Source organism: Aythya marila, assembly GCF_965140915.1.
Source record: "Aythya marila genome assembly, chromosome: 11".
NCBI lineage: Eukaryota > Metazoa > Chordata > Aves > Anseriformes > Anatidae > Aythya > Aythya marila.
Window position 1 is genome coordinate 9,016,794 of NC_139052.1, and position 258,255 is coordinate 9,275,048.

Here is a 258,255-nt window from a genome sequence, read left to right on the forward strand (position 1 = left end):
AAAAAGCTCAGCCCCCAGGAGGCACACAAGGAACCTCGCACAGCAGGGAAGCTGGTGCCTCTCCACACCCTGCTGGGGGGGCAAAACTCACCACAAGGCTTTAGGAATGCACCAGGAGGCAGCGAGGGCTGGCTGCCCCCTTGGGCAGAAGCCAAGGAAGCCATCAGAGCCACAACAAGAGCCACCAACAGCCAGGGACGAGCTCCATACGGGCAGGCAGGGAAGCAGCCCGAGATGCACCCACCTCCATCCAAGCTCTGTGTGCTGGGCTTGGGCTTACGAGCAGCTCCTGGAGCACCAGCTGGATGGCATGGGGGCTCCAGAGAGGGCTGCTAAGGCTAATTAAAGCCAATTAAGGCCAATTAGCAGGGGCCCAGCTGCCCTGCTTGGTGTCCACCCTCTTCTCCTTGGCATAGCACAAGACCAGCACAAACCAGGTGCACGTTTTGGAGGTGAAGCCGCAGAAGCGTTTGCTGGGGCCCTCTGGCTGGCTGTGAAGCACAGGGCAGCCACGTCAAAATAAAATAAAATAAATAAATAAAATAAAAACACCCCAAAGACAGAAAAATATGAAGGGTCACAGGAAACGAGCAGCCCAAAAGCCCCCAAGAGAGAAGGGACAGCAGGAGGCAGAGGTGCCCGGCAGGGGCCAGGAGAGCGCAGCCCCTCAGGATGAGCACCAAGGGTTAAACGCTGCAGCAGCGACTTGCTGAGAAATGGAAAATATCACAGCTCTGGCAACACGTACTCTGAGTTTTCTAAAATAATGTCGGATTTTAATGTTTTTAAAAAAAAAAAAATCTGGATCTGGGCAAGGGAGTGCATTGACATTAGTGACAGATGGGATGGAAAAATTTTGTTTGGAAAAAATACCATCTTTTGAGTCACACGCGTGCAGTGAGGAAAACAACTTAACCCCTCCAGTCCTCCTCCATGAGGAGCTGCGGAGCCACGTCCTGGTGGAGGAGGTGGCCCCGTGCCCATCCCGGTCGGTCAATAGAAGCCAAACCTGGTCCTAGCAGAGGAAGGGGGGAAATGCCCTAAAGAACCTTTCCTCCCCACCAAACCCAGGGGGCCTTGCTCAGGAAGGGTTTTATCATGCCAGGGGTGCTGGGGCTGTGCTGAGCCCTGGGAACCCGTCCAGCACCCCATCCCCACCGGGAGCCCCAGCGACCCTTGGACACCATCGGCCGTGAGCTCCCTCTGAGCCCTGCAGAGATGAAAAATGTTGGAGACAAGACCCGGACCTGAAGCTCAGGAGCTGTGTTCGCTCGCCGAAGGTGGGCAGAGAGGAGGAGAGGGGCGCAGGAGGAGGAACAGGACGCAGCACGGGGCAGGGGGAGGAATTACAAAGCGTTTGCCCTTGTGGTGCAACCGGCTGGAGATGAACTCCCAGCGCTGCTGTTTTGACAGCCCGAACGCAGTCGCTCGCACAATATCTCTGTCTTGTTAAAGGTAATTACAGTTCTTCCTGTGTAATGAGATGGTTTTTAAAGGCCATTCAAAAGAAATTTTCTATAATGAGGTTAAGGGTTTTATGGTGTTATACATCAAGGGAGCTGGTAATTGGTCGGATCCAGGCAGCATCCTGAAGCAGGGAGATAGGAGGGTTTGTGAATAATAGGCTAGCACGGAGTGCAGAGTCTCCAAAATGTTTTGGTTCTGCAGGAGAGGGAGGATAAAAGTGGAGGAAGAGAGAGAAAGGAACAGGCAGAGAGCTGGGAGCTGCCAGCCTCTGCAAGCCTGTAAGTTGGCTGCTGTGCTGCGTTGGGCAGGTCCGGAGGGGCCCCATGGGAGGAGAAGGACAAGACGAGCAGCGGGTCCCTTGGGACAGCGTTTCTGCTCCAGGTGGCTCGGCTGCAAGAGCTTGTCCTGGCTGCTGCAGCCTTGCAGCCCACCCCATCCTCAGCGTGTGCAGGAGGAGGCGCAGAAGGTGCTGCCTGCGCAGGGGTCACGCTGCGCATGGGGGCACGCTGCAGGCAGTGGGGTGCCGTGGTGAGGTGCAAACCTCTCCAGCTGCTCGCTCTCCTCCAACAAGGCCTTGTGCAGAAAAACCCAAGCGGATCTGGCCCCCAGCACTCGGCCCGAGCATTCCCCGAGCCCTCCAGCACCGGAGAGCCCCTGGCTTGTTGTTATTTCTCTGCTTCCGCTGCCTCCCGTCTCCTCTCCGCCAGTGGGATCATTATTCCTGGGCACTTAGCGGCAGCTCCCCGGTGCTGCTGCAGACCTGCAGCATTTCTCCAGAGTCAGAAGAAGCTGGTGGTGGCTCAGCTGCTGCTGGGGGGGAACAACGGGGAGCCGAGCTCAAAGAGCGGCTATTTTCCTGCCACCCCCAACCCACGAGCCCCAGGCACCGGCAACTTGAGAGCAAAGCTCGCTGTCTCGGGATCTCCAGCCCACTTGTTTGCACTGAAGAGGCAGGAGTGGCAGTGGAGAGACAAGTACCTGAACTCTGGGAGGCTGAAGTGCTCGTCTGATTGAAAAATCAGCCTCTAGATGTGTGGAGGTTCACCCACCACTTGTGCTGGCGGTGCTGAAGGAGCCGGACGAGTGTGCAGGTGATGGCAGGGGAGGATGCTCTTTGCATCGCTCCCACCTCTGCTGTGAGGACTGCTGGCTCGGGTGCTTAGGAAGGACTGCCTGAACCCTACTCTTGCTAATAAAGCTAAATTCTCCCTTGACGCATCAGCTGAACCTTCTGTGAACTTCTGAAGGTGTTATGGTGGGGGCTTTTTCTTGCTTTGTTGCAGATTTCCCAAGTGTTACCTACCCACACACCTGCTTTATGGGCTGTAACTTGCTCTTCACAACAGCCAGCCCCAAGCCTTGGGGTCTCCTGCCGGTGTCTGACTGGAGAATTGTCTTCCCAAGGATCAACTCCCGCCAGGACGTGTGGGGCTGGAGTTAAAGCCCTTGGGAAACCTGGCACAGCTGGAGGTGGCAATTTGTAGCAAAACCCTCTAAAGATGCAACTCCGCACTGCTGCACTGTGCTGCCACCACCGTCACCTGCAGAGAACAGGGCCACCATCCCCGTCCCCACCACCTAGCACCTACGAATTGCATGCTGAGGAAGGAGCCAGGAGCTGCTTGCATGGCGCAAGAGGGGCTGAGCAGCAGATGTGATGCTTCTCCGACCACCTCTCCATCACCGTGCGCCCGGGCATGGTCACCAAGCACCGGGCTGCGGGTTTGGGGTGGAAGAAAACAGGAATTCTCTGAGCACTGTCAGCTTCCTGCTCCCAAAATCGCAGAGAAGGAAAGGAAACGCTTCCCCGGCCCTAGGTTTCCAACCACACCGTGTGCATCTTGCAAGATGCCACCGGTCGCCGGGTAACAAACACGACTTGCCTTACTCTGCCTGAGGAGTTGCGTTTAACAGCCTGCCTATTTATGTTTTTTAAAGAGCAATTAAATATTAAAGGCATTTAGCGAGGTTTAACGCTGCAGTGAGTGCAACAGCTTGGACGCCGGCGATGCCAGTGCGGGTGGTTTCAGCGCGGAGGTGCACGGAGAGCCCTGCGCAGAGCCCCGAGGGCTGCAGGGGGCCCCTTGGGGCATCATTTTTGGCACCACATCTGCTGTGGAGCTGGGCTAGGTGGGTGGCAGGGTGCTGAGACCGTCTGAGAGGCACCCACCTGCAGCAGACATCTCCAGCAGGACGCAGACGCTTTTGGTTGTGAACCAAAACCTTCCTCCACTCTGGAAGGCTGAGATCACAGCCACTGCGTGAATAGGACTGGCTTGGGAACCCGTCGACTGAGCGTGTTTTCGTCAGTAAATACCGGTTTGTTGAAATTCAAAGCCTTCCCCAAAAGGATCAATTGTGACAAATTACCCATTTCACAAAAATTCTGGGAAAAAAGCTCGGAGGGGTCAAAGTGTCCCATTTCTGACACATGCAAGCTGAAAGAAAATCATTTTTTTAGGTTAATAAATCTTAGGTAATTTATAGTTTTGCAAAAAGAACTAGAAATGAAAAGCAAGTGTCAAAATGTTTTGAAATTATTTAAAGAACCCTATTCAGTGGAATCAAAAAGGTGGTTTTTTTTTTTGAATTTTACATCTCTGTGGCTGGCGGGAACTCCTCTCTGGCACCTCCCGAATCGCAGGGGTGGGGAGACGCTTCCTCAGCGGGCTCTGGTCTTGCTGGCGTGACCCGGCACTGATTGCTGCTGCTGTTAACATCACAGGGGAGGGAGGGCAGAGGCGAGGCTCCCCTGCCTCAGCCTGTGCTGGGTACACACGGTGCTGCTGCGCATCGCCGAGAGGGCTCCGGGGCCCCACCTGGCTGTTTGGGGGCTCCCCTTTCACAAACCCCACACAGCTGGACAGATGTCAGCATCAGCATCACTGATGCTGAGCAGAGCGGGTGTGCTTTCCCCGCCCTCCTCGGACACGGCTGTGTCCCCAAAAACCCGCAGCACCACACCCGGGCACCCGCGATAGGCGTCTGGGCGAGGATAAAGGCAGCACATGGGGAAAAGAGGCCGACAGAAATAAACGAGGCCGAGATAATGAAGCAGCAGCCACCGTTGCCAGCGACGAGGAATAGGCAGGTAGATCAAACAGGCGCCCTGTTAGGGGCAGAGGCAGCGAGCCGCTCCCCTCCCTCTCCCCGCGCGCTTCTTCCCCCTCTCCCTCCTCTCCTCTCGTGCCCTGCTCCCCCTGCATAAATCTTTCATCCAGACTAACGTCTCTCTTCATAAGGAGAGAAAGAATTAAATATTTCACGAGACTGCAGTCAATCTTGCAGGGCCTTTCTGTTGACATTTCAAACATATATTTGACATTGCTTTCTCATTCCCTCCTGGCGGAGCGGAGAGCTCTGCAGAAAGCCCATTACCCTCCGCGCGGAGGGGACGCCGTGGGCTGTTCGAGGAGCCCTAATGGGAACCGAGATGGAGGCAGCAGGCCTTTACCTCCCGCCGTACCCAGCCTTTTATCCCCTTCCTTCTCTGCCTCTCCCTCCCCAGCTCTGGGAGCACGGGCAGCTCCTGGGCTGTGCTTGGTCCCTTCTGTACAGAGCAGGTCGAGCCCTCGCTGTGCCCCAGGCAGCACCAGGAAGCCACCAGCTCAGGATCAGGCATCCTGGGGGAACGAGGCATCTTCTGTGAGCTGCCCTTTGCTCCTGCCACCGCTCCAGGCTCTGCAGCAGTTCCCTCCCAGCTCACCACCCTCCTTGCTCAGGGGGTCTCACACGCAACTGGAGCCCCGAGGGCTGGGCAGCCTTCACCCCATGCAGGAAACAAGGGAGAAAAAGTGCTGAGGGACATTTCTTCCCCAGCATCAAGATTTCCAAGCACCTCTCAAACACGTAAGCCATCTCCAATAGCTTCCCAGGGACCAGAAACCCCACTGCTCTCCGTGCCAAAATCTCCAGTGTCCCTCCTGTGTGCCAGGAAGCAAAAAAAGGCAGCGCTCCGAGCGCTTGCAGCCAGGCTGGACAGGGCAGGGTGACACGTCCCCTCCAGTTACCACGGTGGGGTGCGTGCATGCCAGGACCACCAGCAGCTCATGCCACAGTCAGGGGGAGCCCATCTCAGCCCCTAAATCCCCCAGCTGTGGGGGTAACAGGGGCAGTTCCCCTCCACAGAGCAGCAGTGAGCGGCTGCAGACTGGAGGAAGGAGGAAGGAGCGGAGCTGGTTGCAAAAGCTGGGAGGATTCGCAGAGCTGTCTCCTTCCTAACGAGGTTTTACAAATTGTTTCTGAGGTCCTACAGTTCCTCTGGTGTGTCAGTTGAACGAATCCCATCCTTCTTTTTAAGTTCTGCGTTTAAAGATACATTTAATCCCCCTGTTAAAATATTTCCCGATTCCTAATAAAATTACCGAACCGAGATTTTTATCTAGTTCTACCCCTCTGACTCAAGCTCTCCCTGTAACCTCTGAGTCCTCCTTAGATCAGCAGAGCTTCATGTTTGCAGATCAAAAGGAAAGATTCATGATCACCGGTATTTCCCCTGGAAACACCCGCGACCCACGCAGGCTCACGTAATGAGATCCAGTGGCTGGAAGTCAAAGCTGCGAGCTGCAGAGGGGATACCGGGTTTGTGAGGAGGAGAAATGGAGTGGCTGCCTGCTGGCATGCCCAGCGGGACCTCGCAGCCTGAAGCAGAGGTCCCAAAAGCACGATGATCCCCCAGTGCTGCCCACGGTTCAGTGGGGCTGCCGGCGTGGGCAGCCTGCCCCCATCACCCCTTCCCCGTGGTCCCTGCAGCCTCCGGGGACTGTGGGGACCAAGCGGTGCTGCAGGGACACGCAGGGATCGTCCCCAAGCTCTGGGTGGAAGCCTCGCGGGAAGGTCAGCCGAGATGATCCCATTGATTTCTTCTGGCATTAAAGCTCCAGGAAGAGCAAAACGCCTCACACCGCTAGGAAATATTTTGCAGCGAAGCGTTTCTGCGCCAGTTCCCTTCCCTGCTAATTTTTTTGCTTTGTCAAAGATACTGGAAAGCATTGCTTGTGACTGACAAAGCGGTGGGATTTATGAATAGGCAAATTAAGAATAAGGAGGGAAGAAAGAAGTCTGTTGATAAAAAAAAGCTGAATAATTCAGCCGAGGATCAGTTCCCCGAGTCGATTCCCCCAGAATTTGAATGAAATAATTTTTACTTAAAGTAAGTTTGTCTTTTGGGTTGAAAACCTGCAAGCCGGAAAGCAACATATTTGCATTTTGCTTTCCAATACATAAACTGAGGCTTCATTTTGTAGGCTTTCTTGTTGAATAATCTGCTCTAATTTAATTGGAATTTGAATCCTATAAAAAGCATTTTCTACTTAGTTTTCTACTGATCTTGGGTATTGAGATTTGGAGATCCGAAAAAGCAATATGTCTGTGTTTGCTGTTATCGTACTCGGAGGAGCTTCGTTGTTTTCGCTTTTTCCACTGAATAATCTGTTGAATCTAAAGCGCAGGTTTGACTTAGCTCCTTATTGATATTTTTATTTTAAAATGTTACGATACGAAGAGCAATTTGTTTGTATTTTGTGCCGGGAAGTGTTTTCTGTTGAGTAACCGGGGGGCTGATCCTGTCAGTGTTTGTGCAGGAGGAAGCAAACCACCAGAATTACTCACAATTAGCTTTACCTGGCCCCAGCAGCCAGATTTTGGAAATGCCGGGGGGCATCTGCCGGGCAAATTAAAAGGATGCAGATGCCCGATCTTTCTTGGCTTCTCTCTGCATCTGCAGGTGCCTAAATACCTTTGTAACTCCGGCCCTAAGATTGTCGCTGCACAGAAAGTGGAAAAGGCTGGGAAAAAGAAGCGAGGACACGGGCTGGGGGTGGTTCTGCAAAGTGTGCAAAGTGCCCCGAGTCCTTCGCTCCCTGGCCTTCGGGTGATGTGTTCATGGTGGAACACAGACAGGGGGTGTCCGTACAGGACCCAGAGGATGCTGTGGGGTGGTGCTGAGCGCAGAAACCATGCTGGGATGTTGTAGGATCTGCCCCACGTGTGCTGACACGTGCTCAGTGGGCATGGCGAGCCACTGGCATGGCAGCTGCCGCAGGGCTTTGGCCAGCTTGGAACTTTTGCCTATAAAATGAACTGATTTATTTTTTTTCTCCTTTAAAAAGGCCCAAACACGAGGCTGCAAACTGAGAGCTAAGAAGGAAACAAGACTGGTGCAGCACAGCTGGTGTCCCTCTGGTGCTGCTGGGGCCGGGGGCTGCCTCTCGCCAGGCAAAGACGCAGGGCCGCGGCTTTAAAACAGTCCCAACGCACTGAGCTGCAAGCAAGCAGCCACCAGGGCTGGAATCAAGCAATTGCACGCACCTGAATCCCTGGGTGGGTCTGAGCCAAGGCCCTGCCTGGAAAAACCAGACCTGTCTCATTTACCAGGCTCATTAAGCCCATCCCTGGATGTAAACCCTGCCGTGGCTTGGAGCAGCTGATCAGTGCCAGGGCAAGTACAACCTGGCACGTAATGTAATCACAGTAGCAATCAGAAGGAATTAAAACGAATTTATACACGTAATAATCGCTGGGCTCCGGGTTATCAATAATACAGCAGCAGCTTGCGGAGGAGCGAGCGAGTCCGCGCCCTGCTCCTGTTCTGCAAGGTAGATCATAACTCACAGCAGCAGGCAAACGCTGCTGCCCATGAGCGGTGGCAGCTCGCTGCTTGGAAACAAAAATGGACAGCAGGAGTGCTAGGGGGAATAGAGCATTTTATTTGGTGCATCAACAGAAATGGATTAATATAAGACAGTGATCCTTGGAGCAACGGCTGGGTAAAATATCACCGAGAGGACAGGAAAGCTACACCGACTGTGAAATAACTCCAAAGGGCAATATCATAATTTTGGTATCATTTCTGTCCCATGGGTGTTATTTCAGCACTCCTGTCATCCAAACAAAGGCACGCAACGCCACAGACCCAACTCACCGCCTCGCAGGCTTGCAAACAGGTTCCTGCACAGCGGGGCCACGGTGCTGGTGGGCACGGGTACGCATGGGGCCAGGTCCCTGCTCGTGGCCCACGGGGGGCTCGGGGCGAGGGGAGGAGAGCCAGTGCACTCTTCCCGTTCACCATCAAAGCGCAGCGAGCGCCGGCCGTGCTCAAAGGCTCGCGAGGTGAAGGCAGGAGGAGAAACGCACCAGGAGGACGGGAGAAAGCCGAGGGGATGCGGGGAGGCTGCAGGTGCCCGTGGGCCGGGAGAGGCTGCCGGAGCACCACGCTGCTTTTGCTACGTGGGATTTTGTCCCACCTGCCCGAAGGAAGGACGCGGGAGCCACGCGGTCGGCCTGGCTTCAGGACGTGTCCCCGGCACGCACGCACGCTCACACGTCTCTGGGACGTGCCGTAGCAGAAAGCCCGTGCTCCAGTCTGCAGGCAGCAAGCAGATGGCTCCCCAGCACTCCCATTTTACAACGCTACAGCTTCTGCTCGGCTCGCACAGCAAACATTTCCCAGTTTATCACATGAGAGAAGGTGGGCAAGGTGGCTTAGCCAAATTATACATTTCCTCCTTTATCTGTTTATCGGACGCTTTCTTGGGGGAGGGAAGAGCCTTCCTGTTTTTGATTTACATCCTGCAGGACTCGGATTTTGCCCTGGATCCCAGTGGGCTTCAGCTTCTGTTTGCTTCTCTCCAGATTGTGATGGCTCTGTCGTTCTTGGTGGGGAACCGGGAGATGGAAGGCTGTTATGCAGACATCAAGGGGTTGCGATCGCATGCTGGTAAACATGAGAGCAAGAGGGATTTCTGATGGCATTAGAAACCACGAGATAGCTGCAGATGGGAGTGTTCCTGGAGGCACTGGCTCTGGCTGTTAGCGGGGTGATCAGACCTGGCATTATTCCCAGCCCTGGGGTCACCTCGGAGGAGGTCCCCGTGTCCCAGCACGTCCAGTGGTGGCCCCCCTGAGCCCTGGGCACCCCCACAGGGACGGCTCTGGTGTCTCCCACCCTCTGCCAGAGCACCACTTGTTCCCACTGGGCCTTACAAGCTCGGGAAGGGGGGAAGGAGATGATCTGAGGGAGACAGCACCATGCCTTGCTTTACATGTACTGCAATTACCGTGCTGGCATTTTCCCTGTGTTCGGAAGAAAAATGTCAATAAGGAACAAGTTATTAAACCAGCAAGAGAGTGGAAATGGCAAGAGCTCCCCGGGGCTCGGGGCCGAGTGTTATGGCAAACGCAGCCCATTCCTGCTGTCCCTGGGATCTGGGGCACGGGGCCAGGGCTTGCTCCCGCTGCCCTCCCTCCGGGACAATCCTGCTGTGCTGCACCGTGAGGCTGTGCTGGGAGGACCAGGTCCTGAACTGGGCTGCCCAGCCCCGCAAAGCACTGCAGGACTGGTGAGAGTCTGGAGAAGAGCCCTCAGGATGGTCCGGGGCCAGAGCACGTGGCACAGGAAACGCCGGGTTTTCAGCCTCCAGGCAAGACCTCCCTGCCCTCCTCAGCTCCCTGCCATCCCGAGGCTGCCCCGATAACTGGAAAAGTATTTTTCTCTTGTAATGAGGCTTTTCTGTCCCTTTTATTTGCCTTTTCCTTTCCAAGCCTTTCCTTGGTGCCCCACTGAGCTTTCTGCCTCCACCAGCAGAGCCAGGAAGACCTCAGGGAGCGACACTTGGAAAGGAAGCCAAGAAATTCCCCACCATCACTCGACCTGGGGGCTTCTGCATCAAGCAAAGCCCTCAGCAAAGAGCACCTCAGGCACCCAAGATGCCAGAGAAGACCCCACCACGCCACAGGGCACAAGCAGGGCGCTGTTAGTACCATCCTGATGGAATGAGGCAGCCCCAAATGCACCCCTGCTCTCCTGCACCTCCAGTGCCTCCCTCTCCCTGTTTTTAATTACCGAAGCAAAACAAAAAAAAATAAAATCGGCACCCTCCAGGAATTAATTAATGATTCATGTTGGAGCCTTGGCAAATCTCGCTGTGCAGAAGTTCAGAGCAGGAACAATAAGTCTTTGGCAAGGAGAAGGCAAGCGGCTTGTGCTCGGAGGCGTATGGCGCGGGGCGCTGGCGGTGCCGCATCTCAAGCGGGGCCTCCCGTGGGGTCCTGCCACGGCCACACGTCCCCAGAGCCCGGGGACAAACGGAGAGGTTCCTGCCATCACCACGGGCATCCCACACCAGCGCTGCCATGTGCCTGTGCCCTCCCGAAATCCTGAGCAGCTCTGACTTTGTGTCACGGAGATTTAGGGCAATGAGAGGTTTTAACTGCAGTCACGAGATGCCGTGGGATGTGGACCTGTGAGGCTGGTGCTAACGGGGCTTGGGTAACTGGCGCTGAAAGCCGGGTATCAGGGAGCTGGTTTGTCTTCCCCACCAGAGGTGGAGGCTGGGACGTGCTGGGGCTGATTCCCTACGAATGCACCTGGCTGGCTGCTGACAGCACCTTCCCAACAAGGCCGTGGTGCGCAGGACTGCCGGGCAGCCCCACAATCCTAGCAGCACACGAGCTGTCGCTTGTTATTTAGGGAAAAAAAGAGACCCGAGAAGTGTGTTTATCCCTACACGCACACACAACACAGACGTGCTCACATGCATGTGCCAGCGATGCCCTGAGTGATGGGCAGCCCGGGCAGCTCTGCTCTGCCCAAAGCCCCCGACCCCAACATCGAGCAAGATGCTCGGTCACCTCTCAGCAAAGACTGAGGGCAGAGGTTGGTCATTCCCTCTGCACCCAGGAAAAGACAGAAGTTAACCCCCACCCCAATCGCCAGCCACCACGGCCATACCAGCAAGGGGCAAACACCAGCACCCAGGACAGTCCCCCAAGGACATCTCCACCCCGGAGAGGTGGCCAGCTCCAAGCCATAAATCTTCCCCGACGTTATCTCAGGACGCACGCGGCTCCCCAGCCCCCTCGGAGCCTGCTTCAGGGTTCAGGTGCCTCTTTGCAAGGGAGCACATAAGGGAAAAAGCACAAATTTGGCAGAAAATGCAACACCCGGTCTGGGCGAGACTCCTAAATTAAAAGTTTTGTTTTGCACCAAGCGAAATGAATCAGAATCATCTGCAGAACAGGGCTCAGGAAAAAAAAAATATCAAGCCCTCGCTGGGAAACATTTAGGCATTTTGCTGCAGTAAGGGAAAAAGTATTTCATTTCTCAAACACCGAACCATAAAAACATGTTAAATATAACCTGGATATTAAATTAAAACATAAAAGTCAAAACATGTCGAATCAAAGAGATACATTTGAATTTCCTGGACACTGTCAACAGACGGAAGTCAAAATGATTTGCCTCAGCGCTCTCCCCGCTGAATGCTTGCTCCGCGACTACGTGCTGCTTCTGATAATGCAAGCTGATAAAAAAATGTATTTTCCAAGGGAAAATTGTAGCCCCGGTGCCCTCGGCCTCCATTTCCAGAGCACCCAAGGTTCTGCCTGGTGGGGGTGCAGCTCTGGAGACCAGAGCCCTCCCAGCCGCAGGGGCCAGCGGTGATGTCCCTGGGGTGCCCGCTCCCCCAGCAGCACCTGGAGGTCTCCAGTGCTCCTGTCTGTGCCCTGGCTGCTCCTGGCTTGCCAAAATCCACTTCCAGGCCAGGATGCTCCAAGCTGAGCGAGGCAAAATCAGGGAGGATTTCTCCAGAGCTGCCACAAGTTGCCGGGATCGGGAGCACCTGTGCAAGCAGCGGGGAAGAGGAGTTTCTCCAGACGTTATTCCAGAGGGGCTGGGATGTGGCAACCCAAGGCCAGCAGGAGCCAAATCCTGCCTGGGGAGATGGGGAAGCACTGGGAGAGCCTGACAGCACGAGGAGGGTTAACTCACAGCCGTGGGAGCAGAAAATGAGGTTCCAGTTATTAGTTGATTTATTGGTCTGTCCTCAATTGGCACTCAGAACTCAGAAGAAAATGTTCCACTCCGAAGCATTAAGCATCTTCAAAGAGCAGAAGCATTAAAAATTGAAATCATAAAATAGACATGTAAATATAGCAGAGGTAAACGGGGCAGTGAGGAGTGGAGCCGAGCCCGCGGGGCAGGGAAGCAGCCATGGGGCACAGACATGTGGGGGCAGAGGGGACGGGTGGGAGCCACTCACCCCGTGCAAGGACACCCCAAAAGCTGTGGGGTCACACCCAGGGCTCCCCCTTCTCCCCTTCTCTTCGTTCCCAAAGCACTGCACGAGAGGAGGAGCAGGGCTGGGGGGACAGAAGGGACAGAAGGGGGGACAGCAGGAGACGAGCAGGGAACCCAGGACAAGCTGTAAGCGGGCTGCCAGCCCCTCCCAGCGTGCCGAGGCTGGCCGGATGCTCGGGACACGTTGTGCATTTGTGTGAGGTTTCACACCGGGGGCTGGCGCTGTGCCTGTGGCCAGGCGGTGCCAGCAGCAGCCACCGGGGCCCTGCACGGCTTCCTAGCAGCGAGCGTGTTGTGGGGAGGGTGACCACATCTTGGGGCCATGCACCAGTCCCCGAGCTCCCCAGAGGTTTGGGCAATCCCAGTGAAGTCACCCGGTCACCCAGCTCTATGTCAGGGGGCACAGCTGGGTGCCAAAGCAGTGCTATCACCCCAACACGCAGCAAGGGCAGTGTGCTACACACTGGATTTCATGGGATGGGCAAGCCCTCGGTTTTACAAACTCCCCCGTGCCCCTCTGGCCCTTTGCCTGGGCGGCAGGAGGCTGGCACCAGCCCAACACCAGCCCAGGGAGAGGAGCTGCGGGATGGGGAGGCACGAGCACTGAGTGGTGCGTGGAAACCCCGATCGGGCCACGGGCAGAGAGGCTGAGCCAAAACACGGCGATAAAACCCCTCGTGAGCCAGCAAAGCAAGGCACAGCACATCAACCAGCCGAGCACCAGCGGGCACGCCACCTCTGAAGCCTCTCACAGCACACTGCCGCCGTGGCCAAGGTCGGTTCTGCGAGGACCTGAGGAAGCACGGTGCCCCCGGGGGCCGTCCCCCCGGCACGAGGGCCATCCCCCCGTGCCCCGGCGCTACCCCAGCCCTCTTGGCGCTGGCACCTGTTTTTCCCCCTCCACGCGGCTTCTCTTAATTGGGAGCTCGTTAATTAGCCCGACGCTTTGCGGAGGAAATAAACAGCAATTAGAGAAGCGAGCGGGGTTTTCACTCCCCGGCAGCCTCCCAGCCGCGGCTCCCACGCGGGCGCGCCGCTGCCCGGCCGCTCGCCGTCTGTTCCCCCGAGCGGGGCGCGCGGCTCCTTCCTCCCTCGTGCTCTTCCTCCCTCGTGCTCTTCCTCCCTCTCCCCGCGTGGGACGCGGCAGGCTGCCCCGCTCTTGCCTGCTCTCCCCGCCTTACATCTTGGGGTGGAAAAGGCGCTTTTCCCGCACGCCAGAAGGTTAGCGTGCTTAAAGAGAGCGCTGGAGCTGTTTTCATTAATCAGAAGCGCTGTAAAGGAAGCGTTTTAATTAACATAATTATCCCGTTTGGGGGAGGCAGCCTGCACCTCGCAGAGGCTTTCCAAGCTGAAGATGCGGGCTGCCGCTTGGTCACTGGTGAGCAAAGGAGGCACCCTGCCCTGCCCTGCCCTGCCGAGCCCTCCGGCCGCATGTGTTCCCCCACCGCAGGCCGAGCAGGGACAGCTTTTTCCATTCAAACCTTAATTTATTAATAAATCCTTTATTTAGGGAGGACAGCTCCGATGTGATGGGTCTGCCCTGAGAGTTAGTGCCCCTGGCGGTGTTTGTGCCGTGTCCTTAGTGCCAAACCAGTGTCACAACGGAGCCTGTCACCACGCCGAGCACCCCCCATGGCCCTGGGGACACAGTCACGGGGTGGGCACTAGCTACGTGCAGGTAGAGCGAGGCAAAAACACACAAAAGAGGGATTTTTAGTGTTTTTTTTCTTCCCTTCTGGCCATGGTTTCCTTAGGAAAACACGGTTTATGCAATCACGTGCTCCGCGTGTTGTCTGTCTCCCCTAATCACCCTCCAACTCAGCAGTCAAACTCCACAGAAGGTGAGTGACAGCTGGAAATCTCAAAGATATTAAATTCCTGGCGGTTTTGTGAAAATAGGCAGGCAGATAAGAGCCGAGAGGTTTCCTCGTCTCGGCTGAGCCAGGCTGCGGCAGGAGCTGGGGTTGTGTGGGGCTCTGGAAGGCGAGGAGGGAAACCCAGCAAAGCCCCAGTCCCAGGGCCGGGCTGGATCACAGGGTGCCTCTTCCAGGACACCAAAATCGGCCGATCTGCCGGTGTCAGCCCCTGGACCCCAGCCCTCTGTAGCGCTGGCAGGAGCCTAACAGCCCGCTCCCAAGTAGGAAATGCAATTTCCATGGGTAATACCTGTTTTTCTTGGTGGAATAATTGAAATATTCAGAAAGAAAAAAATCAAACAGCTTTCTCTGCTGTAGTTCAGCACAGACCGGAACATTGCAGGTGGCTGAAAAAGACAACAAAGTTTGGCTCCGATCCCTCCGTGCGCTCACAGGGCCACGTGCCCTCGTCTCCCCGGGCTGGAGGTGCCTCCAAGCACCCCATCAGCACCCGAGGGACCGTGGCCAGGCAGTGGGACACAACCCAGTGGTGGCACTGGGATGATTCTCTTCAAACAGTCTGCATCAAAACCACGCTTTTCATTTCTTATTGCTTGCTTTTGCCCCAGGATGAAAAGACCGCGCCGAGCACATCCATCTGCACGTGGAGAGCCACCAGAAAAAAATCCAGAAGCATCTTTAGCGAACACTTTCCACGTGGCACGTGCCTCTCCCCACGGTCTGCTGCCAGCTTCCCGGCAGGGAGGGCTCGAGCTGGGCCAGGACACGAAGCGGGAGGAGAGCGAGGGGCAGGGGGAGCAGAGCAGAGCCGGGGGCCGGCTGCTGTGCCGGATCTGCACGGCGCACGCGCGGGTGTTATTTGCAGGCAGGCTGCGAAGCACCCACTTCGAGATGTCTCAAGACCTACTTGCAAGACCGAATAAAAATACCTCTCCCCAGCCCCGGATGGCGAGAGCTGGGAAGGAGGTTTCCAAAATTGGCTCCTCTCCCTGCCTGTGCAGAGGCCGGGGCTGTGACTCCGCCGAGGAGCTGTTTGTAGGTCTCCGTTCGCGGGCTACCAGGCCCGCAGCCTCGCCGCCCGCACCCCCAGCGCCCGCTCCCCGGTATAAATAGGGCTCCTTCCCGGGAACGGCTGGGCTGCAGGCATTACACAACGCGGCTCGGCGGCTCTGCTGCCCGCATCCCCTCCCTCCGCCGCCCCGTCTCTGGCCAGAAAGCAGCCCCGTGCCTCGGGAAGCCTTCCCCGCTGCAGCCGGCCCACGCGGGTGCCTTATCGGAAGCCAAAGCTGCGGCCAGCTCAGCAGCGATGCTCATAAACACCTGAGAAGGGAAATGTTAATGAGCACCGAGCGGAGGGCGAGAGAAGCCCTTAATCGCATTAGCTGCACTGCCAGGGCTGCTGAGTGTCCCCGGGCTCAGCTCCCTGTCCAGCCAGGCGGCACGAGCAGCCAGGCAAGCTCCCAGCCCCTGCTCGCCGCCCTGCCAGAGCGCAGCCGATTCCTTGCCTGACCCCAGTGCCCCTCCATGGGGACGGCGCTCACGCCACGGGGCTCCGAAGGCACGGGGACCACCAGAATTCGGATAGCTCTGCCCAAACGGGAGGAGGAGGCACGGCACGGCTCCCCGCTGAGCCCTGATGGAGCTGGATGCTCTAGGGCACAGCCAGAGAGGGGAATACGGAGCAGAAACGAGCCCTCCCTTTGGGGACAGCCAGGCAGGGGACACTGTCCCCATGCCAGCTCATGCCGAGCCCCCTCTGCAGGGTGCAGGGAGAGAGGAGCGGTGCCAGAAGGTGACAGAGGCAGCGTGCAGGAAGGCTCCTCTCCTGCTTTAGGGACCATAATTACCCGGAGAGGGTGTGAGGGTGCAGTTTATGGACTGCAGCTCGGGTTGCATAAAGAAGCCACGTGCTGGGCTTTATGCTGGAAACGCCGCTCCGAGCTTGTGTAACTGTCTGCTTTTTTTTTTTTTCTTTTTCTTTTTTTTTTATGCGGCCAGGAAATTACGATATAAAAATATACATATAAAAATCACGCTTTCCCTCTGATTAAACAGCCGCATGAGCCGTGCCTTTTGTGCTGCCCTGCCTGTGGGTCCCGCACGCCCTCCACGTGCACGCACACACGTGCCGCTCCACGACACACGGGGCCGCGGCTTTTTACGACCTGCAGATCCCCCTCGGGGGAAAAGGTGGTTTAATTTTTATTATAACCTTAAAGAGGAGACTGGCGAGGCATCTCGGCCATAAATTTTGGCAGCGACATTTACGTCTGGGCGCATTATGGATGGTGATGGACAAACCTCAAGCGCAGGGCCTCGGTTCAGAGGAGCTGCCATCTCCTGGGGAAGGTGGCTGCTGCTCCAGCTTGGCTCTGCCCAGATCTCCCTCCTCTGCTTTTTCCCCATCCCCAGCTTGTGTCCTCTTTTGCCTCGCTGAGGGCTCTCGGGACACTTTCTGGTCTCCAGAGACATTACCTGTAAGGAGCCCCAGCCTCATGGTGCAGAGGGTTTCAGCACAGCCATGCTCCTCGCTCAGCAGCTCGCCCATGAAAGCGTTTCTGGCCAGCTCAGCTTGCTGCCCGTCCTGGCCAGGGCACAATGGACGCTGCTGTAAGAGCGCAATAGATCTCCTTGCTCACTGAATCCAGCTCCCTGCTAGCCAGGAGCCTGCCAACTTCCAATTTGAGTCCACATAAAAGATCTCAACAGCTGGGTGTTTAATTACAGGGCCTGGCAATCAGGCACCACAAAGCCCTATCGGGCTGCTCCAGCTCCCTGGAGCTGGCTCCGGGCAGCCCGGCACTTCCAGCCCCGGCTGAAGGTGCAAGGGTGGAGCAAACAGACAGTGGAGAGAAACCCAAGGCAGAGCTCAGGGGAGCAGGGGCCACAGAAGCTCCTGAGCGTGATGCTGGTGAAGCTGCCCCACCTCCGGTCCGTCTGTCCTGCCCTGCCCTGCACCCAAGCTCGCCCAGCCCCGTGCTGCTGATGTTGGTCGGGTAACTGACTGCTCAGGGAAAACGGGCAGCGAAGTGTGATGGAGTTGGTGGCACGGTTATTTGCACCCAGGGGAGGGTGGGTGACAAATTAGGAGGTGGCAGCCCCACTGTCACGTCCCTGAGCTGGCCACCACGCCGCAAAGAGGCAGCGTGCGTGAACTGCTGGGGAGCAGGAGGGCCTCTGTGCCCAAAGGCCGAGAGCTAACAGGCTGTGGGATTGAGCTAACAGGAGGGGCTGATACCCTCCAGGGGTTTCTGTCCTGGCCCCAGCAGCGGTGAGCACCTTTGCCCGTGCTGGATTTTGGGGTCAGCAGCCCAGCAGATGCGCGTGGGGTCCTGAGCCACCAGACCCTACAACAGCACCAAATGGGGGAGCTTTGCTTTTGTGCAAACATTTCCATCGGCGTGTTCTGGAGGAAAGGATGGGCAGGGCGAGCAGTAAGTACCCTGGCTTTAGCGCTGACTCTAAAAGATTATTAATAGCAGAAGGAAGCCTGATGAAGCCGGCAGCCTTGGCAGGGCTGAGCAGCATTGACACCAGCATCAGCTCGGATGGCAGCGGGCTGAGCGGTGGCACCTCCGGGAGCACCTTCCCTGGCAGCAGCGGCTTGCTCTGGGGCTGTCTGGGAGCCTTAATCCCTCCCCTGCCCTGCCTGACGGCCTCACCGCACCCGACAGTCCCCGGGGACTGCGGATAAGGATGGGCAGCAGGGCAGCGGGCACCAGGGGACGTGTCAGCAGAGCTCCTCCAGCCCCAGAGGGGCTGGGAAGATCAGCAGCCGCGCTGCGCACTCGGCCGTGCTCATCTGCCTCCCCGGGGAGCTTTGGGATTCAGCCACGGGCACAGCCCAAACCTGCCCCAGAGCACAAGGGAGAAGGAGGAGGCAAAGAGAAGGGCACAGGGACGGGCAAGTGGCAGGCAGCGAGGTCTGGGGACGGTGCTGTGACACAGCTGCTCACGGCCACGGGGCCTGCTTGCCAGAGGAGCCCCAGGGGGCTGTGACAGGCACTGGGGGGCAGGAAGCCCTGAGTGGCCCTCCTCCCTCCCCAAAACACTGAGATTTCGGAAAGGCAGCTTACTGGGGGCATGAGGGAGCCCACGTCCTTCCGAGTTAAGCTCAAGGAAAAGGTCTAAAGATTTTTCATTGTTTTGCCTGGGCGAGCTGCTGGGAGCACCAGCAGCTCAATTTGTATTGATAAAAGCCGCCTGCCTCCGAAAACATGGGACCAGCTCTCCCCCTGACAGGAAAACGTGGGCAATGCGGAGCCTCAGATCACAAAGCCCACTTGTTTCTCTGCATTTCTGCAGGGCCACGAGGCAAAAAAAAAATAACACATCTGACGGCATCTGCAAAAAGAGACATCATGAAACCCAGAGCAGGCTCCCAGCCCCTTCCATGAGCAGCACGGAGCCCAGCTGAAGGAGGTGGCACGAGCGGTGTCCGGTGGCAGGCGAAGGGGACGGCTTCTGCCCCAAACCTGTCCTGAAACGGCGGGGAGCAGCTGGCTTTGGGGCTTTTGGAAAAAGGGATGGATTTTGGAACGGGATTTTGGAAAGGATGATCTGGATCCCCAAGAGGCGCCCGTCCCCCTGTGCAGCACCGGGAGCGAGCGGCACAGCTGCTCCCCGACGGCTCTCCCAGGACAGGGAGCAGCAGCCGAGCAGCCCCGGGCCCCCAGGTTGGCAGCAGCACGTTGCACGCCCGCTGCAGGCACGCAGCCCCTGCAGGCTCTGCTTCTGATGAGCCGCGCTGCAGTAATTAAGCGGAGGGGAGACGTCAGCCAGCCAGGCACCTCCCACTTCCACCAGCCACAATCACCCACGGGGATTTTGGAAACCCTGGGATCGTGTCTTCACGTTTCTTTCCCTCCCCGGCACCCTGCTGCTTCTGCTGGGGACACCAGGCAGCTCCGCGAGCACGAGCTGCTTGGGCAAAACCCCACCTGCAGCAAGCACCGGAGCCAAAAGGCAGCGGCGAGGGGTGGCTGTGCCCACCCCTGCGCCCAGCACGGGGCGCAGGGAGCGAGGCAGAGCTTTTGTCAGCCCTGCTTCTGGCTCTGCCTCCAGCAGAGAGGGGAGGTGTGTCGCTGCAAGCCTCAGCCCTTTGCCTTCTGGATGCGTGCAGCCTCCTGCCAGGCTCCTCCAGAGCTGGGGGAAGGAGGAGGAGAGCTCCTGCCGGGTGCCGGCACCCGCACCGGGGGCTGTGCCTGGCGCCGCGCGGGGGGAAGCTGCAGAGCAGTTCTGCGCCTGGCCACCGTGATAAATTAGCCAGAGAGCCGGGCATTTCACGCGGCTGCCTCGTCCCCTGCCAGCGTGCCAACGTGATTAATTTTCGGTGCAGATGAAGCTCGTTTGTCACAGGCACGTGACGACCTCGCAGCCGGCGGGGGCCAGCGGCGAGCGCAGGGGGACGAAGGCAAAAGGAGGCGAGGAGCCGCGCTGGGGGCAGCGCCGGGAGGGGTTTGCCACCTCTGGCTGCGATTAAGCACGCCGGGGAAGGAGAGCCCCGCGTGGGCTGGCAGCTTTTATCTCCGCTAACACAGGCGGCCGTGCGGCAGGAGGAGAGTAAGAGGATTGGGGAGCAGCAGCCGCGAGCCGATTACTGCGCTTGGGAGAGGCAGCGCTGCCTGTGCTGCCGTGCAGCCCTTTTCTTCCTTCGCTACCCTCTCCATGAGGCTGTTTTCCACCCCATCCTCATTTTTTCCCACCCTCCAGCTCCTGGGAGAGGCACGTGCTCCTGCGTCCAGCATCGCCGCCCCGCAAGCAGCCACGTGGCGGCACGGCTCCGCTCGTGCTGCGGGAGGCAGCGCCGGGGAGGCAGAGCTGCGGGAGCTCCCTGCCGTCCCCCTGCCGGCACGGGGAATCGCTCTGCCTGCTCGCCACCCGCACCCGGGAGTTGCTGCACGTGCTGGAGCGGTGCCGAGGCGGCTGTGCTGCTGGCACGGCTCCCCGAGGACCAGCATGCAGGGCAGCAAACTGGCCCCCAGCCCCAGGGCTTCTGGCTCCAATTTTTGCTCAGAGAACGGGGACACCGAGCGTTACCGCTGGGCAGAGGGATGTGCAAGTGGTTGCACAACAAGAGGAGAAAGGCAGGGGGTGCACAGCAGGCACGGCGCTCAGCTTGCACCGCTCCCATGTGGACAGCAGCCTGGGGAACTGGGAAACAACGCGGCAGGGACATGGTTTAGGAAAGGACAGCAATTTCTTCCATTCCCGAGCATCCTGTCTCAGCCTAGCATCTATGGAAGCGGCGCAGCAGGAGCGTGGCCAGGCCACGCGGGCCACCAGCAGCGGTGACAAAGCCTCGGGGCGGTGGCAGTGCATGTGGTGGGACACAATTATCAGCCCTACGGGCAGCGCCGAGCAGAGAGGACGCGTTTTTTGCTGTATTTAATTCCTACAGAAAATGTGCCAAGAGGCCAGCCGGGAAGACGACGCGAGAGGCGATGGCCCTGCTGCTGTGGGGGCAGCCCTGCTAATTTCTCTCAGCACAGAAGCGGGGCCGGTCCTGCTGGGTTAAATTACATTTGGAGAACCCGGGGTGACTGGGGAAGCACAAGAACGTCACGCACAGAGGGGATTTAGGGACCAGCTCAAAGAAGACAACAAAGGGGGTGGCACGCTGCCCCGTGCTGACCACAGTTCCCAGTCCATGGGGATGCTGGGACACACGCACACATTCGGGCTTGCACCGTGCTCCTGCCACCCTGCTGCACAACCCCGAGCACAGCCAGGACCCCGTGAAGCCCATGGCACACCCAAACCCTGCTCCTCCACCAGGGCCCTGGGGAGGTTTTGCTCCTCTCCCACCTGCTGCTTCACCCTCTGCTCTTTCCAGAGCTCCCAGCGCCGCCCCCGAGCACCCCGGTGCGGTGGTGGCAGAGGCATCCCTGCTTTTATTTAAATCATCATGTCAATTACTCAGCTGAAACGCAAAGTTCTCATCCGTCAAGGTTTACCCAGAAGGATCAGAGATGCCCACACACTTTCCCTCTGCAGATTACAGAAAGGCGGCGATCAACGTTTCCCAGGCAGCTTTCACACGGCACAGAAATAACCGCGCCAGCACGCACGCCTCGAGTTGTGCTGGGACAAAATGCACCGGGGGCTGCATCCTGGGCTCCTTCTCCCCCAGGAGCAGCACACAGCGAGCTGTGCGGGCCACACGGAGCAGCAGCAGCAGAGGTGGGACGGGGAGACCTCTCCAGAGCCTGGGTGATGGGGAATATAACCCGGCCATCCCAGCCAACCTCCCCGCTCTGCTTTGGGAAAGCTCCCCACAGCAGGAGGGATCCCCTCCCGTCCCCTCCCTCTCCCCGGCAGCACACAGAGGATGCTCCAGCACCAAACACGCCCGCAGCGAGGAGGAAACGCTCTGGCACTTACCGGAGCCGAAATCTTGCGAGGACCTGCTGGCTAGGCACGGAACCTGGAAGGGAGCAGAGAGAGAGACGTGCTTCAGTGGGCTGGCTGCCGGCAGCAGCAGGCATTTTAGAAGGGGGACGCGGGAGGGCTGGCATCGCACCAGCCCTGCAGGGAGGGGTCCTGCCCCCCAGCCACCCCCGGCAGCACGCGGAGCTGGCAGGGGGCTGCTGGCTGTGGGACAGCCCCGGGCATCACCAGGTTCACTCCGTCTGAGCCCTCCTGGCTCGGCTCCCAGCCACTGTGCTGGGTCGCTGCCAGGTGCCCGAGCCTAGGGGCAAGAAAACGGAGCCTTCGCCCTGCACCCCGAGCCACGCGGGCTCACACGGGGCTTTTGGGGTGGGCCACCTCCTTCCTCCTCTTTGCACAGGGCCAGCAGCCTCTGTGGGGACACCGAACTGGGGGACACGTCCTGGGGGTCCCCATCGAGATGCAGCAAGGCCCGGTCACGCAGGGCAGCAGCATCCCGGAAGACTCCTGCTTCAGCAGGAGAAGCAGGGTATGTGTGGAGGGAACTTTTACTCACTTTAAATCAATCAATCAATAAATAAATAAATAAATTAGTTCTTGCGCCCAGGCTTTGCATCTGCTCGGAGCCTGCTGCCCTTTCCCACGCCAGCCAAGGCTGCCCACCCGTGCCGAGGAGCCGCGCTGTGCTCCTGCCGGCTGCTCCTGTCTCTTCCTTCCTACTCTCCGTGCCAACAGCTGCAGCGGGGTGCAGGCACACCCCAAAACCAGCGTGATGCCCTGCTGGCACCCGCCCCGGTCCAGCACTTCGTGCACCCCTCTCTGGTGCCTCACCAGCCCGGGTACGGCGCTATGCAAATCCATGCGAAGGAGTCACAACAACGATAAATATCCGTGAAAAATCTTCCCATAAATACGAGGGAAGGGGAATTTACAGCGCTTTCTTTGGAGATTTCTCCAGGTGTTCCCTATTAAGCCATTGTGTTCGTTTGCATAAGTATTCCTCAGACAATAAGGCACGGGCTGCCATCAGTTACCAGCTCTGCAAACAGAGCGGCGGCGGGCGCGCTGCACTCCGGCAGCCAGCCGTAAAGATGACAGACGGGCTCCTGACGTCACCTGCTCTTGGGGGGGCTGTTTGAAAGCAGCAACAGGTTGTGCTCACCCGATCCTACAGCGGGAGGGCGAGGGGACGAGCTGGGACCCGTTGGTCACGTCGCCGAGGGACAGCCCGCTGCTCGCTGCCTGCTCGGGGGTGCTGCCTGGCATCGCCCTGCTCCTTGGGGAGGGGGAAAAGGAGCAAAGCCTTCCTCCCTCCCGCAGCACGCCTCAGGCCTCGTCCTGAGCAGCTCTTGCGAGGCTGCTGTGGTGTTTTTCAGATGTGACAGCTCTTTGCGTGTTCAATGCATCCTCAGCACGGCTTCTGGGGAGATGGGAGGGAGGCAGGAGGAAGCACAACACATCTTCTCCCCGCACGAAATTCCGAGCATGTCCTCGGCTGAGTGCAATTACTGTGCGTATGACTCCTGTAATCTGGCTAATACACTTAAGTATGCTGGAGATTAAGGGATTTCGGACTGCAAAGTCCATTTCATCCAGCCAGGCCTGTGCGAGGCGATGCCAGCGGAGAAATGCTCCTGGAGAGGCACCCGGACCCAGCCGGGGCAGGTGCCAGCCACACCACGTCCCCAGGGGGCCCTCAGCAGGGACAGCAGCCCCCACGCTGTCCTCCCCGGGCAGGGAGCACGGGGACAGCACCGCATCACCCCCAGCACTACCAGCCTGGAGCTGGTGGAGCCCAAATTCAGCCTCTGCAGGAGCTGGTGGCTCTGGACGGCCCCAGCTGGGACCCCAAGGGGCTCCTTGGGGCTGCTCCTGACCTCGTGGCCAGCAGCGGGGGAACACTGCTGGCCACGCAGCCTGCACAGCCCTGGGGGGATGTTTTCTGCTGGCTCTGCATGCAGAGCAGCCGGCTGGGCTGCCCAGGTGTTGGAGTGGATACATCGGGGACACGACAGAAACGGTGAAGGACTTGAGTAGTCACGGCACCACAGCTTCGAGCGCTCTTCAGGCACTAGGAGAAGAGCCTTTATCTCCAGGCTAGAGAGTTAATAACAGCACAGGAATAAAAACTCAGCTTTGGCTGAAGCAATGGCTTGCAGAGAGGGAAGCTGGAGCACACGGCAAGCCCCAGGGCTGCAGGATGAGATGGACAGAGGGAAAACCTGCCCTGGTTCCTGCCCTGTAGACCTCCTGCAGAAGGAGGTCCCCCAAATAAACCCTCTTGGGGTCAGCATCCTCCCTGTCTGGTGAACAAGGGCACAACCTGCACCCAGAGCTGCCTCCAGCTCCTCCAGCCTGAAGCAGAGAAGATACAGGGCTGTTCTGCAAGCACAGACACCCAAAACGGAGCAGGGAGGTGGCTTTAGGGGTGCAAGCTGCCCTTCCAGGGCCGCCCCATGTCCGCACGCAGGCTGAGCCCCAGCCAAACGCTGGCTTGCCCTCGTGGTTGGATGCCTGGCTCCAAACGTCAGCTTTTACGCAGTGATGTGCAGCGCAACCCCACACTGAAGGGAGATACCCCAAAGCCACCCACACATCTGGATGCAAATGAGCATTTAAGCGCCCCACGAGTTTCCTCAGGAGGGATGAAAGAAAGCAGCCGAGCAGCAATGTGCAGGGGGAAGCAGCCTCCAGCCCACTCGAGGGCTTCGGCTGGGAAGGGAGCTCTGGAATAAAAACCAGGGGGTCACTAAATTCTCCACCCACCCTACAGAAGCTTCCCCTATAGGTACTCCATCTTTTGGCTTCCCGGCATCCTTCTGAGCGCTGCTGATTCCCCCGCAGGGGAATTCAGAGTGCGCACAGAGCCAGCCAAGCAGCAGCTCCTGTTCACCTGGTGCCCATTTGTCACCCAGAAGGATGCCAAGAGGGCTCTGCCCGCCGTGTTCTCCCAGGAGCCGGGGCCATGGGCTCTCATTTCAGATGTGCCGTGCAGGGAGCGAGTTCACCTCTGCAGCAGGAAGCCCATATTTTACTTGACGAATTGAGCTCGGCCCAAAGCTCGGCTTTCCATCAGCGAGTGTTGGCACGGGAAATTTGTGGCCGGCCCTTTCCATCAACCCGCGCACCCTCCGGCATGAGGAAGGGCTTTCAGATGGCAAGCAGAGGCAGCAGATAAATGTCCAGCTGGGCTGGTGGCTGCGGGCTGGGACTCGGAAATAAGGCGGTTTTATGAGACACGAGCACCAAGCAGGAGAAATCTCTGCCTTCAGATATCTCAGGGGGAAGAGGGGGTTAAAAAAATAGGAGAAACAATCCCAGGGAAAGACTACAACACCTTGAAACCTCTTCCTGCTTTGAAAGGCAGGCCCGGTGCAGGGAAAGAAAGCCTCATTACCATCAGAAATCCTCTCTCCCTGCCCTTACCTCCCCGCTCATTTCCATATCACAGGGCACACAATGCTTTTCTTCTCCAGGAAGATGTCCCATTTTGCAGAGACCCGTGCCCAGCACCGCAGCTGGGAGATGGGGAACAAAAGCCCCGGTCCAGGCGGCACCGGTGGGTGACTCCTAAGACCCTTATCGGCAGTCAGGGACAGTTTTTATCATTGTTATTGTTACCAGAGTACTTTTCCTTTTTCTTTTCTTAGCTTCGAGATTCCTTAGTCAGTCAAATAACACTCAGGCGTAGCAGGAGCGGCAGAAAATACAGCATTGTAAGGGCTTCAGGAGGTTATTTTCATCTTAACGAAGGTGTGAGAAAGGTTGACGAGTCTTTATTCTGCTCTTAGGGGATCGTCTGCAGGTTCCCGGCTGATATGGGGAAAAAACGTAAAAGTATCAGAAGAAATGGGAAGAAGAAGCAAAAGCCACCAAATGGACGTGATGCGCACCCCTACGAAGGGGGCCTTGGAGCCGGCAGTGCGCAGGGTGCTTTGTCCCAGCCAGAATCAAAAATTTGGGGCGAGGAAGCCTCCCAGGACACAGTGCCAGGGAGCAGAGCAGCGGGGTCCTGGCACCCCAGGGGTCTGGGGGTGTTGGTCCCAGGGGTTTGAGGTCCCCCAGCCATGGGGCGCGGGGCCCAGCCCGCAGCGTGCCGGCTGCGCCGCGGCGGGGCCGTCAGCGGTGATGGATGGCGCGGTTCAGGAGGAAATAAATCCGCAGGCTTTCGCAGGAGGTGAACTGGGGGGTGTATCCATCTTAAAGATACTTAATGAATGTGGCTCAGCACGCCGAGTGGCAGCAGATACATCTCCTTGCGAGGTGCAGGCACAATTTACCAGCTTCTGAGCCACTGCAGTCACGCTCCCAGGGCCCCAGCAGCATCTGTGCGGCCCCGGCACAACCGGAGCCCCATGGTCACGGTGGGGGCTTGCCCGGTGTGAAAGCACCCGCCACACGCTGCCTCTGGGGACAAAGCCAGCTGTCTGGGCTTAAAGGATGTCCTTGTGGCCTCCTTGAAGCACATCGAGGTTTGGGATTCGGCTCAGCCTCGAGGGAGAGGCCGGTGCTGCGCTGCTGGGGCCTGCCCAGCACCGAGGTGGGACGAGAAGGATGGTCACAGGGACGAGAAGGATGGTCACAGGGACGAGAAGGATGGTCACAGGGAGATGCTGCAGGGCTGAGAGCTGGCAGGGGAGCTGCAAGCGGAATCAGAGAAAGGCAGACCTCGCAGACGACACCCTTGCAAGAAAGCCTTTGGAAAGCCTTCGCTTTTAGGGCAAGAAAAATGGCAATCAGCAGTTCTGGTGCGGGGCTTCGCTTTGTTTATCCCTCTTTCCCTCAAGGGGAAAAAAAAAAAAAAAAAAAAAAAAAGGAAAGAAAAAGAAAGAAAAGCGGCACAGAAAAGCAGAGCCCTGCCTGACCTTTCTGGCTACGCGACCTTGTCTGAGTCACTGGCTGGTAACAATGAGAGAAATGCCAGTGCCCCGGCTCCTAAATACCAAATACCAGCCTGCTCTCGGGGTGCAATGCCCCCTTCCCCATGTGGAAATGCCGCCAAGCAAATGTCACCCTCCCCAGGGTGTCAAAAGCCAGGGTGGCTCGGCCTCGGGAGGGCACCAGGGCTGGGGAAGGGGAGGGTGGCCATGACCATGGGGTCCTGCCCAGCACCCTGCCAGCTCCTCCAGGCTCAGCTCTGCTCTGGTGCCCCCCCAAATCAGCAACATGAGGCGTGGGGAGGGCAGGATCCCATCCCCTCGGTGTCCCGACAGCACCCCAGCCCGGGAGAGCTGCCCCTGAGGTTGGTTTTCACCCTTCTCAAGTGCTGCTCCCCAGCACATCGCCTCTCAGACCTTTCAGCGCAGCCAGCTAAGCAAACAAATCCAATTTTAAGATTGTTTCGCATCCAGACGACATGGTTACTTCCAGTTTTCTCAGATAAATGGAAAAACAAGTGAGTAGCAGGAGCTATTGCCATCTAACGAGTTTACTGCTACCTGGAACTCCTCATTTTCAGCGGGCGCTGCTGTTGCTGCTCTTAATCCCATTTATTAAACACGAGGAATCAGCAAGCACGCCGTGCTCGTGGCACTGAGCACAGGCAGCGCCCCTGGAAAGCCAGGGATGCTTGCAACATCTCTTCCTGCAGCCGAGGCCTTGCTGGACACAGAGCCACACTCCCCAGCAGCTCCCCCTTCCCTTCTCCCCACGTGGCATCGCCGTGGGCTCGGGAAACCCAGCCGGAGCAGATTTATTCACCCAGCCCCGGGAGGAGTCGCTGGGGGCTGCACAAACACCGCCAAGCTCCCTACCTGCCGCCACAAACACGACGAGCCACGTCAGGAAATGAATGAAGTTGCTTTTTGTCTTCTGGGATTTGGAGCTTTTCTCTTTCCCCACACCCACACTTTTTTTTTTTTTTTTCCCCCGTAAATGTGTGAAATAATTTTACCACCTTTTTTTCTTTTTTTTTTTTTTTTTTTTTTTTCCCTTTCAGCTACTCCTCCTCTCCCCGGATCTCGCCCTTCCTGGCATTTGAAAATAGCTCACGAAAAGGAGGAGGGAGAGGTGGAAAAAAAATAAAATGAACCGTGTGGGGATGAAAAAACAGAAGGGGAGGAAAGGGAAAAATACGAGAGTGAAAACATATTTTTAAAAGCAAGCCAGACACGGCCGATGGCTTCGACTCGAGCACCCCCAGGCTGCCTAAAGCTCCCCCGGGCAGCACGGCACCCCCTGCCCACACCGGGCGTGCGTCCTGGTGCCATCCCCAATGACAAAACCCTGCCCCCGGTGCTGCACAGGTGCCAGAAGGGCATGATGCGCCCTCCTGGCTTGGAGCAGACAAGGCTGACTTTTTTAACCTTTTCCTCTGAATTTTGCAAGCTTAGGAAGGCTCCCGGCACGCTGGCATTTGTTACACAATGGATAGAGAAAGTGGGGCACGCACGTGTGAGGCACGCACCCTGACACACCTCGGCGGGGGAACAAGCCCCTGCAGTGACTCCGAGCATCGTTTGCGATTAGAGCTGGTTGGGAACCCGCTGTCGAAATGGGTTTCCTCCTTGCACGGTGCTGACTGCCGGAACGGAAATGTTTGGATAAAACATGTCGGGTGTGATAATCCTCTGAGGAGCACAGGCAGCTGTGTGCTCCTGAGCGGCCTGGCCAGGGGACGGGGCTGCACCGGGCACTCTGCTGTCAGCACAGCTTGGGTGCCCACCTCCTGTCCCATCCCGTCCCGTCCCGTCCCATCCCCTGACCCCCCATTTGTGCTCCCCTTTGGGGAGGGGATGACCTGGCTGCGTTTGGGCAGGAGAAAGGGGCGAAACAACCAAAGGAGCCAAAGCAAGAGCAAGTGGGAGACTCCCTAACGGCCTCTCTCCATGCTTGCTTAGGATTTCTTATTTTCTGCATGCAGCAGCACTCAGCCCATCCCCCGGGGACGCACGTGCAACCCGCCTGGCAGGGACAGGGACACCCAGACCCTGCCAGGCCGTTCCCTGCCGCAGGGGCAGGCCGGAGGGAGGAGACGCTCCATCACTGTGATGGAGTCTGAACGTGAGCAGACGCTAGAGGGACGCTTCTCAGTTTTTTTTCCTTTACAGCTAGGCAGATAAGCAGCAAACGCCCCGTGCCTGGCGCAGGAGGGGCCGGGGGAATTTCTGCCGGCAGCAGCACCGAGGGGAACCCGCGTCTGGCAGCAGGGGGCCCGAGGAGCGTCCCCGAGGAGCACAGCTCAGCAGGGAAGCACCAAGCACCCACAGGATGCTCCTCACCTCGCTCTGCAGAGCTGCAAGCTCCTCGTCTCTGGCACAGCAGGAGCTGGGAGGGGAAGCACGGCTTGTTCAGCACAACACAAGCACCCGGACACGTTGGGGAACCCGGGGCTGAAGCCCGGCTCCGACCCGGTGCCCTGCTTGGATTTTTGGCAGTGGGGAGGGAGCAGAGCCCTGCCGAGGCGTGGTGCTGTGCCAGACCAAGCGGGCTCTGTCTGTCTGTGCTGCTGCTGTGTCCCTCAGCACCGAGCAGCCTCCAAAGCCGGCCAAAATCCCGAGGCCGTTTGGGATACCGAGCTTTTCTCCAGCTCTTCACAGGAGCTGTCACCGCCACGCTCCCCCCTTCCACCTCCCACTTCTCCCAGCTGAACCGAGGAACAAACAAGCCCTCGCCCACTCCAAGGAGGTGGCTTGGCAGGGGCCGAGGGGAGGATGCTGGCTGCTGGGCGACAAGCCCCCGAGGCAGCTGAGCACAGCCAGCCGACGGGCAGCGAAGGCCCTTCCAGGAAGAGCACCGCACAGCGCTCCTCCTCGACAGGGCTGGGAGGGCTGAGAGCTTCACCGTGCCCCCGCTGCTCACAAAGCCGATCATTTTCTGGTGCATCTTCATTAGCCTGGGAACACTCCGCTGCTGGCCTCCCGCATGACAAACCACGGCAGGCAGCAGCACCGGGGGGCACCCTTCTTCCCCTGGTCAGCAGCACGGGCTTTCCGAGAGCCGGCTTTTCTGGGAATTCCTCCTAAATCTCTGTCTGAGAAGCGCTGGAAAAGAGCTAACTCTCTGACCCTGCCTTTACCTTTGCCTCCGGGCACGACTGCAAGAAGACAATCCCAAATGCGGGCTGAGGATATCCTGCCCAGCCTGCCCCAAACCTGGCAGAAAAAAATAATCCTCCTGTGCTGCAAGGCTCCCACCTGGCGACGAGCCCAGGCCGGGCCTTTTTGCAAAGCGGCTCTCGGCAAGGCCACGGCATCCCCGTCCCCAGCAAACCCCACAAAGCCCGACCCAGCGTCCGTGAGGTTGGGAAGGGGGAAAGGAAAAGGGAAAGGATTAAAAATAGATTCCCGTTTTGTTTCAGCCCTTGTAAACTAAAAGCTCCCCCAGCAACCCCCGCTGAGCCAAAAAGCCTGCCTGCGTTTTGGGCCACGAGGCGCCCGAGCAGCGGCTGTATTTTTTATTAAGAGGCTGGTTAATATTGCAGCTTGCTGAGGCGGGTCTGTTTGCCCGGGTCCGGCTGCTGCTTCTTCACTCTCCGCTGCCCACCCTAACCAGCAGGGCGACGGGAAGGTAAAGAGAAAAGAAATCAGCTGGCACTTAGGACAAACCAACACGGCCGGGGAGCGCCCTCCTGACTTTACAAGCCCGCTGGCTGGTGGGGAAGGGGACTCGTTTTCCTGTACCGGGAGGTGACTGCACTTCGTTAATGCAAACTTTCTCATTAATCACCTTTGCATCGCCTCTGCCTGCCCGGTCGCTGTCAGGCCGTAACAATGTGTGGGGCGCGTTCCTTTGGTGCCCAGCTTCCCCTCAGCACAGGCACACGGCGCGGCAGCGATGGATCGCCCCCGACGCGCGGCTCTCGGCACAATAAGGCTGATTTCAACCTGCGGCTGACTCAAACCCTGCTTCCTCCTCTCCCTTCCTTTCACTCCGTTCTGCAGGTGCCGGGCCTGGCAATTAGAGGTGACAGGAGGCTGCAGGCAGAGCACCGCCGCCGCTGTTGTTGTTCCAGCGTGGGTGCGGGTGAAGGCTTCTCCTCTCCTGCCTGCTTCTCTCCTGACCATGCCCAGACACAGGCACGTGGCTGCCGGGCAGAGGATGCTGGAAACAGCCGGGATTTCCCCCCTGAGGCACCAAAGCGTTGTGGCCACAGGTCCCATCGGAAGCAGGAGAGCTGGCGGTGCCGTCCCGCGGCGCGCCTCTCGGTTTCCCCGTGCCAGGTTTGACACCCCCGGTGTTTCACAACCACGCCGTGCTTCATCGAAATCGTATGCAAAGCTCCACGGCCTCCCACGCATCTGTTTGTTTTCCAGCAGGGCTCTGCTTGTTCCAGGCTTGCTCCTACAAGGCGGGGAGGGAGGCAGTGGGAGGGGGACGCGCGGTTGCGGGGCGGTGGCCGGATCCTGCTGTGGGGCCGCGGGGGCTCAGGACCAGCAGGGATGCCCCAAGCACCTGCCCAGCTGCCAAGAAGAGAGGCCGAGCAGGATGCAGAAAGCAGGCAGAGCCGGGGGGATGCTGCCCTTGCAGCCCCAAGGGCTCCGGCAGAGCCCGGCGGCTCCATTTGGCGAAGTGCTCGGCAGCCCCTCCGCAAGGCGACAAGCGCTGCTAACGCACAGCCTGGCCACAAACGAGCTGCTCCTTTTTTTTAAAGGAAAGGATCTGGGATTAATTAATTCATAATTAATTAGCGGGGACTTAAATGTTGATAGATGTTGAATGTAGAGGAAGAGAAAAAAAGGCAAAAATCCCTTGTTGGACAGGTTTCTTCGCGCAGAAAAGCCTTTTAGGGGATTAAAAAAAAATCTTGCTCGGATGCAGCTGTCCCCGGCCTGCGTTTTGGCCCCCTCCCAGCTCTCTGTGTGTGAGAAATCCTGGGGATACTGAGGCGGGGCTGGGCGCCCTGTCCTTGGTGCCAAGCAGGAGGGATGGTGACCAAAGCCTCAGCTTGGAAAAATGCAACCTACGGTGAGATCCTGCGCAACTGAAAGCATCCAGCATGGGGAATCTCACCCCAAGGAGGGGTAAAGAGGGCTGGTGGTGTTCAGCCAGCGCTGCTCCGCCGCACTGAGCAGAGACCCAAGAAATCTCCTGGTTTGCCCCAAAAAGCCAGCAGCTATGGGTGAGGAACAGCCACGCACAAAGCTAATGACGCAGCTTGCATGGCTCACTGACATCTCATCTGAGAGCACTCCGATGCGTTGCAGTACCCTGAACATTAATGGAAGCCATGTATTAAAAAAAAATAGGTGTGAAAATCAGAAATTGCCATTTCTCTGCTCATTGTCGCAACGATCCCTCGCTGATCTCCAAGTCAGATCCATGCTGGAGAAAAAAAAAACCACATGCGCACACCGGGCCCTGGGAAGCACAGAGCGCTGGCGATGCACGAGGCCATTGATTAAAAACCCACGCAGGAGCTGGAAATCACGAGCAGCAGGAAGCTTTGCCAGCCTGGATGCAGCCTTCTGCGCTCCGTCCTCGGTGTGGGGCATGGAAAAGCATCCAGAGAGGTGCTGGGCGTCTCCGGGCCACGCGCAGCCTCTCCGTCGCTCGGGGGGACGTGGCACCGTGCGCCCCAGCTCCCCGGCTCAGGGAAAGGAGCAGCTCCCGAAGGCTTGGTGAGCACAGAGAGGAAAAGGACCAGAGCTTCCACGTTCAGCATGGGATTTCCACCAGCGATGTGCACCCCGAGGGGCTGGCGCTGGGCTGGGGCAGGGAAAAGGAGGCGGCACCAAGCGCCCGGCGTGCAGCGGGCCCGAGGGAGCCGGCGCTCGTCCTCCGCACCCGGCTCCGTCCCCGGCGCGGCGGCAGGATTAAGCGCAAGTTATAATTAAGACTGGATGTTTGAAGAGAAACATAATCTCCGTTCCGTGGGATTCGCCGGCACAACAGTAATTAACGTCTCATTAACATTCGCCTAATTAAGCAGTTTATGGAAGTGGGTAGATTTGCATACTGCTCCACTTCAGCTGGGCTGCGCTGGCTCCGCTCAGGCACCACTGTTAACCCTTCCCCGGCACGGTGCGTCCTCTCCGGGCCCCACCACCGCCTCGCCACCGCCTCTGCTGCAGGCACGGCCTCCCCGAGCCCTTCTCCTGCTCTCCGACAGCCATCTGTTTTGAAAGCCTTTGGCTGCTTTCAGTGCTTCGCCCTGGATTCTCTCTGCGCCTTCGTGGCAGACAAAAAAGCCTCGGCAGAATTTCTGAGGCCCTGCAGCGTCGGGCTCCCCAAGCGCTTCATGCTGTGCCCGCTCACTTCCAAACCTTCTTTGTTTAATCATTAAAAACGGTGCCTTGAAGAGCAAAGAGCCGCTCCAAATGCCAAACAGCAACTTAAAGGATGTCTCAGCAGCTTCCCAAAGTGCTCTGACACAGACGTCGCCTCTCCGTTAGGATCTTCCTGCTTCTTCCTCCAGCGCAGCTCGGACGGGCGCAGAAACGGTCAAGGAACAGCTCCGAGAGCTGCAGGGTTTCCCGCGCCGCCTAGCTTTAAACAAGAGCTTAAAGGCTTGCAAAGGGACCTCATGGTCATGGAAAGCAAACCAGCGAGGCACTCCCAGAGCACTGAGAAGCCCCCAGCCCCTTGATGAGCCTTCCCTCCCGAGGACAGCGGGGAGCTGGGAACCCCGTTAAGCCCAGGCAGGTCCCGGAGCAAGGAGCCACGGCACGGGATGCACCCCGTGGGCCACCACGCAGCAATGCCACCCGGGGTGCTGGCTGTAACATGCTGCACTGCTAACACCAGCTTTCTGTCCGGGTGGTAGCTTAGCAAAGCCACTGCATCCCTCACGAGCTTAGAAGGAACGCATACAGCCCTGCCTTTGTCTTCTTTTTTCTTTCCTTTCCCACTCCCCTCCTCCTAAAGGGGGGAAAATGAGCTTTCTCCTCAGCGGGTAATGCCGGGAGTCAAGATGCAACTTTGCAGCAAACACAGTGGGAGAGAAAAAATCATGACACAGCCTTTCATCAAAAATCAATAGAGCCCAGCCCTGCCCGGGCTCCGTCATCCTGGCAGAGCCGCCCCTCGATGGCAGCGGGGAGGGCACGGGGATTGTCCCAGATGTGCTGGTGCCCCACAAAAAGGGGGCAGCTGTGTGCCACCGACAGGCCCCAGGTGCTGTGCGGGGCCCCAGCACCCCCCTGTGTGCGCTGCTGCAGGAGCCGAGCAGAGCAGGGCAGGTTTCATTTCGGTCGAGCTCGGCAGCAGCTGGCGAGGCCAGCTCCTTGCTGGAGGTGGGGAAACACGCAGCCGGTGCTTCTGGAGCAGCTCACGGAGCTGGAGAGCCCTCTGACTGAGCAGCCACCTCCCCAGGCGTGCTGGAACAGCTCCGTTCAACACCCGCAGTGACCAAAATACACCCGGGAAAGGCTCTCCTCGCCCTGACGGCTGCCCCAAAACAAGGCAAGCGTTTTGGAGAGGGGCTGGGGCCCCGCACGGCCCTGTTCCCCCACTGCTGCAAGGCAGCATCCCTCCCCCAGCACAGCCCAGCCCTGCCCTGCTGCCACAAAAGCAATTTCTGAGTTTGCTTCCACCTCCCAACAGGTGCCTACAGCTAGAGCAAAGCGCTGCTCCCCAGCTCTGCCACCAAAAAGCTCCTGATTTGCACTTAAAACACCTCTGCCGCAGAAGCACGGCTTCATTTTCCCCTCTCCACACAGCTCTGGAGCCTTCCTGGAGGGGCCGTGGCCATCTCCTGCCACCCCAGCTCCCTGCACGCCCCACAGACAGCCCGCAGACCTCCCTTCTTGCTTTTATAGGTTAAAAACGGGTGGGGGCATCTTCAGTTTTCCTTTGGAAAGGGCTGGAAACGGGGTGGAAACATCTCATCCCTCCAAGGGGGCTTTGCTTGCACCTTGCGGCTCCAAAACCCACCGCTGCCCCACAGCTGGAGCCAGGTGCTCGCACAGCTCCATGCCTCCTTCCTTCCTAAAAATCCTTTTTTAGGGGTTTTACGAGTGCTGGGGCTCGCTGTCCACAGCTGGGGCTCTGCAAAGCAGCCTGACCTACTTTCAGAGGCTCCCTCTCCTCTCCGACACGCAGACACCGCGCTGTGGAGCAAGATAGGGCTGGGGTCCCCTCCCTGCCCCCCCAAGAAGTGCCCAGGCTGGGGGCTCGCTGCCTCCCACCCCCTTCCCCAGAACATTCCCAGCACACGGATCTGAGGGGGGGATTTATCCATCTCCTTATCCGCACCTAATCCCAGCCGCAGCACTGAACACGGGGCCTCCCCCAGGGTCTCCGTGTTGGCACCCTGGGGGTGCAAGGCAGGGGGAGCAGCCCCCCCCCCAAAAAAAGCCCCCCAGAGCAGGAGGGAGCACCCCAAATCACTCCTTTAGGGCGGGTTAAAGAGGGTGCAGCCAGCACCCACCCGAAGCTGCGGGCAGGGGGACGGGGGGGCACCCAGCCAACCCCCAGCTCTGTGCCACTGCCGGTAAGCAGTTTACCCAGTTCTGCAGTGCGGGGAGCCCTAATTCAGCCATGACCTGAATCTCCAACGGGGAGGGAGGTGGGGCCGCCCGGCGATGGGGTGGGGGGAGAGGAGGGACGCCACGGCTGCCAATTTGTCCCCGTTCCCTCTCCTGGGACAAAAAGCCCCTGCTAACCCCGAGGGACCCCCACGGAGCAGAGACCTGGGGGTGGCGCGTGGAGAAATCCCTCCCCGCTCAGCTCGGGCTGGGGGAGATGCCACGAGGAAGAGGCCGGGGCCAGCAGCACGGAGAGCAGCCCGGCCCCACAAGGGAGCTGCCGGGTTGCACAGCAGCGTTGTGGGGTTTCCAGCACAGTGACCCCATAAGCCAGCAGTGCCCAGCAGCTGGCCAGAGGGAGAAGGGGGCCGTGCAGGGGGGGCTCAGGGGGCTGCAGGCTGCTGGCAGGGCGCAGGGGAGATGTGGAGGGGATGAGGGGCTCCAGCACAGCCCCCAATACAGGGAAAAGGGAAAAAAGATTCAGTTGGAAACCCCTTGATTTTTTGAGTTAAAATCAAATGTGTCACTTGGGTAACAAATTGGCCTGCCTGCCTGGCAGAAATAGCCCCGTTAAAATACCTCTCTCTGTTATTTTTTTTTTTGGGTTGCCTTTCCCAAATGAGTTCAAGAATGGGGAGGGTTTGCAAGTCCCTGCGGACAGCCAGGCTCTCTTTTCCCTTCCCTGCACGGAGCAAGGTAATTATCTGCCAGGAGCCCGGCTGCTGGATGCCTGCTTACACCGCTAATTAGCGGGAACGAGCCAGTCCCCCAGGGCACGCGGGGCCTCCCCATCCCGCTCTGCCTTCCTCGCTGCCCGCTCCTCCTCTTCCTCCTCCGCACAGCCCAGCGGGCAGGGCCCTGCAGAGCCCCCGGCACAGCCCAGCCACGGCCTCCCAGGGGCAAAACGCCCCTTCCCACCCCAGGGCTGGGGGACAGGGGACAGGAGGATGCCAAAAACCTCTCTGCTGCTAAGAAGGAGCGGGGCTGGCGGCGCTGAAGCATCCCTGGGGTTGCCAGGACTCGATGCCGCAGGCTGGGGGCCAGCAGCTCGACAGCACGCAGAGCCGGGCTCCCTGCCCTGCATCAACCCCCCCTGGGTAAGCCGAGGAGCTCCATGTGCTGCTCCGGCTCTCCAGGCTTACACCTCTGCCCCCAAACAGGGAGAGCAGCCTGGCGGTGCTCAGCCAGGACCTGGAGGGGAAGCCGGCCCCAAAGCACGCCGCCGGGAGCTGTGCTGGCCGGCCAGCTCCCAAAACCCCCCTTCCCCTCTGTACATCCCCCCCACACCAGGACAAACCCTCCGGAGCAGGCTCCCCGGCAGCCCCCATGGGGTGACCCCATCTCCTCCCAACGCAGCAGCCCCAAACTCAAGGAGCTGCCGGGAGGCTGCAGCACCCCAAACGAACAGTAGGAAGAGACACTCACCCAGACACAGGTCCCGGATGGCTCAAGCTCCTCTTCCCATGTCCCCCTCTCAACCAGGAGCAGGAGCAGCGTCAGGGCGAGCCGACGGCCGCGGCTCCACCGCTCACCTGCGCCTCCGGAGAGAGCCTCGGAGCTGCTCAGCCTTTGAAACAAGCTCCCCTCCGCAGCGAGCCATCCGTTGGTGGGTGCTCTGCACGCCTTTGGGATTTTTTTACCCCCCCCTCCTCTTCCCTTTCTTTTTTTTTTTTTTTTTTTTTTTTTCGGAGCGTTTTGAATGTGCAGATGCCCCAGCTTCTTAAAATTCAGCCCGGGGGCGTGGGAAGTGTTTTGGAGCTGGCCCAAGCTGTCTGCTCCGTGCGTGCGCGCTGCTAAAAACGAGCCACCTCCAGCCCCCAGCCCCAGCCCGCCCGGCAGCGCGCCGTGCTCCGACACGAGGCCGCCTGCACCCGCCGAGGGGGATTTGGGTGCCGGGGGGCACAGGGTGAACTTTGTGGGCAACCTTTTAGAGAAGGTCAGCGAGTGTCCCCCTGGCAAAACCCAGCTCAGCTGAGAGCACAGAGCGAGCAGGTAGCACGCAGCCCGCCCCGCGGCGGAGCAGCCAGGGAGGGTAAGGGTGTCTCACCAGTTTGCACCAGTCCAGCAGCTGAACTGGCAAGATCCTAGAAGGGATAGAGAAAGCATTCAACCTGCCCTCGCAGGCTGTGCGAGGCTGCAGGGCCACCAGGGGTGAGGTGCCACCACCAGCGGGACAGCCACGCTCCAGCCCCACGGCACGGGCTGCTCGAAACCAGAGAGGAGGCTGCTTTTTCGTGGTCTTTTCCAGCCCTTCACCAACCCCAGCTCATCAGTTCCTTCAGGGCAGGCTCCCTCCCTCCCTCCAGCACCACTTCTCCGTAAATTTGAGTGAAATTCCTATTTTCCTATCAGACACACGAGGTTTCACGCAGAACGCTGGATTTGAAGGCTGGCTTTTGTTGGGAAGGTGCCTGTCTCCTTGCTCACAAAAGGGCTCGTTTTTCCTGGAAAAGGGCCCAGATTTTGAGTGAGAGATCAATAACGTGCAGAAAACAGGTCCTTATATTTAAATTTCCATGAGGCCAAAAGAAAAAACAATCCAATGCTGAACGAACTCAAAATATTTTGCATTTGTTTACCCCACGGCTGTGCTGGAGCATCCACGCCACCCCAAGGGGAAGGACGAGGCCTTTGGGGCTTTCCCCAGAGCATCTTCTCCTCCTCACTGGAGTCAGCCTTGCTCAGGCTGCCGAAAATTCAAGCCCTGTTTTCCCGTCCTGCCACTCTGCCTCCCTTCCTCGCCTGGGATGGGCTCCAAGGAGCACCGACGGTGCCCCCCTGCCCTGCCCGTGCCAACGGCAGCGTGGGGAACGGGAGCCAAACCTTCCCTGCAGTCACAGCCCTTGGGAGGGAGGAACACGAAGGCCCGGCATTCAAGATGCTTGTGCAACAGTCATGACATGCTGCATCCTCCCAGATCCATATGGGGGAAAACTAACACTTTGGCAAATTTATGAAGATGTGTGAAAGTGATTATATTCCTGAAAATATCTCAAGTGGAACGGCCTACCTGGCATATTTTGTTAGTCATGAAACACGATCCGTACACCGACTGTATTTTGTGGCTTCCCATCTGTTTAAATACTTTAAATACTGATTTTTTTTTAATTTTATTTTTTTTTTAAAGAGCACGACGACAGCAGCGGCACACTGCTGACTCAGGCTCGTGGGGGGCGCAGAGGGGGCCGCGCTCGCCATCAGCAGCGTGATGCAAAAGGCTCCTCGCCCAGCCCAGCACCAGGACAAAAGAGCACTAAAGCACGCAGCCCATCCCGCACGGGTTCGGCCAGCTCGTGGCACTGGTCCCCACCCACACCAGCTCGCTGTGGTGCCTCCCTCCCCTTACACCAGGCGGGGATTTTGCCCCGTAGGAATCGCGTTCCCAGCACGGCGCCCAGGCGAGCGCATGGACCTGCTCCCTGCCCGAGCATCCCCTCGGCCGCTGCCTCCCTCCCCTGCTCTTTATTTAATAGCTTCTATTTTAAACCTGGGGCTGGAGCAGCTCTCGCTGCGGCGGCAGGAGGGGATGGCACGGGGACGCAGCGAGCCGGGACCAAGGACACACGGCCAGCAGCCCCCAGCTCCGGCGAGATGCCACCACGGGGAAGCTCGAGGTCACTTTTTCCTGCTTTCCCCAAAAGGCCCTGAGAAGGCGGCTACTCCTTCTCTCGCCCAGTAGCCAAGGCAACCTGGCTTGCCAGGCAGAAAAGCAGCAGGTTTCAGGGAAAGCAGCCACGTCTAAAGCAACCGTGCCCAGAGAAAAGGGGACTCGGGGCGCTGCCATCAGCACCCACCACGCCATCCTGTGCCTTTCAGGACGGAGCACATCCCCCCTTCAAAACACCCCCTCTTTAAGGGAGAAAAAGGCATTTTTCTCACCTTTTACCATGGTAATAGCTGAAAAGCAAAATACCCTTTTACGGCACGGTCACTTGACACAACCACCGTGCCACTGAAATGAGACTTCAGGTCTACACACGATGATTTCCCACCCCAATTCCAACAGAGCATTTAGCCACAAAGAGCTAATTTGGAGTTATTTCAGCAGTTACCTCCTGGTTACACGAGGCAATGGCAACTACACCGGACAGCGCCATACTCGCAGTATAACTACGTTGTAATTACCCTTCCCCTGATTACCGACACCGACCTAACGAGATCCGAGCATCCCGGACAAACCCCCTCCTCCCCGGCGAGTGTCAGCTGCCATATGGGAAACGCAGCCACGGATCTATGGAAACTAGAGCAAAGACCAGCAGAATAGGAAGGTTTTCCCCAACGGTGGCGTGAAGCCGAATATTGGGTGATTTATGGCAGATTCCCTCCCCGCGAAAATCTCTCCTGCCACATCGGTGCGTTTTTTTGTTTGGTTGGTTGGTTTTTACAGCTCGTTTGGCTCTTCGTTTGTTGAACAGCTTCGTGCTGTTCTCTGTCCTCTTGCAGGATGGTGCCTTGTCATTTCTGTTCCCTTACAGCTTTTTTTTTTTCCCTCCCTAGGAGAAAACCTCCTCTGCTCGTGTTCTCCATAAGCCTAATTCCACAGCCCCAGTGGTGTGTGACAGCGCCGGAGTTATTGCCACCTTCCAGGGGGATAAATCACGGCGCAGACAGAGGCTGCTGTTCAAGGTCCAGCACCTGGAGGAGGAGTCTCCCCTTCCCCACGGAGCCAGTCCCCGGGAGGACTAATCCCACTGGAAATAATCCCGAGCAAAGAGGTTTTACAGCTTCTCTTTAAAGGCTCTTTCTTACTGACAGCTGATGAGTTCATATCCCCCAATATCCATTATAGGGTTTATTTTATTTCTTGTTAAAAAATAAAAGGGCAGAGCCAGAGAAGAGTAAAAACCAGCAACAGAGGCTGGAGACTGACAGCAGCTGCCTGGCAGACAGTGAGTGAAAATGCTCTGACAAGATGAGATGTTTTTTCTTTCATTGAAATCACTCCCTTTCGGAATGACTAATACGCAGCTATCGCACCATGGATATTTCCAGAGTGATGAGATGTTTTTAAAATATCTCACTGTGCCTCAAAATATCTCACTCTGGCTCAATAGATCATCCAAAACACCACCCACGGAAATCATAAATAAATAGATACTAGAGCGCCACAAAAGAGGAGACTGTCCAGGGCCAGGGTGGCATCCTTCATCGGCAAGCAAACGAGGCCACTGAACTCCTCACCTCGGCGCACGGCTGCTGCAGCGAGGCTTGCTGCAAGGGCCGGAGGCACCAAGTCACTGCGAGCCGAGCTCGATGCCTTCTCCTCTCGCCAGTGCTTTTACAAGTCCGTGTGCTGTACAGGTGTCCTTGGAGATGCGCACAGCCCCTTGCTGACACAGCAGCTTCAAATCTCAAGTGACAGCGCCCAGGCGCAGGCACCCAGGCCCAGAAGTGTTCCTAAAAAAGAACTGACGCCAAGAAGGGAGGAATGTGCCCAGGGAACTTGGTCAATAAGGATTAGGGGAAACCACACCCAGCTCCACTGAAAAATAACCCAAACCTCTGCAAATCTGTCCCGTGGCTGCATAGAGGCACAGAAAAGGAGCTGGAAGCCTTGGGGGAAAAACAGCCCCATGTGTGGCTGTTATCGCTTTCCCCGTGCCCTTTGCTGGGCCAGTCCCTTTGGGCAACCAATTTGTACACATCTCAATGCACTCACGCCAGGCTTGGATGGAAATAAAAAAGCAGCCAAAGGCAGCACAAGGCAGCTGACTTCCATTCTGTGCTTCACAAGCTCGCTGACACCCCGGTGTGCCCCTAGCCCTGTGCTGCCCCGAGGCACGGCGCAGTCAGGGCACCCCAAAATCACCAGCCGGCTGCAGCACCGCTCGCTCCGTGCGAGCTGCATCTGCTTTTTGTCTTCCCCAGCAATCAGGCAGCACGTTTTGTTTTGCTGATTGAAGGAAAAGGGAGCCAGCGGTTCGGAGGAGCAGAGAACGGGCTCCTTTGCTTTTCTCAGCAAGATAAAATTGTTTAGGTCATAGAATCATAGAATCATAGAATATCCTGAGTTGGAAGGGACCCTTAAGGATCATCAAGTCCAACTCTTGACACCGCACAGGTCTACCCAAAAGTTCAGACCATGTGCCTAAGTTCACAGTCCAATCTCTTCTTAAATTCAGACAGGCTCGGTGCAGTGACCACTTCCCTGGGGAGCCTGTTCCAGTGTGCAACCACCCTCTCTGTGAAGAACCCCCTCCTGACGTCCAGCCTAAATTTCCCCTGCCTCAGCTTAACCCCGTTCCCGCGGGTCCTGTCACTAGTGTTAATGGAGAAAAGGTCTCCTGCCTCTTGACAACCCCTTACGAGGAAGTTGTAGACTGTGATGAGGTCTCCCCTCAGCCTCCTCTTCTCCAGGCTGAACAGGCCCAGTGACCTCAGCCGTTCCTCGTACGTCTTCCCCTCAAGGCCTTTCACCATCTTCGTAGCCCTCCTCTGGACACTCTCCAACAGTTTCATGTCCTTTTTATACTGTGGTGCCCAGAACTGCACACAGTACTCGAGGTGAGGCCGCACCAGCGCAGAGTAGAGCGGGACAATCACCTCCCTTGACCTACTAGCGATGCCGTTCTTGATGCACCCCAGGACACGGTTGGCCCTCCTGGCTGCCAGGGCACACTGCTGGCTCATATTCAACTTGCTGTCTATCACGACCCCCAGATCCCTCTCTTCTAGGCTGCTCTCCAGCGTCTCATCGCCCAGTCTGTACATGCAGCCAGGGTTTCCCCGTCCCAGGTGCAGGACCCGGCACTTGCTCTTATTGAACTTCATGCGGTTGGTGATCGCCCAGCTCTCCAACCTGTCCAGATCCCTCTGCAAGGCCTTTACGCCCTCATTTGAGTCCACAACTCCTCCAAGTTTGGTGTCATCAGCAAACTTGCTCAAAATACCCTCTATTCCTACATCCAGATCATTTATAAAAATATTGAAAAGTACTGGCCCTAAAATGGAGCCTTGAGGGACCCCACTGGTGACCGCCCGCCAGCCTGACACAGCCCCATTTACCATAACCCTTTGGGCCCTGCCCGCTAGCCAATTGCTCACCCATCGTATGATGTTTTTATTTAGCTGTATGGTGGACATTTTGTCCAGTAGGATCCTATGGGAAACCGTGTCAAAAGCCTTGCTGAAGTCCAAAAAAATCACATCAGCAGTCCAAAAAAATCACATCAGCAATCACATCAGGTCACCCGGACCATGCCACTCGAAAATTGTTTCCTCTTTTGAGAGGTTTGCCAAAATGTGTTTATAAACTTTTGGAGATAAAGGGGCTTTTCAGAACAGCAAAGTCAAAATGCATCACTTGGAAACCCCAGACAGACTTAGTCTTCTTGTCCCTTTCTTTTTTTTTCCCCAAAGGGCTGCACCTAATCCCCAGCACCGCAGGAACTGCAGCTTTTCATGGGTTTGGAGAAGGGTAACGCCTTGCCCATAGCAATTCCACCCTGCTGCTGACAGAATTCAGGCCCCTGCAGCAACTGATTAGCAAAAACCCAGAGCTCTGCCAGCCACGAAGGTGCTTTTCCCTTCCCTTCGCTCCCCCAGGAGCTGCAGAGCTGCTGCAAAGGGTGGGGAGGGAAAGCCAAGGCCCCGCATCCCCAATGAAGACAGCTCCAACATCTGTCCTCAGCCAGAAATGTATTCACCCGCACAGACACACTCATCAGATGAGGCTCTAAAATATTTACTGCCCAAATATCAATCCTCATAAAGCGAGGCAGCCATTTGGGCTCGGGGAGGGGGAAGGAGACGGGGCAGGTTGTCAATAATGTCATAAACACGGGCAATTTTATGTATCTCTGGAAATGGCCGAGGAACACGCAGCTTGACAGATGCGCGCCCGGGTAATGCAGGCTCCCTAGTTATGAGCATGAGGATGTCAAGAGGAATAGATGAGCAATAATTCAAAGTATATTGGGCTTAGAGAAGTACAGGGGCATCGCGATGCATACGTGATGGGCACCGCGGCGGAGAGAGGGCTGGGGAGGAGCGAGGCATGCTGATTTGGGAACGCGCCCTCCAAGGACAACCCTTGAAATGTCACAGAGGACCCGGGCACAGCCACGGTGCCTCAGGGTGTCACTGCGGGGACACGCCAGCCTCCTGCTGGGTCCTGGGGCTGGACCGACCTCCAGGCTGATTGCCCATGGGAGCTGCTCTGATGTTCCCATGCCACCTCTCCCCTGGAGCACAGGGACACAGCCCCTCAAGGCTCCCGGCCACCCTGCACCATCAGCGCTGGGCCAGGGAAGCCCTGGAGCCTTTAGGAAGTGCTGTCAGATCTCCCCCATACCCAGCCACGCTCCCTTTGCTTTGCAGGGAGGCGTTGCTGAGCCCACCACATTTCCCAGCGGGGTTTTGTGAGGGTGCCCACAGCAGCCTGGGAGGAGAACAGCCAGGGCTGCCCGTCCTCTAAATCCAGAGCACTGCTTTGTGCGGGTGTAAGAGACCTCCTGCACTAAAGGAAACATCCACAAGGGGATCCCAAAAGGCACGGGTTGCTTTCGGAGACCTTTCCTTGAGACTCAGCCTCTGCAGCAGAAGCAGCACCCTGCGGGGCTGCTCCCTGGGGCTGGCCCGACCTCCGGGCTGCCTTCCTGTCTGTGCAGGCTTTGCTTTCTGGGGAGACTGGAGGGAGAGATCCTTGGCTCCTCATGCTGAAACCCTTCCTGAGAAGGTACGGATGAGGTCTGCCTGCCCCCCAAACCCACCCCAGATGCACAAGCCAAGAAGGGGTGGGGGGGACTTTGCTGCTCCACCCTCCACCATGCCACCTGGAATGTGGCATTTTGCCTTTTCGTTCACGTCCAGAGACTTGAAAAAACCCAACCCACCTCAGCACGAAATCAAAGCAAATCCACCTAACTCATTTGCATCCATCCCCAAATTACAACAACACCCCCCAGAGCCGCAGGGAGGGAGAGGGACGCCGCCCCCGAGGCGCAGGCGGCAGCAGTCACCGCGATGACTCGCGGCCGGCATTTCCCCAGCCCACCCAGCGTTTCTCAAAGCAGCACCAGAGATTTTTCCAGGCAGCACCCAGACACACGCCGCACCCCCAGCCGCATGCTGCCGCCTCCCGGTTTCCAGCCCGCAGCCGAAAGGGAGCAAAACAAATCAAACTACCGCTGCGCTCGGGCTCCTCTCCCAGGGGAAAGCTCAGCACGTTGCACAGGGGAGCCTCAGCTTCTCCAGGCTGGCCTCACCCAGCCCTCAACGCCACGCTTTATTTTATTTTTTTGCTGAGCTTCACCTCCTTCGGCGCCCCTGCCGACATTCCCGCTGCCCACCTCCCGCGGCAGGATGCAGTCATCGGGAGAAGTTCAGCGTTTTCACACACACCCCTCCCCGGTGCCTTCTGCGGGGGGAATTACTCACGGCGGCGGGCAGGCACCCGCGCACCAGCCACCAAGGTGATTTTCCTGGCGGAAGAATCCATGAATCACTGCACCAGGCAGGATTGGCTTCGACGGAGCCGCAGCGCACGCCGTTGTTTATTGAAGCTCAGCGATCTTTCCGGGCTGATGCTGGGACATGACTTATCCCAGCCACTCACTCTCAAGTTATTGCAACACCCGGCTGCAGTTCCCCCGCCTGCGCTCCAGGAGCTTTCCCTGCCTCTCACGGAGAACCGCAGGGTTTGGGGAGGTCGGATGAGAGCGCTGAATAAATGCAAAGGCAGAGGAAATGTTTTCTGTACGTCTCACAGCTCACCCTTCCACCCAGCCCCGGAGATGTGTCACTCTGAATGATCCCAGAGCCCAGGGTGCCACGGCCACCGCAGAGGTCAGGCAGGAGGGAGGGAAGGGACAGGGCCCGCACAGCCGTAGCCACCCCGACACAATGAGGCAAGCAAGTGGGAACAGGCTGCTAATGAGAGCTTCTTTCAAAAAAAATAATAAAAAAAAATAAAAACTGGCTTGCTCTAATTTGACTTTTTCTCTGGGCAGCGCTCTCCCGCGCACAAGAGCTCTGCAACGACGCGGTGTAACAGCACCAACCTTCAATGCCACGGTCACAATAGCGGCAGCAGGAGATAATTGCACCTGGACCTCATCTCAGGGACACTTCCCTGCTAATGAGGCTGTTCGAGTCAAAGCGGGCACAAGTTGAGAGGGCCGGTCTTGGAGCCAGCCCGCTGACCAGCCCCAGCCCCAGCCTCACCGCTTCACGGCTTACCGGAGCTCGGCTTCCACCGCCAGCCCTGCACCCGCCTGGCGTTTATTCCTCCTCAGAAAAACCTCCCCGGGTGAGCTGTGCTTCTTCTGCTTCCAGTTGCTGATGGTTTGAGGGCATCTCCCAGCAGGGCCGCACCTGCCCTCCCACCCCAGGCCCTGCAGAGGGTTTCTGCATCGCTGCCCGCGTGCTCACAGGGCCCGGGAGCGCATGGCAAGCACCGCCGGCAGGGACAGGGACAGGGACAAGCCTCACTGACAGCCGCCGTGCTGGTGGCTGGGGCTGCTACCTCTGCCTTCAGCTGCTGCAATTTGTGTGCTCACCCGGAAAGAAAGGCAGAGAGCCTCCTGCCCCTCGCTGAGCCGCTCTGAAACCTGCTCCCGCCCCGGAGTTAAGCAGCGCTCGCCTCCAGCAAGGAGCAGCTCTCCCTGAATTCAAGCAGCTTGCCTGAGTGCTGGCTGCGGGAAGGCTTGGAGGAGAAGTAGAGAGGGAGAAGAGGAAGGGGGGGGACACTCCAAAACACACAGCAGGGCACAAGGCAGCAGTACATGATGCACAGCAAAGGCAGTCGGCATTGCTCGGGTCACCGGCGTGACTTTCGGAGGCTGGCACAAGCTGTAAGGCCGGGAGGAAAACTCCAGCAGCTGCTCCGAGAGCTGCTGAGGACCAGGAACCCAGGCGGCACGCAGGGAAGCTGGTGCCTCAGCATGTGCCAAGCCCACAGTGGAGCTCGCCAAATGGGTCAGGCTTCAGCCCCTTGCCCAAGAACACAGCTCCAAAGCTTCAGATTCCCCTCCCCGAGCCCCCAGGGGGTGGATGTTTGGAGGGGCTGCACCCACAGCTGCTGTGAAGGGACCCCAAAAAAACTGAAAGCAGTCAAAGGAGGACCCCAGAGGGCAGGCAGGCAGTGCCCCTTGGCTGCAGGCACGGCTGGCAGGATCCCCGTGGGGTACACATCCTGAAAGCTCAGAGTAAATACTTAAAGGTGGAGGGGGAAAAAACCACCGTTCCTCCCTGAAAGCAAGTTCTCAGACTTTGCTCTGGGATTTGAGGCTGAGGCAGACAGAAATATGACAAAGGAGACACAGGTTTCAGCAAATCATAGGCACATCAGAAGCAATAGCTTTCGGCTGCCTGCTTAGCTGCGAGATAAATTCCCTCCCGGCCACGTGCCCGGCAACCTCGGGGACAGCAGCTCCGCTCTCCCTGCACACACGGGGGGCCTCACCTCACACCCACCCATGCTGGGGGAGTGCTCTGCAGGCAAGGAGAGCCAGGGCATCACCCAGACCCACTTCTAAACAATTACAGCCAGCCCCATCCATGGGATGCGTCTCCCCTCCTCGCCCTGTCCCGTGAGCACGCACACATCAGGGTTTGGGGCAGCACACAGGTCCCACGGTGCTCAGGGATGCTCCCAAACCTGCATCCCAGCCCCACGCAGCGAGGGCCAGAGGAACAAACAACATCCCAGCCTTCCTGAGCCCTCAGAGGGGCGATGGGTGAGAGAGGATGGGCGGCCACAGCCTCCTCATGGTGCCCAGCACCGGGACGTGGCTCAGTGGCCGAAGGAGCTGCTGAGCACGGGCTGCTCTGTATGGCCGGGCTGTCCTCGGGTTGCTTTTATTTCCAGGGAGAGCTCATTAGCTCTGCTTGTGCAGGAGTTCGTTTTTTTTTTCCCCCTGTTACCAAGAGCTGGAAAACTCCACTGAATAACATCTCCAAGCACAGCTGGAACAAAGACAGGGCACAGGGGGAGAGCGGCAACAAACCCAGAGATAATCAAAGCTGCTGCTGCAGCCTCACATCGCCGACGGGAGGTCCGGATTCCCCAGGCGAAGCTCACTCAGGCCCCAGCAGCTTTCCCTATGCCGGGGCTCTTTCGGAGCCAGCTGCAGGGCAGTGCTTGGGGTCAGAGGGAAGCAGACTGGCCCAGACAGATTGCCAGGAGCACAGCCAGGGGAAAGGCTGGAGGGAAGCCAGGAGCTAAATGGGCTCGTGCACGCGCATGGCAAGGAGGCAGGCGGTGCTGCGGGAAGGGTTTAGCACAGGCACATCCCATCAGGGATGTTCCCACAGCCCTGCCCTGCAGGGAGCAGCCCACAGCCTCGCCACCTCCTCACCAAGCCCCCGGGCCCCTCTCCCATCCCCGCTGCAGCCAAGCACTCAGGTAGGAACAGCGGGAGATAAGGCAGCTCCCCAGATAAGATCTAAAGCTCCATTATCTCTTTAACCCTCACACGATTCATTTAGCCCTCCCAGATCTCTCCCTCCCTCTCTGGATCCTCCAGCTTTTCCCCTCCTCGCCCCCCACGGATGCTCTGGGAGCAGAGGAGGCGGTGGGAGCCCAACTCAGCGGGCTGCCACTCGCCGCAGCCAACGGGATGGCCTCTGACTGACCGGCCCCAGCGACTCCGAGTTAATAAAACGTTAAACGCAGCCCCATAAATCACCTGCCCAGGAAGTGACCTGGACAGGAGGCCTAACGAGTTAGCAGAGGGTTTTATTTAAAAGCCATTTGTCTAAGAAGTGCAACACGGAGAGTCAAATAACTCTTAGTAAAGCAGAAGCACTGAAGCTACAGGGAGGATTAGAGAGGGCGAGATATTTATGGCCAGGGATGTCAGCGCTAACCAGCCCCTGCTTCCCCGTGGCTGCGTGCAGATGTGCCAGGCTGAAGCACACCAGGCTGGCAGATTTCAGAGTAGGTTTGAGGAGAAAAGTTGTATTAGACTTGCCTGAAAAGCCTAGCTATGAAAACCCAGTGGGAGATCAGGTTTTGGGTGGGCTGAGCTGGGAAAAGGTGGGTCTCCCAGCTCAGGCTCACTGGAGCTGCTGTGACCATCGCTGGAGACCTCCTGCTTTGTGCTTTCTGCCACCCCACGAAATGCTCAGGACACCCACATCTTTCTGCTAGGCCCAGCTCGTCTGCGCAGGAGATTAAGCAGATTGAGAAGCAGCAATGCTTGCACATTACCATGCACATCTGACACCTCTGTTTGCAAGGAGAGGCTTGAAAACAAAGAGGTCTAAAAGCCTCAAAACCCACAACACCAGAAACCAAGCTTTTGGTTTCTAAACCCAATATCTACTCCTCAGCTGAGAACAATTTCACGGCCAGCCCCACATATCCCCCATAAACTTAGCACAATTTATTTGAGAAACCTTTAAAACAATCTTATCACAAAGGGCAGATGTGAGAGAAGACAACAGGCAGTCTGAGGTAGCAAGAGGACACACAAACCCTTTTCCAAACACCATTTTGGAGCAGCTGAGACAATCGGAAGGTACCAGTCCCACCCAAGCCCAGTTCCTTCCTGGACAAGTCAGAAGACACAACCAGCCAAAATCCAGCCAGGCTCTCACCCACATTAGCACACCCGTTTGCTCTTCCCGGCCAGAACAGCCACGGTCCTTACCTGAGAAGGGATGCAGGAGGCTGCAGCAGGGAGCCTAACAGCACCGAGGGGCTGCACACAGGGCGCTGCTCCAGGGGCTCTGCAGGTGCTGGGGGCAGCTCATGGCTCCTGGGCACAGGGGGCTGCGGATGAGAAGGCACAGGAGATGTCAGCATGGGAGAACAAGACCTTAAGCCCCCATCCAGCTTGTGACCACTGTGAGTTTAACAATAAAGCTAGGACAAAAAAGAACTTACTTAAATACCAACTTCTTTCCCTGTTACTCTTATTCCCGTTGCCACCAGGGAAACCAGGAGATCAGCTGGGACCCTTACTGGTCCCATGCACCTCTAGGCACCAAGTTACAGACACCTACACATGTCCACAAGCCCCCGAGGGGCTCCTGACAGCTGTAGGGTGATATTTGGGAGCCTAAACACAGCAGCTCTCAGAAGGAGTCGCTGTACTTTTACCATCTGCAAACAGAGAAGAGGCACAGTAGAGGTGGAGGTGATATTCATTATCAGGATATCAGAGTATCAGGCATTCAAGTACCAGTGAGACAGGTTACAGTTGTTTTTTTTTTGTTTGTTTGCTTGTTTTCCTGCAACACGGCAATTTAAATGCAGTACAGAGGGGTCTAAAGGGAACTGGGGCACTGTCACAGTCCCTCAGGCTGTCCTGTGCTATGGATGATGTGACTGTGGCCCAAAAGCACCAGTTCTGTGAGCGCCAGAAGAAAAACGTGGGCTAGTGTTGCAAAATCGTTGAGGGCATTCTAATTTCCAGTGACCTGGCTGTTTACAAAAATTGCATTGATTGTCAGCATGCACGGGTTGAAAAGGGTTTAAACCTAATTGCCCTCAGGGGCCAGACATTCTACACTTACTCTGCCTACAGGGGGTGCAGGCATTTTCTAATTGCTGAATTTGTAGAGCCATTGATTTAGCTTCACCCACCCCTTTGCTTTCTTAGCTGTGCTATAAAATTGTTGAGCAGCCGGTAATTCCTTTATGCTTTCTCCTTCCCAGCCAATCACTGTATCGTACTTTGAATATTTTCATAAATTTTAGAACCCAAGCCCTGAACAAGAACTGAAACAAGTGCAGGTCTTGCTTGCTTCACAGGGTTATCTATTTCTGCACGTCTTACACAGAGTTCTCAGTCTATCCATGTAGCTGGCTGGTTTTTCACCCTTGAACTGTTTGCATGCATAAACTTCAGTCCAATCTGTTTTTCTAGAACATACTTGGAAAATAGCATTGAAAATAGAAACCCTGTGTGATCTAACGTCAGTATTTGGAATTGGCTCTACTGACCACTTGGCTGTGTCATAGAGCCTTATTCAAGTTTCTTCTGGTGCTACAGCTCTAAGAAGCTGGTCCATATTAGCTGAGGTTAGGTTATAACTTTCTTATTATCCAAAGCTCCATAAATTCTTCATTTCCCCCAGTAGTTTGGGAGGTAAAAAAATTGGTTGCACTCCAGGGAAAATGGACTGAGACAAGGTTGCCATCAGATCCAGCTTCTCTCAGTGGATAATTTAGTGTAGTTTTTACTGTTTTCTTCTCATTTTTCTTAACATTTTCTTTTTTTGCTGAGTGCTAGGGAGCTCAAATTCCTTTCTAGTGGAATTGAGAGGTTCAGACTCAGGGCTAGTGGTGGAGTCAACTTCCTCCCTCTGTTCATAGTGGCTATCTGCAAGATATAGTGGTAAATGAGAAAAATAACCTAGGTCATCTGCAACCTCCAGCTCTATCAGATAGAAGCAGCACAAGAGTATACAAGAGATACAAATGCTGGGGTGGTTTAGGTTCTCGATCAGTTAACTTCTCTTAAAATTTATAATTTGTGTTTAACTTTTCCTGGAATTCTTTTAGGCTCTGAGGTTGTGACTCAGTACTGATGTACTACAACAACTAAAAAGGGCATCCCACTGAGTCTGGGGTACTTTGGGTTCGTTTTCTTTTTGCAACCAAAAACCAAAAGCACTTTAAGGAAAACTGTTTAGGAGGATCACCTTGGGTACAGCAATAGCATTTTTCTTACAAACTTCGGGGGGAGTCATTTTTGTACATAAACTGGGGCAAGTTCCCCTCTGAGAACCACGCTTGCTTTGGACTGCACGATGCCCATCTGGAGCCAGTTTCATTTACACACACAACCCAGGATTCATTTTCAGGGAATGCCAGCCTGCTTATAAATCTCCCAGAGAATATTTTTGTCAGCCCATGATTTTAGAAGTACCTTTTAATTGCTTGTGAGACTCACTCGTACACCCAGGCAGCCAGCTGGTGTCCAAATGGAGGCCTGCCCTTCAGGCCTGCTAAGATGGCAGCCTGCCCAGGGGCCCACATTTCAGTCACACTGAGGTGGGGACCCCCCAGGGGCACTCGAGCAGCTCCTACGGAAACTGGAGGCCTGAAGGATGAAGAGGACCCTCCCGTTCAGTCATGAGGCCAGGAGCAGACCCCATGGCTTTGCAGGCTCCTTCTGGAGCCTGGGTGCACCTGGATCCAGCCCTGGTCTCAGGCTGGGTTACTGCTTTGTGTCAGAGAGCTCACACATGTTCACACACACCGCTGACCAGACGGTCACCAACAGTTGCAGAGAAAACAAAATAAACTCCCCAAACAAATCAAGACCTTACACTTGCCCAAACAAATGAGATTTTCCAACTGAATTTATCAATTACAATTCAATTTACTTTAGCCAAGTTTAAGGTTCTGGGCTGACCTGTATTTCAAGTCCAAATAGTAGTGTTCAAGCACAATGAAGAGCTTACAGACAATCCTCACTGGAGCCCCAGTGGGAAATGTTTTAATTTATTTTTAAAGAAGGTGCCTTACCTTTTCAGTTTGGCACCTGGGGGTTCAGAGGAGATAGCCTGCAGTTCCTCCAAGCTATGGCACAAAGCAAACCATCTGAGTCATGGCATCAAAACTGCTGGAGATTATCGTGACTGAGTGTGTAATAATGCAAGCACAATTTAGGACAGGTCAGGCAGAAGCTTATTAACCATGATCATAGTGAGAGGCAGTATTCCCCACCCACCCAGAGACTGCAGAGACCCAAATCTCCTCTCTTTGAACAGTATGCAAGGGGTAAGGAAAATAAACCCAATGTTAGAGCCAGGTATGCACGTCAGGGAAGAATGGGCTCCAGACAACTGCTTACATGTTATCAAAGCCAAGTAACCATTCACGGGAGGGAACGTTCCTTTTGTTAAGATAAACTTCTTAGCTAGACCTCTCAGATCTGAAATAGCAATATTTTTACTTACCACCACAAGGAGGAACAGAAAGCTACATAAAGCATGCCAGCAGCATCCATCCCACTGGGGAGGAGGTCACAAATAGCAGGGGGAAAGCCAGTAAATGCCAGGGCACAACCCCATACCCTTTGTGGTGCACACAGAGTGCTTGAGGGATGGGTCCCCAGCTCTGCAGCCCCACAGGGGGTCTAGGGAGCCCAGGGAGGGGGCCAGGGAGCCCTCTTCCTAAGCCAAAGTGTCCCACAAACACCTTGAGAAATGATTTGTCCTTTGCCTGTTGATTGGGGAGCTTGATTTCAGCACTGAACGAGAAGCAAGACCCTTTCCTGATGGAGAAAGAGGCATCTTCACCCCTCTCCTGTCCAGCTTCACCTTCACACACAGCACTATCACCTCCAGCCTGGGTTTGATTTAATACATCTATTTTGCTGTGAGGTCCCTGTAGCAGAGCTCACATCCTTTTTTGCATCTCAGTTTTGATCAGCCAGCATTTAACAAATTAATAATAAAGAGCCTGAAAAATAGTCTCTTGTCCCCAAGAAAGTGGCTGTGCCTCCCAATCACTCAAAAGGGCACTGCTTTAGACCTCGCTGAGCAAATGGTATTTAGCTGCAGCCACCTTTTAATGGGAATGATGTGCTCCTACAAGGAAAGCAGTCAAGTGTATCACATCTGAAGATATCCACATGCTGCACAGCAAGAGGGCAGGAAGGAGAGAGGATGTAAGGGAACACTTAGCATTTTGCAGCAGCCGTTCCTGGTCCTGTCCTGAGGCCTGACATCCTACCCAAAGCTGCCTGTTACATTCAGCATTGAGGTCACAAGAAGCATTTGCAAGGTTCACCGTAGAGGCGGGCAAATATTTGCCGAGGATACTTCCAAATCTCTAGGCCCACCACGTGCTTTCTGCAAATTTATTTGCTGATCATGGTCCTTGCACAAATTTGCAAATGAAGAGCAAAGACAGAGCACTGTGTCAAAGATAACTCCGCTGACTTGGATTAGGGTACAGTAATTAACACCCTGAGCACTGGCAGTCTCACTCCTAGCTACCAGAGCTGGTTATAGCCTTCTCATCTCAGCTCAGCTCCTTACCTCCAGCTCGAGCTTGGCCAAGCACCCTGCTAATTTGCGGCGCTAATTAATCACAGTTCCCATTGTTTATTCTTTTGTTCTTGTACAAGCAGCCGCCATGGCTAGGCACATGCCCACAGTGGTAAGCTGGCATCACCTTCAAGGACCAGCACAGCTCCACTGCGAAGCTGGTAGCCAAGAGCTCTGCCATCACCCCAACACACAGGCAGCCACCTCCCCCTGCTAATCCCCCCGCATGCCAAAACCCACCGCTGAGCCAGCATCGCCCGGCTGTGCTGGGGACAGAGCTGACAAACCATTACCTCTCTGCTTGCTCCCTTTTGTCAGGAATTGCTTTAAACAGGTATTTTTGCAAAAAGACACCAAGAGGAGAGAAAAGAAACGTTAGTCCGAGTGAGCTTGTGTTGTTAAATACCAAGAAATCCAAGCCTGGAGTCCAACAGAGGCCAAGGTTCTGGGCTTTGACACAGCTGACAAGCTGCAGCACAAAGAGGAAATGCACGTACAGAAATAGCCAGCCAGGATAAAGGATTTACTGCCTCTTTCACAGAAAAGAAAAGAATAAGCTTAAACACTCCATTTAGGAGCTGTAAAAAAAAATAAAATAAAAAAAAAAAATAGATCTGTAGGAAAAATATTTCAGCAGCAGGATTAGCAGGAGGTGAAGAAAAACCAAATCCTGCCTGTCCTGAGCACACAAAAGGACACTGACCTTGTGCTCCAGCTTGCCCCCATCCCACTGTGTCCCCAATGGTCCAGCACAGCTCCTTGTCATGCCAGCTTCTGCAGGATCAGGTCTGGAGCATTCTTCCTGGACTGACCTTCCCTGCTCCAAACCCTTTTCAGGGCTTGTTGCTGCTGTGGCACCCACCGAAAAACCCAGCTAAGGAGCTTGTGCTGCTCAGAGCGGTGCCACCTTGGCCAGGGCACGAGCCCTTTCCCACCCCAGTACATGGTCTGAAGCAGAAAGGAAAAGTTTTGACTTTCCCTGAAAGTTTTTCCTCTGCCTTGAGATGAAAGAGACAGTCTAGAGGAAGAAACAGGAACCATAGTTCTCTGATGAAAGCATTTCAGCTGTATTATTTTTGACTAGCACCAGTCAGAACAGAGCCACACAAAAGGTCTTACCCTTCTCATGGCATGAGACCAAGTCTCTCAGCTGGAGGCCAGAAGAGCAGCAGAACCACCCACCCGCAATCCTGCTGGGAAGCGAGTTAAAAAATCACAGCCATCATTTCTGGGCTGAAACAGAGCAAGATTCACAAACCCAGCCTGAAAGTGCTCATGGCAGAGCAGCTCACATTGTACTTCTGACTCTCCCTGGGTAGGCAGGACAATCATTTAATCCCCTTCCCTTGAGGAGCAGGAATTTTACCATGCCTGATGGACGTTGTCAAGCCTGGCCTTAACATCTCCAGCAACGGTGACCCTGCAGCCTTCCTCAGCAGCTTGCACACTGCCTAATTGCCCCCATAGTCAGGCACTGAAGCTTTATATTATAAGCAGAGCTAATTTCTCAGCAGCAACAAATACTTGGGAACGCTTTCTCCCTGGCATATTCTCTCTATTGTTCATCTCTTTCACATAAAGCGTTCCTAATGAAGAGGGAAGGAAGGATCTTGGCTTCTTTCAAAACAATCTGAAATATTATATTAAAAACATGCACTGAGTGTTGACACATTTAGCGCGCTGCTTTATAAAGCAAATTGCCCGAGCTCATTGTGAGCTTGACACTATTAAGATGGCACACAGCTGCACGACTGGAAGGATGGGGCTGCAAGAAATCCCACTTCTGAGAGGTGCAGAGCACCCCGAATTCGGGGGCAGCTAAAGCCATCAGTGTCACCCAGTCTCTCCAAGACTGAGCCCCCAAAGGGAGCAGCCGAGGGGTGTTCGAACACCGCTCAACATGCCAAGGTGAGGATTGCAGCAGGCTTCAGACACGTGAAGCCCAAAAGCCCAGCTCCTCATCTGGAGATCTCCGAACACTCAAGGCTGAGAGGACACGGTGTGCACTGTGCCGGGCTCTCCTAGCAATAGGTACCCACGCTGCAGGAGAAAACCCCGGTGTCTCCACCTCCACACCAAGCCCCATTGCTTAAAAAATGGGCAGAAAGCCTAGGTTCTGTAGGTTTTGAGCTGGGAGACGTTTAGCTTTCTCTTTTCCATACTTGCAAGGAGAGGTAAGGAGACAACCCTCCCTTGGTTTACACAGAAGCTGTGAACACACCAACAGAGAGCCAGAATTACCCAAAAGCTACCATTTCTGCCCAAGCTTCAAGCAAAAGCCCTTCAACAGCCCAGCCTCAGGAGCTCAGAGCCCCCCAGACCTCAGTCCTCCATGCCACAAGGCACAGTGGCTGCCAACAGGCTGAAACATGTGCACGTCTCAGCACATAGCCAAGCCCTGGAGCTCAAGGCAGGGTTTTCCCTACACATTTTTACAGTGGAAACAAAAAAATAAAAATAAAAAAATGGAGTGGGGCAGCAGGGAATGCAGCTGCTGGGGCTGGACCGGGCGCCTGTGCTCCCAGCACAGCAAGCCCCAGGGTACCAGGTGATGCTCTGGGGTACTGGAAATAGGGAAAAGGAAGGAAAGGGGAGGTTTGGAGTTTCTACCCAGCTCAAGCAGCTGGTTAGTGGAAGCCAGCACACGGCTGATTTCTCTCTATGCCTGACATATGCAGGGTCCCTGCAGAGCATCTGTCCTCTCCCTGGGCATCTTTGAAGTACTCCAGGCTCTGCTGCAACAGGATTTTCCAGACATTGAAACAATGCTCAGGAAATAAACAGAGATGGGAAAAGCTTTAATTACAAGGCTGGTAAACATCCAAGAGCAGCCCAGGGACCAGACTAAGGTAGGAAGCTGTACCTGAACAGCCCCTCACCGAAGACACATGGAAGGAACAGCTCTCCACGGACACAAGATCCATGCCAGCTGTGCCTTCGTGTTGCAGGATGGGGGCAGGAGCAACAAGTAGGTTTTCCAGACAGCACCCTGGCTCTCCTCTGGGGCCCAGAGACCTTTAGGTGCCTCCTGAGATTCTGCTGCCCTCGGCCTGAACACCCCAGGGTGGTCAGCAGGGCTCTACCTCCAGTGCAGGCACACAGGGAATAGGAAAGGGAACCCCCAAAGTTTTGATTAACGCTTGGTATGGATTTCTTTACCAAGTTCCCACCTGAACAACCCACAGCGCCATTCATTACCTGCTCAGGGAAGTCACTGTTGGTGCTGGAGAGGCAGAGCCCCCCTCCACGTGTGCCTTGTGCCAAAGCGCTCAGCTCGCAGCCCCGCAGCAGGCGTCAGCCTTTGGAGGCTCAGGCTGGAGAACTCCTGCACCCATCGCCACCACCCCACCTTGGTTTTGGTGCCGATGCTCACAAGGATGATCATCCCTGGGGGGACCCCATCTTTCCCTCCAAGCAGATAAAGAGCGAAGGGGCCTCGGCACAGACAGGGAGGTTGCAGCATGCACAGAGCAAGTTTAGGTCCAGCTTGACTCCATTTGCAAGGTCTGGTCCTTGCACGAGGTCCTGCTTCCCCAGGGCTGGCTGGGGCAGTCAGAGCATCGCACAACCAAAGGCTGTCCTCCAGCAGGAGGTGACAAAAGCCACCACAGCCACCCCAGCATAGCAAGAGACATCACAACAGATGAGAGGGATCTGGGGCTCCTCCTCATTGATATTCCTGTTCAGCCGTTGTTCCTTCACCATGGCTGAGAAAGGCAAGGCAAGACAAGGCCTACAGAGAACGCCTACAGATTATTTCTCTCAGATTCCAATTTACTCTCCATCATTAATGCTTTTTGAAAGCCCAACACATCCTGCGAGCAGAGAGAGCATGTTAAACACTCCGGCAGCAGAGTCGCTAGAACGAGAGCGGCACGTGCCCGGCACACATGCCCAGCCAGCCCAGGAGATGGGACCACGGTCACAGATGTCACGATGCCATCAGCACGGCCGAGGAGCCAGAAAGCATCACCCTTGCTCAGCAGAAGCTGTGATAGAGGCCGGTCCTCCCCCCTGGAGGCTGGGGAAGAGAGGGCATCAACCCGGGAGCGCAGAGGACGAGAGGCACCGCAAGGCTCCGAGCATCGCTCAGCTGCAGAGGGGAGAAGGCAGGGCTGGGGGAGAGCGACTGCAAAGGCTTGTGTGAGGGATGAGATGAGCTGGAGGCTTCCCTAATGTAGAGAAAATTGCTTTTGCCAACTATCTGCAGTTTTAAAGCAATTATGGTTGGGGGAAAGCCGAGAGCACGTCTGAATGCTGTACACACAGCGTGTGCATTTTAAAATGCAAGAACCAAGTAGGAAAAAAAATCCTTTAAAGAAAATTATTTTGTGCATTAGGTCCTGAGAGGATGAGGTATTTGTAACTGAGAGGACAGAACGCGGAGGCAGCAGGCATCCCAGCCATGGTGAGAGCCCGGCGGAGGTGGGACTTGCAGGCTGCTCCGGGAGCACCAAGTCCCACCACAGCCTCATTTCCCTACCACGCAGCAGGCTGAGGGCTGTTCCCCCTGAGGGCATGGAGGTGCTGAGCTGCAGGCACAGGGAAATGGCCCAGGAGAGCTTTCCCCCAGCTGGAGCAAGCAGGAACCGCCTGGAGATGCACCAACACCTTTGCTTGGCTGCAGCTGAGCTCCTTCAAGCTCTAGGAAACGCTTCTCAGCTTCACCCTGCAGCCTTTCACCCTTCCCCACCACCTAATATGATGGGATTGGAGAGGATCCCGGGCCATTAACACATCCCCTCTAATCACTGAGGGGCTCAGCCAGGTGGAGCTGCTGCATCTGACACCCAGCAGGCGCCCTGCATGCCTCGGGGACAGGTCTGGGAGGCAGGGAAGTGGCATCAGGCGGTGACAGAGCCCCTCTTCAAAGCACGGCTGCCCTGCCATTGTTACCGAGCCTCACCGAGCGGAATTGAGACATGAAGTAGATTTGTGCCCAAGATAATGGCATTTATTAGACAAGCTATTGAGGAGAAAACAAAAGCTAACAGTGGAGAGCCTCTAAGAGCAACGCTTTAAGAAAATCCATCAAGAATACAAAGAGGAGCAGTGTTAATAGTCGGTGCTTCCCTTCGCTGATTAGAAACCTCGAGCAGTCCCTTAGCAGCTCCGGGAGAGGAGCAGCTGGTGACATGGGGCAGGAGGTGACAAACACACGAGTGGCGGTGACAGCACCAGCCCGCTGCCACTCACCGGGGCTGTGTGAGGACAGGGCACGGGGGGCTGGCCCTGTCCTTGTCCCCAGCTCGGTGGGGTGCACAGGGTCCTCTGGAGACCCATTCCTACCCAATTTTTTAGTATAAATCCAGTTTTCAATGGGAAGAGGCTTCCCTAGGGCCTCTCCATCCAGGCTGGTTCGCTGCCAGGCAGCCCAAGGCTCCGGTGACACCTGGTGTGCCCCCACCAGCACGGATCCAGGCCGTGCTGTCCCACATCCTCCTGCCAGCTGCGGGGCAGCTTCCCACAGACCAGAGCACATCCGGGACTTGCTCACACCGTGACACAGCCAGCCCTTCTCCAAAGGCCAAACTATAGCAGAAAACCTTGGGAAAACACAGACTGCGGCCACTACGCAACTCTTGGTCCATCCCTGGTGGTTTCTTTTCCATTTCCAAACAACCCAAGAAACCACCGAGTCCCTGGGGGCTAAGGCAGCCCCTGGGAAAGCTGCTTTCATGCCACAACCTCTCCATCCCAAGCCTCCTCTCCTCCTCCCAGGCTGAGGCCGAAGCACGGGGTCGGGGCAGAGCCGGCAGCAGGGAGGTGGGAGCGCGAGGGCGTCCCGGCCACCCCGCAGCTCGGCGGAAATTTATTGCTTGTGACATGTTGTCGGAGTGAGACGCGCCTCGTTAATCAGAGCCAAGGCAAACAAGAGGGCTCCTTAGCAAATTAGGGGGCGGGGGGGAAGCAGGGAGGCTCTGCTGGGCTCACCGCCACCTCCCCTTCACGCCGGGGGGAAGCGAGGAACAATGCGCGGCACCTGCTGGCTGGCAATGCTCCTCTTTCTCCCCCAAAAACGAGACCTGAGTGACTGGAAATGCTGCCCCTCGGCAGCTGTGGTGGCTGTGCAGAAGCAATGCAGCAGGCTGCTGCCAGCTCTCGCTACCGCAGGGGTGCCCAGGGCTTTGTTTCCAGCAGGAACCAGCCTGACCCGCGTGGCTTCTCCCTGGCACCAAAAATGCCCAATTCCCCCTTTTCCACAGGCAGCAGCAGCTCGGAGCAGCCAGCACCGCCACAAAGCCGGGCTGGAGGCACACAAAGCTCCAGGAGCCCCACCTGGCACCGGGAGCTTTAAAACGAGAGGTTTCATCGCATCCCTCCCCAGGCACTTCATTGCCCGGCTCAAAACAGAGCCGCATTCTCTGCTAAAGAAAAAAAAAATAAAAAAATAAAACAAAATCTATTTTTAAAAGCTTTGCTTTTTCAAGTGATGTGGTTTTCCTTTGTGGGCTAAGCTGAGCTGAACACACACTGCTTTGTTTTCCAAGATTTATCAGCGCACTGGGCTCAGCCACGCTCCTCCAGCACCGCAGCAGAGCCCCGGCGTGCAGCACAAACCCGCCGGCCCTACACATAGGGTTGGGGTGGGTGCCCAGGCCAGAAGGCAGCTTTCCCCTCCCAGGCAGCACCTCCAGCTACCAGCAGGGGAACCCAGCAGCACACAGCTCTCCCCGAGCTGAGCCAGCACCCGGCAGGGCAGGCTGCAGCACCCAGAGGTGCCACCATCCTGGCGCTCCCCCTGCCAGGGCTGGGGACAGGTCCCGAGGGGGCAGAAGGAGCAGAGGACACTCACCACGCTGCAGGAAAGCCAGCCACACACCTCCACACCCTGCCCAAGCAGCTCCCAGCTCCTCCCCAGGCCCTTACAGCACCTGTGGGTGCTGACACAGGTGTCCCCATCCCCTGGCCAGCCCCAGCTGAGTGCCCCTCCTGCCAAACTGGGGATCTCACCACGAGCCTTGCGTCCCCCGAGCAGGGATGCTGCACGTGGGGCACCCTGAGCTCAGCCTCTCCCTCAGCAGGCTGCTTTTTCCCTGAATTAAACAATAACCAAGGAGCCGCTTCGGATTTTCCTTACGCTGCAGTTCCTTATTAATCCCCACAGTAAACACAAAGGAAAATAAAAATAACAATAACCTAAGAGGGATGCTTGCTGTTCATGGGTACGGATGATGCTGAAAGCATCAATCCAAAGGGACAGGGGGCTGCAGCCCACCCGCTGTCCCCCTGGCAAGGGGCACCCAGCCCCCTATACCCGCACCCAGCCCACCCTCACCTCCCCCTGGTCTTGGGGCTGTGGTTTGGGGGTCTCACCAGGTGGAAAAATGCAATTATTCTCCTGGAAAAGGGCCAAGCTGCTGGAAGAGGCACCCAGCTCCTGGTGGCTCACATTGTACAGCTCCGTGTTAGTGAGGAGGGGTGGTGTGGAGCTGGGTACCTCTCCTGGCACCTTTCCCCCTCTCTTCCCACCGGAGCTGCCTCCTGCCCACTGCACCCAGCTAATTAATTACAGAGTGCAATCCAATCAGCCCGGCCATCCTATTTCAGTGAAAGGCGTTTAAGGGATAATGCCATCAATCTCCAGATGGACTGGCCTGGCCCCAGCCTCCAGCAGCGCTGGGGTCCTCCAGGAGCTGCCACTGCCACTGCTCGGCCCCGGGTCCCAGCTGCAAACACCTCGGGGTGCTCAGAAGCCTGCTGGGTTTCTGAGCCCCACGGAAATTTGGGGGACCGGAGCATGCGGCGGTGTGGCTCGGCACGAGCACAGGTGACAGCACTGCCACCTGCCCGGGCTATCGGCGTGGCAGAAGGACAGATTAGGAGGACAGATGCCAGCCCGAGTCCCCCGGTGCCCCACGGCTGGAGCCTGGGCGTCCTCGGTGCGGGTGCCTTGCTCCATGCCAGCTGAGCTCACAGCCTTCTCACGTTCGGTGATGAGAGCGGCTGATTCCCTGATTTACTGATCCTACACTTGGTTAATTTTGCCTGCCCGGGGTGAGGATAAGCTGCTGGATTTGCAGACATTTTGAGGATTGCGGGTTTAATTTTTTTTCCCCTCATTGTGCGTGCATGCATCAAAAGCTCTTATGCCTTGATCCGGAGCCCGAAGCCAGCGCAGCGGATATACATCAGGGCTAAATATGCTCCTGTCACAGGTGGCATCAAAAGCTTGTTGCTGCCAAAATGAGCACGGATTCTGCTCTCACTCAGCCCAACCTGTCCCACGGCAGCTTGACTCGCAAGAGGAACAAGGAAGAGTCTCTGCCCCTCAATCACACCTCCAGGCTGCCTTTGGTGGAGACTCAGGCACAGGCAGCTCGGGGAGGGACACAAACCTCCTCCCAGAGCTGTGCGTGGCCAGGCCACCCTGGACCAGCTGCCCAAGCACCCCACACCAGCCCCAGCACCACCAGCAGCCGTGCACCCAAACGGCACCCCACAGGTTTCCCCTTGCTGGTGCCACCACCCGCTCTGTCCCCAGGGTCACCAGCCGAGCAGCAAGTGCAAGGTGCTGGATCAAAGCAAGCAGATGCTGTTCGCCTTCCAGACCCTGAAACAATGAGCACAACCACAGTAATGGCCAAAAACCACTTTCATCCAGAAAATAGTGATGACAGCTCCCCATATCCACACCAACCCCGAGGGGCCAGCAGGGGGGCACCACTGCTTCAAAACCCCCACCCCGTGGCAGCCCCGGGAAGGCTGGGACGAGGATGGAGAAGAGCCCGGCACCTCTGGCTGAGCAATAAGATAAACCATTATGTCCTTCTTCCTCCTGCTGGCGCGTCCCCGAGCAGCACTTCGCAGGGGCCGGCCCCGCAGCAGCATCCTTTCGTGGCGCTGATACGGGTCCTGCAGCGGGGGCCTGGAGGAGCCTCTGCTCCCCGAGCTGAGCCAGGATCCAGGGCCACCAAGTGGGGCACAGGCAGGCAGGGGGAAAGCAGGCACTCCGTGCACCCCAGCCCCGCAGCCGTGGGGAGAGGGAAGAGGCTTTTCCCCATGGAGCCGCAAGACTGCAGTCCTTCAAACGCTTATCTTGTGAGCTCCCGTGAAGCCTTTCAGAGATTTTGGCAGGAGGAGGTAAGAGGAGCTGTGTGCTAACCCCTGAGGTCGCCCCACCTCGCATCCCCAGGAGACCGCTGCGCAGAGCCCTGCTTCTGGAGGCAATTTGCTGGCTCCCTGGGTGCCCCGTAGGATGCGTCGTCTCCTGACAACCAGGGCAAGGGCTCCCTCGGGAGCTGCCTGCTTCAGCAAGGAAGGAGCAGCAGAAACAGCACAGCATCAGCTCCTCAGAGGACGGCCCCAAGCACCTGCTCTGCACCCCAGCCCCAAAAGCACCGCAGGAACGCACCGGAGCGAGCCGTCAGCCTTCAGCATCCATCTTCCCTTCCCAGAGCCGTAGCAGGGGGATCACTGCCGGAGCCAGCACCGTCCCATTTTCTCCACCCTGACCCGAACCCTTCTGAGGAGCCGCCAATTAAACCGCCGACCTGTTCTCAGCTCAGCCTCCCGTGCGCAAAAGCCTCCCGTTATTTCGCGCCTGCCAAGAGCTGCGTCCCAGCAGATTTATCTCGAACTGACACTTGAGGGTAATTAAACCCCTCTCCCTCCTCCCTTGGCAGCGCAGCGGATAAAAGGAGCACCCGGGGGACCTGTGGTGCCTGCTGGGGAGGGATGCCCTGCTGGGGTGGGATGCTCCTAGGGTGGGATGCTCCCGTACAAGTCGAGCACCGCGGGAGGAGAGGCAGGAGGGCAGCTCTGCCTCTCACCCCATAGGTGACAGCAGCTGGGCGAGGTGTGAGGCAGCGTGCCCCACCTGGGGCTGCAAACCAAATGGGATCGGATCGCAATCGCTGCTCCCCGGGGGCATCCCCAGCGAGATGGTGGTGCCGAGAGGTGCGGGTGTGACAGCCCGGGCCCCCTCCCCGGCTGCCCGTGCCAGGGACCCCGCAGAGCCGGTGGCTTTCAGGGGCTGCAGCGGGAGGGCCGCGGGCAGCCGGAGCCCTGCCGGAGGCTCCCGGCTGCATCCGACCTCAAAGCCCGGCTTCGATCGCGGCGGGCGCTGCGGGCAGCGCTGGGGAGGGGGGGGGGGCGATGCTGGGGGGCGATGCCACGGCGCCCCCCACCCCCTGGGGGGGCCCCGACTGCAGCTGCTGGGAGACGCCCCCCTGCTGTGCCAGGCGGTGCCCCCCACCCTTTTCTCCCCCCCCTCCAAACCCTCCCCGTTACCTCGGAGGGGCGGCCGGGCTGGGCGCGCTGCAGCTGGGCTGGGCTCCGCGGGGCTGGGCGCATCCTCCGCCGCTCCTGCCTCCTGCCTCCCGGCCCGCTTCGCCGGGCCCCCCGCTCCCCCGGGGGGGCGAGCTCATGCCCCGGGGCTGCGGCTGCTGCCGGCCCCGAGCACCGCGGCTCCGGCTCAGCCGTTCCCGGCAGCTCCCCCCCGGCTCCGTCCTCCCGCAGCCGCCGCCGCCGCCGCCGCCGCCGCCGCGCCCCCCCCCGGCCGCCCCCGCCTCCTGCCTCCCTCCCGTGGTCGGCCCCGGTGACAAATCGCGGCGCTGGGCTCCCGCTCCGGAGGGTTACGGAGGGAGAAAGCCCCCCCCGTGCCGGGATGCTGGGCGAGGATGCGGCTGAGCACCCCTCGGCACTGATGCTGGAGGAGCAGCGGCACGGTGGGTGCTGATGCTGGAGGAGCAGCGGCACATTTAGCACGTTTAGCCTTTGCAGCCGGCGTTGTGGCAAAGCGTGGGGGCTCAGCTGCGTCCCCCACAGTGATCCAGCCGGCTGGAGATGCCCCCGAGCCCGGTGGGATGGACAAAAGGTGCAGGGTGCGGGGTACGGGCAGCCCTGGTGCAAGCAGGACACAAAGGGCCCCTTCCTCCGACAAGGAAAGGCCCAGGGGTGCGAGATGCACAGAAAATGGTTCCGGATCCCCACAGAGAGGAGCTGAATGTGGCTGGGGCTGGGGTTACCTGCTGCTCCTGCCCCGCACCTCCCCGAGCAGCACAGCCTGCTCCCAGCCCCCATTGCCCCCCCACAGCATCCCCAGGCCCTGCTCTGTGCTGTGAGAGCAGCTCCCCCCACGTCCTGCATGCATGTGCTCGTGGCTGCACGCCCGGCACGGCACAGCAGACATTAATCCTTGCAGAAAGGCTTGGAGGGAGCTGCAGCAGCCCCGCTCCCGGAGCAGCCTGTGCCCTCTCTGCGGGCCCTGCCCGTGCAATCGGCTGTAAAACTCCTGGCTGGGTGCTGTGTGGGGTGCTGGCTGTGGTTTTGTGCCATGGGCTGGGTGCTGTTCCCAGATCTTACTGCTTCGCTGCCTGGCGTCTTTCACCCGTGGGTATCGGCTGCCCCAGGGCCGGTGTCACTGTGACCTTTGAGGCCGCTCCACTAAGTGCTGCTGTGTCTTACTACACTCCCAGGCACCGTGCCAGGCTCAAAAACGCCCGAGGCTGGGAATGCCGGGGTGTCCTCTGGTGTCTGGAAGGAGGGACAGGGTCCAAAACCCCTGCCTGGGTGCCAGGACTGGGTCTGGAACGGTTCCTGTTGCATTGCGCAGAGATAAGCAAGGTAGGAAAGCCACCTGGAAGGAGGAGGGGCGTAAAGCAATTAATGCATAATATTAATAATGATCTTATTCCAGCTCCGCTCATTATTACAAGCTTTGCTCTAGTCCACCATGATGTGCTGCATAAAGCAGCTATCTCCTGAATCTGATTTCCTGTTTGGAGATGATCTCTAGCTGAGAAATTACCTGCTCTCAAAGCTGATTAGAGTCCTAATCAGCAGATTCTTCACCAAGCCTTTAGACAGGCCCCAGAATATAGAAGGAATTCAGGATAATTTCCTGCACGTGCTTGATCACCATCCAGGCACACCGAGAGGACGCCAGGGGAGCCAGCAGCAGCAGCCTGCCACGGGCAGCACGGCCAGGGGGCTTGGGGCACTCCGGAGAGGTACCCCCAAGTCACCCAGCAGGGCTCAGGGACCCTCCTGGGGCTGTTTTCCCCCAGGGGAGCAACACGGGAGAGGCCCAATGTGCCAAAAGCCATTTGGGGGGACTCACCACCCCTCCACTTCGTGTCCCTTCGCACCCGGTCCAGCCCCGTTCCCAAAGCAGGGAGTTATTTTCTCTCCTCCGCTTCCATCGCAGCTCCCATGGTTAAAAAGTGGCTCCTAATTCCCAGCCTACAACAGCCAGCTTAAAACCTATTTGTTCTTGTGCCAGCGCAGTCTTTTAGCTTAAATGGTTCTTTTCTGTACCTGGTGTTTACTCGCCTGATATATTTATGGGGAGTAATCATCCTCCTGCTTTGCCTTCCTTCGCGGGGCTAAACAAGCCAAGTGCTTCCAGTCTCAGCTTATAAAACAGCCTCTCCATCCCGGCCATGCTAACAGCTCTTCCCTGCACCAGCTCTGGAGTGAATTCATCTCACTGACGGCCGGGCGCATCGCCGGGTCCCTGCGTGGCCACCAGCACCCTCACCACCTCTGGAGCTCTCTCCTCCATGGTGCTCCGGGCCCCATGCTCCCCTCTCTGCCCCGAGGCTGGCAGAGGACGCACAGACTCATCACACCGAACCCGGGGGGGCGATGGCATCACCATGCTCTGGTGGTCACTAATAACTTTACCTCTCCTGTGCTATTCTCAGCAGAGATAAACCTCCAGTGTCTGATGAGCCAGAACAGAAATATCCAATGGCTTCTCCTTTCTTTTTCTATTTTTGCTGCGAGCTGGTTAACCCTGAAATCCAATTACTGCTCATTATTCGGTGGAACTTGCCTCTTATCAAACGGGCACATTGTGGGGCCGCTCTGCCAGCTCCGAGCGCTAATGGAGCTGCAAATTGCTGCAGCCACGCTGACAGACAGCCCAGCCTGAACCCGGGGCTGCCACCCCGCGTCCCCTGCACATGGGGCTGCGGGACACCAAGCCCAGCACCCTGTCCCCGGGCTGCCCCTTGGTGCCAAATGGCAGGGACGTGCCCGCGGGCGAGGCAAGCGCAAGGGCGCACAGGGCTCGGGTGGGCTTAGCGAGCGATGAGCAGCCTCTAAAGCTGCCAGGATCCTCGGGCACGGTGTGAAATGCACGGGGCTGACCCAGGCTCGCCGCGGGTTGGCCCCGGAGGCTCGGCGTGCAGGGGATGTGCTCTCTGCATCAGAGCCGGGGAAGTGGGCGCCCGGCCAAGCCCGAGCGCCACCTCATTCACATTCGGTGCTGAATTCAGCAGGTGGGAGAAAAAAAAAAAAAAAAAAAAAAAGGCAAAAAAAAAAATGCTTTGCAGTTTTCTTTGCTGATTAAAGTCATAGCACAGCAAGTTTCACCTACGTTCATTAGCAGGAGGGGAGGGAGGGAGGGGGATGTTCCTGCAGCAGCTGCTGCCGGCACCGCTCCCCTGGCACGGAGCATCAAGCATCCATCCCCTGACCCCTCTGCACGGGCTGGATGCGGCCCCTGGGACATCCCTGAGAGCCAGGAGGTGCTGGCAGGGTTCCTCCCCCCCCCCATATGCCACCATCCTGTGCATTTGGGGCTTCCTCATTGCCCCAGAGCAGCTGGGGAGCAGGAATGGGAGCCAAAGGATGGGGACGGGCAGGGAGAAGCCAGCGAAAATCTAAATGTAATACCAAGTAAATTAATATACAGGAGGAGGAGGCAGGTTTTGACTGAACTTACCACACAGCTAGGACGGGGAATTGCACACAGGAGATGTGACAGCCAGCGGGACGGCTGGGCAGGGAGCTGGGAAGGCTTTCCCATACCCAATTCCCCAGGGGGCTCGGGCACAGTGTCCCCTGCTTCCCCAGGGCTGGGTGGCAGCCCCAAAGCTGCCCCTCCTGTCCCTGCTTCACGTCCCCAGGGCTTGGGCCTGAGGGTTGTGATGTGGCTTTCCAAACTCTTCACCACCACCATTTCCTGAGCGTAAAAAGGGAGAGAAGCAGGGAAGAAATGCAGCATCCATCACGCCTGGCGATGGCTCCTGGAGAAGCAGGGGCTGCCACCAGAGCGGGCACTGGAGACAAGTTACTGGAAGGCTTGAAGGGCCGTGTAAAACAAAAAGGCTTTCCCCAGCCTTGGCCCACAGAAGATGGAAATCAGAGGGAACTGATGAAAGAGCAAATCTAATAAAGGGAGTTTTAATCAGAGCAAAAGAGAGCGGAGAAGGGGGGGAACGGATCGGAGTTGTAAACTGGCTGGAAACCAGTCCCTTCGTTATCGCCAACACATGATCGGAAATTAATAGTGTTTGACATTTCATTAATTTAAACCATGAGTCTTGGGAATAGAGAGAGAAAAAGAAAGAACATTATTAATTTTAAAGACCTCCTCCCGGAAGGGCTCACGCTGAAAAAGAAAAGAGAAATGTTAGAAGAAAAATGTTTCTTTATGTTTTTTCCCCTGCTTTCCTCCTCTCCCCTCCAGCTGCAGGAAGGCTTGTTAACCACCAAAATCCGAGGGCTGACCTCCTGGTGCCTCTCCCAGCCCCAAGCAGCGAGTGTGGGAAGGATGGACAAGGAGCAGGGAACTTGCACGCCCCGAGATGTGGAGCTGGGCAGAGCCCACGAGGAGCCTTGCCTTCCTGTCAGCATTGCCAAGGCTCCTTGACGGAAAGCAGCCTTCACCCTGTCCACCTGGAGCAGGCAGGCAGCACGGGATGTCTCATTTTATATGAAAAAAGGCAGGTTTTGACATTGCCCTTCCCTAAACCTGACTTCCAGAGCAGAGTAAAGGTGAGCAGAGGAATTTCCCCCACTGTCCCCGCAGCTGAGCGTCCCAGGGTGCGCACTGTGCCAGCGACTACCCACCTCCCCATTGCATGCCCCATTTAACAGTATTCGCTGGGGAAATAATAAAATAAAATAAAATAAAATAAAATAAAATAAAATAAAATAAAATAAAATAAAATAAAATAAAATAAAATAAAATAAAATAAAATAAAATAAAATAAAATAAAATAAAATAAAATAAAATAAAATAAAATCACAAATCCTGCTCTCAGCCCCTGGGGAGCCTGGGCCCAACCCCATGTGTGCCATGCTGAGCCCAGCGCCCAGCTCCTGGCGTGGAGGCTGAGGCCGGCCTGGGTTTGCCTCTCGCTCTCCTTTATCGCTGCCTTCTGACAGAGAAGGAACACAAAGGGGATATTTATGAGCCCTACAATAGGTTGGTTTGGCTCGGGGCTGCGTTTAAAGCACCTCCACCGTTTCCAAGCCTGAAGCGCCTCTGAGATATTTACAGCCTTTGACAGCTGGAGGCGGGCACAGGTTAAAGCTCCCAGCCTCGTACACCCAGACCTCGGGCAGAAAATGTGAGTGCCCACGGAGGGAAGATGCTCTCCCGGGCGGGAGCACGGCTGCTGTGCCTCTTCGCCTCCACCCCAGCCCTGCCGCCACCCAGCCCCGGCTGTGTCGCATCCTCCTCCCTCTCCCACGCTCCCTTTATCTCGTGTTTATTTCGCTGCTCCGCTTTTGCATCCTATTCATCTGTCTCTCCTGCCATCTCGCCTCGCAAGGCTTGTCAGGAGAAGAAAGAGCGCGCCCGGCTTCTCCCAGCGCTGCGCACCGAGCAGGGGCTGCAGTCAGGTTTTATTTCGGAGCAGGGAAACCGACTGCATGCAGGTAGGGCAGGAGATGTGCCTGGGAATAACACCGCTGGTAGCAAGGAGGGGGACACATGGGGAGCAGACCCCCAGGGGTCCACGTCCTGGTCCATGGGGCAGGATCCTGCCCGGAGCTCCTCTGGGGAGCTCCCCCCAACAAGCTGCTTCCCTCCCCGCTCACAGCTACACAAGAAGCTGCTGACCCACCAGCTTTGGGGGCTGGGGTCCTTCTTGTCCCCATGTCCCATCTCATGGCACTGCTCCTGCCAGGCGTGCTGGCACCCCTGCGAGTTCCCAGTTCCTGGAAGAGGACAGGACCGCAGTGCCCCTCGGACACCCCCATAGCACCCCTGTAACTCCCGGGGGGGCTTCTCCAGCCTCACAGCCAGCCTCAGCCTCCCTGTGCACAGGCTGGAGCTCTCATGTGCCTTTCCACACAGCTTGGGTGGGTTGTTTGGAAGCGGTTGGATTAAAAAAAATAATAATAAAAAAATAAAAACCTTAAAAGCCTCACCCTAAAAACCATACAACCTTACCCTAAAACCCTAACCCTAAAAACCTTAAAGCCCTAACCCTAAAATTAGTGACCCAAACCCCACTTGGAAGTTGGTATTTCTTTAAACAAGCATGCTCAGCCCTAAATCCCTCTTTGTGTGGGCAGAGGTGGCTGGGGACCCTGAGCACCCAGACACAGAAAGCACATTGGCTCCTTGGGGAACGTGAATCACTGAGTGCGGGGAACCAGCCGTGAACCAGCTGCAGGCTCCCAGTGAATTATTCACAGCCCGAGTTTTTGGTGATTCCTGAAATAAAGATACCAGAGGCCGTGCCACGGAGCCTAATGGGATTTTAGATTAAAAGAGTTAACGAAAAATAACAGCCAGCTCCACAGATGGAGCCCTGTAAGGTCAGCCAACGGGTGCACGGCAGCACTGCCTCCTCCCACAGGGATGCTTTTCAAGCCTGAGCCCCAGCCTGAAGGTCCCCTCGGCTAATTGCTGGCCTCATCCTCCACGGTCGTGTTTCTGGGAGGGAGGGGGGGTACACTCCGGGAGCCCCACGGCTGCTGTGTCACCCCGTGGGCAGCATGGCCCTGGGGGCATCCTTGGGGTGATGGTGGGGGCACTCCCGGTGGCACCAGGGTGCCCAGCAAGGAGCGCAGCAGCGGCACCAGGACAAGCTCCCCATCACCCTCAGCCCTTGTGCGGGTCCTTGGGGACCCTCAGCCCAGGACTGTAGGACAGAGGACAGCAGCTCGTTAGGAACCGAGCTGATCAGCGAGTGGGAGCGAACCCGAGGCGGGGGCTCCCAGCCGGGGTCCCTCCGGGGAGCGGATCCGGCCCCTCGCCAGCAGCCGCCCCGGGGAAGCAGCCGCGGGCTCTCCAACGCTCTCAGCCCCCGCTGATTGCAATCAGCGCCTCATTCACCCGCTTCTGTTTACCAATTTTCCAGGAGATATCATACTAATGAGGGAGCCTGGCAATCAGGCAGCCTCCCAGAAGCGGGGAAGGAGGAGGAGGAGGATGCTGGTACCTGCTGGCAGCACCCACGGCACCCTCGGAGGAGGCACCGAGCCCGATTCAGAAGCCGAGGGGGAGACAGGGGCAGCAGGAGGCCATCCTGTGCCTCCACCTCTCCTATGTCTCATGCAGACACAGAGCATTCACTCACTGGCATTATTAACTACCTTATTAGCAATTAATCCATGCAAAGGTTTGGCCTGGCCTTCCCGAAGTGCACAGGGCAGCAGCGATGGGAAATGGGATTTTTTATATATTTTTTTTCCACCTCTCCCTGCAATTGTCTGGGTATTTGCTCTCGAGGGCACAAGAACTGAAGCTTTCCAAAGAGATGTTACATAAAAAAAAAAAAAAAAGGCTCCAAGAGGCACTGGAGCGGGTACCCAAGTTGGGGGATGGTTTAGGGAAGGATTTCTGGCATGGAAAAGAGGTGAAAGGGAGACGGAGCTGGGGGAAGGCATGGCACAACGAGAGGGATTTAGCAACGAGGCAAAACCGGCCTAAAAATATGGCAAAGGAGCAAATAGCGATGGTTCCCAGCACCAAAAGGATGGGCTAAAATCCCGGCTCGTGTAACTCAGCAGCAATCTTGGGCAGGCGCTGGAGCTGCAATAATTTACAATAACTGCTGGTTAAAAACCGCTCGGTTTTACGGCTACCAGGGATTAGGGTGTGCGAGAGAGGGGAAGAAGGGAGGCGAGTCGGGAAGGCTTTATTTACACGGCAGCTCAGGAGCTGCTTCAACTGATTTGGAGGCAGGCGAACAATTAATTGCATCTTGGAGGAGCCGAGCTGTTAATAACGCTCCCCACGGTGGCGGTTTGTAAATGGTCCTGCCGGGGTGCAGCATCGCAGGGGAAGGGCAGAGGCAGAGGAGAAGGGTCTCTGGCTGGGGTTGGGGTTTTCCTGCCATCCAGCTGTGCCCAGCACCTGGATGCCAAATCGATATCATAACGACAGCACCACGAGAAGGGGGAAAAATCCTATTATGACGTGGGAAATATTTATATTACCTCCCACTCTCCAAGGCACGGTTTTTAACTGGGCACAAAGGGTAGGGTTTGCCTGCAGAACCCACCAGAGGAGCAGCTGGGTGAGGAGCTGCCGTGCTCCAGCCCAGCCTGGGGCCACATCCTGCAAGGTGCTCGCCCCCTCCGCCCCCCAAACCCATCCCCAGGACCTGCACGCTGCCACAAATCAGAGAAATCCCTTTGCAGGAGCACTGACTGTTTTTTTTTCTTGAAGCACAGCCTCCCTGGAGCTACTAATAATTACTCCAGACCCAGACTTTAAAGCACCACCAACACTAAAAAAAAAAAAAAAAAAAGAAGGTTTTAATTAAAAAATTAATTTTTCCTGACAGCCCCTGTGGCTGGGCACGGCGTTCAGTGGGGGGAGCAGAGCGCTGCCCTTGCCATGCTGCCCCCGGGCTGTGCACCAGGGCTTCGTGGTGGGGCAGCAAGGGGTTGTGCAGCCTCACGCTTCGGGAAATAACACCAAAATGCGTTTTTTTGGGGGGAGCGAGGAGACAGAGCCCCCTCCCTGAGCAGAGACCTCCCCTCTGCCGTCACCAAGCCACCAGTTCACGCATGTGGATGGTGTGTAGGTGAACATTTCCCCAGAATTTGGGGACAACGCTTGGTAATTGCTTATGGGGAGCTGTGCCAGGAAGGTGCCGCCTGCTCCTGGTGTCCACACAGCACCAGGGGACAGGGCGCAGAGAAAAATTGTGGTTTGCCCACAGCTGGCTCACCTCTGGCCCTGCCTCTCCCCCCCACGGCCCCAGCTGAGCTCCAGGCCTCGGCTGCTTTTGAATAATTCCCGTTTTCTGGACTCTCGTGAAATTAAACGCCGCCAATTCGCTCAGCAGAAAACCCCGCATCCTGCCGCAGCGTCCCTGCCAGCTGTGACCTCATCCCCCCAACGACCGTCTTTGGGAGCAAATTAATAGAAGCAGCCTAATTAATTAATCAGGAAGAACTCGCGAGGCGAACTGGACGGTGGCTGGTGCTCACGAGCTGCCCAGGAAGCTCCCCGGGTTCCTGCTCGCCCAGCACTGACGGTGCTCTCCCTCCAGCCAAGAGCTCTGGAGGGACGCTCCCCAGCACCGAGGTTATTAACGAGCAGTGAACCTTTAATTGCTCCCTGCTCACGCTGACCTGCTGGCCCTGGGACACAGCCGAGCCCAGCTGAGGATGCTTTTGCTGCAGCCCCACTCCAGCCAGAGGCGAGCCAAGGCTCCAGCAGAGCCGCCGAGCCCCGCACGTACATTTTCAGTTTATTCTCTCACTCTTATTCGCTGGTGGTTTTTCTCTTTTCGCCTCCTTCTCCCAGGGAAAACTTAATAAATCTTTGAAATCATCAAAAAGAAATGCAGCTCGGATGCTCGGAGAGCGCAGTTAAGTTGCTCCCTGGCAGCGTAAAGCCAGGCTGTGAACCAGCCATTTCCGTGCCGTAACGCAGGACGAAAACAGGAGCCTGGGAGGAGAGGGAGCAGGAACGGGCTCCCCTCAGCCCCATCTCAGCCTCCCCATGCTCAGGGCTGAAGCATTTGGGAAGCCCAACCCAGGCAAGGCTTCCCCAGAGCACCAGGCACTGTCACCATACCTGTCACCTCCTGTGTCCCCAAGCTGTGCCAGGCACACAGCGAGGCCACAGGCTCCGCAAGCCCTAGTAAGGGACAGGCAGGCACAGCAAAGAACCCAGAGGGTGCCCATCTCTCTCCGTCCCCTCCCATTTTCTCCTTTAATACCATTTTATCTGAGGTTGGGGTGACAGGACCTGAGACCAAACATCCCTGGGGGATGACACTGGTGGCATTCACCCGGTGGCAGGACCAGGGGTGGGCACAGGTGGCACCAGGGCAAAAAAGCAGCCCCCAGAGGAGCAATGTGGCTGCTGGAGATGCCATGGGACACAGCTCCTGCAGCACCCCCAGGAGTACAGGACTCTCCCCCTGCTGCAGTGGCTGGCACCGGAGCGAATTGCCAAGCACGTCACCAAGCCCTTGATTGACTCTCCGAAGCCTCCTGCTTTTTATGCCTTGCTTTATTAGCACTGCCTCGGAGCAGAGCACAATTAGGAGTATATTAGCGATAAAAAAGGCAGGCAGAGCTCACCCCCAGCACTGCAGCAGCACCAGCACCGGTCCTGGCCACCTTCACCCGCCTATATTGATCACCCTGCCAGCTCATTTCAATAATTAGGGCCAGATGGAGCCCATTTGGATGTTTAAGGAAACAACCCCAGGAGCATCCCTGGAGCTGTTGGTTGGGGCAGAGGGGTGCAGCCGCCTTTTGCTGTCAGATCTTCCTCCCACTGTCACTTCCCACCGTGTTGCATCCCTGAGCAGATCAGGGGCAGGCAGCAGCATTAACGCTCCTATTTATACAGAAATAATTGCTGGCGTGCACCATCCCTTATACAAACAGTACTACAGCCACGAGCCCGCTGGCAGCACAGAAATGAGGCTGGCAACGCATTTCCAGCGTGGTGCTGGCGGGGCAGGAGCCTTAAGCACGGAGGAATGGATCCGCTGGGGTGAAGCTGGATGGGGCAAGCAGAGCCCCTCAGCACAGCCCCGGTCCTGGTGGCTTCCCCACCCATGGGGCCGGAGGTGAGCACCGCCAGATGATCCTAACATTTTTTTTCCAAGCGTGCGTCACGGCAAGCTCACGGTCTGCAGGTGTTTGTTGTCCAGGAGCAGCAGTCGAGCCCCGTCGGGTTTATTTATGCATACTTCCCGTACCTGGAAGTCACTATTTACACGAGCCCGGCGTTCCCATGCGCTCGGGTTGTGCCGGAGCCAGCCCTCGAGCCGCAGCCTGACAGCTGTCCTGCAGCTGGCTGCCTGGCCGGGAGGCCCTGGATCCTGTGGCCCCTCGCAGGTTTTATTCACTCCTCCGTGCCTTGGGAGGGGGTCTGCATCCAACTCGAGCATCAGCCTTCCTCCCTGACCAGCCCTGAGGAAGATGAAGGGGCAAAGCTCGCCCCACGTGGCACCAAAGCTTTACATTTAGGGCAGGAATCCCAACTGGCTGTGGGGGATAGCAGCACTGCAGTGCTGAGCAGCATCAAGCTACGGCCACTGCATGGTGCCAGCCATGGGTGGCCTTGCAGGGACATCCTTGACTCCCTGACACGGAGCACGGGCACAAACCCAGCCCTCAGCACCTCATTCTCTGCCCCTTGTCCTTTTGCGCATACCTGAGTGCTCGCTGCCCTGCCTAGTATTTCTTCCAGCCCTTATCGCACCAGCTTGCTCTCACTGATATTTTTTTACTGTGTCCTTCTCTATTAGTCACAGGAATTAGGAAAGACAGTTGGTATTTCATCATTAGATGTATCGCATCCAATAAATTGATCATTATTCTCTGCTGATTAGCAGCTCAGTTTCCATCAGTTTAGAGCAGTTATGCTTTTTTTCCTCTCTTCAAGCAGCAGCACGGTTTCTCTTCAGATCTGTTCTAATCAAAGGATTAGAGCTCTGCAAATGTCCTTTGCATACGCAGGAAGGTTTTTCTCCCTCTCGGAGCGAGCGTGCTTTGAAGCCCTGCCTCCCAGCCCCGCACGCCGGCCGTACCTGACCTGCTTTAATTTTAGCCTCGCCTCTATCTGCCGCCAGCTCATTTATTTGGAGCAGAGCTCTCGGTCTCTCAGCTGTGGGGCAGCTTGGATGCTCTCTTTATGATCGCCAAGCCCCCCGAGCTCACCACGAGACGCCCCCCATGCAGGCACCGCTGCCCTCCGAATGCAGCAGGGTCCCCGTGGCCCCATCCCGCAGTGCAGCTGCCAGCATTTGGGGCATTACATCCACGGCTTCCCAGGCTAAAATAAGCACGATGGCTGGGAGTTATCATCTCTTAGACCCTGGAAGTCAGCCCCACCTGCATCCAGGCTCAGCTGCAGGGTGATGCCTGGGGGGTTCACAGCCCCCTCCGCCCTGCGCTATTTGGGATTTGGCTCTGCTCAGGGGGTCTTCCAGCTCTTCCCATGCTTCTGAGCCATTTGGGAAGGTGGCTGAGAAGCAATTTGGAGTTTCTGGAGATGAGACCAGACTTGGCATTGAAGGCAGAGGGGTGAGCCCCCCACCCAGGGGGTGGAAAAGAAGCACCTCTATGCGCTGCTGCTCCTGCTGTGCCCGGGTCAGGAGAGGACCTGCAGCCCCGCGTCCTGGCACCCAGCACCCCGGGGCCATGCAGAGGCTGGGGAAGCACCTGGAGAGGAGCTGCTGGAGGCTTGGGGCAGGAGGCCCCATGGGGAGCAGCCAGCCCCAGCCCCGAGCTGCTGCCAGCTGCACCAGGCAGCCATTTCGGGCAGCTTCTGCAAGGCGCTGGGCTGTGCTGTGCATTCTGGAGTGCCATCTGCTGGCACCTGGCCCCACCAAGATGTCCCCAAAATCAACCGGAGCACATGGGAACCAAAGGATGGCCCCTCTGTGGGGAGCCCCAGACTTTGCTGCATCCCAAAAAACAGCCCGGGGAGCCACAGGCAGCCCCAGTGCTCCCCTCACCACTTCAGTTCCCCCTCACCTCCCCAAAAAGGCAGTTTTTTTTTTTTTTTTTGTTAAACGTGATGCCCAGACCCACAACACTTCCTCCATTCTGCCACCCTGGCCAGCACATGCCCATCTGTTTTGGAGAAAACAGCCATGCAGTGATCCCATGAACTTCCACCCCCCTGCCAGCCTCCAGTGATGCGCTATTGGGGCTGGGATGTTAATTGCCCAATTCCTCCATTTTTTTTTAAATTTATTTACCAGCACAGCACACGGCTCTGTGGCTGGGGGATGGTGTCATTATCATTTCACATACGTTAGCTTTAAATCCCCAATAATCCCCCCCGACCGGAGCCCATTCCAAGTGAGCAGTGAAATCCAATTTCGGATCCCCTTCTCGCCGGCTGCGCAGCTGGAGCCTCCTTGGCGAGGGCACAGAAATCCCTTGCAGCATCCTCACCCCCCTGCAGCTGCCCCGGGAGACCTTCCCCAAGAACAGCACCGAGGCTGGATTCAAAGCAGACCCCAGGAACGAGGAGGGCAGAGGCAGCGAGGCCAGGAGGGGAGGCTGCCCCCATAAGCAGCAGGAGCAGGGCTTTCCTCGCCCCGTGCTGGCCTCCGGGGAGGCCACCGATTAAAGCTGCCACTCGCATCGATCCAGCAGCCTGCCAGGCAGGGGAAGGGAGGGCTGCCCTGCCAACACGTGCAGGGAATCTGAGGGAGAAGGAGCTCGCAGCACGTCAGGAATCTTTCTGTCCCCTCCCCAGAAACTAAGCTGGCATCCCTGGCTTCCCCGGGATGGCGTTCGCCTCGCAGGTCCCACATCACCAGCTGCAAAACGCCAGGAGCAGGGAGCAAGAGAGGGCAGGAAGGGGGTGAGGAGGGGCAGGATGATGGCCCCGGCCCACCAGAGAGCACAGGCTGCCTCGCATCTCCAGTCATTTTGGTCTTTCCTCACATTTCCCAACTAAGGAAGCCTTTTGAGCTTCCCCCATGACCAATTCCCCTCCCACCGCTCTCCCCCAAGCACGTGCCACACTTACAGGGGCACTGGTGGGAGCCACGCACTCCGAGAGCAGCCCCCATCCCCTCACCCCGCACATCCTGGCAACACAAGAAACGCTTCAGGAATGCACCCAGCCCTTTTAACAAGTGTGGAATAAGAATAACGATGACCTGAGGAAGAATTGAGAAGTGTGATGTGCCTCCAGCACCACCCCTGATGGTGGCACCGCTTTTGGGGAGCCCCCAGGCACACCCCATGGTGCCAACAGCCCCGCGTGCCATGCTCACAGCCCACCCTGCCTGGGGGAGCTCCTCAGGGGTGAGCAGACCCCGGTACCCCCCCGGCACTGGCTCAGCTGCTGAATGCCTGCTGGGGAATAAGGCAGAAGCCTCACTCCAGGTACCCAGCGGGTGGGTCGGTGGCACAGGGAGCACCGAGGAGCTGATGGGAAGAGGCTGGAGACACGAGCACATCCTCGAGGAGCCCACCAGAGGACAGAGATGCCACCAGGAGCGAGGCTCTCGTTACTATGGCAATTAGCACAGCCTCCCAGACCCCATTGTGTGCCACGGGATGGGGGCAGGCGAGGTGCAGAGCCCCCCGTGCCACCCCTGGCACCGTGCTCAGCTCCAGCCCCCTGCACAGCCCGGCACAGAGCCCCCCACTGACGGGCAGGTTTAATTGAATGTTGCTGCCTTTACGTTTCCCTTTCCGGCAAATAAAACCAGAGCAAGATAAAAATATATGATGCTTAAAGGGGACACCGACAAGGCGCTTTTATCGGTTTAATTTGCCTCTTACTCCGTCTGTTTGTGACGCTGGCTCACAAAATAGCATTTTTCCCCTGGCTGAATTCTGTCATTTTTCCAGCTGGCAGCTGCTGACCCAGGGCCCTCTCCCTCCTCGGCGCCCCACGCAAGGCACCGGGTCCTGCACGCAGAGCCCAGGGGTAACCCACATAAATCACAACGGGGAGACAGCACCACAAGAACCGCACTTTGCCTTGGGAAGCTTCCCCATCAGGCACCAAATTTTGGCCAAACGGGGCAAATCCAAGGGCGCAGAGGTGCTGCGCCTCTCAGCGGGATGCTGAGCACTGCTCTGGGGGTAGGACACAACAAGGGTCCCTCAGGCAGGAGCTGCCCCTCCTGGGCTAGGGAAGAAAAACACCATTTGTCCTGCTCTTGTGATCATTATGGCAAGCCTGGAGGTTTAATTTATACCCCAGCTCCCAGAATTAACAGCTGGAAAGAGAATATTAGCTTTCAGTTAAAAGCTGGGGATTTTTAGCCCCAGCGCATGAGAAATCCCAGCTACTCTGCCCCATTAATTTTGGGGGAATTTACAGCCACCCGGACCCAGAAGTGGGAATCCCAAGTGCTGCTTCCCTGCTGGGTTTGCTTGATGTGCTGAACGAATGCAGCGTGGGGAAGGGTCTCTTGGAGCCCAGAAATATCTGTGCCACCACCTCCCTACACCTTTCCCTTCCTCATCATCCCGAAGGAGGATGGGTGCCGAAGCAGGGAGACCCTCTCCAACAAAGCCAGGCCAGGAGGGGTCACCTCCCCCCGGGACAAGCCGCAGGGACACCCCCCGCCTGCAGCAGCCCCCTGCCCACCTCGGCCGGGGGGTCCCCAGCTCCTGTCCCCGCAGCCGCGGTGCGCTGGTGCCACCTCCTGGGCGCGCCATGGGGACGGCACCGGCACCCTCTTCCTCGCTGCCCCCGAGCAGCGGCTCCCCCCGGCCCAGAGCCCCCCCCCCCCCCCCAAGGCCCTTGGGAAGGGTTTTAGGAGGCTGGGGGCTGGCTGGTGCTTGGGGCAAGGAGAGACTTCTCCACCTGGAGCAGCTCCCCAGGAATATACAGCTCAGCATTCACCCAGGGTGGAAACGTGGGCACCTCCCTGAGCCTGCTGGCACCACAGCACAGCTCAGCTCCTCTTCCAAAGCACCCTAAATCCAGGCTAAAAAGAAATGGGCTTTATCGATTTCCTTTTTAGTGCTGGGAGTGATGTGTTTGGTGCTCAGGGAAGAGCAAAGTGTTTTAGTTGAGGGGAGGCACAGCCACAGCACTCCCAGCCCCAGCAGTGCAGATAAAGCCCATCTCACACCAAACCCCATGCCCAAAGCACAAGGAAATCAGGAGGCTTTCTGCCCCATCACAGCTGCTGGGGGTCACCCCAGCTCAGTGCCTTTTTGGGGTTTCAAAACAAGCCCCCATGGCAGCAGACACATGGGGGAACATCCCAAGGCAGTGCCAAACCACAGCCAGGAGGTGTTTGCTCACCGTGCTGCCAGAAACTCCTGAGCCCCATCCTGGCCCTCCAAGGGCACGGCACAAGGCAGTGCAGGACAAGGCTCAAAAGCCAGTAGCAGGCACCACTCCCCAGCCCAGGCACCTCCCCTGGGGGCAGGACCCCACTGCACAGCACCTGAGATGGGCAGGATACAGCCCAGAGCCACAGCACACCTACCCCGGTGAAGAGAAGCAAAGGCTGAAGGCACTTGAGCTTAAATACATGCAAGGCTGAGACCCCAGGTGGGGTTGGTCAGGGCAATTAGCACCTCAGGGTGCTCTCCGGGCCCTGAAGCTCTCTGGGGAGCTGTTTCTGACCCACACAGCTTCCAAACCCACAGCCCTCAAATCCCCACAGCAACTTTTTCCTCACCAGCCTCCCTCGCCCTGCAATGGGAGCCGCCAGCCTCACGGAGCAAGATGCGCCCCAGTCCCCAGGGGAGCCCCCCACCCAAACCCTTGCACACCTGCCCAGATGTTGCAAGCTGCCCATCGCTTTCTCTCTGAGCAGGTAGCAGAAATATTCCTGGCCTGGGTCAAAGCAACCCTCGCTGATGTCCTGCTCCTGGGCAAATGGGACTGTGGCCATGCTGCACGGCGGGGAGGTGCCCGCAGCTGGCACCACGCAGCGCTCCAGGCCCCTCCAGCAGCCCCCGTCCTGACATCCTTTCGGCCAGGTTGGACCCAAACACGGTGGTTTGGTTCCTATTAAATCGTGGGAGCGCTTGGGAAGGCAGCTGCTGAGCAGCTAAGTCCCAGCAGCATTGCTGAATGCGCTCCCTGCTGCCAGCACCGGATGGGACACCCCGGCCAAGGGCTGGCGGCGCGCTCCAAGCACCGCTCGCTGCTCTCCCCCCGCAGCTGGCTCAGCAGCGCTTTATTCCCTGCTACAGCCCTGCACGGTGCAAGCTCGGGGCTCTGTGGCAAGGACAGGAGCTGGGACCCCGCTGGGTGCCCCTGCCCTGCCCAAACATCGCGTGGGTTGGGTCCCCCAGAGCCCCGACCCTGCTGGGTGCCACCTCCCCAGAGCCACCCTGCACCAGCTGTGCCATCGCCTCGGCCTGATGCTGGCTGGGGAAGGGGAGAAGGAGGGCTCGGAGGGATGCATCCTGGAGCTGCCATGAGTACCGATGGAGATGGACGAGCCCTGAGCACGTCATCCCTCCATCAGTCCCAAAACCTGAGGGGGAAAGCTGGGGACTGGAGGGAGCGAAGCAAGGCAGAGCTCCTGGCAGAGCCGGAGATAAAAGGCAGGAAGGGGAATACTTGGCAAAATTGAATCTGTACAAATCAGCAAGTCTGCCTAATATGTAACCCACAGACTAAATAGAATTAGCTAATGAACTTACCGAGCCCCTGACAATTATTCATAAATAGTCAGTGAGAGAATGGCACATCCCAGGTTTATTTAATGTCTTTATTAATGATCTGAAAGCAAGAGTAAACAACACATTAATTACATCTGGAGAAGACTCGGAGCCGGAAGGTGTTGCAAATGCTGCCAAAGACAGCAAAGTCACACCACAGGCCCTAAAGAGGTTAGAAATAAACCAGCAGGGAACGAGGCATGCGTAATCCATCAGCAAAAGGTGTCTCGGGGGGAAAGGGACCTGAAATATAGACATCCGAGAGGAAGGAGACGTGTGCTGCACAAGGGCTCAGTGGGAAGCCAGGAGTGGGTTTGGGGAGGTGGAGAGAGGGGCTCCGAGGTGAGCCAGAGCAGGGTGAGGACTCGCAGGGTGGGGACATGCTGTCACCAAACGGGTCTGAGCTCTCCCAAATCTGTGCACCATCGCATGGCCCCGGGGAAGGTGGATGCCCAGGGAGAAACAACGAAGCCCTTTCCCTGAGCCGTTCTGCCCTGCATCCCACGAGCTGAGCATCACCCCGATGCCCCTAACCCCACTGGAGGACCCTCGGAGAGCCCCTCCTGCGGGCAGCGGTGGGCAGGAGGCGTTGCAGTGGGCAGGGAGCACCCAGGAGCACCCCGCTGCGCCCCGCTGCCTGGGCACCCTCGGGACAGGCACCGCCACTCCTCCCCGTGCGTCGCCCCAGCGCGAACAAGGGCGCTTTGAGAGCGGGGTGGGTCGGGGAGCGGGAGGCCACTACCCCTTTAAGAGGAAAATTTGTAATCCGAGTGAATTCCTCCTTTCTGACAGGCGGGAGAAGCCGCAGGTCCCTCCCTCGCTGCACTTTATTAAATATAGTAGTAGCGGCAGCCCTCGGCTGGAAGCGGGCGCTGCCGGAGGCTGCTCCGGCCGGGAGGCACCATGGGCACCCGAGGCGGCCCTGCCACGCTGCTGCTGCTGCTGCTGGCCTGCCAGCACCGTCCTCTTCGTGCAGGACCCCCGGGCGGAGGTAAGCCCCCGTCCCACCACCCTGCTGCCGGAGCGGCGAGGGACAGGGGGACGCTCGGTGGTGGAGGCGCAGGGCAGAGCGCGGGGCTGGTTGGGCTGGGAGGGAAGGGGACCCAGTGTGAGCACCCCTGGGTGCCCTCCTGGAGGCCGAGGAGCTGCCTGGTTTTGGGCAGGGTGTTTGCAGCCTGTCCCGCCGGAGGATGAGCTGCTGGGGCTGCTTGGCAGGGCTGCTGTGCCCCGTGTCTACCGGGGAGCTGCGCGCCTGTGTCCCGCCGGCTGCTTTCCCAAGGGTGCTGGATGGGATGGGGCCCGTGCGTGGCAGTGGTGCTGCCGGTGGGTGAGGAGGGAGCTGAGCAGCTTCACCAGAGCGTGCTTCACCTCCTGGCTCTGCTCCGGCTGTCTGTCTGTCCGTCCTGTGCGCCGGGGTGGGAGCAGACCCCAGCGTGGGGCACGGGGCTTGCCTTGTGCCACAGGGTCTGAGCGCATGGCTCTGGGCACCCCACAGCACCGTGGGAGCAGTCGCTGGGGGGCTGCTGGTGTTGGGGGGCACGAGAGACAGCAGGGACCGTGGAGGGGTCCGGCTACCCCGGGGATGAGTCCGTGCCCGAAAGCAGAGAGCAGCCCTGGGGCACCTCGCTCTGCCGTCCCCGTTCCCTCCCCAGGGAGCAGGTGGCCTCCCAGGACTCGCTCCTCTCCCTCCAGGCTTGTTCCTTCTTTCCTTCATGCACCAAAATATTAGGATGCCTGGCAAGCTGAGTGGAAAAAATCCCTTTGTTAATGAACAGAGTGCTCTTCTTCCTTCCAGTGCTGACCTTTAGGTCCTGGACAGGGCTTCCACCCCGCGGGGCTCTTGCCTGCTCCTGTGCGCGGGAGAGCAGCAGGGGCTGCCCTGGCACCCTCCAGAGGTGCAGACACCCCTGTGGCATCCCAAAATCACTGGGAGGCCACTGCCAGGCTTGAGCACGGACGAGGCACAGGCATGGCTTTATTTGGCGCTGCCAAAACCCAGAGGTTTGCCCCCAAATACCACCCGAGGCCAGGGCGCGGCTGCAGGGAGCAGAGGACATCCGCTAGCACAGGCCCTTGGGGCTGAGAAGGGGAAGAGGTTTTGCACCAATTTCCTGCCGTGCCCAGCCTGAAATGGGCAGCCTGTGCCCATCAGCTGTATGTCAAAAAGGAAAAACACCAGAAAGTTTCTCCTCCTGCCATCGGAGCGTGAAACTTTGGCAAAGTGCTTAGAGAGGAAAAAGCGCCCGGTCCCCAGCGAGGCCACCAAAAAACGAGTCCCCCAAATCCTCGTGCTGGGGACTCGGTGGGGCCGGGAGCTTTCCAGGAGGGACGCTGGGGGAAGGGCAAAATGCAGCCTGTGTCCATCCCTGGGCCCGCTCTGTCACCTGCCTGCCTCCCGCGGATGTCACCCCCGTGCTCGGAGACCCGGCCTCTCCTTGCTCCAACGCGCAGCGAGGGCACCGCGTGCCTTGAGGTCACGGCTCCGGGCGGCTGGAAAAGTTTCCAGCTGATGGGAACGGACAGGAAAAAGTCTGACAGGGGGGGAATGCAAACTGGTATCGTGGGAATCGGGGAGGAATATTCTTGTCTCACTCTTATATTTAGCAGCGGAGGGCTGCAGGCAAATGTATAATAAGCGCATTCCTCCAAGATCGCAGCTCGGGGTTAACCTCAGCGCGGAGGAACTAACGTCAGGTTGCAGGCTGCCCAGGAACATGGCCTCATGGGCTTTGGTGGAGGATGTGTGTCTAAATTAGGCCCCAGGCACAGCTTGGCCACGGCGCAGCCCTTCCCATGCGCTTGCAGGCACCAGGCTCCGCTTCGCTCCTTTTCGGGACTCCCCTGGCGTCAGCAGGCTCATGGCTTTCCTCAACCCCCAGCTTTCCACTGGGAAAGCTCCTCGGCGCGGGTTGGAGCCGTGCCCACGTGCCCAAGACTGCCCTGTGTCTGCACACCGCCTGGAGATGTGGAACGAGAGGCTCCTCGTCCCCGAACCATGCCCCAAATCCTTCTCATCCCCACCGTGCCCCAGAACCTTCCCTTTGCCACCGTGCCCATCGCCGTGGCTGGGACAGGGCGAAGAGAAGGGGAGAGCTCAGACCAAGAGCAGCGGGAGAGCTTCCCTCCTCCCAAAGCAGATGTTCCTCTGCGCTGCTCCTGGAAGGTTTGCACGAGGACGGAGGCTTTTGGTTAACATGCAGCCCCCAGAGAAAAAAGAAGCCCAGAAGAAAGCAGCCTCAAAAAAAAAAAAAAAAAAAAAAAAAAAAAAAAAAAAAAAACACTAGCTACCAAGCTGCTTTCACACAGGTGGATTTTTGGATGGGCCTGTGCTTACCAAACACGGCCCCAACACCCCCAGACACCAAGCAGCTTGTGCAGGGAGCAGCACTGAAACGGGAGCATCCACGAGGGGTGTCCGAGGGCTCCGCGCCCTTGGGCGCACGGCACGGTGCCGCGGGGAACCGCGCCGCGCTCAGCGGTTGCTCTTGGCTGCCTGACAGCCGGACAGACAGCCGGTAGCAGACAGCAAGCACGCTGGGGAAGGGCGGGCAGTGCTAAAAACAGCAGAGAAAGCCACGGGGAAAACCGCCCGGCCTCAAGGTGGCCGGCCCAGCACGTGCCCGCCAGTCCCAGGGAAATGAAAGCCACATTCATCCAGTGCCACCGCGCCGAGGGCCCGCGCGCTGCCGTGACTCACGGGCTATTAAAGGAGCCTTTATGGGCCGTGAGTCAGGGAGGGATGGGCACCGGGAACGTCCCATGCTGCTTTTGCCCAAATCTTGTTTTTCTGGAGGTTGTTTTTTCCTCCCGGCCGCACGGTGCCATGCGCACCTCCCACAGCCGGCCAACGGTTTGAAGGGGAAACTGCGAGCAAAAGTTATTCTGCCTCATCCCATCTCTTTGGCCAAAACCTCTCTCTTTTATTATTTTTGGTTTGGGGGAAAATCAGCCCAATTCCCCCCACATTTTCGGAGCAGAGCTCTTCCCACATAGACATCTGCCTTGGGATACCAGAGATGTCGCGCCCCATCCCACAGAAGCCCGTGGGTCCTGGGGGTCATTTCCTCTGGGAAGCGGGGCGCACGAGGCTGCCAGAGCCAAGTTTTGGCCAGAGGTAGCTGCGGCTGAGAACAGCCTCCTGCCCCGGGGGGACCCGCTCACGCCTCCCCGCGCCACCAGCCCTCTCCCCACGTACGTGCTCCCAGCTATAAATAGAGGGCGGGCGGGCAGGCGTTTATTTTCTCTATAAACACCAGCCCTCGGCTTGTTTCTCAGAGATGGGAAAGGCGTGGGGCTGAGAAATCCCGGGCTGGGGTGGGAGGGCAGCGTGGGGAGGGGGCCCCTGACAGCATGAGAAAGGGGAAAGGAAGGATTTCAGCTGCTCTGCTACAGCCAGACCACCCCAAATCCCTTTCCTGGGTGCACTGGATGGGGAAATTAAACCCGGCAGGTCGCTGCTGGCACAGCTTTGGCATCTCCCCCCCTGTGCGCCCGCATGTTTGCTCCTCTGGAGCACCTCTCCCCCCCCCAGCCCCGAATTTGGCTGGTGCATCCCCGTTGTCCTGGCGCTCCGAGGCCGATCCATCCCACGCCAGGCTGGGAAGCGGCTGCCGGGAAGCTCTCCAGCGGCGGCCGGGCTGTTTGTTTGCAGCCGCGCATCGCTCCGGTAACATCCAGCCCGCCCCGGGAGGATGCTCGGGAGCGTCTCCAAAAGGGGCGCCCAGCTCCGCTGTCCCCGGGGGCAGGTCAGGGTGCGGGGCCGTGTCCCCGTGCCCAGATATGGGGCCGTGTCCCCGTTCCCAGATAAAGGGACCGGCCGGGCAGCTGGAGCCCCGGCACCGAGCTCGCCGCGAGCAGGGTGGAGTTGGGAAAAGTTGGCAGCCAGAAGGCGAGAGGCAGCTCGAGAGAGCGAGGAGAGGGGAAGAAAGAAAGAACAAAACCCGTCTTGGGATGGTTTGGAAACCACGTCCTCTGGGGCTGATACAAAATTTCCAGGCCAACTTCTCCTGGCAGCGGGAGACGCAGCGAGCCTGAGTCACGCCGCCGGGGCCGTCACAAAAGCCCCATTTAGCCGCCGGCCTCCCCAAATCCTCCCACTTTCTCCCCCCCTGTTCTCCTCCCGGAGCAAAAGCTCCAAGCACCTCTTCCAGCTCGGGCTGCCTCCCTGCATCCCTCCGGATCCGTTAGCACACAGAACTAAAGCCTCCCCGTCCCGGCCTCCCTGCTCCAGTCTGGGGATGCAGCAGGGGCGGGCAGCCCCCTCCCCGTGTGCCGGCCGCACGGATGCTCACCCCCAGGTGTGACCCCCGATGTCACGCTGCGCCCCAGCCACCGGGATGTTTAACGCGTGTGCAGGGTGTGCTCCTCCAGCTGCACGCATGTCCCCAAAGGGGCAGTGCTGGCAGAGCACCCTGGCAATTTTTGGGGGGTTCCCAGCACCGTGGCGGCGCGGCAGGGGCAGATGCCAGCACCGTGCCCTCCCCTCAGTGGCTCCATGCAGGGTAGGGCAGTGCAAGGAATGCCAGCAGCACTTGGGCTGCTTGAATCACGGCAAAATTATGCTGGGGAAGCGAGGGCCTGAGCAGCGAGGCTGTGGCCAAGGCTGCTGGACCCATTTCACAGCAAAGCGCTGCGCCGCCTTCCTCCTGCCGGGGCCGCGCAAACCAAGTGGGGGCCACGGCTGCGCCTGACCCCGAAGTCCGTGGGCTGCAGAAAGGCATTTTTGTGCAGGAGCCAGGGCAGGAGAGTGGGGAAGCAGAGAGGGAGAGCAGCTGGGAAGGAACTGCAGCAACAAACACAGGCGGAGGCTCTCGCGGAGGTAGGGGCGGGTGCTGTGGGGCGAGCAGGACGTGCAGGGGAGAGCACGGCGCCTCTTCCCTGGGGGTCTCCTCCCGCGGCCAAAAAGAGGGGGTGGTGAGGCTCCTCCGCAGCCAGCGGCGTTATCAGAGGCGGCTCTGCTCTCTCTGCTTTCCAGCAATCCCTGCTGCGCCTGGAAAGTGAGAGCAGGAGCGAGGAGCAGAGCCCCGCTCCCTGGTCCGGCTGCGGCGGGGTTTGGGAAGCGCGCACAGCCCTGGCACGAGGCCGTGGGAGCCGTGCTCACAGCCTGCAGGAGAAAACGCAGGAGCAGGGGTGAGGAGGAGAAGCCTTCCTCCATGCCACGGGCTCTCACCGGTGCCAGCGGGGGGGGGGAAATGAGGCAGCTGCTCTTCTGGCTGCCCCAAAAACTTGCTGCAGGACATCCCCGAGGTCCCCATCCAGGTCGGATGCTCAGGGCCAGCTCCCGTGCTGCCCAACCCCATTGCACGGGGATTTCCCCGCTGTACCCATCTGGGGTCTCTCCTCAGCCCTGCAGCCAGCAGCCCCTGGCCCCCCCACATCCCCAGAGGGGGCTTTGGGGCCCCCCTGCTCCCAGCCGAGCCCCAGCCAAACCCCGGGGCCTCTGCGCACCGGCTGTGTTTGCCTTAGCCCGCCTCGCAGGCTGCTCATTTCCTTCCCCGGCCATAAATAAAACCACGCCGTAAAACGAAGGGAATGTGGAGCATAATGCAGCCTTTCTCCAAAAAACCCATCGGAGGCACGGGGCAGGCGGGGACCTCTTCCTCCCGCCGAGCCCCCTCTTGTCCCCAGCCCCATCCCGCAGCTCCCGGGGAGGACGAAGCCGGGGGCCACCCACGGCGGAGGCAGGAGGGCTGGGCGAGCCCGCTGCCTTATAAAGTCACCAAAACCCCGGCCCCGAGCGCCTGGGAGCCCGCTGACGCCGCGGAGGAGGAATGCGCCAGGCTGGGGCGTCCCGGAGCAGCGGCTGCCAGCGAGGGGCTCGCCGGCCCCGGCACACAGGGGCCGCTTGTTCGGGGAGAAGCACAAGCAGCGGGCTGTCGGTGGGGACAAGGAGCCCTCGCTCCACACCTGGTTTTCCACCCCAGGAAGGCCGGGGCAGGGAAGGGCTGAGGACACAGAGAGCCTTTCAGGTGGGGCGTGCGCGCACGAGGCGCCCCCGGCCCCCGCCCCGGAGCTGGGGGTGCAATTAAAAGGTTGCTTTAACGAATTCCAGTCCCCTCCCTGCAAACACAGGCGGGCGCACGGCCCCTTCCTGCTCGGGCAGCCTGAATGAAGCCTTGTTGAGCAGCCAGCCTGCCTTCCTCCGGGCAGGTTTTCCTCCACTCGTCCTCAGCATCCTTCCCGGTGGGGACGCGGGGGTTCCCAGCACCCCGGGCACAAGGGAAGGATGTGTGCCCCCCTGCCACAGGCACTGCGTGTCCCAGCGCTGTCCCCAGGCGCTAGAAAACAGCCGGAGAGGCCCAAGCAGCTGTGTTTTCGATGGAAAGGGGACGAGGCAGGGGGAAACAGGCCAGGGCATCCCAGACCCGGCGCGTGGCCGGCGGCTGGGGCGGGCGCCCGACGCGCACAGAGCCCTCACTTGTTCGCCTGGCCTTGGAGGAGCAGAGCACGCCCGGGGTTTGCTCAGAGCCTGGCTTTTGGCTTTCCTCCTTGTTATTTTCAATGAAAAAAAAAAAAAAAGAAAAAAAAGAAATAAAAAGACAGTGCAGCCTATAATCTGCTGGCTGCTGGCCGGCTGCTCGGAAACTGTGACGGGGGCCCCATCGCCTCTGCAGCAGCCTTTCTACGGGGCTGGCGAGGCGCAGGGCAGTGATTTCCTGCGGGACCCTGCAGCTGGGAACGGGAATTATTTTTAGCCGGGGGGGAGCGGGGCGGCCAGGGGCTCGCCCCCGGATGCGAGGATTTGCTTCTCTCCACGTGGGGTGCAAGGGCCAGCCGGGACATCCCCTTCTGGGGACAAAACAGCACGTTTGTCACCGTCGGCTTTAAGCCTCGGTCCTGACAGCCTGCTGCAAGATGTGAGAGCTGCCTTCGAGCACCTCCTGGCCAGGCTGTGGGGCAGAGGGGTGCTGCAACAAGGTTTGGAGACAAACAGCAGTAACTCGCATTGCTCTGCAGCCGGAGAAAAACCCCAGAGCCTCCTGCAATGGGACAAGGGTCCCCTTCCCTGCAAGCAGCATCTCTCCCCTGGGCATCGTCGCTTTTGGCAGCCTTGCGCTGTTTTTCAGCAACATCTGAAAGCCACGTTTGTTGGGCTAGGGGAAGCCACAAAAGCAAAGGCTCGGTGGGAGCTGGAGCCGTGCACACACATGGGGGAAAGCTCGGTGGGAGCCAGCACGGAATGTGCAGGCGAGGTCTCCTGGGGCCCAAATGCAACGCGGGTGTGCGTGCCTGCATCCCATGCCTGTGCAGGGAGAGGGAAAAGCCTTTTTGCAATGTGCTGCATGCAGTGTGGTGCCAGAAGGGCCACTGGGCTGGTTTTGCAGAGACCAGCAGCAGGAGGGAGCAGGTCGGGAGAGGACAGCAAGGCTCCAGGAGTCACTGGCTCAGGAGAAGAGGATGAGGAAGCCAAAGTGACACTTGCCAAGGGCATGCACAAGGACCAGGAAATGAGCAGGCTTGAGTAGGACGTGCTGGCAACCCTGAGCGAGCGGCTGGCCGTTAAAGCGGGCGTTGGATATTTCCATGCTGCCATTCCCTCCCTGCCCAGTGCGGGTGGGGTAAGGCTCCTTGCAACGCCCTCACTGCTCTCCTGGACCCCAGCAGAAAGCTGAGGCCCTTCCTCTGCTCTCAGAGCTGGGATGTGGCATCTGGGCAAGGAGGGCTGCATGTCCTGAGGCCACTCGGCCGTCCCCAAAGCACTCAGGCTGGAGACGCTCCAGGGAGAGCCCCCTCCACAGAGAGCATCCCTCCACAGGGCACAGCCTGGCCAAAAAGCACAAAAAGTCACCTAAACCTCCCAGAGCGTGGCCTGAAAACGCGCATTCCCCCCCTCCCAGCGCATCCTCCCCAGACTTTTACATCCTACGGGTCTTGACAGAGTTAATGCCTCATCCCGCAGGCGCGCAGTGCAGGGAGCGCCACGGGGCCACACGCAGCATGTGCTCCGCACGCGGGTGCAGCGCACACACACACACACGCATTCAGGCAGTGAGCAAGCAGCGCCGCTGTGAAACTAAGCAGTGCCACGCTGTGGTTACCTCCTGCTTGTCCTCCTGCCAGCGCCCTGTGACACAGTCCCTGGTCCCGCGGCCGCATGCCATTGCGCTGAGTCCGCTGAGGGCGCGCGTGTACGCTGGGTGCTGAACGCCTTCCAGCGGCGGCCCCAGCCCAGCACGCTCCCACGTCCACATATGGATTGCACACACGCTCTGCACGCATTTATTCCTCCAGATCTGTCCGAGCCGCTGCCTCCGGGGCGAACCTCAGCAGTGGTTCGATGCTACGGGGAGCTGTTTGAGAATGGTGCTGAGCAGGGAGAGGATTTGCATGGCAAGGTTTCTCATTCCTCCCGAGGGGGTGTCCAAAATGGACAGGGCTCCTCGGGCTAACAGCACACCTCCCTGCACGTGTGCAGGGGGAGGCTGGAGGCTGCAGCCTTCGGGCCCCATCGCGTGGCCGGCGCTGGAGGATGCAGCTCCCAAACGCGCAGCCCAGCGAGGGAAGGACTCCGGGAAGGGGCCTGGGAAGGGGGCTGCAGGCTCACAGCACCCACACGGCCAGGGCTGAGGGTGCCTTTCCCTGCCTGACCCTCTCCTTTCACCCCTCCGCAGCCTCTTTTTTTGGGGACAGCTACGTGGAGATGCCGCTGGCGGACGCCTCGCGCACGGTGCGGCTGCGGCTCCAGCTCTACACCAGCCAGGGCAGTGGGCTGCTCTTCCTGGCCGCCGGGCAGCCCGACCACCTCCTGCTGCAGCTGCGAGCTGGCACCCTGCAGGTTGGTACCGCAGCTCCCCGAATCCCTCCGGGGGTATTAAAGACAGGGAACCAGCCCCCAGGTAGGGAAGCTGGGCCATGGGAAGCGTCTTGTACACCCTGATGCCAGCACCCCGTGCTCATTGCGTGCTCGGACATGGCACTGAACACCCTGGAGTGCGAGGGGTTGGGGAAGGGATGGGCCGAGAGGACCAGAGAAATGAGAGGTCTCCACCCAACGCCCCCATCCCACCGCAGGCTGAGTGCAGCTGGGGCGTGGGAAGGGAGCAGGACAGAAGAACAGAATTTCCTCTTGTGGTTACGGGGCTGGCGCCCACCACAAAGGAAAAAAAGAGGAACGCATCCCTGCTTCCCCGGGAGCCGCTGGGCTGGGCCACGGACCACATCTGAGTGCGAGCAAGCAGCTGACCAGAGCTCCCTGAGGCAGGGCGCGTGTCTCGGGGCCCACTGGCCAACCCTCTACTTAGGGAGGCTCTGGGCTGCTGCTCGTGATGACGGTGCCCACCCCATTTCTGGATTAGAGTGGACACAGGCAAGCCTGCTATTTCCCCTGCCAGTCCCCAGGCTGACAGCTGGCGGGGCTGGGAGCAGCGCAGGCGGTGGGGAAGGGCTGGGAGATGGAGGAGCATGCAGGGGCAGAGCGGGGCAGGGCACGTGGCAGTGAGCAGAGGGACCACAGCGCTCCTAAACCCCCAGGGATGGGCCCACGCTTTGTCAGGAGGGTGCTGTGCACGAGCCCCGGTGCTGACCCCGCTCGCTTTCCTTCCCCCAAGGCCAGGCTGCGGCTGGGCTCGGAGGAGGTGACACTGCAGTCGCCAGCGGAGCTGCAGCTGGACAACCTGGCGGTGCACGACGTGGAGCTGCTGGTGGAGGACGGCAGGATGACGCTGACCATCGACGGCCTCTTCAACAGCTCCGTGGACATCCCGGGGCCCGTCCGGGAGCTGGACATCCAGTACGGCCTCTACGCCGGCGGCACCGGCGGCCTCAACCTGCCCTACCTCGCCGGGGCCAGCTCGCCCTTCAGAGGCTGCCTCCACTCGGTGACGTTCAACGGCCTGGATGTCCTCTCCCCGCCGTCCTCCGGTGGCAGCCCCAAGGTCTTCCACGAGGTGCAGGAAGGCTGCAGCACGCAGTTCTCTGCCGAGCCCGAGGACCCCTTCGGGTTCCTGGGGCCACAGTCGTACGTGGCGTTCCCCACGTGGGACGCGAGGGAGGAAGGGACCATCGAGTTTGTGGTCACCACGGACGTCACCCACGCGCCCCTCATCTACCACGCGGGCACGGAGGATGACTTCTTCTACCTGGAGGTCTCCAACGGGCGCCTGAGGGGCTTTGTCAACAAGGGGAACGGCGTCATCGTCCTGCACAACAACGTCTTCATCAGCGACAAGCAGCAGCACTACGTCAAGGTCTACACGGGCACCCACAAGCTCGAGATCCTGATCGACTACTACGCCTCCTCCACGTCCAACCGGGGCATCAACAACTACCTGGACCTTCAGGGAAACCTCTTCATCGGAGGGCTGAACGAAAAGGCCCTGCAGGGGCTGAGAGCGCACCGCCTTGCCTTCACCTCGGCGGGCACCATGAGTAACACGTCCTTTGTCGGCTGCTTGGAGGACCTGCGGATAAACCTGCAGAGGAAGAGCCTGCAGGACGCCGTGCTGACGAAGAACATCGCGGCCGGCTGTGGGAGGTCAGACCACGACTACGAGGACTACGAGGAGGCGTACGAGCAGGACGAGGCGCCCACCTCCCCTCCGCCGGACGCCTGGCCGGTGGTGGAAGCGTGCCGGCCGGACAGCAGCTTCCCACCCGCCCTGGCCAACATCAGCAGGCTGCTCCACGTCAGCCCCCTCGTCCTGTCGGAAGGGGGCACGGCCTATCTGGAGTGGAAACACGTCCAGCCGACGGTCGACTTGAGCCTCGCAAACATCCGCCCGTCCCAAATCCTCTTTACCCTCGCCGGCGACCCTCGGCACGGCCAGCTGGAGCTGGACGTCCCCGGGTCCAGGAGCAGGAAGAAGTTCACCCTGCTGGACGTCACGAATCGGAAAGTGCGGTACGCCCACGACGGCTCCGAAGCGCCCATGGACCAGCTGGTGCTGGAGGTGACGGTGGCCGCCCAGCAGGGCGTCCCCGAGTGCCTGCGGCAGGGGCAGAAGTACGTGCTGCCCGTCATGGTCAGCCCCACCAACGACGCCCCGCAGGTGATCTTCCCCCACGGGAACCAGATGACCATCCTGTCGCACACGCGCCGGCACCTGAGCACGGACACCCTGCAGGTGCTGGACGACGACACCTCCTGCGACGACCTCGAGTTCCAGCTGCACGGCGCCCAGCAGCTGGACGAGGGCTACGTGGAGTACGACTTCCAGCCCGGCGTGCCCATCGAGGAGTTCTCCTGCAGGGAGCTGGAAGCAGGCAACGTGGTCTACGTGCACCAGAGCGGGACAGACTTGCAGCTCACCTTCCAGGTGAGCGACGGCTCCGTCCCGAGCCCCGTTGCCACGCTGAGGATCCTGGCCATAGAGCCCGAGATCCGCCTGCGCAACAACACCGGGCTCTCTGTCTCCCAAGGGGGGGCTGCGCGCATTTCCACGGCCAACCTGTCCGCCGAGACAAACGCCGGGAAACAACGGGTGCCCATCCTGTACAGCCTCACGCAGCCCCTCAGGTACGGCGAGCTGCAGAAGCAGGGGAGCACGGGAGGGGAGTGGAAACGAGTCGAGTCCTTCCAGCAGCAAGACCTGGAGCAAGGGCGCATCCAGTATTTCTGCACGGATCCAGAGCACCGGCTGGAGGATGTCGTGGAGAAGCTCCGATTCGACGTCCAGGTGGGCCAGAAGGTCTTGCCAAACAACACTTTTCTCATAAGCATTAAAAGAGCCACCATTAAGATGAAGACCATGGTCCCCCTCCAGATGAAGAACAAGCGGCACAAAAACATCACCAGCAAGGAGCTGGAGGCGATGCTGGAAGACCCAAACTCCGCCCCGGTCCCTTTCCGCTATGTGATCATCCAGGCCCCCAGGAAGGGCAACCTGGAGCTGCTGGGCAGCAGGCTGACCGAGGGCTTCGCGTTCACCCAGGAGGACCTGCAGAGAAACCGCCTGAGCTACAGCGCGACCGTCAGGAACTCCCAGCAAGCCGAGGACGCCTTCCAGTTCCACGTGCGCGCCGGCGAGCAGCACTCTCCCGTCTACACCTACCCCATCAGCATCGGGGGGGACCCCGACGCGCCCAACCTGACCAACGTCCTGCTGACGGTGCCGGAGGGGGGCCAGGCTGTCATCTCCAAGGACCACCTGTTTGTGCAGAGCCTGAACAGCATGGACTACCTCTACGAAGTGATCGAGGGGCCGGCCCACGGGAGGCTGGCGTGGGCAGCGTCCCTCGGCAGGGCGTCCAGCGAGGAGATCACGGAGTTCACCAACGACGACATCCTGCACCGCCGGCTGCTGTACCAGCACGACGACTCCGAGACGCTGGAGGACGACATCCCCTTCGTAGCCACCAGGCAGGGCGAGGGCAGCACCGAGCCCGAGGCGGAGGAGGTGAGAGGGGTTTTCAGGGTCTCCATCCAGCCCGTCAACGACCATACCCCCGTCCGGGCGGTGAGCAAGGTGTTCAACGTGGTGCGCAACGGGCAGCACCTGCTGACGACGGACGACATCGCCTTCACCGACAAGGACTCGGGCTTCTCCGACGCGCAGCTGGTGCTGGCCAGGAGGGACATCTTGTTTGGCAGCATCGTGTCCGTCGACGACAGGAGCCACCAGCTCTATCGGTTCACCCAGGACGACCTGAGGAAGAAGAAGATCCTCTTCGTCCATTCCGGGGCCGACCGGGGCTGGATCCAGCTGCAGGTCTCAGACGGCCTCCACCAAACCACAGCCCTGCTGGAAGTGCAGGCGTCAGAGCCCTACATCAAGATAGTCAACAACACCGGCCTCGCCATCCCCCAGGGGAGCCAGGGGAGCATCGACGCCTCCGTCCTCAGCCTGGAGACCAACATGGACATCAGGTCGGACGAGGAGATACGGTTCCTGATCACCGCCCCGCCGCGGTGGGGGGCCGTGCTCAGGGGGGGGCAGCCGGTCATGGCCTTCTCGCAGAGGGACCTGCTGGCAGGAGAGGTCTCCTACCGCCACAACGGGAGCAGGAACGCCCGGGATGAGCTCCAGTTCACCGTGGAAGCCAACGAGGTGGCGGTGGAGGACACGTTGGCCATCACCATCTTCCTGGACACCCACCCAAGCCCCCTGCGCATGGTCAACAACAAGGAGATACACGTCTTCCAGGGGGAGGCGGCTGAGATCAAGCAGGAGCACTTACTGGTGAGTATCCCCCTCTCTGCTTGTTCCCCAAAACCCACATCCCCTCCCCGGCCACCAGACTGTGTGTGGGGGGCTATTTAACACCCACCTGCAGTGACCAGAGGACTTGTGCCCGCGTCAGGCTTTGCCCAGGGGCAGAGCCCAGGTCTGGCTTTGCCACGACCTTGGCAAATGTCGGCCCCCCACTCACACCGTGCCTCCCCCGCGCTCGCAGGTGGCCCACGAAGAGATCCCCCCCCAGGACATCGTCTACCAAGTGAGCAGCCCCCCGGCCTCCGGCTTCCTGGTGATGGTCCAGCACGGCCGGGACTCGGACGAGCCGCCCAGCCTCGACCCTGTGCAGTCCTTCACCCAGGAGGACATCAACAGCGGCCAAGTCCTCTACCTGCACTCCAAGCCGGAGGAGGAGCGGGACCACTTCGTCGTGGACGTCACGGCCGGGGGGGCAGACCCCCTGGAAGGGGTGGCAGTGAGCCTCAGCGTGCTCCCCGCCACCGTCCCCCTGGACGTCGGCAACCTCACGGTGCCAGGAGGAGGCTCTGCCATCCTCTCCACGGCCATCCTCAACGTCCCCAGCGACTACTTCGTGGCTCGTGGCGTGGAGTTCAGGGTGCTGGAGCCCCCCCGCTACGGCACCCTCCTGAACACCAAGCGGCCCGAGGAGGGGGGGCTGCAGAGCTTCACCTGGAGCGAGGTACGGGGCTGGGGGCACCGGGAGGCTGCAGGGGGCTGCCCCTGGGATGGAGGGTTTTAGGGGGGCAGGTTCACCCCGTCCGGGTGTGCTGTGGTGGGGGGAAACCCCAAGCTGAGGGCTATGGGGAGGGGATGCGGGCAGAGCCCCGGTGCCAGCCCCTCTCCCCATCGTGGTGCCGGGGCCGTGCCCAAGGGCTGTCCCCCCCCCGCGCCCTTCAGCCAGCCCCTGCCCCGCAGGTGGAGAACCAGGAGGTCCGATACAGGCAGGACGTGCCCCGGGCTCGGGCCGACAGCTTCACCCTGCTGGCCAACGCCTCCGACAGCGGCCGGCAGAGCCAGCCCCGCACCGTCTTCGTGGCCATCGCGCCCCGGCGCACGGCGGGGCCCCGGCTGCGCATCAACGCCGGGCTGCAGGTAAGGGGCTGCGGGGGGGGGAACCGCTCAACAGGGGCTGGGGCCGGCCTTGGAAGGGCTTCTCCGCCTCCTCCTCCTCCTCTTCCTCCTCCCCCGGCCATGCTGAAGCTGTCCACAAGGTGGGAGCATCGCCCCGCTGCGGCTGCTGCTGGCGGCTGGCTCAGCCGGGGGGGTGCAGGGGGGGTTTCTCAGGAAAGCCCCCCCCCATCCCACCCCAGCAGGGACACCCCAAAGGAAGGCTACGGGACGGAGCGGGGCTGCCCTGCAAAGTTTGGGGTCCCCATCTGCAGCCAGCCCATGGTCTGCCCACGCTGCCCTCGACCCCAAAGCCTCCCCCCCCCCCCCCATCAGCCCAGCAAAGGCAGCCCCCGCTCCAGCAAATCCCTTTTTTTAAGGGCACTGAGCCCCGATGTGCCCCAGCTGTGCCCAAATCCCTGCAGGGTCAGGTTAACCTCTCCTCTTCCTCACAGCCAGCCCAGCAGCATGGTCACTCGGGGAAGCTCTGCCTTCCCTCCCAACCACTATAAAACCATCAAAAGACAGGGAAAAAAAAATAATAATAACAATACAAAAATACACCCAGAAGCACGGGTTTGTCCTGCGCAGGACAAAGCAAGCAGCGTGCAGGAGGGGCCGTGTGTGTTTGTGCTCCCGGAGAGATGACTTCAGCGTTTAAAGGTCAGCCCGGGCCCGGCACGGAGATTGCACAAAGCTTCCCCTGCTGCACGCACGCCAGCAGCAGGGTGCAGAGTCCACACAGGCAGGATCAGGCCCCGCGGGCTGCGGTCCCTGCTGCCAGGAGGGTGGCTGGGTGCCACCAAGGGAGGCTTCTGCTGCCCTCTGTGCCGTGCCGCCGTGCTGCCGGCACCGTTTCGCTGCCTCCACGCCAGCTCTCCCGGAGCGCAGAGGTGACACGGAGTGTGAGCAGACATAATAAGCCAGAAAAGGAGGGCAGGAGCCCAGCTTTAATCATTCAGAGCGGATGTGGGGCTTGGAGTGCTTGGCCCCGCTCAGCTCGGCTGCCCCCGCGCAGCGCTTCCCCCATCCCACCTCCCCAAAGCCGCGCTTCCCGGCCTCTCTCCCCCAGTCCCGCGGGGGCTGCTGATGGATTTGATTTCACAGCCGGCACCCACACCCACTCAAGAAATGTTTGGGGATCGGCCAGCTGGAGAGCGAGGAAAAGAGCTACGCTAACCCGACGCAGCTGGCTCTGGGGAGGGCGCGCAGGACCTGACATCCCAGGAATAATCCTAATCCTGGGGTCTGTGGGGCAGGGATGGGGCAAGGGATTAGGAACGGGGCATAGTGCTGCCTCCTGCTCGCCTTCATCCCCCTGCAAGCCCAGCAGGAGCCCCAGGGACTGAAAAGCCCCTTGGGGAAGGCAGGTGCTGTGGGATTGTGGTGGCAGCGTCCCTGGGCATGGGTGGCACGGCCGGCTGTGGGGCGGCGTGGGCAGCACGCCCCCTGTACGTGCTGGGAAACACGGGCACGGGGTGATGCAGGGCTTGGGAGGAGGCCAGGGCACGGGTGCTTCGCCCAGCAGATGCACAAGGAGCCCTTGTGCGGCGCAGACGTGCCTCCCGGTGCAAGGCACCCGCACTCGGGGACGGGCTGGGGATGGCCGGGGTGTCCCGGGGGGTTACAGCCTCTCCCCGTCCCCCAGCTGCGGAGCGGCGCCACGGCCACCATCGGCCCCCAGACCCTGCGTGCCGAGGACGAGGACAGCCCGGCGGCGGAGGTCACCTTCTCCATCCAGCCCCCGGTCAATGGCAAGGTGGTGCTGAGGCCAGCGCCCGACGTGGAGGTGCGGCGCTTCACCCAGGCGCAGATCGACAGCGGCCTCGTCCTCTTTGTGCACCAAGGTAGGGCCAGGACGAGGCGTCCCCTGGCACCAACCCGTCCCCAAGCCCTGTGGCACCGAGCTCCCCCTCGTGCCAGGTGAGGGGGCTGCCCCGTGCCCCAGCTCCACGCTTTCTGCAGGGCCCCTGGATGGAGGCTTCGCCTTTGACCTGTGGGACGGCGAGAACCTGTCCCCCGGGCACTTCTTCCTCGTCAGGGCGCAGGGCGAGGAGCTCAGCCTGGCCAGGAAGCAGAGCCTCACCCTCTGCCCAGGTGGGTAGGGGGCAGCGCGCAGGGCGCCCAGCAGCCAGGCTGCTGTGGGGGCAGAGGGGCAGGGTTGATGTCCCCCCCGGCATGTTTTCCAGGTGCTCTGCAGCCCCTCACCAGCGAGAACCTGCAGGCGGTGAGCAGCAGCCCCGCCAGCCCCACGGCCCTCTACTACAGCATCGAGCAAGCCCCGCGCCTCGGCCGGCTGCGCACCGCCCGCGGGGACGAAGTCAGGAACTTCACCCAAGCCCAGGTGAGGTCTCGCCCCCTCCACGAGACCCTCCAGCAGCCCCACAGCTCGGGGGTCCCACCCCAATTGCTGGGCGGAAAGCTCCTGGCAGAAAGGTGCCTCCTTGGGGGAGCCAAACCAAGCCCCCACGGTGCCCACGCCGGCTCCAGCACTGGCACCGGCAGTGACAGTGGCACCACGGCAGCCAGAAAGGAGATGGGTCGTGGCATCGTGGCATCACCCGCTGGCGTTATGTTGCCATGAAGCAGAAATGAGCGAGCTTTCTCCCCTCCTAGGTGGATGGCGGGGCGATCTTCTACCAGCACGAGATGCCCCAGGAGCCCTTCTGGCTCGCCCAGGACGCCATCCGCTTCCGCGTGGTGGCTCCAACCTCCATCTCCGACTCCTTCGTCCTGCTCGTGCTGATCTCGTTCGAGGCGAATTGCCCCCAGCGCTCAACTCAGTTGTGGAGAAATGCAGGTAAAAACAAAAAAAAAAAAAAAAAAAAAAAGGAAAAAATCAGCCTGGGGGTGGTGCGGAGTGTGGCTGGAGGAGAAGCAAGGGACAAACAAGTTCTCCTGAGGTTTGCACAATCCTCTCACTGGGGCAGGGAGGGGGGATTGTGCAAATGTCAGAGGAGGCTGTTTGTCTGCAGGAAAAGCAGAATGTACAACTTCGCGTGCTCCCTCCAAGCATGAGCTCTGGTACCACACCGACATCTGACAAGCCACGTCCAGCCTTTGCTGGCCCTATCCACACAACGCCTTCCCCCCGTTGTTTTGCCAGCCTCATCAATCCTGTTTTCCTCCTATTCCTATTTCCTATTTTCTTTGCATCCCTCCGTTTCTGACGCCGCTTTGGGTTTTCCCTCCTTCTCCCAGGCCTCTGGCTCGCCAGGGGGGAGCGGGCAGAGATCGGCACCTCGCTGCTGGACGCCTCCAACCTCCTGAGCCAGGTCTCCATCCCCGAGAGGGCCGCGCACGACGTCGTCTTCCTGGTGACAGAGCCACCTCTCCGCGGGCAGCTCTCGGTGGCCAGCGTGGCACTGGAGCAGCCGCAGCCCTTCTTCCTGCAGTCGGACCTGGCCGCCGGCCGCCTGGCCTACACCCACGGCGGGGGCACTGCCTCCGAAGACCGCTTCCAGTTCCAGGCTTGGCTCCGTCCCCGGGTGCAGCAGTCCCTCCATCCTCCCCGCCACGGGGTGCTCGTCTCTGAAGCTTTCAACATCACGGTGAGCGGCGGCGCTGGGCAGCCACCGCGGGTGGTGAAGCGGCGCCGAGCGCTGCAGGTCCTGCACGGCTCCACCGTGACCTTGTCCCGGGACTACCTGGACGTGGCCGAGCTGCAGGGCTCCCCAGAGGACGCGGTCTACACCCTGCTCCAGAGGCCCCTCGCTGGCCACCTGGCCAACGCGCACGACCCTCAGGTGGCCATCGAGCGCTTCACCCAAGCGGACATCAACGCCGGCCACGTGGTGTTCGTCACCACCACCAGCAGCAGCGCCCCCGAGTCCTTAGCCCTGAGCCTGTCCGACGGCAACCACCCGGCCACCCTGACCTCGCTGGAAGTCGTGGTGCTGCCCGCGGCGAGCCCGGTGCTGCTGGAGGTGCCCCAGGAGCTGAACAGGGCCACCCTGACCCCCCGGCACCTCCCGGGGGAGGGCGATGCCCTGTACAGGATCACCAGGGACCCCAGGTTTGGCCAGGTGCTGCTCAACCAAAAGCCGGCGCAGGGCTTCTCGCAGGCGCAGCTGGAGCGCGGGGAGGTGACTTTTACCTTCACCCAGCTCACCTCTCCCCAGGACAGCTTCCAGTTCCTCGCCACATCGCGGGGAGCAAACAGGAGCGGGGAAGTGAACGTCACCGTCCGCGCCCTGGTGACGGCTCGGCCGGGCAGCGTGTGGCCGCGGGGCACCACGGCCCTCCTGGACACCCGCACCCTCGACGCCAGCGAGCTGGCCAACCGCACCAGGAGCGTGCCGGTCTTCAGGATCCGCAGGTCGCCCCGCAGCAGCCGCCTCGTCAGGGTCTCGGGGGACCCAGGGCAGCCCCCGACCCCGATCGAGACCTTCAGCCAGAGGGAGCTGGAGCAGGGGCTGGTGGGGCTGGAGGTGCTGGATGCCGGGGACACCCAGCAGCACCCGCAGAGTGACAGCTTCCTCTTCGAGGTGGCGGCTGCCGGCGTGCCACCAGCGCTGGCAGCCCTGGAGTACATCACCGAGCCCTACAACGCCTCGAAAGCCTATGGGGTCACCCTACTCGTGGCCCCGCCAGCACCGTCATCCCCAGTGCCATGGCCCCAGGGCACGGCGCGGAGCGGCCCCAACGCCAGCGAGGTGGGCATGGTGCCCCCCAGCGCCTGGCCGGGCCCCGGGGCCACCGCCAGCCCCAGCCCCGTGGAGGGGGGCACCTTCCTCAGCTTCATCGAGGCCAACATGTTCAGCATCATCATCCCCATCTGCCTCATCCTCCTGCTGCTGGCCCTCATCCTGCCGCTGCTCTTCTACCTGCACAAGCGCAACAAGACGGGCAAGCACCACGTGCAGGGCGCCCCGTCCTCCAAGGCGAAGAACGGGGCCGTGCCGGAGCAGGAGACCTTCCGGAGGACGGACCCCAGCCAAGGCATCCCCCTAACGACTGTCAACTCCCTGGAGGGCAAGGGCGCGGGTCCCCCGCCCCAGGGCACGGGTCCTGGGGTGCCACCAGACCCCGAGCTCCTCCAGTACTGCCGGACATCCAACCCCGCCTTGAAAAACAACCAGTACTGGGTGTGAGGGGCTCAGGCGTGGGGGGCACGAGCAGCCAGACCCCCCCAGACCTCCTCGGAGCATCAGCACCACCGCCACCTCCTCCCGGCTCTCCTCCTCCTCCTCCCTGGGAGCTGGCACCGCGCGGGCGCAGGAGGACCCTGGGGACGGGGGGGCTGCTGGCGTGGCCCACCCAGGAGCCCCAAATCTCCGGACAGCTTTGGGCAGGGGGGCACTGCAAGAGGGGAGGGGGGGTAAAAAGGCCAGCACGGCCCTGGGGTGCTCTCCTGGGACACCCAAGGGTGCTGGGGGGGAGTGGGGAGGGCCCGGAACAGGAGAGCAGCTCTGGGCGCGAGAGGGAGGATGACGAGCGGCTTGCACTGAGTCAGGCTTGGGATGAAGCTGCCCAAATCCCCCAGGGATAGGCGGGCTGAGGCACTGGAGCAGAGGCTCGGAAAAACCCCGTGGCCAACGCCGAGGGACTCCAAGGGATCCCCACCCACTTGGAAAAAAGGCTCGGTGGCCGGAGAGAAGAGCAGGGCACGGGACCCGACGCGTTTTCCCACTGTGTGCTCCAGCGCGGCAGAAGCGCAGGGAATAAAGTGCCTTTTCCCGAGGGGCATCCCAAAATCGGTCTGCCCCAGCCTCCTCCCTCCCAGCGCCGCTCCTTGCCAAGCCCGGCGAGCTGCAGAGCAACATTTGGAGGTGGCGGGCCGAGCCCCGGGCTCCGGCTCAACTTTTCCCCGGGCTGACGGCCCGAACGCTTAAATAGAAATTATCCGAGGAAAAACTGAGCGCTGGGCTCAGGATGGGGCCCAACAAAAACACCCCGCAGGGCTGCAGCCGAGAGCCTCCTGGCAGGGCACCTCCTGCTCGCAGCACGCCACAGTGAGGCTGAAATGTCCCCGGGATGTCCCAAATCCCCCTCCATCCCCCAAAATCACCCAGGGGCCGTGAATCCAGGATGTTTGTAGGATCAGCCCTTTGCCCAGTTGCATTTATGACCTGATATTTGCCGTCCTGCAGCCGTCACAGCTCCGTTCCCGCCTGCCCCAGCCCTGACCCCTGCCTGCTGCTCCCCAAAATCCCCGCCGGCCCTCCCTGCCCCCCCTCCTGCTCCGTGCCCCTCCTGGCTGCTCGCAGCAGCCCCCATCTCCTCGCCGGAGCAGCGCGCCCCGAGGAGACTCGATGGAAGGGACGTGGCCTACTTTGAGGAGCAAAGTGGGTTGTTTTTAAGGCTGGTGGTTTTACTCCCCGCTGCCGGGAAATATCCGCTTCCTGGGGTCAGCAGAGGACAGGCAGCAACCGGGGAGACGCCAGCGCTGAGCTGCACTTCTGTGGGGCCAGGCTGTGCTGGCAGCAAATCCCCCACAGAGCACCACCGAGCGCAGGGCCACCACGGGGCTGAGAGCCGCTGTCCCTTGGCCACCGTGCCACCTCCTGCACCCCGAGCAGCCCGCCCGGGGCTGAGGATCCTGGCTGTGGGTGCCCACCGGGCTCTGCCGGGCACCAGGGAGCTCCCAGCTGCCCCCCGTGGGACCCCCGGGGGCAGGAGCTGGGGCAGTGGGGCAGGGCGAGGAGATGGGTCGCAGCCCGGTTGCACGGGCTGGATTTCAGACACCTATTGAAAGGCAAAAAGCCACCAAGCCAAACAGGTTTCTTTCAACACCACCCAGGGCAGATCGGCTCGGGTGGCTCTGGGAACCTCCCATGCAGGCGCAGGGCTTTCAGGAAGGGGAGGCTCCATTCCTGGCCGGGCTCCATCCCCGCTCCCAGGGCACGGCACCCTTCAGAGCCGAACCCAGCACCCCGGGGTGCCCGGAGCCCTCCGTGCCCCATTTTGGCAGCCCGTGCCCGCAGCCTGCAGGACGGGAGCTCCCCAGGCCCTGGCACGCAAAGGATGGTGAGACGGGGACCTGGCCACCAGCCCCGGGTGCACAAAGCCTCCCCCGGGCAGCTGCGGCAGCGCTCCACCCCGGCTGCGCATTGAAATTCAAGACAGATCCAGCCTGACCCGCGCCTCCACACCCAGCAGCTCGCAGGCAGGCAGGCAGGCAGTGACGGAGGGACGAGCTCCTGCAAAAACAACCCGCCCAAAGACACTGAAACCCCGGGGATGCACCCCAGGATGAGCCCCGCCGCCCCTTCGGAGGGGACCACCAGCAGCGGGGGGGGCAGGGAGTGCTGGCCAACCCTCTTTGCCATTAAATACAATCAATGGCACCGTGGCCGAGGTGCTGCCATCCCCGACAACACCTCGGGCTGGCTGCAGGAGAGCGCCGAGCGCTGGCACCGGCTCTTGCTCCCCGCCCGGAGGAGCGCCCTGGGCTGCTGGTGCCGCGCCGGGGTCACATCCCCAAGTATTTGAGGAACGCGGTGGTGACGAGGAGCACGCCGCGTGCTGCCCGGTCTTGCTCCCTGCACGCTGCCAAAACCCATCCTTGCCGACCGGCCGGGCTTGTTCCGCATCCGCCGCCGTGCCCGCGGGCACCGGGGCATCGCCGCCCGCCCGCACCGCGCCCTGCGAGGCTGAGCGGGGCAGGATGCAGGCGGGCTGTCCCCACGGCTGCTGCCTGCCCCACATCCGACCTCCTGGAGGCTGCGGTGTCCCCGAGCTTGAGTTGCCTCTCAGTCCCCTGGCTGCCTCGTGGGGATGGCAGGGGACAGGTCTGGGGCCACGCTGGCCTCCCCGGAGGGGACTGGGACCAGGGATGGGGATGGGGTGGGGACAGAGCCAAGGTAGGATGGGGACTGGGGGTAATAGGGTAAGGTGGAGGCAGGGAAGGATGGGGATGGAGTAGGGTGGGGATGGGGCCAAAGCAGGATGGGAATGGGGACAGATAGAACCAGGGAAGGCTGGGGAGAAGGTGGGATGGGGATGGGAACGGGACAGGACAGGATGGAGATGGGATTACCCAGGGTGGGATGGGGACGGGACAAACTGGGGCAGCGCCAGGCGGGGATGCAGGAGGCAGCACGTCTGCACCACAGCGTGCCCGTCCCCATGGGCTGGGACGGGGGGGCTCCCACTGCCCCCCCAGTGCCGCTGTTCTCCCCGCGCTGCCCCGCCGGCCCGCGCGCTGGGGCTAATTTTAACCCTGGAGCGGGGCCAGGCCGGCCCCGACTTCCCTCGGCGTGATTTATCCCAGCCACTTCCCCTCCTCCTGCCAGCCCCGCGCCGGGGGACGCGCGGGAGGGATGCTCAGCGCCGTGCCCCCTCCATGGAGCCCCTCCTGGAGCGGCTCCGCTTCCCCCAAAACCTCCCAGGGATCGGGGGAAGGTTTCTACCGACGGTTTTATTGAAAACGCTGTGGGCTGGTTTGTTTTTTTTTTTTTTGGTGTTTTTTTTTTTATATATATATATCCCTTTTTCTAGTCAACAGCAGTGCTTGAGAAAAGAGATTTCCGTTCGCTTCTGTGTCTATTTAAAAATTGGTAAAAATGCTGCAGAAACGGCTGCGAAAAATGGAAAATATTGAAAATATCTCATGACCCCAAAACAAAACAAAAATTTCTCTTCCAAATAAAGACCTTTCCCCTCTGAAAAACTCTCAGTGTGCAAAATGTCGACCGCTTTGATTTCTCCTCCCAGCGAGCCGGGATGCGCCCACCTCTCTCCTCCGGGAGGACGGGTTTAGTGTTTTTTGTTTGTTTTTTTTTTTTTTGGAAAAGCTAAAAACGGGTGGGCAGAGCTACCAGCACCGCCACGTCGCTGTCCGTGTGTCTCGTGGGAAACACCCGCGTCCCCCCTGGACCCGCTGCGCGGTGGCACGGCACCGCAGCCCGCCTGGGGGAAGACCCCGAAGGTATTTGGTCACTAGCGTCATGAGTTCCCACTCGTCCTCAGCCCCCCTGAACAGAGAAGCTCTGCAAGGCCGCGGAGAGAAAACTGCGTGGTTTCGGAGGGGCAGCAAGCAGGCACGTCGGGGGGGGCGTTAGAGGTTGTCGTACATGCGCAGCGTCTTCTCCAGCTGCTGGCTGACGCGCTGGTAGAAGATGATCTGCTGCTTCAGGTAGGACTGCATCATCCTCTTGAAGTCGGCCACGCGCCGCTCGTGGAAGTGGTTCATCTCGGCCTGCAGGGCGAAGCCCACCACGCGGCAGCGCTTGCGGATCCCGTCCGCCTCCTCCTGGTCCATGCGGCCCTCGTCGCTCATCCGCTGGCTCTCCTTCACCTTCGCGAAGGCGCCTGGCGAGGCAGGGCAGAGTGAGAGCTGGCGGGGACCCCGAAATCCCCTAAAGGGATCGGGGATGCCTTTGGGGTCCCCCGGCCCCTCCGGCCCCAGCTCCCGAGAGCCCTGAGCTGCTTCCCACCAGGAGCAGCTCTCCTCAGGGTGAGCGGCGTGCTCGGGTGGTTCACCAGCGCACCCAACCCTTGCACGGGTGCCGCTGCCAGCTGATAACAGCCCAGCCTCGGAGCTGGCAGCTGGGGCGAGCTCCCGAAAGAAACTTTGCTACAAAGTGCAGTTTGGGCTGATAGCGGCATGGGGCAGCCCTGGTGGGAGCTGGAGAGCCGGGCAGGACATTGCTGACTGCAGCATCCCGGGGACGGAGAGTGCCGGAGCCACAGCTGATGCTCCGACACCAGATTTCCCCCTCCTTCCTTTTATTTTTATAGCTCGGTTTCGAAAGAATCCCGCCTGGCTCTGGCCCTGCATTCCTCCCCCTCCTTAGCACAGAGGCTGTTTGCCTGCAAACAGGATCTGGCCTCCAGCGGACGCTGGGAATTCGTTCCCTCTCCCTGCCGGCAGCGGGGACCCGGGGTCGGGGAGCTGCCACTGCCCCCAGAGGAGGAGGAGGAGGAGGAGGAGGAGGAGCCCGGAGGAAGCAAAGGTTGGAGGCCAAATCCTGCCTTCCGCTCTGCCCACGCGGCCTCGCTTCCGGACGGGATCCAGCCCGCGCTGGTAAACAAAGTGAGGAGAGGAGCGCAGGGAAGCGGCCAGGGCTGCTCCTCCGGCCGGCCCCCGGGGACACGGAGCCACGCGGGGGCTCCGGGGAAAAGCCCCCGGCCCCAAAGCCACCGGCCAGTGCGGATGTCCCCTCCCTGCCGTGTCCTGGGAGGGGTGCGTGGACTTCGGCCCCGCTCCCACACCCAGCCCGGCTGTGCGTCACACCCGGACAGGGCACGGGGACACCGCCGGCAGGGATTTATCCCCTGCCCTCCACAGCCGCCCCGCATGGGGTGCTGAGCAGCCTGGGCAGCCAGGTGCTGGGCCCAGCCGTCCTCTTCTCTGATGTGCAGGGGTGTACTCGCAAAGATTTTGACCCTGGTTGTCCCCAGGAGGTCCAAAAACTGAGCCTGGAGCCAGCAGCACCTCCAGGGGTTGGGAAGTGCTGCCACGTGTGATGGTCCCAATGCCCAGCCTCATCATCATCCCCATCCTAATTGTCATTGTCATTCCCATCCTCAACGTCATCCCCATCCTCAACGTCATCCCCATCCTCCTTGTCATCCTTATCTTCATCATCATGCTTATCTTCAGTGTCATCCCCATCCTCATCCTCGTCCCCATCTTAATCATCATCCCCATCCTCATCGCCAACCCCATCCTCATCCTCATCCCCATCCTCATCGCCAACCCCAGCCCCATTCCCGTCTCCATCCCCATGCATCCTCATCCCCATCTTCATCCCAAACCCCATTCCCGTCCCCGCACAGCACAGGGCTGCACCCCAGGTCCCACTCCACGCATGGGGCCATCATGCAAGACATCCCCAGCCCTAAGGGAGAAGAAGCCACCCCCGGGAGAGCCCCCGTACCTTTCTGGAGGTGGATGATGTCCGGGAAGTTGGAGAGGAGCCCCTGGTACAAAGAGAGAGTGTCCAGCATGAGGAACAGGTCGTTCTTGGGCTGCTCGGCGAACATCTCCCCCACGGTCTCGTACGTCTTGCCCGTGTGGGAGATGGCGTTGTTGAGGGCGTCGGAGCTGTAGGGGGGGTCCATGTGGAAGGAGTGGCTGATGGCCTGGAAGGCGTTGCCCAACTTCTGGAACTCCTTCCTGAAGCCCCCCACGTGCTTGCGCACCAGCTCCGAGGCCACGTTGGTGAGCTGCAGGACGCTGTCGTCCATCTTCTTGCTGAAGGCCTTGAAGGCGTCCACCCGGTCCTCCACGTCCTGCAGGTCCTGGTGCTCGGTGGGGATCTGGATGGTGAGCAGGAAGCTGGCGCCCACCATCTCGTCCTTCTCCGCCCGCCGCTTGCCCAGCTTCCACTGCTTCTCGTCGCGGCAGCAGAGGAAGTGCTGGAAGCCCTCGTACTGCGAGAGGACGGGGTGGCTGGTCATATGGTCCATCCAGAGGATCAGGCGCCGCTTGCGCTTCTCGATGAAGTCCTCCTCGAAGCGCCCGGTGGCCTGCTTCTCGGGCAGGTGGGGCACGGAGATGACGGTGAACTTGTGCAGCAGGCGGTTGTAGAGCCAGTCGAAGTGCTTGTAGCGCCGGTAGACGGGCGAGTTGATGTTGCTGGGGGTCAGCTTGTAGGAGATGTAGCTCTTGATGCCCTTGAACTTGGTCTGCTTGGTGGGGTCCTCCACCGAGCAGATGAAGGGGTGGGGGTTGGCCCTCCACTGGGGGCCCCGCGCCCCCATCTCGATGCTGTACGCCTCGGCGATCTTGGACATCAGGGGCACGTCGCCCAGGATGAAGGCTTCCACCCCCGAGCGGACGAAGCAGGAGAAGCGGTTGAGGTTCCTGCCCACCACGCTGCCCCTCTTGGAGGAGCTCAAGCTGTCCTGCCTCTCCAGCGACGGCTTGGCCCGGTAGCCGGCGGGCTGGTGGCCGTAGTAGGGCGGCGCCGGGGGCTGCAGCCCGGCCGAGGGGTGCCCGTTGGCACCCGGGGGGCCGCGGGGCTCCTCCACCACCGTGCAGGCGTCGTCCCAGTCATCCCAGTCATCATCGTCGTCATCCTCGAAGCTGCCCTGGTAGGAGACGCTCGGCGGCGAGGCGTAGAAGGCCGAGCCGTGCCCGGGGGAGCCGGTGGGGCTGCCGGGGCTCTCGGTGTAGCCGGAGCCCGCTCGGGAGCGGAGGATTTCCACGTAGGAGGCCGGGAAGAGGCCGGTCTCGCCGCGGCTGTTGGTGCCCTGCAGCCAGCCGTCCAGAGAGTCCTCGCTGAAGATGACGAGCTCCTCGTTCTCCTGGATGCTGATCTCCTCCCTGTTCTCGCTCTGGAAGTTGTAGAGCGCTCGGGCGCGCAGCGCCATGGCCGGGGCCGGGAGGTTGGAGGGGGGGGGAAGGCGGCGGAGGACGGCCTCAAGCGGAGTCCCCGAAGAGCCGAGGCCGGTTTTGGGGGAAAAGGTGGCGGAAAGCGAGCGGGAGCCGCTTCAGGGCTCGACGCCCCGCTGGAGGCACGGCGCCCCGCTGCTGGCCACCAGCCCCCGGGGGGGCGGCCGCCGGGCTTAGCATCCACCGGGGGGGCTCAGCACCACTCGGCACGGCTCGGCACGGCTTGGGACCACTCGGCACGGCTCGGCACGGCTCAGCACCACTCGGCACAGCTCGGCACCACTTGGCACAGCTCGGCACGGCTCGGCACGGCTCAGCACAGCTCGGCACGGCTCGGCACCGCTCAGCACCGCTCAGCACCACTCAGCCCCTCTCCCCCCCTACTCCCCCCCCAGCTGCCTCCCCCTCCGCAGGCAGCCCGGGGGGGCTTTCCGCCAGCCTTTTTTGGGGTTGTTTCGCCTTGTTTTGCTCAGTTTGGTTGTTTTTTTCCTTTCCCTTGGTTTGTTTTTTTTTGGTTTTCTTGTTGTTTTTTTTTTTTTTTGCTTGCCCCCCCCTCTTTTCCCAGCCGCCCCCCCCCTCCCACCCCACCCCCGGCTCTCTCCGTTCCCGCAAACCTGCAGCGGGACGGAGCGGGCGGCGGGTCCCGGTGCGGGTGCGGGGTCCCGGTGCGGGTCCCGGTGCCGGTGCCGCTCCCCGGTGCCGGTGCCGGGCTGGCCCCGCCGCCCCCCCCCGGTGACGCACGGCCCCGCCGGGCTCCCCGCGCCGCCCTCCGCCGCCCTCTGCAGGCAGCACCCGCCCCGGGGGGGGGGCACCGGGCCGGCCTCCCCCCTCCCTCCCCGCACCGTCCCCATCCCGGTTCCCCCCCCCCCCTCCGCCGCACGGGACCCCCAAATCCGCCCCCCCCCCCCCTTCCAGCGCTCCCCTCCCCTCCGGGGGAGCGGCGGGGGTGGGGTCCTCCGAGCGGGCAGGGGGCGCTGTGACGGGGGCGGCGACGCTCTAGGCGCGGCGTCTCGGTGGGCGGAAGTGCGCGCGGGCGTTGCTATGGAGGAGCTGAGCGCGGCCCTGCAGGCCTTGGCCGAGCCCGCGGGGCCGCACCCGAGGCTCGGCGCCTACAAGGGCCGCTCCGGGGGGGGGCTGGGGCAGGCCGAGCGCCGGCAGCGCCTCCTCCGCCTCCAGAGAGAGTGAGAGCCGATGAGGGGGGCGCGGGGGGAGCGAGGGAGGCCGCAGGGACAGAGGCCTGCAGGCTGCGGGGCCCGGCTGGGGGGGAGGCCTGAGGGGGGGAGGGGGATGGGGGAGGCCTGAGGGGGGTGGGGGAGGGGTGTCTGTGTCGCCCTGTGCCTTTATTCCTTCTCCTTCCCCCTCCAGGAGGCGGCTGGACTACGTGAACCATGCCAGGAGGCTGGCAGAGAACGACTGGGTTGGGGTGGAGAGCGACGAGGAGGAGGATGAAGGGGAGGAGGATGAGGAGGAGATGGAGGTGGAGAGGAAGCTGCCCAAGCGCTACGCCAACCAGGTGTGCTGCCGCCTCAGGCGGGCTCTGGGTGCACAGTGGCTCAGCCTTCCTGCTGCTTACACGGGCAGAGGGCAGGCTGAGCTGGGCTGCGTGTGGGCTCTGGGGGGTTTTAGCCCTGCTAAAGGCGTTTATGCACCACTGCGCAGCGCTCCGTTAAAGATTTCTGCTTCTCATCACCCTTAAGGCACCAGGAAGGAGGGGAAACCTTGGCAGAGGGGGCTCCTCAGCCTCAGTGCCACGTTTTCTCTAAAAGGCACGCAGGTTTTGTGCTGGTGCCACCAAACATGCTGAGGGGCCTGGAGAGAACTCAGCTGTTCTCTTTATCTCTAATGTTATGCATCCCTGAGGTCCATCACCTGTTTAAAACTAAATGAATGAAACGAAGGGCTGAAGTGAGGCTGGCACAGGGACCGGGATGCCCAGGTGACGGCTGCGAGCCCCGCACTGTGCTCGGAAGCTTAGTCAGGAGAAAGACTTAGGGGAAGAGCCTGCTGCACAGGTTAGTCAGAGGGAGCTGGGTGCTGTAATTTGGCCCGGTGAGCAACACAAGTTGTTCATGAAGCACCTGGAGGAGCTGTAGAACAGAGCCAAAACCTTCCTGCTTTGTCCTTGAGCCGTGTGTTTCCCATGGCTGCAGGGACATTGTTACTAGCTGCTTTTCTGTGTTTCCCCGCAGCTGATGCTGTCCGAGTGGCTGATCGACGTCCCCGTGGACCTGGAGCAGGAGTGGCTTGCCGTGGTGTGTCCCGTCGGGAAGCGGGCGCTAGTCGTGGCCTCCCGGGTACGTAACAGAGTGAGGGGTGTCCTGTCCTGCACCCTTCCTGTGCCAGCCAGCCTAAGGCTTCCTCATGTGTCGAGCTCCCCAGGGCATGAACCCCCTGAGAACTGCAAACATTTGGGCTCTGGGATCCGTGCTGAGCACCCAGCACCTCTCCTTGGGCAGGCGGGCTGGGGGCGAGCTGTGTTCCAGCGCCCCGGGGGTGTTCCCGCTGCGGCAGGAGGGTGCTGAGCCCGGCTCTGACGTTGTTCTGCCTCCCTTTTCCTCTCAGGGCTCCACAGCAGCTTACACCAAGAGCGGCTTCTGTGTCAGCAGGTTCCCCTCGCTGCTCCCAGGGGGAAACCGGCACAATTCAATGAGTGAGAAAGGTAACGAGTGATCTGAGGAGGGTTTTGGGGCAGGCAGAGGACAGCCTCCGTCTTCTCCGTGCGTGTGCACGTACCCACAGGCGTGGTGGCTCAGTGCTGCTCCCCGGGGCCCCCAGGTTGCTCCCGTTTCTGGTGCCAGGGGTTAGTCAGCTTCAGGCTGTCCGTGTTTCTCTGGAGATGCCTAGATGTGGACGATCTCCGATGCCTTTATGCTAAATAAGACCATTTCTTCTAATTAGCTGCCTGGTTAATTGCTTAAACCTCTCTTTACGTTGAGCAGCAGAGCTGCTTACAGCCTGCTCTCGTTAATACCTTTTACCATGGCTTGGCTTGCACTGGGGTGGGGATAGAGATGGATAAAGCGCCTTTGCCTGCCAGATGCTTTTGCTTGCTGTGCCTCTGCGTGGTACCTTTGTAGATCCTTTGAGCTAAAAGCTTTTTGTGGCCACGTGTACAAGGAGGGCTTCCTGCTGCACCTCCGGGTCTGCGCCGGGGCTCAGTGCAGGAGGGATTTGATCTGGCGCTTGCTGGGGGGCTTGGGCAGCGCCCGGACCTCCTGGTGTCTGTGCGCAGTGTACTGCATCTTGGACTGCATCTACAGCGAGGCGCAGCAGACGTACTACATCCTCGACGTGATGTGCTGGAGGGGACACCCTGTGTACGACTGCCAGGTACTGAATTTCTCCCTTTTGCTCCCAATTCCCCAAGCTGGATTTCAGCCGGAGCTCAGCATGCGGCGTGGGGAGTGCTGGAGCGAACCAGCAGCACCTCTACAGCTCGCGGGCTGGCGGCTGCTGGTATAACGGGGCAAATTTTGGGGGTGTTTTGAGGGAAGTATGCAAGGGGAGGGTGCTCGTTGTAAATCTGCGAGAGCTGCGGCCCTGCAGGTGCGGATGTGTGGCGGATAGTAATTAAGGGCTGTCTCTTTTCTCAGACTGACTTCAGATTCTTCTGGCTCTTCTCAAAGATCCAAGAGGAGGAAGGGCTGGGAGAGAAAAGCAGGATTAATCCAGTAAGTTCTTTTGTACTGGCAGGAGGAGGAGGCTGGGGGGTAAGCTCTCCTGTTCAGCAGGCTTCAGCACTTTTGTTTGCAGGCAAAAGCTTTTTTTTTTTTTTCCCCTTCCAGATCAGGCTTCAAAGCGTACTTGTGACGGAATGGGCTGACATGTTCAGGATGTAAATAGAGCCGTGGAGCGTTGTAAATGAATGTGGGTTTTTCTTTCCAGCCAAAGTGCCGAGGGAGATCAGGCTGCAGGATATCGGCTAACGTCCATGCCTCTTTCAGCTTTTGCTTGCAGTGGAATGGAAAACCAGTGTGGTTTCTAGAGGGACGGTGTCGGTCTGCAGCCTGCCTACAAAGGGAATTATTCTTTGGTAGTCCAGGCTTACGAGGCAGGGATAAAGGATCACAAAGCTTTAGCAGGAGCTCAAGCCAGTCGCTGAAGTTGTAGGGGTGGGCGTTGCGTTGCCACCTGGAGTCCCTGAAGACTTGTATGTGTGTGTGTAGGGGCCAGCCCTGGCACCCGCGGTGGCATGGAAAGTGATTTTTGGGGACAGACGCGAGGGGATTTGGCAGCCTGGCTGGCAGAGCCGAGCAAGGCAGCCTCTGGGTGGAGCAGATCTTTCATTAATGGGGAGAAATGCTCCTGTGCCAGCTCAGAGGTATCCGTGTTCGGAGAACATCCTGTTCTGACTCCAACAAGAATATCCAGAAGACAGCTCCCTGACGAGGGGGGGGGGTCGTTTCAGCTTCCATTTCCTGGGTGGAAAGGTTTGCTTGGCTGAGCCAGCAGCCGGGCGCAGACATCTGTCTGCTTTGCATCCTGCCCAGAGGTCATCACTTTCTATTTTGGTTAAGAGAGCATCTCAGGGTCAGCTCCCCTGAAAAGCCCTTCCTGCAGCCTCGGATGCTCGGGGAAAGGTAGCAGGGGAACGCAGGAGCCGCGTGCTGGGCCTCTGCCATCTACACTCCCAACAAAATGCCTGGGGCGGGGGTGTTTGGAGCAGGGATGATCGATGCAAAATACCTGAAATAGATCGTTCTGGGCACACCGGGGGTCGTGATGATCCCGGGTTGTCTCTCAGAGGTTGCTTGCTGTTACTGGAGCGAGGACTGAGACCTGTCTGGTTCCTTCATCCTGTCGTTCCTGTTAGGTCTTGAACCAAGGGAAATGCTTCCTCCTCAGGCACCTCCACGCCAGCGCTTGGTTCACTGAATTGTTCTATCTTAGGCTGTGCGGTTTTCTCTCCTCTAACCCTCTTCTTTTACCATTTCAGTACAAATTTGTGGGCCTGCAGAATTATCCCTGCACCCCGGAGAGCCTGTGCACGGTGCTGGCCACGGACTACCCATTCGAGGTGAGAACACGCAGGGGGACAGCCTGGCTGTGTGCCTGCCAGAGCGCACCCCGTCCTCCTGGTAGCTCTCCCCAGGCCTGCGGGAAGCCTGCTGAGCTGCCGTGCTGCTCAGGGAAGTGTCTGGGGAAGGCTTTGTGTGCAGGTGGCTGTCACCAAGCACAGGCTGCGTCCAGCCAGGCTGGTTAGGGAGGGTTAAAGCGCAGTGTTCCCTGCGTTTGGACCGTCCTTACCCTCCCTGGGAAAAGCTGAGTTGATGGAGATTGCCTCCAGAAGTAGCATAACTCACATTCACGTGGAATTATGACAGAGCTGAACTTCTCAGGGCCAGAGCTGGCTCCGTGTACTGCTCCAGGTGGGCCCTGAGGATCTGTGCAGCGTGCCGGGCTGTGTGCTGGCAGCTCTCAGGAGGTCTGTGAGGCAGGCAGGCTGGTGTCATTCTCTGAAATCTGCTGCAGACTCTGTGTTTCCTCCCTTGAGCTGCTCCCATCTGCCTGTGTGCAGGACACCCAGCTGTGCTGCCTCTCGTGGGGAGGAAAGGGGTGGGTTTGAGCTCATGGCAGCTTCTGAGGGCACCTGAGTCCTTCTGGGATGTGGCCCCAGGGGTCTGTGCTGCTGCTGCCACCGGATCTGGCAGAGGGAATAGCGTGAGATCTGCTGCTCGCTTCTGTCCAGAGCCAGCAGCTTCCTGCCTTTGGCTCCTGCTGTTCCTGGCTGGCTCTCAGAGGTGCTCATTCCCTTGTAAGAGCAGCTGGCAGTGCTGCTCAGCCCCTCTGCTGCCCTGTGAGGAAGGGCAGGGCAGGCACTGGCATGCTGAGCAGCTCAACTGCGTGGTGGTGAGTCGCAGGCCCCAGCATAATGTCTTAGAAGCTTTTGGTGGCTGACCTGGCACCAAAGCAGAGAAGGATGGGGGATGCAGGGGCCGTGACAAACACCTGGGAGCCAGGAGCTCTTCCAGTTGCTGCAGCAGTTCCTGCAGAGCGCTCAGCCTTACTCCTAGCTCAGGAGCAGCCTCCACAGGGGTCACTTGTCCTACGAAGCCAAAAGCCACACTGGGACTGCGTCTCTTGTGCTTGCACGGCCCAAGTTAGCGATTAACAAGTGCAGGTTTAAACTTCTTGGGGGAATGCTTGTTGGGCTGTGAGGGCTGACTTTGCCTTCTGCTCGTTAAGGCCAGGACGGTCGCCAAAGGAAGTCAGAAACTGCTCTGAACACAGGTAGGGGAGTGGGAACTGAAGAAAACCTGCAGGAAAAACTTTTCAACGTGCTCAACTGACTGCCTCAGCAGCAGCAGGCATCCCCTTTCTCCTGCTGTCTTTGCAGAAGGCACAAATGCAGCCTCGCTGTAGACTGGGCAGTGTAATAGATATCTCCTTGCGCCTGGGCCCAGCATCCTGTGATGAATCACGCTAAATAGGTTTGTGAAAGCAGGGGAGGCTTTTCTCTGCCTATTGGGCATGGCGTGGCCGTAGTTATTCAGCCTATTAGCAGGCTATTATGGGTGCGGTGGCGACAGACTTGGTCTGTGCTTTCAAATTCGGGTCCTCAGAGTTAATCTGTAACCTCGGAGTTAGGACCTGGCTCCTAGTTTGCTATTTTCAGAGCAGGAGTTCGCTTATTATTTTTTTTTCCATTGAATTTGGTGGACTTTGGATCAGTCAGCTGGCACTGAGTTTTGAGTGTTTTTTGGAGGGGATTTCAGGAGCTACCCACGGATCTGAGTAAAACAGCACGCGAGTTTCTAGGAAGGCAGGGGGAGCCAAAGTCTCTCAGAAAACCCGATGTGGAGGAGGAGGCATGCTACCGAGCACCTAACATCTGGAAAGCATGGCTTGGGAATGTGAAATCCTTCCCAGCCAGTTTCTCAAAAGGTTCGGTCGTATGGAGCCACTCTCAGCCCTTATCTTGATGTGGCTGGTGTCGGAGTAGTGACTCAGGATAAAGGGCACAGCCAACAAATTAAATAAACCGAAAGGAAGATGGGAGTTACAGTAACTTAGCAGAAATCACGGGGAGGAGGAATGTGACCTAACCCTCTACCAGGCTCCGAATTCCTCCGTCTGGGGAAGCTGTGTGGAGCGGTCTGGAAGGCAGAAGCGTTTCCAGGCGCTGATGTCGCTAAAAGATTCCTGTGGGTGCTGGAGAATCCCCGCAGCTCGCAGAGGGCCGTGCATCCTCCCGGGAGAGCGCGGTGGTGTGGTGCTGCATGACCTGGCTCCTCTCCGTGCATCTTCCCAGGAAGCAGGGAGAGGGGGGGAGAGAAGCTCTGCACTCAGATATCCGGGGGCTTACACAAGCTGTTTACTGTTCTGCTTTCGTGCGTTCCTAGCACGGGAATCCCCCCTTTTCTGGGATCATTTTGCAAGCTCTTAACAGTGACCAAAAATTACAGCCTTAGTGACGTGGGGAGCAACACCCGCTCTGCTGGAAGCCGGTGCCTGGGCGCAGAGGTGGACACGTGCCTGCACTTTGCCTGGCCAGGCTCACAGGCACCAAACTCACCTCGATCTGCACGGTCCCTCCGTGCCTCGGCTCACTGCTGGTACAGGTGCCCCTTTTCTGGGGGCTGTGGGCTCCAGGAGGGGCCGGGGAGCACTTGGGGCTGCTGCAGCCCCATCCTGACAGAGCTGAACGTGGTGGGCTCTTTTCTTTGCCCGCTTGTGCCCACTCAGCCACTCGTACTCGTAGGGAAATGGCCTCTGAGAGCTCACGAGGCTGAGCTAAAAGCAGCAGCACCTCCCGAGCCAGCTGGTCTTGCAGCAGGATCGAACCTCGCCGAGTGTACCCCTGGGAAACCCGGGGAAAGCGGGGCTGAGGAGGCTTGGGTGTGGGGAAAACGCCAGCCACGAGGGTTTGGGTCTCAGCCTTTGGAGGCCTGAGTGCCCGTAGCTGTCATTGATCGCTGGAGGAGTTCTCTCTCGGGAAGCATTAAGAGTTTGTTTTGCATAAGCAAGCTGGAAGAGCTGTAGCAGTGCCACTAGGAAGCGGGGCTCCTTGGCGTCACGCGCTCCCGCTAATTACTCTCCCAATGTATTATTTAAAATAAGCCTCATCCAGTAAAATGGCCTTTTTGTGCGCTGCCTCCTTCGGAATCGGGGTGGCTTTTCTGTGGAGTGGGATCACGGCAACCAGGGGAAAAGCACTGCTCTATGCCACCGTCGGCCTCAAAACGTTTGCCTTTGATGCCTTAAAGCCTTCTGGCACGCGCTGGACCTGCGCTGATCTTCCAGGGCAGCAGCTCTGCGGGTTTCCCCTTTCCCTTCCGCTATTTATTGCGATAAAACGATCCAGCTGGTGGCTTTGGCCGGCGAGCGAGGAGCGGTGCCGCCGTCTGGCGCTCTGGTTGACCTGTAAAAGCCTCCAGCTCGGGCTTTTCACCCGCTCTCTCTCCTTCCTGCAGGTCGACGGCCTTCTCTTCTACCACAAGCAAACCCACTACACGCCCGGCAGCACGCCGCTGGTGGGCTGGCTCCGGCCCTACATGCTGCCCGAGATCCTGGGGCTGGCCGTGCCCCCCACGGCGCTCACGGCCAAGCCCGACTATGCTGGGCGTCAGCTCCAGCAGATCATCGAGAGCAAGAAGAGTAAAAAGCTGGCAGAGGGGCAGCCGAGCGCTGCCAGGGACGGGCACTACGAGTTGGAACATTTGTCTACCCCGCAGCCAGCGGGCTCTCCCGGGGGCCAGGAGGAAGCAGTGAGGATGGAGAATTAGGCTGCTGGGGGAGGAGGAAGGAAAAGGTTTCTAAAAGGTTTCTTGCTCCCTCAGGGGGCAGCGAAGGTAATCGTTATAGGATGGCTTCATGTAAAGGGCACGGCGGTGCCCTGAGAGCCACTTTTTGGCCTCGCAGAAGCGAGGGTTTCCATAGGATCGTCTGCTTCTCTGCTCGGGCAGTCACCTGCTGTGAAATAAAACCCGGCCCGAGCTGTGGGGCTCCCAGCTCAGCCCCTGCTTTTGTCCGAGGCTCTGGGATCCTGCTGCTGGGGCGGGGGTCCTGCTGGCAGCCGTGCCCGCGGGGCGCTGCAGCCTGCTGCCCCAGCTGTTTGCCCAGGCCTTCTCAATGAAAGTTTTGTGGTCAGCCTGCTTCTAGTAACGCAAATCTGCAGCGGGCCGGCCGTACAGCTGCAGGCAGGGCTTTCCACGCCCACGAGTTGCTGAGAAGCTCGCTCCCCTTGCATCACAGCTGGCCCTGCCTCTCAGCACGGCTCCGTGCTGCGTGAGCCCCAGCCTGGACGCCGGGCTTTTCTCGGCAGAGGGAGGAAGGAATGAGTTCGCTCTCAAAACCCATGGTGCCAAATAAAAAGGCTTCTCAGAAATGCGAATTCTTCAGCATCTCCCTGCTACCTCAGGGCCGAGACACGCTGTGCCTCCCAAAGGGGGATTACAAAGCTGGTTGCAAACCCACTGAATGGATTTTACTTCTGAAGGGCTTTAATTCTCAGCGCAGCGAGCTGCTCCAGCCCCTACCTGCCCAAGCCCACTCTCCTGCGTGTCCCTGGGGCTGGTTCACCGTCACCCTCGCTGTCCCCAGCTTGTTTTCGAAGGGGAGATGACAAAAGCCAGAGCAGGGCCACTCTAAATGTGGAGGGGGAGAGGAAAATGGGCAAAACCCATGGGATTGGGGTATCCTCGTGCGAATGCCTCCCTGCGGCCCCCGAGGAGGGCCCGTGCCCAGCAGGAGATAGCGCCAGCAGGGAGGCTGCACACAGATAGCGGGGGCACTCGCCTCCTGCCCTCACCCCCCCATTTTTCCCAGAAAATGCTCGTTTCTGTGCCAAGCACGTGGGCTGCTCGCGATCATCTGACTGTGCCGCCGCTATCGATTACAGCCACAGGAGCTGTCAGCGCGGCGGGGGGACGGGGCCACCCCCTGCTCCCCCTCCACGGGAGGAGAGGAAACAGCCCCCCAGCTCTGGGACCCCTTTTTTGTCGCTCAGACCTGTCCACGGCCCTTTTTGAGCAGCGGGTTGTGTTTTTAGCCTGCAAAGCGACTGCTGCAGGGGGACAGGACGAGCAGCTGGGCTGCCTGGTCCCCAAAGCGGTGCAGAGAGAGGCCCTGGGAGCGCCGGGAGGGCAGCGGGGTCTGGGCGCATCCAGCCCAGCTCTACCTCCCGAGCCGGGCACCTGGCTGCTCGGCCTGCGCATCCCTGGGGGAGGAAGGAGCTGGAAGAGCCGCAGCTCGGGTTTCAGGCTCCCTGCTGCCCTTCAGCCAGCTCTCAAGGTCCTCCAGCGAAGGGAAAGGGAGGGAGCCGGAGATGAACCGCGGCTGAGAGGGGCCGCTGCTTCCAGCCCTGATCGATGGCGGCGAGCTGGAAGGGAAGCAGCCGGCGCTTTCCGCCCGCTCCAGCTGATGCCGCATAGTTTCCCTTTTAAAAGCACGAGCTGGGCCGGAGGGATAAATATTTGCCTTGCGATTCCCGCTGGAAACAAACGCCTGTGTTTGGAGAGAGGGTGGCACACGGAAGCTTCCCGGTGCCAGCGCAGTTGGTCGCTGCGGCTCCTGCGTTTGCTGGGTGCGATCCCTGCCCATGGGCATCAGGCAGCATCGCTGCTCACCGAGCCAGGCTCCAAATTTTGGGTCGGGCCGAGTGAGCGGGGAGCTCCTGAGAGCTCCGTGGGCTCCGGCTGCGGGCCCGGCCGCTTCCCTCTGCCCTTTCTTCCATTTTCTGCGAGCGAGGTGCAGGCTCTCGGGCTGCGGGCAGGGCGCCAGCTCCGTGCTCCGCCGCCCAACAAAATGTCCCCCTGGCCCGGGCGGCGGGGCCGGGAGCCTCGGGGAGGCAGCGGGACCGGGAAGGTGCCCGGGGGGGGGGGCCGAGGAGGGAGGAGAGCGAAGGCAGGGCCGGGATCGCTGCCTGCGGGGCAGGCTCGGGGAGCCCCGGGGGCCGGGGATGCCGCTGCCGGGGAGCCCCGGGGAGGCTGCGGGGGGCGCGCCCGGGGGCCCCCCGGGCTGGCGGAGGGCACGGGGGGGGCCGCTCCCCGCGGGGCCGGGGCCGGGGCCGGGGCCGCTTCCTGCCGCCGCCCCCGCCGGGGCAGAGCGGGGCGGGGAGCGGAGCCCGGCCCAGCTTCCCCGGGGCCGAGCCAAACTTCCCGGGGCTTGGGAGGATTTCTTCGGGTCTGCTTTTTTTTTTTTTAACCTTTTTTTTTTTTTTTAAAAAAAATATCTCTATTTTTATATTTGTATTTATTTTCCACTCCTTCTTTTCCATCCCTTCCTTTTCACTCCTTTTTTCTTCACTCCTTCCTTTTCCCCCTTCCCCCTTTCCCTTCCCCCTTTCCTCTCCATTCCCATTCTTCCTCCCCGCTCCCTGCCTTCCCCCCCTCCTCCCCGTTCCTTTTTTTCCCCTTTTTTTTCCCCTTTTCTCCCCCACTTTTCCCCTTTTTTTTTTCCTCCCCCCCCCCCCATCCCCTCCCTCCCTCCCTCCCTCGGCCACCCCGGGGCGGAGCCTCCCCTGCCTCCCTCTCGGAGCGTGCGGCCTCGCCCGGAGGCCGGGAGGGGCCGGGGGGGTGCCCGCAGCCCCGCGGGCTCCCCGGGGATGGGCTCCGGCGGCCGCCCCGCCGCTTAGCCCGGCTCAGCCCGGCTCGGCCCGGCCCGGCCCGGCAGCATGGCCGCGGAGCTGAGCGCCGAGGAGGAGCAGGTAGGTCCCCCCCCACCCCCCCTTTTTCCCCTTTTCTCCCTTTTTTTTTTTTTTTTTTTTTTTTGGGGTCCCCCCCCCGGCCGCCGTGGGTTTCCGTCCGGCCCCGCATCCCTGCGCCCCCCCCGGACCCCCCCTCTCTATCCGCCCTATATGCTGCCCCCCTCCCCGTCCCCATCCATCCGGATGTCCCCCTGCCCCCCCCCTGCTGCGCGCCCCCAGACGCCCAGCTCCCTGCGCCCCAAATCTGCGCAGCCCCCCGGCCTCACAGCCCTCGTGCCCCCCCGGCTCTGTGCCTCCCATCCAGCCGGCCCCATGCCCCCCCCCATCCCCGCAACCCCCCAGCTGCATCCCACGTCCCCCAGGACCCCCAGCTGCCTCCCCCCGGCCCCACATCCCCCAGGACCCCCATCTCCACCCCCCCATCCCCTTACCTCCCTATCTGCATCCCCCCAGCCCCACGCCCCCAGGACCCCCATCTCCATCCCCCCATCCCTTTAACTCCCCATCTGCATCCCCCACACCCCCTAGGACCCCCAGCTGCATCCCCCCGGCCCCACATCCCCCAGGACCCCCATCTCCACCCCCCACCATCCCCATTCCCCCCTGACCCCATCTCCACCCCCCATCTCCCCCCCTCTCCATCCCCCATCCCGCATCCAGCCCCACACCCCCCCAATCCCCCCCCCCCACCCCAAAACCCTCCCCAAACCCTCCCCCCCTCCCCATTTCCCCCACCCCAAACCCCTTCCCGAGCCCAGCCCCGCCACCACCGGGGCGAGCCGGAGTGGGGTCGTGCCCCTGCTCCCCCCGGCCCCCCCGGTGCCCCCCACACTCCTCGGGCGCTTCCCACGCCCCGGGCCCCCCCGTGACGTCCCGGCTTCCTCCGCCGGCCCTGCGTCACGGCGGGAGGATGTCGCCGCTCTCCCCGTGCCGTTCTCCGTGGAGCCGCAGCGCCTCGCAGGCACCTTCCCGCTTTAAGGCCGAGCTCTGCTGCTTTTGGGGACGTTTTGGGGACCTTCCCCGTCCTCTGTGTCCCCTCTGGGTGTACTCAGGGGGTGAGGGGAGACGCCCCGGGGTGCTCGGGGCCGTGGTCGTGCCGCAGAGCAGCGTTTGGGGTTTTTTTCCATCGGACCGTTTCCTGCTTGGTTTTTCCCAAGGGGATGGGGAGCAGCAGCTCTCTGAGTGTGTCACGTTTTGGGGCGCAGCTGGTGCTGGCACATCATAAATCAGCCCCATGAATCCCAATCTCTCCTGCTCCCGGTGCTCTTTCAGCACAGCGATTTGGGGTTTTCTCTCGGGATGCTCCGGGCGTGGGGACCCGCTCGTGGCCACTTTCCCCCCGAGGGGCGCTCAGCGCCTCCCCGCTGGCCGGGCAGCCCCCCCTGCACGCCTCCCCTGTCTCTCGCAGGCCACCAAGCAGTTCCTGGAGGAGATCAACAAGTGGACGGGCCAGTACAATGTGTCCCCGCTCTCCTGGAACGTGGCCGTCAAGTTCCTCATGGCCCGCAAGTTCGACGTCCTGCGGGCCATCGAGCTCTTCCACTCCTACCGGGTACGTGCGGGTCCTGTGCCCCCTGCACCGCTGTTACCCACCTGGAAAACCCTTCCCAGCCCTGCAAAATCCCTAAGGGGATGTGTCTGGTGGTCCTGTGTCTCCTCCTGATGTTGTGGGGTGGTGGGAGGGTGGGCAGCCCCCGGAGTGTGCGCGCACGGGGGCCGCAGGACGTCTCCGTGGGGACCTTTCCCACCTGGTTTTTAGGGCGCTGCCCCTCCCCGCATCGGGGTTTCCCTTAAAGATGTGCCCGGCTGCTTCCCGCTTTACCTTCCCGGCCATCCCCTTGCTGATAAAAATAAAAATAAAAATGAAATCTCCCCCGCAGGAGACGCGGCTGAAGGAGGGCATCGTGAAGCTGAAGCCCCACGAGGAGCCGCTGCGCTCGGAGCTGCTCAGCGGCAAGTTCACCATCCTGGTGGGTGGGCGCTGCCTGGAGATCCCCCCCGGCCCCGAGCCGCCCACCGGCACCCCCCCGACCCCGCTTTCTCTCCCCGGCAGAGCGTGCGGGACCCCTCGGGGGCTTCCATCGCCCTCTTCACCGCCAAGCTGCACCACCCCAGCAGGAGCGTGCAGCACGTGGTGCTCCAGGCGCTCTTCTACCTGCTGGACAGAGCCGTGGAGAGGTGAGCAGGGGCTGGGCAAGGGGCAACAACACCGGGGGGGGCTCCGTTCCCTATGCACCAACCCTGTTTTTTTCTTTTTTTTCCTTTTTTTTTGGGGGGGGGACGGAGATGCTGCTGCTCAGCTGGTTTCCATCAGCTTCTCCGCCTCGTCTTTTATAGCAGCTTAATGCGGTTAAAGCGCCTCCTCTGGGTTATAAAATACCCCCGGGTTTGTGCTGACAGCCTGTTTCGAGGTGTTTAAAAGCTGTCCTGGCATGGCAAAGACCGGTGGGCTTCTCAGAGCCCGTGCTGTGTGTGTGTGTGTGAGCGCTGGGGATCTCCAGCCCTCGGAAAGCCCCAGCTCTGAGAGCCCCGCGCCGCTTCCCGAGGGAGCGCGATGCTGCAGCCGAGCTGGCTGCCTCCGGGCTTCCCGTCCCCATCTCGAGGAGACGAGGGCTGGCTGCGTGGAATTCCCTTTCTCCTCTTTTTTTAAGGCATCCCGGTGGAGGTGGGGAAGTGGGAGCGGGCGTAACGGGGGCTTTGGGCGGGCGGTGGCTGCGGGGGGCTCGCCCTGGAGCTGGTGGGCGGTGAGGGTGGCGTGGCTGATGCTGGCTGATGCTGGCTGATGCTGGCTGATGCTGGCTGATGCTGGTCTTTTTTCCCCCCTGCCCAGTTTTGAGACGCAGAGGAACGGGCTGGTGTTCATCTACGACATGGCCGGCTCGCAGTACACCAACTTCGAGCTGGACCTCAGCAAGAAGATCCTCAACCTGCTCAAGGTAGCGGCTCCGCGCGGGACGCCGGGCGCTTTCCGTGCCAATTTCCCCCCCCCACGCTGTCGCTGGCCCTGCCTGTGCCCCCCGGGGGGGATATTTGGGGTGCGGGCAGCCGGGGCTGGAGGGCAGGAGGGGATCAGCTGTCCCCACGCGCCGGATTCCTCCTGCAGCTGCTGGCAAGGCTTGCGCAGAAACAGATGCAAATTATTTTTTTAATCGCGCTGGCATTTCGTGCCTCCTCCCTTCCCCGGAATAAAAGAAAAAAAAAAAAAAAAGAGCCACCAGCAAGCAGCAGCGCCCAAACCCCTGCTGCAGAGGGCTGCGGGCTGCCTCGGGGACCCTCTGGTTGTCCCCTCAGTGGGGACACGCCGTGGGTGGGGGGCGTTTGGTGCCACGCCACGGAGCCGACCCCGTCCCGGTGCGTTTTTGCCGCCCGCAGGGAGCCTTCCCGGCGCGGCTGAAGAAGGTTTTCATCGTGGGAGCGCCCATGTGGTTCCGCGTGCCCTACTCCATCATCAGCCTGCTGCTCAAGGAGAAGCTGCGCGAGAGGGTGAGCGTGTCCCGGGGGGTCACAGCCCACCCCCTGCCTTCTTTAGGGGTCCCGTGCCCCGTCTGTGCCCGCTTTCCTCCTGTTTTTCCCCATGGAGGCTTCGCCCCGCGTGTTTCGAGGCTGTTCCCGAAGGGGATGGGGTTGTGTGGCCGCCGGCCCCGTCCTGCTGGGTGCGATTTGGGGACATCCAGGCTCCTGCAGCCCGCTGCTGCCTTCCGATCCCATTTTCTACCCCTGCTCCCCTCCCGAAATCACCTGCGGCTCCGGCCTCTGCAGCGATGCTGCCAGCAGCAGGTGGAGACAGAAATGCTGAAAGGGAGAGAAAATGTCTTCTGAGCCCGCGGGAGGGAAAGGGGAGCTGAAATTCCCTCTCCCAAAGCGTGCCCATACCCCGAAATCCCCCAAGCATCAGCGGCGCCGCCGATCCCAGCCCCGCGCCCTCATGGCTGGGCTCTGCCCCTTGCTTTTGGGAGGAGCTGGGCTCAAAGATGGGGAACGGGGGTGCGGGGAGAGCCCCGCTGGCTGCGTGGCCGGGCTGTGTGCGAGGCCGCGGCCATCCCTGCCCGTCCCGCAGGTGCAGATGGTGAAGATGTCGGAGCTGAAGGAGCACCTGCCCCGAGAGTGCCTGCCCGAGACCCTGGGGGGCTGCCTCAAGCTGGACCCCCTGAGCTGGAACTGCCGCTTCCTGCCGCAGCAGAACGGGCACCCCGACCCCCTGGACGAGCTCATCCTGGTGCCGCTGGTGGCCCCCAAGGACAACGGCTCCGTGCACGTCCCCGGCCCCCGCTCGGTCACCCTGCCCGAGCTGCTGGAGCACGTCGGCCGCAAGCAGAAGCGCGGCATCTACGAGGAGTACGAGGAGATCCGGCGCAGGAGCCCCGCCGGGACCTTCGCCTGCTCCTTGTGAGTGGGGACGGAGGGGTCGGGGTCCCCGGGGGGCCGCGGGGGCACGGCGGGGACGGGGCCGCGCTGGGGACGCCGCTTCCCGAGGCTGCGGCCAGGCGATGGCAGCAGAGCCCCGCTGCCATTCCCTCGCTGCCCTCTGGGCTCTTCCCCTGCCCCGCAGGGCGCCCTACAACCAGGAGAAGAACCGCTACGGGGACGTGCCCTGCCTGGACCAGACCCGCGTCAAGCTGGCCAAGCCCTACAGCCGCCCCGAGGTGAGCCAGCAGCGGGGTCCCGTCCCCATCCCCATCCCTGTCCCCTTCACTGCCTCCCCAAACACCCAGCGACCCCAACCCCATGCCCCTCTTCCCGTCCCCGTGCCCCCCTCACCCCAGCGGGTGTTTTTATGGGGTTGGAGAGGCTTCGTGCGCTCCACCCCGGGTGTTTCTCCCCGCAGCTCACCGACTACATCAACGCCAGCTTCATGGACGGCTACAAGCAGCGCAACACCTACATCGGGACGCAGGGTGAGGGGTGCCGCGGGGTTATTTGGGGTCTGGGCTTCTCCACGGGGGTCCATCTTCCTCTGGTGGGCGCCTGTGGCTGTCCCTGGGGGTGTGGGGTTACCCCAGCCCCCCGTCCTGATGCACGGGGCCGTCCCCACAGGGCCCCTGGAGAACACCTACGGGGACTTCTGGCGCATGGTGTGGGAGCAGAACGTCCTGGTCATCGTGATGACGACCCGGTGAGTGGCACGGCCCCGCTTTTCCTGGCACCACGAGCGGGTTTGGTGCGGGACCAGCTGCTGTCACAGCCGGGGGGCAGCGCTTTGCACCCCAGGTGGAGGGGACACCCCCGAAATGCCACTGCGCGGGGAAGAACCAGCAGCATCCCGGTGTGCCTGCCCTTCCCTGAGCAGCCCCGGGGCTGGATTTGGGGCCGTCCCCACCACGGAGCACCGGGCAGAGAGCTTTTGGCCCCCTGGGGTCCCCAGAACGGGGCCGGGGGGGGTCCCATTGTCACCTCTCCCCTCCCCAGGCTGGAGGAGGGCGGCAGGAGGAAGTGCGGCCAGTACTGGCCCCTGGAGAAGGACTCCCACATGTCCTTCGGGGCCCTGACCGTCACCAACCTGGGCGTGGAGAACCTCGGCCACTACAAGAAAACCATCCTGGAGATCCACAGCTCCGAGGTGCGTGCCCCCTGCCCCCCGACACCCCCCCACACCGCAGCATGGGGCCGGGCGCTAACCCCAAACCCCCCCCTGCTCACCCCCAGGGCAAGGAGCGGCGGCTGCTGTCCCACTTCCAGTACCTGAGCTGGCCGGATTACGGCGTCCCCTCCTCGGCCGCCACCCTCATCGACTTTTTGGGGGCGGTGAAGCAGCAGCAGCGGGTGGCTGTCAGCGCTTTGGGGCCGCGCTTCAAGGGGCACCCGGGGGGCCCCCCGCTCGTGGTGCACTGCAGTGCCGGCATCGGCCGGACGGGTAAGGGGGGGGGGGACGGAGGGCAGGGGCCACAGGGGGCACGGCGTGGTGGCCAGGGAGGTGATGTGGGTGCCGTCCCCAGGTACTTTCTGCGCGCTGGACATCTGCCTGTCCCAGCTGCAGGACGTGGGCACGCTGGACATCCAGCAGACGGTGCTGCGCATGCGGACGCAGCGAGCCTTCAGCATCCAGACGCCCGAGCAGTATTACTTCTGCTACACCGCCGTCCTGGAGCACGCCCGGCGCCGGGGGCTGCTGCCCGAAAAGGGCTCGCCGGGACGCTGAGACCCCCCCCCACCCCTAAATCCCCCCCCCGGGCAGCAGGACCCCCGCGGCCCCGCGCTCGGACTGTGCCTTACCGCCACCGCACCGGGGCGAGACGAGGTGGGACGGGGTTTGGGGAGGTGCTTTTTTTTTTTTTTCTTTTTTTTTTTTTTCCCTTTTTAGTTTTTATTTCTTGGTGGGACCACCAGAAACTCCGTGGGGAAGCCCCGGGGGGGTGTTTCCAGCGGGGGAGGAGGGGGGCTTAGGGAGCGGGGCCTCCTTCAGCCCCACCTGTCCGTGTGTCCGTCTGTCCGTGCGTGTGTAATACACCCCCCTGCGCCCCGTCTCGGCTGTTTCACAGATATCTACCTACGTGCACAGCCCCCCGGGGGTCCCGGTGCCCTCTCCCCGCAGCAGTGAGCCCCCCCAGCCCTGCTTTCCCCCTCCTGCCCCTCGTTTCCCCCCCGGGGGGCTCAGCAGCATCCCCCTGTGCCTCCCCTCCTGCAGCCCCAGAACGCCACCGGAGCCCCCTGGGGGGGGGAACCCGGAGCCGTGCCCCATCCCTCGGGGCACAGACGCTAGGTACGAGGATTTGGGGGCGTGGGGACGTGGGGACAACCGGCTTGCCCGGCTGGGATGTCACCAGCACGGCCCAGCCCCGCGGTGACTCAGGGGAGGATCACCCCGGGAGGACGCTCAGCCCTCGGCGGGCACCCGTAACTTTATACTGTAATAAGCTCTCGGAATGTGTATATTCTTATTTTTTTATAATCTCGGGGGGAGGAGGAGGAGGAGATTTTTTTTTCCTTTTTTTTTTTTTTTTTTGTATTTAACATTAACTTGGTCCAAGCAGGAGCCAGATGGATTTGTAAATGTTCCTATTTTGCTCTTAATCAGAGAAAGGTTTTTTTTTTTTTTTTTTTTGTCGTTATTTTTGGGGGGTTTTGTTCTTTTTTTTTTTTTTTTTTTTTTCCTGTTGGTTTGTTCTGATTTGTACCACCACCGAAATACACCACGAGCATCCCGTCCTCTCGCCTCTCTGCGTGGAGGTGCTGGGGGGCAGGAGAGGAGCGGGGAGGGAGCTGAGGGCGCCTCGGGGGTGACGATGAGCGCGGAGCCTTCCTCCCCACCCCGCTAATGGGGGTGCTGGTGCCTCGCAGGGCCCCATCCCCGGGCTGTGCTCCGTGTGGGGTGCCCGGGAGAGCCAGACGGGGGGATCCTGGGTGGCTGTGGGGGTCTGAAGGTGGGGATGCCCAAGGGGGGGAGGATCCAGGAGGTAACGGGGCTGCGGGCAGCTCTCCTGGGCATGGGGGGCGGCAGTGGGGTGCCCCATGTCCCAGGTAATGGGGTGCGCTCGGGCCTAGCCCATGGGGTGTGCTTGGTCCTATTAGTGCCCCATGCACCACGCGAGGGATGGTAGCAGGGCCTTAAGGCACGGAGCTGGGCACGCGCTCGTGTCCTTTCTCTGGCAGCGTGTGGAGGATTTGGGGAGTTTTCCCGTGGTTTTTGTCAAAACGCCTGCTGCGAGGGGGCCCGGCGAGCCCTGCGGCCTAGGTGCCGGCACCGCCCGCTGCTGGGGGTGCTGAATAAAGAGGTGCTGCTGCTCTGCTCGGGCTGCGCTTGGACTTCTTGCAACTTTTCTGAGGGCTCCTAAAAGGGGTCCCTGCCCTTTCTTTATTTTGGGGATAAAACCAGCCCCGGGGGGCTCTGGGCTGGGAGTTTGGGGGAGTTTAAGGCTTCGCCAGGCTGTGGCAGCACGAGAGGGAGGGCTGGGGGTGCGGGGGGTGGCGGGGAGCGTGAGGGGGCCCCACAAAAACCCCATTATTTAAGGGGTCGGTGGGGGGGGTCGGGGAGCCCATCAAACGCACGGGTTGACCTGGCCGCCCTGCAGGCGCGGCGGGGGGGGCGGAGCTGAGACAGCGGAGGCTACGCCCCTTATGCACAAACCACGCCCATCAGGGCAAGCCACGCCCTCTAGGCCCGGCCACGCCCCCTGCCGTGACGAGCGGCGGCGCGGGGCCAATCAGCGGCGGGGGGAGTTCCCCCCGCCCATTGAGGCCGCCTCGCCCGCGCGCCCCGCGTACGTAACCGCCGCCGGCCCGCGGGAGCGGCCGTTGGGCTGAGGGGAGGGGGGGGGGGAGGCGGGAGGGGGGGGGAGGTTGGGGGGGGTGAGCGCGCGCTTCCCGCCCCGCCAACCGCCGCTGCGCGCGCGGGGAGGGGAGGGGGAGGGGGGGAGCGCGCGCCGCGCGCCGGCCACGCCCCCCCCGCGCTGCTATTGGTCGGCGGCTGCGCTCCCCCCGCGCTCCCCCTCCCTCTCCCCTCTCGCGCGCGCGCGCGGCCCCGGTGGGGAGGGGAGGGGAGAGGGAGGGGGGGGGGGCAGCACGTGCGCGCGGCGGGCGGGAGCGCGCGCGCGCGCGCGCGGGGCGGGCGATGTAAACATTCCACAAAAGGGCTCCCCGGGGAGCGGGGGGGGGGGCGGGGCCTGCTGCCTTCAGGGGGGGCGGGGCTTGGCGCCGTGACGCCCGCGCTGGGCTCCCCCGCCGATTGGTGGGCGCCGGGCGGGCCGGGCCAATGGGCGTGCGGCGGGGGCGGGCGGGGGGGCGTGGCGCGAGGCCTAGCCGGACATTTTCTCGCTCCCCCCTCCCCCCCCCCTGCCCTCCCCGCAGCCCCTTCCTGGCGGCCGCGCGGCCAATGGGGGCGGGCGGAGGGGGCGGGCGGGGCGCGCTGATTGGCCCGCTCGATGACGGGCGGCGCGCTCCGCCTATCCCCGCGGTTCTCCCCCCCCCCTCCTTTAACCCCTCCTCCCCGCGCGCGGGGCGGGGGGGGCGGGATTTCCCGGGGAACAGAGGAGCGGGCAGCGCTCCGCGGCCGCCAGGCGCTGCCTCCATCTTCCCCCCCCCCCTCCTCCTCCCTCCCCCTCCACCTCCTCCTCTCCTTCCCCCCGCAGCGCCGCGGGGGCCGGCTCAGGGCCCCCCCCCCCTCCCAGCCCCCGCCGGGCCCCGCTTTGAGGTGAGGCCGGGAGCGGGCACGGGGGGGGGGCCTAAAGGAGGGGGGGGGGCGGGCAGGGCCTTGTGGGGAGCCGGAGGGGGCGGGGTTAGGCCTGGGGGGGGGTGAGGAGGAGGAGGAGGAGGAGGAGGAGGAGGAAGGGGGGTGGGGGGGGCATGGCGGCGGCGGGCGGGGCGTGCGGAGGCCGCTGGGCCAGCCGGGAGGTGCCCGCCCCCCCTCCGCCCCCCCCAGCCCCGCAACAGCCGCCCCGGAACCCCCCCCCCGGCACCCGGCCCCGCCCCGCCCCCACCTCCCCCCCCCCCTCAACAGCCCCGAACCCTCCCCGCGGCCCCTCCCCCACCCCCGCCCCGCCCCCGCCGCCCCCCCCCGCACCCTAAAAGCCGCCCCCAGAACCCCTCCCCCCGCCCCAACCCCCCCCCTTCCAAACCCATCCAGCCCCTTTCCCCCCCCCCATGCCTAAAACCCACCCCGGGCTCTCCCCACCCCCTCCCCAAAACCCTCTGACCCCTCCCACAACCGTCCCCAAATCCCCCCCCCTCACCCCTTCCCCAACCCCTCCCACCCCAACCCCCCCAAATCCTTCCCTAAACTCTCCCACCCCAAAACCACCCCCCCCCCCCCCCAAACCCCTCCCCGCCAGCCCCCCCCACCCTATTCCCCCCTAAATCCTTCCCCACCCCAAACCCCTCCCACCCCAAGCCCCACCCCAAACCCGCCCATTCCCCCCCCGGATCCCTCCCCCCATCCCTTATGGGTCCCCCCCGATCCCCCAGCCCCACAGCGGGACCCCGCTGCCCCATTGGGCCTCCATTCCCCCACCTCTCTGTAGGAATCCCCTAAATCCTGCTCCTCATACCCATTTTTTACCCTTTTTAACAGCCAGCCGGCAGCCTTTTTATGGGGTCTCTCTGCGTGGCGTTATCCCACACCCTGCGGGGCTCGTGCTGTGGTTTTGACCCCGCTTTCTCGGTTTTTGGGGTCGCCCAAGGTTGTGGGGTTGGTAGGGGTTGAAAAGGGGGCTGCTGAGCCCAGGGGGGGCTTTTGGGGCCTGGGTTTGCAATGGGGTTTTGTAGGCTGGGAAAATAACGCGTAAGGGGTGTAACTGTGGCAAACGGACGTCCCTCGTCCTTCCCCCAAAGAAAAGCGGATGTTTGGGCTGCTAAAGCGACCCCAAACTGCCCGATAATCGATGATTTTGAGCCAGGAGGGATCGGGACCTGCCGTGCCAGGCTGCCGGCCCTCCCTGGGAAGTTTTTAACCCCATTTCAGGAGTTTTGAGACACCGTGCTGTTAGATCGGTGCCCTCAGAGCCAGCGGGAACATTCCCCCGTCCCATAAAGGCCTCTGGGAGCGGGATCCCTGCAGTCGCCCACCCCAAAACCTTCTCCCTGTGCCCCCCGCCCCGCGAAGGTGCAGCTCTGCTGAGTGCTGCATGCTTGCTTTGGGGTGAAAAACCCAGGGAAAGGTTAAACGGGAGGTGTAAGGTGGGACTGAATCCCCGGGATGGGTGTCGGGATGGTTTTAGGGTCTTAACGCCGGGACAGCAGGCGTGGTCCTGCTCAGCAGGCTGTGCCCCAGCGGGGCTCAGGGTTGCTCTCCTGCCACGAGGACCCCAGGGGAACTCGCAGCAGGCGCTGGGTGTCCTCACCCCAGTGCAGAGGATGGGATTTTCCTGCCTGTGGCTGCTTGCTGGTGCGCCGAGTTGCCCAGATCCCATGGCCACCGTCCTCGTGCTCGCTGGCTCCGGAGAAAAAGCTTTTCTCCTCCAGCCTCAGGTGGTGGCCGGAGCCTCGGTGCGCCTGAGCCTTTACCCGGGCATTGTCATGCAGAATCCCGGCCCGATCCCACCCCTGGGGGGCAGCTGGAGGTGCGTTTGGAGGCTGGGGGGTAGGAGCAGGTAGTGTCCCAGCAGGACAGCAGTCCTCGGCCCCTGCAGGCGCTCCTCTGCCCTCCTGGAGCTCTGGGGACCCGGTATGAGGCTGAACTTGAAAAAGCAACCTGAAAAAGCAGTGAGGCAATCTTCCCTCTCGTCCTACCCCCCCCGAGTGAGAGGGGATCCTGGCGGGGAGGGGAGAGGGACCCAGAGGGGATGAAGGGCTCCGTCGCGCAGAGCCCGTGTTCTGCAGCACGTGGATCCGTCCCGACCCTCTGCCCTGCTGGCTGCCATGTGTATTTTTGGCATCTCCCCTCCCCGGGTGCCTCGCTGCGTTTGGTCAGCGATGGATTTGGGCAGGGGGGGCTCACCCTGGCTCGGGGAAGTCCCTCCTGGCCGTGAGAGCCTGTGGGTAACTGCGCTGCGCCCGGGGGGCTGGAGAGGGGCTTCGGAGGAGCCCCACGGAATTGGAGACTGAAGAGGGCAGATCTCACCTGAGCTGTTGTGTGCCGGCACGGCTCTGCTTTGTGTGCCTTGGTTTTGGGCTGTGTGGCACATGGGATCTGAAGCCCCCCTGTTGGAGGCACGGCAGGCTTTGGGGGGGCTGCGCGCCTCTCGTGTGCATGTCCAGCTTGGCACTGGGGCTCTGGAAGTGGTTTCAAAGCCGTAGCAGGCTTGCTGCGTCTCACCTCCTCCTTTTTTCCCCTTCCTGTGGTTTTACGGCATCTCTCACACCTGACTCTCACCCAGCCACGTCCTTCACGTGGGACAGAAATCGTTAACGTGAAAGCAGTGCTGCTTTTCTGCCGGGAAGGCTGTGCTTTTGTGAGAAACGTAACTGCACGCTCGGCGCAGGAGGACGAATCCTAATTCCTTTTCCCTGTCCCGAGATCTCAGCCACACAAACGACCGGCCCCAAACTTCCCCTGGTGAACTTGGCATTCCTGGTGCCGGCAGGGCGCGAGGAGTCGATGCCCTGGGCTAATTGCTCTGCTTTCCCCAGGTTCTGTAGCGCTCCCCGAGCATGAGTTCAGAATGAAGCGGCGCTTGGACGAGCAGGAGTCACCCGTGTACGCGTCGCAGCAGAGACGTATCACCAGCAGCACCGAGGCTTTCCAGCACCAGCACCGCGTGCTCGCCCCGGCCCCGCCGGTGTATGAGGCGGTTTCGGAGACCATGCAGTCTGCCACGGGGATCCAGTACTCCGTAACCCCCAGCTACCAGGTGCGTGTGCCCAGCGCTCGGCAGCCTGCTGGCGGTCCTGCTCTCCGACCGCCCAGCCCCGTGGTTTTGCACGGCAGGGTTCTGGGTTTGAGACGAGGCTTTGGCTTCCCAAAGCTCTCCTTTTAAGCTCTAACTTCAGTTGAAGACTTGAAGACAATCAGCGTGGTTGTTCGGGTGGCTCCGAACCTGAAATGGGGTGTGATGTGGCTTTTTTTGAACACTGTTCTTCAGTGATTCAGATCGTGATCCTAGAGGCAAGTCTGCACCAGACTTTGGCTCCATTTTTCGTTTGCAAGGAGAAGGTTTGTTCTCAACAAACCTCGTGTTGCTCTGTCCCAAGCTTGTGATGTCGTGGGTGATCTTAACCCAAACAGGCTGCCATTTAGATCGCAGATTTTCAGGAAAATGGAACTGTTAAAGAAAACCTGGGATCATCAGGTGGCTCCCTTCCCTCTGAGAAGCTGTCTGCTGCCCCCTTAGCAAGGGAATATCGTCTGGAAGAGAAAATCCTTCAAGGATGCACTGGAGGTGCCTCTCAGTGACAGACTAGGGGTAGACTTGCTCATCTCTGGCTTGTTTTGGCACGTTGCATCCTCCATGCTCATGCTGCTGGTTGGCCGTGCTCCCTGCCTAGTGCCTAATTTTACGCATAGTTTCTTCCTTATTACTGCAGAGGGGATATTTGTGCAGAAAGTAGCAGCCGCAAAGCTGAAGAGCCTGCAGGCAGATGCTTGCAGGGCCTGGAGAGAGGACGAGTTTATTGCTGGCAGTCCCTTTAAACGGGACTTGAATGGACCAGCAAACAAATTGTTTAATGAGAAGGGTTAAAACAGAAAAGTACAGCCCATCCGAAAGATGCTTGAGTAGAAAACAAAGCCTGTTTGTGCAAAATGAACAGTAATTGCTCTTTTTTTTATTACTTTAAAGGGTTTTTAGTGCTTTCTCAAAATTCTGGTTTCATGTTTAAAGGAGGCCTGAAACTGCCCCGAGTTTGCTGGGACCAGACAGCCTCAGCTTGCCCAAACCGAACGGCAGGAGCGTGGCAGCTCGTAGAGATACATTCATTCCAATCCCTGAATGTGCCAGCATTTTTTTTTTTTTAGGGAAAAGACAGAACCTTGACTGTCTAAAAACCCCGTTTCCAGCTCCTTTTGCAGTTTTCTTACGTTAGTGCTAGCCATGAGACAACCAGGCAGCGTTCCAGGCTGGTGAGGCGCCCCTAGCATGTGTGTGGCACGGAGTTCAACTCAACTTCTCCACCTCCGCCTGGGAAGACCGATGGTGGTGCTGTGCTTCCCCTGATGGCATTTTTGTCTCCCCAGGTGTCGGCTGTGCCGCAGAGCTCGGGCAGCCACGGGCCGGCCATCGCGGCGGTGCACAGCGGGCACCACCACAGCACGCCGGTGCAGCCGCACGGCAGCCAGGTGGTGCAAAGCCACACTCACCCGACGCCGCCGGCCGTGCCCGTGCAGGGGCAGCAGCAGTTCCAGAGGCTCAAGGTGAGGCCGAGCGTTGCTCCTCCGTTAGGAGAAGGCGCGGGTGACGTTGCCAAAATGTTTGTTTGGCGCATTTCTGACCGCATGGCTCCTGTGGGAGTAACGGGGGAGGAAGGGAGGCTCTGGTGGTGGATTGCGTGCTGTAAAATCCTTGAAAAATGGAGAAATCTCCACCAGAAATAACCCATTTGTGTAGTTCTGTTGATTCGGCTCTAGCAGTAGGCACGTGCATGAAATGATGCCCAGTTCTTCGTCTCTTCCAAGTAGCCTCTTCCAGGTTTGCTGGGAACCGCCACTTTGTAGGGCAAGAAGCCCTTTCCTTTCCCTGAGCAGGAGACTTTGTTCCTAGAGACCTCTGAAAGTGGTTTTACAACCTGGGCTTCTCCCTCCCAGTGACATTGACGGCAGATCCTCCACTGAGGCAAGAGTGGGACCGTAGGTGCCAGCCTCTTTTCCCGTGCTGTGTTTAATTTCAGAGTGAAGGGAGGGTCTGTGCGTAGCTCTCGCAGCTGACGAGCATGTGGCCTGGCTGCTGGAGCTGCTGGGTACCCAGGGCTCTCACTTCAGGCAGGGGCTGTGCCTGAAAATTGGATGTTGGTACATGAACGCTTCATAAACTTCTTGCTGTTGGAGGTGTAAAACAATTTACCGCCCACAGTTGCCATTTTCAAAATCCTTCTGTGTCAAACTGAAATGTCTGGAAAAAGTACAAGCGCGTACCTGGCAGACATCTACTACGCTGAGTATGTCATTTCGACTTTCTGCTTATTCTTAGGCTTCCATAATAATTTCCACATCTGAATGCAGGAAAAATACTCAGTTCTGTTTATCCTAGCAGTTACTTCAGTTATGGTGAGATGGTAATTCTGGAGTATATTTTTCCTGACTAATTCTGCTGATCTTTGTTTCTTTCTTTTTTTTTTTTTCTTTTTTTCCTTTCTTTTTGGTACAGTTCTGTCTTGTGAGCCGGGAACAGGGAGTGAGCATCTCCTATTGAAATGGGGCTGGTAATACACCAGCCAGGCTCGTGGTCTTTTGCTCCTGAATTCCCTGCCCGGGCTCAGTGCTGACAGCTGTATCTTCAAGTACGTGTTTTCCAGAACAACAGAGGTGAAATAAAATCTCTGCTAATGTAACCTGTCTGTTCTGTCTCCAGGTGGAGGATGCATTGTCTTACCTTGACCAGGTGAAGCTGCAGTTTGGTAGCCAGCCACAGGTCTACAATGACTTCTTGGATATTATGAAGGAATTCAAATCTCAAAGGTAATGCTCCGCATTCTGCTTTGCCGTCCAGGTGTGTGTGTGGGCATGGGAGCACGCAGCAGGAGCTAACCTCGTCCTTCCATTTGCAGGGTAACACATCTCCCTAACAGTGTAAAACAGTTGAGTACTTTCTCTTCTGAAAGTGAGATTCATTTCTTCTTTTGTACTAAATCTTGGCTTAGAGCAGCAGTTCCCATGTTTGGCCTTCGTGGCTGACTCATCTGGCTGCCTGGTGGTCTGCCCATTAGCAATGGTCAGGCCTGGGGATAGACCTCATTCATACAAAATGCTGTCTGGGCTAATAAAATAACTCCTGTGTCATTCTTAAGCTCGGTAATACATTTATAGGAATGAGATTTGCTTTGTTCCGTAGCTTACAGATGATAAGATAGAAATTCTAATGGAGAATTATCATGCAGAGGGTTTGGTTTACCACCGAAAGGGAATTAGAGGATTGTGACATTTTGTTCTCGCTCCTCTTGCAGCATTGACACTCCGGGAGTGATCAGCCGTGTATCACAGCTCTTCAAGGGCCACCCAGACTTGATCATGGGCTTCAACACCTTCTTGCCACCTGGTTACAAGATCGAGGTGCAGACGAACGATATGGTGAACGTGACGACACCGGGGCAGGTTCACCAGATCCCCACTCACGGCTTGCAGCCCCAGCCGCAGCCCCAGCCGCAGCATCAGTCGCAGCCTTCAGCGCAATCAACCCCAACACCAGCACAGCCCGCGCCGCAGCCACCGCCTGCCAAAATCAGTAAGGTGAGAGAGAGACTTTATACGGCCTGTGTTCACATGTGGGGAACCTGCTGCCTCCAGCTGATGCTGGTGTGGAGCTGGGGAACGAAAAAGGAGGTGTTAGGCTGCTTTTTGCTAATATTCCTGAGCCCTGCTCATGCTGTCCTTCTGCTGGTGGGTTGGCTTCACCTGTTCAAACTTTGAGGTGTGTACTAGCTGATATGGCAATAACGCAGATAAGCCAGCTTGAAGGTTTGGAAAAGCCTCGTGACTTTAAATGGGAACGCAGAGGTGCTCAGAACATCTGGTAAAATGCATGGGCAGTACCTAAGGAGTGATCCAGCAGCCCTGGGAAGAAGGCCCCAAGAATGCAGTCGAATTTGCAGGAAGGGCTTCTTAATTAAAGCTCTGGGCACGTGATGAACTGCCTGCTTTTGTGTATATTGTCTCAGAATAACCGAAATCCTAAGAAATCCCTAGTAAAGCCGAGGCTGTGATAATGACGTTGCTCTTGGTGTGAAAGCTTGTGTGTGGTTTCAAACGTTGGGGGTAATGAAGTTTTTAGGAGAGCTTGCTGAGCGATGCGGTAGATTGTGCATTGCGTGAAGTCTTGTTTTCGGACTGGACATCTGTTGTAAAACAAAAACAAACAGAAAGGGCATTCTAGCGCAGCCATCGTTTGCATGGGTGCAGGGTTTGTTGGCAAAGCTGAAGTGCAAGGGGTCAGGCAAGATGACCATGATGTTGTCTTTAATTACCGGTTTATGTGCCTGAAACTGAGACCTTTCAATAACAAAGGGAATCTGACGCTGTGCTGTAGATGCATTCCAGATGCTGCTGTCCAACAGATGTATTTTATGTGACTGAAAGCAAAATAGAATAATGTAAGAGGCATCGAAGGAGCTTAGTCTAGATAAAATCTCCTATTTCAGCCTGAAAAAGTGCAAAGATTTGAGTGCCTTAGGGAGGGAATGAATCCCCAAAAGTTTCAGTGGTTGGTCTCTAAACTGTACAATTAGCTAACGAATGTCTGGAAAAGAGAAGAGAAGGGATGGGGAGTGTGGGGGGAGGAATACATAGTTAGCGAGCAGCAGGGTTTACAATATGGCAAGAAGATAATCTCTAGGCAAACATTGGTGGGACTTGCAACCTCCTGTTCAGAAATGGCCAACAAAAACATGCCGGAAGACTTGCAAAGCTGAAAACTTAAAAGCCGAGACATGCCACAATTAGCTTACCTGAGCCAGCTTTCAAGGCCTTTCTCCAAAGCACGCAGGTAACACCTGGGCTCGGTGAGAGCTGGCAGTCTCTCATCGCTGTGGGCTCCGTGGTTTTCTCCCTGGGTCGTCATCCTAGAAAATGTTGAGCTGATGTTGGTGGAACTTTAAAATGAACCCGAGGGAGGTGCTGGATCTTGATGAGGTTTCCTTAGCAGGCAGGTACTGTTGTAGGTAAGCAGAGTGGGTAGGTGTCGGTTAGGGTATGCAAGGGGATTACTCTGAGAGTCTGACCTGTGTGCTCTTTGTGTCAATAGTGGGAAAAATGCAGTTTTCCCTTGCTGTCGCCTTACTTTATGCATCTCAGCATTCTTAACTAGAGGTGAAATAACTTGTAGTGCTGCAGCAAGCCATACCTAAGTGTTTGGGGTGGGGAAAAATCAAAAACAATCTTCAAAGGAAGCGCAGCAAAAGTCCTCCAGGGCTAGTATATGGGTAGAGACTGTTTGTCTGGATGTAGTAGCAGGGAATTCTGTACCACTGCTGTCTGCGTGATGCTGTGGCTCAGAATCCCTGTGGGCATCAGGTAGGCTTATGTGCTGGCTGCTTCCTCTGGTTACGGCACATAGGTAGAAGAAAAGTTCCTTTATTCAAAGCGTCAAGAATCCGCTCCTGTCTGAAGTGGCTCCTTCTCCTCTTAATGACTCCTTCTCCTCTTAGCCATCCCAGCTGCAGGCACATACCCCTGCCAGCCAGCAGACTCCCCCGATTCCACCGTACGCATCGCCACGCTCGCCGCCGGTCCAACCTCATACACCTGTGACAATCTCTCTGGGAACCACACCATCCCTGCAGAACAATCAGCCCGTTGAGTTTAATCATGCCATCAATTATGTCAACAAGATCAAGAATCGGTTCCAGGGACAGCCAGACATCTACAAAGCCTTCCTGGAGATCCTCCACACCTACCAGGTGAGTTTTGGCGATGCCTGTTGGAGTATGAGGAAGGTTATTTCTCTTTCTTTGCTGTGGGGAGCCAACTGTGCTTGATCTTGAGGAATTTTTCCAAGCTAAATGAGTTTCAGATTATGTTAAAAGTAAATAAATGACTTCCTTCATCGATGTCCTGCTAGTCCATGGCCTAGTATTTAATACAACTCTTTGCTTAAGGAGCCGAGACCCTTGCTGTTTCATTCTCCTCATCATTGAGGGCTATTTCTCTTTGCTACTTACATAGTTGAGATGTCCTTCCCTCTGACACGTCTCCTCTTTCCTCCGACAGAAGGAGCAGCGGAATGCCAAGGAGGCAGGAGGCAACTACACGCCCGCTCTGACGGAGCAGGAGGTGTACGCGCAGGTGGCTCGCCTCTTCAAAAACCAGGAGGATCTGCTCTCAGAGTTCGGGCAGTTCCTGCCTGATGCCAACAGCTCTGTGGTGAGTCTGCCTGGAGACAAGCTGGAAGACCTAGTGGAAAACTTTCTTCACATAGCCAGTGTTCAGAAAAATGTGTTTTCCTGGTTTGTTTCTAGGAAGTTTTTGTGGAGGGGTCTTTTTCTGAGTGTGGGATTGGGGTCAGGGTGATTGACTCTGTCTTGGGTCAATAAATGCAATTCCTTTGCCTAAAAAGGTTGTCCCAAGACTGCCATAACTGCAGTAAAATACATGAGTTACCTAGAGCTAGGAGGAGAGGGCGTACTTTTTTTGGCCCTGTTAGGTGGAACTCAGCTCTAATTCTCTTGTGGCTTTTGTTTCTTAGCTGTTAAGTAAGACGACTGCAGAGAAAGTGGAATCGGTGAGAAATGATCACGGCGGCACCGTGAAGAAGCCCCAGCTCAACAACAAGCAGCAGAGACCCAACCAGAACGGCTGTCAGATCCGACGGCACTCAGGAACTGGAACAACCCCTCCGGTCAAGGTAAGAGCCCGTGCTCGTTGTGAATGTGTGGTGCTGGTCCTAGAGCTGCTGGGAATCAGCTGAGGGAAAGATGTGTGCCTGCATCTTTGTCAGAGCAGAACTTAGAGCAGAATCGTGTTGGTTTGTCTTATAATAAACCTTGTAACACAGAAGTGAGTGATGATTTTCATAGCTGAGTTTACCCCTTTCATGTTACTCACACTTTGAGAGAACAGGGCTTTGCAGTGTAAGAGGAACGGTCTGATGGCCGGGTGGTTTTGTGGCTCTGCATTAGGCACAATGCTTTATTTGAAGGTGGTGGCTCTTGCCTGGTGAAGAAAAGCATTAGCCTGTGTAGCTGTATCATTTAAATCCAGTGGTTTACCTCCCCTTCCAGTCTTTCTCCTCCTTTTCAAATAAAACACAGCAAAATAGAACGTGTTTTGGAGGCAGCTTTCAGCCTTTCTGAGGATGTGGAGTGTGGTGCCCCAATGGAGAAAACAGAGGATCTTGCAGTGGAATGCAAGAGAAATACATTGATTTTAGGGAGGTATAACAAGAACTGAATGAGTGGTGGTTAAAAAACAAAAAGCAAACAAAACAAACAAACAAACAAAAAGATGAAACAGGTCTGTTTTGGTAATTCTGCAAACTAGATAAAAAATTGAAACAATAGCTGTTTATAGCAGCCCATTAGAGAAAAGGATGCAACCTCATATTAAAAATATTGGGAATTGTATGATACTGATTAAAGATTAATATATTTACATATGGGGCTCACTTTCAGACAAGTTTCCTTCTGGAAAAGTCATCTTTTTTATTTGTGAGCAAGCGGCGAGCTCAGAAGGCTGAAACCCCTTGTGTGATGCATGGTCAAAATAAGGCAACTTCCTCTGCTGAACAGCTTTTTTTCTTTTTTTTTTTTTTTCCTTTTTTTTTTTTTTTTTTTTAACAGAAGAAGCCGAAGCTGCTTGGTTTAAAAGACCAGTCTTTGGCAGAAGCCAGCAAGCATGGCGTGGGGACAGAATCTCTGTTCTTTGAGAAGGTGAGATTTGGAGACAGCAACCTCGTGGCACTGATTTATGTTCCTCGTGTGTATACATCCTGAGCTTTATCACAGGGAAGTTTGTGATCTCCACACCACAATGACAACATCGGTCGGCTTGACCTCAGATGACCTGAGCTAAGTCAGACCTGCAGGGGGGGCTGGAGTTAGGTGATCTTTTAAGGTCCCTTCCAACCCAAACCACGCTGATTCCCTACACAAATATCCGTGTCTTTTTCCCCAAAGGTCATTCTCCAGCTCTTCACCTGCTGCTGATGCTCTTTGGGAGGAAGGCCTGGCTGGGGGCTACGCCTACCAATGCTCCTGAAAATTTGCAGGAATGCGAATCCTTTCTGTAACAAGCCTTATGAAATGTTTTCACCTTTCTGAAATCCCCACCCAGCCGATGATATGCCTTGTTTATCCTGCCGTGGTAGCGCTGTTTGCCATGCCCCTCCACAGCCAGATGCCTGCAGGGTGGGAGCTCAGTTTACAACACAGCTGATTCATGTCAACGTCACTTTTTCCCCCCTTTTTTTTCCCCTGAGAGATGCATCTAATGCATTGCACCGTTGTCACCTGTTGCTGGTGTACCACGCACGACAGAAGAAGAATGTGTGGGAAGTTTCCAAGTGGTACCTTGGTGTTTTCCCTAAGATGTCCATACATTTCTTTATGGCTCAGAAGGGAGCGTGTAGTGAAAGCAAACAAGCCTTTCAAGCAATTTTCATGTGTTGATGAAAGCCTTGCTTGCTCCCTGATGGCGTGCTACGTTCTGCAGCATGCTGTAGACCAGCTAACGGTGACTGGGAACCACTCCATTGCTCGGAGGATGTGTAGGTGTTAACATGAGTAAATGCAGAAATCCCTGCTGCAGAGTTGTAGCTGTAATGACGAATCCCTTAATGATGATAGATCTGTTTGATGCGTGGATGCTAACTGTTCTCGTGGGAAAGGTAATGGTGTCGGAATTAATCGCTGGGTTTTCTCAAGCTGAGGAGCTAAGGGTTACAGAACCCGGCTTGGCTGTGATAACCTGTGATAATCCAGCAGTTGGGGTTTCATTCTTTGCTTAGAACTCCCTTCTTCAAGGTAATGCTCCTGCGTGTAGGGTGCTGGTGGTGCAAGGCATGCCCAGCAAGGAGACCACTTGCTTTGCTTCTCTGGCTCCATGGAGTTAGGCAAGCTCCCTCCCAAGAGTTTTGCTTTCTCGTTGTGTGTGCAATCCCCATGCATAGGTGGACAGCACAGCATTGAATCCAGGTCTCCCAGACAGTGCTAGACAACTTGATCTCACCTCGAGAGCAACCACTTTTCCTCTTCTCTTTCCCTCAGGTCCGCAAAGCTCTGCGCAGCACAGAAGCATACGAAAACTTCCTCCGCTGCCTGGTGATTTTCAACCAGGAGGTGATCTCCCGGGCAGAGCTTGTGCAGCTCGTCTCTCCCTTTCTGGGGTAAGTGGAGCCTGCTTCTTTCTGGAGAGGAGAGGTTCGATCCCATCAGTCTGTTCCTGTTGCAGAGCCAGGGAAGAAATGCCGACCTTTGTGGTCGTGTGGCACAGGGGGAGCCAGGCAGCGGTTTCTTGAGCTGTCCAAGTGAAGCCCCCCACGCTGCCCACTTCCTCCACCGTTGCTTGGCTCGACTTTTATCTGCGTGGCCTGCCACGGCTTAAATTGCCCACCCACGGAGCGACTGCACGAGTTGCTGCTGTGCAGCCAAGATCTCCTGTCTCCTCCAGCCCAGCCTGAGTGCCGGGAATGTCCACTGTCAGGTGCCGTGCACTGCTGTGGGGGCAGGAAGATGCTGGTAGCTCCTGGAAGCCCCTCGATGGTTCTTTCTGTGCAGGTGCCACGTGCTTTACGTTTTCAGACTTTTTTCCTTTACTGGAGCAGAACAATAAGTGCCCTGCTTCGGTTTTCCTTATGACTTCACACTCCCTCTTCCCTTCCTTGTCCAAGAAGCAGCCGGAGAGTTTTTTTGGAGATTCCCAGCAATGGCAAGCAGTGTTCAGGTGCAGAACTGGTCCTTCTTTTTTGTCTTTTCCTTTTTCAGAAGAGCGAACAGAATTACTCCTCAGCATGTTGCTGAGGTGTCTTGCTCTAGAGTCATGGATTATTTCACTCGAGAAAAAAATCGACAGCCTAATTACATAGGAAATGCCCCCTGAAAGAAGTGTTCATACAAACCCATTAAAATTACAAAAAAGCAAAAGGCAGCTGAGTTCTGTCCTGAAGCCAAAACTGATAATCAATACTACAGTTTAAATAGAAATTATAACTTCCGCAAGTGCCCGTGCTGCACGGAACAAGTCTGTATTAATCACCTAAAACCCCTGCAATAATTATCCTCGTGTCAACTTCAGGCAGCAAGATAAATGCTCCTTTTCACTGTGAATTGAGCTCCCAGTTCTGCAGGAGAAGGCAATAGCAATGTAGGTGAGGTTTGGGACCCTGTTAGGCTGGCTGCTGTGCAAAGAAGTGGCCCCGAGGAGCTTGCACTCCTCCTGGAATTAGGTATCAGGGGGATGCTGGCTCTGGCTAGGAAGGGTGAAGTCTCCAACCAAAAAATCTGCATTTCTCCCATCCACCATCTGTGCTCCCAGCTGTAAGGATGAATGCGCTGGGAATGGAGCAATGCAATTCTCTTCTTCCAGAGTCGGACATTAGCAGCTGTCATGTAACGAAGAAGCAGTAAATGAGCGGTGATTCAATTAGCTTCAGTAACAGGTTCAGCTCCTCCTATTGCTGGAGCTCTGTGTGAGATAAGCGGAGCTGAACAGGTGCACTATTTTAGGCTAATAAGTTCAGAAAACACTTTTTTTTCTTGCTGCTTTCCAGCTTGGGAAGTAGAGCTCTGTTTTAAGGTTAGGAACACTGGCAGACACCTAGGGACCTGGGCTTGGGTTTGCTGCTGAGGTGTTTTGGTTGGCCCAGGTGCAGTCCACAACCCGATCAGCAAACAGGTACTTGGTTCCCATTTTGTCAGGCTCCGTGGGAGTGAGACTGAAGGGAGAGGGTCCTCTCGCAGCAGGCTGATAAATCAGAGGGGCTTCTTGGGCACTGTGTGCACGTAGCAAGCAGCTGTAGCCTCAGTGTCACAGCTCAGCGCTGCCTGATCTCTACTCTGCTGCTTTTTCACTTCATTCATTTTATTTTCAGGAAATTCCCAGAGTTGTTCACTTGGTTTAAAAACTTTTTGGGGTATAAAGAGTCTGTTCACATGGAGACGTATCCGAAGGAACGGGCCACAGAGGGGATTGCCATGGAGATAGACTATGCCTCCTGCAAAAGACTGGGCTCCAGCTACCGCGCCTTGCCCAAGAGCTACCAGCAACCCAAGTGCACGGGGCGGACGCCGCTGTGTAAAGAGGTAAGGTGTGCTCAGATGGGGAACACGCGGCAGAGGAAGGCTGTTCCCGGCCTCCTCAGAGGGATGGAGAGAGGCCGAGGGGACCTGAAGGCCAGGATGGGGGGAATTTGCTTTGTATCCTGGCACTTGGGAGGGTTTTGAGATTTCAGGGCGCATCCGTGCATGGTGCAGGCTGCCTCTCACACGTGCACGGGCACACTGTCCTGGCTCGGGCTCTCTGCAAAACATGTTGAGGCCCAGGGTGAGCGCACCCTGAGGTGCTCCTGGTGGCGAGGGAGCACTCTGCTTTCTTGCAAACGTGTGGATTGTATCCAGAAGCGATTTCACAAGGTGAGGCTTCAGTCTAGGAATGGGTTGTGCCCACAGCTGGCAGGGAGCTGCGATGCCCACGTGGCTCTGATGCCCTCTGCTCTTCTCCAGCGGTGCTTGTGAAAGAGTTGCACGAAGCACTGGGGAGCAGCTGGAAAAAAAAATGTTTGTGGGGTTTAAATACTGAAGTAAAATACAGGAGCGTTAGATGTGTACGATGTTTTATGTAGTATGCGTGTGAGAAGAACATTCAGATTACTGACTTAGGAAAGGAAATGTCAGGACAAGTTTTCTGTATTGTCTTCATGTGATCCCAGGGATCCCTTACAAAGGAGTATGTAAATTAAGAACGTTGCTGCCCTTCTAACCAAATTCCCGTTTCGCCTGCTTTCAGAGTTGTCTCTAGTCCAAGCTTAAAAGAAAGTCACGTTTTCTGCAGACAGGTTCTCCTGCATATCCCTCACGTGCCTCTTTCTTTCCCCCTGAAATGCTAAGAGGACCTGTGTTGAGACAAGGGGTGCTGCTGCAGGAAACGGGCTCCCTGCAGGTAGCATTGGTGCTGAAGAGGCAAAGCTGGCCTCCTGACGTGGTGCTGCAGCATCAGAGGGACTCGTGGAGCCCTGTCAGGTGTTGGGATTGTGGTCAGAGTGGGAATGGTGCTGGCTGATCCCAGTCCTTCACTGCTGTCAAAGGCAGTGTTGTGGGGTGAGCGAGCGAGTGCGGGTGGCCAAATCGAGCACTCAGCAGGGATACGTGGTTAGCTGAAACGGTGGCGGGGTGGTTGGGGGGCACCACCCGGGCAAGAAATAACTGCGAGGCTTTAATCTAAGTCCTGACTTGTCTCCCAAAAGTGTCTCGTGTGTGATGCAGTTACAAACTTTTCTTTCTGTGAGAATCTAATGACTCAGTTCTTCAGGCTTCAGGTTTATGAAAATCGGGCTTGACTTTGAAGGTTGCCTGCCAAAATCCTCCTTTCGTTGCCTTTGGCCTCTTGGAGGCTTCTTTTGAATGTTCTGCTCCCGCTTTGGAGGCGGTGAAAACTGCAGGTGCTCAGCATCTTTGTCAGGAAAAGCGTTGCTGGGGTATGGATTTATATCCCTAATTAGCCTTCGTTGGAGGTAGAAACCGTGTCCTAACAGTCGTGCTTAACGTGATGACCACCCAGTGCTGTCGGTGATGAATCAGATGTGTGACTAGTGAGCCGCAGCCAGCTGGCTCACCCGAAGGAACGGAAAAGCTCCTTTCCCCTCGCTTTTTTTCCTCCCTCGCAAGTTTTTTCTCGCAGCTCCACCTGATGAATTTTCCAGACGGCAGCGACGTTTCAGCCCTGGCTGTTTGGGGTTGCCCTGTGAGCACTGGGCTGTGGAAGGGAGACAATGTCAGATCTCCATCAGCAGCCAAATATCTTGCAGTCCTGTGCCACCCCCCTTGGAAGCCTGCCTGACGTTTGTCTTTCCCTCTCTCACTCGAAGGTTTTGAACGACACCTGGGTCTCCTTCCCTTCCTGGTCTGAAGACTCCACGTTTGTGAGCTCCAAGAAGACACAATACGAAGAGCACATCTACAGGTGTGAGGATGAGCGCTTTGAGGTAAGGGGGGTTTTCCCTCATCCCTGCCTTGGAACCTCGGGGCTCTGTAAACAATGAATGATCTTGATGCAGTTACATCCTCAATACCGCCGGGTACGATCTGTTTTTATTTTGTCACCTGTTTTCTGCATAAAAGTTCGTGTTCTCGTAGAGCAAGAGGCAGCAGCTGTGTACCCACATCTCACTCCAAGCTATCCCTGCCCCTCAAGGGGCTCTTTGCACCGAGCTCTGTTCCTGGTGCTCCAGATGGAATTGTTCAATGGCTGGTGTATAATCGATGCACCTTTTTTTGTCCTTACTGCCCACGTAGAGCACAAGACGACGCTTTCCCCTGTAATAATCTGAAAAGCAATCCGTTCAGGATGTTAAGTGATTGACATCCTGCCTCGAAACGGGAGTTAGCTTGGCAATTACCTGGATGTGCTCACATTTGTCACGTCCTTTTGTAGAGGAACTGTCAATTGTGTTCTGTTCCCTTATGGAAAATGTAATTCCCTAATAGTATCGTTCCGGTAGCCTTTAAGTTCTGATGCAGTATTATCGAGGCAGCAGATAAAATACATCTGGATTATTTTAGCACAGCCAAATGTGGAAACCACAGCCTGAGTACACCTCATTAAAGACGTGTGGCTTCTGGTTTCTTGTCCCTTCTGTGTTGCTCTCTGTAAAGTACCACGTTTTGTCTGCTCACCTCTGCCTAACGCACCGTTCCCTTCAGCTGGATGTTGTCCTGGAGACCAACCTGGCAACAATCCGCGTCCTTGAGGCAATCCAGAAGAAGCTGTCACGCTTGTCTGCCGAGGAGCAGGCCAAATTCCGACTGGACAACACCCTGGGCGGCACCTCGGAGGTGATCCACCGCAAGGCTCTCCAGAGGATATATGCTGACAAAGCAGCCGACATCATCGATGGGCTTCGGAAGAACCCCTCTGTTGCTGTTCCCATCGTGCTGAAAAGGTACTGCACTGACACAGCCCTTGGGGGGGGTGATTACCACAGGACAATTAATGCACGATAGGTGATCCAGAGCTAAACGTGGCTAATTTCCGCCCCTAATGGGTTTAACCTGCACAACGATGGGACTTGAGAAATGCATTTTATGTTCTGATCGGTTGCTGTATGTCCTAACTATCGCCCAGAAACAGGGAATTAACCTCCTGAAACACAGATGTCACCAGCTCAGCTTTCCTCGTCTCCCCTTAAACTTTATTTCCTCCCCAAGCTGTGCGCAGCAGCATCAGCACCTTGTGTAAGGTGAGGAAGCTCTCTGTGCCACGTGCATTGTTCACAGCTAAATCTGATCCCTTTCCAAATCCCGCTGCTGCACGTGACCCTGGGCTCAGATTGCGGTGCCTGTACCGTGCTCAGATTCCCTGTTGGTTTTCTGTTGTCAACCCCCTGGTCACGAGAAGGGAGTGGATGCTGCAGCTCCTTGGGGACGTGCGAGGAAGTGTGTAAGCAGATGGCTGTGTACATGTCTAATAAAGCAACGTGTTCTGCTTGCCCTCTTGGCGTGTAAACAGCAAAGTGCTCCCTGAGAACACAGCAACTGTAAAACCAGTTAAAAGGAGATCATCTTCCCCAGATGCTTACTGTCTCTGGGGGCTGGCTGCTGTGTCTCAGGGCTCTGACGGCTGAGGGAAGCTGCCTTGTTGCTGGTGCCTGCAAGGTCACAGTTTGCCTACCCTGCTGCGAGGACATTCTTCTTGGGGACAGGTCTTGAGCCACCACGGCTGTGTAGGACAGCTGGCTGCATCGGGTGCTCTGCTTGAGGTATTGAGTGGAGGTGTTGGAGTCTGCTCCCTGGAAGCTCAGGTGTGCAAAGGGGTTTATTCAGGAGAGCATGTGTAGCGTACTCCTCCTGAAAACCATCCCACAGAAAGGAGTTTTATGTTTATGCACATTTCCTAGGGCTTAGGTTTCCTCTACGTGCTCAGAGTGGGACCTTTATCTCTCTTATCTCACCCTTGTTTTCTTGATTCAAGGTTAAAGATGAAAGAGGAAGAGTGGCGAGAAGCCCAGCGAGGGTTTAATAAAGTCTGGCGGGAGCAGAACGAGAAATATTACCTGAAATCCTTGGACCACCAGGGAATCAACTTCAAGCAGAACGATACCAAGGTCCTGAGGTCAAAGAGTCTCCTCAATGAGATTGAAAGCATCTATGATGAGGTAAGAATGTCACCAATGGCTTCCTTCCCTCAAGCCTGTATGGTCTTTGTGTGTGGTTTCAGTTCCTTTCCCCAGCACTTGATGCTGGGGAGGTTGGAGAAGCGGGATGCTCACCTGGAAAGGGGCTGCGCTCTGTGTTTGGATACGTGGAGATGTTTGTGTTTGGGGGAGGGTTTGTTAATGCTGTCGGCAGCAGGTGGACTCTGGTTCTGGACAGAAACGGGATGGGAAATGTGCATAAACAGGAGAAATGTTTACGAACTTGTGGCATCTGTTGCAAAGAACCTCCTGCTTCGAGTGGGCGGCAGGTCTGGTCGCTTCCTCCCTTCCAAGGGGGTGCAGCAGTGCTGGGAGAGCTTCCTGAGAGGTTGGTGGGCAGGGAGAGGTGTTCGTGGGACTAACTGTGCCCTGTGTTTCTCGTTTGTAGAGGCAAGAGCAGGCCTCGGAAGACAACGCCGGCGTACCCACAGGCCCGCACCTATCGTTAGCCTACGAAGACAAGCAGATCCTGGAGGACGCCGCCTCGCTCATCATCCACCACGTGAAGCGGCAGACGGGCATCCAGAAAGAGGACAAGTACAAAATCAAGCAGATTATGTACCACTTCATTCCAGACCTGCTATTCGCTCAGCGAGGTGAACTCTCCGACGTGGAGGAGGAGGAAGAGGAAGAAATGGACGTGGACGAAGCTACTGGAGCTGCGAAAAAGCACAACGGTGTTGGGGGCAGCCCGCCCAAAACCAAGCTGATGTTCAACAACACAACGGCCCAGAAGCTGCGGGGCATGGATGAGGTCTACAACCTCTTCTACGTGAACAGCAACTGGTACATTTTCATGCGGCTGCATCAGATCCTGTGCTTGCGGCTGCTGAGGATCTGCACCCAGGCCGAGCGGCAGATCGAAGAGGAGACGCGGGAAAGGGAGTGGGAGAGGGAAGTGCTGGGCATAAAGCGAGACAAGAGTGACAGCCCTGCCATCCAGCTGCGGCTGAAGGAGCCCAGTGAGTGTCCTGGGGTGTGAGGTTGGGGTTGGCTTCCCTTTGTAGCCTGTTGGCAGCACTTGCTTGGTGTCTTCAGGCAGTGGTGATGCTTGAAGACATCTCATTTCTGCTATCATGGGGCAGCAGGGAGTTGAGGGAGGAGAAGGGAAGGTGTGGGGCAGCTGGGATTTGTAGCAGAACAGTAATACACAGCAGCTGTTCCATGCCAGCTTTCATTTTACACCGGTGTGTCTTCAACACCCTTGAGTTCCCTGATCAAAAGCTGTCTGTAAAGGGAAATTCCAGCAGCTCTCCAGCTGAAGCGGGCAGAGCGGTCTGAGGACCAAAACCCTCGGCCCATTTGCTCCTAGCAGCAGGGCTGTTGGTGGGAAGGACCCTTCCTGGGGGCCGCGTGTTCATCCCCTGCTCTCTCGGTGCAGTGGACATCGACGTGGAGGATTACTACCCGGCCTTCCTGGACATGGTGCGCAATCTGCTGGACGGGAACATGGACTCGTCGCAGTACGAGGACTCCCTGCGCGAGATGTTCACCATCCACGCCTACATCGCCTTCACCATGGACAAGCTGATTCAGAGCATCGTTCGACAGGTGACTGCCCGCGAGGGCTGGGGGGCGGCTGGGGGCTGCCTGAAGCGTGTGTGCGTGTGGTGCTGCTTGCCTAAAACCACCAGGTCACAAGTAAGCAGCAGAACTGTGGCTATTTTTTAACCCAGCTCAGAGGCTGATGTAAGGAGAGGTGATGAAAGGTAACTCCTGGTGTATTTAAATCATGGAGATGAGCTTTTGTGTGCGTGTGGAGTTCTCCCTTTGTTTTCCAGGAGCTTTAGTGATATCAGTATTCAACTTCAAAGTATTTCCTGAGCTAATCGTGCTTTGAAAAAGAATTAAATAACGTTTCAATAATTTTTTTCAGTGTTGTAGGAGCAGTGCATGCCTTTTCTAAAAAGCTTTGTCTCTTTTATCTGGCTGTTTGAGTAGCTCAGTGTGGTGGATAAACTCCAGTCCTTTTGTTGGGCATATAGGAAGAATGTGCGACCAAGGGAAAAATTCTTGGTGTGCCTTTTTGTAGTGGAAAGAACAAAACCAGATGCAAGAGGCTGGACGTGGAATTGCTGGAGAGGCCTTTACTCTTCCAGGAGAATAGAGCAGCTTTTCAGAAGTTCTTTATTTCAGCCCAGAGATTCACTGAATTGAAAAGACAGTTGAGCGACTTCATATTTTAAACTCGTACAAAATAAGGATTCCATCTGAAATCTCCCACTCCTCTCCTCGGAGGCAGAAGCAAACCCTTGCTGTGGACAGCCCCACGGGGCACCAGTCCTTTCCACCCTGCTGCTGATCGGTGTTCCCTGCCCGTAGCTTTTTCCTCTGAGCAGTTACAATTTGCCAGCCACGTGTTTTTGTTTTTGTTTTTGTTTTTGTTTTTTATAAAGACAGTGGTGGTGTTTTTACATTGCCACAGAGATCATCTGCAACTGGAAGAAGTTACTAAAATGTAGCCTTAAACTCATGCACTTTCAGCCTTTTTTTCCCCCTATTTTTTAATTCAAGGGCTGAAACACCTGGTTATGTCTTTGTTTCTTTCTGTTCTATGCTGATGGGCATGCAGCAGACTCCAGTGAGCTCCTCATCCACGGTAACTTTTATTTTTAAAACCCATAACGCAGGCAAGTGAAGATGCACGTTCAGCCGTGCATGCTGCTTTTCTTTAAAGTCAAAACCTGCTGGGTGCCACTTACACAAGGAGGGGTTTAGAGGCTTTCTTACTTTTCCAGCTGGCTTCTGTGCTCGGGGTTTTGGTAGGTCATCCAGGTTCTGCATGTTACAGCAAGTTCTCCCGAGTGCCTTAGGCGAAGAGAAATACCTTTTACAAACGGAGGCCCCAACCACAAAGGCTATTTCTTCTTTTCTGGCTTTTTTTTGCTCACGAACACCTTCCCCGTGTTCCTCCTTTTCGCAGCTCCAGCACATAGTGAGCGACGAGATCTGTGTGCAGGTCACGGACCTCTACCTGTCGGAGAACAGCAACGGAGCCACGGGAGGCCTTCTCGCCTCGCAGTCCTCTCGTACCCTTCTGGAGGCCACCTACCAGCGCAGAGCTGAGCAGCTCATGTCAGAGGAGAACTGCTTCAAGGTAAGGCTGGGCTGTGAGCCTCGGCGTAAAAGCACCAAGCAGTGAAGGGGATGCTTTGTAAGAAGCTGCTGGTCCTTTGAAAACAGAGCATTGTCTAAGCACCACAGTGTCCTAGGCTTTCTGTAGCTCTGAAACTTGAAATGAACGTTTTGGTGGTGTGTTCCCAAGCTTTTGGTGCCCAGAAGCAGCTCTTTGGTGACATTTCCAGTGTGCTTGCAGCTGATCTTACTGCTGCTCTGTGGCAGAACCTGCCATCAGTCCGGGCAGGCAGAGTGGAATGGCACATGGGGTGTTAATGCTTCGGCAAGGGCCCCTCAGAAATGGGCCTTTGAGAAGGAGCACGTTTCTGGGACCAGCAGTGAACACCCCGTGTGCTTCACAGCGTCTTCAGATTGTATCGTGCTGGCTGATTTGCTGTCACCGGTTTTAATTTGTTAGCTCAGACCTTCCCATTTGTCTTGTCTCAACCTTTGCAGACCGCGGAGAGATCTGCTAGGACTGACTGGGCATTAAATCATTGCTGACTCTGTGCGTTGCTGAATAAAGCTGGGGCACGGTGCTAATCAAATCCATCCTGCTTCACCCAAGATGCAGGAAGCGGTCAGGCCCTTTTTGAGCTAGTAAAATACTTGGGAGAAAAGCCCGTGTGTATAATCTCTCTTCCCTTGCCCTCAGAATTAAGCTGGGGGCTCAAGAAGGACCCGTACCCCTCCAAAATCAACCCAAAAAGATTTATTACAAAGCTTTAATCATGTTCCTCAAAGACTGTGCAATTTGCCAGTGTTTTCCCTTGCTGTCGGCAATGCAGGAAGCGCAGCTTTTTGCCTTACAATATGCAAACTTGCTTCATTCTTCCTTTGCCCCGGTGAGAAGTGGAGGACTTTTTTTTTCCTGTTTGAAACCTCCTACTGAATCCCTTCTGCCTTTTGCTTTGTAGCTGATGTTCATTCAGAGCAGAGGCCAAGTTCAGTTAACCATTGAGCTGCTGGACACGGAAGAGGAGAACTCGGATGACCCAGTAGAAGCAGAGGTAAGAGCAGCTCGTCCAGGGAGCTGATTGTGGCAGTCAGAGGTGTGCCGGACAAGGGTGTCCGGCTGACTTGTTGTGGTCTGCTAGCAGAAGGTAGAGATGTCAAAACCCTGTAGAGTTTTAGTTGGTGTGAGCAGGCAAATCCCTCTTGGTTTGTTTTGTATTCGAGGAGCCTTAAAACCATGTAGAGAAGCCTTTGGGGGGTCGACATGCAAGGAACCTTCCAAGATGTTTGTCCGTGTAGCTTCCAGCTTACCCTCCTCAGCCACCCCACGCTGTCTGGTGGGTGTGCCGCGGCTGACCTTGTTGTGTGCTCGCTTCCAGCGCTGGTCGGACTACGTGGAGCGGTACGTCAACTCCGATTCTACCTCCCCCGAGCTCCGGGAGCACCTGGCCCAGAAACCCGTCTTCCTGCCGAGGTGAGTGGCCCAGGGGCCCTGCCTGCTGCGTGTCTGGCCGGGAAAAGCAGAGCGCCGTGCTCTCGCGGTGCGGTCTCGCCTCTGTTTTAATGCCCCTACAGCAGCCGTGACCCTGGCAGCGTGGCGCAGAGGCACTGTGCTGCTGCTCGTCCTCAAAGCCTGTGGGTCCACCCCAGGCTCCTGCTCTCCAGTGACTGAGAGGGCTGGGGACTCGCCAGCCTGCTTGGTGGCAGTCCCGCCTCGGCTCCTGGGACCCCTCCAGCTAAAACCAGTGGGTGCCACCTCAGGGCTGTTTGTGAGCAGGGAGCTGAGCACGCTGTAGCTGTGGTTTCAGCAAGACAGAAACCCAGTGACCTGTCGCAGGGATCTGAGCCTGAAGGAACTTAATCTGAGCTCGGGTTCTTGACGGGCCAGCACAGATCTACCAGCTCCCCCCGGCCTTAGCAGCACTGGAGGGTGAGCACTAATCCCAAGAGGGGTTCTCTGGTTTGCAGGAATCTGAGGCGGATCCGTAAGTGTCAGCGTGGTCGGGAGCAGCAGGAGAAGGAAGGGAAGGAGGGAAACAGTAAGAAGTCCATGGAGAACGTGGAGAGCTTGGACAAGCTGGAGTGTAAATTCAAACTGAACTCCTATAAGATGGTGTACGTGATCAAATCGGAGGATTACATGTACAGGAGGACCGCTCTGCTGCGAGCTCAGCAGGTAGGAGGGGGCGGAAGACCTGGGGCGGGCAGCTGGTGTTTCCCGGTACCTCTTGCTCCCAAAGTCAGGTGGGGAGAGTCAGATGAAATGTCCTCGGGGTCCCAGTCGGAAACGTTCAGCAATCTTTGTGCTGCCGGGAGGATGGTGTGCTATTACATCCTCCCGAGACACTAAAGATCTTCTGAACGTTCCTAAGATGTAATCTTGTCTTCTGCCTTTTGCCCTCACCATCCTCCCACCTCTCCTCCCTTTTCTCCAGAGAGCTTTGTTACGGTAGGGCAGTGGTTTTGGCTGTTAGCTCTCAGATTTCTTCCAGGAGGCATTTCCCCTGGGCAGCAGTCCCCCTGCTTTAGGGAAGACCCGTCCTCTGCATGCTGTTGTGGTGGCTTCTGAGACCGTGTGCTCTTCCAGGGCTTCCCCAGAGAGGAATCGATCAGGGTGCAGAGCATCAAACGCCTTCTGCCCCAGTGCATCCCCCTGGGCACCATCTCTCGGCCTTTCCTGTCCCCACAGTCACTGGGAGCGGGAGCCCTCAGGTCGCTCCGCACGGCAGAGCCCCGCAGACACGCGGCAGCAGGTCCACCGTGCTGCTTTTGTGGCAAGGATGGGCACAGGGAGGTCCCGGCTGCAGGAAATCCCCAGGGGTGCCCTTCCAGGGCTTCAAAGTCCTGGTCCCAAGGAACAATTTGGGTGGAGAAAAGTGATTTGGTGCTCAGAATTCCCTGACACTTTTGTCGTCCCTTGGGAATATTCCTTTCCAAAGGAGAAAAATGGGGAGCTTTAGCAGCGAGCTCCAGTTCCAGCATGGCTATTTAGTCTTGGAGTTTAAAGTACTTCACTTGAATTTCATTATAATCCACAGAAAACAAAATGTTAAGCAGAATCCCGTTGCTTAGAATGTCAAAGAAAGCAAAAAATGCCAGATCCCGGCAAAAGTTGCTGGCTTAAGCAGCCAGAAGCAGAGGTGCCTGAGAGGCTGTCAGCAGTAGTCTCTTCTGTAGCTGCAGAAGTTTGTTTTCAGTTTATTAATTTATTTTTTTTCTGAGCAAAGTACTGACCACTGAGAAAATTCACTAGGAGATGAGGGAGTGGGAGAGGTGTGCGCTGCTTCCTGCCCGGTAAATCATCCCTCCGCAGCTCGGCTGGTCATTTAGTTAGACTTACAAAACAGCTGCTCTCACCCATTTCTTGCTGATGTAATACAAGTAATGGTTTTATTTAGTTCTTTGTAGTTTTGGTAATCTTGTATCCACATCAGATAAGAGTTCCGTTTCAGTAGTGAGTCTTCAAAACAGCGCTGTTGAGGATTTTTATCTATCCCATTCAATTTGCCCAAAGTTTGAGAAGTTCTCTCTCAAGATGCTATGTACCATCACAGAGAATCCCAACATGAGTCAAATTCATAAACTTTTAAGAATATGACATGAAGCAAAGCCTCCCAGAGGACTGCTGAAGGAGCTGTAGAAGCTACGTGTTAGCTACGAACTTGTTGGCCTTAATGGTTAACACTCAGAGAGGGGCAGTCCTTCGGGAGGAGAAGGAAAATAATAAAATACATCAGTTTTAATCTTGAGGGTTTCATTATATTTACTGGTTTAAATTACGATCGTAGTCACGGTTTTTAAGCCAGGGTTTTAAACCATCTGTCCTGGATTTGACATTCCCTAAACAGATGCTGTGACTCAAAAACACGCGCACTTCTTCCTAGCGTGCTGCTTTTGTTAAGCCAGCGCCTCTCAAGCGTTCTTCATTTTCCGTAGCAATCGTGTTGCCAGCACGTACAATGCCTGTTGAGCTGGCCCATGGCGTGCAGGGCTCTGCTTCTCCCAGCCTCTGCTTGTGTGTTTGCTGCTGGGGGGGCGACGGGGGCAGCATCTTCATCTTCCCCTGCCGTTAGCAAGGGTCGGTGTCTGTGTTCCCAACTCCCTCGGGCGCTGCACCCCGTGGTTGTGTTGACTCGCAGCCTGGTTCCTCTGCCAAGAGCTGTGTTATGCTGCAGCCCGAGGGCTGGAGCCGCCTCCTCGTAACACCTCTTCTGTTTCTGCAGTCCCACGAACGAGTGAGCAAGCGGCTGCACCAGCGGTTCCAGGCCTGGGTGGACAAATGGACCAAGGAGCACGTCACCCGCGAGATGGCAGCCGAGACGAGCAAGTGGCTCATGGGCGAAGGGTTGGAGGGCTTGGTGCCCTGCACCACCTCCTGTGACACAGAGACCCTGCACTTTGTGAGCATTAACAAGTACCGTGTCAAATACGGCACGATATTCAAGACACCGTAAACGCCCTGGGCCAGGGAAGCTCCCGGGAGATGTGTGTGTGTGCGTGCGCATCAAGGAAACGAGGAAGATGCCTTTCTCCCCTCACTGTGTATCTCCGTAACATGGCCACCTGACTAGTGCGTGGCTCGTACAAGCTGTCACCAGCGGGATTTCTCTGTAGGATCGTGGCTCTCCACCAGCGCCTGCTGGGACCCCTGGCCGCCGGCCCCTTGACTTCAGCATGCGCCCCGGAGGGACGGACCCTCCTCTGAGCCGAGCGGTCCCAGAGAGACACAACGAGCTCGTACGCACCAGCAGCGGTGGGGCTTAACTCCCCGGCGGCCTGAGCGGCGAGGGAAGAGAAGCGGAGGAGGCTCTGCACCACCCTGACGCCTCGGTGGTCTTCAGATTTCCTTGCCTGGATGTGTCCCGAAGCCCAGAGGTGCCCGTCGCGGACTGGATTCTCCTCGGCAAGCAGGCTGGGCTCCCGCGGGGGGTCCCCGGGCACTCCGGCCTCACGGAACGGCCCCTCGGTCCCTCTCACTTGGCTCTCTCCTCCCTCCCATGCTGGACTCAACCAGTGCAGATCGGTCTGTCCTTTCTAGTGCCAGTGGAACTGTTTTTTGTACCTGCTTGTTTACTAGTCTCTCCTAGTGCCATGCACCAGCTTTTCACACACATGTACGTACACACACACAACAGAGAACAACACAATTTTAACATGTTCCCCTCCTTTTTTGTAAATAAATGTACAAATTGTCAATTTTTGTTTTTTTTTTTCTTTTTTTTTTTTTATTAAAGGAAGTATGCTTGATGTGCTAGCATAACTGTACTAGCTTCTTGTGTACCATAGTACCAGGTGGCTTGAGAATTAGTACCGACAGACAGACCTACGAAGACATTTATTACACTTTTTACCAAAGGGAGTTATCATTGTAGTGCTTTTGTGTGGAAACTTTTTTCTCCTTTTTTTGTAAATAAAAACGATGTCTTTGTTCTTACTGGAGGAAGACGCTCGCTCACCCGCAGCCCTGTCCCTGGCCTGAAAGGCGCCGTGCAGCGTGCGCTTGGGGTGGGGAAGAGGGGGCACATCCAACCGCTTGGCGATCGGCTCCACAATCCCAGAGGAGGAAGCAGAAGCAGCGCGTGTGTTTTGCGGTTAATGCAACCAAGGTATGAGCAGTCTGTTGAGATATATAAATATATATTATATAACTTTTAGTTTATTTATTTATTTATTTTTTTCTCCCGGTGGATAATTTTTATCCACTTAAGTCTTCCAGCTCCAAGGACCTTCAATTTTGGGAAGCGTTGCTGAGCTACATAGCTGGGGTTGATTGTGCTGGTGTATTTTTCCCTCTCAGTATTGAAGAAAACATCCTAAGTACCAAAACAGCCTTTGACAGAGCTGCTCCGTGTGTGCATTTGTGTACACATGCAAGAGAAGGACAAGGGGTGGAGTGGGTGTCAGTGCATTTCACTAGTGAAATGCACGTATGGGAGGAAAGATTTTGCTTTTAAAACAAAGTTGGCATGGACTTTGTAAGCCACACCAGACAACTGCACTATCTATCCACCTCACAGGAGGCAGTTCTCCTTACACAAACCAGGCTCTAAGCACACTAGATTTGCCCCTTGTGTTTTGGCGCGGGGTTTTGCTGCTGCTTCAACCTCTGCCAGGGCTTTTTGGAGCGGGTGGGCAGAGCTGGGGCAGCGGCTGTGTGCCAAGAGGGGGGCAGCCCTGGGGGCACCCTTGGGGGCTGCAGAAGGCTGATCTGGCAGGAGCCACCTGTGGAGAGAGGGAAAAAGGGGAAAAAGAGAGGAAAGAGCGTGGGGGGGGAAGAGCTCAGTGGGGGAGAGTCCAGGGGGACCACGCAGCACTTGTTAGCAATGAATTACCCGCCTCCTTCCCTTCTAAAGTATTTGGTTTAGCATCCTACACACTTAATCCCCCCCCCTTTTTTCCCCCTGTGTATGCTGGAGGTGGGCTGGAGGCGAACAGGGGCCTCTGGGGCCCTTTCCCTTCCCCAGCTGTAAAATGGGCGCAGCGCCGGGCTGCCCCTGCAGCCTGCACCTGCACGGTTTCAGGCCTGGTGGGAAGGCCCCACCCAGTCTGTACCATAACTGAAAGAAAAAAAAAGGAAAGAAAGGAAAAAGAAGAAAAAAAAAAGAAAAAGGGTTTATTTTTTATTTAGTGTTTCTGTTGTGTCTGTGCGAGCCTGCCTGTCCATTAAACCAGCAGGGCTCTGCCCCTTCCTCCTTCAGAGGGGGGACCCTTAAGGGCCTGGAGGCGAGGCTGCTGGCCTCGCCGCCCCCTCCCGGTTAATTACAGCCGCTTAATTGCTTAATTACAACCGAGAGGAGGAGGAGGAGGAGGAGGGCGCAGGCGCGGTGTCGGGGGGTGCCCGGCATGGCGGCGGGCGCCATGTTGAAGCACCGGCGGACGGCGCTGGAGCGTGTGGAGAAATTCGTGTCCGCCGTGTACTTCACCGACTGCAACCTGCGGGGCAGGTGCGAGCCGGCCCGGGGGGCTGTGGGGGGGTGCCGGGGGTGCCTGCCCCGGCCCTTGTACCGTGCCCCGGCCGTGTCCCCGCAGGCTGCTCGGCGCCCGCTGCCCGCCCGCGGCGCTCTCCTGCTTCCAGAGCCCGCTGCGCCTCCCCTACAGCCGGGCCGTGGGGCAGCGCTTCCAGCCCGCCGCCCTCGGGGACTCCTTCGGGCCTCCGTGAGTACTGCAAAACAGCACGGGACCGTGCCGGTGCTGCTTAAAACAAAGGTGGTTAAGCCTTGGGCCAGGCAGCGTTGTCACACTGACACGCCAAACGCGTGCGGTGTCCCCGCTGTGCTTTGTCTGAGGACGAGCGGCTCCCCTCAGCGAGGTGAGGGGGCTCCGTGCTCTATTTCCAGGTGGGAGACCTGCTGGTTCAAGGTGGAGCTGAGCATCCCCCCGGAGTGGGCAGGGCAGGAGGTGCACTTCGTCTGGGAGAGCGATGGGGAAGGCATGGTGTGGCGAGATGGCCAGCCCGTGCAGGTAAGGAGGCGCAGATCAGGGCTGTGCGGAGCAGTCACCCCCCTCACCCCTCTGACGGGACAGCAGAAACCCCCTCCTGGTCGTTATTGCTCTTTGGAGTGATGTCTGCAGGTGTTATGGCAGGGGAATAACGTGTGGACAAGAACAGCTGGAGGCCTGGACGGTGTGATTGTGAGGAACAGCATAAAGAGGATGTGTAGTTGTAGGGTTGTTTGGCTTTGCTCTGTAAAATAGATAAAAAGCAAACAGGTGAGGGGGGCAGTGTTTGTGTAGGAGCTGGGACGGGGCGTGGGAGACAGGGTGAGGCTCGTGGTTCACCTGCTGTGCTTTGTGGTGGGCCACAGAGGGTCTGGGAGCTGTTTCTGAAGTTTATTCCCAAAAGTCAAGCTGCTGGTGTGTTTGAGCGTTTCTAGGAGCTGACTCCTCGGCAGGAGTTAAAATTCTGGTCTGCAAAGTAGTCCCAACGGGAAATCCCTCGCTTAGGCATTATCAGATATCTTGCAAGACAGGTAGGCGAGCTCCGGGCGTGAGATGTACATCTCCAGCGCCAACAAGAGTAACAGGTCGGGCTATTATCAGGACTAGCACAGGTCAGCTTCAGTCCTGCAGTTTCCACGCCGGTTGTTCTGTGGGGAAGCAGGGCCCTACAGAACACAGGACCAGACCCTGTGTGTCCAGCTGCTCTGTCAAGCCCGCTGTCGTGGGCTTGTGGGCTGAACGTGCTGCCTTCCCCTGCAGGGGCTGACGAAGGAAGGTGAGAAGACCAGCTACATCCTGACGAGCTGCCTGAAGGAGTCGGAGCCCCACAGGTGAGCGGTCAGCCTGGCTGCACCCCCTTCTGCCGGGGGATCTTGGACTTCTGGCAGCCACGAGACCCCCAAACCTGCATCGGGGCATCCAGTGGGTCTGCCAGGAGCTGGGGTTGGGGTCCTGCTGTGGGGTGGGACTGAGCCTCCCCAGCTGTGTGCTCGTGGTCTCTGCCCTGATGGCTGTGTCCCCATGTCCGCAGCGTGACGCTCTACGTGGAGCTGGCCTGCAATGGGCTCTTCGGGGCTGGCAAGGGCACCATGATCGCGCCTCCGGACCCTGACAGGAGGTTCACCGTGAGCAAGGCTGAGCTCGTCGTCTTCAACAGGGATGTCTACGAGCTGCTGGTGGATCTGGAGATACTGCTGGACATGGCCAAGGTCTGTGCACCCGTTCTGTCATCTTTACCACCTCCTTCTACATCTCCTTCATTTTATCCCCTGCTGCTGCTGCTGTTCCAAGACCTGTCCTCCCACTGGGAGGCTCTGGAGGAACAAGTATTTGCTCCGGCTGCTTGAGCATAATTGATGTTGTCTAGAGCAGAAGAAAACCAAACGGGCAGAAGCCACAGGTGGTTGTTTCACCCATCTCCTGTTCCAAAACAGGATCTGTTTGACCAGAGCACCCTGTAATTGGTGTATGTGTAACCTGGCTTTAGGAGGACACGTGCACAGATGTCAGGCTGTGTCTGGGGACATGGTGTGTGCCTGGCACCGCTGGCAGTGTCAGGTGCTGGAAGGAGGCAGGAGGTTCTCCCCGGGGCGAGCGTGGGTGCAGAAAGCTGTCCTCAGCTCAGAGTCAAGCTGTCCTCCTCCCAACCCCAGCTCCTCGGGGAGGAAAACCAGCGGAGCTTCCAGGCGCTGTATGCCGCCAACCAGATGGTGAACGTGTGCGACGTTACCGACCCGGCCACCTTCCCTGCTGCCCGCAGCCTGGCGGCGGCCGTCTTCAGCCAGAAGAACGGCGAGAGCCAGCACACCATCCACGCCATGGGGCACTGCCACATCGACTCCGGTGAGAGCAGCACGGCGTGCCCTCCCTCCTGGCTGCCCCCGAGCTCCAGGCAGCGAGCCCCGATGGAAGGGAAGGGGCTCTGCGCTGCCACACAGCCGGTTGGATTGGGCACGTCTGGCTTGCTGTGCCCCTGCTGCTGAGGGCTGGGTTACAGACCACCCTCTCCTGCCTGTCGGACTTCAGCCTTCAGTTTTCAGTCCCTGCAGGGGGCTTCGGTCTCAGCGTTTCCCTGCCTGATCCTTGAAGGGCAGCACAGCCCTGTTCCCAGAGGAGCCTTTAGGTGGGTATTTGTGCCGAGCGATAACTGCGCTGGGGCTGTGTCTGTCCCTGCAGCCTGGCTGTGGCCGTACGAGGAGACCATCCGCAAATGTGCTCGGAGCTGGGTCACGGTTATCCGCCTGATGGAGAGCAACCCCGAGTTCACCTTCGTCTGCTCCCAGGTGAGTCCTCTCCCTCCGAAACGTCTGGGTCAGGAGGGGGTTGCTCTGGGCAGTCTTGGGGGTTGTTGCCAAGCTCTCTGAGGAGCTTTTCTTCTGCTTGTGGCGTGCTGCTTCTGCAGCGTGACTCCAGACAAGAGCAGAGGTGACCGGCAGCACCCTGTGCGGAGGTGTGGTGGGAGCTGAGACTGTCCTCTGTGCTCTGGCAGGCGCAGCAGTTCGAGTGGGTGCGGAGCTGGTACCCGGGGCTCTACGCCCAGATTCAGGACTACGTGGCAAAGGGACGGTTCATTCCTGTTGGCGGCACCTGGGTGGAAATGGTGAGAAGCGTGGGGAGCTCACCGAGCCCTTCCCGTGCCATCCCTGTGGGGCCTGGCGCTGGGACGGGGCACAGCAGGGCCTTTGCTGCCCTTTTGTAGCACCCTGTCCAGATCCTCCCCGGGCAGGGTGACAGGGTGGGAGTGGGGCTGCACCCAGGAGCCCTCTCCCCGTGCCTGGCTCGGTACCTGATGTGCTCTGCCCCCAGGACGGGAACCTGCCCAGCGGGGAGGCCATGGTGCGGCAGTTCCTCCAGGGCCAGCGGTTCTTCCAGGAGCAGTTCGGCCGGATCTGCTCGGAGGTACCTGCTCTTCTGCACGCTGTCTCCTTCCACCCCTTGCTGTGCTCGGGGGTTTCTCGATGGTTCGCCTTCAGAGAGCACCTCTGGGTGCCTCACGTAGCTTTGCTTTTGGCAGCTAAAGCTGTGATGAGTGAATGCCCAGTCCCCAGCGCGTCCTGCCAGTTAGCACAGGGTTAGGACTCGGTGTCCCTTGTGCAAGAAGGGCTTGGGGCCTTCCTGCCGGGACACCCCGGCCGAGCTCAGGCTGTGGTGTGTGTGACTCGCGTGTTTCTCTTCCTCTGCTCCCAGTTCTGGCTCCCAGACACGTTTGGGTACTCGGCCCAGCTGCCCCAGCTGATGCGTGGCTGTGGGATCGGGCGGTTCCTCACGCAGAAGCTCAGCTGGAACCTGGTGAACGCCTTCCCGGTGAGCTGTGCCGGGGTCTGTCTGCAGGCTTCGCCCCTTTCTTCCACGGCCAGTCGTTCAGCTCAGCAGACGCAGGCTGTTCTCCCAAAAACTCAAAGCTGGGACCGGTTTATGGTGGTAGCAGCGTCCTGCTGGGTGTTAGGGGAGGGGGGACGCAGTGATCCCAGCTTGGCTGCCCATAACTGCTGCCTCGGGGTGTTCTTTTGCTCCTAACAACCCCCCAGACAGGAAGCTGTGACCTGTCTGTGTGGGCTTCTAGTGTACGAGTTCTGCCTTGAGGTGGTTGAAACATGCTCTGTGTACACACCTTTGTGGGGGAGATCAGTTTGGGAGCCTTGAGACGCTGAGCGAGGGGCTGGTTAATGGCTCACTGGCTCTGGCACGAGCACAGATTTCTTTTTGGGAACTCCTGGGGATGATGGGCTGTGTTTTAACGCTGTGGGACAGGGAGGCTGGTAGAGACACCGCGCTTGTCTTTGTTTCCCCTGCAGCATCACACCTTTTTCTGGGAAGGCATCGATGGTTCCCGAGTGCTGACCCATTTCCCCCCTGGTGACTCCTATGGGATGCTTGGGCGAGTGGAGGAGGTGAGCGGGGCTGCCAAATCTGCACGTGAAGCCCGATGCCAGCCTCATGGGACCAGATCTGAGGCTCCTGGGGGAGGGCACTGCCTGGGAAGGGAGTGGGGATGCTGGACAAAGGATTTTAGGGTGCCTGGCAGTCAGGTGCCTGCCTCTGAGATGTGTCCGTGCCTGATTCCTGTGGTTTGGGGTGGGGAAGAGGGCCACGGCCAGACTTTGCACCTCAAAGGCTGGCACAGCTCTCTTGTATGGAGCTATGGGAGCTGGGGCTGGGTACTGGGGGAGTGTAGCTGTGCAAAATTCCTTCTAGATGCTGAAAACAGTGAAGAACAACAAGGATAAAGGACGTGTGAACCACAGCGCTGTGCTCTTCGGCTTTGGAGACGGAGGAGGGGGCCCCACGCAGAAGATGCTGGACAGGATGAAGAGGATGCGTGACACAGACGGGCTGCCGAGGTAAGAGAGCTCCCTTCCCCTCGCCTTCTGCAGGAACAGAGCTCTCGTCACAGCCTCCAGAGGGTCCCACTGCTTCTGCCAAAGCAGCTGCGTCCACAAAATGCAGCTCAAAGCTCTGCCGAGCCTGGTTTGGGGAAAACTCATCTGGCAACAAGGCAGGGTGTCGGCCAGCTGCTGCCCCTCAACAGGACCCCTCACCACTCCGCTGGCCCTGCCTGCGGTTTGCATTTTGGGGGGATTTCTGAGCTGAAGGTTTCCTTTGTTTCCACCGTGCTGTGGTGGTTTACACCTCTGTCCTCAGCCATCCACGAGCCATCCCTTTGAGATCCGTTGGGGTTTCTGGTGCCTCACTTCTGTGCCTGTCACCTTTCCTGGTGAGGATACAGCACTAGCTGCTCGTGCGCTTCCCTCCTGACCCGTCGCTGTCTGTACCTCCCTCCCCCAGGGTCCAGATGTCCACTCCCGACCGGCTTTTCTCTGTCCTGGAGAAGGAGTCGTTGCAGCTGTGCACGTGGGTGGGCGAGCTCTTCCTCGAGCTGCACAATGGCACATACACCACCCAGGCCCAGGTGACTGCGGGATGCAGGCTGCTCGCGGTTCTCTCTGCCCCTCTGCAGGCAGTTCCAGGGTTCCCTTTAGGTCGTGACTGTGGGAGCCACATCGTAGCCAGGCCTCCCCAAGCCAAAGCTGATTGTTAGTCTTTTAGCAGACTTTTTTCCAAGAGGGAGAAGGAAGCCAGGGCCACCTTGGTCAATAACTGCCTTGTCCTGTGCTTTAGCAGGGCCCTGATCATTGCAGAGGTGGGGTGAAGAGGAATAAGGGGGGAACAGACAGGAGGAGCCTGGCCTGGCATTAAGCCGTGCCCTGTGCTGGGAGTTGTGGGGCTGAAAGCCAGGGTGACCTGTGGAAAAAATTCCCCTGGTGCCGGCAGCTCAGGACACCTCCAAGTCACCAACCTCCTTGTGTGGAGCTGGGCATTTTGCTGCTGGTGTCAGCGATCCGCTCGGAGCTCCAGACTTCCTAAGGATCTTCCTTCTCTTCTTGATTGGCACTAGATAAAGAAGGGGAATCGGGAGTGCGAGCAAATCCTCCACGACGTGGAAGTTCTCAGCGCCTTGGCTCTGGCACGGGACAGCTCCTTCCAGTACCCCGGCAGCCAGCTGCAGCGGCTCTGGAGGTGGGGGCACACGCGAGCACCGATGGCTGCACACACGCTGCTCCTCCAGCCACTGATCGGGGCTCCACCTGGAAAGGGTCACAGCGCCTGGCTTCCTCCACTGAAATCCTCAAACCCTCACTCCAAAGCCACTGGGAGATCCAAGCTCTTCCTGCTCTCCTGGCTGGAAACTTCATTTCCAACCCAAGCCTATCCTTGGCCAGTTTTGGCTCGTCTGAGCTTGTGCAGCAATATATCTGCTAGCCCTAAGGGATTAAAAAAAAATAGCTCATACTCCCCATGGCTGTGGTTTGCTAAGATGACAGCTGACAAGTCCTAACATAAAGGGATTTAAAGGGTGCTATGCAAAAAATCTTGTTCTCCCAATTACTTCCTAGTCGGGGCACAGGGAACAGTTACTAGGTTTGTCCATCTTGCAGGCAGGGCTTGGTAAGCTCCAGCAAGCCTGCTGCTCTCCACAGAGCCTTTTCATATCATTCTTCTTTTCTGTTTTAGGTTGCTGCTGCTCAACCAGTTCCATGACGTGCTGCCAGGCAGCTGTATCCAGCTTGTGGTTGAGGATGCCCTGCAATACTACGCAGGTGAGCAGGGATTTGGGCAAGGAGGATGCTTAAACCTCCTAGACCACACTGCTTTTTGCCTGGTGCAGACGTTTCAGTCTTGGATTGCCTGGCACCATAGGCTGAACCTGTGCAGGACAGTCATGTGTCAGTAATTGTGCTAATTAGGCTGGGGAATTACCAAAACACACTGATTACTGAGTTTTTGCATGCTGTTTGCACGCTAGGAGAGACCCCAGCAAAGGTGGGAACTGAAATCAGCTCCTTCGTGCCCAGGAGCAGATACAACATCTTTTATTACAGCTCAGCAATTTTCCAGCTGAACTGGCAGAGCTCCTTGTAGCCTTGTAATAACAAAGTTAATAATTGTAAACTTTAATTGCTTAATAGATAATATTAATTAATATTAAGAACAATTAGTAATTGTAGCTTGGAAGTAGCCAAAGTATGTGTACATTGCACAGGAGCACCAGATAGGAGGAACTACCTGCCTGGGCTGAATTCAGGCCTTTTTAAAAGTTATTTTTATTTTTATTTTTTTTTTGTTTCCCTCAGAGATCCGCAGGGCTGGTGCTCAGCTGCAGGAGGAAGCTGTGCAGTCCTTATGCAGGGACCTGCTGCAGCCAGAGTCTGGGCATGCCGAGGGTACCCTTGTGCTGAACACTTTGCCCTGGGAACGGACCGAGGTGATCTCCAGGACTGAGCCAACCGGAGCAGAGGTTTTAGGTTTGTCTAACACGGGGGGAGCTTTTGTAGCTGAGCTTCTTAAAAGGGCACGGGTCTGAGGATGTTGAAGCAGAGCCTCTTTCCTTTCCAGCTCTGGTGACAGCCCCCAGCATGGGCTACACGATAGTGAGGGAGCCGTTGCCACCCCTGCAGCCCGTGACAGTGACGGAGCGGGTGAGCTTACACTTACAACTGGGGCCTTGGTGTCCACCTTGCCCCATGGAGTCATGGCTCTGCTTGTCCTTTTCCCCCAGGAGGATGGCTCTGTCACCATGGAGAATGGGGTGATTGCAGTCCGCCTGGATGCGATGGGCCGCCTGATTTCTCTTCGTCTGGCAGACTCTGAGAGGTCTGTCCCTCACGTGGTGCCTGGAACCAGGCTCCTCAGACTTTCCTTGGGCCTTTTTCTCTGTGTAAACCCTTCACAACTGCCAGATTTTAAGGTGTTGTTTCTCTGCTCCAGGGAGGCAGTTGCAGATGGCTGCTGTGCCAACCAGTTTGCTCTCTTTGATGACGTTCCCCTGTACTGGGATGCCTGGGACGTGATGGATTACCACCTGGAAACCAGGTAGAGGAGCAGGGCATGCAGCACTTGGATTCTCACTTTGCTTTGAGTTTCTTGTCTCCCCGTCAGTCTTAGCTGTAACAAAACCTCAACAGCTCTCCTGTTTCTGGGCATTCGCTCTGGAGAAGCCAGTGCCTGATTTGGGATCCTGGATCTTCCTTGCGGGGACCAGCTCTGCCTTTACCCCTTTCTCTAGGAAGCCAGTGACAACGATGCTGAAGCCTCTGAAAATCATCCTGGCAGGGGACCTGCGGGCAAGTGCAAGGTTCTCTCTGCAGGTCGGGAAAAGCAGCACCTTAACCCAGGAGATCATCCTGGATGCCGCGTGCCCATATGTCCGCTTCGTGACCGAGGTACGGCCAGCAGCTGCTGCGTTAGGGACGTGTGGTGTGCAGGCAGGGCCCCGGGAAGCTGAACTGTGCTTCAGAGTTATGTTTCCCCTCGTTTCCTCCTCTGGAGCCTCCTGTTGCCTGTGAGGACCCTGCATTAGGTCCCCTGAGGGACGGAATGGCATAGAGAGCATCGCTTCACCCATTTTCAGATTCCACTTCACCCATTTTCAGATTCCACTTCACCCATTTTCAGGCTCCAGGGCTGTTGTACAGTTCTTGGGCCTGGTTGGGAGCTGGCTGCTGTGCGCTGGGGGCGGATGAGTGCGGTCTCTGCCCGCCAGACCCCTCTGACCATGCCCTTCTGCTATGACATTTAGGTCGACTGGAAGGAATCCCACAAGTTCCTGAAGGTGGAGTTCCCCGTGCAGGTCCGGAGCACGAACGCCACCTACGAGATCCAGTTTGGGCACGTGCAGCGGCCAACGCACTGGAACACATCGTGGGACTGGGCCCGATTCGAGGTGAGAGGAGAGGTTTATCTGCTCCCAGGGCCGGGCTGTGCCTCCCGCAGGGGGCTGCTCTTCCTCCCAGGCAGCAGCTTGGTGTGGCAGATCCGTCCCGTGGTGCCTCCTGCAGGTGTGGGCTCACAAGTGGATGGACCTCTCCGAGCACGGCTTTGGGGTGGCAGTGCTGAATGACAGCAAGTACGGGGCGTCAGCACGCGGGAACGTCCTCAGCCTCTCGCTGTGAGTGGGGCCGGGGCGGTGGCGGAGCTGCAGTGATCGCTTCGACTTCTGAGGTGTCCCTTTCAAATCAGGGCAGCGCCTGGGCCTGAACGATCGTAGTAAGCAAGGAAATAGTTTGGGATTAGCCAAAGTGGCCGTCTTCTAAAACCTTTTGGCTGACTTAATTCAAGTTGACTAAGAGAATGTAATTCCTTATGCTCATAGATAATTTTGTAGAGATCAGATCAGGTTTGCAGCAATTAATTTTTCCGTTGCTGGCCAAAACATGCCCCAGGAAGGGAGGCTTAAAGGAGGGGGAAGGAATGGTGACGTTCCATACGCATGCAAACCTCAGAGAAACTCTGTGTTTCAGCTCGAGCTGCGTGTTTCATGGGAAACCATGAAAACCATGGGAAACCAACCCTCAGAGGTTGGTTTTAGTTTCTGGGACACCTTGTCCACAGTCCATTGCCAAAAATCAGCAGAAATCAGCTTCCACCTCTGGGCCTGGTCTCAGAGTAGCATAGAGGGGGGAGGCAGCTGTCTTGTCGTGGTGCTGCAGGCTGTGTGGCAGAGGAAGAGGACTGGGCGATGCCCATCTCCCCTGCCTCTCTTCCCTCAGGCTGAGAGCACCCAAGTCCCCTGACGCCACGGCCGATATCACGCAGCACCGGTTCACGTACGCCGTGCTGCCTCACCAGGGTGAGTGCCCCAGCGAGCCTCGGGGTGAGCACAGACTGCCCCGTCTGCGTGTGCATGGAGGCTGACCCGAGGTTCTGGTGCTGCAGGTTCCTTCCAGGATGCGGGTGTGATCCAGTGCGCTTACAACCTGAATTTCCCCCTCCACGCGGTCCCAGCCGGCCATGCCCAGTGCCCAGCCTGGAGTGCCTTTTCCGTGAGCTCACCTGCCGTCGTTCTGGAGACTGTCAAGCAGGCGAGTCCCCTGGGACGGAGCGGGGAGGCGGAGGGGACGCTTTGTTACCCAACCTGGTTAAGCCGCACTTGTTCAGCATGGTCGGGAACCCCCTCGTTGGCGTGTCAGAGCAGCTCAGCCGTGACCGCCTGCGTCTGGCTGTCCCCCGAGGTTCCCGTCCCCTGGGGCTGAGTTTCTCTCTGTGCTGTGTCCCCGAAGGCTGAGGACAGGCCCGACGCGCTGGTGCTGCGGCTGTACGAGGCGCACGGCAGCACGGCTGTCACCTGGCTGCGGAGCTCCCTCCCCGTTCAGGAGGCAGTGCTGTAAGTCCTGCTGCAGGGCTGGGCGCGGGCGGATCCGTGGCTGTAGTTTCACCAGCTGCTTTCTTCCCCAGCTGTGACCTCCTGGAGCGGCCGCTTGCCAAGAAGCACCTGGTGCTGGAGCAGCAGGGCATGAGGCTTTCCTTCACCCCCTTCCAGGTGCTCTCCGTCCTCCTGGTTCTGAGGCAGTGATGCCTTCAGTCCCATTTTTTTTGGTGCCACAGCAACCTGGGACAATGCTGGGAGCTCGACTCACAGCCCAAAGCTGCTGGGAGCCCTCTCCCTGGGTTGGGGACGAACAAGGACCGGGCGTTTTTACTGCCCACAGTCCCATGAGATTTCCCAAGAGCAGTTCCAGGGAAGAGCAGTCTTCCCCCCCCACCCCCACAAAGCTCAGGAAAAGAGCTCCATTTCCTCATGGAAGGAGCAGTAAGTCTGCCCCCTGCCTAACCAGGGGGTTTGGGGAGCAGCTTTCTGTGCTGGCTGCGTGTCGCAGCCATTGTCCTTTCCAGACCAAAGCAACACCCAGCTGCAAGGCGGGAGCAAGTGTAAAAACATTATAGTTGTTCTTCTCCACAAATAAAAGAATTATGTAAAAATATGTTTCAACCTCTTACCTTATTTCCAGCTGCCTTCGCTTCTCCTGTAGTGTCTCCCGCCCTGGGCTCACACTCTGGGGTGGGGGAGGCAGCACTTACCTGTTTTTGGGGTTGGGGGTAGAGTGGGGAGAGAGCCTGCTCCAGCCTATTGCAGGGAGGGGCTGGTACCAGCCCAAAAAAGGCAGGCACGGTGATTTCTTACACAAAATACTTTTATTAAGCAGCTAAAAAGGGCTGGCTCAGGGATCCCAGGGAGCAGTCAGAAAAGGATGAGGAAATACAGTTAGGGAGAAGAAGAGTCAGAGTGACACAGCACCGACACAGCACCCAAAGTCTGTGGTCCTGAAGAACTGCTCCCCACACCCAAGCCAGAGCAGTGAGGCTTTAGAGAACATGATTAAAAACTAAAAACCGTCAGGGGAGGCACGCAGCCTGCCCCCAGCCCTGAGGCTGCAACAGTCGTGCCTGAAGGTGGCCCTGGGGCCCAGGCAGTGCCACGCTAGAGGAGGAGGAGCTGGGAGGAAGGCAGCTTGTGGTGCTCACACTGCAGGGGCTGCACCTGGAAGGTGGGGAGGGAAACAAGAAAGGGAAGGGAAGGGTTGGTGCCGCAGAGCCCTGCTGGCTCCTCTCCTGCCCTCGGTCGCTGTGGCACGCTGCTCACACGCTTGTGCTAGTCCAGAACTCAGGGAATCACCGCCTCACCTGCGCCCTTGCGTGCAGACGCCCGGCGTCTTGTCGCTTTGACTGGAGCCTCAGGCTTGGGGGAGGCTGGAGCGGCAGCTGCTGCCCTCCTCGCACGGGCACGGCCCCTCCGTGGTGGGTCAGGCACTGCTTCCTCCTCCTCCTCTTCCTCCTTCTTCACAGCTGACGTTGCGGGGTTCTCTGCACGCCTGGAGCGCCGTTTGGAGGCGTGTGTGGTGACCTGGGCAGACAGAGCCAGGGCTTAGCAGCAGCAGCGTGCACGTGTTGGAGGAACAGGAGGGTTCCTGCTCCACCCGGCCTGCTGGCAGCCTGGGAACTCCTGGGACAAGCCCCACGGTGCCTGGGGGAGCAGCCTGAGGACCCAGGACGAGCTCTGGTCCCAACAGGAGCCACGCCAGCCCTGAAGCATCCTACCTCAGTGGTCGGAGCGTCAGGGTCTGCCTTCGGGCCAGCGCGCTTCTTGCGGGACTTCTGACCTGCACGGGAAGATGTGGTTGGGGTTGGGGTGAGGGGGGAGGAGGCCGTGACCGTTCAGGCAATGGGGGCTGTAGGAAGGACTCAGGGGGGCTCCCTCTCCCCTCCCACCACCCTCAGGTGAGGACAGGACGTGGCTGCAGGCCTGAAAAAGCACCCAGTGTGTGCTGGGAGGAAGCCAGGGGCACGGCAGGCTGCATCCCCCAGTGCCACAGGCCTGAGTGCCCCAACAACTGCAGCAGTTGCCTCCCCAGCAGGGCCTGTGAGTGGTTGTCTTCCTCCTCCAGCCCTCCCAGAGCAGGAGCAGGTCCCGCAGGGAGCAGAGGGCACTCACCTTTGGGAGCCATGGGGCCGGGCTCACCCTGCAAGGAAGGGGACAGAGCAGTGACCGGGCTGCCATCGCTCCCTGGGCACCTCCAGCACAGCAGGCTGCTGGAAAGGGAGCTTCCCGGTGACACAGCACCACGCGGGGGGTCACAAGAAGCAGCAGCCGAGCTGGCGTCCCCCTGAGGGGGTGGTGGGGGCGCCCAGCCCCAGGCAGAGACCCGCAGCCCACCTGGAACCATATGGTCCTGCCGTTGTGGTCGCGCAGGGAGCTCATGCCAGGCACCCCGTAGCACTGCAGCCAGTTCTTGAAGGCGGTGTGGTTGTCTGCGTGGTCTGGGTCAAGGAGGTTTTTCTCTGGGAAGGGAGAGAGGAGAAGGGGCAGAGAAACAGAGCTGGGGAGGGAGCTCTGCCCTGCCAGCGCCCAGCCCAGGCCCTGCCAGCCGTCCCCATCCCCCAGCTCCCAGCCCTGCAGCCTCACCCGCTGCCACGACCTCCATGGGCACCGTGTGGCACAGCTCCAGGAGATCCGGGTTATCCCGCTTCAGCTTCAGCTTCTTACTCAGCGGCAGGGAAGAATTCTGCAGGGGCAGAAAAGGGAAGTCACCTGGCAGCTACCTCAGCCTCACCGCGGGTCTCTTCACCCCCCGAATCCCCATCTCCCCTCGCCCCCTGAGGAGGAGCTGCCAAACCCCACCAGGACAGGAAATTGGGGCAGCACACAGGAGCACCAGCAGTTTGTGAAAACAACCCTCAGGACGTGTTTTTTGTTTGTTTGTTTGTTTTGTTTTCAGGCTTTCTTAAAGCAGCCACCCCCCTCTACCCTAAAGCCATGAGATTAGGCTCTACTGCAGCCTCCCCCCGACCTTTTAAGCTTCTGTTTGTTTTTCTTACCCCTTCCTCTTTACCCTCTCTCAACCAAACACACAAGATGCTCCCTGAAGGCATGGGTGCAGCTGAGCGTGAGCACAGCACGGAGGCACGTGGCCAGGGAGCTGCCACAGCTCGGTGGCACAGCCAGGTGAGGTTACGGAAGGGCTGCGCACATTTGCCGCTCCACTGGAGGGGCAGGCGTGCTCAGACACGGGGGTTTGTGGCAGGAGACAACACCAAGCTGGCTGGGAGAGCTCCCATGCAGCAAGAAGTGTAGTTGTGAAGGGAAAACGCCAGCTGCCAGGATGGGAAAGGGCTCAGGGGTTGTCAGGCAGCAGAAAAGGTTCAGTGACTGCAGTGAGCACCCCCCCAGACCTGTCCAGGCTGTCCCCCAAAAGCAAACACCTCCTGACAGCGGTGCGGGCAGAGGAGGGCTGTGTGAATGCTGCAGGGGTTCTGCCCCATCAGAGCGGGGAGCCAACCGTGAACTGAAACCAGCCCGAACCCTTGGCCATGTCAGCAGAGCTGAAGCAGAGCTTCGCGCCCCGCTGAGCACAAAGCAGGACCAGAGTTTCACACCCAGCTGAGCCAGGGTCTAGAAGCAGCCTGAGCCCCTTTTCGGCCACGTTGCTAAGCCCAAACCCCTCAGTGATGTTTCTCAGCTCAGTGTGGCTCCCTGCACAGAAGGCAAGAGGCTCCCAGGACTGAGCCTGGCAGACCAGAGCAATGCCGAGCCGTGAAAGCACCGCCTGTTCCCACCTATTCCCCACCTTTTTCCTCCTCTCCTGCTCCTGCTGCTTCAGGGCTTCCAGCACCGTCCGAGCCTTTTCAAAGGGAGGGATCTTCAACCTGAGAGAGTCCACCCGTCACAAGCCTGACCTCTCGTTTCTGACACAGCTTAGCACGGTAGGCAAAGGCACCCAGGTTTGGCCTTAGAAGAGGCTGGACACGGTGTGGTTTCAGCTCAGCAAAAAGCCTTATTATGAAATGCACCTCACCTGTACAGGATCTCAGCACGGAGGTAGTTGCCGATCCCATTGAAGTACTTCTGGTTCAAGAGGGCCTCACAGATGGGCTTGTCAAAAGCTTTGTCGTCCAGGTTCTTCAGCACATTCTCCCTGCGACAGAGCACGAGCATCAGGCTGGTGCACTGGGACACAGCTGTGTTACTGCCCCCAAGGGCAGAAGCCCTGCACGCAGCCTCCACAAAGCAGCCAAAACTGTCCTCGAGTAACGGGCAAAGCAGCAAAGAGAAGAATCCCAGAACCACTGAGGTCGGAAAAGCCCTCCAAGCTCATCTGGTCCAACCACCCCCCTACCTCTGGTGTCACCCACTAATCCACATCCCCAAGCACCACATCCAACCTTGCCTTCAACACCCCCAGGGATGGTGACCCCACCACCTCCCTAGGCAACCCGTCCCAATGCCTGACTGCTCTTGTGAGCCCAGGGAAGATGAACCCCAGCACAGGCGCCCCGTGTCCCCCCACACAAGGAAAGTGCTCTGTCAGGGAGTGGATTCAGCTCAACCCTGTGCACTGCTGCTCCTCCAGCCCGGGGCTTCAAAGCTGGGGACCGAGGCAGCGAGCGGAGCCTTGGGAGCTGCCAGAAGGCACAGAGAGAAGCCATGGGAAGGGCTCCCAGCCGCTGCCGTGTCGGGTATGAAAGCGGCAAGCTCTGCACAGCCACGGCAGCACCTCGAGACACCCTGACGCTGCTCGTGAGGGGCACGGACACCACCCCACCCCCTCCCCGGCCCCCTCCCCTCAGCCCCTTCCCCCCCACCTGAAGGCCTGGTACTCGGACAGCACGCAGGGCCCGCGGCCGGGCTGCCAGGCGTCGCCCAGGCGCCAGGAGCCGAAGCGGCGAGCGTCGACGAAGCAGAGGGCGCGCGGGGGGCTCTCGCGGGTGAGGAAGCGCAGGTGAGCGTGGCGGGGCGGCGAGGCGGCGGGGTGCAGCCGGAACCCCCCGGACATGCCGAAGCGGAAGACGAGGGCCTGCGGGCTGCCGGGGCCCAGCGGCTCCAGGCGCAGCCTCAGCTCCTTGCCGCGGGCGGCGGCGCCCAGGCGGTAGGCCTCGCTGCGGAACGGCACCTCCGGGCCGCGGCCCACGGCCGAGCGCTCGGCCCCGCCGCTGAACACCAGCCCGCCGCACGCCTCGTTGATGTAGCGCCCGGCCAGGGCCAGCTCCGGGCCCTCGGGCATCGCGACACTCGCGACACGGCCGCAGCGCCGCGACCGGGCCCCGACTGGGCCGCTACCGGGCCGCGCTCCTGAGGCGTTGCCTAGCGACACGCCCCCGGAAGGGCGGCCCCTCCGTTGCCTAGCAACGCGCCCCGAGGGGCGGGGCTCCCTCCCCCGTTGCCTAGCAACGCGCCCCCAAAGGGCGGGGCCCCTCCCCGTTGCCTAGCAACACGCCCCCCCACCGGCTGCACGTCGCGCAGGGCGCGGCTTCCCGCCCTCCCGCCCCGTTGCCTAGCGACGCGCGCCGCTCGCCCCCCATTGGCCGCGCGCCGCCCCGCGGCACGCCGGGAGTTGTAGTCCCTGTGGCCGCGCGTTGCCATGGCGACGGGGCTGTGAGGCCTGGGGGTCCCGCGGCCTCCCCGGGCACAAGGGGCGGGCACAGCTCGGGCTCGGCTCCAGCCTTTATTGGGGGCTCGGTGGGTGGGAAGGCGGCGGCGGAATCATCCCCGGGCTCACAGGAGGGTCTGCATCAGCGCCTGGGCCTGCTTCAGCTCTGCGGGGAGAAGGAGCGGGGGCGGTGGGGCTGTGGCGTGAGGCAGGGGCCCTGCCCGCGGCCCCCTCCCGCAGCCCCCGGGCCTACCTGCCAGCAGCACCCGGAACTTGTCCGCGGACACGGCCACGGGGACGGCCGCCGCCGTGCCACCCCGCAGGCGGAGCAGCAGGTGCACCAGGGGCTCGCCCACGTCCCGCAGCTCGCTGGAGCTCAGCGTGTAGTCCACCCGCCACGACACCGAGTCCAGCTGGCTCACTGCAACGGGAGGGCAGGGTCACAGCCTCCCCCAGAATCACCCAAATGTCAAAAAGTCACCCAAACGCGTCCTCAAGAGGGAGGGACCCTGCACGGCCTCTCTCCCCTGCCCCTAAAATCGTGGGGCAGATGCACTGGGGTCACCAGAAGCTGCACTCACGTCTCAGGCTGCAGGCCCTGAGGCTCTCCTGCAGGGAGCTCTGCTTCTCCTCATAGGACCGGCACAGCCCCGTGGCGTGTTCTGCCCAAGAAAAGAGACAACACACACACAAAAAGCACCCACTGATGCCAGCTCCAGCCCTGCTGCAGCCAAATCCCAGGCGTGCGGCAACAGGACAGGGCCCAAACACCTGGAAGAGACCCCAGGGGCAGACAGTGTGAAGGGGATGTGGCACAGAAAGGACGAGGACAGCCCCATCCTGCACTGTTCGCTGCAGTGCCCAGTGCTGTTGGCTCAGCTGTGGGGCCGCCCCAATTCCCACCCCGTGTCCCACCTTTGGGCAGCCCCAGCTGCTGCAGCTCGCTGGACAGGGACTCGCCATCCACATTGTGCTTGGCTGCGCTGGAGAAAATGAAGTCAAGGACGGCAATCGTGGCCTTCACATCGCCGGACTCTGTAGGGAGGAGAGGATTCAGCCCGACGGCAGCCAGAACCCCTGTGGGAGGTGGAGAGAGCGGGGCCCTCAGCAGCAGCAGAGGAGCAGGACTCACCCAACTTGGCATCTGATGTCAACTTCAGGATCTTCTCATACTGTGGGAGACGAGAGCAGGCACTAGTTACACGATAAAGCAATGCTTTAATTCCATTAGCACTATAACTCTGTGCTGTAAAATCATAACTAAGGCAGAGGCTTGGGGAGCTTCTGTGGTTCCCGGTGGGGTCACAGTGCATCACCGCATCCCCGGGGCAGCTGAGCACTCACATCGATGGCCTCTCCCAGCAGCTCCCGCAGCACCTGGGCGCAGATCAGCTTCAGCTTCACGGAGGACTGGGGGGGGGACAAGGACGGGTCAGCGCCCCCAAAGCGGCAGCCGGGCCCAGCAACGGGGCGGAGGGGCGGAGAGGGGGGGGGCGCGGACACTTAACGATTTTGGCCAGGACGCTGATCTCGGCCAGCACCCAGTCGGGGCAGTCCAGGTCCCCGCAGAACCGGAACCGCTGCGGAGGAAAGGGGCGGTGAGAGCCCCGCCGCGGCCCCGAGCCCCCCCGGGGGAAGCGCGGCTCCCGACCCTCCCGCCCCGCTCCCCGCTGCCCGGCCCCGGCCCCACCATGGCTCCGCCGGGCGCCTCCCTCCGCCTCCGCCTCCGCGACCCGGAACCGCTCCGGCCCCGCGCTGCGCTCGGGGGAGGAACCGGGGGAGGGCGGAGGGAGGGAGGGGACGGCGAGTCCCAGCCTCGGGGCTGGGGGCGGCACCGGGAGCGGAGCCCTGTCCTGCCGCCAGCAGCGGGGCCCCGGCCCGGGCTGCAGACCCCGGGGCTCGGTGCCCGCCCTGGGGCTCCTGGGGGCGGCGCTGGGGCCGGGGCCGGGTGGTCCCGGGGTGGCCCCGGCAGGGTCCCGGCTCCCCGGGGGCGCCGCAGCCGCGCGGGGGGCTCCGGCCAGAGGGGGCGGGGCTGGGGGGTTGGCCCCGCCCCTCGATTCCCGGCCCCGCCCCTCGGCTCCCGCCCTTCCCTCACCGCGTTCCCGCCGCGCCCGACCTCCCGCCCTCAGTCCCCACTCAGGTCCGGCCCTCACTACTCAATTTCCCCCCCTCCCCCCACTGCGCCATAGTCTTGTGGGCGGAGCAGAGCGCGGAGCGCTGCGCCGGGATTGGAGCACCTCGAGTCACCGAGCGTGGCGATTGGCTGCAGCGCGGAGCCGGGCTGGGCCAGAGGCTTAAGAGCGCGCGGGGTGGCAGTGCTTCTGCGGTTCAGAGTTGCGCTTAGGGGGGAGGCTGAGTGCGGCGGTCTCGGCGGCTGAAACCCGGTTGGGGGGCCTCGGGGAGCTGCTGTGTCTTCTGAAAAGCCCAAGTGCTGCTTTCGTCAGAGCTTCACAACAGAGGCTGATTTCATTTTTCTTTTATTTGTATTTTTTCCTCTCGTGGTGTTTGGGTTGTGCTACGCTTTTTCTCCCTAGATCCTTATTTTGAGTTTGTACCCTTTGTTTCTGGGTCATATCACTCTATAAACGGATTGATTTATTAAGAGAGAGGTTTCCTTGCCCATGCACTGGGTTTCACTGCCAACACAACCATTTCAGGTTGAGCACTGTTTCACCCCTGGATCTCTGTTCTCAGTGTGTGACCTGTATTTTCATCTTATGCCACAGTATAAATATTCACTGATACTTGTTTAATTAGGGCTTTGTCTGTCATGCACTGTGTTTCACCACCAGCATGCTGTCTTTGCTTCACATAGTCTGTTTTTAGCTTGTGCCTGGTGTTTCCACCTTGGATCATTATTCTCATTTTGTGATCTGTGATTTCACCTCATGCCATTGTATAAATATATAAGCCTGTGCCTTCTGTTTCTTCCTTCCCCATTGGATCTTTATTTTCACTTTGTGTCCTGTGTTTCAGATCCAGATGATCAACACTCCAGCTCTTTTCAGCCCCAGCTCTCCATCTTAGCACTAGCTGCTGGCCATTCAGGAGCAGAGATGCTCAGCCTTCAACCAGCTCCTGTCAGCTCTGGCTGATTTCAGCTGGTTTTGACAAGGCCATAAATCAATCGCTGTCATAGCTCGAGTACCGCTATTAACTGTCGTAGTTGTACACTGTGTAAGCATTGACTGGTAAATTAATTAATTGGGAGGTGTGGCAAGCTATGTACTCAGCCCTTTTACGGGTCTCAGAAATGCGGGACTCAGCCTCGGCTCTCAAGCTCTGACAAAAGCAGCACTTGGACTTTTCGGGAGATTCAGCAGCCGCCGAGACCTCCCCTTCCCAGCCCTGAGAGGGCGCCGCCAGGGCCCGACTGGCTCCGCCCCCGACGCTCAGCCCTGAACTGAGCTGCGAGTTCCGCCCCGCGCGCTCTTAACCCCCTGGCCGCGGCCCTGCAGCCAATCCTGACCTTGGGCGTCTCGGCGCAGCGCTCCCCGTTCCGCCCCGCCCACGGCACTGCGGGGGGGGGGAGGGGGGGGGAGCGGTGAGGGTCGGACCTGAGTGGGGACTGAGGGCGGGAGGTCGGGCATGGCGGGAAGGCGGCGAGGGAGGGGCGGAGCCGCGCTGCTGGGGGCGGGGCTCCGCCGCGGGGCCGGTGTCGGGTGTCGGAAGCGGGAGCCGCAGCAGGCGGTCGGGAGGGCCGGGGGCAGGGCACGAGCTGTGACGAGCCGGAGCTCTGAGAAGCCGGAGGAGCATCAGGTGCATGGAGCGTGCCGAGCTGAGACAGGGCTGAAAAAGAAGCACGGTGCGTGAGCTGAAAATACAGATCCGGGGCTAAACACGCAGCAAGAGTTGAAAATGTGGATTCAGGGATGAAAAGGCGGCCGTCAGCCAGCTCTGGGAATATCTAGAGAAGCCCTCCCCTGCAACGCAGAGCTGCGGCGCGGGGACGGGGCTGAAGCTGTCACCCCGGTGCGAGGGGCAGGGCTGGGGCAGCAGCCGGGGGCCGCGACGCAACGGCAGGGGCCGGCAGCATCCGGATCCGGGTACCCCCAGCACGGCGGAAGGGCCCCGTGGGAGCGGACCTGAGTGAAGACTGAGGGCAGGAGGTCCGGCACGGCCAGGCAGCTCGGACCGCCCTGCCTCGGCCCCTGCCCCGCGCCCCTCGGGACGCCGCCGGGCTGTCCTTTCAGCACTGGCTGATGACAGCTGGATTTGACAAGGCCATAAATCAATCAGTCAGAACTTAGATATCGATATTAACTGTCATATTGTACACTGCCGCTATTGATCAGTTACTTAATTAATTAGAATCATAGAATATTAAAGGTTGGAAAAGACCTCCAGGGTTATCTGGTCCAACCACCCCCCTACCACCAACATCACCCACTGAAACCTGTCCCTAAGCACCACTTCCAACCTCTCCTTGAATACCCCCAGGGATGGTGACTCCACCACCTCCCTGGGCAACCCCTCCCAATGCCTGACTGCTCTTTCTGAGAAGAAATGTCTCCTCATTTCCAACCTGAACCTTCCCAGGCACAACTTGAGGCCATTCCCTCTGGCCCTATCACAAGCTACCTGTCAGAAGAGGCCGACCCCCAGCTCCCCACACCTTCCTTTCAGGCACTTACAGAAAGCAATGAGGTCTCCTCTGAGCCTCTTTTTCTCCAGACTAAACACCCCCAGTCCCCTCAGCCACCCCTCACAGGACTTGTGTCCCAGGCCCTTCAGCAGCTTCATAGCCCTTCTCTGGACATGCTCCAGGGCCTTGATGTCCTTCTGGTAGTGAGGGGCCCAAAGCTGAACACAGCACCTGAAGTGTGGCCTCGTGGCTGTGTACCAGCATTGAATCTATGGGCAAAAAGTTTTTTTTTTCCTTTTCTTTTCAGCTTTCTCCTTCCACTGTCTCATACATCAACTTCAGCCTGGTGCACGCTGTCCTCCTGCACTTCCAGGACACCTGTGACTGGATCCCTGCCTCTGGTGAGGACCCATGGGCCCTGCTCTCCCCCACACACCCCCTGCCACCTTGGTCAGTTTCCCAGCCCCAAACAACAGCACTCTGCCCTTTTGGGGGTCTCAGAATCAAAGGACTCAGCCTCTGCTGTCACGCTCTGACAAAAGCAGCACTTGGGCTTTTCGGGAGATGCAGCAGCCCCCAGCTGGCTTCCCGCCCCCGACACCACCGCGCTCAGCCCCGAGAGGGCGCCGCCCCCCCGACACTCAGCCCTAAACTGAGCCGGGCTCTGAGCCCAGGCAGCACCGCCACCTCCGCGCGCTCTTAACCCCCTGGCCCCGCCCGGCTCCGCACCGCAGCCAATCGCGATCCTGGACGCCCCGAGGTGCGCCCAATCCCGGTGCAGCGCTCCCCACCCTGCCCCGCCCACGGGGCTGCTGGGAAAGGGAGGGAAAAGGAGTGAGGTCCGGACCTGAGTGAGGACTGAGGGCGGGAAGTCGGGCGCGGCGGGAAAGCAGTGAGAGGGGCGGGGCCAATGGGATGGGCTAATCCCCAGCCCCGCCCCCTCTGGCCGGAGCCCCCCGCGCGGCTGCGGCGTCCCCGGGAAGCCGGGACCCGGCCGGGGCCACCCCGGGACCCCCCGGCCCCGGCCCCAGGAGCCCCAGGGCGGGCACCGAGCCCCGGGGGCTGCAGCCCGGGCCGGGGCCCCACTCGGCAGGACAGGGCTCCGCTCCTGGTGCCGCCCCCAGCCCCGATGGAGCCGAGGCAGCCCCCTCCCCGCCCCGGAGCGGCGTCGCAGGGAGCAGCAGGGGCACAGCTCGTCCTTTTTGCAGGCTTTATTGAGGGCTCACCCCGCGCTCACGCCCCGGCAGAACCGCGGGCACAGCCCCTCCGCGTGATGCCCACGGCCACGGCGACCCCAGCCAGCGCCACGGCCACGGCCACGCACACCAGCCCCATCCCTGCGCCGGTCACCGCCACCGCTGCACCTGCAAAACGCAAGGAAGGCGTCAGAGCACGGCACCGGGCAGAACTGCGGGGCCCTGGCTGCTTGGCACTTACCGTCCCCTCCCTCCCGCTGCTCTCCGATGGCTCCTGGGTCCGCCGAGAGCAGTACGGGGCCGATGACCACGTCGGCTTCAATCTCTTTCCCTGGGCAGGGTGGCAGCATGAGCTGGGCTCACCCCGGCCCACACCTCCCTACCCGCACCAGGCCCTTACCCTCAGGTGCATCCCGACGGAAGCGGCGGCCGGGCCATCGCTCCAGGGGGTTGAGCCTCCGGGAGAGCGCGGGGGGCTCGCAGTTGCCCGTCTCACAGCAGCTGCAGATGTCCCGGGTGCCTTCCACCGGCACCCAGCTGGAGCAGGGCAGGAGCACCGTCACTGGCAAGTGGGGACCCCCAGCACCCAGCCCTCTCTGGAGCTTTTGTGCCCAGAGGAACCCCCAGAGCATTGTCACACCCAGGACCAGCACAGAGGTGGAGCTTGGGTTTGATGTCCCAGCACCTGGTGCCTCCTCGTCCATCCCAGCCAAACCCACAGAGGATTGGTGTCCTGTGCTTGGATGCTGACCCTGTTTGGGTCCATAAAAACGCCCTGGGGTCCGTGCCGCAGCTACTCACGTGTTTCTGGCTTTATTGAAGGAGCAAGCCTTGTTCTGGGGGTCTGGGGCTTGGTCTGCCGGTGTCACCTTCAGGTGGCAGGTGATGTAGATCTGGGGGGAGGCAGGGGAAGAGCTGAGCACCTCTCTCTAGGGCCACGGTGCCCACGAGGACACCGCCAGGCTCAGGCTGGGCTTTGGGGACACACACACGCAGCCTTACCAGGTTCCTGGTGTCCCCTGCGAACCTGAACACGTCGATCCTGAACCGCAGCATGTCCTCCTGCGGCCGGGGGGTTATGAAGGCAGAGCTGGTGTCATCCAGCCTCCCGTCCACCAGGCACCTAGACACAGGGCGGGGGGTGTCAGCGTCCCAAAGGGCCCCCCGAAGCACAGCGCTCAGCCGGGGCTCACCCGTTGAAGTCGATGATGGAGTAGTGGGGCGAGGAGTCGCCGTCGGGGCTCAGGGCGGCCACGCAGCTGTCCACGAAGAGCCGCAGGGGCACGTGGCTCTCGGTGCTGACCTCCGCCTGGATGTTGAGGATGTCGCCCAGCTGGAAGCCGGTGAAGGGTCTCTCCGCGCTCCAGTCCTCTGCAAGGCAGAGCGGTGACAATTGGGGTGTCCCCAGGGGGACAGAGGTGGGACCGCAGAGGTGACACCCCGGGGAGCAGCACCTATGCTGGATTTGGGCACGTTGGCTGCCCCAGTTGGGCAACTGGGACCAGGGCTTTGCTGTACCGGGTGGTGAGTACCCTCTGGTACATCCCACCTACCGTTCATGAGGCGCAGGGAGAACACCAGCCTCTCCTCGGCCGACAAGGTGGAGCTGAAGGGAGCCCAGGTGGGCCGGATGGCGTTGCTGCTCACGTTCTCCCTCCTGCCAAGGGACGGTGTCAGGACGCAGCCGCAGACCGGGGGGCCTCAGTGGGGCGGTGAGGACGCAGATCCCTTACCTGGGGTAGTGGCACTCGATGGGGATGACGGCCGGGTTGGTGCGGATGATGAGGGGGTTGCTGGCAGGGCTGGGGTCGTAGTTGATGAGCGTGCGGTAGATGAGGGCGTCCGGCGTCACCTGGGCGGGGAAAGGCTGCAGGGCTGGCAGCGAGACCACCAAGACCTCCCCATCACCCCCCACGCACCCCAGAACCATCCTTTTCCCACCAGAAAACACAAATAAGAGGGTAAAACACTGAGCTGGGGACTTAGCGCTATCGGGGCTTGTCCGGATAAAAGCGCAAAGCAGCTTTGGGTGAAAAAACCTCCTTTTTGGGAGCGACACCCCCTCGCTCTTGCCACTCATGCAGGATGGGGATGGGAGCGGGTCTCACCTGCACGACGCTGCCGCACTCGTGGAGGCCGGCGGCGAAGGTGACGGTGTTGTGGGCGGCGTTGAGCGAGGAGTGCTTGCACGCCGCCGGGCCCAGCGTCAGGTCGGCCGCGTTGATGAGGCGCCCGGTGCCGAAGAGGTCCCTGTGCACCGTCACCACCAGCTGCGCCTCCTGGCACTGCACCGTCACCGGCTGCGAGCCGGGCACGGCCCGCGAGTGGGACTCGGCCCCCCAGGACCAGGCGGAGGGGTCCCCCCGCGCCCCCCAGGAGAAGTCCCAGGGCGTGTAGGAGGCCACCTCGGCCACCAGCCAGCAGAGCAGCCCCAGCGCCAAGCCGCCGCCGCGTCGCATCCCGCCTGCTTGCAGCACGCCCAGCTCAGGGATCCCGGGCTGTGCCGCGATGCTTTATATCCCCGAGCCCCCGGAGCCGTCCGCCCGGGGGGGACGGGGAGGCAGAGTCATTTCCGGGGTGCTGAGCCCCCCGTCCCGGGCTGCCCAAGGCGAGAGAAAATATCCTCGTCAGCCTCTTTGGGGGAATTGTTTAGAAAACTCAGCAGAAGCCGGAGACAAGGAGACGGGTACAAAGTGGCTTGTTTAGGTTACGCGCCGGGCGATAAGGGGCTTTTCAAGGCCCCCAGGGAGGTGACAGGAGCAGGGGGAGCCAGGGGGGGCCCAGACCAGGCCGCTTCTCGCCGCCCCCTCCTCGAGGAGCAGCCCCACCAGCCCCCTGGGATGGATGCTGCTGCTCCCAGAGCCCCCAGCCCACGCAGGGGCTTTTCGCAGCCCCCCCTGGGATGCTCAAGCAGCAGCTGCTGGAGCTCCGTCACTGGTGGCATGAGCGTGGCGGTGCTCAGCCAGCACCCGTTAATCCCCATTTTGGCCTCACTGCTGCTGGCCACGAGGTTGGGGCAGGGCTGGGCTGTGAGATGTGGCCCCGTGTTATCACCTCTCCTCAGGCTGTGTGCGTTTGGCTGCCAGCAAGGAAATGGGACGGGGTGCAGGGAGCAAGGCGAGGCTCCCACCCCTCGCTCCCTTCCCAGCACCCAGCTCTGGAGCAGGGAAATACCTGGGGCTGGCACTCAGGGAGGGGGGCAGCTGGTTAGAGCTAAACCCCACACACTTTCAGCCCCTTTGTTTGAGTGCCCTTATCTCCTTTCCCCCCATCCTGCCACGGCACAGCAGACCCAGGGTGCTCTGCTGCACACCCCAAATCCTTCTGCACCTTTTGGGATGTCCCCAGGCAGCCTCACACAAGGGGCAGCAGGACGGCGTGGATGTCTGAACAGGAGCAGCTTGACCATTTGCTGGGAAATTTAAAGGAAATGGAAACAAGGTTTTGGGCCAGGTGTCAGCCAGCACGCTGCTAGCGGAAACCCCACTGATTTTGGAGCTGGGGATGGCTCGTACCTGCTGCAACGTTCCCCAAAAGCTGTGTGACGTGCCCACATCATCCTGCCAAAATCCTAACCCTTCTGCCTTTCCTGCTGGCTCCTTTCCCTGCGGAGCCGGCCAGGGCTTCTCCTGTGTGTTTAAAATACCTTGAGACTGCTGCTTGCGTAGAAATGCCAGGGATTCCAGCAGGGAGCCTCCAGCTCTGGCAGAATATTTGGCAAAGGCACTCGTGCTGACGAAAGATAAGGGCAGCAGGCGATGCTGAATCAGTAAATAAGTGGGTGGCCCCCCCGGGGGAGCCTCAGCACGAGGGCAGCAGCACGGCCGGGTCCTTGGCTTGGGAGGTCGGGGGTCTGGGGGTGCCAGGGCTCAAACCCAGGGCTGGATCCCCCCTGGGAGGGCTTGGGGGTGGCCATCTGGGGTGGAAAGGCCCCGAGCTGGGAGGCGTTTGGCTCTGGAAAAGGGAATTTCTGCTCCCAGCCGAGCCCTCGCCGCTTGTCCCCGTGCCCTTCTCCCCTCTGTGCTGAGCGGAAGAGGATGCTGGCCCCATCCCAGCACGGCCAGGAAAGGGGGCGAGCACAGAAAGTCCCAGAGCAACCCCACAGCAGCATTTTTCCCCCATTGTGCAAAGAAAGCTTGCAAGCATGTCTCATTTTCACTTAGAGCACAGAACTTTTCTCTTAAAGTCATCTGGGGACAGGAGCTGTTAAGGGGGACAACTGCTCATGGGTGCAAGCCACAGAACATTCCCCCATCCCAAATCTCATTATAAAGCTGATTTGGCCAACATTTTTCTTCCTTCTTGGAGGTGGATGGATGCTGCCAGCCTTCGGAGCCCCTGAAATCCCATGCTGTGAGCGAGCCCCAGCTCCTGCCACATTGCTGTGGCCCCTGCTTTGCTCTGGCAGACAGCTATATGGGGCTTAGTGCCACCAAGGTAGGATATTGAAAATTGAAAAGGAATTTGGGAAAAAAAAAAAAACAAACAAAAAAAACCACTTCTGGGGCGCCCTGCCCATGCAGGGCAGCAGAGGGAGGACCAGATGCCAACCCCAAACCCCTTTCTGGGGGGGAGCGGGGGCAGAAATTCCACTCCCTGCCCCAAGGACTGTTTGCACACAGAAATATGTAACAAGCCTTGGGGAAAACGTGCAAACAGTCCTTGGGGCAGGGAGTGGAATTCCTGCCTCCCCCTGTCCCGGGCAGAGCCCGACCCACCCGCAGGGCTCCCCTCCTTGCCCTCAGCTCCCTGCAGCAGCGGAGCCTTGCTTCCTTGTGGTCACTGCCTCCTCCCTGCTGGGGTTGCTTCTCCAGATTTGCTTTTTCCACGAGGCCAGTTTGCACTCAGAGCACTGCAGCTTTAGTGCAGGACACGAAGAAAATCACCTAAACCCCCCAGGTTTAACTCACCTCCCACACACGTGCTCCAAATTTGACTGAGGCCTCAGCTCTGCCTGGCTTTAGCTTAATTTCACCATCAGTGAGGAATGACTAATGCACCACAGGAGCATTTTTAAGGCTAAATGCCTGTTTCCATGAAGAAGGGCAGGGTGCATGCTGATTTTTCCACACTGTTTCCCTGTTGGGTGCTCCAGAGGGTCCCTAAGGCTCCACAAAGCCCTGCTGAGGGCAGGGAAATGAGACCCAGACAGGCTGAGAGGCAAAGCAGCCCAGCTAATGGGTTAAAAGCAGGTTTTTTATGGATGAACACAGGGATTTGCTTAGCTCACCCTCCAACATGCTTCTCTACCCCCACCCCAGGAAGTCCCCCAGCCTTTCAGGTTTACTTCTCTTTATTAGACAGGCCATAAAAGCTGACAGCGTCTCAGACAGGATTGCTGGGCTGGCGGCAGGCAGTCAGAGCTCCCAGAGCAGCCAGGACCAGGACGACCAAGCCAAAAATCGCAGCCAGCCCCAGGACCAGCCCCAGGTGACCTCCTGCAGCTGGGGAGGAGAAGCAGGGAGGCGTTATAGGGGCAGAGCTGGGACCTGCCACGGCCTGCCCCAAATCCCTGCCCTCACCCTACCTCCTGAGGGCATCCTGCCCCTGGTGGGATGCTGCCAGCTGTGGATGAGCAGGGGGCCAAGCACGACGTCCTCTTCTTCCACCACAGGATCTAGAAGGGAGGACACCAGGGCTCTGATGGGCTCCTCTGGACATTTAGCTCCCACCACCCAGCTCAGAGCGAGCTGTCCCAGCTGCACCAGATGCAAAACCCCATAAACCTACCGGGCTGGGAGGAGAGGTCCCTCCGGGAGCGTCCTCCTTGCCAGCGGGAGGGAGCCTGGAGCCTCCTGGAGAGCCCCCCCGAGGGGCAGCGCCGAGCCCCGCAGCAGGAGCACACGTCCCGGGGGCCTTCCACGGGCACCCAGCTGCAAGAGAGCCCGGTGACCAGCCCGCCCTTCATCAGGGACCCCTCACATGCTTCGGGGTCTCAGGGAGAGGCCCCGAGCCCCCCAGGTACTCACAGGCTGCTGGCTTTGTCGAAGGAGCAAGCCTTGTTCAGGGCATCAGGAGCACGGTCAGCCAGGGAGGCCTTCAGGTGGCAGGTGATGTAGATCTGGGGGGGGGAAAGCAAAGCAGAAGGGGTCAGCGCTGTTAGAGGGGTCCCCAAAAGGAGCACTGCCACCCCAGGGGGGTCCATAAGTGACAACTTGGGAAAGTGGTTTCAAACCAGGGGGTTCCCTTTGGGGAGGATTTACCAGGCTGCTGGAGTCTGCTGCGAACTTGAACGCATCCACTGCGAACTGGAGCACGTCTGGACGGGGCCGTGGGGATACAAAAGCCGAGGTGGCATCATCCAGCTGCCCATCCACCAGGCACCTAGGCAAAAAGGCAAGGCCGAGGATTTCTCCTTGCTGAAATCCAGGAGGAAAGGCGTCCCTACCCGAGGCACGGCCAGCTCGTACCCGCTGAAGTCGATGAAGGCGTACTGGGGAGAGGAGCCCCTCTCCGGGGCTGGGGTGGCCACGCAGCTGTCCACGAAGAGCCGCAGGGGCGCGTGGTTCTCTGCATCGACCCCGGCTTGGAAGTGCAGCACCTCTCCCAGCTGGAACACGGCCGAGGCCCTCTCAGCACTCCAGTCATCTGGAAGCAGAGCAGGCTGTCATCAACAGGGAGCTGGGGGGCTCCCGGTGCTTCTCCCCTCCTGAGGGAGCCCTGGTGGCTGCCCACATCACACCAAAGCCCCAAAAGCACCACATCCGTGTCCCACCTGCACACCCCGGGGTGAAACCAGCACCAGCTGTGCCACCCAGTTGAAGCCCAGCCACCCCAAAGGACCCTGCCCAAGGAGACCCTGTCCCCAAACCCACCGCTCATCAGGCGCAGGGAGAAGAGCAGCTTCTGCTCCGAGGCCACGGTGGAGTGGAAAGGTGCCCAGGTGGGCTTGATGGCACTGCTGCTCACATTGGTCCTCCTGGGGAGAGGAATGCCCCGGTTAGAAGGCTCCGTGGCAGCAGGGTTTGGGAGGTGTTCATCCACATCGACTCACCTGGGGTAGTGGCACTCGATGGGAACCACAGCGGGGCTGGTGCGGACGATGACGGGGTTGCCTGCATGGACCGGGCTGTAATTTAAGGTTGTGCTGTAGATTAGAGCATCGGGGGTCACCTGGGGAGAGACGAGATGCGTTATCCACCGTTAAGAGCCCTTTTCCTTCAGCTAAAGGAGCGGAGCAGCACATTGAAGCCTGGCTCCTCGGTGTTTTTTTCTTCTCATTTCCATGTGCCCAGAAGGAGGGTCTGTCCCCCAGGGGGCTTTAGTGAAAGCTTCTCACCCTGGTGGCCCCAAACCCCTCCGGAGGAAAGGGACCAAAGGCAGTTTCCTCTGGAGCAGCATCGTGCCATGCTCTAGCAACACTCCTGAGCTCAGCACCAGCTGCTGGGGCTCCTGGGCTGCATTGGCAGCACCCTGGAGGAGGTGAGCACAGCACACATGGGAGGATTTGGAGATCTGTCAGGAGAAACCCAACCTCTGCCTGGTCCGTGCCCGTCCCTGCTGATGGGCCAAAGCTGGCCCCCAGCCCAGACAGCACAGCTTCTGCCACCCCTAAAACCAGAATGAGATGTCCAGCTCCTGGGAAAGGCTTTTAAGCTTTTAAAGCCCAACCACACCACTCTGCCAAAGCGGGACACGCTCCACCAAGCATCACATCAGCTCCAGCCCACCAGCAAACAGCAGAGCATCACGGCAGCAGGGAGCCTGCCCTTGGCTAACAGAACTACCAGGCTTTACCAGCAGGCATTTACAGGGCTGGCAGCTGCTGCCTTTCTAGGGCTGGCATCAACGCTGTGAGATGGAGGAGAAAAGCCATCCTGAAGCCCCTAGGGGGATGCCCAAACGCTCAGCATCCCTTCCCTGTGCACAGCACCATGCTAAAAGATCCAGCCCCTGTCCTTACCCTGAGGGTGCTGCCACACTCGTGCAGCCCAGCCACGAAGGTCACCACATTCTCAGCAGCATTTTGGGCTATAGGTGGGCAGGCAGCTGTGCCCAAGGTCAGGTCCCCAGCCCGGACCAGGCGCCCAGTGCCGAAGAGGTCCCGGTGCACCGTGAGCACCACCTGAGCCTCCTGGCACTGCACAGCCACAGGGTGCAGGGGGGCAGCAGCCTGGAGCTGGGAGACATCCACCCATGCCCACGGGGAGAAGTTAGGGGGCTGCCCCATGGCAGGAGCCCCCCATAGCTCTGCCTCCCCTCTCAGGAAGCCCCAGGGGTTGTAAGCAGCTGCCTCCCCCAGCAGCCAGCAGAAAAGAGCAAACCCCAGGCTGCTCCCCGGCCTCATCCTGCCCACCAGAACCCAGCACAAGGAGCACCAGCTGCCACGGGGGCTTTTGTAGCCCTCGCCTCCTGTCAAGGGCGATTGGCAGCAGGTGAGAGCAGCTGGATCCCTGGGGAGCCCATCCTGGTGGGTGCTAATTAGCTAACGAGCTGCTGGGTCCCTTGCCAAAGAAGAGGTGTTGGATTTTAGCCAGCTGGAGGTTTTTGTGCCTTGTCTGGTAATAACCAGCCCTACCAAGAGATGGGTCCCTCCTCCAGAGAATGGGGTCCTTGTGCTGTGGGGGGCTGTGGGGTGGGACGGAGGTGGCATCTTCCCTCCCTTCAGGTCCCCAAACTTGTCCCTTCAGCCCTGCAGTGATCCCTGAGGAGCTGCTCATGTCAAGGGCCATTGGGGATCTCCAGGGCAGGAGGGATTCACGGCTGGCTCTTTACCCAAGAAAAGGTGATTTGAGGGCAGGAAGAAGAAGAGGACATTTCATCTCGAATCAGGTGGAATAATAAAAGGAAAAGAACAAAAAATCCTGCATTTCTTGGGGGAATTTCAATTCCAATTGGGGCATTGGACAGCCTCCAGGACCCGGGGGGGGGGGGATCGTGGAGCCCATAGCCCACCCCCCAGCCCAAACCACGGCCGTGCTGCTGCGGGACGAGCCTCCACACGGTGGCATCCTCCCTCCGAGCAGCATTCCCTGCGGGATTTTAGCAAAAGGGAGGAAAACGCTTGTTTAAACCCCTCCCTGAACAGACCCATCCCACTTCCCGGGCCGGACCGGGGCTGGGATGAGCGGTACCCAAACACCGAGTAGAAAAATCGTTATTAGGAATAATAACGCTTTTATGGGAAATGAGGCATCCCCGAGGGGGAGGAGGCCAGGTCCTCGTGCTGGAGGCCATAAATCGAGGAGAAGGACGAGGGTGGCTCCGCGCAGCAGGGCGCTGGGGGCAGCTCGGGGCTTTGCTCCTGGCCCCAGGGGACCCTCGGTGCTCACCGGGGGGCGTTGAGGGATGGGGGAGCTGAAGCAAACTATTTGTGACACACACCAAAATAGAGAAACGATTTATTTCATCTGCAGCCGGACGCTCTGGGCAGCAGCACCCGTCCCCAAAAAAGCATTTGGAAAGCTCCCCCGACAGTCTGGAGAGCCCAGAGGGGACACGAAGGCACGGCGAGGCGTCGGGAGCGGGGCCAGGACCAGAGCCACCAGACAAGGAAACATTGGAGGTAAAACCAGGGATGTGAGCCTGCAGGGCTCGCTGCGGATGAGCCGGGATGCCAGGCCACAGGGCAGCGCCAACTTTCACTTTTCAGTTTTCCTTTTCAGTTTTCCTTGTTTTTTATATCTTTCGGCACATCGCTGCCCGCCGGGGCCTCGCGGCTTTCATCCTGCTGGTGCTGGAAGTAGACCTGCACCCTGCTCAGGTTGCGGATTTTCTTTTCGGAGCCGTGCCGGTGAGCGTTGACCACAGCACGCAGCTTCTGGAGACCTTGCCTGGGGTCGTGCCGGTGGCAGGACCACAGCTCGGAGAGGCCGACGTTGCAGGCGGCCAGCCTTTGGGCTGACGCCTTGTTGAGGAGCTTCTCCTCCAGCAGGGGCTGGAGGGAGGCCCAGCACTCCAGGCTGGCGTGGCTGAGGACCAGCCTGGGTTTCTTCAGCAGGTCGATGTCCAGCACCTCGCACAGGTCCTTCGCGGCCCTGGCGTTCTCCATGGCGCTGTGGTCGCTGAGGTCCCGCCACAGGTAGGTGCTGGCCAAGTTCTTCAGCCTGTAGTTGTCCCTCTCGGGGACCTTCTCCTTTATCAGGGGCAGGACGTCCAGGAAGCCGTACACGGCGGAGCTGAACTCCTCTCTCTTGCCCAGGACCGTCAGAGCCTCCAGGAAGGTGGGAAGGGGCAGCGAGCAGAACCTGAACCCACCCAGGATGGGCTTGTGGACGGCGTGGAGGTGGCCAAGCAGACTCCTCAGGCCGACCTCGCAGACGCTGTTTTTGGCCATCAGGCTGGGCAAACATTTCACCGGCTGGATGAGGACTGGCAGTATCTGCTCCCCGTCGACCACTGCCATCTGGATGATCTCGTTTTCTGGAGAAGAAACGAGGGAAGAGAGTGGGGAGAAACGAAGGATAAGCAGAATTAGTCTTACTCGGTGGGGAAATAAAACAGACTGGGCTGCTCTAACAGCTCTGACGGCAGCGGGGGGATGAGGGATCCATCCTTTTGTCCACCTCCACCCTCAGCTTCTGGATCAGCCCCACACCACGAATGTGAGGGCTCCTACAGCTCTTGGAGGGTGGACTAAGGAGAGGGGCTTAAGGCGTCCCCAGCTAGGATCTTACTCAAAATCTTGACGTCAAAGAAGACCAAGGACCCTTGTCTCGTGTCCATTGTGTTCTGGAGGCGGATGGGGAAGCCCAGGTGCTCTTCGCTGGTGCTGTCATCAAGCATGTTACCGAGACCTTCCAGCAGGCTGGAGTCCTGGAGGAGCAAAAATTGGCTCTTATCAAATGTCTCAAGAAGAACTGGGGTTGCAGCTCTGGGCGCTGACGTGTCCTGGAGGTTACCACAGCCCAGAAATGAATTCAAACTGCCTGCTGGAGCCCTTGGGGTGTAAGAAGCCCCTCCAGCTGGCCATGAAGACTTACCTCCTCCAGCACCCCAGACCAACGTGACGTGTCCATGGGGGGCGGCCCGCTTGGACCCATCCTAACTGGCTTTCTGCTCAAAGGTGGCAGAAAAGCTGGGGCTACCAAAGAGCTGAAGGGTTTTGAGAGAGGTATTTTGGTGCTCGGGAGTGAAGAGTTTCTTGCCAGGGGCTGTTGGGACGGCCCTGGGGGTCTGGAAGCACCAAGTGGTGCAGCCTCCGTGGCTTAGACAGCGAGCAACACACGGCTGAGCACGGAGAGCTGCACTCACCTTGGAGTCCTCATCCACGCTGTCCTCTTCAGCGCTTTCCAAGCTGGGATTATTGCTATCTGCTGGGGTAGGAAAGACATGCCCGTGAGTTCCGACAGATTCCCCCTCAAGCCACAGATAAAAAATACACCACGGTGGAAAATTCCACCCGTGGCTTCATTGCTCGGGACACCAAGAGCTTCAGGCACACCGCTTACCCAAGCCGCAGAGCCCCCCGTTGGCATCCAGCATGCCTTCCAGCAGGTTGTCGTCCATGGTGAGTCTCAAAAAGCTGGTCCCAGGCTGCTCCTCACAGCTCGGCCTCTGTGGCTCCTCCAGCATGTTCCATCCGTCGTCGTCCTCTTCAACCTTCATCACTTTCACTGGGGATGGCAGCGTGTTGGTGTTCTTGTCCGTCTTCCTCTTGGCAGGAGTGGAGGTAGAGGGGGCCTACGTGGGCAAAGCAGAGCCCGGTGAGCGTCCCCACGTGCTCAGGGTGGATATTTTGGTCCTTGGTCAATGCAGAGGTCTGAGGGAAGGACTGAGGATCCCCAGGCCTTGCCACCTCTGGCCATTCATTTGAACCCAAGGTAACGATCCCAAGGTAATGACCCCAAGGCAGGTGAGATGTGGTGTGAGTGCAGGTCCCACCACGCACCTTGCTTGGGTGAGCAAACATCTGCCCCTTATACCAGCCCGGGAATGTGATGGCTCCATGTGGGGACCAAAAGAAGGACGGAGGAGGGAGCAATGAGCAGGAGGTGGGAGGGTGGCAGATTGGTGCTTGGAGACGTGTGTGTATGGGGAGGGGGGTCCTGGGCTTCGGAAGGGCTTGGGGAGGGGGCGAGATGAAGCAGAGCAGAGGATTCCTATTTCGGGAGATGGAGAGCAGGCAGTGGTGGCAAGGGGCGTGAGCTGGAGAGCTGGCATGGCACAGGGAAGAAGCTTCTTCCTGGAAGTGTAATTAATGGCCGTTGGTGCCTCAGAGGCAATTTATGGCTGATGGTGCCGTGCTCCAGCTGGTTTCCCAGCCCTGCGTGTTCCTGCCCAAAGCAAACATTCGTCTTGCCCAGACAGGTTCTGCTGTGCCCAGCACCACGTCCCCATCACTGGCACCACGCTCCCCTGCCCAAGCCCCTCCCCAAATCCCCAGGGCAGGACCCCTCTGGGCTGTGCGTGGTGATGTTAGACCAGTCCCAGTCCGGGGGTGGGACTGGAAACCAGCAGAGAGCTCGCACCAGGGTGGCTCTGCAGCCCAGCTCCCCTTTCAAAGCAAGGCAGGCAGGGAAGCAGCAGCCAAATGCTTGAGCAAAGGTAGCCCCGGATGAAATCCCGGCACAACACGAGCAGAAAGCCTCACCTGGTGGGAGTCTTCCATGGCTGGAGCAGGGGCAGCTTCTGAAAGAACAAAAACACAGCGGGTTGAGAGCGAGCAGGGCTGGAGGTGCAGAAGGTGCAGGTGGCCACGGGGACGCTGGAGCTGTGGGTAACCACAAACCCCACCGGGAGATGCTGCAGAGGCCAAGTTCAAGCAGCGAGGCTGCAGGCTGGGTTGGAGCACTGCCTGCTCGCCCTGCTGCCCACCCTGGCAAGAAACCCTTTCCCCCCTGGGTTTGCAGCTCGTGGAGGTGCCCGCACATGCTGGGAAGGGAAAAAGGTTGTTAGTAGCATCATGCAGGGAGAAGTTAACACGATTTGGCAGCTGGAGGCATGCCACCCTGCCGACCCCAGCCCGGTGTCCCCGAGGCTCCTGTGGCTTTGGCAGAAAGCTGCCGTGGTCCTGCTCAAACCCCTGGTGGAGAAACGGGGCACGGTTTGGGTAGCCCCAAGCCCCCGGGCTCAGGAGGGTCCCTCCAGGCTGCGACACCAGCAAGAGACAAAAGTTCAGCCCAGGAGGACTTTATTGGCACAGTAAAGTGTGACGGAGAGCTTGGTCCCTGGGGGGACACGCAGTGGGGCTTCCAAGCAGCCGCAGACCAGCGCAGGCATCTTGCCCGCAGCTCCCTCTTGCAGACGAGGCTCCGTGCACCCCTCCTTGCTCGGAGCATCATCATGGTGCCACGACGGGGATGTCACTTCTTGTCACTTCTTCCTCCTCTTCCCGGGGCTGCTGCTGGGCTTGCAGCCACGCTTGCCCCTACGGGGGCGCTCCCTGGGGGACACAGACCTCGGGGGGCTGGCGGGGGGCTCACGGGCAGGGGGAGATGCTGCAGGACCTGGGGTGGTCTCATCCCCCTGCAGAGCGCTGGAGGGGAACAGCTCCAGCAGGTCGGAGGGGAGCGTCGGCCAGTCCAAGTTTTGGGAGCCCTGCGAGGGGGTGGGCACGGTGGGGGGGCTGCAGCACGGCTGCAGAATTGTCCCCACGGTGGAGGCGAGGGCACCCAGGGAGCGGGACATGGACTGCACGCCCCGGGACAGGGCTGCCAGGTGCTTGTTGGACCTGCAGTGAGCCCGCAGCAAGCAGGAGGCGACCCGCAGGAGCTCGGCGACCTGCTGCGTGTGTGACCTGGCCCAGGAGCCGAAATCTTCCTGCGGGGAGGCCTGGGGGGTCCTGGGGAGAGGCGCGGTGTCCCTACGGGTCCCACGAGGTGACGCCGAGCCTTCCTCCGCTTCTTCATCCCTCTGCTCGAGGGACGTGTCCCCTCCCCGGCCGGGACGCATCTCCCCAGGAGGCTGAGGCAGGAGGCTGAGGCTTGGGGTGCTCTCATCTTCAGATGGGGCATCCCGACGGGGAGCAGAGGTACCTGCCATGGGGACGGGGGCTGAAGGGAGCAGGAGAGGGGCGTCAGGAGGTGCTGCCAGGCTGCTCTGGTGAGGGGAGCTGGAGGGGTGCTGCCTACCGTGGGGGGAGACGCAAGGAGCAGGGCGGGAGGCATCTCATCCCCAGGAAACCACAAGCTCCAGCCCTGGGGAGCTCAGTCGTGGAAGCCCACGGCTTGCCAAGGAGGACACAGCCCAGGTCTGAATGGCATCAGCCCTGACAGCAGCAAGGGGATGGAGTGGAAAACCCCACAAACATTGCTTGCTCTCCCCCCATTTGCAGGAGGGATGCTGACGCCTCCTGACCACTCCTGGCTCCATCTCTGCACACACCATGGATGCAACGGCCTCTGCCATTTCCAAAGCACCACATCCTGCCTGGAGAACTTGGGGAACACCTGGGAAAACCCACCTGTGGCCAGCCCAGGTGTCCCTGGAAGCCCTTCACCCTCCTGGTCAGATATGCCATCCCAAGGCAGCAAACAGAGGGGGAATCACTGCCCCAGGTCGCCCTGAGCAGCCCACGCTGAGCAAGACCAAGGGCCCGGGGACAGACGGGACACCTGCACGTGCCACAGCCCCATGAGGGTGCCAAGGTGACCCAGTCCTCCCCACATCAGCCTCCCTGTGAGCCTCTGCTCCGTGTGCCACACATCCAGGTGCCACAAACCTCCCTTAGCCCATGGCACAGCCCGGTCCCAGCCCTCCCACCACAACTGCATCCAAGGGACGGCAGCACGCCCCAAGAGCAAGAGTCCGTCAGGTCGCAGAAGGAGACTTGAAACCCAAGGAGAACACTGCCTCCTGCAGGCTTTTGACCTCCGGCCCCGCTTCCAACCTCCCCCCGGCCTCCGCATGTCCTCACCTGCGTGCCCCTCGACGCGCTCGGCCAGCGCCTGCAGCCTGGCGCGGCACTCGGCGAAGTCCCCGTGCTGCGCTCGGCCCCCGGCCGCCGCCGGCCGCAGCCGCTGCAGCTCCCGCAGCGCCTCCCTGACGAAGGGCTGCATGTCCATCACCTCCTGCTCCGTGGCGTACAGCCTCATCTTCTCCACCAGCCGCTCGCCCGCCTCCATCCGCCGCAGCACGCCCTCCACGCGCCGCAGCTCCCCCGCCAGCTCCCGCCGGCCCTGCTCCCGCCGCCGCTCCACCAGCCCCAGCAGCTCGTCCTCCTCGCGCCGCACCAGCCGCACCAGCTGCTCCACGCGCTGCCGGATCAGCTCCCGCGTCTCGCCGCTCGCCGCCTCCAGCCGGGCGGCCTCCTCCTGCAGCGCCGCGCGCGACGCCTCGAAGCCGCCCCGCCGGCGCGCCAGCTCCCGCCCGGCGGCCGCCAGCTCCTCCTGCCGCCGCTGGATCTCGGCGCCGATGTCGCAGTGCTGCCCGGCGTGCTGCGTGTCCAGCAGGGCGCAGATGCAGCACACCAGCTTCTCGCACTTCTTGCAGTAGATGCTGCGGGGCCAAGCGCAGGTGGAGCCGGGGGTTAGGGCACGGACCAGGGTGAAGAAGGGACTTTGCAAGAACTGCTCCATGAGGGCGTTTGAACATCGCGCCCATAGCCATCTGGGGGACTCCTTACCCCCAAAACGCCCCCAAGCTCGTCCAGCACCACAACCCACACCCTTTCCTCCTGCCCAAACCAGCTGCCTTCCTCCTGTGCTCCAGCAGCCTCGTCCCCTGTCCCATCACCACCTTCCCCACCAAACCTCCCCCCGGTCCCCAGAGCTCACCCTCCCACCCATCTCGGGGACCCGTTCCAACGGGGACAGCGGAGAGCCACCAACGAGCTTGGTGACATGAACCCAAGCACGCCAGACCTACCTTAGGGTCTGGTTCTTGTGGGTGGGGTTGGAGCAGGCCAAGCTGCCGGTCCTCTTGGCGCCCTCGAGGAAATCCTTCAGCGCCCCCGCCCTGATGTCCGTCACCTTCCTGGCCTCGTGGCTCTCCCGCTTGAGGTAGCGCTGGTGGGCCTCGAAGCAGGTGGTGCAGAGGAACTCCTCGCACTCGGAGCACCAGTACTCGCCCTCCTTCCTGCAGTTGTCGCAGAGCAGCTCGGCCCCGCCGACGATCCTGCGGTAGACGCGCAGCCTGGCCTGCAGGCTGGCGAACAGCACGTTGTCCACCTCGGGGATGCCGTTGGCCTGCGGGATGGCCTCCTGGCACACGGGGCACTGCCCCACCGGCTTGTTCTCGCTCAGGCAGCCCAGGCACAGGCTGTGCAGGCAGGTGAGGAGCTTCAGGCTGGGCGATTCCTGCCGGCAGCCCTCGCAGAGGACGAACTGGAAATCCTCCTCTTCCTCCTGCTGCTGCTGCTGCTGCTGCTTGGGGAGGGAGGAAGAGGGAAGAGGGAAGGCCACTGAGCGCTCTGCCGACTTCACAAACCACAGCTGGAGGAAGGAGGAGCGTGGTGCTTCCCGCTTCCTTCTGGCTGTGCCACGAGGATTGTGCGCAGGGGGACCCCACGGGGAGGAGGAGAGATGGGGTGGGGAGCAGGAAACCCAGCCTCCAGCCCCCAAACGCAGCCTCCAGCCCCCAAACGCAGCCTCCCACCCCCAAACCCAGCCTCCAGCCCCCAAAACAGGTCCGTGGAGGCACACAATGAAACATCCTGGATCCTGCCGGGGCACAGCACTTCCCACCGCCCCCAGCATCTCCCTCCCCAGCCTCCTTCCCCCCAGCCCAGCTCCCCTCTTGCCCCCTTCCCAGCCCTTCTGTCCCCCATCCTGGCCTCCCAGCAGAGGCTGACGTCCTCCCTCTCCTCGTTAGCCTCTCCACCCCGTGGCCTCCAGCATCCTCCCTTCCTCCCCATCCCCTGCAGCATCCCGACGTTGCCCAGGGGCTCACTTGGTCAGGGCTGGCCATGGTGGAGGGAGGGACCCCCAGCTCGCCACCGAGCCTCCCTTTGGCTTCTGCTCCTTCTGCTCCTTCTTTCTGCTCCTTCAGCCCACTTTCGATTTCTCCTGCGCTGGAACCAGGCTCCACCTTCGAGGTGGGCAGGCCGGCAGCGCAGAGCCCTCTGCTGATGGCTGGCAGGAAGGGCTCTGCCACCAAAGGGGCTTTTCCTGGGGGACAGGGGGCCTGGAGGGGACGTGGAGCTCTGCAGAGCATCTCCATGGCCCTCTTTGTCCCGGGGGGGGCTGTGCCCTGCTTCCCATCCATCCCATCCAACATCCAGCAGTGTGCTGGGAGCAGCCGCTGGCAGCTATGGGACTGCCACCAAGGGGGGGACACCACCAAGGAGGGGACCACCACCAACAGGGAACGACCTCTGAAGAGGGGATGACCCCCAAAGAGGGGATATTTGCCCGCCAGGTCCCCAAAATGTAGCCCAAGGAAGGAAGAATGAGGCCAATTGAGCCTTTAGCTGGATGGGGAGCCCCCTGCTCTGCTTGGTGCCACCCAGCCCCAAGCTTTGAGGAAGAGATTTAGCAGGTGGTTTGGTGTGAAATGTCTCAGTTTTCGATGCCACCGGTCAGCCTCGTCCTGCGGGTCCTTCAAAATGCTCTGGGGCTGGCTGAGGCTGCCCGGAGTCCGAAATTTTGGGTGCTGGAGGGGAGCTGAGCATCCCCGGAGAGACTCTTGGTAGGGCTTGGGGTGTTTGCGTGGTGAGATGGAGCCCGCGGCACCCCCACGCAGCACCCTCCACGGGCATCAGCTCCCCTGGGGAAACTGAGGCACCGCGGGGTGCAGCAGGGTGGGCTGAGGAGCACAGCTGGCCCAAATCCTGCCCGCAGAATCCATCAGCTGCCCCCAGACCAGCTTTATTGTCCGCCCGGAGGTGATAGAAAGGAAGCTTACAAAATAAATAGATATCTGTGTACGCCTATATACAGTGCACACACCCCCCTGCGGACAGACCTCACGGCACGCATGCAAAGAAGCACGTCGAAGCACAATTAGCGCGGTCACTTAACACAGGGCCTGGCTGCCTCCAGGCTGGGCATTCCCCAAAACGCCCCCAAACTCAGCCCCAAACCTGGCCGCAGCGTCCCCGAGCTGGGGCACCGACTGGTTCCTGCCCAGTAGCGTGGGGTGAGAACAAGGATAAGGGCTGGCAGCGGAGCTCACTGAGCAGGTGAAGGTTTTGCTGCCTCAGTTTCCTCACTCGGGTCTTCTCCTGCCTCCTGCCAGCTCCCCGGGGAGGGCAGCAGGGCCTCCAGGGCGCTCCCCCAAAACTTTGGGGTCCTGCTTTCCGCCCCGACCACGACGCACGCTGCCACACTCTATCTGCGTTGCTTCATCACCTTGAAGAGCTCCTCCAGCTTCAGGGCGAGGTGCAGGTCGCCCCTCACCTTCAGCCGCCCGTTCATGTAGGCGCTCAGGGGGCGCAGCTCGCCCAGGACCAGGTCCTGCAGGTCCTTCTCCGACAGCTCCAGGACGACGTCGGGGCTGCCCTGGGGGACGCCGCGGCCAGCTCGCCCGCTGCCTGCAGGGGGGGAGAAGTGGAGAGGTTTGGGATCCAGCCTTGCCTGCTGGCATTTTCCCCATCATTTCACAGGGACTGAGTCTGGGCCACGTGGCAGACAAGGGGCTGGCAGGGGGGATTTGGAGGCAGCAGTCATTGCTGAAGACAAATTTCTCCTGCACTGCTCCACTGATGTCCCGTTCCAGCGGTCGGCCTCCCAGCCCTGTCCTGCTTTGGCCGTGGCCACCAGAAAAACCACTGGTGATGCCTGTGGGGGATGGATAAGGGGATGCCAGCGTGGCTGTGGTGCTCCCCACACGTGTCCCCCTTGGGGCCGGTGGCAGACAAGAGCCACCAGCCCCTGATCCATCCCACTCGGCCAGCCACGAGGAGACCTGGCTGCCAGTTTTCCACCGGTGCTCTCTTTCTGAAGGAAAACCCGCGTGTTTAACCCAAACCAGAGGCCACTTCGCACTTCCAAGGAGCACGAACCCCCTCGGGGAGGCTCCAGAAACCCTCCCAAATGTGCTGCACGACCCCGAGGAGCGGTGACCTGAGGAGAGGTCGATGAAGTAGGAGCTGCGGGCGCCGCCGGGCAGGGCGATGTCCACCTGGAAGGACGCTCCCACCTGGCCCACCAGGGCCTCGCAGAGGACGGGCTCCACCGCCGCCAGCAGCTCGTCCGCGCTCAGCGTCCTCCGGGCGAGGTGGGGAGCGCCGGCAGGCTCCACCTCGCTCACCGTCTCCACGCTGTCTGCTGGGGGCAGAGGGGCACAGGAGGGGACAGCTCTGGGTGGCGAGCTTTGCTGGTCCCCGGGGAGCAGAGAAACCCATTTATCCAGAGGATTTCCAGCTCAGTGGGAGGAGAACAGCCTTTTGCCCATTCCATTTCCCACCGAGTGGGTGGGAAATGTTCCCAAAAGGCTTTTCCTGGGCACAGATCGGGGTGGGATTTCCAAGAAATGGGTCAGCGTGCTGCCTCCTCCTCCCACCCCCGTTGGTTCCAGTTTCCCTACTCGTGCTGCTCCTCCCAGAGCTGAAACACCCAAAGAAATGGCACAGGCAGTCCATCAGCAACTGTGGGCTACAGCTTTTCAGTATTAGGAATAAGAAGGGGCCTGAAGAGACATGCCTGTCCTCATACCTCCTGCCTGTCTTCGCCCTATGACTCAAAGCACACGGAGACAAAATCTCCCCATCGCTCCCCCAGCTTGCCCTCTGTTCCCTCCAGGCTCCCCGCACCCCATCCCAGCTCCCGCAGACCCTCTCCTCCTCTCCCCAGCCCCTTCTCATCACAACTGGGCACGCAGCGGGGACACCCCAAGGAAAAAAGAGGAGCTCCCGTCCTCCTCACCTGCCTCCGGGGCACTGGGCACGCTGCTGGCCAGCGCCAGGGTGGTGCCGAGGAGGTGGGCAGCCAGCTGCTGCGCGGTGCCGTCCAGCCCGGGCACTGGGGGCACAGCGGCCGGAGGTCCCGTGGGGGTCTCACGGGGGGGCTGCAGCACAGCCTCCATGGTCAGCTCCACGCGGTCCACCTCCAGGCCCCAGGACTTGGTCATGTCGTTGATGTCCAGCTGCAGAGCCAGGAAGAAGGGTAGGGAGCGGGGAGACCAGCTACAGCAGCATCCCGCGGCTCCTTTGTGCTCCTGCTACCCCTGGTTTTGGGCTCGGGGTGGTGGACCAGGCTTGCCAGGCCACCTCCTGCAGTCTGGCTGCTCTCACATGCAGCCCTGCTCCTGCAGGGGCTCTCCTGGCCCCAAGGAGCTGGGACGAGGACGGCTCTGGTGGGTTCTCTTTCCATGGCTCCCTCCCAGGCTGCTCCCCTGGTCACCACGGGCTGGCACAGGGCTCCACCAGACCACCCCAGAGACCCCAAAGTTGCCACCGTATCACTCCAACCCCCTTTTAGATCCTATTCTGTAGATGTTTAACCCAAAAGCTCTCGCCCTGGCCCATGGAGGGCAGCAGACACTGCCCTTCCACCCTGCTTCCTTCCCCAAAATCCTTTCCCATTGGCACCCCACGCGTTCCGACCCCATAAAACCCACGGGCTGCCCTCACCAGCAGCTGCTCCCCGATGCGCAGCCTCTCGGCGTGGATCTCCCGCAGGCTCTTCTTGCCCAGCGCCTTGGTCATGGCGTTCTGCGCCGTCATGCGCGTGGCCGCCACGAGGTCCTTCACCACCAGCACGGACAGCACCGGGTCCCACACGCGGAACTGGACGTCGGCACCCATGGAGATCACCGCGCCATCCCTGGAGGTCAGCTGGGAGAAGGGACTCAGGATCTCTCCCCTTCCTCACCCCACAGCCCAGCCTGAGAGCCTGAGAGCCAGGAACCGGCTCTAGATCCCTTTAATAGGAGGGTGATAAGGAACAAACCCAACCCAAACGGTGATATTTGGGCTGATCTGAATATCAAAGCCAGCTTCCAGCTGTTATCAGGAGACGTCAGGATAGGGGTTGATGTCTTGGAGATGTTCAATGTGCATTGAACAAGGCGTGCAAGGTCAAGGGGAGCTTTCCAGCCCCAGGCAGGGGGATCCTGGGTGGGGATCCCCACGATTCCCCCCATGAGGGTGGAGAAAACGAACGCTGCGGGCAGCACGACGTCAAAACCCATCCTCTCCGGGGGGCTCGGGGGTGTCTGGAGGGCAGCTCACCTTGCAGGGGGGCACGTTGAAGGCCCTGGTCCTCAGGTCCACGCGCTGCCAGTGGTCGATGAAGGGCAGCAGCAGGACCACGCCGGGTCCCTGCGGCGCCCGGATGCGGCCCAGGCGGAAAATGATCATTCGCTCGTAGGCGGGCACGATCTGGGAAGGGAAAACGTGGGCCAGGGCAAAAGGACAACCCCGGGCCATGCTGGGAACCAGTTGTGCACCCCGCAGGGGATGGGTCGCAGCCACGCTCCTTACCTTCAAGGAGAACCAGCCCGAGATGGGGAAGGTGACGACCATCAGCAGGAAGACCAGGGAGGTGATGATGCCGTGGCAGATCCAGGACAGCCAGCCCTGGGAGGACTCTGGGGGGGGGCAGCAGGGGATGTGCACCCGCTCCCACACCCCCTTCCCCACCAGCACGCCCCAGCCGTGCCTCTCCCCACACCTCAGGGGAGGCAGCAGCGTGAGGGCAGCCAGCCAGAGCGACACCCTACAGAGAAACCCCAATATACGGGAAGGCAGCACCTCCCCTCTAAGCTCACCTGCACCATTCCCAGCCGGTGCCAGGGGGTCCTGCTTGGCCCCAAAGGAGAAGAAGCCCTTCTGGGCACCGTAGAGCCCGATGCTGGACTGCTGGAAGCGGTCGAAGTCCCCCAGGGGCAGAGCCTGGTACCCCGAGCGGCTGAACATTGCGCGGCGGGGCGGAGAGGCAGCGAGAAAAACAAACCAGAAACCCCAAACACCAGCCCTGCTGCCGCGCCGGAGGGCGCCTACTCAAATAAAGCAATTTTCGCCGTGTTTTCCTAGCCGGGGCCCCAGCCGGGCTGGGGGCCGGGGACTTGCCATCCTCCCGGCGACCCCCAGGCCGCGGCGAGGATGAGGATGCTGGCGGCGAGGAAGGAGGGAGCTGCCGGCGCTTCCTGGTCCGCACGTCATGTGGCTGCTGACGGCACCGCACCGAAAGGCTCCGGGCTGGGTGAGCTTTTCCGGGGGGCCCTGCTCGGGATCTGCTCCAGCAGCCGCAGGGAGGAGCGGGTCCTCCACCGAACTCACACCTCGGGGGGCTGCAGAGGGTCCCCCGGCCCCGCAGGGAGCCCTGACCCTATAAAAACGGAGCAGAGGGATTTTTCCCAGCAGCTCCTGCTCCGGCGCGGCCTTCCCATGCCGCCCAAACGCCGCTCCTCCAGCTCGGCAGCCGGCAAAGGGAGGTGGGGACCCCGCGGAGAGCGGCGCTGAGAGCAACAGGGGCGCTTTTAAGCCTCCCTGGCTGAATTGGGGCCGGGGGTGCAGCCCTAAAGGCGGCGGCAGCCAGACAGGCGCAGGGATCCTACAAAGCAGCTGAGCCCTCCGATCCCATAGTGCCGGCATCCCCCAGGTACCAACATCCCCCATAACAGCACCCCCCGGGCACCAGCATCCCCCAAACCTGCACCCCCCGTAACAACACCCCCCCTACACCCGGCATTTCCCCCAAAACCAGCACCCCAAAGTGCGGTGCGGGGCCGGGGGGTTGGTGGGGGCAGGTGGCCACGTGTGGGTGGGATAGGGGGGACCCCATGCATGACCCCACTGCCTCCCCCAGCAGCCTGCCCCTTGGCACTGTGCCCCCCTCCCGCCATCCTTCCTTCCTCCCCCAGCTCCTCCTCCTCCTCCCCCGGCTGCCCAGAGAAACGAAAGTTTGAGCCCTCAGCCGGCCCCCCCGCTCCATCCGCATGCCCGGCAGCACCGAAACCCCCCGGCCCTCCGGGACCCCTGATGGTAAGTGGGTGTCTGGGGGGGTCCTCGCTGCTTTGCAGGGGGCCAAAGGGCTGGGGGGGCACAGTGGGGACCCCCCATGGAAAGGGAGCTGCAGGCACTGGGGGGAAAGGGGGGGGCACAACCGGGGTGCTAGATGGCTCCGTGGGGTGGGTAAAGGGGTAAAGGGTGGGGGGGAATACAGGGGGGAGCACCCTGCTTTATTATGGGGCTCACTGGTGGGCTGGAGAGGGCTGTGGGGGACTTTTTGGGACAGGGCTGGTTGGCACAAAGAGGTTCAACCCGCCCCCCCACCGCCAATTCCCCTCCGATTTCCAAAAACTGGAGAAGCAAAAGTGAAAGAAAAATGGCTCTGAGCACATGATCGGATCTTCCCATCTCCAAATTCCTGCCTGACCCTCCCTGCTCCTCTCCCCCCCGCAGCCGGCCCCGCTGCCTCCACGGAGCCTTCTGCCCCCATGGAGCCGGCACCCCCCCGGCCACAAGAGGAGGAGGAGGATTTCCAGTTCGTCCTCTGCGAGGGCTGCCGGCAGGAATCGCCCAGCCTGAAGCTCCTCACCTGCCTGCACAGCCTGTGCCTGGGCTGCCTGAGCGAGAACAAGCCGGTGGGGCAGTGCCCCGTGTGCCAGGAGGCCATCCCGCAGGCCAACGGCATCCCCGAGGTGGACAACGTGCTGTTCGCCAGCCTGCAGGCCAGGCTGCGCGTCTACCGCAGGATCGTCGGCGGGGTGCTGAGCTGCAGCCGCTGCCGCAGGGAGCCGGCGGCCGTCTGGTGCTCCGAGTGCGAGGAGTTCCTGTGCCCCGGCTGCTTTGAGGACCACCAGTGGTTCTTCAAGAAGAGGAGCCACGAGGCCAGGAAGGTGGAGGAGCTGCGGGCCGAGTCGGCGCATCGCTTCCTGGAGGGCACCAAGAAGTCCTGCACCCTCTTCTGCTCCAGTCACGGCCACACCGAGCAGGGCCACATCACCAGGTCAGCGTGGGGACGCGTCCCCGGGGCTGTCCCCAAGCTGGGGAGCTTGGGGCTGCACCAGGCTGCAGGGCTGGGACCACGCTTGGGGTTTGGGGGGGACCCGAAAGCTCACCCAGTCCCTGGAGGGCTTGGGAGGGACCCCAAGGCTCACCCCGGTGTGCCACCTCCTGGAGCAGGCTGCCCAGAGCCCCCTCCGACTTTCCAGGGATGGGGCACCCCCAGCTTCTGCGGGCAACCTTTGGAGAGCCTTTGGATCTGTTGTAACACCCCAGAGCCGCAGCAGGGTGCGGTGTGGGGTGCCCAAAGCATCCCCCACCTCGTGCCTCAGTTTCCCCTCTGGCTAAAACCCTGCTGAGCACCCCCGGCTGAAGCTCGCTCCCTCCCCTGGCAGCATCTACTGCAAGAAGTGCGAGAAGCCGCTGTGCTGCTCGTGCGCCCTGCTGGACGCCCAGCACTCGCCTTTCTACTGCGACATCCGCGCCGAGATCCAGCGGCGGCAGGAGGAGCTGGCGGCCGCCGGGCGGGAGCTGGCGCGCCGGCGGGGCGGCTTCGAGGCGTCGCGCGCGGCGCTGCAGGAGGAGGCCGCCCGGCTGGAGGCGGCGAGCGGCGAGACGCGGGAGCTGATCCGGCAGCGCGTGGAGCAGCTGGTGCGGCTGGTGCGGCGCGAGGAGGACGAGCTGCTGGGGCTGGTGGAGCGGCGGCGGGAGCAGGGCCGGCGGGAGCTGGCGGGGGAGCTGCGGCGCGTGGAGGGCGTGCTGCGGCGGATGGAGGCGGGCGAGCGGCTGGTGGAGAAGATGAGGCTGTACGCCACGGAGCAGGAGGTGATGGACATGCAGCCCTTCGTCAGGGAGGCGCTGCGGGAGCTGCAGCGGCTGCGGCCGGCGGCGGCCGGGGGCCGAGCGCAGCACGGGGACTTCGCCGAGTGCCGCGCCAGGCTGCAGGCGCTGGCCGAGCGCGTCGAGGGGCACGCAGGTGAGGATTTAGTGCCAGGGATGGAAGCAGACGGTCGTCGCCCGCCTCTCTGCCCAAAGGCCCTCTTGCAGGGCGCTCGGCCATCCCACAGGGAAGGTTGGGGGGCAGAGCTGTGGCCTCTGGGCTGGTGCTGCAGGGGCCGTGCCGCAGCGCTGCTCGCTCTGTTGCAGGTACCTCTTCCCAGGCTGTCCCCGTGGTGGAGGTGGCCCTGGAGAACGACCAGGTGAGACAGCCATGGCTCATCCCAGAGCCACCTGGGGAGGGCTTCTGCGTCAGCCAGGGCTTGCCACCTCCACCTTTGCAAGCCTTCCCCATCCTATATCCCCCATTTCTTAGCCAACAAGAAAAAAAAACACAGGGATTTCCCCCATGAAGCTGCTTTGTCGCTGTCACAGTCACTCCCCTGTCCCCAGCCAGCAGTGCCTGTCCCTGACCCTGCAAACAAGCAGCTCCAGCACAAGCCTTGGCCACGCTGTGCCTCAGTTTCCCCCACCCCCCTGTCCCCTCCACTGCTCAGGGCCACCCCAGTCCCACAGAGAGCTGTGTGCCCCCCAGACCCCCTAACCACCGCTCCTCGCTCTCTTTGCAGCAAGAGGAGCCCGCCCAGCGTGGGAGCCCAGGCATCGTGCCCACCTTCACCATCAGCCTCGGGGACATGCAGGTGAGCACGGTAAGGGGCACCCCAGGGGGACGGGACCCTCTGGGGACCTGGCGGGGCCACCCCGGCACCCTACATCCCCCCTGCTCTGTCCCCTGCAGCTCCCCGCTGCCACCGCACGGTGCAAGCGCTGGCGGCCCCAGGTGGAAAGGGGCAGCCAGGTGTCACCCAAGATGCTGAAGCTGGAGCACAACGCCACAGCGGACCCCAGTGAGCCCAGTTCAACCCAGCGGGACAGCAGAGGGGAGCCCAGCACCTCCGCAACCAGCCATAACTGCAGCAGCGTCCCCAAGGCTGGCAGGAGCTGCACTGATGATGCAGGTGGGAAGCAGGGATGGAGTCCCCCACCCCAAATTTATGGGGGTTTCCCTCTTTTTTCTCAGCCTCTGGGCACCCCGGTGTACTCAGGGCCTTGGCCAAACCCCACTGGGGCAGAGAAGGGGAAGCAGGACCCCATGGGGTAGGGATGGGCGCAGCTCTGTGTCCTGCCTTCAACATCCAAAAACCAAGCCCAGGGCATGGCACGGGCAAGTAATTAGACTAATTAGGAGCTCTGGCTGCCTGGATTCACCCCCCCAAAGCTTCAGCCCCATCCCGTTCCTCCTGCAGAAGACAACAGCATCATCATCAGCTCGGAGGACAGCGAGGAGGACACGGTGGTGAGCGTGACGCCGGACCTGCCTCCCTGCTGAGCCACCACCGTCCCCGCGTCCTCCTGCCCACGCTAAGGACCAGACCGCCTCTCCTCGTCCCCTCTGAAGCAGCCAGGGTCACCTCCCCGCTCTGGGAGGCAGCAAAGCCCGCTTGGATTCGCTCGGAGGTGGGGTCCCACGTGGCAGCATCCCCAAATTGACCTCACGGGGCATCCCGATGGCCTCTTCCTTCCCGTGGCAAACCAGCTCTGGGCAGAGGGACAGCTGTCTGGCTCGGACTCTTCCCCAGGAAAGAATTAAAGGATTAAAGGATTTGGGAGCCTGAAACCATCCTTGATATCACCCCCAGCAGTTCTTCACCAGGGGTCACTGAGTCCCCAAGAGGGGCAGATATGGGGATGGAGGATGGGGATGGAGGGTAGCAACTCATTTATTTTTTTCCCCCTAAGCTTCAGATAACACAACCCTCACCCCGCTGCAGGGAGAGCTGCCCAGACCCCCACTCCCGTAGTGCTGCTTTCCCTAGGAGATTCGTGCCGTAGCCCCTTCGCCGCTCCGTGCCGAGGGGATTAGCGCAGGCTTCCCTGGGAAGGTCATCTGCAGCACAAAACCCATTTTTATACAAAAATCATGTTTTTAAGTTGAATGTAGCACCCCCTCCCCCATGCAGGGGTTGTTAGATGGGCCATGGGATCCCTGCCAGGATCTCCCCACCACCAGCATTGGCAGGGGGGCCCTTTGGAAATGGATTTGGGGCCAGGGGTGGGTTTGCAGAGCTGGCTGAATGAGGGGTTCCCAGCCTTTTTTATTTTTTCTTTTGTATGAGTTAATCGTGCAGAAACTCTTATTATTCTTCAATAAAGCTGTTTCCAGACCAAATCCCAGCCTGCTGCTGACTTCCTGATGCATTTTCCTTTGCTTTTTTCCTTGCTTTTCCAATTCACCTCTAAAAGGGGAAAAAAGTGGGGCAAAAAATCCCTCCCTGGACCCCATCCCCACACCCTGCTGCTCGGAGACCCATCTCCCCCCGCTGGGAGCACTTGGATTTGCTCCCATGCTCGTATATGTTCACCTGGCCATGTCTCCAGTGCTCCAGGTGGGGATATTTTGGAAATTACCCCAGTGAGGGGGCAGAGAGGCAGCGTGCAGGGAGCCACATGCGTGGCACAGGACTGTCCCTGGGGGAAAGGGAGAAAAATCAAGGTTGGAGCCTCCTGAGTGCGTCGCCCTTCCCGTGGGGAACCTGGCACCAGGGATGTCCACCTCATGCAGGGATGGGATTTGAGCCTGGAGCCACCAAGCCTCCTCCTGGGCCCATTGAGTCCCCTTTTCCCCCAGAGGCCAAGCAGACCTTTAGGTCCTTTGGCACCACGAAGTGTCTCAGCCACACTGACTCCCCAAATTTAGGCACCAGCTGCACCCACATGAGGCTCGCAGGAAGGGACGAGCCCCCAGCTGTGTCCCTCTGGCCATCGCCTGGCTCCCCCCCATGCTCAGGACCAGCAGCAGTTGGGGCTCTGCTCTTTCTCACCTGCTCCTGGGTTTTGGGCTCTCAGTGTGGGTCCCCCCACCCCATCCCAGGAAGGGGAAATAGGTGAAGGAGCTGGAGGAGGCCTGAGGACAGCGGGGGGGAGCTGAGCTGCCCTGGGTGCAGGCACCTGGGGGCGATGAGGACCTCCTGCAGCCCCCGCACCGAGCTGCTCCAGCACCTTGGTGCCACCATCTCCAACATCTCGTGCGCTCAGCTGCTCCTGCAAGCCCCGACCCCTCTCTACCCCCACCATAAAAGCGCTCAGGGCTCTGGGGCAGCCCCAGGGGGGGACGACCCACCCCATCAGAGCCACTGAAATCCTCGTGAAATAAAGGATGCTGGACAGCGAGATGTCTCTGCCCTTCCTTTTCCCTCTCCCCTGGGGGAACTGGGGACACGCAGGGCTCTCCAGCGGTGTCACCCAGCCCGTGCGCGACACGCAGTGCGCCACAGCCACCGCCAGGTGTCCCCTTTGGATAGCCACACGCGCACCCCGATCACTGCTTTTTGCACAAGCGTGTGCAGGCACCCACGCGTGCACCATCTCACCACCCCTCGGCACCCCTCCCGGAGCCCCCTCAGGCTCCTGCTGAGGAGCTGGCACCTCCCGTGCCCCGGGGATTCTCCGCGGTCTAATCCGGGGTTGTGCGCGGGGAGCAGGCGCTTGGCTACAAGGGGCGCTGGCCCCATCTGTTTGCTGTCACTTGGCCTCATCAAAGTCCTGTAAAACAATAGCGAAGTCAGCGGGCTGCGGGGGCCAGATTAGCCGTCTCGTTGCCCTGAGCTGCCATAAACCCCATCCAGGCGGCGAGGAAAGGGCTCCGGCGGCGTTGGTCGCGGCAAGCCCGGCCCTGGAGGAAGGGGCTGCAGCTGGGGTACCCCAGAAGGGAGGGGGCTCCCTCCTCCAGCAGGGCTTTCTGTGCATGGCCAGAAAATTTCTGTGCAGGCTGGGGGAGTCACTAACAGCAGCAGCAGCCTCCCCACGGCAGCCCCGGGGGCCGCAGAGACCCCAGCAGGGTGTGGGGATAAGCTCCTCACGATACGTTCCCAAATTTCTGAGCCATTCCCCAACTTAGCCTTTTTTTTTGCAGAGGTGCTTTCTTTACAAGCTGGCACCCAGAAGAGACGGACTTCAGGTACTGGCAGACCCAGGGTGAAGAGACGACAGCAAAAACTCTTCCTGCAGGGGTAGAAACATCCCGACGTGGAGATCCCAAACCCCTCCTGGGCCTCCCACCCAGATCCCCCTTCAAGGCCAAAGTAGTAAGAAGAAAGATTTTTATTTTTTTTTTTCCTGAAGAGCAATAAATAACTCCCCAGAATTAAGCGAACCTCCTGAAATGATATATAATACGCTGCTTGCCTGATTGGCTGTTATTAATAATGCATTGCTCAATCTAAACCATTCATAAAATGACTCCCTGCTAGCCCTTAGCAAAGTGCTTTGGGACTGGCAGGGAAAAAAAAAAAAAAAAAAAAAAAAGGCAAGAAGGAGCAGCATAAATCCTTTCTGTTTATGAAAATGGATTTCTTCCCCCAACACTCATGCAAAACTAATTAGAGCCAAAGGGCCAGTTGCTCTGCATTTGATTACAGCCTGCAGGATCACTCAGGTTGGATGGCCTGGGTGGGGGGAGATGCGAGGCAGGGGAGGATGTGCCCCGGTGAGCCTGAGCAAGGTTAGCTGGGTTATATTCCTAACAAAAATAGCTATTTGCTAACATCCAAGCAGGTTTGGATCCCAGGATCGAGAGCAAGGATTGGGCAGTGAGGATTGTTAAATATTTGGAGGAAAGCTGAGGAAAGAACCCCACAACCTCCAGCCAGGCCCTGTCCCCAGGATGCTCCTGGCGCCGCGACCTGATGCACTCACCTGGTCTTGGAGGAGATGGGATGAAGCTGGAGAACCCAGGAGGCCCTACCTGGAGGCTTGCTTCTCTCCTCCTTAAAGATCCAAGCCCCCTACCCAGCGTGGTGACGAGGGCTGCTCCCCCAGGTGCTTCCAGGCTGCAGGTGCACACCCAGGGGTGGAAACCAGCAAGTCCCCACTGACCTCAGGGGGTCCTCCAGCCAGGGGCAGAACCAGCAGAAGGTCTGGCCCTCAGCTGAGCTTCTGCACATTTAGGGGCTGCAAAAAATTAGGATGCCTGGGGCTGAGGTGTGGTGTGGGCAGGCTGATAGCTCTGCAGCCTGCTCAGTCACCCATTCATCCTTGGACCCATCCATGCACTTCTCCATCCATCCATGCACCCATCCACGCGCCCATCCATGCACCCATCCATCCACGCACTTCTCCATCCATCCATGCACCCATCCATGCACCCATCCCTGTCTCCATCCTCTGCTGTCCTCTCTTGGACCTTTCCCTCTCCCCAGGAGGCTGCCACAAAGCACTGCTCTTACTCCTGTGGCTCTGCCCATGGGAAGCTGAGGCACAACTGGCCTCACAACCCCCCCAAGCTGTGCCTGGTGAGGGTGGAACCCATGCCACGTGCTCGAGGCTGTGATGCCCTCCGCAGGGTCCTGGGGAAGGTTTGGTCCACGGCAGCAGGAGGAGGGATGCACCATGCACCCCGTCACACGCAGCCTGTCCTCTGACCCATTTCTAGCACAACGCACAGCCTCCGATGCTCCCGAAAAGCGGCCGGGAGAAGCACTGCCACCAGATCTAGGACACCTGGGTTTCTTCCTCGTGCATGATGAATGAAGGCATCTCGGGGAGGGCTCAGCAAAGCACAACAGCGAGCAGCCGAGCCAGAAAGCAAGCGGCGTCTTTGTGCTGGCCGCGTCCTTGTGGCATTTTAACCTACTTTCCTGCTCCTGAAAGCATCATTCCAGCCTTGCAGCCCTGAATCCCTACCCACTGAGGATCCATCCCATAGCCCCACAGCACAGGGTGGGACACGGGTTTGCATCCATCCCATCTGGAGGTGTTGAGCCCCCCGGGGTGCTGCCCCGCCGGCTGCAGGACTCCCCTCCACAGGGCTGGGGAGCAGCTGACAGCCCGTGGGCGTTGAGCGAGTGAGCAGAACGGGAAAAAATGCCTGTAAAACCCTGCGATGCCGTAATTCCCCGAGCTGCAGCTTGCTAGTGCCGGGGAGAGTGTCACGGTGAGGGTGAGGGCATGCTTGGGCTAACAGCCAGCGGCGGGGATGGGAAGGCGGTGAGTCACGTCTCGGCCCCGCCACAGCCCAAGATGCTGAAGATGTTGAGCTCACAGATGCTGAAGATGTTGAGCTCACCGCCGCTCAAACCCAGCCCTTCCCCTCGGCCAGTGGCTCGGCTCCCTCACTGCCCCCAAATCCGGCCGGCTGCGGTGACACCAACCCCACCGTCAGCCCCAGGAGCCGCCGTGCGTATGGCACAAGCTGCGTTTCTCTTTCTGAAAGCAGATTTTGGGGTCCTCCTGCGTAGCAGTAAGGAAAACGAGTAGTGGGGAGCATCTCTTCCAGCGAAGCTAGGTGGGGGTGTCGATGGGACTGAGGCAAGTCTGCCGTGATGGGACACATGGGGCTGGGCACTTTGGGGGTCTGGAACCCTGTGAGGGCAGCGGTGCCTGAGGGTCAGGCTTGGTTCCCCTCTGCCCCTCCATCCACCGCCTCTGCTCCCCCCAGGGGAACATCCCCATCCCCATGGCTTTGGCAGACCCACGGTGCTGAGCTCAAGGGAGAGAGGACCGGGATTTTGCTTGTGAGCAAGCTGGGGGGGGGGTGGCAAGACCCTACAGAGGGGAGCCTGCACCCCAAGATCCAGGGGGCACTGGGAGGACTGGACTGAGCCATCCGGGACCAGGAACCCCCAGCAGAGCCCCTGGAGAGGCAGAGAGGGAGGGATGGAGGATGGAGGGAGGGATGGAGGGAGGCAGGAATCGATCCCACTAACAAAATCAATTATTTATCGTGTTTCTCACGGAGGGGCAGGGCCGGGAGAAGAGACCCCCACGTCGGGGGGGAGCTGCCCACCTGCAGGTTTCACGCTCTCCCCACCCACTCGCCCGGCTGCAGGAGGGAACCGCCCGCCATGGGACGGGCTGGGGGGGCTGACAGCCCCTTGGGGGGGCGGCCGGGATGGGAAAACCCCCCCCGGCCCCCCAGCAACGGAGCCCGTGCAGGAGCGGTCCCCGAAGGGCCGAGGCGCTCCCGCTCCGTGCCGTGTCCCGACGGGGGGGGCTGGGAGGGGGGGACCCCGACGGCAAAGGGGGGAGCCGGGGGTGGGGGTCCGCATCCCGGCTGCTTCCGTGTGCGGTTGGGTTGTGGGGGGGGCTCGGCTCGCTGCTCGGCGGGGAGGGCGTTTCTGCGCGTTTCTTTGCGGGATTTTCGGGGGGCGCCGCTCGCCGCCCCCGGGGAAGGGGCTCTGGGGGCTGGCGAGGCGGCGGTGGGTGGGTGGTGGGATGGGAAAGGGGTGGCGAGGAGGGAGGGGGCGGCCGTGCGGAGGGGGAGGCTGGCAGAAATGCTAATTCCTCCCTTCTCTCTCGGCTCCGCAGCCCCAGTGCCCGCCCGGCCCCGCTCCGGTGCGCAGCTCAAGCCCGGCGAGGTGCGGGGGTGCGGGCGGTGTGTGTCCCACCCCCCTCCCCCCCGAGATCCCCCCCATCCTCATCCCATAACCCACGCCCCCCAAAATCTCCGCCGCGCCCCTCACCGCCGCCTCTGGGCGCCTCCGTGCCACGGGGCCGGGGCTGGGGAGGAGGATGCTGAGGAGCGGCAGCCGAGGGGAGAAGCGCTGCGCCTTGCTCACCGGCACTTAGGAGCGGGTAAGGTGCGGGGTTTGGGGCTGGGGGGGGACGGGGAGAAGCCGGCAAGGGGTCTGGGGGGTGGAGGGGGACGCGGGGAGGAGGGAGAATTGGGAGGGGGAAAAGTAGGGGGAGAGGGAGAAGGGAGGGAGAAAAGTGAAGAGGAGGAGGGTGGGGGAAAGGAGAGGAAAAAAATAGAAAGGAATAACAGAAAAGGCAGAAATTACAAAAAAAAAAAAAAAAAAAAAAAAAAAAGGAAAGAAAGAAAGAGAGGGGGAAGGAAACGAGGTTTGCGGGAAGAAGGAGCAGAAAGCTGGGAGGAGAAGGAGCGAGGGGGGAGGCTGCGAGGGGGGGCCGGGCACAGACAATGGGGCAGGGGCCAGGGCGGCGGCGGCGGGGAGCGGGCTGGGCGCCCACCGAGCCCCTGTGTCCCTCGGCAGGGCGAGATGGCCCCGGCGCTGTGGCTGGTGGCCCTGCTGGGCATGGCCCGGGCGTGCCCGGAGCCCTGCGCCTGTGTGGATAAGTACGCCCACCAGTTCGCCGACTGCGCCTACAAGGAGCTGCAGGTGGTGCCCACCGGGCTGCCCTCCAACGTGACCACCCTCAGCCTGTCGGCCAACAAGATCAGCTCGCTGCAGCGGCGCTCCTTCGTGGAGGTGACCCAGGTGACGTCCCTCTGGCTGGCGCACAACGAGATCCGCGCCATCGAGCCCGGCACCTTCGCCATCCTGGTGCAGCTGAAAAACCTCGACATCAGCCACAACCAGATCGTGGACTTCCCCTGGCAGGACCTCTACAACCTCAGCGCCCTCCAGCTGCTCAAGATGAACAATAACCACATGGCCGTGGTGCCCCGGGGGGCTTTCCACACCCTCAAGGACCTCCGCTCCCTGCGCATCAACAACAACAAGTTCAGCGCCCTGGCCGAGGGCATCTTCGACTCGCTCAGCTCCCTCTCCCACCTGCAGATCTACAACAACCCCTTCGACTGCTCCTGCAGGCTCCAGTGGCTGAAGAAGTGGATGGACAGCACGCTCATCTCCATCCCGGAGAAGGACTCCATCACTTGCAACCTCCCGGAGCAGCTCCGAGGGGTGCCGGTGGGGAAGATCCCAGATGTGCAGTGCACCCCGCCGTCCGTGCAGCTCACCTATCACCCCAACCTGGACACCACGGAGCTCTTTGACGGCTTCACCCTGACGCTGCACTGTGCCGTGACGGGCACCCCGCCGCCCGAAGTGAGCTGGAAGATCCGCACCTCCAGCCAGACGCTGGAGCTCAGCGGGAACCCGAAGGAGAGCGCGGGGAAGGACCTCCCCAAGCAGGACCCCGAGCGCTTCTTGGTCTTCAAGAACGGCACGTTGGTGATCCCTCACCTGAGCAAGCGGGAGGAAGGCACCTACACCTGCCTGGCCAGCAACGAGATGGGGAGCAACCAGACCTCAGTCAATGTGGCCGTGGCCGGCAGCCAGAAGTACCCACTGCAGCCCGGGAGGGACCCGGCAGGGGGCAAAGCACAGCTGGGTGACAAGAAGCTGGGGGCCAAGGGAGCAAAGAACAGTGTGCTTACACCAGACGAGAGGAGCAAACCCCTCAGCCCCACCCGGCAGAGCCAACCATCCTTGGCGGCTGGGATGGAGCCCACGGGAGACGGGCAAGTCCCTTTCCAGCATCCTCCCTTTGAGAAGAAGTGTGGCTCCACGCAGACCAGCAGGTACATTTCCAACCATGCCTTCAACCAGAGCGGCGACTTCAAGCAGCACACCTTCGACCTGGGCGTCATCGCCTTGGACGTGTCGGAGCGCGACGCCCGGGTGCAGCTGACACCCACCTACCTGCAGCCCGAGAAGGTCCACCTCAGGATGCTCTACCTGTGCCAGGAGAGCAGCCAGGGCCACGCCTTGGTGCAGTGGTCCAAGATTGAGGAAGGGGTGAACTCGTACTGGTTCCAGGGCTTGAACCCCGGCACCAACTACTCTGTGTGCCTCACCTACCTGGGCGAGGACTGCCAAGTCCAAGTGGTCTTCACCACCAAGAAGGAGATCCCCTCGCTCATCATCATCGTGGTCGTGAGCATCTTCTTGCTGGTGCTGGCCACCCTGCCGCTGATGGGGGCCACCTGGTGCCACCTGCTCTCCAAGTACCACGGGAAGACCTACAAGCTGATCATGAAAGCCCAGAACCCGGACCAGATGGAGAAGCACATGGCCGCCGACTTCGACCCCCGCGCCTCCTACCTGGAGTCCGAGAAGAACTACAACCCCAGCGAGGTGGGCGAAGGCGACGCGGAGGAGGAGGATGAAGAGGAGGACGATGACGACGAAGGAGGCAGGCGGAGGAGGAGGAGAGAGGCCGAAGGGGCCGTGGAGCTGGAGCGGGAGGAGAGCGTGGCCGCCAGCTCCATGGCGGAGTCGCAATCCAAAGCCAACGGCGAGGAGTTCGAGGTGCGCTCCGAGTACAGCGACAAGCTGCCGCTGGGCGCCGAGGCCGTCACCATCTCCCAGGAGATCAACGGGAATTACCGGCAGCGCCCCCGCTGAGTCCCCCCCCATCCCCTCCCCTCCCCGGGTCCCCATCGCCCCCAGCATCCCCCTCCCCAACCCCTCCCGGCCCCGCTGCTTCTCCTCCGAGGAAGGAGCGAGGAGAGAGGGGAAAACCCTGGGTGCTGGTGGCGTGTCCTTCCTCCTCCTCTTCCTCCTCCGCCGGGCGGTGGCTCCCTGGGGCAGGGGCTCGGTGCCGGGGGCTCCGGCCGCGGGCAGGGTGCCGCTCCCCCGATTTCGTTTGGCTGCAGCTCGGCGCTCCTCGCCGCCGCAGCGCAACGATTCCCCGGCCCCCTCCCGCCTCTGCCTCCCTCCTTCCCCTTATTTTGTGTCCCCTCGAAGGAAAAGAACGAAAAACAAGCGAACAAGCGAAAAAAAAAAAAAAAAAGAAAAAAAAAAAACGGCTGAAAGCAAACGCCCGATAGCCCCCAAAACCATTCCGCGGAGAGGAGCGGCTCCGCCGTGCGTTGGCTCAGCCCCAGCGGGTCCTCACCGCTCCGCACCCCTCTCCCCGGTCCACCCCAGAGCCCCCCGGAGCCCTCCCGTCCCCCCCGGTTTCCTCCCGCTTCCCTCCGGGGGCTCCCCGGTGCCGACCCCGCCGCATGCCCGGGGCGGCTCCGTTCAGCACCCGGCGGCTCCGGACAGCTCCGAGCCCCCCCCCCGGCCCCGGGACTGCGAGGGGGGACACCCCCAGCCCCCCCCAAGAAGCCCCCCGGCCCCCCCTCCCCGGTGCCCCTCGATGTGTGTTGGGTAGAGTAGCGTTGTAGCAAGTGTCTGTGCCGTAGGCGCGCCCGTGCTGCCGGCGGGGGGCCGCTCGTGGGGTCTTATCCCCCCTCTCCCCCCGGAGGGGGGTGGGGTGAGGGACCGCTGCCGCCCCCCCCCAGGGAGCCCCCGGGGCTGGCGAGATCCGCGGGTGCCTTTCTGCGCCCTTCTGTCTGTGAAAGAGTCAATAAAAGGGATTGAAAGTGGAAACGCGTCCGTGCTTGGTCAGCGGGTGGGGGGCTGCAGCCGGGACCCCCCCCCAGTGCCTCCCACTCGGCCGAGGGGAGCCGGGGAGGGGTGAAAATGTATCTGCGCGAACAGATTCCTGCGTGCACGTAGCTACAATTCCCAGGCGCCCTGTGTGCAGATCCACCCGCTATATATATATACACATATATATACACACACCCCCGCCGCGTACGCTCCTTTATCCGTCCGTGCCGCGCACCCCCACAAATAACCTTACCCCCGCACGCACGCCGGGTGCAGGCAGTCTGTGCGCACCATATAAACGTACCCCAAAGCATCAATGTGCAGAAAAATATTGCAAAGCTCTCCCTACGCGCACAACGCATCGAAACGCAAAGACAACGCTGTGCACACATCGACACGCAGCCTCCATACAAATAGGTAGCCGAACCACGCAGGACGCTCTCCTGTTATTTTTACAGGCATTCTATATTTCGGCACACGCCACCACACACGCTCAACAAATGTGCGGATCCACAGATGCCCGCAGAGCCCGTGTTTTTCCCCCCGCACGCTGGGGAGGGCAGGGCACCGGGTAGAGGAGCGCAGCCCGGCGCCCAGCGCTCCCGGATTTATGGGAGCTCTCGCCCCACGGGTGATTTAAGCCCACGCTTACAGGGCGAAGATTTAAGGCCGCCTTTGATTGCTTTTCTTATCTGGAGCTCCGCTTGCAGCCAGCCTCGCCCGTACGAAAAAGACCAGGGAGATGCACATGGAGGGGGGGGGGAATAGCGGGGCGACCCCTTAACCCCGCAGCCCCGACGCCGGCGGAGCGCCCACCCCTCCAGCCCCATCCGCAGCCCACCCCGCCGCCCCCAGCCTCTCCCTTCTCCATCCTCCGGAGCACGGCTTTCTATTTCAGCTCCTGGCTCCGCATCTTTCTCCTACGGCACGGGGAGGGAGCGGGGAGAAGGCGGACAAAGCAAGGAGGGGGGCGGGCGGAGGGGCGCCCCCCCCCCATCCCCCAAATCCTGCCGGCTCGAGGCTCCGCCGCGGCAGCCCAGGTGTTTGCTGCAGCTTTGAAAAACACGTGCGAAAACACTTCCCCCCCCCGTCACCGCAGACAAATCCCCTTCTGCGGATACACTTTAATTGAGTTTCATGCCCAGGAACACGCAAGGAATAAAAAAGAACAATCATTGCTGCCTCCCTTTAATTAGAGGGTAATAGATGTCCCCGCCCGGCGTGTCTGCAGGGGATCCGGCGGTGATGAGCACCTCCCGGTGCTGGATTGCTCCCCCCCCGCTCCTTTTCGGGAGGGCGCTAATTAGCGCCAGGTGCCCACGGGCACAATTAGGGCGCGGGGAGGGGGCTCAGCATCCTGCTCCCCCCTCTCCAAGTCCCGGGGTCGTTTCTCCAGGCTGGCGCTGGGCAGAAAGGGTTAAGGGGGGGGCACAGCAGGGCGGCTTGTCCCCTCCTAAAGCGTGAACCCTTCTGCTCTGGCCCTGCGTGGAGCGGGACGTGCCCACGGGTGACAGCGACCGGGCGCTCTCCTCGCCCCATCGTCGCAGCCCACGGGGGTGGACGGGTAGGGGACACCGCTGGCACCGTGCCCTTGGCCCCACAACAGTAGGATGAGGGGATCTCTTATCCCACAGCACAACAAAAGGGGGGAAGAGCCGCGAGCAGCAGCTCCGAGCCTCCCTGTGCTCAGCCCATCTTTTTGGGGCAGGGGCGGAGGGAAAAGTCCCGGGACCCCCCCAACCCCCTGAGATCTTGCACCACATTCCCTCTAGTTTTTAACCCCGGGGGGGGATGCTCTGCACCCTCAGCCCTCTGGGGCCGGGGGCTGCGGGACAGCCCCCCCGGCATGGGGCAGGGGGGGACGGACACGGGCCCGGGCTGCGGGGGGGAGGAGGGGCCGGCTGGTTGCGGTTTTTTTCTCTCTGTTTTTTTTTTTATTTTTTTTTCCCTGCGATCCTCGGGAAGGCGAGAGCTGGAGCGGGTCGGTGCCATGGAAAACAAAAGGGCCCGGGGGACCGGGAGGGGGAGGAGAAGCCGAGGGGGGGGCCGAGGGAGCCGCAGCCGCCAGCACCGGAGCCGCGGAGGGAGAGCGAGGGGCGACCCCGTCCCCGGGAAGCCCACGGGGCCGGTGATGGGGCCGGGGGGGCTTGAGGGACCGGGGGAATTTGGGGGGCCGGGGGGACCGGGGAGGCACGGGGGGGGCGTTGTGCACGGCTCTGGTATGCGCCAGCCCCGTAGCATCGGGTGTAGGGGAGGGACGTGGGGGGGTGCCGGGAGCGCCCCAAAGGGATCCAGGACCCGGCCCCAACCCCCGGACGCTTCCCACCCCCCCACCCGCCCCCGCTGCAGCCACCCCAGCCCGGTTTTTGCAAGTCGCCCCCCCCCCCCCCCCCCCGGGCTGTTGCGCAGGGTTTTGGTGCCGCCAACCCCTTTCCCCTCCCGCTGGAAGTGCCAGGGCTGGGGAAACAAAGGGGGTCCCGCTGCCAGCTCCCCGCAGAGCCGGGCTGTAACCTTTCCCGGGCGGGGGGGGGGCAGCCTGCACGCAGCCCCCGGCAAGGCGAGCGAGGAGTTAGCTCTGCCCTTGGCAGCCGAAAGCGTCGTAAAACCTTCCAGCAGCTCAGGACCCCGCGCTCTGCTGAGAAAAAGCAGTCGGGAAGCTGTTTTTCTTCTCTCCATGGAAAAAAACGTGGAGGCCGGGGGTTGGTTTGAGGGCTGGATGTGTGCCGAGAATCCCGAAAGTCTGGTGCCTTGGGGGGAGAAGGGCTGAGGCTGGGGGGGGGGGAAAAGGGCTGAAGTGCTCCGGAGAGGGAGAGATGGAGTGAACTCTGAACCCGGAGCTTGTACGTCGCGTCCAAGCCCAGGAGGGATGCAGGATTCCCAGAATAAGGAAGCGGCGTCCCGGGGCGGGGGGGACATCTTGGTGAGGAGCTGGTGCGGGGAGGAAGCGTTTGGGGATCCCGGGGGTAGCCGAAAGCTCTCGGCACAGCCATACCTTGCTCAGATTCGGGAATATTTCACCCATTCCTCGCTACCGCACCGGCAAGCCGCCGCGGAGCAGAGCAGAGCAGAGCAGGGCTGTTTCCTGTTAGCGCTTGGCGAGGAGCAGCAGAGCCCCAGCCCGACTGGCCCCAGCGAGCCGGGCCCCCCCTTCACGCCCCCTGTCTCTGTCCCCAGGAGGAAGGATGAGGCCGCTGCTGTGCTGCCTGGGCATCGCCGCGCTGCTGGGGCGCAGCCTGGCCTGCCCCAGCGCCTGCTCCTGCTCCGCCAAGAAGAACGGGCGGCTGCTGGCCGAGTGCGCCTACAAGGAGCTGCTGGAGGTGCCCCGGGGGCTGTCCCCCAACGTCTCCATCCTCACCCTGTCGGCCAACAGGATCGGCTGGCTGCGGCGGGGCGCCTTCGCCGAGGTCCCCGAGGTGCAGTCGCTGTGGCTGGGCTACAACCAGATCGGTGCCGTGGAGCCGGGGGCTTTCGCGCTCCTGGCGCAGCTGAAGAACCTGGACCTGAGCCACAACAAGATTACGGATTTCCCCTGGCAGGACCTCCGCAACCTCAGCGGCTTGCAGATCCTGAAGATGAACAACAACCGGCTGGCCGGGCTGCCCTGGGATGCCTTCCACGCCCTGAAGGACCTGCGCTCGCTGTGGCTGAACGACAACCAGCTCACCACGCTGGCCGAGGGCACCTTCGACAAGCTGCCCTCCCTGTCCCAGCTGCAGATCTTCAACAACCCCTTCAACTGCTCCTGCAAGGTCTTCTGGCTGAAGAGGTGGACCGAGAGCACCTCCGTCTCCATCACCAAGGGGGGAGCCACGCTGTGCGTGGCTCCGGGCAGGCTGAAGGGACGGGCGGTGACGGACATCCCCGAGCACCACTGCGTCGCCCCGTCCGTGCAGCTCACCTACCTCTCCAACCTGGACAACTCCGTCACGTACGACGGCCTCACCCTGACGCTGCACTGCAGCGTGGCGGGCAGCCCCCCGCCAGAGATCCGCTGGAAGATCCAGACCTCCAGCCGCGGCGTCGAGATCAACGGCCCCACCGTGGCGCGGGATGGGAACGCCAAGCAGAGCCAGGAGCGCTTCTTGGTCTTCAAGAACGGCACCATGGCCATCCCCAGGTTCAGCAAGGAGGATGAGGGCATCTACACCTGCCTCGCCGTCAACGATGTGGGCACGCGGGAGGTCTCGGTCAACGTGGCTTTGGCTGGGTCAGAGAATCCAGCCGAAGACCTGCTGCAGGATGACCCCCAGGCCAGCCAGCTCGGGGGCCAGAGCTGCTACAAGGGTGACGAAATGGATCCATCCGGGGCTGGGGAAAAGCTGGTGATCGTGTACCACATGCCGAGGGAGTCCAAGAGCAAGGCTGGAGGTGCCGTGCCCCACATCTGGCTGGGGACCCTCCTGCTGGCTTTGGGCATCGCGCTGAGCTGGTAAAGGGGGAGAAGGAAACGATGCCCGGGGGGCTCCCCCCTCTTTCTGTATCATTTATCTTCACGTAGTGCCATGCGTTTGCTGAGCTTCTGGGAACTGCGGGCGGCTGGGAGTCCAAGGGGGCCTGGAGCCATCCCCTCCTCGATGGGGGCTTGAGAGCTTCAAATGGGCTCGGGGGAAATGTGACGTGGGGCAGCTCAGCACCATGCTGCCGCTTTCCAGGCACCCACGTCTGCCACCAGCTCCCCTCTGAGACCAAAACGGGGCTGCAGGGGTGAAGCCCACCCCCCAGGGGGCAACCCCCCAGCCTCAGAGCCCCTCCCCACCAGCCCTCCCCCACCCGCAGCCCCTGGGGTGGGCAGGGGGCGCAAAGGCCACGTCCCCACCCCATCCAGGTGCTGGGTGTCAGCCAGGAGCACCCTTCCTGCCACCAGCCTCCCGTAGAGCACTAGGGGCTGTAGGGCCGGGCTGAGCAGGCAGGGAGCCGTGGTACAGGGTCCCTGGGCCACAGAGCATGTGGCTTTAGGGGCAGAGCCAGTGAGGTGCCTCTGAGCGGGATAAATATGGTAGGAGAGGTGTGGGGCACGTTGTGCCAGGTCAAGGGTGCGAATGAGGCCGTTTGGGGAGAAGCATTGGCATCCACTGCCTGCACCCCTGCGGGAACCTGGCTGGGGAAGGGAGCACCCGAGGTGCCCGTGCCCTCCTTGCATGGCAGGATCAGGCCCTGTCCCCTCTCTGTGCCTCCCCCAGCTGGGATGCAGATGCTTTCCCCCCTCCCTTTCACCGCTGAAGCCCACGGTCCAAACCACCCGGCTGGGCTGGACCCACCGGGCTGCGCTGCTCCGGCTCCAAGGCTTCGAAAGCAGGGGGGAAACTGAGACCAAAGAGACCCAAAGGAAAAAGAAAACTCCCCTGAAAGTGCTCTAGCAGCCCTGTCGGGATGTACACACCATGCCCAGCACCCCAGGGTGCCGGGGACCCGCTGAGCACCTCCCTCTCCCCTCCCCACCCCACGGCTGTCCTTCCTCGTGCCTTCTGCTAAGCGCTCGCCTGCGGGAGCTGTGCAGCCTCCCGCAGCCCTATAACCAAAGCTGTATGGCCAGCCGAGTACCAAGCACAATAAATACCTTTTATAAGCCAGCCCCTGCCTGCTGCCTCTGCGCCCACCCAGCCCCGTGGCCCTGGGAGGGAGAACGGGTTCACGGGGTGCCCCGAATCACCCGCCGGGGCAGGGAGGGGAAGGCAGGGACACCAAGCAGCTGAAAAGCAGCTGTGCCAGAGCCCGAGGCCTCTGCGCAGGCTCTGCAGCCCCGGATTTGGGTTCTTTTATGGCGGCTGGAACAGGGAGCACAGCCTGGGAGCACAGCCTGGGAGCAGCCCCCGGCCGCCGGCTTTTGATGCTAACGAGCAGCCGCAGATTTTTCCCATTACAGACAATAAAAAAACAAACAACAGCACCACTCCAACCCCAGTGCTGGGAGGACAAGGGCTCGGCGGGGAGTTTCGGTTTCATTTCATAGGACTCAACTTCTCCGATGGGGCCCTCTCCACGTCCCCGAGGTGGCCAAGGGATGGAGGCCACCAAACGGTGCCAGCCTGGGCTGCCACCACCCCTCTCTGCTCTCCTCCAGGCCCGTGGCAGCGTGCCACTGCTGTCCCTTGTGTTTATAAAGGCAAATTCTGCTTTTTTCAGCCAGCCCAGCTCCCTGACCCGCCTCGCAGGGGCTCAGGCAGGTGGCACCTAGAGGGGATGGTGGCCCTGGGGACGCGTGGGGACACAGCCAGACCCCAGCATCCACAGCTGTACCGAGGCTGCGTGCGAGGCCAGGAGCTCACAGAGGCAAGAAACCACCACGAAGAGCTCAGCGCACCCCCAGGGCACCCCGGTTATGCCAAAGGACTGAAAAGAAAACAAACAAAGGAGAACGAAGCCACCTCCTGTCATCTCTCTCCTCCGTCCCTGCCAAGACAGCTCTGGGGAGCTGCAGGCTGCGTAAACACACGCAGAAACCCTGCTCCACCCCTGGCCTGGAGCTGTGGAAGATTTCAGGGATTACCAAAGCCTTCCTCAAAGCCCCGGGAGTCCGGAGGCTGCTCCAGGGATGCACATCTCCTGGCCACGCCGTCCCTGTCCCCACGTCCCCTCGGTTGTGCCGCAGCTGTTTTGAGCAGCAAGCCTCTTGCTCTGCTTTGGGTATTCTGAGGACAGAGGGGCACAGAGATCTGGTCCTGCTGAGCCCCCCAAAACCTAACCACGAAGCCTCAGCTCCATGTAACCCCAGCCAACACAGCGGGGACAGCTGTATGGCCTGGTGGCCCTCCTGGCCACATGTCCCCAGCTCTGCCCTCCCCTCACCCTTGGGAAGGACCCGGAGAGCCAGCAGACAGCGAGCAGAGTGAGGAGATACACGATTTATTCTCCTTCCCCAGCTCAGCACGGCTGAGGGGGGCATCAGACTGCTCCAGGGGCTTGTTCCCAGCTTGGGGGGACACTCACCTCCCTTGGGGATCCCCCTGGAGCAGGACAGAGGGGTAGAGGAGGAGGAAACAGCCTGAGGAGAGCACGCCGGGAGATGGGAGCCCCAAACAAGAAGCTCTGCGACCTTCCAGCCCCAAAGGGAGCAGCAAGGGGTTTCAGCCTTCACAAAACTGGGGAAAAGAGGCTCAGAGCTGGACGGGAGAAGCTTTGGAGGGGTGGTAGGGACCTTCTGCAGAGGGCACTGAGGTGGGGGTGGCTCCTTGTGGTCACTCTGTGCCCCGAGATGGGGAGGAGGAGGTGTGGGTTCGGCTCAGAAGTGACCCCTAAGGGGCTTTGGAGATGCCCGAAGGGTTCAGCTTGGATCATCAACCCCTCTGCTCCCCCGTCAGGTGGGGAAGTGCCCCACGTGCCCTGGCTGTCTCATCACCTCTGCACAGACCTAGAGCTAAAAAGCAGTGCTGTCACTGCTGGGGAGGGACGGGGGGGGCCAGCTCCTCCCAGCCCAGGAGGAGAGGCACGGGGAGACGAGGAAGGGACGGGAGGGACAGCGAGGCAGGGGGCTTCTCCGGGGAGGAGGTCAGGGCTTGGGGGGGCTGAGCTGGGCACCGTTGGCCGTGGGATCACAGAGGGCGTTTTTTCGGCAGGCCAGCAGCGAGGGGTTGTTGAGCAGGGTGTAAGCCAGCCACCAGCGCGCCCGGCTCTGCCTCAGCCGGCCTCCGACCGACGGCGCCTTCGTGCTCTGCATCAGCTGGATGCCTGGAAGGAGACGGCGGGTTGGGGAGGGGGCCCACGGGCAGGGATGGGGCTGGTTGGGGGGCAGCGGGGGACCCACCTTCCTCCACGTCCCCCGCTCGGGGCTGCGGGGTGCCCCGTGGCCTGGGCGGCTGGAGGAGCAGCAGGCAGAAGGCTCGCATCAGCGGGTGCGACTGGCTCACCTCCGTTTTCAGGTAGTGGCAGTACGCGTGGTAGCCTGGGGGACGCAGCCCGAAGGAAAGAGGGGTCAGGGGCCAGCACTGCCCGGCAACGTGTCCCCAGCACATCTCTGGGCACAAGGACACGAAGCCACCCCGGGTCCCAGCGGCTCCGGGTGATGGAGGAGCCCCCGCTGCGCTCCCTGGGGGTGGGAGAAGGGTCCCCGTGGCGCCGGACCTGGGTCGAAGGTCTCCACGCCGCGGTTGAGCAGGCTGATGTCCAGCTGGCAGAAGTGCACGGCGTTGTAGAGCGCGGAGATGAGCATCCTCCAGACCCCCGCCAGGACCCCCACCAGGACGTTGATGGGGAAGAGCAGGTAGGTGACGATGTAGAGAGCTCGCCTGTGGGTGGAGGAGGAGGAAAATCAGGAGCAGAACGCCCCGGGATGGGAAACACAGCCCTTCCCTAAGGGGGGAACCTGCCAAAATAAGCCTCCCAGCCTTCCCTCCCTCCCTGGCAGGCCCTGTAATGTCTCCATCCCGTGGAGAGGTGTGAACGCCCTCCTGCTGCCGGGCTGTTGAGGTTGGCCTCCAGCACACGCAGGGTCTCTGCTTCCCCTCGGAGGCTTCAGCAGGGGTCACAGCACGAGGCTGGGGGCTCGGGGTGGGGGGCACAGCTCCCGTGGGGGGGGAACGGGGCCCAGATCCCATCAGGGCTGCAAGCTGGCCATGGCCCCCAGCCATAACCTCCAAAGAACCCCTTCTGTGAGCACAAAGCTGCTTCAAGACCCTGGAGGAGCCCTGCAGAGGTTGAACTAACCCCACAAGGGGTGCGTGCAAACCCGAGAGCAGCCGCCCTGGGCCCCGGGAGACCCCGGGCCCCCCTACCTGTTGGTCAGCTCTTTGCGCAGGGGATGGTGCTCCAGGAACTGGGAGTGAGCCGCCAGGTTCTGCGCCAGGACGGCACCGACCAGGGTCAGCCAGAAGGGCCTGGCCGGGAGAGAACGGGGAGCTTGGGGGCTGGGAAACGAGGCTCCCGACACCTCCAGCCGAGCAGGAGGAGCCCGAGGGGCAGCAAAATAAAAGGTAGCCCTTTATCCAAGCACCACAAAGCTCACTGTGGCACCCCCGGGGCGCTCACCACATGTTCCGCACCAGCCTGAAGAGGTGCGTGTTGGTGCCCGACTGCAGCGGGATGACGACGAGGAAGGTGAAGGCAGCCGAGCAGATGAAGAAAATCACTTGCTGGATGAGGAGCCCTGGGAGGGAGACACGGGGAAAGAAGGCGTCACGGGGGAGGGAGGAAGGAGAAGTGCTCCTTGTTCCTGCTTCCAGCCCCGCGCCCGTTTCAGAGCACGCCTGTCGTTTTAATCCCATAATAAGCAGGCTCCTCGCCTGCCTCCCCCGCTCCCCGCACAATGCTCTGCGCGGGGTCTAATGATGGGTTCGGCCTTGCTCATCGCACCCTGCCTCACCCCCGCCGAGAGGAGCCGCCTCCGGGGCTGCCTCATCACTAAACCAGCCCCGAGCTGCGATTTCTAATCAGAGATCACGCCGGGAGCAGCGGTGCTGAGCAGGAGAGAGGCTGTGCTGCACCCCCAGCGCTGGGATTTCGTGCCCTGGAAATTGGGTTCTGAGCTCAAGTCACGTTCATGGTGCTGCCATAGGATGTGGGCAGCCCAGTCAGGGATGCTCCCGGGGGTTTCAGGGTGCGCCCAAGCCCCAAAGAGGTTTTGGGGTGTGCCCAAACCATGCTGGATGCAGATGGATGGGGTTTCTGCCCCATTTCACACCCCGTGCCCACCCCTATATCAGATGTTGGGACGCGGTGCCTGGGACTGGAGGAGACAGACAGCCCCTCGCACGAGATGCCGTGACAGCTTCGCGGATCAAAATATTTGGGCGCGAGCCAGGACGGCTCTCCCTCCCTCCCCCCACTCCCCGAGCCCCCCCTGTTTCTCCCCACCATTTGGTGCTCAGCCTGGCCCTCCCAGCCGAAGGACAGATTGCGTTGGGGGAACCACGAACAAAAGCCCTGGAGCTTTGCAAAATGGGAAAAAAAAATAGGGGGGGGGGTTGGGGCTGCTTAAACGCGGGGTAACCTGTGGGAAATGGGGCTCCAGCACCTCCTCCTGCCCCACAGCCCCCCCAAAACATTTACCCAGGCAGGCAAAAGCCGTCTGGAAGCTGGCGAAGCTCATCCAGCAGACGATGGCTTGTCGGGAAGGGCGCAGGATGTGGGCTTTGTAGAAGACATCGAGCACGGCCCCTTGGTACAGTGCCTTCAGGTTGCTCCTGGAGGGCAGAGAGCAGCGGGGCTGGGCAGTGGGGGTGAGGATGAGGACACAAAGAGGGCAATTTGGGGAGCGCGGCGCCCTACCTGTGCATCACCAGCGTCCTCAGCAGCATGGCCATGGTCAGCAGGCAGCAGAGCACCAGCGAGCACACGTAGCACACTGCGGGGAGGCGGCCGGGGGGCCGGTGTTACCCCAAAAGGGATCTCAGGCACCACCCAGGGGGCATCAGGTGGGGTCAGGTTATGGTGCTGCGTCCCCCGGGCAGGGCACTGTGCCTCAGTTTCCCTCCTCAGCCTCTTGGCAATACAAGGACACCCTTGGAGGGCAAGGGTGTCTGAGCCTGGCAGGATGCTCAGAAGCTGGGGAGCAAGGGGAAAGCAAGACGGGAGCAGGGCATCTGCCAGGAGAGATGGGGAGGTCAGGAAAGCAGAGGTGGGGAGGAGGAGAGGGGCTCGGTGACTCCGGAAAGCCACAAAAAAGCCCTGGCGAAGGCACCCTGCCAGCCCCCTGCCCCCTGCCCAGGGCTTTCAATTATCGGGTGCCCGCTCGGCAGCGGGGGGACGAGGGGCCATCTGCTCGATTCCAGCACATATCAAAGCCTGCCCGAGGAGCAGCATCTGCAGCGCGGCGGTTTTGGCAGGCAGCAGCTGCTCGGGGAGCCCTGGCACGGCACCAGGTCCGTGCACCCGCCTTCCACGTCTGCACAGCCCAGGCTGGGGCAGGGGCAGCTGGGCTGCGCCCCCTCCTTCGTGGTCCCCGTGCTCCTTCAACACAATAACCTGCTCCATCACCACCTGCTTCCGCGGGCAGCTTGGGCTAGAGACCCCCTAAATTCAGAAGCCCTCCCCAAACCCCCTGTGGAGGTGGCCACGCACCTTCCAGCGACCACAGGTAGTGCTTGACGGTGCTGAGCTCCTTCTCCATGTCACCCGGCATGCCCGGGTTCTCCGAGGGCACCAGCCCGAACTGCACCAGCAGCACCACCACGTCCTTCGTCATCCCCGCCCGCACGATCTGGATGGTGGGGACGAAGGCCACCAGGAGCAGCAGGGCCACCTGCGGGGCAGCGGTGCCACGTGAGCCACCAGGTTAGCCTAAAGCCTCACGGCGGGCTGAGCCCTGCGAGCACACGGCCGGGGAGCGAGGCTCAGCTCGAGTAATACCTCGAGGCACGCTAATACCAGCCCCAAAGCCACGGTGCCCCGAGGGAGCGTGGCAACGTGTCCCTCGCCCCACGAGGACGTGGCCACAGGGCACCGCGTGCCGCTGGGCCACCCCGGTCACCTGGTAGACAGCGACGACGGAGGTGGTTAGGGACAGGACGAGCTTCAGCGGGAGCTGGAAACCTGCGAGGCAGAAGCAGAGGGGTAAATGGGGGCCACCCAGCCCAGCCCGAGCCCCCCCTTCAGGTGGGGATTTCCCCCGGGCTGCCCCCCGTGCCTGCAGGGCGTTAAAGGACGGGGTTCCTTCCCGTGGCTCTTCCTACAGGCCCACAAAACCTCGTGCCCCTGCAGCAAGGAGCCCCAGGCTCCCCGCTCCGTCCCTGCCCAGCCCACCCGTGCCCCCTGGGGGTCCCCAGCTCCTCCTCCCCACCCCGAGCCTGCAACAGTTTGTGCGAGCCGAGGCGCCGGGCGGCAGCTGCCGCGGCACAGATGCTTTGGGGACGGAGCCAAGGAAGGCATTTGCTGTCCCCCGGGGGAGGCAGACTGTTTGCAGAGCGGCTGCTACAGCAAAGAGCGCATCCCACCTTCCTCGGGAGCGTAGATGTAGGAGCACAGATACGCCCGGACCCGGCGCAGGAGGCTCTCTTCTAGCTTGCTGGGGCTGGAGGAGGAAGGAGAAGGTGACAAACGTGGCTTGGGTGGCCCCAGACCGCGGGCAGGGCTGCGCTCTGGTCGTGCAGAGCTGCAGGAGCACGATGTATGTGGTTTTTCTTTTCTTTTTTTGAACAGGGTCAGGAGGCTGTGCCGTCCCCAGGCTCCCAGCAAGAAGCTGCTGCCCTTACCTCCCCTTCCTCGGCCGCTTGGACAGGACAGCCCGTAGGTACTTCTTGTAGTAGCCTCGCCCTGAAACCTGAAGGAAAGCAGCTGTAAAAGCTGCCCAGTTCCCACCGGGCAGCCCAAAATGAGCTCCCGGGGTTATTTCAGTCCACGCTGGGGCCGGCGGCTCAGTTCTGAAGGTTTTCTCCTCTCCTTCACCCAGCAAAGCCCGACGTTTCCAAAAGGGCTGGGGATTATTGCTGCCTGCCAGGAAAACAAGGCGACCCCAGTCCGGCCTGAATGGGACGCATTGATGCCGTAAGCCTCTTGTACTAAGGAGTTTACTCCAAAGATGGATTTTCCCCTCTTCAAATCCAGCAAGATAAACAGAGCCGCAACCCCTGTGTGCCCCGCTGCCGTCAGAGGGCCGCCAGGCTGCTGGGAGCCAAACTGGGAGCACTGGGAGCAACCCAATGCTCAGAGCCCAGTAGCGGGGCAGGAGAGCCACGAAGCAGCCCTGAAACCACACGGGGTCATCGAGGGGTTCCCCCGGGCTCCCACCACCCCCGGTCACCCCATGCATCTTCGTTACCTCCTTATCCAAAGTCTCCTCGTGCCCCGTGAAGCTCCTGATCAGCAGGGCTGGGTACCAGAGGCTTAAGACCACGAGGCAGAGGATGATGGGGACGTAGGAGAGCGTGGAGTAGTACCTGTATATCTGGGGACACGCGGCGCTGTCACACACCGGCCTGGGGACACCTCGGTGCCACCTCTCCAGGGCGCCAGGACGGCCACCTCGGGCCCCAGCAGCCTGCCCCGTGGTGGGGCGCATACCTTCGGCGACTGGGGACAGTCCACCTTCTGCCAGATGTGCACCACGCAGTGGCACCAGGACAGCAGGCAGCCCACGAGGTAGCCGGCCCTGTGCCCCACCGTGGCGCAGGCAGCCAAGGGGCAGTAGAAGGCGGGGTAGTAGAGCAAAGCCAGGATCTTCCAGTACTCTAGAGCGGAGGGAACGAAGGCGACGCGTGCTCTCAGTAGGGCCCAGAGCGAACAGCCCGCCCGGGGGCTCCCCCGCGGCGCTGGCCTTACCCCGGCTGTGCTGGGACGAGTTGGGGACGAGCGGCAGAGGGTCACGGTCCAGCACCAGGATGCACAGGGATGAGAAGAGGATGCCAAACACCGCGGCCACCAGCCCGCGGTTGCCCTCCTCCTCCAGAAAGTTGGCCGGGCTGTGGGGCCGGGGGGCACAAAATGAGCCTGGCACCCCCTTGATGCACGCTGCAGCACCCCATCCCCGCCACCCTAGGGCTGGATAGTCCCGTGCCAGCTGGGCAGGGTGACGGGGACGTGGGGACACGATACCTGAGCAGCCCAGGGACACCGTTCCAGCAGCCCCGGTGGAGACGCCGGCGTTTCACCAGCAAGGACAAGCCCAGCAGCACGGCCAGCTGCCAGAAGAAGGGGAATGGTGTTTTTTTTAGCTAAGCAGGACGGCCCTTTAGAGGAAGATGCACGCAGACGGAGCTGGGGACAGCAAATGTGATGGGCTTCGGGGGTACTTACGGAGATGGGCGCCATGCAGGCGTGGTACAGCCTGGGGGAGATGGTGGGGTCACAGTCTGGGATTGCGCTGGGAAATGCGCTAGAGAGGGGAAAACAAATTTTAAAAGTGATCTGGGGTTGTATTTTGTCCTGAAAAGGTAAAAAGTTAAGGTGTGGGGGTGATGCTCTGCACACACAGGGGTGGCAGCAGCAATTTAGGTCTGGCATTTTGCAGAAGCAAAGCTCCAAAGAGCAGGGCCACACAGCCCCTGGTAGCTGGGGCTGAAGTCACCCTGGGGAGGTGGATTTAGGATTTTAGGACTGAGCTCAAGAGATAGCAGCTCAGAGCAGCCTGAGCTGCTCCTGCAGGGGCTGGATGAGCTCCAGGACCCCATGCAGATGTCGGGGTCGAACAGGGACCAGCAGGGAGGGACGAAGCCCCCTGTAGGACTTTTTCAGCCCAGCACTATCGCCAGGCTGCCAGGGGAGGTTCCTGAGGCCAGGCTGCCGCCAGCAGAGCTCGGTGCCTTCTGCCTTTCTGCTCTAACAGCTGTCCTTGGGTAGACCAGACAGTTCCTGCTGTCCCAAAATATCCCAGCTCCCGAGGCCCAGGCGCCCACCCACAGCATTGAGGAGGGGAGGCAGCTCCAGCACAGTTCTGGTGTCACCAGGACTTCAGAATTAAATCCTGAGCGTTTGGGGTCTGGACGGGATGTGCAGCAATCGGATGGAGAACCCCGGGCACTGCTTCCCTCCCCCTCACCACCACAGCTGGAAGAGGACACACGAAGGAAAGAGCAAACACCCCGAAGGGTTTTGGGGGGGGTTCTTCCATCCAGTTTTACCCCCAGAGCTTCAGCTGGGCTGGGCGAGGCAATCTCCAAGGGCGTTTCACAAAGCAGGAGATTAAGGACCTGGAACAACCCTTTGGATAGGGCTGGGCTGGTCCCGCCGGGTGTCCTCAGGATCAGATATCGGCCAGCCGAGCAGGGTAAAAGCCTCACTCAGTCAACAGGGGACAATAGGTGCTGAGGGATGGCCTCGGGACACCCAGGATGGGGCCCTGCCACCCGCTTTGGGGCTCTCCTCAGGTAAATTGTGCCTCCACGGCTCTGGGGAGGACGCTCAGCTGAAGAGTGGAGCAGGACAGACGGGGAGCAGGCTTTATGAAACCACCACCCCTGCAGATTTACACACCACCTACCAACCCTCCCCGTGCTCCGGGATGGCAGAACCACCCGCGCAATGAGTTGTGTCCGTCAGCTGGGGCGAGAGGGGCCCCAGCAGCGGGTCTGGGGCTCACCAGAGCAGGATGCTGGCACCCCCCGGGGTCAAGGGGACGCATGGCACTGCCACCGGCTGCTTACTTGTCCTGTGGCACGGCCGGCTCTGCAGTCTCGTAGATGTACCAGTCGGAAACCAGGTCGTCCCCAAAGCCATCGTCCAGCGGTGAGCCGTGCGCCCCCCCGGAGCCGTTGGCTGCCATTGACGTCCTCCTGCTGCACGGGGAAGGGGGAGGCGGAGGGAAAAAGGGTGTTTTTTTTTAGGGGGGAGTCCCCTTGGAAATGCAGGGCTGGAGGCAAGGAGCCAAGAGATTTATCTTCTCGGGTCACTCCCACCCCATCCCCACCTTGGGCGGCCGCTGCCGCCCCGCTGATAGAATGGGAGCCTTTGTTTGGGTTGTTTCACAGCGGTTACGTGAAGGGCTGCGAAACCAGCACAAGGGTCAGGATTTGGAGGCACGGGCGAAGCAGGAGGAGCTGGGCGAGCGGCCGTGTCCCCGGCGTCCCTCCCTGCCACCAGGCTGGGGAGGTGCTGCCCCAGGAGGGAGCCTCAGCACCTTCCCCTCGCCGCAACGGGGCCGATCGTCCCCGCAGCGATAAAAGGGACGGCTTGTCCCGGTGCCAGTTCCAACAAGCTTTCCTTCCTCCTTCCCTCTGCTATTTTCTTTTTTTCTTTTTTTTTTTCTTTTTTTTGATTACTTTGGCCTGGGCAGCCCCACACCCTCCCTTGCTGTCCCACAGCCCTGTTTTTCTGTTTTGCCTCATCCCCATCACAGACAGAGCCCAGTGGGGACACCGAGGCACACCTAGAAGCTGCAGGAGTCACCGTCGACCCCATTGCTGGGGCCAAGAGCTCCCTGAAGGAGCTGAGGGACATCCCCACCTGCAAAGCATCGGTGGGACCGAGTGACACCCTCCTGAGAAGCCTTCCCTTCCTCCCCAAACACAACATTCAGCGCTGCCCCCATGCACCAGCCCGGGGCCACCTTGGGGACATCCCCAAACCCCCCTGGGACCACTCCCCAACCCCTGCCTGCTGGCTCCAAGGGGATGGGGAGGAGGTGGATGACCCCACCAGGAGTTTTGCTCAGGGCTGCTGTTTATACAGCTGGAGCTCGCTAAGGACCGCGCTGGATGCGGCTCATCAGCTTCAAAGGGGTCCCAAAAATCAGGGAAAGGCAGGCGGCCCCATCTCCAGACACCTCATGGGCTGGTGCCCTGCAGGTGATGTCCTCTCCGGCTCCAGGCCCAGCAGGTGTAGGACCAGCCCTGGGCGAGCATCCTGCTCCCTGCTGGGGGCTCAGGACCCCAGACCTCCCTGGCCATTCCCTGGTTTTGTCTGCGCAGGGAAGCGGCTCTGACCTCACCTCGCAGGAATGTAGCACTCCGTAAAGTAGAAGGAGCCCGTAAAGCGCACACACACGCCTCTTACGAGACCCAAAAGCCCCTTTCCCCTCCTGCAGGGTCAGGGCAGCGGTCCCGCAGCCTCCAGATGTTATCCCACAGCCACCAGGGGACTGCCCGTGCCCCTCTCACCTGCCTATGGGGTCACCTGGAGCAGGGTGACCGGGGGGGCTCGGAGATCTCCCCAGCCTGGTGGCATCACCCCACAGGACCCCCCTCCACCCCATCCAGCAGACACCACCTCTCTGGTGCCCCCTGCCCCACGTTTCGGCTGCCTGAGGTCGCATCGGTAGTGACAGAGAGGAGCAGGAAGGGAAGCCACACGGCACCCGCCGGGCAAGCCACAGCCTGAATCCACGCAGGGCAGCAAAAATAAATCACAAAGCCAAGCTGGAAAGCTTCCTGGGTGTTGTGTCGGCCCCGTGTGCCAGCAAATCCTCACCAAGACCCAGGTGGCTCAAGAGCAGGCATCCCAGTCACCCCTCCGAGAGCTGCTCCATCTTCACAGGATGCTCTCCCGCAGCGAGGGGAAGCCCCCTCCTCGCTGCCCACCAGCCAGCAGTGTCCCCGAGGAGAGGGGGATGTCCCCGAGGAGAGGTAGGTGTGCCCAAGCCCCCCGGGTGCCCACCAGCCCCGCAGCCCCTCGGTGCCCCACGTTTCCCCGAAACCTGATCCTTTTGCTCCTCCGCCTCACCCCTGCTGGAACAGGCTGGGCCTTTGATCGCGGTGGCGTCGCCCGAGATTGATGGCTCCAATAAAGCTCCTTCATATTCCTCATTTCCCACCATCCATCACCCTCTGGGGAGCTTTTTCATCCCAACACTATGAATTAGACTTGGGGGGAGCCATAAGGGAATCCCCCCCCTCCCCGTCCGCGTCCCCTCCTCCTATCCGGGATAATGGTGATGCCTTGTGTACAGCTTTTAATAAAAATGATAAAGATCTCGTTTCACAATTGTTCAGGGAGTGCTTGGGCCGGGGGAGAGCTGTTTAAGCGAGATCTCCTCTAATTCAATTGCCCGTTGGGAGCTGCGCTGGCAGCGGGGAGCCGTGCGTCCTCGCAGAGCGGTGGCCGTGGAGGACACAGGACGGGGACTGGCCTCGCTCGGTCCCGGAGGGGGATTTAGCAGCTGCCCATGCTGCTCAGCCCGCCCAGAGCTGCTCCAAGACTTTAATCCTCTTTCTGGAAACGCGGCGCTTTCCCCAGAGCAAAGATCTCCCCGCTTGCCCAAACCTCAGTGCCGGGGAGGCCCCGGCATCCCCAGCCCATCTGGATGGAGGCTGGAGCCTCTGGGAAGCCCCCGCTCACTCTCTCCATCCAAGAAGCGGGGGGCTCAGGGCACCCCCGGGGGCAACGAGGACACCGGGCCCTGGGGCCGTGACCCCGTGCGGGAAGCCTGCGGGGATGCAGTGACCTCGCCGCACCTCAACCCACATCCTCAGCCTCCCGGGAAAGCCCCCGTCTGGGGCAGGGAGAGGTCGGAGGGGGTGAATCAGCATGGGGGGGGGGGCATGGAGGAGGTTTTTCCATCCCAACACTCAGCACAGAGATCCGGCAGAGCCTCCACCTCCCAGACCCCAGCCCGCTGGCCTCCACCAGCCCAGCGAGCCCCCCGGCTCCGAGCAGCCCTTCTATCCCCAGGGACATAAAGCCAATGAGGCAGAAGCACCTTTTTGCATTTTTAGAAGCTGTAGCAGCTTAAAAACAAAGCAAACCAGGCCTGGGGAGGCGTGGGGGGGTTGTTTTAGGCTGCCACCCCTCTTTGCTTCCAAAGCCTCGCGGTGCAGCAGGTGTGCTGCGCTCCACGAGCAAGGAGCCAGCGGAGGGGAGAAGCCGCAAGTTCGCAGGGCTGGGCTAAAAACTTCCCCCAAACACCCCCCGTGCTGCAAACCCTGCTGATGGGGGGGGAATATTCCCCGTAGGGTGCCTGGGGCTCCTGCACCCTCTCCAACAAGTGTGCTAGAAACTTGCACACACGACCGATACCCCCCCCGCCACACAAACTTTGCGAGACGAATCAAAACACGCCCACAAAATCACAATAATAAAAAAGTTACCTTCTCCCAAAGGGCTGGAGGAAAAGCTCAGAGCATCAGCCCGGCGTGGACGCGGCCATGCGCGCCGCCAGGCAAAGTTCAGCGCACCGGTGGAGGCTGGCGGCGGCGGAGGCGCCGGGAACTTTATCCCCTCCATGGCGAGGAGGCCTTGGCTCGGGGCCACCCTGGGGTTTAGGAAATGAAAAGCAACCAACCCCGTGCTGCGCTCTCCCCTTTGATTGCCCAGGGAGGGAGGCAGCTGGAGCCAGCCCCTGTCTTTTCCCCCACTCCTCGTCCCGGTCTCCGAGCTGCTCCCTCCGCCCCTGTGCTGACAGCTGGGGAGGGGGGACGGGGACCGGAGAGGGGCTGGGTGGCCCCCGCGCCGTGCTGGCCCACCCAAGATGCTGCAAACATCTCGGCTGGCTCCAGGCTTCCTCCTGGGTACACCCAAGGGCCAGATCCTGGCCACGTAGCCCTTCGCTGGGGGAGGTTTTAAGGCAGCCAGGGTGGAAAGGGGAAGGCAGAGGCAGCCTGGGGACATAAAGCCCCCCCCAGGTGCCACCAGCATGGGGTGGCCATCCCAGAACTCCTGCTGAAAAGGGGCTTTCGCTGCATCCTTCCCCACCCCAACACTGCAAAGCAGGGGCCCCGACCCTCCCCGTTTTTTGGGGGAAAGAGAAGGATTTAGGGAAATCCCTTCCTCTCCTCCTGTCCGAGCTGTGCCTCCCACCTGCACCAGGGCCCCCCGAGCCCACGAGACGGCAGGTTACAACACCTCGATAATCCCTGCACACACCCCCACGCTCCACACGTGACAGCAAGCAAAGGGAAAATTAATCAGCGTGGAAGATTTAGCTTAATTTTTAGCCAAAACCTCGTGGCAAGGCTGAACAGGGACCCACAGGTACCCCCTCCTTCCTCCCCAGGGAGGTTCTTAACTGAGCTGCAGCCAAAGGGAAAGGTGTCCGTGAACCAACATCCTTCCCAGGAGATCTGGGGGATCTCATATTTAGTTTTGGGGCACCAAGGAAGGGGACGTGATGCTGGAAACTTATCCGAAAGCAGGGCCACGGTCTGTCATTACGAGGTGCTGCTTTAGCATGGTGGAGGCTGCACGTGCACCTCTGGCACAGCTGGGAGCTGCTGCCTGAATAAACTGCGCCTGGGCTTAAATTACAGGAAAATTGCTCTTTGATGAGCCCGTCGTTAGAGGTGGCTCTAATGTGTTTGCACAAGGGTGGGAGGGAGGCGAAGCAGGCTGCAATGCCTCATTTCCACGCACCAGAGCCTGGCAGGGTTTAAGGCAAGGCAAAGGAAAGCCGTGTCCCTGCCCCAGAGGGGTGCACAGGTGAGCACCGCGGTGTCATTGCAGATCAGCAGCCTGGGAGGACTCCATTTTTTGGGGAAAGCAGCTGAGAGCAGCATCACACAGCACCCGACTCGGGGTGTCCCTGCTTGGCACCACCTCGCTCTCACCAGTCCCCCCTGGCTTGGGTGGGAGCTGCCGGAGAACAGCCAAATCGCCAGTTTCTGCCCATTTTCTTCCATTTCAAAGGAGCCCAAGAGAAGGGACAGGGGGGTGGAAGGATGCGCAGGACCCCCAAAGAAAAGCACACCAGCCCAGAAGCCCCAGCGGGGGATAAATGCAATTTTTGCTCACTTAATTTCAGCCACCAATCCTCCAACACCCTTCGGAGCAGTGATGCTCCCAGCACAGAAGCCATCCAGCAGCCTTGAGCACCCCCGGGACTCCAGTACCACCTTCCTGACAGGCAGGGACACCTTTCACAGCACCCTTTTTCTCCTGTTTAATCCCAATTCGGTGCCTGAAAACCCCCATTTCTGCCCCATTTCCCTGTCCTCGCCCTGACCTCCCCAGGACGCTGCCTGCAGCGGGAGGTCAGAAGGAGGCGAGGTTGTGCTAGGGGTCAGCACCCCAAGCCCAGGCTCCAACCTGATTTATTTTTCCCCCTAAATGAGAAGGAAAAACCCAGAAATAGAGACTGGGGAGGGATCTCCAAAGGGACTCACGGAGGTGGTGGTGCTGGGACAGGCCCTGGCTCCATTTCGGGGACCCAAACAAGGGGCACCCGCAGGTGCCTGGGCTGCTTTCCCATACCAGAAAATGGCAAAATCCCATACCCCAGGGCCTCAGATGTGCTTTATCCCTCTGCCCCCGAGGATAACCTTGTTGTTTCAGGCTCGCACCAGCTCCAAGGGGCTGGAATGCAGCTTTTTGTACAGAGCTGTCTCGGAGAAGGGCCATCTGCTAGCCCGGCCCCGGCTCGTGTTTCACTGGAAACATCCCCAAAGCTGTGGGAACGTGCTATTTTCAACAGCGACTGGGGAATGCGAAGTGACAGGGCAGGGGGCTCCCTGGCTGGATCAGACAGAGCCGTTCCAGCCCCCTGCACAACCCCCCTTTAAGCTCAGCCCCAAAATACCCCCAGTGCCTCCGACCCCTGGATGCTCAGCCAGCCCCACAGCAGGTTGAGCAGGCAGGGGGCTCAGCTCCACTTGCACACAGGTCCTGCCCCATTTGGGGGCATCTTCCAGCCCCAAGGGGCCTCCTGCAGCCCGGCTGTGACCCCAAGCATCCCCCATACTCATCTCATCCCCTTGGCTGACCCAACCCCATGGGGAGCCACATCCAGGAGCAGCTCTGTTGTGTCCTCAGCACCGCCCTGGAAGGCAGCCACTGCTCCTCCTGCAGTTACCTGGTTTCCCCACAAACAAACCGAGCTCAGAGCCCTCTGTCCCAGCACAGGGCAGGAGAGGGGAGCGCCCAGCACCTCCCCGCAGCACCGAGGCTCAGCTCCAAGCTCAGGGATTTCTTCCCTTTTTTCCCTGCCTTTGAAAGCTGCTGGCAGAGATGTGAAGCCTACACGTACCCGGGCCCCCCCCAGGCACTTTCCAGCTGGAAAGAGGTGAGAAATGCCAGCAGAGCCTGCTTGGCTCTCATACAATCCCCAACGCTCACTCCAGGTCTCTGCAGTCAGGAGGTGAGACCCCATGGCCGGGGAGCCCCGCATCCCCCCCAGCCTGCAGCGCTGGGGGCTGAAAGCCGAGGAGAAGACCCTGGACTTCGAGTTTGAGGTGCTGGGGGCTCAATTCAACCGGCGGGGCCGCTACACCCTGCGGCTCAGCGTGGAGAACCCGCTGCTGCACGGCCCCACAGCCGGCGTCCTGCTGCGCGTTGGCGGAGGCAGCGCCATCCCCGCCAGCACCAGCACCACCGACACGGTGGAGCAGAGCCACCTGGATGAGGTGTGCTCCTTCCAGCGGAGGAAATTCACCTTCACGCTGCCCAGAGGTGACGGCTGGATGCCGCGGGGATGGGCTGATGGTGGAGGCGTCCCCCTGCTAAGCGAGGTTTGACCCCGCAGGTTTCTGCAAGAACGACAGGAACCACGACGTGCGGCTGCGCATCGAAGCCCTGCACTCGCCCAGGAGCCCAGCGAGGAAGAGGAAGGTGGGCGAAGCCTTCTTCGCCATCTACCCCCGGCCCCCCCAGCCTCGCACGAAGCCCCTGGCCGGGCGGGATGAGGACTGGTACCGCTGCAGCACGGTGGCGGCTCTGCTGCGGGTGGGCAGCGAGCAGCCGGCCATGCACTGCGGCCGCCTGGCCTTTGTTGCTGCCCTGCACGAGCACCGGCCGCCTGCCACGAGGTCCCCACCGCTGTCACCCCACGGCCAGGAGAGGGGGCAGCAAGAGGGGGACGCAGCCCCAGCACCCATGCCCCCAGCCGTGCCGTCCCCTGAAGTCCCCCTCCGCACACCCGAGTCTGCTTACCACTCACTACCCACCGAGGTAGGGGAGCTGGGGGCAATTTGGGGACCTGGGGGGGTCCCATGTGGGTGGGGGTTGGTGGCAGCCCCCCAAAAGCCAATCCCCCAGTCCTGCAGCCAGGCAGTGCCCAGACCTACAGGAGCAGGCTCTTTAGGGGATATTGCCCAGCCCAGCCCACAGCACCCTATTTCCCACCCAGCGCCGTGCTGAGCATCTCCTGCCCAGCACAAAACCTACAGCAGGGCTCTCACCTCCAGCACAGCCCCGTAACCCACCCCAAACCCTCCTCACCCGCCCGATCAGGCCCTCCAGAACTACCCCAAAACCCACCCTAAGTCCTCACCTGCCTGGGCAGCCCCCCCAGAAGCCCCCATAGAAGCAGCACCCACCAGCAGCACCCTACCTCTGCCCTGCCCTGCTCTTTTTAAGGTTTGCGAGCACCTGGTCCCCATTAGACACATCTGGGAGCTCCAGGAAAGCTTGTGAATAGGAGGAATTTATTGCATAAAGTTATTTTTTTAACACTATTATTTTTTATAAGGTAGTTTGGGCCATGGGGAGGCATGGGGATAATCTGCTAATGTGAAAGTGTTGGCTCCGGGGTGACCGTGGCTGTTCCTAGAGCTTTTTAACATCTAGCAAAAGCTTTGCTGCTGAAGGGTGAGGTCCTGAGCCCACGGGTTAGATGGGGGGACACAAGGGGGGTGCTGCTCCCCTCCCAACCCCACTCCTCGTCCGCAGATGCCACAGGCTGACCCTGCGCTCAGCTCCTCCCCGGAGCTCCCGGGTGACTCAGCAGGCGAGCATCCCTCCTCCTCCTCCTCTTCCTCCTCCTCTTCCTCGGTGCCACCGCTCAGCTGCGGCAGTTTCCACCTCTCCTCGCCAGGATCCAGCCCGGATCCAACCCCGTGGGCAGCGCAGGTTAGTGCAGGAGCCGGAGGAGATGCCGTCCCGGTGCCTGCGGTGACCTGGTGGGGTGGGGAGCTGGGGCTGCGGGCGCTCTTTGGACACCTTCTGGTCACCGAGAGCTTCCTAGCAGAGCTTTGCGTGCTCGTGCACCCCTGGGTGTCCGATCCCCAGCTCCACTCGTGGGCACGAGGACCCCAGCCTCAGCATGGGGATGGGAGAACGGGGCACCAAACTTGACGTTTTTAGCAAGAAGACGCAGCCCCGTGGGCTGGTGTCACCCGGGCACGGTGTCACCCAGGCACCGAAGCCCTTCAAACTACCACCTGCTGGCAGCTGGGGCTGATAAATCCAAGCTGCTTCGTCTTCCAGCTCAAACCCAAAGCTGCAGGGTGAACTGTCAGGATTAACAAACCCGGCGGCTGCACCTCGCCCACGTCACCGTGCCCAAAGCTGTGCAAATAAAGGAGGAAAGGCAAACCCTCCCCGAGGGGCTCCGTTTCCGCACCACCCCGGTGCTGAGGCCGCTGCCTCGCCCGCTCTCGGTGTCTCACACCTGTGAAAACATTTCGTGGGAAGGCTCAGGACCACAGACGGGCTCTGTTCCTCTGATCCCTGGGGCTCCGTTCGCTTTCCAGCCCCCTGCTCCCCATCCCGAGGCTGTCCCGGGGACACCTCTCCGTGCGTTACAGCCCCTCGCCCTGCACCGCCTTGGGGCTCTCCTTGAATTTTCGAGGCCCCGTTTAACCAAAAACCTACCAGAAATGATAATTAGTGAGGCTCGATTGACTTTGCTCAGCAAATATCTAGACGGAAATTCTGCTGAGTGGTGAAAAGGCAGCGGAGATCGATAGGGGTGGGAGTGGGCTGGGGCAGGGCAGGGGCGCGAGGCATCAGCAAAGGCAATTTCCCCCCTGGCTCCTGGGCCCCCGGGGGGAATGCAGCGAGCTCCGAGCTCCAGTGGTGATAAATCACCTGCTGCTGATGTCAGCCTGGAAGTATTTGCGGGGATGGGGTTTATTTAAAAACTGAAAGCTGGGAGGCAGGAGTGCGTTAACTCCTGGCAGGGGACGGAGGGGATCCTGGAGTTCTCTGCTCGTTCCAGAGGTGGGGCAGCGACCTCGTCTCGTGCCTCAGTTTCCCCCTGAGAGCATCTTTAGTGCCCCACCTGCCCCCAAGGGCCCTAGCCGAGGAGAAACCCATGGATAGGGCTGAGTGGTTTGGGCAGAAAGGAGTCAGGGGGTGCAAGGAGGGGGCATTGCTGGGTCCTTGTCATGGAGAGGAACCTGCAGGTCTTGGGGTGCAGGGACCCCACTGCAGGGCTGCTGCTGGACCCCGAGTCCCAAAAAATCCTGCTCCATGTGGGGGGGAGGTCTCAGGGGGTTGAACACAAGTGGGACCAGGCTGGTGGCCGTGATGGATATAGGGTTTGTGGGTGCTGCTTAGGCAGCTGGCAGCACCTCTGGAGGCCGGATGGAGGGCAGAGGGTGCAAGCAGGGTGCTGGGCTGTCGCCTCGATCCCGTTCACTTTCCTAAATACCAAGGACACGTGGGCTCGCCCTGGTGGGAGATCTGCTCCTCCACACCGTGCCGAGCATCTCATCTGCAGGATGCTGGGGTGATGGATGGGTGCTGAGCTCCTCCCAGAAGGCCACGGCATGGCGATAACAATTTGCTCATCTCACCACAACCTGCGGCTAATGTATGCCCCGGCACGCACGAAGCAGGAGGCTGTGCTGCCTGTTCAAACACCTCGAGCACGTCGCAGGGTCAGATGGCTCCCTAATTGTCCCCGGGCTCGGGCACGGCACCCAGCAAACCGATAACGTGCCACGGGCGAGCTCTCAGCATCCTGGGCGGGCAAGGATGACCCAACAGCAACATCCCCAGGGGTGCCGTCCCCAGCCAGCCAGGATGGGGCCAGGCTCCCCAGGGCTTTGCAGCAGACCCCAGGGGGAGCAGGAGCTGGTCCCGTGCTGGGGGAACCATCCTGCCTCCCTGCCACAGGTCCACGCGTGCGCTGCGGGAGGCAGCCAGCTTTCGGAGGGCTCCTTGGCAGCCGGAGCTGGGTGCAAGCCCGTGGCTGGTGGTTTGTTTCCAGCCTCCCCGGAGCAGCTGGCAGCCAGGCTGCATCAATCTGTTGCTGTCAGGGCACGGGGAACTCTTCTCCCCCCAACAAAGGGCTTTCTGCACGGCTCGTGCTCCAGCTTCGCTGCTCCTGTTGGCCAGGGGCTGCAACGCCCGGGCAGGGCGCAGCGCGTGAAGGTCGGATGCTTCCCAGAGCGAGCACTCCACATCCACCCCATGCAAGGGCAGCTTCAAGGGGTCTGCAAAATGGGATAAAAACACAGGTGTTAGGCATGGACACGTCCACGAGCCTGGCTGAGCCCTCTGGCTGTGCAACGACCCCAGGGATGGGCTGGGAGCTGCTTTTGGGCTACAATTGCCGTGTTTCGGAGGCGCACGTGCCCGGTCTCACTGGGTGAGCAGTGGATATAAAAGCCTTCCTGCCAGATAAAAGCTGGTGTCGTCGCCTCGCCGGGGCTGAGCTCTCTGTTAGCGGGTGATGGATGGCGTGCGTCTCCCGTCTGTGCCCTGGCCACCTCCTGCCACTCATCGCGGTGACAGCGAGGGTCGTCCCAGCGCCGGGCCGGGGGGGAGAAGGGCCGCGAGCTGCCTCCATTCACTGGAAAGCCAATGAGGCTGAAAAAACAAACTTTGCCGGCAGGGTGATGAATAACGCCGCGCTGCCGAGCAATTTGTTGGCCTTTCAGAGGCTGTCAGCCCGTGACAGGCTCCTCGGGGGCTTTGCAGGGCTCCTACGGCAGCTCGGCATCCCGCTCCTGGCAGGGGGCTGGGAGGGGACACGAGGCCAGGGTGACACCGAATCGAGCCACCCTCCTCACCTCGCCTTCACCCTCTGCAAATGGCAGGCGGTGCTTTAGTCCCATCCGTGTGATGGTTTCTCCCGGTGAAGGCAAATAAATTGTTTTTCCCGAGCTCGGGGTGTTGCAGGGATTGAGGCTGGGGCAGCATCTCCTGCTCTGGGAGCGCTGCAGGGCGCTGGGGACTGGCACCCATACCCAAAATTGGCCTCAGAGCATGGCAGAGGTCTTTTTTCACTGATGAAAAACATTCCTAAATGGTAAGGAAGGGACACACTGGGGTGCTGAGGCTGTTGGGATGCAGTTCTTGGTCTAAGCATCCTGCTCATGCTCGTGGGGATGGGATGAGGTCTGGCATCTGATAGAAATGAGCTGGTGAAGAGCAGCAATTCATGTTTTCTTAGCTAAAATGGAGCAAAGAAATCGAAGGCGGGGGCTCAGGTGGAGAAGATGGGCTCTTGATTCGCTCAGCTCAAAGCGCAAACTCTTCGGGTGCTCAGAGGGAGCGCCTCGGATCGACTCGCAGGAGCGAGCTTTAATTCCTGCAATTTCAGTAATCATGTCCCTTTAAGTGTCAGATAGCTGCCTTTATGAGAAAAGCAAATGGGGTTAAAAAGAGAAAATTGCTCCGTTTTAAGAGGCGGGGGGAAGGAAATTGCACGCGTGCCGCTGACAAATATAGAAAGTGCAAAACTCCCCTAATGGAGCAGGCGACGGGAGAGCTGGGCTGCCAGCCCATTTAATTATTTGACAGGTGAATTGGGAGTTTTACTGCATAAATGGAACCGAAATGAATTCGGCACATTTTCACCCCGAGGGACGCCCAGCCTGGGGCGGGAATTGTCCTCGGAAAGGGGGTGCCCCAAACCCGCCGTGTGATCTCTAATGAGCACCCTCAGGGTCCCCTGGAGGCGACACCGTGCTTGGAAAGCGGCACCAAGCCATGAATAAAACAGCGCCGGCTTCCTTTGGCTCGGCTTTCCTTCCTCTGCCGGTGCCTCTGTGGGGCTGGGGATGCCCTCTTTTGGGGGGGGAGGAAGAAGATGCTGTTTTCATCTTCCTCCCAGGGAAAATTGCGTTTGGCCGGCTCCCCCGAGCTCGTTCCGGGAGCTGCCTTTCCCTGGATTGCTTTCCTCGCTTTGCTCAGCGGAGACAGGCCGGGGCCTGTGCCATGCCAGTGCTGCATTAATAGAGCCTCAAATGAGATTTCCCAGCCCCAGATGTGATTAGCTGCGGCGCGGGGGGCTGCAGGAAGCGAGGAAGGGCAGAACCTCTCCCAGGGACAGGTGGCACCACGGTCACCGAGCCCAAATCTGCTCCTCTGCATCCCTCCGGGCCAGGGGGACGGGGGACAGAGGTCACAAAGCGGTGGCTTTGTGGTGCCGTGGCCCTGCAGCCCAGACCCCGACTGCAGAGCCCAAACCCCGTGAAATCACCCGCGCGGCTGGGGTAAAGCAAACGGCGCTTTGCCTCGCGGCTTGCTGGCACGCGGAGGCTTGAACGGAGCCTGGGGAGCCATCAGGGAGGAAAACTCACACCAGCCCCAGTCCATCTTCACCGGCGGAGCCCACTATCATTTTATGGAGTCTCCGGAGGCGGATAAAGCTGCCGCCTTCCCAACAGCCGCTCATAAATCGCCGGCAGAGCTCCCGGCCAGACTGGGCCACTGTTTAACAGGGGAACAAGGCTGGGACCCCACAGGAGCATCACATCGCAGGCACACACTGCATCTCCTCCAATCTGCAGCCTCCCGTGTAACGCATCAGCCCCTTAATCCTCTTTCCAAGCCCCTTGGGGACTTTTATTCTCCGGTTCCCAGAGCCACAGGTTGCAAACCGCAGCATGAGCACGCTGGGCTGGCCGGGACACGATTTGCTCCCCATCAGGAGAGCTGAAAAAGGAGCAGGACACCCTGGGGTGCTGAGTTCCTGGGATCCTGAGTGCCTGGGAGCGGTGGCGGTGGGTTTTTGGGGTGGATAATCACAGCTCCGCCGAGGGGTTTGGGTACGAGGGTTTGGGGTTTTGCCTGCCAGCTGTTTGCGAAGCCTGGCAAGGTTCACGCCTGCTATTTTGGAAACCTTTTGTTCTCGCGCTGGGTTTTCCGTCGCTTTGCCGTTTGTGAATTTACTATGAAAACCCACTGCTAATTGTCGCCCCGCGGCCGATGCTGGCGGTAAAATATTCTCTTTTTTTTCAGGGAGATGTAAACACAAGCGGCGGCAGCGGGGATGTGCGCCACGAAACCTGCTGCTGCTGCCTGGGAGGGGAAAGGGAATGGGAAAACCTGGGAACATGGCCCAGAAAACACCGACCTGGAGCTGTGTGCTGTGGGACGCCAAGCCTTGCCTGATTCACATCGTGGCTGGTGTGAATTAGGGCACGAGAAGCAGATTAGGGCACAAGAAGGAGGTCAGCTCCCAATTTTCCCCCTCGTTTTCTCTCTGATTTTGGCCCTGCAGCCTCAGGGGCTGATGCTGTCCCGCACCCATTGTGCTGGGAGGGCGCTGGGCAGTTAAAGGCAAAGCCAGGAGGTCATTTCCATCGCTCTGCCTTGGGTCTGGGGGGTATTTGGCGTTATCCAGCAATCCTCCCCTGTTCCCAGGATCCCTATGATGCTTACACTGGGAGATACTGGGCTGGAAACATGCGGCCAGCCTTCATCCTCACTGCTGCCTCACCCTGCCACCGCGCTCCCAGCTCTCTCCTGCCATTTGGCCATCCTTGGGATGGGAAAAAAAAAAATAATAATCCCTCCTTTCCTTTATAATGATATTTATGCACTTCTGCACCCCCTATTCCTTCCTTTCAAGTGGTGCCTTTAGGAAACACCTTGGGAAGCGGTCAGGCTGCGGAGCTCTGGGGCAGTGATGAGCACAGCCCCGTGTCCCAGCAGATCTGATGAGCAAAAAGAGCAAATGTATAGGGAAAAAAAAAGGTTATAGGTTATATTTATAGGATAAAAAGGTTATTGCTACCCCAGCAAGGAGCTCTGCAGCCCCACGGGGTCCCCAGGAGGTTGCTCCCCCCTTTGCTCTGGCCAGACCCCATCCATCCCGTGCCACCGCCACCAGCCCCGAGCCCCTGCAGCAGGGTGGTCGCAGCAGGGGGGGGACACGGGGAAGGCTGAGGAGGAGGCAGCCCCTCATTAAGGACTCGGGAGGCACAGCCACGCGTCGCCGGGGATTTGCACGCAGAGGCTGTGAGCAGCCCGCGGGGCGGAGGTGAACGTTGGCGTGCCTTACAAGCGATGGATGGTGGCGGGGAGGGGGGACAAGGGGGGGCCGGCGCCGTCTCTCACATGCACGGGGTGTGATGGGCGCAGGGACGGTCCCCCCGCCACGAGGAGCAGCTTGCGGCCCCTCTGCGCCTTATCACATCAGCTGGTGCGAATTAATGAGATGGGGAAGGGGGGGGGGAGAGCGCCTGGCTTCTCCCCTCTGCCGGGGATTGGGCTGGGATCCCAAATCCTGGGCTTTCCAAGGGAAAACTCCGTAGTGAAGTGCGGCCCCTCCGAGGGATGCTGGGCGCAGGGGCCTCTGGCTGAGGCATTAAACAACGCACGGGGCTCTGGGAAGCAGCGTGCAGAACGCCGAAAGGCTGAGAAGACGTCAAAGCAGCCATCGGGCCGTGCCGCGCGGGCTTCGGGATGATATCATAATAAATAAAAGAGCGTTTTAATAAATAAAACAAGATGCCCGGGCAAGCAGCACTGCATTATGCATGTGCCGGGGGACTCAATTAGCCGGCTGGGCTTTGGTGGGGTGGGGGACAGGCGGCCCCGCTCGTGCCGGGGCAGGAGGCACCTTGCAGGAGCAGAGCAGGGCGAGGGGCAGGAGGCAGCCACAGGCACAACTGTGGTGTTCTGCGCCACCTCCCCATGGCAAGCACCCCGTGGGGATGCAGGGCTAGGACCTGGGCTCATCCACGTGGGGAAAGCAGCAGCCAGGGCTGAGAAAGTCTGCAGAGAGCTCTCAGAGCTCCCCAAGCAAACTGTTGCTGGCCGGGTGTCTTCCAAGGTAGAGACCCTGAGCAGCGCAGCCCCTCGGGCGCCCCATCTCCCCCCTCCACCCACCCCGAGGAACTCCGCGGCAGGACTTGTCTCCATTTCCATAAACCAATTACCCCCAGATAATCTCGGGAGCTTTAAACATCAATATCCTAAACAGCAGCGCGAGGGTGGCGCGCGGTGGCTGCATCTCCCCGCGCGTTCTGGTGCCGCTCCATCACCGCATCGCCATGGAAACGGGGGAGTGATGGAGGGGAGGGGGCATTCGGGATGCAGGACACATGAGGGGCCTTTTAGTAACCATAGTGAGGGACGCAAGGCAGAAGGGAATCGGTTATTGTTTTGCAGGGTGCCTGCTTCCCAAGGAGAGCGGCGTGCCACCGCTCAGAGGTGGGTTTTTCCGGACGGGAAGGAGCAGGAGGGGAGCTGCTGGGAGGTGGGGACCACCCCGAGCCCGCCCGGACCCCCCAGCATCACCCCCCAGTGATTCAGGAGCAGGATGGGAGCGATCCCGCTGGCACCAGCCCTCGGTGGGGTCGGCTCCATCCCCGGGGTGCTCGCAGGGATGCTCCGAGTCCCTCTCGCCCACGTGCGCACGCGAATAAATCGCTGCCGGCCCGCAGTGACGCTGGGTGACCTTGGCTTGCGGGAGGCAGGTGCGCGTGCAATTAGCAGCACAAAGCTGGGGAAGGCTTCTCCTTCCCGTCAAGGCGGGCCGTGGGGTGAAAAGCCCTCGTGCTGCTGCTTTCTGCGGGGGGAGAGGAGCCTCAAGGTCGCCGCTGAATGCGCCCAGCCTGGCGCTGGGGCGGGGAGCAGCCTCCGAAGCTCCCTCTCTGCAGCCTGCCCGCTGCCCCCAGCCCATTCTTTCCGTCCCGAAGCACATCCCTGCGTGCTGCACGCTGCCGTGCTGCTTTTTGTTGCTTTTTTTTCCTTTTTTCTCCCCCTCCACTTCACAGCTCTTCAATGCTCTCATCCTTAGGCAAGTCTATAATGAAGGGGGCCTGGAGCGGGCGGTTCTCACCCTCCTCCTCCTCCTCCTCTTCCTCCTCCCATTGCCAGCCCGGGTCTGGCTTTATTGGGACCCCGAGCACGTTGCGGGCCGAGCGATCCCCCACAGAGCTCGTTACTGGAGAGCCACTTCTCCTCCAGCCCAGTGCTAATCCCACCTGCCCGAGGTGCCCAGCTCAGCTCCACGTCCCACGGGTGGGCTTCAGCCACCCCAGAAGGGAAAGGGACAGCACCAGAAGCACGGGGGACATGGAACATGTCCCTTGCAGCCATGGGGCAGGTGTGGGGCCACCAAACCCATGTCTCCAGCAACACAAGGGGTCTTGTGAGCACAGAGCATCCTCCCACCCTGCTTACGCTCCCTGAAGAACCTCTGCCATCTCCTCAACACCAAGTCCAGGGGCTCCTGCTCCCAGGGGCGCAGGTTTGGGCTGTCCATGTGCTCTGGTGGCTTTGGGGTGGTGGGACCATGCCCTGCTTCCTTGTATCCCTTGGGATCTTCAAGCTAAGCTGCTTCTGGACAGGGGAGAGAAGAGGCGTGAGGGTTGTGATGGGGATGACTGAGGCTCTTGGGGCATTCCCATTTGGGTCAGCTTCCAAAGCTGACCTCTCCCGAGAGCCACGTGGCCTCCCTTCCCTCCAGGACATCTGCCCAGAGGAGCCACCGCCAGACACCTTGTCATCACCATGTCCCATCAGCAGGGCGTTTGTGTCACCTTCTCTGACACTGTGTCACAGCCTGCTGCTGCTCCGTGGAGAGGGTTTGGGGGCACCACGTGTCACCAGGCAGCAGGACTCGGGTCTTAGGGCTCCTAGGACAGCACCGAGGCCCCCTAAAAGCCGTGCCAGTGCTAAAAGCATGAGGAATTGCCCCAGAGCAGCCTTGATGGGGAAGACGTGCCCCCGTGGCACGTAGGCCATAAGCAGCACAAATGAAAATGACCCAGGGCTGCAGCCCCCAACGCTGCTGTAATTATTGCTCAGCCTCGTTATGTGCTGGCTTTAATGACGGCGGTCGTTAACATTCAATCTCCCCTCTCCTTTCCCAGCAGCCTCCTCCCTGTCCCTTCATCAATACTGCCAGATAATTAGCCTCTGGAGTCTGGAATAGCCTTTTGGATAAAAGGGGCTGCTTACAAAGCAAGCCAGGGCACGGGGGGCTCGGTGGGATCGGGCTGCTCGCGCCTCGTGCCGCCCCTTGAGCATTGCCAGGGGGCGGTGCTCATTCCTCCCAAAGGAGCCCGCCAGCTGGGATTTGGGGTGGGCGCCCCGATGCACAGCCCCTCTTCCTCCCCACCCAGCCTGCTGCACCTCCCCTTCCCTCCCAGTAAGACCAGTACAGGGGTGAGCTGGAGGCCACCTGCACATCCTTGTGCCCATGGGTCCTCCGTGGCATCCCACGGGATGGCATCAGGGCTGAGCATCCCAAACCCTGACATCCTTCCTCACCAGCAGGGACGCGGGGACAACAGGGAGACCCTGGGCTCCCCCAGATGTTCCCAGATGTTGGGACCAGTGCTGTGGCTCCCGGAGCAGCTCTGCCATCCATGAGGGTGAGCCTCTGCCTGTGGCCACGGCTTGGATTTGGGGACGGGGCTTCGCGTGCGCCCCGCAGCATCCCCGGGTTGGCCAAGCAGGAGTTAAGGCTCGTGCCTCGCATTAAGCTGGGGGAAGGGAAGGCCTTGATGGCAGCATAAAGAGAGGGCGGTTTTGCCTTCCATCAGCTCCTTTTTTTTTGATAAAAGGCTCCTCTTGTGCTTGTCAACTTGTGGAGCGAGCGGTGGGGGCAGAGCAGTCGGCTGCCTCCTTGCTTCCAGCCGAGGGCTGGAGATGTCCCTGAGCCTCGGGGCCATGGGGCAGGGCGGTGTTCCCGGGGCCAGATTCTCCCTTGCCATGGTCCTGGGGGCTCCTCGAGAGCCCCAGCACCTCCCACGGGCTTTCCTGGCGGAGCTGAGACCCAGCAAAGTCCCTCAAAGCTCCCCCAAACCCAGCCTCCACCTTGCCCTGCCCAGCAGAAACCAATTCCCTCCTTCCCCCCTTCCCTCCCCAGAGCTGGGGGGCAATGAAATATTTAACTGCTGGAGCAGGCGGCTTTGTTAGGCTGATCTTCCCCACGAAGGCTCGGGGGGACGGCGAGCTTTAATTATCAGGTGGCACTTGATGGCCAAGGCGGGGACCCTCTGCTCCCCACTGCACGCCAGGCTGGGTGCCACGGGGCGGCCCCGCACATCTCCCAAAAAGCAGTTGCCAGGGCAACTGGGGAGCGATGGATGGAGCCTGGGCATTTAGGAACGTCCACGGGGCACACGGGCTTTTCTGTCTCCCTGTCTGCAGCCCGTGCGTGGTGTTTTGCCTGCGTCTGGAGCGAAACGTGCGGCATCAACACGTCCGGGGAGCCCATAAATAAAATATCACTTAGGGGAGGCCGGCCCAGTGCCAAGACGCCCGCGAGGCTGCAGATTCCCATAAAACCCACTCGTGCGTTTCATTCATTACAATAATTGTTGTGTTGTTGCCCCGCCTGGCTCGTTCCCGTGCGAGATTTGGGGGCAGAGATGGAGTTTGGGGGACTCGAAGGTGCCGGCAGCGGGGCAAGCGGGTGCCAAGCGCTGGCTCTGCTGGCATGGGGCGATTAAACCCAGCCATCAGCCTTCTCCCTCCTTTTCCCCCTCCTTCCCACACCCATGTGGGATGGTATCTTCATCCCAGGCTGGATCTGGGCTCGAGAGCCCCGGAGGTTAATGGTTTCCCCGCGCAAGCTAATGGCGCTCGGCACTCCCGGCCGCCCAGCATGTCACCGCGCCTGTCCCTTCCCATCAGCGTCTGCAGACAATGAGTTCACCTTCAGCAGCCTGACACCTTGTATTTGGGGGGGTCGGGAGAAGCCAAGGGGGGAGCGTCCCCATCTGCTTAACCCTTCCCCGCCCGGCTGGCCACCAGCCACGTGTTAGCCGAGCCGCAAAGCTTTGTCCGCCCTCCTCGGCCGCCTCCACTGTGCCAACCCTTTGAGGGCCTCGCCAGGGAGGATGAAGGCTGCTCCTCACTCCTCATCCTCGCCATCCATGCGGGCAGCTCCTGGCAGGGGCGGTGGCTGTGACAAGCCGTCTGCCCACATCAGTGCCTCGGCTCTGACGCTCTGGCACCGCGCCTGTAGCCATCCCAGAGCATCCCAGTGCCACGCACGGACCAAGCCCCACGGAGAGGATTTGGGGAACCCCTTGGCACGGCTCTGTGAGGACGAAGGAGCGGGCGGTGACGGGCTGATGGTGTTTCCAGCCCTCCCCAAGCTCCCTGTGTTCATCACAAGTGTTCCCCGCAGCGGGTGGCGAAGGGACGGGCTGGTTCGAGGCGGTGACGGATTTCCCGCTGGCCTCATCCTTCACCATTTGCGGTCCCCGGGGGTGTCACAGCGGGGAGGGAATTTGGCAGCTTTTCATCTTTGGCTGGGGAAGGAGGGGGAAACCCCACTTGCCCTCGGCCCCGACCGATCAATCGAATTGCCGCAGCCAGCCCCAAACCCTCCCCTTCGCAAAAAAAAATAATAATATCCATAAAGTTAATTTGGGACAGCTCTGGTGATTTCATTGCCCCCTCCCTGGGGAGCGATGCTGCGGGCCAGGGGGGGCCTTCGGAGCGATTGCCCGGGGGGGGTCAGCAGAAAGGGGTCTGCGTCTGATGAATTATTCACATGGGTGTCACTAAGTGCAGAATTAATCCTTTTGCTTCCAGCTGGCTGCTGCACTAAATTATCACTCGCAGTCATGCGGGAAAATGCTGCGGAATTCATTTAGCTGATTATTGTTTTGATCTGGGAGCTGTAATTTTTTTTTTCTCTCCTCTTCCCCATCCTCTCCCTTCTCCCCCCCCCCACCCCCCCCAAACCTTCCTTAATACATGTAAGAGCCGGGAGAGGAAACAAAAAGCAGGAGAGCCGTGGGCTCGGAGAGCTGAAATCCAGATTGCCTGGGCTTTTTATACCAAGCAGGAGCTAAATAAACCCCGGGCCATCTGCACATCCCAGCGCACATCCCGGGGATGCTCCCGGGGCCGCCCTGAGCTGGGTTTTGGATGCTCGCACCCACCCGAGGGATGAGGCGGCGAGGCGCGCGCCCGGCGCCGCTGCCTTCTCCCTGCTCCCTCTTTGGAGCACAAATGAGAACAAAAGACTTTGATCAGAGACAAAGAAATCAAAGGCTTCAGCAAAACGCTCGCTTTTTCGCAAATTAATGTCTGTTGGTGGAAAACTCTTGCAGTGGAAAATGAAGCCAGCTCCGTACGGCTTGTGGCGCAACGCCGGGCTCTTGTTTTCCCTGCCTTTTTTCTTTTTCCATCCCGAATTTGTTGCCATGCCCAGCACAGACGAGCTTGACCACACAGAAGCCAGCGCAGAGCGGTGACGAACACGAGCAGGACTCAGCCCTGGTGTGTGCAGCGGGTCCCCAGCAACGCGCAGCATCCGCCAAGGATCGGAGGAAGCATGTCGGAGATCTCCTCATCCCTGGTGGATTAATTAATCACCCACGTTTGTCAATGACCCCTGCTTATTAATCACCCCTATTTATTAATCACCCCTATTTATTAACCACCCCTATTTCTTAACCACCCCTATTTATTAACCACCCCTGCTTATTAGCTGGGCATGAATCAGCGATGGCTTGTGCCTCCTTTCGGCACAGCCTCACCTCGCTCAGGGCATTAATTCTGCACTCGGGACCCTTGGGGCACAGACTGGTCCTACACAATGCTACAAATGTCGGGGGGGGGGGGGGAATAAGAAAAGGGGGGGAAGGAAAAAGGAAAAGCTAGCGCTGTTTTTTTCCAGGCGAAGCAAAATCAACAGGCTGGATGCGCCGCTGCTTAACCAGCCTTAATTTATGTAATTGCTGCCATTTAAAAACAGAAGCAGATCGGTGCCTGGCGTAAATTGTCACGGCGCCGTGGTGTAAATTGTTCCTGCGCCAGCCCAGCCACCAGACCCTAAAAAAATCTATATATTTATTTATAATTTGGGGGGGGGGGGTTGCATTTCATTCGCCAACAGCTCCCCTCGACTTCTGCGGGCGTGATCGCCGGCAGGGCTTTGAGCGACAGCCGTCAGTCACCTGCGCCCACTCGCTCCCCTTCTTGTGCCCTAATGAGCGGGATGGGGAAAGGCACGCGGAGGCAGCAAATGTCTTCGTTAAGGGGAATTGGTTGCTTTCCGCCCGCCGGCCCCCGGGGAGCGTTCAGGGCAGCGCTAATTGAATTAGGAGCACGTGCGCTCCCGCTCCGGCTCCGGCGAGCGAGGGCTGGGCAGCAGCTGGACGCCGGCCCCGGTAATTGCAGGCAGAGCATAAACTGTTGCATTTTGCATGATCCCGTCCCTTTTGGGGCGTCTTTGGTGCTCTGTGCTTTTGATGCTGGATGGAGCTTTTGTGGGGCCGAGGGCAGGCGTGGAGAAGGATGGGGAGAGGGATGCTGCGCCGCTGCTCGTGCCGCTGCATCCATTCAGAGCCTGATTGCTCATCTCAGAGACAGCACCAGGCTGGGAAGAGCAATCTGGGGGGGTCACGGTCACCAGGATGCCACCAGATGCCAGCTCCCAGCCACCCCGACCTGCCCCTTGCTGGGGGACGCAGCAGTGACCCCGTCCCCAAACCCGCCCTGCCGAGGGCAGCGCGGGCTCCATCGCTTCTTCCATTAGCTGCGACTTCCCCCCTAACCAGATTAGAGGCCAGTCCATAAAAGCCAGGCTGGCGGGAGCAGGGCGCGGGAAATGAGGGCAGGGAAATCACATTAGGGCTGCCAGCAGCGTCTGGCTCAGAGATGCTCTGCTGCCCCAGGCTCCACCGGAGACAGGAGCAGAGCTGGCTGCAGAGTGACTTTTAGCATCCCTCTGCGCCAGCAGGACCTGGTGATTCCCACCCCTCCTGGGGTTTTCTGCAGGGAGCCAGTGCGTGGCATGCCGCAGGCATCCTCCTCTGCTCAGCCCAAACTCTCCTTGCAAAGCTCCAGGAGCACGGCACCTCCCCGGCCCTTGGAGAGGGGCTGGGGGCATGCAAAGGAAGGGCTCAGCCCAGCTCCCTCCTCTCGCAGGATGAGCCCCGTGGCAGCTGCATGCCCGCCCCAGATCCGATCTAATCGCTCCATCCCGAATCCATTTAGCAAATTCTCCCCTATTACTGCTGCATTAGGTTTTAGACCCCAGGCACCTCCATCTCCTACTTTTCGGCTGTGGAGGGAAAAAAAAAAAAAAAAAGAAAAAAAAAAAGAAAAAGCAAAAAAAAAAAAAAAGCAGCTGTTCTCCTCCTCCAAGCCCTTTGTATTGATAAATGGAGCTGTGGGGCGAATGCAAAACCAGCCCTCACCGTGCTAATATCTTCCTGTACTCCAGCCAGCTGGCTTTAAAAATAACAGGTCGTTAAACCTCGACTCTGCTTATTAAATAGCGGGGAGGGGGAGGCGCGGGGCGCACGATTGCTGGGCACAGAGCAAAGGTGCTGGGGCCGGGGGGCGATGCTCGGGGCAAATCGGGGTGCGGGTACCCTGCTTGTAGCAGGTGGCAGCCAAAACTCCTGGCCTGGGGTCGGCACCATCCTCTCACCCTCGCTTTCTGCAACGGGCGAGGGTGCTGCAGGGAATGGGGTGTTGTAGGGGATGGGGGTGCTGCAGGGGATGGGGACGCTGCAATTGAGGTTGAGCAGCGGGACGAAAAATTAGCAATAAAGAAGAAATAGAAGGTAAAAAGAAAGCAAAGCTATTTATTTTTTTCCTCCGACCCACTGAGCTTTATTGCTTCCCTTCCCGTGCCTGCGACGGCTGCTTCGCGCCCAGCCTGATGGGGAGCTGCCATAAAGCCCAGGCAGCGTGCGGAGGCTCGAGCAAAGCCGACATAAAGGGGGTGAGGAGTGCAGGGGGGGGGAATTGGAGGCTCCAAAGCGCTGCGGGGCTCGCACCCGTCTCCTGACAGCGCCGCCGATGGGGGCTGACACCCTACTAATGGTGCGTGCGTGCCGTGGGTGGCGGGGACATGACAGCCCCGACGGCGCGGTCCCCGCTGATCACAGCCCTGTCACTTCCCTGCCTCGGCTGCCGGTGATCAAACCCGAGCAGCACAGCCTGCTTTCGGGGCTCTCGCTGTGGGTTTTGGCGTTAATGCCTTCATTAAAAGCGGGGGAGAGGAAAGCAAAGCGAGGCGCGTCCCGGAGAGGCCCGCGGTCCCGTGCAGGCAGCGGAGCCCCGTGCACGGCTCAGGGTTTACAAAGCAGGGCAGTGTTTTCCTAGCCTCCTGCCCTCGCGCTGGATAGATTTGTGCCTCTCTTCCCAGCCGATGAATAATTTACGGGCAGCACGTAACGATTAGGGGGAGTTTTCTCCCACCTCTCCCAACATTTGCTTAGTTGGCCGGGTTTGCTGTGCTCCCTCCTGCGTCCCGGAGCTCTGCGATTTCTGTGGCCCCTGCTGGGGTGCCGAGAGGGGAGAGGGTGCTGAGAGGGGTCAGGGTGCTGAGAGGGGTCAGGGTGCTGAGAGGGGTCAGGGTGCTGAGAGGGGTCAGGGTGCTGAGAGGGGTCAGGGTGCTGCAGGGGGTGAAGAAGATGCCAAGGGTGAGGATGCTGCAAGGGGCAGGGATGCTACAAAGCAGGAGGATGCTAACAAGAGGGAGGATGCTGCAAGAGGGGAGGATGCTGCAAGGTGAAAGGATGCTGCGAGGGGTGAGGATGCTGCAAGGGGGAAGGATTTGAGGATGCTGCCCTGGTCCCCCCCCCACGCCGGCTCCTCCTTGTGCAGCCGCACCCCGAGTGCCACCCAGCGGCCTCTCGGTGAACGGCAGAGAACCGGGGGAAAAAAATAAAAAATAATTAAAAAAATAAATAAAATAAACAGCAGAACGGCTCCGGGCTGGGGGTGTTGATGGATTGATGCTCCCTGCTGAGCTCTGTCGGCAAAGGCAGTCGATGTTGGAACAAGCGGCAGCAGCGAGGCTGAGGGCAGGGCTCTGCAACGCCCGGCCCAAAGGGATGGGGAGCCTCGGCTTTGGGGTTTGGGATTTGGGTTTAGGGTTTGGGTTTTGGGGTCTGTCCCTCGGGCCCCGGCTTTGGGAAGCTTTGAAGGCACGGTGTGCCCCTCCTGCCACCCCCAGCTGTTGGGGGAGCCTCCGCGCTCCTCCTGGCCGGGCATTTCTTTATTTTTTTGGGGGGAGGGATGAAAGCACAGCCACTCGCGGGCAGGCCGGGGGGGGGGCTCGCTGCTCCCCCCAGCCTTATCTGGCCGGAGCAGGCGGGAGCGTGGAGCCGACGTCTCTATTAAATGGGGCTCAGCTCAGATGAAACGCCCTGCGATGCAATCCAATTAACTCCCAAATTGAATAGCGATGCTCTGCCCGATGTCCACCCCCCAGCCCGGTGCGTGGGAAGGGAGGTCAGCCCGGGTTTAATCAGATGCAGCCACCAAAAGGCCCCCACAAGCATCCCAGGGCTGTGGGGAAACTGAGGCAGGGCTCGGCGCACAGGGGCAGGCAGCGACCCCCTCCTGGGGGCTCCGGGAGCTTCCGACACCAAAAAAAAGGGAAATGAGGGATTTTTCCCCTCTCTGATCTTCCTAAGCCGCTGCAGCAATTTTGCTCTGATAAGCAAATCTGCGCTTATCCCATCGCGGGGACAATGACGGAATTGGGCTTAGCACTTGTCCAGGGAGGTATTTATTGGGGTTGGGGGGGGTGGGAGGCTGCTGCCAGGGCTTCAGACACCTCGGAGCTCACAACGGGACGAGCCGGAGCAGCCGCAGCCTGCAGCCCCCCCGGGCACGGGGGAGAGGGAGCGACGGATGCGATCGGCTGAATCGATGCCAGCAGATGAGAGACATCAAAGTGTCTCCTAGCAATTTGTTAAGTAAATAAAAAAAAAAAAAAATCACAAAACTTGGCCTAAGCAAATAGGGGAAGGAGGGGGGCGTCTCGTCGGGGCGGATGAAAGGCTGCGGAGCCGCGTGTGGAACGGCTCGCCAGGCAGGGAAAGCTTCAGAGGATTGTAAATGACGGGGAAAAAAAATAAAAAATAAAATAAAATAAAATAAAAATCAGCAGGAGTTTCAAAGCTGCTGCGGTTTCAGATGTGGCTGCGCAGCCTTTCATCCCGGAGCCCTGCAGGAAGGAGAGATGTATGTGGGGATGTTCGGAAGCGGTATAGGGGAAGAGGAGCGCAAATACCCTTAACTCTGCCCTCCCCGCCGGTCCCAGCTCCATTTTGGGGAGCATTTTGGGCAGCCTCTTCCCTCCTGCGCCCCTGTCCCCATCGCTGGGGTGGTGCTGGGACAAGCAGAAGCTTTTGGGGTGAAAATAGGGGAAAATGGGTGTTGGCAGGGTGGGGAGGCGCTCCGAGGCAGGAGGCTGGGGCTGGGTGTCTGGTCCCCGTCCCCGTGCATTATTGATGGGGAGGATAATTGCCTGCTTCCTACCGGCTCCGTGATGAAAAATTCATATCCCGGGACGAGCGCTGGGGGCTCCATCGACCGACACCGGGCTCTTTGTTCCCTAACAGCGACCGGGGGGGACGCGGGTGCGGGGGGCCGCAGCAGGTGGGGTGCTCGGGGCCCTCGCTGGGTGTCCCCACGGCTGGGGACGACGTGTGGGGACCCCAAAAGAGGGGGCGAGGTGGGGAGCACGGCTTCACGCCCTCCCCAGGGATGAAAGCGGGGTGGGAGCAGGGCATTTCCCTGCGGCTTTGGGCACCTCTGCTCCGCACCAGCTCCGAGCCGGCGTCGCCCAGCCCGCGGATCTGAGCGGCCGCGGGGGCTCAGAAGTTAATGGAGCGTTTGAAAGCCACGAGCCGAGATCCAAGGCATGGAAATGAGGTGCCACCAGCGAGGAGCTGCTGCGGGACCCGCCACCAGGCTGCCTGGGAGCGGGAGATAAGGCAGGGGCGGGCTGGGGACGAGGACTTTGGTGGCTTTGGGGGGCTGTCAGGGGGACGGGGCAGCTCTGCCCCACTCGGGCAGCAGCAGAGCCAGAGGTTTTGAGGGCAAAACCATGATTTCTGCTGCCCTGCAGTGGGAGGGAGCCCAGCCCGGGTTGCTAAGAGCAGGCTTGTGTTGTGGTGACAGCAGAGGATGCTGCAGGGCTCTGCTCCGGCTGCTCCAAGCCCCTCGGGGGCACCCCCAGGTCCCCAGGATGGGGACAGCACCCGGACAGGGTCACCGCCACCCCTGCCTTTGTCACCACACGTGGGTGGCTCCACGGTGCAGCCGCCGACCCCTGGCTCTGGTGTCCCCTCACAGCCCCGCCGGGACGCCGTGGCCCTGCCGCCGGCTGACGCCGTGAGCAGCATCCTGCCCGGGATGCCACAGAGGTACGGGGGGCTCGGGGACACCCCCGTTTCCACAGGTGTCCCCTGGGGTGGTCTCCCCCTTGCCCCCTTTCTCCCCATGCCACCCACGGGGGTCCCTCTGCTCTCTGCCCCGCAGGTCCCGGGCCATCCCCAGGGAGCTCCAGCAGCGGGTGAGTGCGCCGCGGGCAGCGGTGGCCCCGAGGGGACACGAACCTGGGGGGTTTCTCCCCAGATCCACCGCAAGCAAAGCGTGGAACCGCTCCTCGCTCTCCTCCTCCTCCCCCCCAGCAGCATCCATCCCCCCCCAAGGCCACGCGGTGCTGTGGGACCCCCCCGAAGGCCGGCCCCAAGGCTGGGCTCTGGCAGGGATTCAGGAGGCTCAGCTGCCCTCCCTGCCTCCAGAGATACAAACCCGCCAATGATTTCCCTTTCGGCACCCATGGCGTGTAAGATCCCTTTTCAGCATCACATGGCCATATGTCCTCCCCCCCCCAAAAAAAAAAAAAAACAAACAAAAAACACCAAAAACCTTCGCACCCACCCGTATCAAATCTTCCTCCCCCTGTTTCAAGGATGTGCAAACACCGGGCAGGGCTGAGGCAGGACTGAAATGCTCGGGGTGCTCAGCAGCCCCAAGCCGTGCCCGGCTGTCTGTCCATCCAGAGGCAGCGCCGACCTTGGGAGGGTTCCCCCCCCCGTAACAGGGCTGTGCGGGTGCCCTTGCCCCCACTGCTGCGGCTGCATCGTCCTCGTCCTCGTCCTTGTCCTCCCGGGAAGAGGCCGGGGAGGGGGAAGGGGAAAACCCTGCTCTGCATCCAGTGCCCGCTCCGTGGGGAAGCCCAGGCACCCCCGTCCATTAAAATAAACCCCGGTGGCAGCGTGTCCCCCACGGATGGGGCCGTGTCCCCCCCCAAAAGGTTCAGCCCAGCTCTGGCACTGCCGCACCCCAGGGCTCGGGGGGAGTCCTTTCCCCATGGGGGTGGCAGGAGGAGGAGGGGAGATGAGGTGGGGGCTGCAGGAGGGCTGGGGAGGGGGGGGAGTTGGGGAAGGGAAGTGTGGAGAAGGGGGAGGTGAGGAAGGAAAGGGTGGGAAGGTGGGGGGAGGGAGGGAGAAGAGAGGGGTGGAGGTGGGTGGAGGGATGGATGGAGAAGGACAGAGGGATGGATGGATGGATGGATGGATGGATGGATGGATGGAGAGAAGGATGTATCGATGGATGGATAGATGGAGAGGATGGATAGATGGATGGTTCATTACATGTGGGGAAAGCCTGGATGTTTCTGAGCCCCTCCGAGGTGGCTCTGACCCCCAGGACAAACCTCCTCAGCTTGGCTCCGTGGGGCTGGGTGCCGGGGGAAGCCCGTGCTGGTGGCAGGGTGCCGCTGGTGCTGGGGTGCCACCGGCTGTGCTCCGGGCTGGCAGGAGGCGAGCAGGTACCGCCTGGCGCTGAAGAGGATGGCGGGTGACCTCCTGTCCCTGCGCCGGCACGTCACCAGCCTGGAGGTGGAGAACGGGCACCTACGGCACCGGCTGGCCGGGCACGAGGAGCCGGGCAGCGCGCTGCTCGCCGACCTGGACGTGGACGTGATGACCAGGGAGGAGGTCCTGGACCGCCTGGGTGCGTGGTCAGGGAGGGCGGAAAAGGGGACGCCCCTCTGCGGGGGACCCCGCTGTCCCCTGGTCGTGTCCCGCAAGCTGAGGATGTGGCCTGGGGCTCTGGCAGCCACCCTGAAGGGCGAGCTGGTGGCGGGCACGATGGAGATGCGGCGGCTGAAGGACCGCGTGCAGTGGCTGCAGAACGAGCTGATCCGGGTACCGGCACCCGCGGGCACACACGGGGATGGGGATGGGGTGGGGGCATTGGTCCCCACCACCCCCAGCATGGCGCGGAGGCCCTCGTTTTTTTTTTTTTTCCCTTTTTTCCCCTCAGAAAAATGACCGGGAGAAGGAGCTGGTGCTGCTCCAGCGAGCCCACCGGCAGCAGCAAGCCGCCCTCAGGAGGTGCCAGGAGCAGGCGGCCAGGGCGAAGGGCCTGGAGGAGACGGTGAGGCAGCAGGAGAAGGTGAGTGGGGTGGGCTGGGGGGCAAGGATGGCCGGGTACAGCCCCTCTTGGCTCTTCAGAGCCACCCGGTGCCAAACTGATGGCAACAGAGGGGATGTGAGGGCCACCGCCACCCCACCACGAGCTGTCCCCCGCCTTGGGGACACGGGGACATCCCTGCTGCTCCCGCAGGTGATCAAGGTGATGGAGCGGGTGCTGCAGGACAGGCTCTCCATGAGCAGCGAGAAACCAGCAGGTAGGTGTGAGTGGGATCAGGGTGGCCCCCCCCCTGCTGCTGCTTCCACCCCATAGGAACCAGGGGGCCAGAGCCCTCCAGCCCCATCCTCTTGCACGGGGGACGGAGGGCACGTCCCAGGGGGTCCCCCCTGTCCCCACGCAGGGGACCTGCACGCCCTGCTGCTGGCTGAGAACCGCAGGCTGCGGGAGGAGCTGGCGAGGCCCCCGCGCCCCCCATCACCCCCCATAGCCCCCCGTGCCTCCCGCGGCACCCGGGACATCTTCGGTGGCACGGAGAAGCTGTCGCTGCTGGCCAGGCTGGAGGAGGCACAAGCCCGCGGGCGTGTGATGGAGAGGCAGGTGGGCAGCACCCCGGCACCCCCTGATTTGGGGGGGATAAGGGGGGAGCAGCCTAATTTCGGTGCATCGCAGCTGGAGGAGGCGGCGAGGAGGTGGGGACGGGAGAAGCAGGAGCT

The 258,255-nt window shown here is 59.9% G+C and overlaps 15 protein-coding genes across 28 annotated transcripts; 7 read left to right on the forward strand and 8 right to left on the reverse strand.

The window, feature by feature from the left end:
* Positions 1 to 81,334: 81,334 nt before the first annotated feature.
* CSPG4 (chondroitin sulfate proteoglycan 4) lies at positions 81,335 to 100,975 on the forward strand. Of its 2 annotated transcripts, XM_082769600.1 has the most exons (11): positions 81,335 to 81,441; positions 90,062 to 90,225; positions 90,998 to 93,064; positions 93,152 to 94,567; positions 94,782 to 95,261; positions 95,498 to 95,674; positions 97,338 to 97,536; positions 97,655 to 97,786; positions 97,879 to 98,033; positions 98,306 to 98,489; positions 98,891 to 100,975. In XM_082769600.1, exons 1-11 carry the CDS (start codon positions 81,354 to 81,356, stop codon positions 100,780 to 100,782), a joined length of 6,954 nt encoding a protein of 2,317 aa, XP_082625726.1. In that variant the 5' UTR covers positions 81,335 to 81,353; the 3' UTR covers positions 100,783 to 100,975. The 2 variants fall into 2 exon arrangements, with proteins under 2 accessions (XP_082625726.1, XP_082625725.1); XM_082769599.1 differs by having other exon boundaries at positions 90,998 to 94,567.
* Positions 100,976 to 104,074: 3,099 nt separating this feature from the next.
* SNX33 (sorting nexin 33) lies at positions 104,075 to 108,087 on the reverse strand. The gene is made up of 2 exons (XM_082769066.1): positions 106,516 to 108,087; positions 104,075 to 104,944 (listed from the first exon to the last, which is right to left on the reverse strand). Exons 1-2 carry the CDS (start codon positions 107,951 to 107,953, stop codon positions 104,691 to 104,693), a joined length of 1,692 nt encoding a protein of 563 aa, XP_082625192.1. The 5' UTR covers positions 107,954 to 108,087; the 3' UTR covers positions 104,075 to 104,690.
* Positions 108,088 to 108,183: 96 nt separating this feature from the next.
* PTPN9 (protein tyrosine phosphatase non-receptor type 9) lies at positions 108,184 to 125,758 on the forward strand (the record flags this gene model as incomplete). 2 transcript variants are annotated; one of them, XM_082769065.1, is made up of 19 exons in its annotated part: positions 108,184 to 109,156; positions 109,341 to 109,488; positions 110,165 to 110,269; positions 110,538 to 110,634; positions 111,208 to 111,305; positions 111,569 to 111,646; positions 112,912 to 112,992; positions 121,031 to 121,174; positions 121,503 to 121,592; positions 121,676 to 121,800; positions 122,453 to 122,558; positions 122,995 to 123,105; positions 123,680 to 124,008; positions 124,172 to 124,265; positions 124,448 to 124,517; positions 124,657 to 124,735; positions 125,029 to 125,179; positions 125,266 to 125,473; positions 125,556 to 125,758. In XM_082769065.1, exons 1-19 carry the CDS (start codon positions 109,017 to 109,019, stop codon positions 125,756 to 125,758), a joined length of 2,457 nt encoding a protein of 818 aa, XP_082625191.1. In that variant the 5' UTR covers positions 108,184 to 109,016. The 2 variants fall into 2 exon arrangements, with proteins under 2 accessions (XP_082625191.1, XP_082625190.1); XM_082769064.1 differs by lacking the exons at positions 108,184 to 109,156; positions 109,341 to 109,488; positions 110,165 to 110,269; ... (2 more) ...; positions 111,569 to 111,646; positions 112,912 to 112,992 and adding an exon at positions 119,416 to 119,622.
* Positions 125,759 to 125,786: 28 nt separating this feature from the next.
* Positions 125,787 to 155,657, forward strand: SIN3A (SIN3 transcription regulator family member A). Of its 3 annotated transcripts, none has more exons than XM_082769061.1 (21): positions 125,787 to 125,857; positions 131,620 to 131,840; positions 133,163 to 133,339; positions 134,493 to 134,599; positions 135,085 to 135,367; positions 137,281 to 137,532; positions 137,843 to 137,995; positions 138,318 to 138,476; positions 139,411 to 139,500; positions 140,836 to 140,954; positions 142,659 to 142,869; positions 144,651 to 144,767; positions 145,486 to 145,724; positions 146,753 to 146,936; positions 147,364 to 147,937; positions 148,357 to 148,526; positions 149,899 to 150,072; positions 151,010 to 151,102; positions 151,427 to 151,521; positions 152,016 to 152,223; positions 154,271 to 155,657. In XM_082769061.1, the coding sequence occupies exons 2-21, from the start codon at positions 131,652 to 131,654 to the stop codon at positions 154,499 to 154,501; spliced, it is 3,825 nt and encodes a 1,274-aa protein (XP_082625187.1). In that variant the 5' UTR covers positions 125,787 to 125,857; positions 131,620 to 131,651; the 3' UTR covers positions 154,502 to 155,657. The 3 variants fall into 3 exon arrangements, with proteins under 3 accessions (XP_082625187.1, XP_082625189.1, XP_082625188.1); XM_082769063.1 differs by lacking the exon at positions 125,787 to 125,857 and adding an exon at positions 127,755 to 127,817; XM_082769062.1 differs by lacking the exon at positions 125,787 to 125,857 and adding an exon at positions 128,639 to 128,746.
* Positions 155,658 to 156,686: 1,029 nt separating this feature from the next.
* Positions 156,687 to 167,691, forward strand: MAN2C1 (mannosidase alpha class 2C member 1). 2 transcript variants are annotated; one of them, XM_082769219.1, is made up of 26 exons: positions 156,689 to 156,991; positions 157,077 to 157,202; positions 157,385 to 157,508; positions 158,247 to 158,317; positions 158,518 to 158,695; positions 159,140 to 159,329; positions 159,663 to 159,769; positions 159,976 to 160,086; positions 160,293 to 160,385; positions 160,674 to 160,790; positions 161,282 to 161,377; positions 161,682 to 161,827; positions 162,273 to 162,396; positions 162,883 to 163,004; positions 163,500 to 163,585; positions 164,120 to 164,290; positions 164,382 to 164,464; positions 164,545 to 164,639; positions 164,754 to 164,858; positions 165,052 to 165,208; positions 165,565 to 165,708; positions 165,824 to 165,933; positions 166,535 to 166,614; positions 166,701 to 166,846; positions 167,045 to 167,148; positions 167,220 to 167,691. In XM_082769219.1, the coding sequence occupies exons 1-26, from the start codon at positions 156,891 to 156,893 to the stop codon at positions 167,335 to 167,337; spliced, it is 3,105 nt and encodes a 1,034-aa protein (XP_082625345.1). In that variant the 5' UTR covers positions 156,689 to 156,890; the 3' UTR covers positions 167,338 to 167,691. The 2 variants fall into 2 exon arrangements, 1 of the variants encoding a protein (XP_082625345.1); XR_014318261.1 differs by lacking the exons at positions 166,701 to 166,846; positions 167,045 to 167,148; positions 167,220 to 167,691 and having other exon boundaries at positions 156,687 to 156,991; positions 165,824 to 166,031.
* Positions 167,692 to 167,951: 260 nt separating this feature from the next.
* On the reverse strand, positions 167,952 to 172,368 carry NEIL1 (nei like DNA glycosylase 1). 2 transcript variants are annotated; one of them, XM_082769220.1, is made up of 9 exons: positions 171,903 to 172,368; positions 171,116 to 171,235; positions 170,888 to 170,966; positions 169,726 to 169,825; positions 169,477 to 169,601; positions 169,255 to 169,282; positions 168,861 to 168,922; positions 168,447 to 168,666; positions 167,952 to 168,303 (listed from the first exon to the last, which is right to left on the reverse strand). In XM_082769220.1, exons 1-9 carry the CDS (start codon positions 172,319 to 172,321, stop codon positions 168,284 to 168,286), a joined length of 1,173 nt encoding a protein of 390 aa, XP_082625346.1. In that variant the 5' UTR covers positions 172,322 to 172,368; the 3' UTR covers positions 167,952 to 168,283. The 2 variants fall into 2 exon arrangements, with proteins under 2 accessions (XP_082625346.1, XP_082625347.1); XM_082769221.1 differs by lacking the exons at positions 167,952 to 168,303; positions 169,255 to 169,282 and having other exon boundaries at positions 168,453 to 168,666.
* Positions 172,369 to 172,585: 217 nt separating this feature from the next.
* Positions 172,586 to 174,808, reverse strand: COMMD4 (COMM domain containing 4). The gene is made up of 8 exons (XM_082768779.1): positions 174,378 to 174,808; positions 174,196 to 174,267; positions 174,032 to 174,097; positions 173,820 to 173,859; positions 173,603 to 173,722; positions 173,269 to 173,349; positions 172,941 to 173,108; positions 172,586 to 172,853 (listed from the first exon to the last, which is right to left on the reverse strand). Exons 1-8 carry the CDS (start codon positions 174,378 to 174,380, stop codon positions 172,813 to 172,815), a joined length of 591 nt encoding a protein of 196 aa, XP_082624905.1. The 5' UTR covers positions 174,381 to 174,808; the 3' UTR covers positions 172,586 to 172,812.
* A 3,697-nt stretch (positions 174,809 to 178,505) lies between these two features.
* LOC309882244 (zona pellucida sperm-binding protein 3) lies at positions 178,506 to 181,451 on the reverse strand (the record flags this gene model as incomplete). The annotated part of the gene is made up of 10 exons (XM_082769147.1): positions 178,506 to 178,636; positions 178,710 to 178,799; positions 178,869 to 179,005; positions 179,270 to 179,361; positions 179,471 to 179,591; positions 179,662 to 179,839; positions 180,022 to 180,125; positions 180,202 to 180,320; positions 180,577 to 180,979; positions 181,297 to 181,451. The coding sequence occupies 10 exons, from the start codon at positions 181,449 to 181,451 to the stop codon at positions 178,506 to 178,508; spliced, it is 1,530 nt and encodes a 509-aa protein (XP_082625273.1).
* A 2,342-nt stretch (positions 181,452 to 183,793) lies between these two features.
* On the reverse strand, positions 183,794 to 186,638 carry LOC309882245 (zona pellucida sperm-binding protein 3-like; the record flags this gene model as incomplete). Its single annotated transcript, XM_082769148.1, has 9 exons — positions 183,794 to 183,912; positions 183,996 to 184,085; positions 184,199 to 184,341; positions 184,438 to 184,529; positions 184,672 to 184,792; positions 184,879 to 185,056; positions 185,284 to 185,387; positions 185,463 to 185,581; positions 186,372 to 186,638. The coding sequence occupies 9 exons, from the start codon at positions 186,636 to 186,638 to the stop codon at positions 183,794 to 183,796; spliced, it is 1,233 nt and encodes a 410-aa protein (XP_082625274.1).
* A 1,191-nt stretch (positions 186,639 to 187,829) lies between these two features.
* LOC309882306 (protein PML-like) lies at positions 187,830 to 195,319 on the reverse strand. Of its 3 annotated transcripts, none has more exons than XM_082769235.1 (8): positions 195,239 to 195,319; positions 194,216 to 194,712; positions 193,266 to 193,846; positions 191,001 to 191,038; positions 189,859 to 190,090; positions 189,662 to 189,723; positions 189,085 to 189,223; positions 187,830 to 188,830 (listed from the first exon to the last, which is right to left on the reverse strand). In XM_082769235.1, exons 1-8 carry the CDS (start codon positions 195,254 to 195,256, stop codon positions 188,070 to 188,072), a joined length of 2,328 nt encoding a protein of 775 aa, XP_082625361.1. In that variant the 5' UTR covers positions 195,257 to 195,319; the 3' UTR covers positions 187,830 to 188,069. The 3 variants fall into 3 exon arrangements, with proteins under 3 accessions (XP_082625361.1, XP_082625362.1, XP_082625360.1); XM_082769236.1 differs by having other exon boundaries at positions 191,001 to 191,035; positions 194,216 to 194,715; positions 195,239 to 195,277; XM_082769234.1 differs by having other exon boundaries at positions 194,216 to 194,715; positions 195,239 to 195,277.
* An 826-nt stretch (positions 195,320 to 196,145) lies between these two features.
* Positions 196,146 to 200,370, reverse strand: STOML1 (stomatin like 1). Of its 3 annotated transcripts, none has more exons than XM_082768708.1 (7): positions 200,000 to 200,370; positions 199,713 to 199,819; positions 199,461 to 199,610; positions 198,861 to 199,016; positions 198,154 to 198,373; positions 197,353 to 197,556; positions 196,146 to 196,820 (listed from the first exon to the last, which is right to left on the reverse strand). In XM_082768708.1, exons 1-7 carry the CDS (start codon positions 200,145 to 200,147, stop codon positions 196,618 to 196,620), a joined length of 1,188 nt encoding a protein of 395 aa, XP_082624834.1. In that variant the 5' UTR covers positions 200,148 to 200,370; the 3' UTR covers positions 196,146 to 196,617. The 3 variants fall into 3 exon arrangements, with proteins under 3 accessions (XP_082624834.1, XP_082624833.1, XP_082624832.1); XM_082768707.1 differs by having other exon boundaries at positions 197,353 to 197,553; positions 198,861 to 199,064; XM_082768706.1 differs by having other exon boundaries at positions 198,861 to 199,064.
* Positions 200,371 to 200,434: 64 nt separating this feature from the next.
* On the forward strand, positions 200,435 to 205,335 carry PML (PML nuclear body scaffold). Of its 2 annotated transcripts, none has more exons than XM_082768704.1 (7): positions 200,435 to 200,832; positions 201,636 to 202,182; positions 202,574 to 203,154; positions 203,325 to 203,377; positions 203,744 to 203,824; positions 203,914 to 204,133; positions 204,422 to 205,335. In XM_082768704.1, exons 2-7 carry the CDS (start codon positions 201,671 to 201,673, stop codon positions 204,502 to 204,504), a joined length of 1,530 nt encoding a protein of 509 aa, XP_082624830.1. In that variant the 5' UTR covers positions 200,435 to 200,832; positions 201,636 to 201,670; the 3' UTR covers positions 204,505 to 205,335. The 2 variants fall into 2 exon arrangements, with proteins under 2 accessions (XP_082624830.1, XP_082624831.1); XM_082768705.1 differs by having other exon boundaries at positions 200,437 to 200,832; positions 203,744 to 203,815.
* A 3,965-nt stretch (positions 205,336 to 209,300) lies between these two features.
* On the forward strand, positions 209,301 to 214,093 carry ISLR2 (immunoglobulin superfamily containing leucine rich repeat 2). 2 transcript variants are annotated; one of them, XM_082769545.1, is made up of 3 exons: positions 209,301 to 209,348; positions 210,480 to 210,746; positions 211,166 to 214,093. In XM_082769545.1, the coding sequence occupies exon 3, from the start codon at positions 211,172 to 211,174 to the stop codon at positions 213,263 to 213,265; it is 2,094 nt and encodes a 697-aa protein (XP_082625671.1). In that variant the 5' UTR covers positions 209,301 to 209,348; positions 210,480 to 210,746; positions 211,166 to 211,171; the 3' UTR covers positions 213,266 to 214,093. The 2 variants fall into 2 exon arrangements, with proteins under 2 accessions (XP_082625671.1, XP_082625670.1); XM_082769544.1 differs by lacking the exon at positions 209,301 to 209,348 and adding an exon at positions 209,367 to 209,457.
* Positions 214,094 to 216,297: 2,204 nt separating this feature from the next.
* Positions 216,298 to 219,826, forward strand: ISLR (immunoglobulin superfamily containing leucine rich repeat). 2 transcript variants are annotated; one of them, XM_082768830.1, is made up of 2 exons: positions 216,298 to 216,368; positions 217,415 to 219,825. In XM_082768830.1, the coding sequence occupies exon 2, from the start codon at positions 217,423 to 217,425 to the stop codon at positions 218,671 to 218,673; it is 1,251 nt and encodes a 416-aa protein (XP_082624956.1). In that variant the 5' UTR covers positions 216,298 to 216,368; positions 217,415 to 217,422; the 3' UTR covers positions 218,674 to 219,825. The 2 variants fall into 2 exon arrangements, with proteins under 2 accessions (XP_082624956.1, XP_082624955.1); XM_082768829.1 differs by having other exon boundaries at positions 216,342 to 216,364; positions 217,415 to 219,826.
* A 1,645-nt stretch (positions 219,827 to 221,471) lies between these two features.
* On the reverse strand, positions 221,472 to 229,369 carry STRA6 (signaling receptor and transporter of retinol STRA6). The gene is made up of 17 exons (XM_082769574.1): positions 229,249 to 229,369; positions 227,903 to 227,981; positions 227,702 to 227,787; positions 227,429 to 227,568; positions 227,171 to 227,337; positions 226,929 to 227,054; positions 226,363 to 226,430; positions 226,105 to 226,181; positions 225,642 to 225,703; positions 225,233 to 225,413; positions 224,441 to 224,516; positions 224,222 to 224,355; positions 223,202 to 223,319; positions 222,949 to 223,050; positions 222,299 to 222,462; positions 221,982 to 222,119; positions 221,472 to 221,905 (listed from the first exon to the last, which is right to left on the reverse strand). The coding sequence occupies exons 1-17, from the start codon at positions 229,365 to 229,367 to the stop codon at positions 221,727 to 221,729; spliced, it is 2,016 nt and encodes a 671-aa protein (XP_082625700.1). The 5' UTR covers positions 229,368 to 229,369; the 3' UTR covers positions 221,472 to 221,726.
* Between the last annotated feature and the right edge of the window lie 28,886 nt (positions 229,370 to 258,255).

What these genes read in the sequence shown, in the direction of transcription:
- CSPG4 (XM_082769599.1), top strand. Translation starts at nt 81,354, where the DNA reads ATGGGCACCCGAGGCGGCCCTGCCACGCTGCTGCTGCTGCTGCTGGCC. An exon ending in TGCAGGACCCCCGGGCGGAG is followed by an intron (nt 81,442 to 90,061) that starts GTAAGCCCCCGT and finishes ACCCCTCCGCAG; the next exon opens with CCTCTTTTTTTGGGGACAGC. An exon ending in GAGCCTCACCCTCTGCCCAG is followed by an intron (nt 97,787 to 97,878) that starts GTGGGTAGGGGG and finishes CATGTTTTCCAG; the next exon opens with GTGCTCTGCAGCCCCTCACC.
- SNX33 (XM_082769066.1), bottom strand. Translation starts at nt 107,953, where the DNA reads ATGGCGCTGCGCGCCCGAGCGCTCTACAACTTCCAGAGCGAGAACAGG. An exon ending in CATCATCCACCTCCAGAAAG is followed by an intron (nt 104,945 to 106,515) that starts GTACGGGGGCTC and finishes CTGCCTCGCCAG; the next exon opens with GCGCCTTCGCGAAGGTGAAG.
- SIN3A (XM_082769061.1), top strand. Translation starts at nt 131,652, where the DNA reads ATGAAGCGGCGCTTGGACGAGCAGGAGTCACCCGTGTACGCGTCGCAG. An exon ending in CAGAGGAGAACTGCTTCAAG is followed by an intron (nt 150,073 to 151,009) that starts GTAAGGCTGGGC and finishes TTTGCTTTGTAG; the next exon opens with CTGATGTTCATTCAGAGCAG. An exon ending in AAACCCGTCTTCCTGCCGAG is followed by an intron (nt 151,522 to 152,015) that starts GTGAGTGGCCCA and finishes TCTGGTTTGCAG; the next exon opens with GAATCTGAGGCGGATCCGTA.
- MAN2C1 (XM_082769219.1), top strand. Translation starts at nt 156,891, where the DNA reads ATGGCGGCGGGCGCCATGTTGAAGCACCGGCGGACGGCGCTGGAGCGT. An exon ending in CAGCTGCAGCGGCTCTGGAG is followed by an intron (nt 163,005 to 163,499) that starts GTGGGGGCACAC and finishes TTTCTGTTTTAG; the next exon opens with GTTGCTGCTGCTCAACCAGT. An exon ending in CGCCGTGCTGCCTCACCAGG is followed by an intron (nt 166,615 to 166,700) that starts GTGAGTGCCCCA and finishes CTGGTGCTGCAG; the next exon opens with GTTCCTTCCAGGATGCGGGT.
- NEIL1 (XM_082769220.1), bottom strand. Translation starts at nt 172,321, where the DNA reads ATGCCCGAGGGCCCGGAGCTGGCCCTGGCCGGGCGCTACATCAACGAG. An exon ending in GCAGGACCATATGGTTCCAG is followed by an intron (nt 169,283 to 169,476) that starts GTGGGCTGCGGG and finishes CCTTCCTTGCAG; the next exon opens with GGTGAGCCCGGCCCCATGGC. An exon ending in CGGCCCCATGGCTCCCAAAG is followed by an intron (nt 168,923 to 169,254) that starts GTGAGTGCCCTC and finishes CTTCCCGTGCAG; the next exon opens with GTCAGAAGTCCCGCAAGAAG.
- COMMD4 (XM_082768779.1), bottom strand. An exon ending in GACATCAGATGCCAAGTTGG is followed by an intron (nt 173,723 to 173,819) that starts GTGAGTCCTGCT and finishes TCCTCCCTACAG; the next exon opens with AGTCCGGCGATGTGAAGGCC. An exon ending in GCAGCTGGGGCTGCCCAAAG is followed by an intron (nt 173,350 to 173,602) that starts GTGGGACACGGG and finishes TTTCTTGGGCAG; the next exon opens with AACACGCCACGGGGCTGTGC.
- LOC309882306 (XM_082769234.1), bottom strand. An exon ending in CACAAGAACCAGACCCTAAG is followed by an intron (nt 193,847 to 194,215) that starts GTAGGTCTGGCG and finishes TTGGCCCCGCAG; the next exon opens with CATCTACTGCAAGAAGTGCG. An exon ending in GCGTGGATGAGGACTCCAAG is followed by an intron (nt 189,224 to 189,661) that starts GTGAGTGCAGCT and finishes TTGCTCCTCCAG; the next exon opens with GACTCCAGCCTGCTGGAAGG.
- STOML1 (XM_082768706.1), bottom strand. Translation starts at nt 200,147, where the DNA reads ATGTTCAGCCGCTCGGGGTACCAGGCTCTGCCCCTGGGGGACTTCGAC. An exon ending in ACCGGCTGGGAATGGTGCAG is followed by an intron (nt 199,820 to 199,999) that starts GTGAGCTTAGAG and finishes GCCCCCCCCCAG; the next exon opens with AGTCCTCCCAGGGCTGGCTG. An exon ending in TCAACGTGCCCCCCTGCAAG is followed by an intron (nt 199,065 to 199,460) that starts GTGAGCTGCCCT and finishes CCCTTCTCCCAG; the next exon opens with CTGACCTCCAGGGATGGCGC.
- PML (XM_082768704.1), top strand. Translation starts at nt 201,671, where the DNA reads ATGGAGCCGGCACCCCCCCGGCCACAAGAGGAGGAGGAGGATTTCCAG. An exon ending in GCGCGTCGAGGGGCACGCAG is followed by an intron (nt 203,155 to 203,324) that starts GTGAGGATTTAG and finishes GCTCTGTTGCAG; the next exon opens with GTACCTCTTCCCAGGCTGTC. An exon ending in GGGACATGCAGGTGAGCACG is followed by an intron (nt 203,825 to 203,913) that starts GTAAGGGGCACC and finishes TGTCCCCTGCAG; the next exon opens with CTCCCCGCTGCCACCGCACG.
- ISLR2 (XM_082769545.1), top strand. Translation starts at nt 211,172, where the DNA reads ATGGCCCCGGCGCTGTGGCTGGTGGCCCTGCTGGGCATGGCCCGGGCG.
- ISLR (XM_082768830.1), top strand. Translation starts at nt 217,423, where the DNA reads ATGAGGCCGCTGCTGTGCTGCCTGGGCATCGCCGCGCTGCTGGGGCGC.
- STRA6 (XM_082769574.1), bottom strand. Translation starts at nt 229,367, where the DNA reads ATGGCAGCCAACGGCTCCGGGGGGGCGCACGGCTCACCGCTGGACGAT. An exon ending in CCTGCATGGCGCCCATCTCC is followed by an intron (nt 227,788 to 227,902) that starts GTAAGTACCCCC and finishes TTCTTCTGGCAG; the next exon opens with CTGGCCGTGCTGCTGGGCTT. An exon ending in CATCTACGCTCCCGAGGAAG is followed by an intron (nt 225,704 to 226,104) that starts GTGGGATGCGCT and finishes TCTGCCTCGCAG; the next exon opens with GTTTCCAGCTCCCGCTGAAG.